Raw genomic sequence first — 217,568 nt, 5'->3', positions numbered from 1 at the left:
TTCTCTTTTTTGCCAGTGTCCAATCACTTGAAGGTTGATGCATATACAATAACCCATGGTAAAAACTAAAGATCTTGTTTTCTTTACTGTAAGACTAAACACATGCATTTAATGTGTTAATGATTGCAGAGCTGCACAGATTTGTGTCTTTTATACCTGCATGGAGTACAGCTTTAAATGCAGTGATCATAAGAGTGGCCATGAACAGATATCTGTTGATTCTCCAGCCACTCGTTGCATACAATTTTTGATCCTTCAATCCATTTTCAAGGATGAATAAAGGATTGGAATTGAACTCAGAAATACCCTCATTGCCTCAAGCAACTTTAAAACATTTCGGGGCACTTGCTATGATCAGCCATTTACGGCCACCCTTATTCCAGTAGGGCTAAATTTATGTAGTATAGTTGTTGGCTAAATCTCACTACCTGAAGTTTTGAGTGTGCTATGAGTGCCCTTAGAGGAGTAAACTATTATTTCAGTATGATATTGGGTACTCTGTTTATATCTTTTTCTGAAGACTGTTTTGTACTGTCTGATATATCAGAAGCTGCTCTTATTTCTAGTTTACATGGCCCATTGATTGGACAGCCATTCATGAAGCACTGTTAGTGATGTTATATAATATCTTCTTTTTATTGCACCATAGTTTCCTCTTTTGCTGTGGGCACACTGCCCGGTGTTTTACAGCAAACTGGTTTATATGATTTTATATCATTTTAGTCTGACAACTCTTTCTGTTGTCTTTTTATACTGTGAATAAAATATGAGTTATGTACCGTTCAGGAAGAATACAAATAACTGTACACATGCACATAAGTACAGTTTAGCTTTTCTAATCCATTTTAAAATAATTATACTGTGATTTAACAGTTAAAGAGATAATTGTGATTTGTTGACGAAGTGAACTTCATGAGAATATAAGATGACATTGATGGATATTTACATTATGTATTATTGATGGGCATATTTATAAATGATTAGTGATAAGTGTTATACAGTATGTGTAAATCAAGTAACCAATTTGAATAGTGTTAAATTTGTGATATAGAACCATTTTAAGTTGCAGTACATCATTTTTGCACTAGAGAGGGCCTTTAATTCACAGGGAGATTTAGAAAACTGTTAATTTCTGCTGTGTCACTGACCCTTTTACTTAAAATGTGTGCACACAAGTGGTTTCTTGACTGTCTCATATCCATTATGTTGTTTTTTTATGGCGGAAAAAGATTACAACTTGCCCACCCATCAAAGCAGAGCACCTATTACCATGGGCTGTCTTTTCCTCCATGGAGATCATTGATCCCTACTATGCAGGCATAATCATGATCATCTATTTGCCTATGATTATTGCCCCTTGGAAGCTAATGGTCTCTATACAGACAAATAATACAGAGGAGGGACAGGCAAGACACCTAGTTATGCTCATTCTTATTAAAGCTTTTTGCTGATCAACGCACAACTAGAAACTGAATAATCTTCCACATAATGCCTCACAGGAAATCAATTCTTCTTTTAAGCAAGATTAGAAAAATAAGAAATCCAGAAGAAAAGAAAATGAAAGCCCACATAGCAATATTCTTTTATACACTATTTTGGACACCATCTTGATGATGTCCAGTGCCCTTTAATTTCTGAATAGCTTATATAAAGCAGTACATAGAAACTTAGGAGCTCTGTTGTTTACCTTTGGTGTTGCCATTTTTCAGAGATCTTACAAGCCATATACTTACATTGTAAAATCACTTTTGTATCATTGCTGAAATCCCGGAAGATGTTTTTTATGTATAACATCAAACTTAATGAAGGAGATGAGTTAGGTTAGACATTGTTCTATTTCATTAAATAGTAACAACTATAGTTACTTCTGTATTGTCCATAGCACCCCTATCTGACATTGGCTAAAACAGCGAAGACAGGATGATTTACTGCCAGTGTGGTGCCAGGAGCATTGCAGGTAGATTCAAAAGGTTCAAGGTATATTACCAAATAACTAGTTCTTTATTGTCGACGGTGGAATGGATAACATATGATTTCAAAATTGTTTGCGAATATTAATACACTAAGGGCTCATTTACACCATCTGCATTGAGCTGAGTAAACGCAGATCAATGCAGGCTCAAAGCTAGGGCACAAAGAATACTTACCAGCTAAATCAGTGGAAAATTAAAATCTGTATGTGCCATAGACAGTACTGAACCTATTGCCACCCTATATATATTTTCATACATATAGTCATGTACTAAAGCAATTAAAATCACTGCTTCACTTAGTATGTATACCTTAATCTGTCTGAATTTGCTATAGCATACTTCAAATTCCTCACTACAGCCTTATCTTCTTCTTTGGAAGATGACACTAGAACCACTGAACCCATATGTGATAGGTGTACAGTCCCTTGGATCTATGAGTTCTCCTCTACCTCCCTAATGTTGTCTGCACTGGCAGTATTTGTAGCCTGTACATACAGGTATCTTACGGGTACCTGTGTCATATAATCCTCTGATTATTTAATTTCAGGCTACAGTAGTAACCAGACTGGAAACAATCTTTTTTTTCAAATATGAACGCAAACCAGTTTGGGTCCCTATTTGATAACATGCAGTAGATTGCACAAATTGGAAAACATAAGGGAGAAGACTGCAGATGTATGTGGCTTTCCCCATCTAATTGCCTCTTGTGAGTACTATTGGAGATGCATCACATGAAATCCTTGACTAACCCAAATACATATGCTCATGTTGCAAATAGAAGCAATGCTCTACTGATTCTTTTCAGTGTTCATTTTTTTAGCCACACAGGAACTGTTGGTTAATGAATTTGTTTGCAATGTTTATTTTTAGCACTTTAATATACACTATATTACCAAAAGTATTGGGACGCCTGCCTTTACATGCACATGAACTTTAACGGCATCCCAGTCTTAGTCCGTAGGGTTTAGTATTGCGATGGCCCACCCTTTCCAGCTATAACAGCTTCAACTCCTCTTGGAAGGCTGTCCACAAGGTTTAGGACAGCCTTCCTAAAGCTTTGGACCAAATAATTTGGTGGAGGGGGGGGATATGATGTGGGGTTGTTTTTCAGGGGTTGGGCTTGGCCCCTTAGCTCCAGTGACGGGAACTTTTAAGGCGTCGGCATACCAAGACAATTTGGACAATTTCATGATCTCAACTTTGTGGGAACAGTTTAGGGATGGCCCCTTCCTGTTCCAACATGATTGCACACCAGTGCACAAACAAGGTCCATAAAGACGTGGATGAGTTTGGGGTGGAGGAAGTTAACTGGCCTGTGCAGAGTCCTGACCTCAACCTGATAGAACACCTTTGGGATGAATTAGAGCGGAGACTGCGAGCCAGGCCTTCTTGTCCACATCAATGCCTGACCTCACAAATGCGCTTCTGGAAGAATTGTCAAACATTCCCATAGACATACTCCTAAAACTTGTGGACAGCCTTCCCAGAAGAGTTAAAGCTGTTATAGCTGCAAAGGGTGGACCAACTCAATATTGGGCTAAGACTGGGATGCCATTAAGGTTTATGCGCGTATAAAGGCAGGCATGCCAATACTTTTGGTGATATAGTGTACATCTAGACAGTTCACATGGAAAGTACCCTGCACACAAATTGCACTTTACTTCGCCTTATTACTGAAAATTTCATGGAACTTAGAGCACCTACACATTGCCTTTATAGTCCAACTTGCACTAGACCGATGAAGTTAATATTTCATGTTTACCATATTTGTGTGATTTGCAGCATATTATCAGTTTCTAGCCCCTAACATTTATGCAAAATCTAACAGATGCATTACCCCAGATATGAGTAAAGTGCCGATAAGCATAAACCTCAAGCTTTTCTATGTAATATAACTTTTACAGCAACCTTGTACTGTAACCCGTCAAGGAAAAGTAATGGGTTTGCTTTAATCCCCTCACCTTATCTCCAGCAGCATATATTTGTCTTCATTCCCTGGCCATTCAGTTCCCCACTGGGAGCAGAGGGATACAGTATATCCAGTACTTCTGGGTATGGAAGAGTATGTCACTCTAGCTGTGTAACAGTACTGGTTGGCCTTGTGTAAGTTACAACACCAGCCATGAACTTATACAAGGTTCCAGATAGTTAAAGAGAGTGGCAGGGGGGTGAAAAAGTTAGTAAATATGTCTGCGGGGGTCTGCATTAAAGTAAACGTATTGCTTTGCTCTACATGAGCAAAGCCATATTCACTTAAATCTGGCTATACGTGTGGTTAATTTCAACCACTTACGATCTACCAGAAATTATCAAAATGCAATTGAAGGGAATTTCTGGAAATAAAGCAATCTACCACCCATAAGTAAGTTGACCACCATCCTTTTGTTGATTGTGAAGTCAAAACTGGATTCACAGCTTCAATATAGTTTATTGAAATATTGAATCCGAAACATAAAAAAGTTACAGTGATTTAGCCTGAAGTTATCAAATTCTTTTTCCAGGTTCAATAGACACAGTTTCAATTCCATTTCAGTTCCATCTTCTTACAGGTGACCACCATTTTATGCCTTTGAGTGATTAAATCGTCAATTCCATTTTTGTTTAACTCTCAAAGCAATCATTCAAATTACCACATGAATGGCCAGTTTAAGAGTTCCCTTGGACTAATATGTATCAGTTTCAGGATTTAATGACAAATAAGGATATTTGAAATGCATATGGTTTAGCGAGAAACAATATTTTTGATATCCTGTCTATTAACCCTACAGAAGAAAACTAGAAAGTGTCATTGTGCTGCCTCTTTCCTGCCTAAAATGGCAGCTCATGGAGAGCAATAAGTGGCACAGCAAATGCCATAAATGCCAAATATCTCCGTAAAAGTACGGAGGTTATTCTGCACGCACAGTTGTGTATGCTAGTAACTCTTTCACTTAATGCCATTCTGTTTTAAGGCTTAGTGGTCCTTCTAGGGAAAAACTATGCAGAGTATTAGACCCACCTACGGATATAGGATGGCTCCAGTGTATTGATTGATAAGGACCTCAGTATCATTTTTACTATTGTGTCCTCAACTTAGTTTCTGTTGATGCTCAGATAACTTAGAGTAAAGTATATAAAATTCACAAAAAATGATTTAACAAATCTATTATCCATTGGCATTCCATATACTGTATGCAGGAGATTATTCACATTGACATTATACAAAATAAGCTTTAAACTGAACTTGCTGCTATATATAGTAGGCTCTTGACAACTAATGAGTTTGTCAATCTATCATTATGTGTTTGACATGTAAGTCCACCCAAAATTAATTTTTCAGCTCTGTAACACTCTTAGGGTCTGTGTTGATGAGCTGACATCAGTTTGAGGCACTTTTGGGATGATTAAAAATCCACTGACAGGCACATTCGACCTGCAGTTGACCTCATTCTGGCCTGCGTTTTAAATACTTAAGCTGCTTTCATATGTAGAGAGAATTAGTTCTGATGCGACCAAAAGCCTTACTTGGTTTTGGAGTTTGTTATTCTACTAGCAAACCATATTTGTGTATGAGATCCCTGCTTCTCCTGCTTTCCGTGGTCATGGTCATTATGAAGTATGTCTCACTCTTTCTGCATTGGAGTTTTGATTTATTTTATATTATGGAGCATTTACTAGCAGTAGTGATCTTCCAAGGGGGAACAGATCTAGAAATCTTGTAGGGAAGATCTGACAGCCTCTAAGATGTGTAGTGAATATATCAGTGGAACAACCCTTTAGAAGGTTAAACAGATTGGAATGGATAATACCATCCTCACTCCCCTGCCAACATCTTGAGGAGTCCAAGGCCGCTTTCACACTGGGTGGACTCCATTTTGACCATCAAGGAATCTGTTCGTTGATCAGAGCAGAGCGGGCAGATTAAAAGTCTGTGTTTGCTCAGGCTCTGCAGAGCAGACACGGACAAAGCCTCCTCGACTCAATGGGTGATCAGGAGTAAATGGACTCCGCTGTCCATAAACCTGACTGCCCTCTGATCCAATCCACCTAGAGTGAAGGGTTGGATCGCTTTACTTTTTTTGGCGGACCAGATCAGACCAGAGGTACAGAAATCCGTTTACACCTGATGGTCCATAGGGGTGGATGGACCGTTTGATCAGGTCTGCCTGGAAAACTGAAAGAGGGACCTGATTAGACCGTTTGTGTAAAAGGGGCCAAAAGAGGAAATCTGGCTTTCAGAAATCTCAGCTGCACATGCCCAAAACAGCCATGACATTTCTTGCCAATAAACTTGTTCATCTACTCTCTGGCAGGTGTTTTATAGGAATATAGTTAAGAAAGGCCATGACATTGCTTGTTGAAGGCTGAGTTGGATATTTTGCAGCTATGGTGAGAAACTAGAGTTGGCATTTTTGGGAGAGAGACTCCATTCTCAATCCCTGAAATGTTTTATATACCAGTTAATGACTGAACTTGTGGCATCAATCCAAATCTGCGATAATAATTTTGGGTGGATTTACCTCTTTAACAAAAATGTTCTAGAATTGCTTAATCATTTCAGTACCACTAATTCTATCAATAAAATACACCCAATGGAAATCCAGACTGAATAGTGCACACCTGCACTTTTTGTTGCTTCGTAAATGATTGTTTCCTGTGTAATTTTCTTGTGTGTTTTTATATTCTCTGTTTGTTCATTGTGTACTTTTTATATTCTGATAAACAGCATGTAATAATATGAAACCTAGGGAAAAATGTGTAATTCTAATAGCTAAAAGACAGTATGGGTCTTTTTAATGATGTGCAATACAAAAATAGTCACACACAGAACGTAAGTAATAACTGTAAAAATATATATATATAATATAAAAGTATATTTTTACAGTTATTTTTAATGATATTTACTTGTGTTCTGCACTTTCATAAAATAGTCCTGCCTGAGTACTACCAAGTACTTCCCATTAATCAAAAGCTGCCTAATCAGAGATACTGTAGTAGTTGATATCGAATTCATATTTTCGATAGCAAAGGATTATGGGAAAGAAAGCAGAGGTCGCCCTCTCAACCTGTGCCAACTTCCTTCTAGAGAAACAAGTAGTCCAGTGGGCAATTCCCCCCTTACCTATGTCCAATATATAAGTAAGAATTACAATCAGGTAAACCCATACTTCTCTTTTGCTACACTTCTTCTTCTAAACTTCTTTTTGGTGTTTATAGATTTTGCTATAATAAAGTTTTTGAAAGAAAATGTGGCGTTCCTGACCATTATTATTTACAGCGCATATTCTTGTGACATATTGCAAACATCCATGAACAAAAGTTACTTGAGAATTCTAGGTAAAAAAGGGTAATCCTTCATTGTTTGGGAACCCTCTATCTAGTCAGAACAGAGATTCTCACTTTATATTGAGACCAAGAAATACATGTAGATCTTCAGTCCAAAGATTAACAACAGTTGGATAGTTGGATGCCAAAAAGGGGATTCTACATTTCACTGAAATTGTAGATTATATACATTATGTGCCAATGATAGTGTGGATACTGATAATAAAGGTTTTATAGTAACATTAGTGGTAATTACATATAAAATTAAAACCTTACCTGCGGATTGCCTCTTCATGTTTTAATCTTATATATATAATCTGGTTGCCCCATACATGGAATACATACTGTATGTTTATTGATTTATTTATTTTACTAAAAAGGATTTGCTAAGCTGGGCATAGGCGAATCGAAATTCAATGTGTTCTTCAGCATGGACCAGCTGAATTTTATTCTGTGTGGCCATTCCTGTTCTGTTGAACACTGGAAAACTGTTGTCAATCAGCGTCTGCAGCCAGTGATCAGTGTATTCTGGCAGCTGCCGGAGCCTCTGTCTGAGTACAATGTTCGGGGGGGGGGGACTTCACCATCCACCTCTCTTGTGTGCATGGAGGAATCTGTAAGGAAAAAGTAACCTTCTATTCACAGCTTTAGTCAATTAAAAACCATCCAGAAGAAAGTTCCCTACAGTAGAATACCTATTATACTTGTTTCTCCAGCCAGACGTAGCCACTTTAAAACAAACTCGTGCTTTACCCGTTGAGGGCAAAGCAACAGTGTCTGGTTAATTCCACAGTCCCCATCAGCGTATACTTACAGTTTAGTTCTGTGCCAACAGCCAAAAGAAATACCTGGTGTTCCCGGGTATAGATGAGCATGTGACTTATCCATGTGACAGCACTGGGTCAAACAGCATTGTCATAATGGAGTCCATACACATGGATGTCTCATATGTATGTATGTTTAAAACTAATGAGTATACTTGTCTGGGATAGCATACCCATGGATGCTATGGACTATCAACCTTTTATACATCCATCAAGTAAAGAGAAATGATTATTGTACTTCCCCTTTTCTGCTGGCTCTTTCCTCCACTGGGGTCTGACGGCTCTGCTGCCGCTGCCCATGGGCCGGGCTCTCCCCTTTGTACAGCTGATTGAAGCGTTTGAGCTTCGGCTATCTCCGGCGGCTGACAGTAGTCCGTACTGCGCAGGCGCTGCGCCCATGGATGCCCATGGATGCTATGGACTATCAACCTGCGCCTGCGCAGTAGGATCTGGTGGAAATAGCCGAAGCAGAATAGCTGAAAATCAGCTGTACACGGCGCCTGTAAGAGGGCCCCTCGCGGGCTCACTTCGCTCGCCACGCTTCGGGCACGGCCTCGCTTCGCTAGGCTCTTTTAGATTCCCCCTCTAGGTGCACTTGGATGGTGGGGAAGGAACCTGGACCCAGAGCGCAGGCGCCGTTTACAGCTGATTGAAGCGTTTGAGCTTCGGCTATCTCCGGCGGCTGACAGTAGTCCGTACTGCGCAGGCGCTGCGCCTGCGCAGTACAGGGGGGAACTTATCCGCCGAGGGAACATTCTCGGCAAGACACTGGCGGCGTTCGGGGACATCCTTGGACGCTCCCGGTCACTGCGCATGCGCGGGGCCCTGCGCATGCCACGTGATGCGGGCGCGTCGCGCAATTACGACGGAGATGACGTCAGTGACGGGGCTCCGGCTCGTCCCGAACGCTGGGGAGGCCACACGAGGCTGCCCGAATGGCGGCCATGTCTTCCAGCTTGGTCTCACGATGTGGGGGGAGATGAGTACACCTGCAGCGAATCCGTCCCTGATAACACACACGCCCATAAATAAGGTACATATATACTCCCACAGCACAGACACTGGTAACCTCTCTATCCGCTTGGTTTGGCTTTGTTGCAGCTCTCACTATGTAAGTACACTGTTTATCAATATGTTTCTGCACTGTCTCAGCCCCATAGGAAACGATCAGCTTACTATACTGGTCATAGATACAAACACATGTTTTTCAATTTATATAATATTATGCTTTGTACATATTTTCAGACTTGTCGACTCTGTTTGGATGAGCGTCCACCGAGCCTGACAAACTCTGTGGCCAATCCCGGGTTAGGTCACAAGAGAGTCCAATATATGGGGCGTTAGAGTGCAGTTCCATATCTGTATGCACATTGGCAAAGGTAACACAGTTTAGAATAACCGTTACATTTTTTGTGGGCACATTTATTATTTATTTATGTTGATTTTTATCTTTATTATTATTTTTTACCTCTTGAGTGACACTTCCTGCACCCTCATTATTTTTGCTTGTCAGCATGCACCGCATGCACATGTTTTCACTGTCCTAATCAAAGCATCCATCACTACTCCACACCACATTTTATTCACTCACTTTCCATCACTTTATTCAATATCAGCCGTGGGATATCACTTGGCTTTATTCTTTACTAATTTTTAGTTTATTCACACTCCAAGAACGTTTTATTTACTTTTTATACACACATATATCTACTATTGTAAGGCTACAGCCTGCATATGCGGTATGCACATTGATTGATGCCTTTACTTTATCATTTAATTAAGTAAAAATTCCCTAATACAATGTTTTGATGCATATCATGAGTGTGATCTCTAAATGTTTTTTCTGGATTTCTGCTGCAGGGTTTGCCTCCTCCCCGACTGCTTGTGTGGCCGGGTGTGTGTGTGGGGGGACAACTTTCAGTGTGACCTCTTGTAAGCCACATCATTGGATCCTGCCCTGGTGCCGGTGGCTGTGCCAGTGGAGGCGTCATAGACCCCCTGTGGGGAAAGTGAGCAGGCATTTGATTTTAACCAGTTGCCGACCGCCGCACGACGATGTACATCGACAGAGCGGCACGGGCAGGCAAAAGGGCTTACAGGTACGTCCTTGCCTGCCCGTGGGTGGGGGGTCCGATCGGACCCCCCCCCCCCCCGGTGCCAGCGGCGGTCGGATCGAGGTCAGGGTCGATCAAAGGTGAGGGGGAGGCCACTCATTCGTGGCTCCCCCCTTGCGATCGCTCCTGGCCAATGACAAGCTTCCTCGGCTTCTGTGAATGTAAACAGAAGCGGAGGAAGTGATGTCATCTCTCCTCGAGCCGGTCTTTTCGTCCCGGCGCAGAGGAGAGAAGACATCCAAGTAAGTGCACCAACACTACACTAACAGTAGAACACACAGGCACACTTGTCACCCCCCAGTCACCCCCTGATCACCCCCCTGTACCCCCTGTCACTCTGACACCAATAGCAGGTTTTTTTTTTTCTGATTTATTGCAGTGTCAGTTTGTGTCAGTTACAAGTGTTAGGGCAGTTAGGTTAGCCCCCTTTAGGTCTAGGGTACCCCCCTTTAGGTCCAGGGTACCCCCCTAACCCCCCTAATAAAGTTTTAACCCCGTGATCACCCCCCGTCGCCAGTGTCACTAAGCGATCGTTTTTCTGATCGCTGTATTAGTGACACAGGTGACGCTAGTTAGGGAGGTAAGTATATAGGTTCGCTGTCAGTGTTTTATAGCGACAGGGACCCCCATATACTACCTACTAAAGGTTTTAACCCCCTGATTGCCCCCTAGTTAACCCTTTCACCAGTGATCACCATATAAGTGTTACGGGTGACACTGGTTAGTTGGTTTGTTTTTTGTAGTTTATTACAGTTTTAGGGCACCCGCCGTTTATTACCTTATAAAGGTTTAACCCCCTAATTGCCCGGCGGTGATAGAAGTTAAGTTTTTAGGATCAGATAAGGTCTGCGTCGCCCCAGGCAGCGTCAGGTTAGCGCCAGTACCGCTAAAACCCACGCACGCAGCATACACCTCCCTTAGTGCTATAGTATCTGAACGGATCGATATCTGATCCGATCAGATCTATACTCCCCAGCAGTTTAGGGTCCCCCAAAAAAAACGCAGTGTTAGCGGGATCAGCCCAGATACCTGCTAGCACCTGCGGTTTGCCCCTCGGCCCAGCCCAGCCCACCCAAGTGCAGTATCGATCGATAACTGTCACAAAACACTAAGCACACATAACTGCAGCGTTCGCAGAGTCAGGCCTGATCCCTGCGATCGCTAACAGTTTTTTGGTAGCGCTTTGAATCAGTCGCTGACAGTCAGGAGCTTTTTTGCCTGTGAGTCTCACTAGTGTACCCCTAAATTTAGAGCCCAAAATGGCAAATCGAAGGTACACTAGTGAAGAGGCCTACACGTTTCTGAGCATGACAGATAGTGAAGAGGAAGTCACTCATCTGTCAAGTTCAAGCTCAGAATACGAACCTGTAGAGGACAGCGGCTCCATGACAGATAGCTCTGACGACGGAGTTGTGGTTCCTGCTAGGGTCAGGCGTACCAGACCCCGAACTTCTTCTTCTGTCCTTGAAGTGCAAGAACCGCAGGTCCCTCGTATGGAGCAGAGAAGTACTAGCGCCGCTATTCCTTCTGGTGAACTGGCAAGCACCAGCGGCCTAGTACACCCTGGTTGTACATCCAGCACTGCAGTATCACGTGGTGACGTGGCGAGTCCCATAAGTGCAGTTCAAGCTGGTGAGGTGGCAAGCACTAGTAGTGTCCCGCTGCCACCAAGAAGACGAACACAGGCCCGTCGTGCCCATAGTGCCCTTCCTGCTGCATTCGCCAATCCGAATTGGGTACCCACCACTTCTGCAGCACCCGTACTTCCCCCTTTCACTGGCCAACCCGGAATTCAGGTGGAAACAGTTGACTTTATGCCACTGGATTTTTATTCACTGTTTTTCACCGAAGATCTCTATAGATCTATTGTGGACCAAAGCAATTTATACTCTGGTCAACACATCGCCGCTAATCCCCAGTCCTCCCTTGCCAGAGATTGGAGACCAATTACGGTCTCCGAATTTAAGATCTTTCTGGGCCTTTCCCTCAACATGGGCATAACCAAAAAGAGTGAGTTGCAGTCATATTGGTCCACTGACCCAATTCACCATATGCCCGTGTTCTCTGCTTCCATGGCCAGGGCACGATACGAGCAGATTTTGCGGTTCATGCACTTCAACAACAATGAACTCTGTCGTCCTCGTGGAGACCCTGAATACGATCGGCTCTACAAAATTCGGCCCCTCGTAAACCACTTCAACCAACGTTTTGCAGACTTGTTTACTCCCCATCAAGTTGTCTGCGTTGATGAGTCCCTGATTAAGTTTTCTGGCCGCTTGTCCTTCAAACAGTACCTTCCCAGCAAGCGTGCCAGATACGGGGTCAAGATGTATAAGCTCTGTGACAGGGCCACAGGCTATACATGTAGTTTTATGGTTTACGAGGGCAAAGATAGTCACGTAGAGCCGACAAACTGCCCTGACTACATAGGAAGCGCTGGCAAGATAGTGTGGGACTTGGTGTCACCCTTATTCGGAAAGGGGTACCACTTGTACGTGGACAATTATTATACGAGCGTGCCACTTTTTAGTCACCTTTTTGATCATCAAATTGGAGCATGTGGCACCGTGCGACCTAATCGCCGGGGCTTTCCCCAGCGGCTTGTAGAGTCCCGTCTTAGGCTGGGGGAGAGAGCCTGCTTGAAGTATAATAATTTGCTCGCTATGAAGTGGAGGGATAAGAAGAATGTTTTCGTTCTCACCTCCCTTCATGCAGACACGACGACCCAAATTACTACGGCGACTGGTGTTGTGGAGAAACCCCTCTGTGTCCACGAATACAACCTTAATATGGGAGGGGTGGACCTCAACGACCAGTTATTGGCGCCGTACCTAATTGCCCGTAAGGCCAGACGCTGGTACAAAAAAGTGTCTGTTTATTTATTTCAATTGGCTTTGCTGAACGCTCATGTGCTATACAGAGCTTCAGGATGGACTGGATCCTTCCTTAAATTCCAGGAAGAGATCGTCAGAGCCCTTCTGTTTCCAGACGGTGCTCCACCTCACCTTCCCAATCCAAATGCAGTAGGCCGGCTGCATGAGAGGCATTTTCCTTATGTCCTCCAGAGTACCCCTACCCAACAAGCCCCCCAAAGAAAATGTCGTGTCTGCAGAAAGCGCGGATTTAGGCGTGACACCCGGTATTATTGTCCCTCCTGTCCTGGCAATCCTGGTCTTTGCATTGGTGAATGTTTTGAACGCTACCATACACAAGTGGAGTATTAGCGTAGGGTACAGCACTGCACAGACTAGGACACGCTTTCACAGGGTCTCCCAAGATGCCATCGCATTTTGAGAGACCCAAACCTGGAACCATTACAGTTTTAAAAGTTACAGTTATAAAAAAAAAGTAAAAAAAAAAAAAAAATACACAAAAAAAATATAAAATAAAAAAACCCAAAATAGTTGTCGTTTTATTGTTCTCTCTCTCTCTATTTTCTCTCTATTGTTCTGCTCTTTTTTACTGTATTCTATTCTGCAATGTTTTATTGTTATGTTTTATCATGTTTGCTTTTCAGGTATGTGATTTTTTTATAGTTTACTGTGTTTTAAACATTTTTTTGTTTTCAGGTACGCCATTCAGCTGCAGCGCGGATTTATTTATCTTGACAGCAACAGCGTTTGCTCCCACGATACATAAAGCCGTGACTCCAGCGCTGTCGGAGGTGATTTCACCACCACAGTTACATACTTCAGCATATATGCCGAAGCGTGGGGGCAGAAGTGGGTGGAGGAGCGATTTGCTCCTGCCTTTTGCGGGAGGATGCCCCCATGCTTCGGCATATATATATTTTAGGTAGGCACAGGTTGCGTTAAATGTTTTATTTTTTACTATGTTTTTTTTTTGTATTTGCTTTGCAGGTATGGTAAGTATTACTGTTATACTGTAATGTTACTTTGTTTTTTGTTAACCATCATTTGCTTAGCAGGTACGCCATTCAGTTGCAGCGCGGATTTATTTATCTTGACAGCAACAGCGTTTGCTCCCACGATACATAAAGCCGTGACTCCAGCACTGTTGGAGGTGATTTCACCACCACAGTTACATACTTCAGCATATATGCCGAAGCTTGGGGGCAGCAGTGGGTGGAGGAGCAATTTGCTCCTGCCTTTTGCGGGAGGATGCCCCCATGCTTCGGCATATATAAATGGTGCATGTATGCCCATCATTAGAAGTGGGTGGATGAAGGGAGGTATTCTAATGGTGGGCCTACCCACCGATCAATATCTTTTTTCCGTTCAGCCCACAGGCTGCATGAAAAAAAAGTTTACAATATATGCCCAACAAGGACCAGCAACGTACTGGTATGTTGCTGGACTTTGAGTGGTTATACCAGAATGATGCCTGCAGGTTTAGGTATCATCTTGGTATCATTCTTTTCAGCCAGCAGTCGGCTTTCATGTAAAAGCAATCCTAGCGGCTAATTAGCCTCTAGACTGCTTTTACAAGCAGTGGGAGGAAATGCCCCCCCCCCACCGTCTTCCATGTTTTTCACTGGCTCTCCTGTCCCAACAGGGAACCTGAGAATGCAGCCGGTGATTCGGCCAGCTGACCATAGAGCTGATCAGAGACCAGAATGGCTCCAAACATCTCTATGGCCTAAGAATCCGGAAGCTACGAGCATTTCATGACTTAGATTTCGCCGGATGTAAACAGCGCCATTGGGAAATTGGGAAAGCATTTTATCACACCGATCTTGGTGTGGTCAGATGCTTTGAGGGCAGAGGAGAGATCTAGGGTCTAATAGACCCCAATTTTTTCAAAAAAGAGTACCTGTCACTACCTATTGCTATCATAGGGGATATTTACATTCCCTGAGATAACAATAAAAATGATTAAAAAAAAAATAAAAATGAAAGGAACAGTTTAAAAATAAGATAAAAAAATCAAAAAATTAATGAAAAAAAAAAAAACACCCCTGTCCCCCACTGCTCTCGCGCAAAGGCGAACGCAAGCGTCGGTCTGGCGTCAAATGTAAACAGCAATTGCACCATGCATGTGAGGTATCACCGTGAAGGTCAGATCGAGGGCAGTAATTTTAGCAGTAGACCTCCTCTGTAAATCTAAAGTGGTAACCTGTAAAGGCTTTTAAAGGCTTTTAAAAATGTATTTAGTTTGTCGCCACTGCACGTTTGTGCGCAATTTTAAAGCATGTCATGTTTGGTATCCATGTACTCGGCCTAAGATCATCTTTTTTATTTCATCAAACATTTGGGCAATATAGTGTGTTTTAGTGCATTAAAATTTTAAAAAGTGTGTTTTTTCCCCAAAAAATGCGTTTGAAAAATCGCTGCGCAAATACTGTGTGAAAAAAAAAAAATGAACCACCCACCATTTTAATCTGTAGGGCATTTGCTTTAAAAAAATATATAATGTTTGGGGGTTCAAAGTAATTTTCTTGCAAAAAAAAATAATTTATTCATGTAAACAAAAAGTGTCAGAAAGGGCTTTGTCTTCAAGTGGTTAGAAGAGTGGGTGATGTGTGACATAAGCTTCTAAATGTTGTGCATAAAATGCCAGGACAGTTCAAAACCCCCCCAAATGACCCCATTTTGGAAAGTAGACACCAAAAGCTATTTGCTGAGAGGCATGTCGAGTCCATGGAATATTTTATATTGTGACACAAGTTGCGGGAAAAAGACAAATTTTTTTTTTTTTTTTTGCACAAAGTTTTTACTAAATGATATATTGCTCAAACATGCCATGGGTATATGTGAAATTACACCCCAAAATACATTCTGTTGCCTCTCCTGAGTACGGGGATACCACATGTGTGAGACTTTTTGGGAGCCCAGCCGCGTACGGGACACCGAAAACCAAGCACCGCCTTCAGGCTTTCTAAGGGCGTAAATTTTTGATTTCACTCTTCACTGCCTATCACAGTTTCGGAGGCCATGGAATGCCCAGATGGCACAACCCCCCCCCCCCCCAAATGACCCCATTTTGGAAAATAGACACCCAAAGCTATTTGCTGAGAGGTATAGTGAGTATTTTGCAGACCTCACTTTTTGTCACAAACTTTTGAAAATTGAAAAAAAAAAAAAAAATACGTTTTTCTTGTCTTTCTTCATTTTCAAAAACAAATGAGAGCTGCAAAATACTCACCATGCCTCTCAGCAAATAGCTTGGGGTGTCTACTTTCCAAAATGGGGTCATTTTGGGGCGGTTTTGTGCTATCTTGGCATTTTATGGCCTTCAAAACTGTGATGGGTAGTAAGGAGTGAAATCAAAAATTAACGTTCTTAGAAATCCTGAAGGCGGTGATTGGATTTCGGGGCCCTGTATGAAGCTAGGCTCCCAAAAAGTGCCACTCATGTGGTATCCACGATTCAGGAGAAGCAGCAGAATGTATTTTGGGGTGTAATTCCACATATGCCCATGGCATGTTTGAGCAATATATCATTTAGTGACAACTTTGTGCAAAAAAAAAAAAAAAAAAAATTGTCACTTTCCCGCAACTTGTGTCAAAATATAAAATATTCCATGGACTCATCATGCCTCTCAGCAAATAGCTTGGGGTGTCTTCTTTCCAAAATGGGGTCATTTGGGGGGTTTTGTGCCATCTGGGCATTTTATGGCCTTCAAAAATGTGATAGGTAGTGAGGAGTAAAATAACAACTTTACGCCCTTAGAAATCCTGAAGGCGGTGCTGGGTTTTCGGGGCCCCGTATGCGGCTAGGCTCCCAAAAAGTCCCACACATGTATCCCCGTACTCAGGAGAATCAGCAGAATGTATTTTGGGGTGCAATTCCACATAAGCCCATGGCCTGTGTGAGCAATATATCATTTAGTGACAACTTTGTGCAAAAAAAAAAAAAAAATTGTCACTTTCCCGCAACTTGTGTCAAAAAATAAAATATTCCATGGACTCAACATGCCTCTCAGCAAATAGCTTGGGGTGTCTACTTTCCAAAATGGGGTCATTTGGGGGGGTTTTGTGCCATCTTGGCATTTTATGGCCTTCAAAACTGTGATAGGTAGTGAGGAGTGAAATCAAAAATGTATGCCCTTAGAAATCCTGAAGGCGGTGCTTGGTGTTCGGGGCCCCGTACGCGGCTAGGCTCCCAAAAAGTCCCACACATGTGGTATCCCTGTACTCAGGAGAAGCAGCAGAATGTATTTTGGGGTGTAATTCCACATATGCCCATGGCATGTTTGAGCAATATATCATTTAGTGACAACTTTGTGCAAAAAAAAAAAAAAATTGTCACTTTCCCGCAACTTGTGTCCAAATATAAAATCTTCCATGGACTCAGCATGCCTCTCAGCAAATAGCTTGGGGTGTCTACTTTCCAAAATGGGGTCATTTGGGGGGGTTTTGTGCCATCTGGGCATTTTATGGCCTTCAAAACTGTGATAGGTAGTGAGGAGTGAAATCAAAAATTTATGCCCTTAGAAATCCTGAAGGCGGTGCTTGGTTTTCGGGGCCCCGTACGCGGTTAGGCTCCCAAAAAGTCCCACACATGTGGTATCCCCCTACTCAGGAGAAGCAGCTGAATGTATTTTGGGGTGCAATTCCACATATGCCCATGGCCTGTGTGAGCAATATATCATTTAGTGACAACTTTTTGTAATTTTTTTTTTTTTTTTTTGTCATTATTCAATCACTTGGGACAAAAAAAATAAATATTCAATGGGTTCAACATGCCTCTCAGCAATTTCCTTGGGGTGTCTAATTTCCAAAATGGGGTCATTTGGGGGGGGTTTGTACTGCCCTGCCATTTTAGCACCTCATGAAATGACATAGGCAGTCATAAACTAAAAGCTGTGCAAATTCCAGAAAATGTACCCTAGTTTGTAGGCGCTATAACTTTTGCGCAAACCAATAAATATACGCTTATTGACATTTTTTTTACCAAAGACATGTGGCCGAATACATTTTGGCCTAAATGTATGACTAAAATTGATTTTAATGGATTTTTTTTATAACAAAATGTAGAAAATATCATTTTTTTTCAAAATTTTCGGTCTTTTTCCATTTATAGCGCAAAAAATAAAAGCGGCAGAGGTGATCAAATACCATCAAAATAAAGCTCTATTTGTGGGAAGAAAAGGACGCAAATTTCGTTTGGGTACAGCATTGCATGACCATGCAATTAGCAGTTAAAGCGACGCAGTGCCAAATTGTAAAAAGTGCTCTGGTCAGGAAGGGGGTAAATCCTTCCGTGGCTGAAGTGGTTAAAAGAGGACTCTTGTATAGGAAGTTTTTCGTTTTTAGGACACACATCATTAGGTAATTATGTTATATGGTATATGGCACATTATCTTTATTAGATGTAATGAAATTCTTACACGCATATCCCTGTTGTATGTTTCCTCGACAGACTGACCTCTGAAGAAGACCTTGAACATATAGGTTGAAACGCGTCAGTTCTATTTTTCTGATATTGACAATACTTACACAATGTCGTTATGAAAATATGTCTGTATAATGCGTGTCAGATTTCATTAGACTTGTAAACACTCTATATCAAAGCTCATTTTTTAACCTTTGTGCTAAATTATAATTTTTTTTTACAATAAAATATAATCCCTTTTATACAACATTGGTCTAATATCTTAATCCAGCTGCCAAAAAACCCCACTTGGGGAATTTCCCTTTTCCTATCTTCGTTTTCAGCATTAGGGGTGAGCAGCACTCCTTTTTTCCTCCTTCAAGTGTGTCCCTCCTTTGCTATAATGGAGTCCATAGACCCACAGTGCCTTCATTTTACTCCCTCAGCTGCAAGGGAGGTCTGCATAGGTAGACTGTGCTTGGAGTCACTATCACTTTGGAACATAAAGAATTGTTCCATAAAGAAGAAGTGCACAGTGAAACAACCCTGTGCTTCAAATAACAGATTAAACCAATCAGGAACTACTGCATGTAACATCATTGATAGAGTACTGACCCTTCTTCTCCCAATCTAAGTCATGTTGTGCCAGGCATTACAAGAAAATAATATAAAGGCTTGGGTATTTGAAATCACATCAATATTTTTGGCTAATACCTTGATTAAATTATATTTTCTCTCAGTCTGGAGGTTTTCGAATGAGTAAGAGTTTAGGTGCAGATATAAGTTCTTTCCCATCCCTACCAATTAATGATCTATTACCTGCAAGTCCCTCGATGGGTCAGGTAAAAATGCCCTTATCCATTTTTATTTAGCAGTTCTGTAGATAGCTTCCACCATCTTGCAGTAAAATGGATCAAAGTCACCATTTTCTTTATGAGCCAATATCCTGCACTGGAGACCAGGCATTTTTTCCGCTTGTTACCTTCTTGGGTGCCGGTTCCCTCACTGCCCCCATGAGTTCTTCTGCCTTTGGAGCCTATTATAGAGGACCTAGCTACTGGAAGTGTTGCTTCCACTTAGATGTAGTCAAATAAGGCAGCCAGTGGAAGGAGCCCAGAAGTAAACAGGAAGAAGAAGGAAGAAATGGGATGGCAGTATCACATGACCGTGGATTCAGGTAGGTAAAATGGGTATTTGGATATGTTTTTTTTATACCAGTGATTAGTTAGTGGGGGTGAAAGGTTGAGGTGCTGATACCTTGGAGTTGGGCTATAGGTAATTTAGCACCAGAGTATAGTGACTGGAACTAAGGAATACTTGATGTGCATTGTCACAGACAAGTTTTTAGTTTTGGATACAGTAAGGAAATAGTTGAAAGTTCTTTTTTTTTTTTTTTTTTGATGTTGGTGTACCATTAGGAAGCATTCTTCTCCACTCTTGTTCCAGAAACCCAAGATAAAGTAAAAGGATATCTCTTTCACTATGGGAATTTTGGAAAATACCTTCTTAGTTGTCCCCCGATCAGGTGAAATGTTGAACGTCCCAGCCACGGTCACCAGAACAAATAGCGAGGGTGAACCACTCAAGCAGAGAAGATTCTTAAGAAGAACGTTCTTAAAGGAAAATATGAAATTATAAATTGTCACCAGAGCAAGGGAACACACTGCAGCACTGCAGCCTCAAAAATCCTCTTCGACATTTGTAACTTACACTGGTTCCCTCTTCTGACCCCTATGTCACTGATGTAGGATTTGGAGGAAGGAACCAGCAGGGTATATAACACTTCAAGAAGTGTAGAAAGCAGAAGGAGCTTTTCCAGGAGGCAGCTCTGGAAAAGAGAGGTGGGAGAAAAGAACTGTCAGAGGGGTGAATTTATGCTTTCCTATCTTAAAGGGGTCTCTTTAAAGATTATAATTCTCTATTAGTTTATGATGTCACTACTGAGGTTTTATTAGCAAGGTTACTGAAATAAAATAATCCTGTTTGCATTTTAAATTAGTTCTTTTTTTTAGCTTGTATATCTTTCTGAGGTGCATCTATCTTTTTTAAGGTGTTCATAATTTTACTATACAATTCAATACCATTGTAATTATGTAATTATTAGCAGGCTATCCCCCCTTCAGTCTATTATGAATGCTGCTGCTAGACTAATACACCTCACTAATCGATCCGTGACTGCTGCTCCTCTCTGCCAATCCCTTCACTGGCTTCCCCTACCCCACCGTGTAAAATTCAAAATGCTAACCATAACATACAAGGCCATTCACAACATCGCCCCCATCTACATCACCAACCTCATCTGCAGATATCGCCCAAATCGCCCCCTCCACTCCTCCCAGGACCTCCTGCTCTCTAGCTCCCTTGTTACCTCCTCCCATGCTCGCCTTCAGGACTTCTCCAGAGCCTCTCCCATCCTCTGGAATTCCCTGCCCCAGTATGTCCGATCAGCCCCTACCCTGTCCACCTTTAGGAGATCCTTGAAAACTCATTTATTCAGGGAAGCCTATCCCACACCCACATAACTGTCCCTGAGCCACCCCCATCAAATCATTCTTTGCAGCTATTACCTTTTGTACCACCACCCCCTCCCTTTTGAATGTAAGCTCTACGAGCAGGGCCCTCCTGTACCTTTTGTATTGAACTGTACTGTAATTGTGTTGTCCCCCTTATACATTGTAAAGCGCTGAGTAAACTGTTGGCGCTATATAAATCTCGTATAATAATAAATAATAATAATTATGAACGAAGTGTTACAGTGTTTAGAGCTTTCCTTTCCAATAGCTATAAAAAGGGCAAACGATATAAAAAAAAAAGAAAAACATACAATTGCAGAGGGTTATAAGATAGAAATCAGAGGTAAAGCAATAAAGTAATATCCAAGTTGACTGCGGGCATTGTCAGCTAGCAAAAGTGGAAGCAGATAAGATTTGAAGGTGTAGTGAGTTGCGGAGAAGAGGACAAAGAAGTCTTTAAGGCATGGTGCTTAGCCTACTGGGAATGCTTACAGAAATGGCAATATTTTTATCCTACAGATAGACTAATTGTTAATAGAATACGACAAAATCACATGCATCAAGCAATATTTATTATCCATAGGTGTCTTAGAAATGTGTAATTTACATTTACTAATTTAAAATGAAACATAATTATCTATCATCAATTTGCAGAGGAAATCTGTCTGTCAGGTTACAATGTCATCCACCAAAGTCAGAGATTTCTATTGACGGATCCCAAGAGAGATGGAGATTTACATTTGTCATTAATTCTTTTAATTGAATTCTAAAATATCTCTGGGAGCAGGAGACCCTCATATATATTTTACAAAAGTCTCACCTCAGAGAACCCCACCTTTCCATCAACAATTCATTATTTATTTTAGCCAACAAATCCAAGGGAATGCTTTCATTCGGTTCCATTTATAAACATCCTAATATTATATCGAACGTCATATTTCAAATGGTTAAATGAAATGTAAAAAAACCCCACAAAACTTACATAGCACAGTATAAATTAATTGGACATCTTATGTCTGTGTATGTTTGTCTTTATTTTACAGTGTAATAATCCTCCAATATAAGGGCTTTTTCATATGAATTTTAACTTTATTAAGAAAGAAAATTAAAGGCAGAATTTTTTTTGTAGTAATTGCCTATAACCTTTTCATGTAAGACCAAGATGAGTTCCCTATTCCCAATACTCCTCCAATGTGCGTTTTGCAACTAGTTGTCAGTATAATTCAGTCTGGATCATTTGCAAGTTTTGCCTTTTTTTCAAACATTGAAAATTCTACTAAATACAAGTATAACTCACATACATCATTTTTTGGTGGGAGGTTGTAATATTTGATGACTTTTAAGCTGATCAAGGTGGTCTGTGCAGCACAGACTTCATTTTGGGAAGCATATTTTTCTAAAAAAAAATGTTTTGTTCATTGGTGCTAGCACTTTTTTTCAATTTTCAATTTGTTTTCTTCATTTGGAATATAATGGATGATAACCCTGCTTGCCATGGCCCCTTAACTGCATCAAAAGCTGGGCCAAACTAGGATTTAGATGTGGGGTGCTGAAAAGTACAGACTACACATACATCTTGTTAAAGGAGTGTTTAAATGGATTTTTGATTGTGATTTTTATCACATTTGAAGGAATTTGTATGGTAGTGGAAATTTTAGGACGATGCACCATTGGACTGCACACACATTTTTTTTGAGTGTTTACATGGATTTTTGATTGTGACCATGACACGTTTGGAGACCTTTTGTATCAGTTTTTTCACTTGTTTTCTGGGAGCAATTTTGTTGTCTACACATGTGCTTGTTTTAATTATCTGCACTGTATAAATTGGTATATATATGAAGCCATCATGTTCTCATAGATGCAATATGTTGTTTAGCATTGTCCCACTGAAATTTGTAAGGCCTTCCCTGAAAAAGACATCTGCATGGGAGCATGTGATGCTCAAAAACCTGCAATCATTTGCAAATCTAATAAACTCTTTTTTTCACAATAGAAAAATAGAAAACATATCAAATGTTTCAATTGAGAAAATGTACCATTTTAACAAAAAATAAGGTAATTTTGAAATTGATGGTAGCAGCACATCTCCAAAAAGTTGGGACAGGGCAACAAAGCTGGCAAAGTAAGTGGTATTAACAAAGGAAGAGTTGGAAGCACATCTTAGAGAGCATATTAGAGAATTGGAGTGTCTCAGAAGTGATTGTAAAGACTTGTTTTTTTTCTATAAAAATAACAAACATGTCATACTTACCTGCTCTGTGCAGTGGTTTTGCACAGAGCAGCCTAGATCCTCTTCTCCTCGGGTCCCTCGCCTGCTCTCTTGGCCCCTCCCTCCTGTTGAGTGCCCCCACAACAAGCAGCTTGCTATGGGGCACCCAAGCCAAGCTACAGCTCCGTGTCCATGTAGACATGGAGCTGCAGCCCGGCCCTGCCCCCTTTCTTTCCTAATTGGCTAACTGATTTTGAAGCCAGGTGGAGCCAATGATGCCACGCTGCTGTCTCAGTCAATGAGGAGGGGAGTCCCGGGAAGCTTAGACAATCCCACAACATCGCTGGATCTAGATCGGGCTCAGGTAAGTATTAGAGGGGCAGAGAGGGGCTTCTGCACACAGAAGGCTTTTTATCTTAATGCATAGAATGGGTTAAGATATAAAACCTTCTGCCTTTACAATCACTTTAAAGATGGGCAGAGGTTCAACAATCTGTGAAAAGCTGCATCTAAAAATAACATGAAGATTTAGGGTTGCCTGGTCAGAGAGGACATCACATCCCAATTTGTATGAGGAAAACATGAAAAAAGGAAAACTGTGGGATTTTTAAGGTGTCAAGAAATGAAGAATGTAGTATGTTTTAATTATAAAAAATATACTTTATTATTTGTCAATAAAAAACATTTTCATAAAATCCCTTCATTTCATATATTCGTACAAACACTACCGCTCTACATGTTTCGCTTCGAGTGAGCTTCTTCAGGAGATTCTAGAGTGCTGTATGAATTGATTACTAAAAAAGTAAAACCCAGTTTTGTTGTTGTTTTACTTTTTTAGCAAAACATTTATTCCTGGGGGAGACACGGAACCTCATGCTACTATGGCCTGTTTAAATATACCTATGGAGCCTATATAGTTATACTGACTGTGGGCAGGTATAGGAGAGTTTGATATATCCAGCTTGGAAGAAATGTAAATCTGTCCATATGGATTATTGCTGAAGCCCCTGTTTCTATGGACTGAAAATAGGTGAAAGGGAGTTGTTTGTTCTACCCTTCTCCTCTCTATTACTCTCCCCCTTTATCTGGATACGTATTGTGTATCTCCTTCCTCCCCCAGTGAACCATATGAGTTTATATTCATATCTATGTACCTTTACGCCATCAGCCTTACACACGGTCACTAGTATTAGTAAGAAACTGCCTCCTGCTTTACACAGTGATTCCTGGATGATCATCTGGGAGCTCTACATGTGGAGATATTTCTATGCTGACAAGTGAGACCTGTTCCTTCCAACTACCCCCAAGTGTGTCCTGACGAAGCAAAACAGGGAAACGCGTTGACGCACATGGGCTCACTGACGTTATTTGGTGTCAACTTTCTTGTTTACACTAGATACTCATTACTATCATATGCCTATCGTATGTTTTTAATTCTTTTTTACTTGACCTGTTTGATATGACTTATTGTTAATAAAATATATTTTTGTACTATATCATTGTCCATCTTGCCTATAAAGTCTGAATTAGGGCCCTGTGGCCCTTTACCCTTTCTCTCCTCCAATCAAGTTTATACGGATGTGGCTTTAGGAGTGTTATTTCAGTTTTTGTGATGTTAATGTCTATGACACTTATTGCGTTTGATTGGTAAGTCACGGTCAACTATTTCTAGTTCTCTGTTTTAAATTTTTAAATTTTAAGCTTTTAAAATTCTTAATAAAGTAGTGTTGAAAAAAAAAAAAATAAAAATGATTTTTGAAAAAGTAATGAAATCCCCAGTTGGCATAATTAAAAGTCCCATGAATTTGTGGTTTCAGCTGTGTGTATGGCTTCACTTATTATAGTGATGTGTTCAGATGTACACAAAGCTGTGCACTGCGTGCATTTAAACATGGTGTTTAGATACTTGTGTGAACAGACTTGTCAAGACCTACAAGCCCTACAGTACACTTTCACTATTAGTATAAATGAACAGCTTCTTCAGTTTTGAATATTCCCCCCAGTGTGCTTTGTACTGTGCTGTACTGCAAAAAAAAGTGCAGGTATCACAGATAAAACACATTGTCAATACGGCTGCTTTGACCTCCTCCTTTTATAGTGAAGGGGCTGGCTTAGCACTCATGCACATGTGTGAATAAGGCCATAAACATCCATGCCAATGGACAGTATTCTGTTCTCCTACTTTTGGACCTTTCAGCTGCCTTTAGTATGGTTGACGACCCCTTCCGCCTCAAAAAACTCCACGCCTTTGATCTCTGTGACTCTACTCTTTGTTGGTCCTCATCCTACAAAAAAGTAAGCCACTGCCCCCCACCTATAACTGGCCATTGCAGCAAGCACTATTGGAAGGCAACATATGTTAGAAAAAAAGCCAAGGATAACTCAAAGGAAAACTCTAAGCTCACTTACCGACCAGCCCGTGGACAACCAAATTAACCTGTCTAACAGTATGTGTTAAAAACAGGGGTTTAGCCTGCACACATTTGCAAATACATGCGTAAGCTACAGGCCCCGCCAAGGCATCCTGGTATTTGTAGTCCTATCACTAGCTTATGAGTGACTACACAATGGAAGCACGTGCATTCTGATGGATAGATGGAGGGCAGGTGGACTGAAGGGAGCCCACCCCTTCTTAAAGGTACAGGGGCACACTGAGCACATAGCACAATGGCTGCTATCTATTCCACCGCACCCTAAGTGTCACTTACAATTCTACTTCCTCCTCTCCTCTTCCTTTCTCCATCTGGGTCTCCCAAGGTTCTGTTCCCGGACCTCTGCTATTCTCGATCAAGACCTCCTCCCTGGGTCAGCAGATAGCCTCCCATGGCTTTCAATATCATTTATAGCCTGACAACCCATATCTATCTCTCTACCCCTCAACTCACTTCATCAGTCTCCTCATGCATCACTAATTTACAAACAGACATATCAGCCTGGATGTCACACCACTTCCTCAAACTCAACCTATCCAAAACAAGCTCATAATATTTCCTCCTCCACATGCCCCTTTGCCTGACTTCTCTGTCAAGATCAATGCACAACTATAAACCTGACCGCTCATGCCAGGGTGCTCGGTGTAATCCTGAACTCTGAACTCTCCTTTCAGACCCACTTCAATCACTGTGCAAAACATGCCACCTAAACCTCCACAACATCTCCAATATACACCCCTTCCTAACCAATGACACCACACAGCTTCTAATTCACTCTCTGGTAATCTCTTGCCTTGACTACTGCAACTCTCTCCTCCTTGGATTACCTTTACATAGTCTATCCCCCCCGTTCAGTCCATTATGAATGTTGCTGCTAGACTCATTCACCTTACTCACCATTCGCTGTGTGCCACCACTCTCTGCCAATCCCTTCATTGGCTGCCACTCACCCAACAAATTAAATTCAAAATAATAACAATAACTTACAAAACCATCCACAACTTGGCCGCCAGCTACATCACTAACCTGGTCTCAAAATACCAACCAAAACGCTCTCTTTGTTCCTCCCAAGACCTCCTGCTCTCTAGCTCACTTTTCACCTCCTCCCATGCTCGCCTTCAGGATTTTTCCTGAGCCTCTCCCATCCTATGGAACTCCCTACCCCAACCTCCTACTCTGTCCATTTTTAGACAATTCTTGGAAACCTTTCTCTAGTTAGCAGGGCCCTCTGATTCCTTCTGTATTGAATTGTATTGTAACTGTAATGTCTGCCTTCATTTTGTAAAGTGCTGTACAAACTGTTGGTGCTAAATAAATCCTGTATAATAATAATAATTATAATATATTGCTGTGCCTGGGAGTCACAGGTGTTGTAAAAAAAACATCTATACAAATCAATGACCAGATGTGGCCGTACCCAGGTAAATGGGGATCCAACCGTATACATGTGTACAGGTACAATTGTATTCCCCTTGATGCAGACATTCTGCGTTAAAGGGATTTACATCCATAACTGTCTGCATATACAGTATATGATATATACACTAAGATCTGCATTAACCATCATTGATCCTGCCACAGATTTGTACAGGCAGCAGTGCACCAACACCTGTGACTTCCTGGCTCAGCCATTTTTGGCGTGTACGGCCCTATGCACCCATAGACATGAGCTAACCTAAGTCCATAAGGCCAGGCGGTGCATTATTGTTACTAAGGATTTGGTCTGGCAAATTTCTGCATTACTTTGCCGGTACCACAAATTTCGAACCTGCTGTATCCGCCGCAAACCCATGGTAGTAGCAAACCTGAACCTCATCCTTACTCTAAGGGTAGATTTAGACATGCATCTAAATCTCCCTTTCCTCTGAAGTCCGATTTGCATTAGAATCGCGCTCCAGAAAATACTGACAGGTGGTGAGGAAGTGATGTGATGCTTCCTCGGGCCTGTTTTAACCCCATTTTTTCTTAAAATGGTACATTTGCTCAGTTTACACATTTGATATGTTTTCTATTTTCTATTGTGAATAAAATCTGGATTAATGAGGTTTGAAAACCATTGCATCCTGTTTTTTTTTGTTGTCCCAAACAAGTTTTATTGAGAAAAGTAGAACAATGCACAATGTCAACATACAAAAGGATATTTGAACACCTGAGAGGTATACATTGTGGATGTGGTGCATCCTGTTTTTATGTAGATTTTACATAGCATTCCAACTTTTTTGGAAAAGGGGTTGCATGTCTATGTATACTGTACATCTATACATAGAAAGCAATGCCCATATCCAAATTAAAGGACCCTCCGTATTACCCCAAAGGGACAAAAGGACACGGCCTATTAAAAGAGTCAGGTACAGTGGGAACAGAAGGTATTCAGACCCCCTTAAGTTTTTCACTCTTTGTTATATTGCAGCCATTTGCTAAAATCATTTTTTCCTCATAAATGTGCACACAGCACCTCATATTGACAGAAAAACACAGAGTTGTTGACATTTTTGCAGATTTATTAAACAAGAAAAACTGAAATATCACATGGCCCTAAGTATTCAGACCCTTTGCTGTGACACTCATATATTTAACTGCTGTCCATTTCTTCTGATCATCCTTGAGATGGTTCTACACCTTCCTTTGAGTCCAGCTGTGTTTGATTATACTGATTGGACTTGATTAGGAAAGCCACACACCTGTCTATATAAGACCTTACAGCTCACAGTGCATGTCAGAGCAAATGAAAATCATGAGGTCAAAGGAACTGCCTGAAGAGCTCAGAGACAGAATTGTGGCAAGGCACAGATCTGGCCAAGGTTACAAAAAAATTTCTGCTGCACTTAAGGTTCCTAAGAGCACAGTGGCCTCCATAATCCTTAAATGGAAGATGTTTGGGAGGATCAGAACCCTTCCTAGAGCTGGCCGTCCGGCCAAACTGAGCTATCAGGGGAGAAGAGCCTTGGTGAGAGAGGTAAAGAAGAACCCAAAGATCACTGTGGCTGAGCTCCAGAGATGCAGTCGGGAGATGGGAGAAAGTTGTAGAAAGTCAACCCTCACTGCAGCCCTCCACCATTCGGGGCTTTATGGCAGAGTGGCCTGACGGAAGCCTCTCCTCAGTGCAAGACACATGAAAGCCCGCATGGAGTTTGCTAAAAAAAACACCTGAAGGACTCCAAAATGGTGAGAAATAAGATTCTCTGGTCTGATGAGACCAGGATAGAACTTTTTGGCCTTAATTCTAAGCGGTATGTGTGGAGAAAACCAGGCACTGCTCATCACCTGTCCAATACAGTCCCAACAGTGAAGCATGGTGGTGGCAGCATCATGCTGTGGGGGTGTTTTTCAGCTGCAGGGACAGGACAACTGGTTGCAATTGAGGAAAAGATGAATGCGGCCAAGTACAGGGATATCCTGGACATAAACCTTCTCCAGAGTGCTGAGGACCTCAGACTGGGCCGAAGGTTTACCTTCCAACAAGACAATGACCCTAAGCATACAGCTAAAATAACAAAGGGGTGGCTTCACAACAACTCCGTGACTGTTCTTGAATGGCCCAGCCAGAGCCCTGATTTACACTCAATTGAGCATCTCTGGAGAGACCTAAAAATGGCTGTCCACCAACATTTACCATCCAACCTGACAGAACTGGAGAGGATCTGCAAGGAGGAATGGCAGAGGATCCCCAACTCCAGGTGTGAAAAACTTGTTGCATCTTTCCCCAAAAAAATCATGACTGTATTAGATCAAAAGGGTGCTTCTACTAAATACTGAGCAAAGGGTCTGAATACTTAGGACCATGTGATATTTCAGTTTTTCTTTTTTAACAAATCTGCAAAAATGTCAACAATTCTGTGTTTTTCTGTCAATATGGGGTGCTGTGTGTACATTAATGAGGAAAAAAATGAACTTAAATGAATTTAGCAAATGGCTGCAGTATAACAAAGAGTTAAACATTTAAGGGGGTCTGAATACTTTCCGTCCCCACTGTATATACTCATCCCACATAACCCACACATCAAGGGGATTATCCACCCTTAATGAAAACTTTTACCTATCAAAATCTCTCACATCACACAAATATAACAAAGTCATAGGTGTAACTCCAAGCCCAAAACAATAATAGACTACTAGACCTGTAATCGGACATAAAGACCCACCTATAACATCAAAAAGTCACACCCCAATCCCCCCTGGTATTTGGAGGCAGCCATGGCAGGATTGTGGAGCATCGTTGCACTCAAATACTGCGGGTGTCCATTGGGGTGGCACCTTTTGATGTTAAAGGTGGTTCTCTATGTCCAATTGAAAAAGTAATGAATTTTGAAAAAGTAATGAAATCCCCATTTGACATAATTAAAAGTCCCACACTTTTGAGTTTTTATTGTTACAAAGAATTCGGTCTTGTAATTTTCTGCATTACTTTGCTGGGACCACAAATTTCGAACCCACTGGATCTGCCGCAAACCCATGGTAGTGGCAAACCTGGACCTTATCTTTACTCAAAGGGTAGATTTGGAGGTCGTTTACACTTGCTTCAAAGCAAGGCTTCGGACACGCTTTGTCAAAGCTCTCTGAATGCCAGTAAAAGCCCCTGTCACTAAATAAAATGGTTAGCTTAAAGTCCTGTTTGCACCTTTGCTTTGCTTTTCTTCAAAAATGATACCCCAGGTCGATTTAGTGGTGCTTCAAAGCGTCTTCAAAGCCTCCTTAGAAATCTATGACAAAGCTCACTTGTAGCACCATGGAAGTACCACCGAAGCATCAAAAACACATATAAAAAGCATGTTGAAGCGGTAGGCACTTTAATGTGTGTTGAAGCCGAAGCAAGTGTTAATGAGCCCTTAGGCATGCATCTAAATCTCCCTTTCCTCTGAAGTCTGATTCACATTTGGATCGCGCTCCAAAGAATACTGACAGGCAGTGAGGAAGTGATGTGATGCCTCGTCACTGCCTGTTTTAACCCCGTTTTTGCCAACAAAAGCGTTGCATCCGTGTGCAATGCATGCAGTTGCAGGGCGTTTCCCCATTCACTTGAATATGTAGTGCTACATGTTGTGTAAACTTTGTCGCAGGTGTTAAAACAAAGCATCATGCCCACAGCATGTAAACACCCCATCCACTGCCTATTGCTGCTTAAGTGGGAGCAGTTGGTGGCGGCAAAAATGTGGCTCAATCACAGGGGCCCCCTGTCCATCGCCGCCTCCCCTATCCAACCGTCCAGTCCCTTTCAGGCCCCCCCGGCACATGGATTGCGGAGGGGCTGTTTTTTTGAAGCACTGATTAGAGCCAGAGGCTTTAATATGTTTCAATATAGGGTAAGCTCCGGTCATAGAGACTGCGGTCTGAGCCCACCCAGGTATGTTACAACATCAAATGAATATTCGCTGTTGTAATACTGTTCCTGCTTCTGGCCAATCAGGAAGTGGGTTTTGACACCGGTCACCCAATTGGCTGAAAGGACAGGCGATCCTATTGGACGTCTAGGAGGAGGAGGGGGGGGAGCTGGAAGCTGCCATGGAGGAGAGGACACTCGGAGCCGAGCCACTGCACCATGCTGCCTGCAACCCGCCATGATGGGGTAAGTACGGAGGGGGGGGGGGTGACTGCCGCTCGGGGAGGATGACTGGTTGTTTGCACCCCCCCAAAAAAAAACACCGGCTGCCACTGCTCAACCACATACTTGTTCAGCCCCCTCAACCACATGTCTAAATGAAGCCTTAGAAGAATTGTTTCACTTTCTCTGTGTTTTATTCTATTGTTGCCGGGAAATGTATGTGTGTTTTTAATAAACTTTATGCAGTTGTTTCTTCTGTTTGTTATTTAAATTCTGCGATCATTATCGTATGTGTTGGCTGACACAGTAATTTGTACCTGACAGTCTCTCGGAGCATCTAGGTGATGTATTATCCGCTTCAGGCACAGATGGGAGGAAAGCACAGCCCTAGGCTGTAGATTATTCAAGACTTACTTGACATCAAAGGAATATGTTCTCTAAACTACAGCTTACTCTGATATGAAAGAGTGTTTTCTCAATAGACACAAATGTATGTGTAACTGGCTTAGGAACCTTTTTTATTCATTCTCAGTTCCTAGACAGCTTCTACTTAACCATTTCCTATGTATTTTTAATGCTGACAATTTCTATAGCATGGCTTTAAAGTGACATAAAATGATATGCTTATTCTTCAAAAATAGTCTATACATATCCATTTCTTAATAGTCCCATAATCTGTTTTTCATGAAATTGTTTCTTACTGTGTTTTTCTGCCTCTTTGTAACATCCTCCATGAGCTTCCAGGCCTCTCTTTTTCCCCCTCACTTCCATTTGTTTGAAACAAGCAGCACATGTTTGTTAGAGTCATATACACCGATCTATGCATGCACACTACAAACCCCACTGTCCATTTTGGGAGCAAGCAAGAGAGGGTGGCTACATTCTACATACATCGGGACCATGGAGAATGAACGTTGTCACCCCCAAGAGAATGTGGGATCACAGTTGCAAAAAAAAAAGAAGTGATTTGGAAGAGGCTGAGTGCAATGAAAGGTTTCTTTTTTGAGTCAAGAATACATTTGAATAAAAATGTTTTTATTTATAAAGTCTTTATTTAAAGGATTCAACAATGTACCATTACAATGACATGTCACGAGTCATGAAGAGTGTCATATAAAAACAGTGAGTAAAAATGTAATTGTGATCTGGTACCAATAGTGCCATGCCTTCATCCCGATACATGTCAAAACAAAATATTTGCCCATAGGATTTTGAAATAGGCATGATAGATGGATAATAAAATATCAATTTATTGAATAGAAATTGACACATACATATAAAAGCTACTTAGAATGTCAAGCCAGTTAATAACACACATCAGTATAAAATATTAAAGCGGTGCTCCAGCCCCTCCACGGAAAACATACTGTAGCTGCTGACTTTTAACATTAGGACACTTAGCTGTCCTGGAATCCAGCGATGTCGGCGCTCCAGACGATGTTTCATCAACTCTCAGGTGCTGCCGCCACAATAGCCTGCAAGAGAAACCGGCAGTGAGGCCTTGAGGCATTTGATGCATTTTTTATTGCGTTTTGCATTTTGTGTTTTTTTTTCTCCCCTTTAAAAACACTGTATGTAGCTGGTTGCTAAGGAGCGGGCCAGGAAGCCAGCCGGTGCGTCCTTAACAACCGACGAGTCATCAACCATCATCGACCAATGCATGCTGGGCCACCGACATCACAGGGGGCAGTGCCACTATTTAGGAAATGTCACACGGTGGGGCAGGCAGTCCGCGGGATCGTTCGTGGCGAGCTGAGCTTTTTGGGGGTTTACGGGTCCGGTGGTGGCGGCGTCGTGATTGATAATGAATCTACACCGGCATTGTTTTTTTATTTTTTTAATAAAGGAATTGTCAAAAATTGGCTCCTGTCTTTATTTTTTTTAAACTCTTTTTGGTGAATGGGTAGGGATACTATGTACCCCATACTCATTCACATAAAAGTGGGGGGGCGGGATCTGGGGGCCCCCTTGTTAAAAGGGGTTTCCAAATTCCGATAAGCCCCTCACCCGCAGACTTACACAACCCACAGCCCAGGGTTGTGGGGAAGAGGCCCTTGTCCCCCTGACCCAGAGCATCCCCCCATGTTGAGGGCATGTGGCCGGGTATGGTTCAGGTGGGGGGGATGCTCACTCGTCCCCTCCATTTCCTGATCTGCTGGACTGCATGCTCGGATAAGGGTCTGGTATAGATTTGTGGGGACACCATGGCATTTTTAGAAAAAAAAAATTGCTGTGGGATTCCCCTTCAAATCCATACCCGGAGAGCCTGGTATGGATTGTGGGGGGGGGGGGGGGCACACTGTTTTTTCCCCGTTTTTTTTGCAGGTAATTCTTTTTTTTACATTCAGCTGTCAGCGGAGAACCCCGCAGACAGCTGATGACTCATCGGTTGTTAGAGATGCGGTGGCTGGCTTCCCTGCTCCTTAGTACCCAGCTATATACAGTGTTTTTAAAGGGAAAAAAAATGCAAAACGCAAATTGCATTAAAACACCATGCAAAAACGCTTAAAAAATGCAGGTTTAAAAATGCACCACAAAACGTGCCTGAAAAATAAATCAACCGCAACCACATAGATGCGGACCTAGACTGAAGGTGTGGGGGGTACAGATACTGTACATACTAGTGTCCTAAATAAAACAGGACATACAAACCAGCTTAAAACTTGATCTAGAAAAACACCTTTAAGCGTTGACTGCTGCTCAATGTCTGGGCTGGAAGTAGTTGAAGGGAACCATGGTACCCAATGGGAAAGCCCTAGGGGAAGCACAGGAGAGTGCATGGATGGAACGGGGAGATGCAAATTGGGACACAACAGGAAACAACTAACCATCCTAAGAAAAAAAGAAAATGATGTAATAAAATTATATAAAAACAGAGCATTGAGTAGAGAGACATCGTAGTGATACATTCATGAGACCCACTTCTTCATATCAGGAGCATATACTGACCGAATTTACAAGAAATGGCAAAACATTATACATAATGGGTTGCATTCCCATAAATTTGCCGATCCCGGAGTTTTTCCAATTTTCAGGGAGGAGGTTGAGACATAGATAGGCTAAGGGAGTACATAAGAGGGACAAAAAGGTAAAAAAAAAAAAGGGTGTGTAGGGGAGGTGGCTGGAAGGAAAACTTAACAACCTAACAGGACTTACAAAAAGCGAGGCAGCGTCCAGGAGTCAGGAAGTTGCCGTTGTGACCCTAGAGAGGGCTTATCCTTTTAAAAGAAGTAAATGGTCCAGATCTTCCAGTATTTTTCACTCTGTTCTTTCATTGGCATAGTGAGGTCCTCCCAAATTGTTCTTTTTAAACCAAAGTTTAGTGTCACTATACTTACCTTCTCTTTAACAGTCCAAAGTCTATGTGGAGTCCCTTGCTGGATCTGACATCTTTTCCCTGGTGCCCTACCTGAGTCGCTCAGGTAGGCAGGTAGGTGTATTTTATTGCTAAAGCATAGCATGTCTATTCTGCCAAAAATAGCCTGCCTGCTTGCAATTTTTTGTAAAATGCCTTCAGTTACACTTTAAACTGGTCGTGCACATGGACCACTGGAAACTGAAAATGCAAACACAAGTCGCCACTTGCCACCAGGAACTAAGGAATCTACCACTCAAGGGTTTGATTGACCACCAGAATTTGGTCCAATGTGCAGTCAAAACTAGGCAATAATATGACAGCTTCCATGTAGTTTATTGAAAGATCAAATTGAACTATAATCAAAATGGGCAAAATCTATTACAATTATGTTGAAAGCGATTTTTGGAAATAATCTCCTAACGGTTGATTGAAACCACCATTATATGTTTTCTGTTAATGGAATTGAAGGTTTGATTGCTCTGTTCAACTACCACATGTATGGACAGCTTAGGAGTTAAAGCGGAACTTTACCCATAACAACTAGATAAAAAATAATGTTCTTTAGCAAGAAACATACATTCCACATTATGCCACCAACATTAAACTGCCTCCAGCATTACTTCTGTTTCTTCTTGCTGGAGGCTGCCATTTTGCTGAAGCCCAGAGCCCCTGAACAGTAAAGTGGAAATAAACCTATTGATTTAACGGTTTCAAAAAACAGTTACCTTCTTGGAATGCTGGGATTGCTACCTGTCACATTTGCTTGTGTTCTCAACCAAACTTTCAAAACCAACAAACGGTTGGTGTCATATCTGATCACCTGTGCAGCACCATGGTAATTGCAGATCAAACAGAAGCAGCTTCCTTGGCTATAAAGGTTAGCCAGTTTAATTCCGCTTTAGGCCAGTCATTAAATCAACCTCTACAAACTCATCAGTGGCTAAAAATGGAGAGCAACTGAGCAGGGTGTGTGAGGCAGTGTATTACTGGATTATAAACAGCATAGGCACTTATTTTTAATGTTTTCCATGGCTATAGCTGCAAAAGGGGCCAGCCTGTAGTCATCTAGCAGGACTTAATTTTCTTAATAAAGTTCCTCTTTAATGTAGATAGATGTTGAATTTAGGAAGGGGTTAAATACAGCATGCTTTCAGGTACAGACATGAAAAGGGGGCTTGCATTTTAGATCATTTTTCAGCTGTTTGTTACTTGCTTTTGTTTGCTTTCACACTGAATGGTATAGGTGGAAAAATCTAGCTCAGTAAAGCTGTCCATAGTTGATATGATAGATAAGAGAATCGCTTGATTCCCCATCAACACAGTCAGTGTTGATGGGGGCATGCCTACCATTGCGCTATTGTATTTTGCCAGTAGGGGGCATGCATGCTCGGCAGAATAAAATGATTACTGCTAGTGGCTATAGCCACTGACAGTAATTCTATGTGAAAAAATTCTACATGCTGGTTGTACCTAAGTCAATCGATCAATCAACTTGGGTGCAACCAGCATGTCAGATTTTTACATATACAACCTGTCCATACATGGATCGAAAATTAGCCGGTCCCTGCTGAACCAGACAAATTTCGATTCATGTATAGCCAGCTTAAAGCTGGCCATACACTGATAGATTTACACATGAATCTTATATTCGTACAAAATATCTCATTAGATAATGCCAACAGAGACTTGACGAACGTCGTTTAGGTACTTTGAAATTTTGTTTCTTTTTAGCGTTCAGTTTCAAAATCAATGGAATTTCCCAAACAAAAAACACATAGGTCAGGGGTCTCCAAACTTTCAAAATAAAGGGCCAGTATACTGCCCTTCAAATATTGGGGGGGGGGGCAGACTGTGACCAGTTTGAGTAAACAATGTCATAGGCTTGGCCAGTGGGAGTTAAATAAAAATACATTATTGGCACCAATGGGAGGAATGGCATCCCATCACTGGTGTCAGTGGGAGGAATGGTGCTCTATATTTGATGCCAGTTAGAGAATTTGTTCCCCATCTCTGGTTGTCACTGGGAAGAATAGTACCCCATTGTTGGTGTCAGTGGGAGGAATAGTGCACCAACAATGGTGTCAATGGGAGGAATAGTGCCCCATCCTTGGTGTCAGTGGAGGGAAGGTGCCTCACATCAAGGGAAGGAATAGTGCCCAAGGGCCAGATAAAGGCAAGCAAAGGGCCACAGTTTGGAGACCCCTGACATAGGCTGTTAGAAATTAATTTGTTTGAGAATGAAATTCCATCCTGCTCCTTCAAATTTTCTCATCACCGAGGTCCACAACAAATGCCGATTTGACCCCACTAACCAATCGAACAAACATTCCAAAATTGAACATTTTCAAACAAAATTCTACTAGCATATGGCCAGTTTAAGACCTGCTGCATTTACTAAAATGTATAGCAGAGCAGCACAAATGCAGCAACAATCCCCTATTCTATCTATAAGCCGGCGTGTGATGTATCAGTCCGGCTTCCAGACAACAGATAATCAGCAGTGCTGGAGGTGCCTTTAAAGCACAAATCCCAGGAGTCCTTTGAAGCATCTCTTCTGCAATATAATCTGTCATCCCCACTAAACTGACTACTACTGACTATACAGCACTCCTCTGGAGATTTTGATAACTATAATATTCTCCTGAGCGAACACAAAGGATTATTTTGAAATCAGAGAGGTCAACAACCAACTGCAAATAATATTCCGTTTGTCCATCAGAACATGGAAAAGATAACAAGGCAGTACATTATAATGACATGTATTCATATAGGACTGTTATATGAAACTAGACGGATATAATATGCTAGTAGGTGATGTCACATCTTTTCAGCAATAGTGATCTCTGTGTAGGAGCAAAGGGATTTTTTTCACATCTTAGGGAAAGACTGGTAAAAGGGTCATCTTCTTTAATAAAACCTTGTAAATAATATGTATTTCATACTATACACAATGGCAGGAAATTAGGAATAATTTATGGGATCATTAGTTAAAAGCTCTAGTGACCCCTAGTGGAAAAAAAGTGACACCACGGGCACTTGAAGCCATTTTCCTTTTTCTATCAGCTGTTAACATTCATTTTTTTTCCCCATTCATAGTTTTTTTTATTTCACTCTTCAAAGCAAAGCACATTTTTTGATTGAAAATGTATACTTTATTTTGCAAGAAAATATACAAAAAAACAAATACTTCAACAGGGTACATTCCACTCTGTACTGCGACGCAGCGCATAAATACACTGCATAAAAATACATTTCCAAGCATACAAATAAATTACATTCATCCTGCGGTATGATGCCTGATGTGTTGTGCAGAGCAATAATACCCCGAAACATCACATCATGCATGACGCTGCATTACCCTGAAAACATTACTTCAAAAACATGTCACAAAAAGTCATATACTGTCAGGTAGCATTCAAATGGGCAACGGGTGTGATGGGAGGGGGTGGAGGAGATAGGGTGGGGGAGGGAGAAAAAGAGTTCACAGGCCCGAAGCTTTATTGAACTGCCAAAGGATACACGGGTGAAAGGGGGTGGGGGGGGGGGGTGAAATCTTCAGACCTCCTCTTCCTCCTTGAAGTACATCAAGTGATAGTCTCTGAGCAGACTGTGAACCAGTCTGCGACAGTCCTCGATGGACATCCTCTCCCGCTGGTGGATGAGGCGCTTTCTGGCGCACCACAAAGCATCCTTAAAGCAACACAGCACCCGGCAGGCACCGTCAATGTCCTCCTGTGAATGAGTTCCAAAGAAGAGTCCGTTCAACACACCAAAGTGTGTGATAGCAGTCTGTGGTACAAAGTCTTTCAGTTCAGGTTCCAAGGCCCTCAACAGGTCCTGTGCAAAGGGGCACTCCCAGAAAACATGAAAAGCAGTTTCCTCCTGGATGATGCAAAAGGGGCAGTGCCTGTATCTGCACAGGTTTCAGGCATGCATGAATGTCCTGAGTGGCAATCCCCCTTGGATTGCCATCCATGCCAGATCTTTGTGCCTGTTGGTAAATCTCTTTGAAGAAACATTCCTCCAGACCACTTTGCAAGTGACTGAAGGGAGGCCTGGAACAGTCTCAATAGTGTCCGATGCTCTAATCAACTTGTGGATAGTTTTTGGCTTCCACAAGTCGGGCTTCACTCCATCCAGCCCTAGCTCCTTAATAAACTTGAAAGTGTCCAAGTAGTACCAAGGGGTAAACCAGTTGTAGGGGATGGAGCTGTCCCATTTGTCCCATCCAATGGTCCTCCAAAGAGGCAGGAGGAAAAAACGGGACATGGAGTTACCACCAGTCCACAGTTCTGTCAACCAATGTCCTGCGGATGCAGTTACAAGCAAAGCACACCCTCAGTAATGTGGCGATGTCAGGCACGCCCTTGAGGGGTTACTTGAACATAACCGCCCGCTTCACTCTGTCCACAAAGCACATAGTACACATAACAGAAAAACAGCCTTCTTCACAGAAAGAACTGAATGTTTTCATTAGTTACAAATCCAACTGAATACAAAGTATGTTCCATATACAGTGAAGGAAAAAAGTATTTGATCCCCTGCTGATTTTGTACATTTGCCCACTGACAAGGAAATGATCAGTCTATACTTTTAATGGTAGGTTTATTTTAACAGTGAGAGACAGAAAAACAACAAAAATCCAGAAATGACGCATTTCAAAAAAGTTATAAATTGATTTGCATTTTAATGAGTGAAATAAGTATTTGATCCCTTCGCAAAACATGACTTTGTACTTGGTGGCAAAACCCTTGTTGGCAATCACAGAGGTCAGACGTTTCTTGTAGTTGGCCACCAGGTTTGCACACATCTCAGGAGGGATTTTTTACCACTCCTCTTTGCAGAAGCTCTCCAAGTCATTAAGGTTTCGAGGCTGACGTTTGGTAACTCAAACCTTCAGCTCCCTCCACATATTTACTATGGGATTAAAGTCTGGAGACTGGCTAGGCCACTCCAGGACCTTAATTTGCTTTTTTCTTGAGCCACTCCTTTGTTGCCTTGGCTGTGTGTTTTGGGTCATTGTCAAGCTGGAATACCCATCCACGACCCATTCAATGCCCTGGCTGACGGAAGGAGGGTCTCACCCAAGATTTTATGGTACGTGGCCTAGTCCATCATCCCTTTGATGCGGTGAAGTTGTCCTGTCCCCTTAGCAGAAAAACACCCCCGAAGCATAATGTTTTCACCTCCATGTTTGACGATGGAGATGGTGTTCTTGGGGTCATAGCCAGCATTCCTCCTCCTCCAAACACGAGTTGAGTTGATGCCAAAGAGCTTGATTTTGGTCTCATCTGACCACCACACTTTCACACAGTTCTCCTCTGAATCATTCAGATGTTCAAACGGGCCTGTACATGTGCTTTCTTGAGCAGGGGGACCTTACGGGCGCTGCAGTATTTCAGTCATTCACGATGCAGTGTGTTACCATTTGTTTTCTTGGTGACTATGGTCCCAGCTGCCTTGAGATCATTGACAAGTTTCTCCCGTGTAGTTCTGGGCTGATTCCGCACCGTTCTCGTGATCATTGAAACTGCATGAGATGAGATCTTGCATGGAGCCCCAGACCAAGGGAGATTCACAGTTATTTTGTGTTTCTTCAATTTGCGAATAATCCTTGGAGCCGCCCGCACTGTCATCCTCAGAGCCGCCCTCACTGTCATTCTCGGAGCCGCCCTCACTGTCATTCTCGGAGCCGCCCGCACTGTCATTCTCGGAGCCGCCCGCACTGTCATCCTCGGAGCCGCCAGCACTGTCACTCTCGGAGCCGCCCGCTCTGTCACCCCCATTCTCGGAGGGGGCAATTGCCCCGTTGCCCCCCCCCCGGATCCGCCCCTGCCCCGAGCGTACACAGATGTGCATACTCGGCTTTCCGGGGTTATACCGGAATGATGCCCGCAGCTGCAGGCATGACGTCACTTCCCATTTACTCGGCTGCCAATAGCGCCAGTTTAAAAAAAATACACAGTATTCAGAATCGCCGAAAATGGCAATCTGAATACTTTGAAGTGCAAAGGAGGGATCGGGGGTCTTTTAGACCCCCGATCCCTCCATAAAGAGTACCTGGCACCACCTATTACTGTCACAAGGGATGTTTACATTTCTTGTGACAGAAATAAAAGTCATCAAATTTTTTTTTTTAAACACAATTTATAAATATAAAAATAAATAAAATAAGAAAAAAACATTTTTAAAGCACCCCCGTCCCTGCAAGCTCGCGCAGCAAAGAAAACGCATATGGAAGTCGCGCCCGCATATGTAAACGGTATTCAAATCACACATGTGAGGTATTGCCGCGATCGTCAGAGCGAGAGCAATAATTCTAGCACTAGACCTCCTCTGTAACTCTAACTTGGTAACCGTAAAAAAAAAATTAAACCGTCGCCTATGGAAATTCTTAGGTACCGTAGTTTGTCGACATTCCACGAGTGCATTCAATTATAAAGCGTGACATGTTTGGTATCTATTTACTCGGCGTAACATCATCTTTCACATTATACAAAAAAATTGGGGTAACTTTACTGTTTTGTTTTTTTAAAATTCATGAAAGTGTCCCTTTTCCCAAAAATTTGCGTTTAAAACACTGCTGCACAAATACTGTGTGATATAAAATATTGCAACAATCTCCATTTTATTTTCTAGATTCTCTGCTAAAAAATATATATATATATAATGTTTGGGGGCTCTAAGTAATTTTCTAGCAAAAAATACGGATTTTAACTTGTAAACACCAACTTTCAAAAATAGGCTTAGTCATGAAAGGGTTAACCTGTCCAACAGTCTGCGTTAAAAACAGGGGTTTAGTTAGCATGCATTTGCAAACGCATGCATAAGCTGCAAGGCCTCTTCACGGCACTCTGTGTATGCTTGCTGCAAGGCCTCTTCATGGCACTCTGTGAAGGCCAGTTATAGGTGTGGGCAGGGGCCATTTGTTTGTTACTTGTGTAAATATGGTCCGGGGACACACTTTACACTTTTGCTGCCATTGTGCTCTTGCTGGGTGTCCAGTGTGCTCCTGTTGCTTTAAGGTGGATTGGGCTGCCTTCAGGCCCACCTGCCCCTCATCTATCCATTTAATGTATGTGCTTCCAATCCATATGCTAGATACATAATTCACTCTTTAAAATGCAAATCAATTTATAACTTTTTATAAATGCGTTTTTCTGGATATTTATGTTGTTATTCAGTTTCTCACTGTTAAAATAAACCTACCATTAAAATTATAGACTGATCATTTCTTTGTTAGAGGGCAAATGTACAAAATCAGCAGGGGATCAAATACTTTTTTCCCTCACTGTAGTATCACATACTGTCCACTTTCTAAACCTGACATCTCTTCTATAAGGTATGTATAATTAACATTTTATAGGCCCTATTTGTAAAACTCCATTAAAACCAAACAAAATCACATCACCTGACTTTGTTGACTTTCCCCATCATTTCAATTATGTTTTGGGGCTAAACTGAAGTAAGTGTCATCACAGTGAAACAATAGCAATCGCATTAGGCAGGGTTGGACATATCCCAGTGGCTAACTCATGACAATAAAAAATCCTCCCAGGTGACCAGTCAACTGCCAGTAGACTAGTAGAAATGGGATTTCTCCATTGAATGCAGTTCCACTAACCACCACTAGAGGGCACTTAGCAGAAACAGAAAACAATAAAAATGTACAGCTGTCTCCAAGAACGATTGCTTATTTATTTGCAATTACTTAAAGCGGAGTTCCGCCTAAAAAAAAAAAAAAAAAAAAAAAAAATCAAAGTCAGCAGCTACAAATACTGCAGATGCTGACTTTTAAAATAAGGACACTTACCTGTCCAGGGCGCCCGCGATGTCCTCACCTGAACCCGACCCATCCCTCGGCTCCGGGTGGAGGCGGCGGCATCTTAAGTAAGGGAATAAGGGATGGAGGTATTTGACTTACCAGGCTATGTCCTCATTTAAAGTCTCAAATCTCAACTCCTCTCCTTTTGCAATTATTTTGAAGCCTATAGAGCCTATGGCTCTAATCAGGTGCTTCAAAAAAACACCCCCCCCCCACCGCTGTAATTCATGCACCCAGTGCCCTGAAAGGGGCCAGGACACATGAATAGGGGGTGGCCACCGCCATGGATAGATTCATGCTATGCATGAATCTATCTACTAATCATATAGGGGGTGGCGTGGATAGAGCTACAGATGTTACATATATCGATGTGCACACTGGAGGGAGATTAATAATTCTAGGTCCATTATTCATGATGTTTGTCACCATTTCACAGGTTCATACAATTTTAAGGTTTGTCATGGCCCTGGCAGCGAATCCCAAAAAGGGAGTTACCACTGGGCAGGCAATGAGAATACATACAGTATATATATATATACCCTGTTTCCCCGAAAATAAGACCTAGCGTGATTGTCGGTGATGGCTGCAATATAAGCCCTACCCAACAAATAAGCCCTAGTTAAAGTCCTTGTAGGTCTTCTTTTCAGGGTAAGGCTTATTTTCGGGGAAACAGGGTAGGGCTTATTTGGGGGGGTAGGGCTTATATTGCAGCCATCACCGACAATCACGCTAGGTCTTATTTTCGGGGGAAACAGGGTATATATATATATATATATACGTTTTCCGGGCTATGGGACACATTATCATGGTATTTTAAAGTGGTTGTAAACCCTTACATATACCCAGTGTATATTACAATTTTAATGGTAGGTTTATTTTAACAGCGAGAAACTGAATAGCAACATAAATATCCAGAAAAACGCATTTGTAAAAAGTTATAAATTGATTTGCACTTTACAGAGTGAAATAAGTATCTGGTCCCCTATCAATCAGCAATAAGTATTTGATCCCCTATCTTCTATACAGGTAACGAGCTGAGATTAAGAGCATTCTCTTAAAGGGAGTGCTCCTAATCTCAGCTTGTTACCTGTATAAAAGGCACCTGTCCACAGAAGCAATCAATCAAATTCCAATCGCTCCACCATGGCCAAGACTAAAGAGATGTCCAAGGATGTCGGAGACAAGATTGTAGACCTACACAAGGCTGGAATGGGCTACAAGACCATCGAAAACCAGCTTGGTGAGAGGGTGATAACAGTTGGTGCGATTATTTAACACGATCATTTTTGTGTGTTGGCACCCCCGACGCATGCCTTTACATTTGTACCTGTGGGGGTGGGGGGTGCAAACCCCTTTTTGGAAAAAAAATGTGAGTGTTTGGGTGGAACTTTCATTTTTTACACTTTTTTGGAATTCTCTTTTTTTTTTTACTAAACTTTTTTTCAAAAAATCTTCTTTGATGCATTTTTGGCGACAGGTTCTCTTTAATGACCCCAGATGTCTCACCTCAGATCACTTTTCAGAGGCGTTATACAAGTGGTAAAGAGACAATGGGGATAATTTACTAAAGGCAAATCCACTTTGCACTACAAGTGCACTTGGAAGTGCAGTCACTTTAGATCCGAGGGGAAGATCTGAAATGTGGGGAAGCTCTGCTGATTTTATCATCCAATCATGTACAAGTAAAAATGCTGTTTTTTATTTTCTTTGCATGTCCCCCTCGGATCTACAGTGACCGCACTTCCAAGTGCACTTGTAGTGCAAAGTGGATTTGCCTTTAGTAAATAAACCCCTATATGTCACCTCCTCACCGCCTAATTTAACCCTTTAAATCAGCGTGCCGCAATTGCATGCACTACATGTGATCGAGGGGCAGCATTATAGACGTGGCGAAAAGCAACATGCTGTATAATTCAGGCACAGCATCACAGCCCCAGAATGCATACTGCCATGTGTGGCTGCAGGTCACTGTTCAGGTGGGCAGTAAAACTAGAGCTCAACCACTTGGTTTTACCGCCCCCTTGGCAATACGTGTGAATGAGCCCCATGACTCACTTTCTACTCAGGCTCTGTTGAACTCTCCGTGCCGAACACCTAACTGTAAATGTAAGTTATTAATTTGAAGTGAAATACTGAGGTTATGGCAGCAGCTAGCTGCCATAACCCTGGTATTTATTTTTTTCGTTAGGCAGTCAGCTTTAAGATAAAAGTGATCCCAGCGGCAGATTCACCAAGGGATCACTTTTATAGGCGGCGGGAAGGTCCAATTCAGTGCGGCTCATGGCTAGGAACCGAGTGAGAGCAAGATAGCCCCCACTTGGCTCTATGCCCTTGGAGGGCCGGAGTCACTTCCAGTACTCGGGCAGATAGACAGGTTTTTTTTTTTTCTTAAAGTTAAAATGTCTTTTTTTTTTTTTTTTTTTTTGCTTTTAAAGGTAAACAAGAGATTTAGGGTCTTTTTGACCCCAGATCTCTCAATAAAGAGGACCTGTCATGCTTATTTCTATTACAAGGGATGTTTACATTCCTTGTAATAGGAATAAAAGTGATAAAAAAATAATAAAATAAAAAAGGGAAAAAGTGTAAAAATAAAGAGCAATAATTCTAGTGCAAGACCTTCTCTGTAACTCTAAACAGGTAACCTGCCCCATCCCTCGTTTGCTTGCATGCAGAACCGAACGCATACATACTTCGCATCCACATAAGTGAACGGTGTTCAAATCACACATGTGAGGTATTACCGTGATCGTTAGAGTGAGAGCAATAATTCTAGTGCAATACCTCCTCTGTAACTCTGAACAGGCAACCTGTAAAAAAATGTAAAGCGTCGCCTATGGAGATTTTTAAGTACTGTAGTTTGACGCTATTCCACAAGCGTGCATAATTTTAAAGCGTGACATGTTAGGTATCTATTTACTCGGTGTAACATCATCTTTCACAACATGCAAAAAAAAATTGGGCTAACTTCATGGTTTTTGTGTATTTTTTCCCCCAAAAAATTGCGTTTGAAAGACCGCTGTGCAAATACAGTGTGACATAAAATATTCCAACAGCCGCCATTTTATCCTCTAGGGTCTCTGCTAAAATAAAATATATAATGTTTGGGGGTTCTAAGTAATTTTCTAGCAAAAAAAACACAAAATTTTTCTTGTAAACAACAAATATCAGAAAAAGGCTAGGTCTTAAAGTGTTTAAATGTCTATCTATCTATCTATCTATCTATCTATCTATCTATCTACTCTATCTATCTACTCTATCTATCTACTCTATCTATCTACTCTATCTATCTACTCTATCTATCTACTCTATCTATCTACTCTATCTATCTACTCTATCTATCTACTCTATCTATCTACTCTATCTATCTATCAACTCTATCTATCTTTCATGGGGGATCCCAGCACACACACACACAGGCTCCACAAAAATGGCTCCTGAACGAGGACAGGTTTAGCAAAGCTCCACATTTAACAACATGTGCTCTGCTTTTACAAGGCGCTCCTATGAGGTGTATTTAACAGAATAAACGGAAGTGCAAAGATGCTAATAATTATAGGAATTCACTCCCCCCTCACTGTCTGAAACAACCTCGCTAGTTGTGAAGGTTGCCCATTTCCAAAATGGCTACTGAAGCCTCAGACTCCGCCCTCTGTCTGGTGCTCGTGTAGGGAGAGCTCTGTGTACTGTTGTCATGGTGACAGCAGAAGCTACTGCGGGTGCTGGGAGGCGGAATGTCGGGTGAGTGAGGTGACAGTGATGGGCTCACAGCTGAATGAAGATAAAAACCAGTACAGAATCAGTGGGTGTACACCTCAGCTGAGGAGAGGTGATGGACTCCCCTCATGGAAATACTAGTTGCCTGGCTGTCTGCCTGTCCAGAGACAATGAGGGGCGGGCAGGCTTTGTAATGTGTCATTGTACACACTATCACAGAGATGTGTGTATTTCCTGCATGGAATGCTGAGTGTTATCTTCATTCACACAGTGCATACTGAGGTGTACACCCATGGGGGGGGGGGGGGGGTCATGTACTGTCCCAGATAACAAGCAATTGTGCTTCAAGTTTGAAAATGACTTGCTAAGCTATTGCTAGACTTGCCAGGCTTCACAAGTTTGTTGCACAATCGCAGCAAATCCCCATTGCATGACTCCAGATCAACTTTCTTTGCAAACATTCTGCAAGTCTGCTGCAAGTTCTGGTTCAGTTATGTTGTGCAATAGTCCTCCCACCACAGGGGGCACTGTGCCTGAATTTTCAAGCTGTAGACTTGCAGAGCTTTTGCTGTAGACTCACCACTGCAACTTTGCTCTTGCTAGAGATTTGCCACGCAAATTTGCTACAAATTGGAAAAGTGTCACCTAGAACTTGTGCTTCAAGTGCTCTGCAAGTGTACAACCTGCCAGTGAAAATGTACAGTGCTATCTGCATAGTTCCCAACTGTCCCTGATTTCGAGGGACTGTCCCTGATTTGGAACAATATCCCTCTTTCCTCCTCATTTGTCCTTCATTTTGGTCTGATCTATTAAGTTGTATATAAAATGCACTTTTTATCTTTCAAAAAGTGTTTCCCAGTGCTAAACCTTTCATCCAAATTCTAAATTGCCGCATTTGTAAATTTTAAAAGCCAATACAAAGGAATAGTAGTGGTAAATAACTTTTCTTTGGTTCATTTTCCTTTAAGGGGGTGTGGCAGAGGGCGTGTCCTATGCCTATGTACGTTTACTAGTAGGTGTCCCTCATTCCCATCTAAAAATGTTGGAAGGTATGTATCTGGGGTATACCTTCACAGGTGTTCTGGGCATCCACATGCAGACAGTCCCATTGCACTGACACAGCCATTGATCCCATACTGACATCCATGTGGGTGCATGTCCCCATACTCAAATAGTGTGTGTTCACACCCACATAGATGTCAGTATGGGAGCTGTGGTTGTGCAGCCAATGCGTCCCAATTGACATGAAAAGGACTGTCTTCATGGAGATGCATGGAACACCTATACACACCCACGAGGGTAAACCCGGCCTCCCAGGGGTGTATGCTTTACTACACCCCCCTGTGAGGCCCCTTTCACACTTGTGCGACTTGTCCTGCAACTTGGGACTGCAATGTCACATGACAAGTCGTACTCCATGATATCCAATGAATACCATTAATATATGTGCGACTTCAAATTGCATGTGATGGGCCCTTCACCCTGATCACAGAGCGCACCGCAGCGGGGGCGTGGTTCTGGGAGGACTTCAAAAGATGCCCCCCCAGACCTGCACGACCATGCAGACATTGGCTATTTTGCGATTGGCAAGTGGTTAAACTGCATCTAGGAGGCATGCACAGTGCTTGCCATGTATTCCAATGGCCTTAGTTCATAGAAGTGTGGTCAGTTCCAGTGCTTTCAACAAAAGTTCAACATGCTGCACTTTTTTCATCTGAAACACATGTGGAACCGGATTGCACATTGTCCTAATAAAGATTTTTCAAGTGAGAAAAAAAAAAGTATTGTTTTATTGTTCCCCTAGACCAGTGGTTCTCAACTCCTGTCCTCGGGACCCACTAACAGGCCAGGTTTGCAGGATAACTGAAATACATCACAGGTGATATCATTTTCTGCTCAGTGATTGTTGTATTCTAGTCTGCATCTCCCCAAGGTAATACTTAAATTCTGGCCTGTTAGTGGGTCCTGAGGACCGGAGTTGAGAACCACTGCCCTAGATACATACAGGCAATTAACCCTGGCAGTTCTAGCACAGCCCCTCTGCAAGAGAAAATGTTTTATTTGCCTGGAGTTCAGCTTTAATTTCCTGACAGGAAATTTTTTGCTGTTTGTGTCTCAATAGAGAAGCTTCCCTTCACTTCCTTTCCCAGAGACATGACAGGAAGTGAGGGAAATCCCTTTCAGACAGTTGTCACCATTCTTTTGGGAAGGTGAGATCCAGTCCTAGGTCTCCAAACCACCTAACAGCACTCAGTTTTTTTCTTTGGGGTCATCTGAAGTCAGTGTTCCTGTCCTATAGACATATAGTGGTTGGTTACCACTGGTTACTAACATCCACCAAATCACCCTGCTGCCAGACCCCCATCTATCACTTCTGAGACAATGAGCAGTCATTTGCGTAGTTTTATTGCGTTTATCACGGGATACAACTTGGTTGGGGTAAAGGAAGATATGGGATGCCCATAGCACTTATTGAATTGTCATCACATTTGTAGAACATTGATTAGCAGCTTTAGCCTTGAAGATGATGCACTTCTAACTTTAGCAAATCAATAAGCCAAAGGCATGCAATGCCTCTCCCCGGTGGCTCAGTGAATTTGGTAGCTACACAGTCTCTTGGAAGGTATTACCAGAGTGCTTTACCAGGCCAGAGATACTTGGTACCTCTCCCCGATGGCCTAGCACACGGTAATAAGCAGACTACTGTTCCCAGCCAGTCCATAACTGCAATTGCTGCGTTCCCCGGCCACAGCATTCTGCACTACTCTCAACAATTCTCCTTTTGCTTCTTTCACACTGACCTTCTCCAAAGGGCAAGTTCTGTGTTCCCCGGTCACAGAACCTTGTTCTATTCTCCTCAGTCTTATGCCCCGTACACACGGTAGGACTTTGTTCGGACATTCCCAAAACAAAATCCTAGGATTTTTTCCGACGGATGTTGGCTCAAACTTGTCTTGCATACACACGGTCACACAAAGTTGTCGGAAAATCTGATCGTTCTAAACGCGGTGACGTAAAACACGTATGTCGGGACTATAGACAGGGCAGTGGCCAATAGCTTTCATCTCTTTATTTATTCTGAGCATGCGTGGCACTTTGTCCGTCAGATTTGTGTACACACGATCGGAATTTCCGACAACGGATTTTGTTGTCGGAAAATTTTATATCCTGCTCTCAAACTTTGTGTGTCGGAAAATCCTAAGGAAAATGTGTGATGGAGCCTACACACGGTCGGAATTTCCGACAACAAGGTCCTATCACACATTTTCCGTCGGAAAATCCGACCGTGTGTATGGGGCATTACTGTTGCCTCTTTTTCGCCGATCTTCTTCTGTGTGCAAGTCCTGTGTTCCCCAGTCACAGCAGCTTGACACCAACTCCATGATGAAGATCTTTATCCAGGAATACATCCTAGCAGCTCCTCCATCCCTCCTCCGCGCTCAGCGTGCCCCACACGTTGGGACGCCCTGCGGCAGCTACCTAAAACTCCATTCTCTTGTCCTCCTGCACCGTCAGAACTCCCTGGCAGCATGTGACTCCAGCTTATATGGGAGGCCTGCCCCCTGCCAATACCGAATGGTAATTGGTCAGAGCTCCTCACATGAGCTGCCTGCCACTCAAACCTCAGGTCCAACCTCCGTTCCAGAACAATCTTCCTGAAATCAGGGGAGGCGCTTCTGAGTCAGAGCACAGGTGGTCACACCCACCACTACACTAAACACTCCCAATCTCAAATCAAAACAAACAGGCCTAAGCTACAGCACAGGCCTGTCTAAATTTGCCTACACTGATATCTTAAACCCAGAAAAATCCTATTCTAGCACCTACCTTCTGGTAGAGGGTGCTACAGACACAACAGGAAATGGGAGAAAACTTCTCCAACATGAGGGAATTCCTTATAGTTGTAGGGATGTGACAAGGCGTGGGCAGGAGGGACGGCTGCCCTGGGCACTGTGGTATCATGTGAGGAGATTGGGGGAAGGAGATTTGTGTTGGTTGGGAGAATTTGAGGGGCAGCAGGGGGTAAGAATTCTTCTAGGAGGGGAAATTTTGGGGGGTACGCTAGGAGTGGTGATTTAGGGGTATCTGTGTTGGGAGGGGGGATGGGGAAAGAAGATTTGTGCTAGGAGGGGGGATTTGTTCTAGAAGAGATGATATGTTAGGCAAGATTTGTGCCAGGAGGAGAAATGATTTTTTTTTTTTTTTGGGGGGGGGGGGGATTTGTGCCAGTAGAGATGAATGGGTGGCATTTTGTGGTGGGAAGATTTGTGCTCACAGGGGGAACGTGGAGTGGGTGGGGGGGGGGAGTACTTGGGGGGGGGGGGGGGGGGGGCTGGGGGGATTTGAGGAGTATAGGATTTGTGCTAGGATGAGTGATTTTTTTGTGGTGAGGGGATGGGTGCTGATTGGGAGAGATAGAGTATTTGAGCTGTAATGGGGGGGGCAAAGATTTGTGCTGGGAGGGGTGGGAGTTCAGCAGAGGGGTGGATTTATCCTGGGAGGAGGGCAAATTTATTTGTTATTAATATTAATTTAAGGGGCAGTAGGGGTAAGAATTTTTCTAGGAGGAGAAAGTTTGGGGGGTATCTGTAGGAGTGGTTGATTTAGGGGTATCTGTGTTTGAGGGGGGATGAGGAAAGAAGATTTGTGCTAGGAGGGGGATTTGGGGGGTTTGTTCTAGAAGAGATGATATGGTAGATGGGATTTGTGCCAGCAGGAGAAACAGATGTCCTCATTGAAGATTTCTATTTCTGTGATGGTGTAACTCAAAATTGTGGATCCTTACGAAAGAGGTTAATGTAAGAGTATAAGTATATTAAGGATGAGCTCCGGCGTGTTCGCAAACCCCACGTGCAGAGCCAGGAAGTCGGCACTGCACTGCGCTAATCACAGGCAGCAAGACATTTCCCGATCTCTACAGCCGCGCATCGGGAAATGTCTCACTGCCTGTGATTAGCGCTGTGCAGTGCGGACTTTCTGGGGGCTCTGCACATGGGCTGTACGAACACACCGGAGCTCAACAACAAGTGAGGAGGGCAGCTGCCTCGAGAATGGTGTTTTCCTGTGGGGTATGATGGGGGGGGGGGGGGGGCTCCATAGCAAGCTGCACCCTCTTTATCACCAATACTGGGAACTTGCCTGATTGAAAGGTGTGTCAGATCTGCCTGGATTAAGCAGCAGTATTTTTTCCCCACCTACACTGATACCTTCCCCACCCAGTGACACCACCAGCACAGGGGCATTTTTTCCTTCTAGTGACACCACCACCACAGGGGCATTTTGTCCACCCAGTGACTCCACCAGCACAACGGCATTTTTTCCCTCCCAGTGACATCACTAGCACACAGGCATTTTTCCCTCCCAGTGACACCACCAGCACACGGCATTTCTCCCTCCCAATGACACCACCAGCACAGAGGCATCTTTCTTCGCTGTGACACCACCAGCATAAGGGCATTTTTTTCCTCCCAGTGACACCACCAGCACAGGGGCATTTTTTCCTCCCAGTGACATCCCCAACACAGGAGCATTTTTCCTCCCAGTGACACCACCAGCACAAGGGGCATTCTTTCCTCCCAGTGACACCCCCAGCACGGGGGCATTTTGTCCAACTAGTGACTCCACCAGAACAGGGTAATTTTGTCCACCCAGTGACGCCCCCAGCACAGGGGCATTTTGTCTAGCCAGTGACGCCCCCAGCACAGGGGCATTTTGTCTAGCCAGTGACGCCCCCAGCACAGGGGCATTTTGTCTAGCCAGTGACGCCCCCAGCACAGGGGCATTTTGTCTAGCCAGTGACTCCACCAGCACAGGGGCATTTTGTCTAGCCAGTGACTCCACCAGCACAGGGGCATTTTGTCTAGCCAGTGACTCCACCAGCACAGGGGCATTTTGTCTAGCCAGTGACTCCACCAGCACAGGGGCATTTTGTCTAGCCAGTGACTCCACCAGCACAGGGGCATTTTGTCTAGCCAGTGACTCCACCAGCACAGGGGCATTTTGTCTAGCCAGTGACTCCACCAGCACAGGGGCATTTTGTCTAGCCAGTGACTCCACCAGCACAGGGGCATTTTGTCTAGCCAGTGACTCCACCAGCACAGGGGCATTTTGTCTAGCCAGTGACTCCACCAGCACAGGGGCATTTTGTCTAGCCAGTGACTCCACCAGCACAGGGGCATTTTGTCTAGCCAGTGACTCCACCAGCACAGGGGCATTTTGTCTAGCCAGTGACTCCACCAGCACAGGGGCATTTTGTCTAGCCAGTGACTCCACCAGCACAGGGGCATTTTGTCTAGCCAGTGACTCCACCAGCACAGGGGCATTTTGTCTAGCCAGTGACTCCACCAGCACAGGGGCATTTTGTCTAGCCAGTGACTCCACCAGCACAGGGGCATTTTGTCTAGCCAGTGACTCCACCAGCACAGGGGCATTTTGTCTAGCCAGTGACTCCACCAGCACAGGGGCATTTTGTCTAGCCAGTGACTCCACCAGCACAGGGGCATTTTGTCCACCTGGTGACACCACCAGCACAGGGTATTTTGTCCACCCGGTGACACCACCAGCTCTTGAGCCCCCCCCCCCCCCCCCCCCCGCCCAGTGACACCACCAGCATTGAGCCCAGGGGCATTTTTTCCTCCCAGGGACACCACCAGAACAGGGGCATTTTGTCCACCCACTGACACTACCAGCACAGGGGCATTTTTAGTTCCAGTGACACCACCAGAGCAATGGCATATTTCTTTATCCTGATGCCTGAGCCTTTCTTACTTCACCACTGGTAGCCCCATATTTCAGGGCAGACCGAATGTGCAGGGCTAAAAAACAAATTGATTCGCTGCTATGTACCACAACCATTGGTACCATTTTGCTGCATGAGCCATTATTCTTTGGCGCGGCCCCCTGTGCTGCGCTTGGGGGGGAAGGGGGGTGCAGTTTGTCCTCTTCACCCAGGGCACTGGATGAGTATGTCTGAGCACTGGGTAGGCCATGCACTGTGACTGGGCTGCCTTAACACAATGCACACCATTATACACAGGCTGCCAAAGAGGCATGTCAGCAGCTTCAGTATTTTGTTTATTAGAAAACACAGCATGATTTGTACACTGGGTATCACAGATGAATTCTGTAATAAATATTTAATTGCAGAATAAAGATTTTTTTTTTTTACAAGTACAAGGATTTTAATATAAAACCGTTTATAGACATGTACAATGTTTAAATTAAGAGCAAAAATAACACTTTAGATTCATTACGCTGAATAGTCCTGAAGTTATATGTTGTATTGAAGACATTACCATAATGGATTTTTAATATTTATCTTTGTTTATTTTAGACACACTAAGAAAATCCCTGACATCTAAAGATTTAACGTCTACGATGGATAAGACAGTTGCCAGGTTAGACAATACATCTGTAAAAGATTAAAAGGGGACCAAAGTTAAAATGCACGTTCGGTCCATCGCTCCCCTTTGCAGCTGCCATAAAGGAAATAACAATTAGACCCCAAATACTTACCTGTGTGCCCACCTGCTGCTTCACTCCAATTTTTTCCTCTTGCTGGCAGCTGATGGGGGTTCTGTGTGAGCAAGGGGGAACTGTCAGGTTTTTTTTTTTCTTTATTTTGGTCCACAAAGCTGTGCGCATGTTAAAATTTCTAATATAAAAGTGCTAGCGAGAAGCTGCATCATCTGACAGCCAGGATTTTTTTTCTAACTGGCTTATCGGAAGAAACACCAACAATCAGGTAGGTTAAAGCGGAACTTCACCTAAAAGTGGAAGTTCCGCTTGTTTGCATCCTCCCTCATTTGGCACTTTTTGGTGGGAGGGGGGAGCGGGTATCTGGTTTTACCTTGCATAGAAAGAAGGAGACTGCATAGAAAAGAAAAAAAAATAAAACTGAAAATGTCATGATTGTTATCACCATTGTTTTACATGTCCTCTTCCCAGAAATACAGAGCCATTTTTATTGATTGAAAGTGAATACATAAAGAATCTCCAGAAACAAGTTTATCTCCTAGAACTGGAAACATCTTTCTTATATCCTTTTACAGCACAACAAATATATTTGTTCAGTGGAATTTATATTTTTGTTTATTTTTTTAACCTAAATTGAGTTTTGTTCATTATATTTGCGTGTGTGTACTATTGTGCACCATTCTTGCTTCTTTTCTTCTGCCTGTCACCAGGTGGCGCTATTGTTGTTGTATTTGGATTGTACCCAGGAGGCATCACTGGGGATGTGAGATCACAAGACACCATGTCATCTACTGTAGTGGCATGAAAATCTACAATCCCTATTTCTCTGGCGAGCTAGCTTGGCAAGTATAGTAGAGGAAGAAGAGAGGCATGTTATTTACACTGTCACTGTATATTCTTTAAATGTTTTTCTAATAGTGTAATAGAAGTATTTTTACCAGTAATTTTAATGTTTGTACGGACATTGATATATAAAATGATTTGCGATTTTTAGCACTCACAGAAAATTGCAGAACAGGAGATGATCTAATGTTTATTGTGTTCCAGCAGACCCAACAATTGGAGGATCAGCAATTAAACAGGCTGGAGAACTCTATGTACTCCGTGTTGTTTCCCCCCCTAAAGATGAGAATAGAGGTGTTCCTAGTGCTCCTACTCCACTTCTCTTCATAGGCTAAAGGGAAATGGTCATCCCATGTTACAATTCCTGTTCCCTAAGGTCCCTTTCACACGGGTATTCCATCTGTCCATTTTTCATCCATCCGTTGGGCAAACGATTGATTATCCGTTTACATCTGCATCTGTTCAGGTCCCTTTTATCGAAATGGAGCCAATCTCTGTCCTGTTCCATTTAAAAGGACCTGAATGGAGTTAAACGGATGTAAACAGACGTTTACTGTCAGCTGCCGGGTTGACTATGGGTTGTTAAGGAGCTGGCACCCGCCCCTGTGTCCTAACAACCATGACTCAATTAAAAAAATTAAATGGCATGCAGGTTTTCCCCCCAATCTATACCAGAACGTTATCCATCCAATCCAGATCCAGGGGTTGTGGGGGTGCGAGAGGTGACTTATCGAAAGCTGAAAGCCTCCTTTAACAAGGCCCTCCCATGTGAATGAGTTTTGCGTTACTAAATAAATGTCCCCTGATGTATATCCATTGTCAATCACAATGAATAAAACCCTCTGACCCAAACAGAAAAAAAACCCCAGACATTAGACTATTCTGTAACTTGGCTCCCGCCAACAGACACTCCTCTTCCCTCGGCTGCTGAAATAAACTAAGAGGCAGGGTCACCCATTCCATTAAGTCACCTCCTCTGGCCCCAACAACCACCAGGCCAGGGTTGTGGGGAAGAGGCCCTTGTCCTCATCAACATGGACACAAGGTGATTTACCCTGTTAGGGTGTGTGGTCTAGTTTGGTTCAGGAGGGGGGGGGTGCCGGCACGCTTGTCCCCTTCCCCTTCCGACCCTGCCAGGCTGCATGCTGGATACGTTTCTGGTAAGGAATTTAGTGGGGACCTCACAACATTTTTTTTCTTCATTTTTTAATGTGGCGAGCATCTTTCCTTCTCCATAGTAAGCACAGGGGGGTTGCTCTCTCAGCTCTGCTACCATTCACTGAACACCTACTTTTTTTTCTTTAATAAATACAAAAGGTTTTCTGATTGGATGTGGTGGAGTTACAGGTCAAAGATCCAAAAAAGAGAGTGGAGAAGTTTTTCTCTTGTATTGTGTGATTGTAGTTCACCCACTATGGTTGCGAACACCTAGGACCGATCTAACACAGTAGGGTGACAGTTTGCTTTACTTTTCTGATTGTCAGTGTTAGGTGTACTGACACAAATCTGGGCAAATTGTTCCTTTTAGCCTCTCCACCCCCAGCCCTGGTGTGTTTTATGTGACTATGGCTGATCTTGTTACTTTGACAAGGCTTGATCAGTTAACAGGGTTAGGAAGGGGGTGGAACAAATCCATTGACTTAGAGGGTAAGAAGTGTAATTCCAGCCATGTGCAGACTCTGTTGCAGGGCTTACAGCATCATTTTGCTTATATGGCCATCTTGCCTTGCACAAACACTTTACATTACCACACCTACAGGGGGAGCCCCAGATCATGATAACTTTTGCTAGAATATTTATATAATTGCTAAAAAAAAAGCATTTTGTACAGCATAAATCTATTTCTGCTTGATAATTATCTCACTGCTTTTCCCAGAGGTCTGTACTGAGGTACAAGCAACATTTCTGGCATCCTTTGGATAGGAGATACCTTTTGGTGAGACACTCTCTAGAGTTTATCTCCTTCCAAAACGAAGAGGCACAGTTCCACCCAGTGACACCAACGTAGGGCAGAACTCCTCCCAATGACACCAAAGATAGGCCACAATTACTCCCAATCACACCGACGATGGGGCACAATTCCTCCCAATCACACCTTCAGTAGGGCACAATTCCTCCTAATTAGACATGTGCAATTCGTTTCGTTCCGAATTTTATTTTTCGATGAAATTAGACAAACTCGTTAATTAGGAAATATTTGAATTAACGAAAACCCATTAAACAAATTTTTCCGTAAATTCGAAAATAAGAATAAAAATCCGAAAATTCAAAAGAACAAAAATCCGAAAATAAGAACGAAAATTCGAAAAACTGAAAATTCGTACATCCGAAATAATAACGAACTAACTAATAATAATAACTATTACCAACAATTTTTTTTAAAGGTATTGGAATTTCCTTTTAAATATGTCTGTTAGTGAATGTAACGAATATGAATTTATCCAAAGTTACGAATTCACCAAAATAACAAATGCTGCATCTAAATTAATAGAACGTAACAAATTAATAATAATAAATAACAATATATTAATTATTAATAATTTGTTAGGTTCCATTCATTTAGATTCGGCATTTGTTATTCCCGATAATTAGTAACTTCGGATAAATTCGTATTCGTTACATTCATAAGCAGCCAAAAAGAAACCCAAGGAGTTGTACGTGGCTCTCAGTACGTGGCTCTGTAGTTACAGATCATATGATCCTTAGTGACCCAGAGGACTCAGAAATGAATGCCTCTGCAAACTTACGCTGCATGACCTCCCTGATTCTGCAAAGCCTGCGAAAGGACCCTAGGATTTGTGGTATCAAGGAGAGGGATCATTACTGGCTGGCAAAGGGATGGTGAACCCGCGCAGTGGAAGTAAAGGGTTTGGTGAAGTTTGGAACTGCTGCCTCCCAACAAGCAGTCACCCTAATTGGGGACAGCTAAGATATATTGAGAATAATAGAAGGGTTTGGCGCTGTTCCTTTTAGTTGGATAATTCCCTACCTTCATATAGGTTTACTAGATGCAAATCAAAATGTAAATTCCTAGGTGCACCGTGCATGTGTCAAATAGATAATCTACTACAGTATTGTACAATCATAGGTGATACATAGACATTGGATATATGAAAAACTTTATATGTGTAAACTTAAATATGACATCAAATCTCATATGGGGTATTACTGGTAAAGGGGGGAGGGGGGGGGAGGGGAAAGGAGGGGGATGGGGGGTGGAAGTGGGGAGGGAAGGGAAGGGGGACAGGTGTGGGAGATCTGCTCCTGATGGGGAAATTGATAGTATCAGGATAAAGTGCAAACGTGCTGGTGAAATTCAAAAAAGTCCTTATATGTGATACACTTGTTGTCAGATTCTTAGTATATCTCTTATGCAGTTTCTTGTGCTGTTGTGGTAATAACCCTTCACTTTTAATATATCCTTGCTCTGAAAGTGCAGCCACTCACCAGATCACTTCACCCCTGCGGGGGTAGCAGGCAGTTACAGTTTTGCGCCACTGTGTATCACATATAAGGACTTTTTTGAATTTCACCAGCACGTTTGCACTTTATCCTGATACTATCAATTTCCCCATCAGGAGCAGATCTCCCACACCTGTCCCCCTTCCCTTCCCTCCCCACTTCCACCCCCCATCCCCCTCCTTTCCCCTCCCCCCTTTACCAGTAATACCCCATATGAGATTTGATGTCATATTTAAGTTTACACATATAAAGTTTTTCATATATCCAATGTCTATGTATCACCTATGATTGTACAATACTGTAGTAGATTATCTATTTGACACATGCACGGTGCACCTAGGAATTTACATTTTGATTTGCATCTAGTAAACCTATATGAAGGTAGGGAATTATCCAACTAAAAGGAACAGCGCCAAACCCTTCTATTATTCTCAATATTACTGGCTGGCAACCCTTCTTGATCCACGTTACAAGGGTAAGGTTGCAGAACTCATCCTGCCTTCGCAGAGGGAGCAGAGGATGACACATCTTCAGGAGGCCTTGAAGAAAGGTTTGTGCAACGCATTTCCAGACCCTGGGAGGTTACAATTATCCTGGTGCTGGATAACGTGTTGCTGAGGCTTCGTTCAGTCAGAGGTAGAGCGGTGGAGAAGGTGGCCGGCTACAATTTTTCAGTCCTCAGCGCCAAGGTCTGATCGGTTCAAGCAACCATCGCCAGCGGGGTAGGAACATCTACGGGCAAGAGCAGACTTGGAGACCTTTCCAACTGAGCATCCACTTGGTTACTGGGTCTTGAGGATGGACCACTGTCCAGAACTTGCTCAATATGCAATTGAGCTACTGGCCTGTCCTGCATCCAGCGTGCTTTCTGAACGCACATTCAGTGGGGTTTGTAATGGATCAAAGAGTGCGCCTGTCCACAGATAGATCCGTTGATAGGCTCACATTCATAAAAATGAATCAGCCTTGGATCAGCAGCTATCAAGCACCTGATATTGTTCTAAACACATCGCTGGATTGAGAGGAGCTCAGGTGAGTATTGGGGGGGTGGAGTGCTGCACACAGAAGGTTTCTTACCTTTGTGCATAGACTGAGCCTTTAAAACCACTTTAATGAAGGAGGGCATTTCTCTGCATACTACCAAAGTCAAAGAAAACGTAAATTTTCACTTTGCGTGTTTCCTGGTCTTTTTTATTCTTCGTTTCATTTCAGGATTGCTAAAATTATTTTGTTACAGTGGGAGGATGTTACAAAATCATCTATTCTTGGTGTCTGATAAACTAAATATGCCAAACTATTTTGTTTATTTTTTTATTTACAACTCTCTGGTCACACTTTCACACTGAGGCGCTGGCTGTGTTGACATTGTCATTTTAGCAGCGCTTTTTGGGTGCTAGCGGGGCGCTTTTAACCCCCGCTAGCGGTTAAAAAAGGGTTCAAAGCGCCGCTGCTGAAGGGCTTTGCAGGCGTTTCGGTAGTGCTGGCCATTGATTTCAATGTCAGGGGCGTTTTGGGAGCGCTGTATTCACCGCTCCTAAAGCACCCCAAAGATGCTGCTTGCAGGACTTTTTTCCCTGTCCTGCAAGCGCACCACCCCAGTGTGAAAGCACTCGGGCTTTCACACTGAGGCTGCAGAAGAGGCAGTTTACAGGCGCTATTTTTAGCGCAATAAACGCTTGTAAAATGCCTCGGTGTGAAATGTAAAATGAACTATAAATATAATAATTTGTGAAGGAGTTCCTTGACAGCCTACATTTTTTGTTTCAAGGACTTTTTCATAGTTAAAAGGTTGGAGAAGACTGGAGTAAAAGCAGCCATATGCTTGTTAATGGTGCATCCCCTAATCCTACACCACCAAACCTGTTGTACGGGTGCATGATCCTCATGAATGGAGAAATAAGTAAAAAACAGTATCATTAACAAAAGAAAAAGATTGAAACCCCCTCCTCTCAGGAAAACTACAGTTGTTAGAAATGCCCCTCTAATATCAATGGTTTTGTGCATTGTAAGAATGAATAACAGGTGTGAATAATCTTGTGTACTTTCCTGCACCTGTTCTACATATTTAAAGCACTTTACTGCCCTCATGCCGCTGTTGTATATGCTTCAGGTGCTACTAAATATGCATTATCCAGTGCACAGCTTCTTCAGGAATAATTTGCATACCAAAGCATTATTTCTACATTTATCACGCCTATTATGTAGAATAAGGTGAGCTAGTACTGAATAGGTTCAAATGGATGTAGACAGAGATGTAGAAAATATTTACATGAGCCGTTGCACTGCTTACTGTGAGATAATATCTTCTTCACTAAAGGAAATCTTAGAAAGCTCAGTTAGACAAGCACATTTAGCATTTATTCTGTCCTAGGCACAGAGAATGCTGTGCCTTTTCATACGGGCTCTTCCCATTATTCTTCGTCCTTGTTAAGAGATCATAGTAATGAATACTAATGCAGCGTACACATGGTCGGACTTTTCGACCGGACTGGTCCGATGGACCGAGTCCGGCGGACAATCCGATCGTGTGTGGGCTTCATCGGACCTTCAGAGGACTTTTCCAGTCGAAAATCTGAGGGACTTTAGATTTGGAACATGCTTCAAATCTTTACGTCGGAACTCCGCCGGATCCAGAAATCCGCTCGTCTGTATGCTAGTCAGATGGACAAAAACCCACGGCAGCTATTGGCTACTGGCTATCAACTTCCTTATTTTAGTCCGGTGTACGTCATCACATACGAATCCGTCAGACTTTGGTGTGATCTTGTGTAGGCAAGTCCGTTCGTTAAAAAGTCCGTCGGAAGTCCGTCAAAAGTCCGTTGAAAGTCTGTCGGACCAGTCCGGTCGAAAAGTCCGCACGTGTGTACGTGGCTTTAGGCTAGGTCATACATAGTTACATAGTGGTTGAGGTTGAAAAAAGACATCAAGTCCAACCTATGTGTGTGATTATATGTCAGTATTACATTGTATATCCCTATATGTTGCGGTCATTCAGGTGCTTATCTAATAGTTTTTGAAACTATCGATGCCCCCCGCTGAGACCACCGCCTGTGGAAGGGAATTCCACATCCTTGCCGCTCTTACAGTAAAGAACCCTCTACGTAGTTTAAGGTTAAACCTCTTTTCTTCCAATTTTAATGAGTGGCCATGTGTCTTGTTAAACTCCCTTCCGCGAAAAAGTTTTATCCCTATTGTGGGGTCACCAGTATGGTATTTGTATATTGAAATTATATCCCCTCTCAAGTGTCTCTTCTCCAGAGAGAATAAGTTCAGTGCTCGCAACCTTTCTTCATAACTTATATCCTCCAGACCCTTTATTAGCTTTCTTGCCATTCTTTGTACTCTCTCCATTTCCAGTACATCCTTCCTGTAGGACTGGTGCCCAGAACTGGACAGCATACTTCATGTGCAGCCGGACCAGAGTCGTGTAGAGCGGGAGAATTATCGTTTTATCCCTGGAGTTAATCCCCTTTTTAATGCATGCCAATATTCTGTTTGCTTTGTTAGCAGCAGCTTTGGGATGGATTGTTTGCTTTATACCCAAATGCTCCCTCTCTGTACAAGTCTGCAGAGAACAAAGAGATGGCTGTATATCACTTGACCTACAGAGCATCTTGTGACTCCTTCATACTGCCTGTAATCTACTCTTCAGTTCTAAAGAACACATAGAAGTGACCAGAGTTAGCCAGTGTAATAAAGTTGTACTATTAGGATTAATGGGGGTTTATAAGCGCGCTTTAAAGTGGTTGTAAACCTTAGACATGAAATATAAACAAAGCATATCCCTCTATAGTGTGTACTTGTCTCAGTTAAAGCGGAGTTCCACCCGGAAATGCAACTTCCGCTGTTCGGATTCCTCCCCCCCTCCGGTGTCACATTTGGCACCTTTCAGGGGGGAGGGGTGAGCAGATACCTGTCAAATCCAGGTATCTGCTCCAACTTCCGGGGAAAATCGCTGCACATTGTGTCTTCACTGCCTGGTTCTCCTGCCAGGAATGGCGGCGGCAGCACCCAGGAGGCGATCCAAAAATCGGCTGGGGTGCCGACATTGCAGGCTCCCTGGACAGGTAAGTGTCCTTATATTAAAAATCAACAGCTACAGTATTTGTAATTTTTTTTTTTTCCACCGGCAGAACTCTGCTTTAAAGGGGTTTGTAAACCCTCGTGTTTTTTTCACCTTAATGCATCCTATGCATTAAGGTGAAAAAACACCTGGCAGTCACCAGCCCCCCAGCCCTCCCGTTTTACTTACCTGAACCCTTTCATCTCCTCGATGGGGACGCACTTTTCCTCTCTCCACGTGGGGTCCTGGCTCTTGCTTGGATAGATTGATAGCAGTGCAGCCATTGGCTCCCGCTGCTGTCAATCAAATCCAATGACGAGGGCACCGGGGGGCGGGGCCGAGTCCGGCATTCATGTCTGTGGATGCAAATGCTGGACTCGGGATAGTGTCCATTCTCCTAGGGGGTTATCTGATGCAGGGAGGAGCCGTGAAAGCCGCCGGGGGACCCCAGAAGAGAATGTTCGGGGCCACTCTGTGCAAAATGAGCACAGAGTGGCCCCGAACTCTGGAGGTAAGTATGATATGTTTGTTATTTAAAAAAAATTAAAAACGATCCTTTACAATCACTTTAAGAGCACTAAGTGTGATTTCTCTCTGCTGTTTTGTTCCTCTGCTATCAGCATGAATCACTTCTGACAAGTTTTTCTGATGCTAAGAGTAAAATGGTGACAGGGAGGGAGCTCCAGCTGATTGACAGCCTCATCGTTGTTCAATGTTAGTTGCCTTCAGTATAATATGTTCCTTGTGCTGTGTCCTCCTTTAGATTAAATCTTCTTACTTCGTTGGATGGCCGGGTCCCTACTGTGCAAGGGCAAAGCGTGCTGCGCTCTCTCACTGGCCCAGCAGAAAGGGAGGAAGGAGGAGGGGGGCCGAGCTGCTGACGTACTTCGCCGCTGCCAGTCTCCCAGAAGTGGGGACAGGGTACCTGTAAAAAACAGGTACCCGATTCCCCCCCCCCCCCCGAAAGGTAGCAAATGTGGAACTGGAGATGGGGAGGAATCAGATAAGTGGAAGTTCCACTTTTGGATGGAACTCTGCTTTAAGCAGGGTATACATACAGTTTTTTTTTTTTTTTTTGTTCAACTAGCAGGTTGAATGAAAAAACCTGACAGATCCCCGCATCCACACAAGTGATGTAGACGCAGGGATCTCCTCTGCCACACTTGTATTCTGACAGCGGGGACAGCTATTGGCTGCAAGCACTTTTTGAATGCTGGTTTTCCAGTATGACCTTTTGATAAAAGCCAGTCATTTGAACAGAGAGGAGAACACACTGACCGAAAATAGGCCGGATCCTGCTGAACAGACCGGCTTTCTGTAACCGGCTTTAGGCTTTAACAGACCAAAGGGGAGCAAATAAAAATAGTTCATTGTAAGGGCTTAAAAAACATACCAGTATGTTCTAGCATCTGCAGTTCACTTCTTTTTTAATGTAATAAGTATGAGGGTGATGCTTAAATATTATTCTAGTCTGTACACACAGAGTGGAGACTTGTAAATGAACTGGCTAAGATTTGCCTTAACAAGACTGTACAAGGAAACAGGCAAGAAAAGTTACGCATAACCAACCAAGGCTGACTGCAGAAGCTGAACAGACGGTGTCAGAGTTAAAGGTTGGTATTCTTTCCATGTATTTTATCACAATAAGAGAATAGGTACTGGCAGTACAATTGCTGTTTAAAACCTTAAGCCCCACACTATAATTCACATTTAAATCGCACAGGAACTGCACTGCATTCCTGTGCAATTCACTTGTAATTGTGATGCGGTGCGATTTGAGCCTATTCATTCTTTTTTGGAGCCTCACCGCAACAGCATTGCATGGTCGTTTTTTACCATGAGATCTGGTGCAGGCAAGCCGTACTGTGTTTACGATCCTTTTGGGGTGTTAACTTCGTATTGACACCTGCAGTGGATCGAAACACAGTACAATTCGAATGCACAGGGTTCAATGCATTTCCCGCACCGCATGTGTGAGCTGGGGCTTAAGGGAAAGTATTGTCTTTTTAGTGAGTGCACATTTTGAGTTATTTTTCTTATTTCATTTTTTAAGATTTAGTATGCTTGCTGTAATTCCTTTTTGTTGCTGTATTAATAATATAGATTTGTTGAATACCCACTAGAAGGAACTTTGTATTTTACTGCAATCGCTCAACCTTCCTATTTAAGGCTTGGTTCACACCTATGCGTGTGGCTGCGGCTGCTGGAATAGCAGCGATTCCCGCACCCACAACCACCTGCAGTAAAAACGTGCTGCTATGAGAATGCATGGGGCTGCCCTTCATAGGACTTTTATAAGCAGTGGTAAAATGCACTCTGGAATAGCTGAGAAAAAGTAAAGTGATCAAGTATATTTTGCAGTCTTTATAAATATGCCTATTTATTCTATTAACTATGGCTGATAAATTAAAGCAAAACTAAGCCTGATGTACCCAGAGGTGGGATTTTTTAACGGTGCCAGAGACAATTGAATGCCCATAAAGATTTTGTCTTTAAGAATTAACACATTTTATATATACATTGTTAAAATTTGTGTGACATAAAAAAACTTAGCAGATAGTCATTTTATCACATCATGGGGACATTTTCAAGGTAAGTGATGATACAATGTTTAATCCTGACATGTTTCACCCATAAGGGCTTCCTCAGGGGATCCTCAGGGGCACAACAAGACCAGGAAAATTAACTGCTAACATAGAGTTGAACTAGGGTGCCAAGATGGAGCAAAGATTATCACAGCCAACCAGGGATAGGTCTGTTGGTGTTGTAAAGTGTAGTGGTCACTCCCGGGCCTCTCGCCCAGTAATTAGAGGAAATGATGCCACACGCCTGCTGTTCGGTGGCATAATTTCCATAGCTAGGAAAGCCGATCGCCGGCTCTATAAAACGCCTGCCTGCAGCTGCGGGTATCATCCCGGTATAACCCCTGAAAGCCGAGTATACACATCTGCGTACGCTCGGAGGGAAGGGGTTAAGATGACCACACTCCCATTCAGCAGGAATCGGACAAAATTGAAGCCATAGTGGCCCTTTCTGGACCACTTGACTCAGCGAAACTTACCTCAAAATGTTCCTTTCCTGGCACCAATCCATGGCAGCATACATGTGGTAGTTGCCCCACCTACTATGACCAACAGGACCAGTGCAAAGCCAAAAAGTTTTGATGCCCACACCACTGTCCATTTCCTTTAAATCACTAGGAACAAACTGGATGGGCTTTATAAGCTGCTATGGATTGGCGCTTAGAAAGGTAAATTACAAAGTAAGTATGATATAATTTTTGGCAGCAAACATATGATAGACCAATAACTAGCTACCAGCATGAATAGCCTAAGCAAATTCTATTTTACAAAAATTTCTGCCAAAATCAGCTGTAGTGAGGACTGCTGAACCCATTGGTAGAATTGAAGGAATAAGCTATCCGTGCTTTCTAGCTATGCACGGTCTTGTGGGTGCAAGCTGGCCGGGCTACTACCACATGTCTGATGCCTCATGGAAGGTTGATTTAAAAATTGACTGAGACGGGCAAAAAATGATCGGCCTAAAAGTGACTGCATCCTGTCAGATGAAATCTCTGTTCATGTATATATGGAGACTCTGGTGTTATGGCTTCCTGATTGCCATAGTTAGCAATGGAGATTGCTGTTTAGCATGGATAGGCAATGGACTAATTTCTCTTGTGCGAGGCTGAACGAGAGAAATTTACACGTGTCTCACTAGCTTTAGCCAAGTTGCCTGAGGAATGTGGCCCTTAGTAGCACAAAGGGCCACACATAGGAGAGTTTTCTGGCCCATAAAGGTATAAGCAGGTAGCTGGTGATGCTTTTTAGTAGAGATTTTGAAATGTTTAAAATGGTTAACGGGTTCACTTTAAGTAGGGTTTTCCCTGCAAGCATCTTATTGTACTGTGGTCTGAAACCTAAGCTTTCCACATTATCACCTATTTATTGTAATGCCTGGCTAATGGAAGATTGAATTCCTGTGTGTATACAGCACTCTCGTGTGCTGGAATTCTCCTGGGCAGCCTGGATGGAGCTAATGGCTTTGTGAGCATCATAGAATAATGACCTGATCATCATCCTGCATGTATTAGTACTAGACCTTTTTGACTGTTACTCTGCGATCTCTGTTACTATGTCTACCACTAAAAACTGTAAGGTCAATCAACCTTTGAGTGGCAGCTGCTAGGTAAAATGGAATTACTCAAAGCTGGGCTGTATTTTTTGTTACATGATTATCTATTTTTGTATGCTTGCTGTGCAGTACTGCCATTTACACAACAATTAATCAAATTCTCTTCTTTCTGACACTTTGTGTGTGCACAAGTTAAAATTTAAATGACCTTACAAATTGTGTGCATTTGGATTTTTTGCATTAGGGGGCTGCCTGGGATTAATCAGCGGGCTTTGCATGTGCACATTTTTCCACAATATACAAGTACAAAACTGATACAGACCTGAAAGCAAATATAATTTAAATTTTAAAGCAGAGAAATACATTCTAGGTGTATCAAGACGAAAGGGCTGTACACACAGGCCGAATATTGGGCGGCATTGAACCGGCAGACATTCGGCCCATGTGTACAGCAGCTGGTCCGACAGAAGCCAATTCGCCGTCTTCTGTCGAAGGGTCATGACCGAAAAAGGTCTGCTGATCGCATCTGGTATATTCTGGTGGGGGTGGGGGGGACAGACCAGTGTGTTCTGGCAGGGGGCCACCCCCCTGTCAGAGCACAATAGCCCAGCGGGGGAGATCGATGTACTAACATCAGATAGTTAGTACAGCGGCTCCTCACAAGCTCTTCAGTTTTTTTTTCCTTTAAGCCCACTGGGTTAAATAAAAAGAAAAAATGTACTAGACTTAGAGGCAGTGGTGGCCCGTCCATGCTGGGTGCAGGGGCGCTGTCCCCCTAATCCATGCGCACTGCCAGGGAGGATAGCGTCCTGACAGACAAGGTCCACAACAGGAGATCACAGGCAGAGGGTGTGGGCCACTTACTTCTGCTGACTGCATATTTAAAGGACCGAGAAGGGCCACACCAAGGCTCATATTTTGATATTCATCATATCTACTACATGTCCCTGTACTTATCCCATTGTATCCCATATATCATCTTGATTTGTGAGCAAACAGCCTTCGTAAGATACTCTGTTTTTGGCCTCTGGGGGTAGTGTTATGAGCTCTCCATTGATGCCATCTTCTGCAGTGATCCTTGTGATTCCTGCTTGCAAAGCTCATCGAACATTGCACCATTTTCTATGAGTAAGCGCTCTGTAAGAGCGTGAAACGCGTTAGCGGCTAAGCTGTGCTGCTCCAGCGGTGCCATGTACTGATTTTATGCCATGTTTTGAATAAAAGAAGATTTTATCTGCTCATCCCTGTGTGCGGCTGTCCAGATCCTTTCTGCACGAATATAATTGCATCAGCAATGCCAGCACGTGGGGCTCTCACCCTTTTGAACAGTGGAAGATAGGAGAAGTGGTCAGAGTGGTCCCGGCTCTTCCTTCCCCCTGCCTCCTAAGGTAAGGCATCTGATTGCCGCATTCACATCGTCCTTTTCCCACGCGCGGGGGGGGGGGGGGGGGGGGGGGGGGAGAATCGCCGCCACCCGTCTCCCATGCGTGGGGGGGGGGGGTGTGGGCTGATCATTGTCGCCCATCTCCCGCGAGGGGGTGGTGGTGTTAATTTGCCCCCAAAATATTGAGCACCAGCCCCCACTGCTAAAAGGTATTCAAAGTCTACTCACACACAGAGCCATATACACAAAGACAGCTCTAATTAGCCCACTGGCTGAATGTGAGAAATCTTATAAATTCTTCCATTTATCCTAAACAGCTTGGATGAAGGAATCTCCTGTGCGGGATATTGTATTCTGACAGCTGGAGGGCCACCCTCCGCTTGAATTTCGACTAATTCAGCAAGAATCTATCAAAATTCCAGCATTGCTTGGTCATCTTTACAGTTAATTTTCTTTTAAGAATATGTAAACCCAACATTTCATATACCTGATATGTGTCGGCTGTACCATGTACTTGTATGAAAAAGTACTCTGTTTTCTTAGTATTGCTTCCTTGGTGTCAAATCCTTGGTGATCCTGCCAGTCCCTTTGCTTTCCTATTTAAAACTGACCTCACTGGGCAAGATAACACAGCATGGTTATTTCTCTAGCTGTGCTGGGAACTCAGCCTGCTCTCCTCAAGTGATCAGACTTGTCCTGACACAAATGTTTTATCTTTCATTTCTATTTTAAACTGAATGGGTTGTTTTACAAACTGAGGGTTTACAAGCACGTTAATAATGTCCCCTGCCACCATGCTGCAGGAAAGGTCCTCTGCTCTCTGTGTGGGAGCAATAGTCCCTCTGAAGTGGCCTGACGCTCCCCTGACGAATCTGACCTACAGCACTGCAGTCAGAAAAGTTAATGCTTTTTGTTGATTTGAGAGTTCTAGTTTTACTTTAAGTTGGCTTTAGCCTGGGTTCACAGTGATTGTGGGTTTGAAATCGTGCAAGTTCAGCTAAACTCTCACGATTTTAAACCCGCTTTTCAGTCGGACTTCAGGGGCAATTTCAAAGACATCTGTGTGGGTTCCTGCACAGATGTCTATTGAAATCGCCACTGAAATCAACAAAAGTAGTGCAGGAACTACTTTTGGGAATCAGTGCGACACCGCAAAGTCAGCATCACACTGATTCGGACAGTGCCGTTGCCGGCAATAGGCGGCGATTTGGCATGCGATTTGAAATGTCAAATTGGCCCGATGTGAACTTGGGCTTGGACACGTATTGATGTGGTTTACAATCTATTTGGTTAAAGTGATATTAAACCCTTGTTTAACTGTTGCTTAACAGCTGATTGAATCACTGACTGAGTATGCAGCTTCTTTAATGTGATTGTAAAGGAAAAAAAATATAACAAACATGTTATACTTACCTGCTCTGTGCAGAGGTTTTGTAAAGAGCAGTCCCGATCCTCCTCTTCTTGAGTCTCCCTCCCCTTGCTGAGTGCCCACATAGCAAGCTGTTTGCTGTGGGCTGGCTCTCTGCGTTCATAAGACACAGAGAGCACTGCTCAGCCCCGCCCCCCCCACTCCCACCTCAGTGGCTGGGATTGACAGCAGTGGGAGCCAATGGCTCCTCCTGCTGCATCTTAGCCAATCCGGAGAGAGAGACCCGGGAGAGCTTCGGGGCTCGTGCACATTGCTGGATCGAGATCGGGCTTAGGTAAGTATTAGAGGGGCTGACGGGGGAGCTGCACACTGAAGGCTGACGGGGGAGCTGCACACTGAAGGTTTTTTACCTTCATGCATAGTATGCATGAAGGTAAAAAAACTTTCAGCCTTTACTACCACTTTAACTTTTTATCCTTGCCTATGTTCCAGTTTAAGCTTATGTCCCAGGTTTCTTGCTTCAGGGTGGCTCCTTTCTCTTGCAGCATTCTATAGAGCCACTTTGCATGCAGAGACTAGAGTTGTGTCTCCCTACACCGCATGCATCAATAGACATACACAGCCCCATGGCCTAGGCACTTCCCTGCTCCTTCCCCCCCAGGCTAATTGGCTGCACTGTCCACTGTTAACTCTTTCATGTGATTGCTGTAAGTTGGAAGCGGCACTGAGAAAGCAGGAGCAGCAGTACTGAAAGTTGTAAACTACAAGTGCTGGCAATTTTAACAAATCGTTCACTGGGGAATGTTTATTTTATTGCGTTCAATGTTTTTAAGTATAACTAAAGGCAAAACTTTTTTTGGTTTTGGACAGAATGGAGATGGATTAGAACACCTGTTAGGTTATTATTGCTACCTCTGTCCCTGTTAGGGAGATTCACCCTCTCTGTTGTCCTGTTTACCATTATCATTGAAAGTGAATAAAGTTAAAAGAAAATCCCACATTTTGGGTTGTCCCCAGAACAGTAATAGAGGGGAAATCTTCCAATGATGACCCTAGTTCTGGTGACCCGGGGGCCCCCAAGGGATTCCATTAATTTGCAGGTATTTTGTCTCACTTCCTGTTTGGCTGTGGGACAGAAAATTAAGGGAAATCTCCCCAATGGGACACAGATGACAAAAAAAAAAAAAACTGATGGGGGTTATACCCCCTTTCATCCAAAATGAAAAACGTTTGCCTATAGTTCTCATTTAAGCTAAAAAAAACTCAGGTTTTAATATTACCTTAAGGTGAGATAGCAAAACATTTAATTTGAACTGAAAAAAAAAAATGAAATGCAAGGCCAACTTTAAAATCTTCAGATTTAACAAAAAAATGTCCCAACTTCTCCAATCTGCCTTATCCCGGTTTTACTTCCACGGCGCTCTTTGAGAATTCTGTACAGTTCTATCTAAACGTAATGGATTGTACAATGAGATTGTAATATATGTTGCCCTTTTATATTTGGGTCAGTCTTTCAAATCTCCATTACACTTCTTCCCTTTTACAAACAACTTGCATTTATATGTGACATGGTGAATGGATTTCAGATTCTTCCTCGGTAGTAGAAGTAATCACAAGAAGACATTACATGTATAGCATTTTATTCAGACAGAATCGTTCCACTGATATGATCCAGCCTGGAGAGTGTGTCTGCACTTCAGTACACTTGTCTTATTATTCAAGTGCCAAAGGGAAAAAGCCATTGAGGTTATTATGCTGCTATCCATGGTACTTACATGAAATCACTCTTCAAAGCCCGTGTAACATCACATGCAGTCTCTTTATGTCTGAAGGAAATAACTTGCATTATTGCAGCAGTACATCTTATTGTGCTTATGACGGTATATTGGAATGTGGAGATATAATAGTAAGGCTGGATTATTTGAAGTACCAGTAAATCTTTGTCTAAGTAGAGACATTTAATATACATTGTGTGCCGGTGTTATTGTTACAGGACACGGGACATTATATCCTTATAAATGACTCAATTACTGATTAAAACATTTTACTTAAATGACTTTGGTGTAATTGAAAAGCATGATACTATTTTAAAATGAGGAGATACAAAATGTGGCAGATGGAAAAATCCATACCCCAATCACCATCCCTTTACAACTTGGCATCATATTGTACAGTCATGGGCAAAAATATTGGCACCACTGAATTTTTGTCAGATAATGCACCACTTAGGCCTGATAATTGTTGCAATTACAAATGTTTATTTCTTTTGTTTGTATTGGTATGACACAAAAAATGGAGAAACAAAAAGTCAAATCTGACACATTCCACGCAAATGTCCAAAAATGAACTGAGCAAAATTGGCACCCTCAATTTAATATTTGGTAGTACACTGCTTGGAAAAAAATTACTCAAATCAATCTCTTCCTGTAACTATCAATGCATTTCTTAGACCTCTCTACTGGAATTTTGGACCACTCTTCTTTTGCCAACTGCTCCAGGTGTCTCAGATTGTAAGGGTTCCTTTTCCCAACTGTTTTGAGATCTCTCCACGGTTGCTCTATGGGATTTAGATCTGGACTTATTGCTGGCCAGTTCAGTAAACTACAGTGCTTTGTCTTAAACCATTTCTGGGTGCTTTTTGATATGTGCCTTGGGTCATTGTCCTGCTGTAAGACCCATGACCTCTGACCTCTGACAAAGACCCATCTTTCTGACACTGGGCTCTACATTCCCCAGAATTCTTTGGTAGTCTTCATAATGCCATGCACACAGTCAAGACATTCAGTGCCTGAAGCAGCAAAGCAACCCCAAAACATCAGTGAACCTCCACCATGTTTGGCTGTGAGGACTGAATTTGTTTCTTTAAATGCCTTATTTCTTTTTCCTGAGAACAGTAGAATGATGGGCCTTACCAAAAAGCTGTAATTTTGCTTCATCTGTTACTATGTAACTGTCCACAGCACATTCTCCCAAAAAGATTTTGGCTTCCTCAAGTAAATTTTAGCAAACTCCATTGTGGCTTTTTTTATGTTTCTGTGTCAGCCGTTAGGTCCTCCTGGGTCTCCTACCATAGCGTCCCTTTTCATTCAGATGGTGTTGTATAGTTCCAGCTGACACAGTTGTACCCTGTGCCTGAAGGTCAGCTTGAATTTGTCTGGAAGTTGATCGAGGTTCTTTATCCACCATTCAAACAATCCTTTGTTGCAATCTTTGCTGATTTTGTCTCTTTCGTCCACGGAGATTAGCTACAGTGCCATGGGCTTTAAATTTCCTGACAATGTTGTGCACAGTGGACACAGAAACAATAAGGTCTCTGGAGATGGACTTGTAACCTTGAGATTGTCCATGCTTTTCCACAATTTTTGTTCTCAAATCCTCAGACAATTATTTGCTGCTCTTTCTCTTCTCTATGCTCCGTGTGGCACAGAGAGACACACAACAGAAAGGTTGAGTAAGTTTTTCACCATTTTAACTGGTTGCCAGTGTGTTTTTCTATATTGTCTGCACCTGTTAATTGATACGGGTGAGTTTAATTACAATTTTTTGTTTTGGCGTTTTGTGTGGAATGTGTCAGATGTGGCTTTTTGTTTCTCCACTTTTTTCATGTCATACCAATACAAACAAAAGAAATAAACATGAGAATGCCTGAACATTTGTAATTGCAACAATTTTCTGGGCGAAGTGGTGCATTCTCTGACAGAAATGCAGGGGTGCCATAATTTTTGGTCATGACTAAGTGAAAAAAATGTACAGATCAATATGTTGAAGAGTGACTGAGAAAGGGAGTGCTGATACACATGGAACTCTTCTCTCCTTTAGTAAAATCTTCTCCGTATCTATTTTGGATTACCTCTACTACAGATATGCTTAGGCCTATAGAAAAAACAGAAGCTTGTCTGCGCCCTATTAATCTCTTAAAAAGCTGTATCTACAACATATTATTTCACACAGTGGAATTAAAGATGAATTCCAGATATGGTATATTTGTACATAGTTACATTGGTCTATCTTGGGCCAATATGTCTATACCATACTTGGCCAATGCCCCTGGAAGCTGGGAATCCCTCCCTGAAGTAGACACAGTGATATCCAGCTTCCAGAGTCATCAGCTTGGTATAGTATGTACATATTTAAAAAAAAAAAACAGATGTGCTTTACTGATAATTGCATGTTACATAGCAGTATAAAGAAACGGTATTTCTCCACGTTCAAATCACATAAGGGTAATACATTTAGTACATAAACATATAGGACTATTGGTCCTTTGCAAGAACAAAAGAGATCACAATATTCAAATCAAAAGCGAAAAACAATACATAGTATATTGCTATCTGTGAAAATTCCAAGTTTAGAGAAGATGTTATGTCCAGCGCCAAAACAAAACACGCCATTGTAGAAGAACTCAAGTCAATGTCCAAGAGGACCATACCTTATCAAATTTCCAGTGACAGCCCCTGTTGGAGTAGGTCATTTTATATAGTGGTTAAGCTGCATCAACCATAGCTTCCCAGGCAGACACCTCCGGCTTGGCTGAGGACGCCCATTTCAGTAGAACTTCTTTCTTTGCATAGTACAAGAGATACGTTATGAGAAGCTTAGAATGATGGGAGTGTTGTTCGTCATCAGGGATTCCCAGTAATGCTAGAGACGGAGTGGGTACTAGGGTGAGTTGTAGTCTAAGATTTATTTCAGCAAAAAAAGCCTGCCAATATGACACAATCACGGGGCATTTCCAGAACATGTAGGAACCCTGTTGGAGTTTACAGCGAGGACAAATGGGTTCCCTCTCAGGGAACATTCTATGTAGTTTCTCGGGGGTATAGTATACCCAGTGAAGAAATTTAACTTGAATCAACTTGTCCCTAGCGGAAATAACAATTTTCGGGCCCTGTTCCAAGCTATCCTCCCATTCTTCCCTGTCCAGGGAGGGGAAATCTCCCTCCAGTAGTCCCATAGTTTTCCCATCCCAGGTATGTCAATGCAAAGAAGGGCACCATAGAGGGACTATAGTGGTTTATCTAGATCCCCCAGAGTCAGCATTTCCTCAGTAGGATCCGCTTTAATAGTAGGAGACCGAGGGAACTGAGCTCCAACAGCATGACGCAGCTGGAAGTACCAAAATAACATCCAGCCCGGCAGACCGAACCTCTGAGACATTTGCGAGAAGCTCAAAAGAATACCTGTAGACATAACATCCCCAATGGTTTTAACCCCATACCATGGCCAAAGCTGGGGGTCCTGCGTTGTGCGAAGATGAGGTAATCCAGGGTTGCCCCACAAAGGATGAGCAGGTGACAATTGGCCTGCGATGGAAAAACGCAGCGTAGCGGCCTTCCATATTCTCCACGTGATACATGTAGGTCCTGGAATGAAACAGTATGCCCAGGGGCCCCTGTAAATTAAGTTTTGGAGATCCATTAAAGATCCCAAAAAAGCTGGCTCCAAACAAGTAGCCGCATTAGCGCTAGAGCACTGAAACCACCAATATGCACACACCAAAACCGCTGCCCAGAAATAAACCCGGAAATTGGGTAAAGCTAAACCCCCCCCCCAACCTTGAAGGGAGAGACAATGTAGCTTTAGCTATGCTGGGGGAGGCCCCATTCCTTATAAAAGAAATCAAACAGCTATCTATTTCTTTGAAGAAGGAAGCGGAAACCCATACCGGGCAGTTACGAAATATATAATTAAAGTGTGGGAGAAGCATCGTTTTTACCAAATTTATTTGGCCTAGTAGGTTCTAGTATGTACATATTTACATTGGTCCAAGATAGACAAATGTATCTATGTGAAAAATATAGCATACCTGGAATTCTTCATTAAGTTGAACACTGGACAAACCCTCATCCAAAAATGCTTCGTTCCATAAACTACTGGAAGCCAGTTTTCAACCACTGCACAGTGGTTGAAAAAGTATCTATAAAATACGGGTGTTTAAATAAATGAGGGGAATCGTCCCAGGTCCATAGATAGGCTCTTCTGATGATTGGGCAACAATATAACAGTCGCAGACAGAGAGCTGTCTTGCCAAGAACAGCAGGCAGTAAGACATTAGTTCTTCGAGTGACTCTTGGAGCCGCTGTAATCTGAATGGAATACTGTATATGGTGAAATCTTTGTTCCAACTTTTTTTTATATAATCTTTATTTTGGTTTTTAAGTACAGAAGAAAAAAGGCACATAGAAAACAATGTCATTTCTGTGAAGTCATAAAAACTGCCCATTACAGCAACTGGAGGACTCATAATCGTAGTGCATGTAAAACAAAGTGTGCAGTACTCTCTGTGCCAGAAGTATGCATAGGAAAAAAAGAAACAAACCCAAAGGGTAACATATGTGCATGCCTGTTGGCTCTCGTAAATTTCACAGCATAAATAATAACATGAAGGTAGACCAAAATAAGTAGTACAGACTGTGCATTCTCTGTATGACCTCCGCACTACCATCCTGTCTGTAAATTGGGCTGCAGAGCTATGAGGTACCTCTCCATGGCGACTGTGTTCCATCTTTTTAAAGAAAATAGAAGGATTAGTAATAAGTCTCAAAGAAGTTTTCCAGCATGCTGGGAAATATGTTTTATGCAATACTTATCACCTGAAATAATTGGAAGTGCTTGTTAGTATGTATTTATACAGTGTATTTCTGCAGGTGAAGTTGAATTGAGTGCATTGTTTGCTTTGACTAGGCTTAGCATGTAAAAGAGCCCATATTTCAGTGCCCTGTCATGTTACAGTATGGTTGGCCATAAAAGGCCTGATCATGGGTCCAGTCTGATGCTTGATTCAATGAATGGGTCTTTATAGATACAGCAAAATAAATGATTTGGACAATGGAAATTATATATATTTTTTTCGAATAGAGCGTTGCCATCTTGTTGGAAATGTAACTTACCCAGGAGGAGATTTTTCACTTTGTTCTTCCCTCTTTGCACTGTGAACTATACATAAAGTGTTTCAGTCTATCCTGTGTAGTGCTACCCCCCATAGGAGCCACTGGATAGGATGGGTCCCCTGTTCTTTGCCTCAACCTTCCCAAGAACCTCAGCCTCCCTGACACACCAGGTTGAGTGTACAGAAATACAATATCACAGGAAATCACTAAAAGTAAAACTTAGTACCCAATAGAAGTGCTTTTTCAAAGAAAACAGGCATCAAACCAGTAGTAAAGGCACACTTAATATATTTTCACCCAATATGGTTGGTAACTAGGTAAGCATAAAATGGATTAACAATGGTAATAACACAGTTTAGCATACAAAATGATTAACAGTACAGACTAGGCAAAGGATGATATTTGGCATTCAGATCATAAACAGTAGAAAGGCCACCTCATGTGCAGCTGTGAGCAATACTAAAGTTTAATCTACCGAGTGCTGGGACTATACTGCCAGAGTGCATTTATGGTGACAATGCTAGACCTAGACTGGGCATGCACTATACAAAAAAAAGGAGGATGTTAGCAGTTGGTGGCAGGAAAACAAAAGTGACTTTCAGAATAATTAGTATGGGAGGGGGAGTCCTTTGAGATGTTCTACTGCTGGCTATTGTTGGGGCCCTTTAAGAGTGCCAGTGCACTTAATGACAGTCCCAGTTAACCTGCATGCAGTATAGGTACAGTATAGCCTCAGCACAGCTTTAAAGTAGATGTGGTTCAGATGCGGTAAAGGTTCAGTATAATGCAGGATAGGGTTGGCATAGGTGCAGTCTAGGTTTGGAATGAGTGCAGTATGGGAGTGATATGGATTGTGTTCACTTGGTGTCCTGCTCTCAGTGACTCAGTGATAGCCCTCTCACCAGTCCCCAGGATGCTGTGGTGACCTCTCGCTGTAGAAGGGGTGCCCCATCAGTCATTCCCCGAAAGCATACAACAGATTGGGGCATATACCAGATTCCAGTGGCAAGAAAAAGTGGATTCTTGTGGCTGGGATCACAAGTGTATGTGGACAGCTGTGGCCACTCAGCCTGTACAAAGCAATAACAGCCTTTGCTCCTTCCATGTATTTGCACATCCAAGGACAGATCCGATGCATCTGTTTGCTTCCAGGGTCAGAGTTTTGTGAAAAGTCCCTTCAGCCAGTCCTTAATCAGGAATGAAGGCTTTCCTTGCCACCATGTAATAGAGCTGAGCCCGACACCAAATACCAGTGCTTTTACATGAAGTCAGTTATGCTTCTGTATAACCAGAGGTACCCAAAATCATCTTCCTTTTTGAAGGCTGAGTGGAACAGCTAGAAAGAAACAAAAGGTGAATATGTTGCTGCTGGGAAAATGGGCATTTACCACTTGCATCTTTAGGCTGTTTATAAATGTCCTGGACTTCAAGTGGTTAAAACAAGCTCATGGCTACAGGGGCAGCCATGAATGTGGTATATTTTTTATTCATGCTGCAATCTCACTGCTCAGTTAAAGTGGTCTGGGCAGCACTACAACTGTCCAGATCACTTTTACGCTAACCTCAACTTGACGTTAGCATTTTGCAGTGTTTTTGAAATAGTTTTTTTTTTTAGCGTTTGCGTTTTTTTAGAAAAACTATACTCCCACAAAAGTTTATAGCTCAAAACTGCTCACAACTGCAGAATAGCCGTGTTTTTCAGCGTTTTTCAAAGTTAAAGAATTATTACAGCTGAAAAACTCCTCTTCAAACCCACTAGTTTTTTGTCCAGCCAGAAAACGCCCCTGCCAAAAACTGCTGATAAAAGCCTATGTGTGTATGGACACATAGGATAACATGCTGGGGAGTTTACTGGCTGTAGAAAAAACGCCTGAAGCCAAAAATAGCAGCTGTAAAAACATCCAGTTTGCATGAGGCCTAAAGAGCCAGTAATGTGGTAAAGTGCCCCAACAGGGAGAGCAGGAGGAGACTGAGGAACATTGTTTCCCAATCTCCTTTGTGTGTAATGACGCCAGTGGTGACAAGCATGTTGTCGCTTCCGGCTTCAGTTCTGTAGCCAGGGCAGCAGTTAATCAAGTGTGATCTGTGCTTGATTAAGGGTAGGGGAGGTTTTGGGGCTCCATAAAGAGGACCTTCCACTTGCCCATGCTATCAACCAGGGGGCATGCTTGCCCCATTGTGATAGCAAAAAAAAAATGTATAAAAAAATGAATTGTAATAAAATAAATAAAAATCATTGAAAAAATGTAAAAGCACCTCCATCTACTCCGCGCATACATGCAAATGCAAACATGCGCATGGGGCCCTCACATGTATGTAAAGAGTGATTGCACCACACTTGAGGTATTGTCGCAAACGTTGGATTTGGAGCAATACTTCTAGGTCCATGATTCATGGTTAACTCTAAAATTATAACCTTTAGGCTGGATCCACGCTATTGCGAATTAGATGCGAGTTTCCCCACATCCAATTCGCATGTCAAGAGATTGTATGAACCGCTCTATTGAGAGCCATTCACATCTCTGGAGTGACTCCGGAGCAAATTCCTGTGTGCCTTCTGGTCCATTTCAGGTCCGAATTCAGCCAAAAATTTGGACTGAAATCAGACCTGAAACGGTGAACAGAGACGCTCTGGACCGCTGCTGCTCTGTACTGCAGTGTGAACCCAGCCTTAAAGACTTTTAAAGTGTCACCTATGAAAGATTTTAGGTTCCATAGTTATTCACTACACTATATCATGGGTGCCGACAATTTTGAGTCTGGTTTGGTATCAGTTTACACGACACAACCCCATCTCTTTTATTTTACCTAACAATTGGTATTATATCATGGTTGTGTGTACTAAAATTAATTTTAGTATATTTTTCCAACAAATATACGTGTGATAAATAGTTGAGCAAAAATCATGCAACATAAAAATTGCAACTGCCACTATTTAATTTTCCAGGGCCTCTGCTTCTAGAAATGTTATAATTGTTTGGGGGGTTCTAAATAATTTCCCCAGGCCCAGAGTAGTTACACTAAATGACAGGTTTGTTTAAAGTTCAACCCCTGGAAAGAAAAATAAAAAGACCCCCCCCAACCTTTACACCAGACAACTATAAAAGTCAAGCTGACCAGTCTTGTTCCCATCTTGGGTGATATAACTGCTGAATGCTGCAAGACCCTGTGAAGGACCTTGTAATGGGGCAGTGCGCATGTCACTAGGAAGCGACATGAGAACTGGAGAGCAGAAGAAAGAAGACCTGAAACCTGGCGTGTCATGGAACCAGAATTTTAGGTAAGTATTTGGAGGTTTTAAAAGATTTTTCTCGAAGGAGAGATGAGCTTTTAGGTAAATTAAGTGACCCGTCTACTATGGTTATCTAGTAAACACAGCAGCTGAATGCTTTTTCTGTTTAATCCTGCCTGGAATCCTTTCAACGGAATCTGAAAATGAGGGCAGCAGTTCAAAAGCCATCAATATAATTGTTTTATACACATTGAACCTTGAAGTCAGTGCTGCCCCCTGTTTCCTTCGTTTTGTATTGTCTCTTTAGATCTGTTTGTACCCAGTGTCTTAATTGAAAAGCTTGGGTGTGTCTGATGTGAGATACAAAAAGTCTCTGGTGAATGAGGGCTGAGCCTTTGTACAGTATGCATCACTATACTCTGTTCAGCGGACAAGATAACATTGTAAAGACATCTGCAAATGCATTTCAGTCTGGAACCTAAGCATAGTTACATAAACACTGAGAGGCTACTGTAGGAGAGTACAGATAATAGCAACCAAAATGAAACAGCAGTTATACAAGTGCAGCCTAACCATAAATGGTTTGTTATAGGAGGAAGAGGGTTTTATAGCTTTGCGCACTGCCAAATGTAACCCGTGAGTTTCCATAGTAAGTGCTACAGTCTCTGAATATTGTGCATTTAGTCTTCTGTGAGCAAGTAGAATACTGTACCAAACAGCTCTGTATATAAAAGTCTCCGTATTTCACCCCATAGTATTCCCTCTGACTACTGCATCAAATAAAGGCAACAATTTGCATCCGTATCATAGCAGTTATTGTGACTACAGAATTGATCAACTCATAAATCCCTATTACCCATATTTATTAATTGCCCTGTTCTCAGTGGATCAAATAAATCTTCTAATGCAGCAGAATCAGGAAATGTCAGTGTACTGCAAATCATTATGGTAGCATAGGGCCGTGTTATTATAAGCATTTATGCACACAAAGTGCTCATTATAACACAATTTCCAACATGCTAGAAAATCTGTGGTAAGGGTTTTAATAATATTTTTTATCTGTCACGCTTGTTAGAAGTATCCCGTGGGTCAAACTAGGGGAAACACTGAGCTGAAATCCGTTGCATCATATACACCAGTAGTGCTGCCGGGGGCCGCATGTGGCCCTTTGCTTGCCTTTATCTGGCCCTTGGGGCACTATTCCTCCCACTGACACCAACAATGGGGCATAATTCCTGTCAATGATATGAACAATATGGCACTATTCACAGTCAATGGGGCACTATTCCTCTGACACCAATGATGGGGCACCATTGATCTTTTATTGAAAAGAATCAAGCAACCAATTTTATACAAAAGTAAAAAACAAAACCATAGTACAAAACTTCAACAGAAATCCAAGGAATACACATCCATGTTCAGAATACAATATATACATAATCCATTACCAAAACATTTTTAGAAAACTATTTACATAAAGCAGCAGAGAGGGCCTAAGAGGCACAACCCATCACCTATGTACGCAGCCATTTATCAAAAATTAATCCAAAAATAATAATATAGGGTGATAAGAGACAGACAGCCACACCCGGGAAAGAGAGACTCCTGGCAGTCAGGGAGGCTTGAAATCCCTACACGCCTTCAACCAAGCCCCCCGATGCAAAATGTCATACACCACCACCTCAACAGGAAGGATTTTATGCCGAATGCGTTCCAGGTGAAATAACGGACTACTAGGCTAACTAAAAAAAGTGTATCCAAACAAAAACCCCACCAGTATTGAATGCTCCGTACACCCACTCAGCATAACCCAGCCTGGAGAGGAAAGGAACACCGAGGGCCCGCCCCACCTGTTTGTACACCTCTATGTTAAAAGGGCAATGAAGCAGAAAATGGTCCATAGTCTCCTCCTCACCTGCACACTCCTCCCGAGGACAGCTACAATCCATCCCACTGCGGAATTTCAAATTGTCCCTAACATAGAGCCTCCCATGGAAGCACAACCAGGCCAGAACCCTAAATTTAGGGGGTACTCTGTCCAAATTAATGAGTCTTAACCCTGCCCTCAAAACTGGGCCTGGGCAATCCCTTAAGGCCAGTGGGTCATGAAAGACTTAGCTCAAGACTCGACTCATAAGGACTTTCCTCAGAACCGATCTGAGATCGTCAGCCGACAATCGCCACTGCCGTAGTAACTTCAGGCACGGAGCGACATAGGCTGGTAGCTGACCACGATGACCCCTGAGATTCTTCACTTGGCCACCTTCTTCCCAAAGTCGTAGAAAAGGCCTAAACCAAGATCTAAAAATGCCTACCCATCCAGGAGGTTCCACTGCAAGCATATTACCAATGCAACTGCAGTGAAAAGAAAAGAACTGGGTTGACCATACCTAAGCCACCCTCCCTCCTGGATAGATAGGTGACATTCCTCTTGATGGGGTTCAGTCTGTTCCCCCACAACATCTGGAAGAACACACTACTGACCCTAGCATAGAGAGACACTGGCAAGATGCAGACAAAGCTGATATACAAGAAGATCGGAAACAGGTAAGTCTTAATCAGATCAACCCTTTCCCTCATAGATAACTTCCATCTCTTCCAGCTGACCACCTTAGTATTGGCAATTTCCAGTCTGCCTTCCCAATTTTTGAGGTCATAATCGCCGGGTCTGAATTCAATGCCTAGAATCTTAATTCTTTCCTGGGGCACTGTAAAGGTGTCCGTGAGATCAAACCCCTCACCTTCCTTTCCCATCCAGAAAACTTCACTCTTTTCCTGATTGATCTTGGAGCCTGATGCTTCAGAATACCGTGATGTCAGAGAGACCACCTCCTCTGCTTCATCCGCCCTGGTGACAATCACCGACACATCATCCGCATAGGCAACAACCCTCAAAGGCGGCTCACCCGGGAGCCTCACTGGCACCCCACACAACATGCCGCTCTCTAGTCTCCTGATGAAGGGGTCGATTGCAAACACATAGAGCAGGGGACTCAGGGGACAACCTTGACGCACTCCAGAGGCAAGACTGCCCAACCCAACCATTAACAAGAGGAAAGCTTTCTGCCCCCTTTTACAAGACTTTCAACCAATCGACAAAACCACCCGGCAAACCGTACTTACTAAGGAGCAACCACAGGTACTCATGGTTAACACGATCAAAAGCCTTTGCCTGATCCAATGTCAGCAAATACTTTCCCCAGCCTGCAGCCATGCATCCCTCCAAGGCCTCCCGGACAGCTAAAACCGCTGTGAAGGTGCTCCTACCCTGGACCGAACAGTGCTGATGGCGAGAAAGCAAAGACTCTGCTACTGACGATAGGCGCCAGAAAAATATCTTTGCCAGTATCTTTCTATCGACATTAAGAAGGCTGATGGGGCGCCAATTCTCAATCATCGAAGGATCTTTACCCTTTGAAAGAAGAATCACAGCCGAGTGCCTCATGGAAGGGGGAAGTACCCCCTCAGCAAGGCAACTGTTAAAAACCTCTACCAAATGTGGGGCCAGAATAGACTTAAAAGCTTTGTAAAACTCAGCCATCAAGCCATCCGGTCCAGGTGACTTTTTGATGGCAAGCTGTTCAATTGCCCTCATCACCTCTTCAACTGTGATCTCCTCTGTCAGAGTCATCAATGGGACATCTTCATCATTTAGACCTGGAGTAGAGTCCAAAAAGCTTTCCATCTTGTCACGGTCAAGCTCTTTCCTCCCAAGAAGGTCAGCATAAAAGGACCTCACGACCTCCAGGATCCCTGACCTGGACTTTGTCAAGGAACCTGTACCATCCTTAAGGCCAACGACCGTTTTAACAGCTACACCTTGTTTGCAGTTCTGGTAAGGGTCAGGCGAGTGGTACTTCCCATAGTCCCTTTCCAGAACCAAAGAGGCATGCCGGTCATATTGACACTTCCTGAGAAGGAGTTTCACTTCGGAGATTGCCCCAGGATCTCCTCCTCTCGAGACAAGAATATACAGCTTCCTCCGTAAACGTTGGTAGGTCATGTATTTATTAAACTGCTTTCTATTGGCTGGGCCTCTGAAGAATCCAGCGATCCTCTTTTTGGTCAGCTCCCACCACTCAGCCTTGCTGCTACAAAAGTCCAGGATGGTCACCTGTGCCTGAAAGAATTCCTCAAAGGATTGTCTAACATGTTCTTCCTTGAGTAGAGTCGAATTTAATCTCCAGATGCCCTTACCCCTCTGAGGGGCGTCTGAAGCATTCAGGACCACAGATAGAATACAGTGATCAGAGAACTCTACTGCCTGCACCACTGGGGGCAAGAAAGCAGAGGTCTCCTTAAAAAAACCTATCTATCCTACTCTGACTACTACCTCGATGGAAGGTGAACCCGGTGTCATCTGGGAGGTGCTTAATATGCACATCCACAAGACAAGCATCCCTAACCATACTATTTAAAAAAACGCTATCATATCCCAGCCTGTCCTTGAAGTCCTTCCTGTCCTTGGGCCTAGTTACTGTATTAAAGTCACCTCCAAAGACCACTTGCCGGGATGTAAAAAGAAATGGCTTGATCCTTGTAAAAAGGCATTTCCTGTCCCACTTTGTGTGCGGCCCATAAACATTAATTAGGCGCAGGTCCTGCCCTCCCACAAGGACGTCTGAGACCATACATCTCCCAATCTCCACCTCAATAATCCGCCGGAGAGTTACCATGCCGGTTTTAAACAACACCGCCACACCTCGGTAAGACTCGGCCACAAGAGACCAGTAAGATGGACCATACCTTCACTCTCTCTTGGCCATATGAATATCTGCCAAGGAGGTGAGCCTAGTCTCTTGCAAAAATAAAATTTCAGCATCTAATTGGCTGAACAAAAAGAAGGCCATAGAACGAGCTCTTACTGACTTAATGCTGGCGACATTTATTGTCACCACTTTTAACGGAGGGGGAACCGCCATTTGGGTTATTGGGTGGATTGCTTCTTAGCTCCCCTCTGCTGCTCATCACCAGAAGCCTCTCTCTTGAGTCCGCCTCAAACTCCATTTCGGAATCAGAACTTCGCTCCGTAGAAGCTCCAGATGAAATATCCCACTTAGAGGACCTATGACGGTTGGAGACAGGCACTGGAGCCCGTTCCGTCCTCACCGCCTGCTTCTTCCACTTCCCAACCTTCCTTCTCTCCTCCAGGTACTGCAGGTCAGCTTCAGAGATGCCCTAATCTCTTTCTTTTTTCTTTGAAGTCTTTCCACAAGACTTCTTTACAGAGGAAGAAGCAACATTTTTAGTACACACTACCACTTCTGGTGGGGGGGGGGTGTTCCCTTTGAGTCAGACTTAGGAGGGGTAGACTCCTGGGGGGTAACTGACTCGGGGGGCACAGACTTGGAAGGTTCTGACACAAGACGAGAGGGTACAGTAGGCTGGGGGGACACAGAGACAGATACAGAAGGAATACTTACAGACACAGGAGGGGCGGCCACAGGAACTGGAGAGGGATCCTGAGCAGGACCAGGGGAGTCGGTCACCGCAGAGGAGGATGGTACACCAGGGGCCTCACCCTCCATCCCGTCCAGCCTTGACAAGTCATCTATTACCTCCTTCTCCATATTGTGCTAGGCTTCAGGACATCTGCTGTAGGGGTGGCCAAGGCGCAGGCACAGGTTGCACCTGATCATGTCGGTGTAGTCCTTAGCCATATGACCCTGACCCCAACACACACTGAACATATCAAGGCTGAACAGGAGGAGCTCAAATGCTCCTTTTCTCCACAGCGGTGACACAGCTTCGGCTGACCAGGGTAGAAAATAGTCATCCTATCCCTCCCTATAAAAGCTGAGGAGGGCAGGTGATGGACAACATTCCCATCCCTGGCCAACCTGACTGTTACTGACCAACCCCCAGTCCAGATGTTACGCTCATCAAGGATTTTGTTGGGCTTAGTCAAAACCTCTCCATAGTTCCTTAACCAAACCTCTAGATCCCGAGCAGGGACACTCTCATTAGTGAGTATGATGGTTATCTTTTTCACCGTTGACCTCTGAGAAACCGCAACTGGGACCAGACCTTCCCATTCAGGTCTTGACCTGCACCGAGCCTCATATCGCTCCCAGAACAGGTCAAGACCCTCTGGCCTGGTGAAGCTAATAGTATAATCCCGTGTCCCAGCTACATGTATTAGGGCATACAGGTCATTTGCCCCAAAACCCATCTCCAAAATCAAATCCACCACTGTACGCCATGCTGGAGGGATTGCACCACCTTCCCATTTGAGAATTACCACAGTTCTTCTTGGACCCCCAGCAGAAGCCAGAGACCCAAGACCAGATCCCGGGGTGCCCAAAATGGTAGGCTGCAGGGGGAAACCTGCTTGGGAGCGGAGCTACCAGGAGCACAGCACACCACCTGAGCAAATGTAGGTTTATCAGGGCCAAGGCCCCACACTGAAGTCACAGTAGTCTGTGCATTATTATTATTATTTGCTTGGACTGAGCTGGGACGATTGTCCATCAAACTTGCACAATTGCTATCAGTCACACACATGTTCAATTTCACATCAGGAATAGTCAAAGTTGCTGCAATACCAGCTGTCTCCTGATGCTGCACTGTAGAGTCTTCATCAGCTGTGGGGCAAACAGCTTTAGACTCAGCCAAAGGAGGGTTAATGGGCTCTGCTGACACATAGTTACATAGTTACATAGTTACATAGTTAGTAAGGTTGAATAAAGACACCAGTCCATCCAGTTCAACCTGAGTGAGTGTGTGTCTACAACCCTGACCCTTGTCCCTAACCCTGTACATCGCACACTCACATCAGTCCCTACCCTCAATCCAAGGTCCCCATTCATATACTAGGGCCAATTTTGGACAGAAGCCAATTAACCTACCAGCATGTCTTTGGACACCTGTAGTTCCTTTTCAGAAATGTCATTTTTTAAATGCAGCTCTTGCTGCGCTGCAGCATTAGCAGGTACAACATTGCTACACATAGTATTGGCAACTGATTGTCACTGGGCACACTTTCAACATTGCTCATGGTGTTAGATGACACAAAAACAGTTTCATCCCCTGCTTGGGGCTTGACATTATCAGGCACATTATCTGTTATGTCCTCATCACCAAACGCGAGCTGATCCCCCCCCCGCATAGGAGACTCCATTACCTGGATGGCCCTGAGCATGCCTCCTGAGTCCTGGGAAGGCATGGGGCTGCTTACCTCTCCCTGAGGGGGCAGGGGGTCAGAACTGGGGGTCTCCTCCTCCACCTTTGCTATCCTTCCAAACCTTTGCTCATTGCTAAACTTCTCCTTGAAGGGCCCATCTCTTCCTTCCATCATGGCCACAATGGTCTCCTGGTGTTCCACCCAGACTTTGGCCAGTTGGATCTCCGGATCCATCGATCCACGTTTCTGGCTGTGCAAGCCCTCACGCTGCCTTCTCAAACGCCTAAGCTCTGCTCTGAGTTTGTACAGCTTGTCCCTCTCCCTATTCAGAACCTTAATCCCGGCCACCACTCGCTCCCGAATGGCTCTGGAACCTTCATCTTCACCAGGGGCAGAGAGATCAGCTTGTATAGGGGCAGGCATGTCACCCAATGGCCCAGGAGATGGCTGAGAGCTTCCAGCAGGAGAGGCCCCTCTGGCCTCCATGGCTTCCCCAGAAAGGGGCCAGGAGGGCTGGGAGAGATTTCCACACCACTCCCCTCTCACACGGATCACCTGGAGCAGCTTCAGAGACACCTTCCTCCTGACACACCTGTGCTCCAATGATGGGTGGGGCACTATTCCTCCCCTGACACCAACGATGAGGCATAGTTTACTCCAATTGGCGCTGGGGCATTTTCTACTTCCACTCACCACAGTCTGGGCCCCTCAAAGTCTGAAGGACAGTAAACTGGCCCTTTGTTTAGAAAGTTTGGAGACCCCGTGTTATTCAGTATTAAGGTGGTTCTAAAGGCGTCCTTTACCTGTATAGGCGGTTTTATGGTAAATGTAAACTAACATCTTAAAGTGGTATTTAAAGTGGTTATAAAAGCTGAAGGTTTTTTTACCTTCATGCATTCTTGTGCACGAGAGCCTCGACTCTCCGGGGACTCTACCTTCTCATTGGCTGAGACTGCAGTGGGAAGCCATTGGCTCTTGCTGCTGTCAGTCACACCCAGTGAGCCAATGAACAGGCAGAGGGGGCGGGGGCCAGCAGTGTTTCTGTGTATGAATAGACACATAGAGCCTTGGCTTGGGAGCAAGCCTGCTTGGGTGCCCCCATTGCAAGCTACTTGCTCTGGGGGAACGTGGCAGGAGGGAGAGGCCAAGATCTCCAGTGGGGGACCTGAGAAGAGGAGGATTGGGGCTGCTCTGTGGAAAACCTAAAAAAGAAAGCCTTTAATATCACTTTAAGTGCCCCTAGTCAAGAGGCAAAGCAAATATTGTCTCTTCTTTAGAAAGTTCTGGGAAACACATGAGAGTTTCTATTTCTTATATTTTACGCTGACATAGAAAACAAAGGACAATAAGGCCCTGATCACACCTGAGCGACGCTGTAGAATTGAGGTTCTTTTTTTCCTCGATTTTGTGGTGCATATTTGGAGTGGCACCATTCATCTTGAATATTGACAATCCCGGCAAAATCACACCGCGTTTGAGGTGCCATTAAAAAATAACCGCAACCACGTCTTGAGTTTTGCTGTGATTCTGGAATCACAAGCAGAATCGTGCAATTCTGCCAGTAATTCCAAAACGCTCAGGTGTGAACAGGGCCTGAGAGTTTATTTGGTGTGTGATCATTCTTCATTGTTGAATGTCCATAGTCTCCTGATTTGACCTTTCTTATCTGAATCAGGTAGCATTCTCATGGCTATTAGGCAACTGCAACCAGTCTAGGCCGGCAGACCTCAGGTTTAAGAAAGCCGTCATGTGTGTTAGAGAGACTTGTCTGACCGCTGTTGTTAGCCTCATAATCTGACCCAATGTTAGTGCATAGCATGTTGAGCAGATATTCCCCCTCTATTCTCCATTGCTGGAATGCTTGTGCTATATGATGAGTCCTGTTCAAGTTTGAAATTGAGCCACATTGTATTGTGAGATGATTAGATCATACTTGCGCATCCATCAGCTTTCTCATGTCTATTCCCAGCCAAGCCATACACAGCCTGTTTTTTTTTTTTGTTTTGTTTTTGTTTTGTTTTTTTACTCACCAACACAACCCTCTCACCTATTGCTAGAGTTAGTTTAGTATTTTAGGTATATACATTATCTCACAAAAGTGAGTACACCCGTCCTGTTATTAATGTCTAAACCACTGGCAACAAAAGTGAGTGCACCCCTAACGGAAAATGTCCAAATTAGGCCCAACGTATCAATACTTTGTGTGTTTACCATTATTTTCCAGCACTGCCTTAACCCTCTTGAGCATGGAGTTCACCAGAGTTTCACAGGTTGCCACTGAAGTCCTCTTTCACTCCTCCATGACAACATCACTGAGCTTGCGCTCCTCCACTTTCTGTTTTAGGATGCCCCTGAGATGCTCAATAGGGTTTAGGTCTGGACACCTGCTTGGCCAGTCCATCACCTTTACCCTCAGCTTTTTTAGCAAGACAGTGGCCATCTTGGAGGTGTGTTTGGGGTCACTATCATGTTGAAATACTGCCCTGCGGCCCAGTCTCAAGGGAGGGGATCATGCTGTGCTTCAGTATATCACAGTACATGTTGGCATTCATGGTTCCCTCAATGAACTGTAGCTACCCAGTTCCGGTAGCACTCATGCAGCCCCAGACCATGACACTCCCACCACTATGGTATAGGGGGGGAGGTGCTGCGCTAACCAGAAGAAAGCTGTAAATCTCTGTCTGTGGTCAATTAATAAAATGACATAAAATTGCATAATAAATAGCATAAATAAATGTTGACACTAAGAAACATTCAAGTCTTAATAATCAGCATCATGTGTATGTGAAAAAAAGTGCATAAAAAATCCTTTTCAATTGGTATATACTAAATAACAAAAAAATTGCATGTTAAATCGCATAAATAAGTGTTGACACTAAAAACATATAAATCTAGATAATCATGTGTTGGTGCACACGATTCCCCTGAAGAAGTCACGTGATCGGTGATGACACGCGTAGGGACGGAATAGGCTGTTTCACATTGCTAGACACAGAACGAGTTCGCTGCTCGTAGGAGAGAGGTTTGCTCTGCATTGTTTTTATGTGAGTACATCTGCTTAAGGATTTTTAATAAAGCATTACCTGGTTAATACATGCTTCACTATCAAGTACCTTTGTCCTGCATATTCCTGTACATACATACCTGAGATGTGGAGGCTGAGCTAGGATCCGCGCTGGTCCAGGACCCCTGATAGGACCATAGCCACTTGTAATCAGCTGCCATTAGGATAACCCAACACCGGCAAGCGTGGATATAGGGACGCGATTGAGGCTCAGGACCTGGCGTTTTAGCTACAATTCATGCGGTTGACCTAGCACTGCTAGGTAAGGGGCCACTGCTTACATTAGTGTTTTATGCACGAAGAGGACACTGAGTGAATTGCATCCCAGGCACCCCACTGTTGTTTTATTGAATACACCAAAACTTGCTTTTGCACCTTCAATGACTTTTACACTGGCACTTTAAGTTTGCTGCACTTACTGGCATGTCATTGGTCATTTGTTTCTCAGGCCAGCACAATATATTTTATATCACTATTATTGGGACATTTATTTATATTATTTATTATCCATATTGCGTTGGATTGATGTGTTTTATTTGCGATATCTAGATCACCTTTAAGCACTGGCACTTTGTATGTTTTGCACCATTTATAAGGATATGTTTTTGATGGTTATTTCTGATTTATTCTATATATTTTTATTTAGAATTATTCACATAAGGTAGTGTTTATGTCCCTTTGTGCACCAACACATGATTATCTAGATTTATATGTTTTTAGTGTCAACACTTATTTATGCGATTTAACATGCAATTTTTTTGTTATTTAGTATATACCAATTGAAAAGGATTTTTTATGCACTTTTTTCACATACACATGATGCTGATTATTAAGACTTAAATGTTTTTTAGTGTCAACACTTATTTATGCGATTTATTATGCGATTTTATGTCATTTTATTAATTGACCACAGACAGAGATTTACAGCTTTCTTCTGGTTAGCGCAGCACCTCCCCCCTTATACCTCAGTTTGATTTTGGGCTTATGTCTGACCCTTGCTTCGGTGCATGCAGCTGTCCAGTCGCATACGTGCGTTTTTACTATTTTTCTGAGTTTTTGTTTTCTTTTTCCAATTGGGTAGCGCAGAAATATTCTTATTACACTCCCACCACTATGCTTGACTGTAGGCAAGACACGCTTGTCTTTGTACTCCTCACCTGGTTGCCGCCACACATGCTTGACACCATCTGAACCCAATAAGTTTATCTTGGTCTCATCAAACTACAGGACATGGTTCCAGTAATCCATGTCTTTAGCCTGCTTGTCTTCAGCAAACTGTTTGCAGGCATTTTTGTGCATCATCTTTAGAAGAGGCTTTCTTCTGGGATGACAGCCATGCAGACCAATTTGATGCAGTGTGCGGCGTATGGTCTGAGCACTGACAGGCTGACCCCCCCAACCTCTGCAGCAATGCTGGTAGCAGTCATACTTCTATTTCCCAAAGGCCTCTGGATATGACGTCAAGCACGTGCACTCATCTTCTTTGGTTGACCATGGCGAGGCCTGTTCTGAGTGGAACCTGTCCTGTCAAACCGCTGTATGGTCTTGGCCACTGTGTTGAAGCTCAGTTTCAGGGTCTTGGCAATCTTCTTATAACCTAGGCCATCTTTATGTAATGCAACAATTCCTTTTTTCAGATCCTCAGAAATTTCTTTGCCATGAAATGCCATGTTAAACTTCCAGTGACCAGTATGAGAGAGTGAGAGCGATAACACCAAATTTAACACACCTGCTCCCCATTCACACCTGAGACCCTGTAACACTAATGAGTCACATGACACCGGGAGGTAAAATGGCTAATTGGGCCCAATTTGGACATTTTCACTTAGGGGTATACTCACTTTTGTTGCCAGCGGTTTAGACATTAATGGCCGTGTGTTGAGTTATTTTGAGGGGACAGCAAATTTACACTGTTATACAAGCTGTACACTCACTACTTTACATTGTAGCAAAATTTCTTCAGTGTTGTCACATGAAAAGATAAATTATTTACAAAAATGTGAGGGGTGTACTCACTTTTGTGAGATACTGTAAGTAGTATGGGGTTAAAATAAAAGAATAGTCTGTAACATCTTCCAGAACACACTGAACATGAAAGAGAGACAACCTTTTTTTGCACATAAAAGTAACACACATGGAAAGAAAAATTAATGGCGTTACAAGAATGAGCCAATATCTCAACTCTTTATGTTCACTCTAAACAGGGCGCATTAAATGCATGATGCATTTTACCTTTTAGACATTTAGTTTTTTTATATTTAGTTGTCCTGAATGGCAATATATAGATCAGCATGTTAACAATACAGCATGCAGGACCATTTTCCAACATCCCAAAACACAACCCATTGGCAGGAATAAATCCTGTTAAAGACCAACTATTTTCTCTTGTCTTGACTTGGGGATATGCTGAAGTTCTGTAGCTGATGAGAGATCTGCCTGTCTATAGACACCCTAGCCCAGTTAATTTTTAATTAATTAATGCAACAGACATTGTATGGTAACAAAAGCCAACCAATCAGATTTTACCAACTTCATTTTAGAGCACTTGGTGAGAGTGAAACAGTGAAAGCTGATTGGCTAGTAGGGATGAGCCTTCGTTTATTTGGAACTTTGTCAAGAAGTCAGCTTTCATTCCTAGTCCATTGAGCCATAGTGGGTCAAAGACATTGACCTATGTGGTTTATTAGGTCAATGATGTCACAGGCATTCCTGCTTCTTTATAAACATCAGCTCATTGGACAAGGAATGACAACTGACTTCCGTGATCAGATCCAAATTCAGTTCCAAACATTCCTACTGGCTAGTATGGGTTCCTTTATTGTTAGTAATACGTTCTTGTGCTGAATTTCATTGTAGAACCTTTACAAATTACTTTATTTACTTCAATGTTATTAGGAGGAGATCTCTATCCATATCCAATATACTGCCGATGGGGCTAGCAGCGCATCCTGTGACTTGGTAGTTCCAGAATAGCTACAGAGCTGCAGGTTGACTGTAATTTCTGAAGATACTTCATATATTGTTGGAAAACCTTAAAGTGGAACATCACTCTCTCAATAAACATTGAATATTTTTAATCCTTATGCTGCTAGCATTAGTAAATAGCAAAGTATATTCTATTTACTTGTTTTAAACTTTTTTTTTTTTTTTTTTTTTACATTTCTTCAGTTACTGCCTGGTTTCCAGGCCTGGGCAAATTATGTCATACATCCCACGAGTCTTATGGAGGGGAGGAAGGGGTTTTCTCAGCTTAGCACGCCTTCTGCCTGCATGCCTGAGCTAAGGGCAGATGGATTGCAGAAAGTAAATGCTACATGAATTATCTGCCCTTCCTGAATATGACCATGGCCAGAAATGCTAGGGGGGGTGTTTTCCAGAGTGATTTTTCAGCAAAATAAAGCATGGAGATATGGATTGGTGAGTTTGCTTTGAATACTAAAAATAAACAATAGCGTTTAAAAATGAACTGAATCGTGTTTTTGGTTTGTGGTGCTCAGATACAGGGTAGTCACACTTGAATCTCTTTGGGTGTGTCTTGTAGGTGTTGCAATCTCAGATAAACACCATGCAGCTGGAACTGGCTATGAAGGAAAACTCTATCAGTGTTGTGAAAGAAGAGCTGGAGGCACAGCGCAGACACCTGCAAAATGTCTCAGGTATTCTCATTATGTAAATGCTCCTTTCTTTGTTTCCTCTCCGTCTCCTATTTAAATGGAGGGTGTGTCCTGAGCACAAAGGTAACAGAACACCAACTGTCTGGGGGGCTCAGCAGCCACCTGTTCTGTCTCTGTTCATGATTTGTTTCTCCAACATGGAGCATGTGTGACAAAAGGATTTTCCTGGTTACATTCTCTCACTGTTTTCAGCTTAGGTCAAATTTACTGCTGTAGTTCATTTATCTGCAGGCTAATAAAATAGTTGTAATGTAAATAAATAATGCAGGATAATTATACTTGTATGTAGCACACCCCAGACTGGGCTGGCTATATCATCTGAGGTTACAAACAAATGGCAACTGCCTTAACAGCAAGGAGCACATGGAAGGGTGACGCATATCAAACATGAACAAAGAAAAATTCCCAGCTCAACTTACCAACCAGCCTGCAACAAACCAAAATTTTCTGTCTAAGGCCGGGTTCACATATGTGCGGCCGCGGGTTCGTGCCTGGGGTCCGGTGTGTGTCTGTTCACCGGTTCAGGTGAGATTCAGATCTGAATTTTTGCCTGAATTCGCACCTGAACTGGACCCAAACATGCAGAGGACCCTTTTGCAATCCACGTGGCCGCCCCAGACCTGTGTGAACTGGCTCCAATGAGAGCCGGTCACACTCGCCTGTCATGGGAATTGGCTGCAGGGAAACCCGCATCGAATTTACATATATGTGAACCCAGCCAAACAGTTCACGTTAAAAACAGGGGTTTAGTTTGCACACATTTGCAAATACATGTGTAAGCTGCAGAGGCTGCGACAAGGCACCCCAGTGTAGCACCCTCTAGTGTGCTACTAGTGGTAGTACAGGAAAACTATAGTTTGGCTCAGGGCTTAGCTTGAGCCAAGGAATCTGGGTCAGGGTTATTAGAGGTTAGGCCAGCATGACTCATACAGACAGCCCACTGGTACTTCTCCCTGGCTCTGCAGAGTTGGAGAACATTCTGGAACTAGTGGGCTAAGGTGAGGAGGAGCTGTTCTGCATATTTAGGGGCCCTTAGCCAATCCCCAGGAAGTGGGCCCTTAACCGGTTCAATACCAGGCCTTTTCACCCCCTTCCTTCCCAGACCAATTTTTCGTTTTCAGCGCTGTCGCACTTTAAATGACAATTGCGCGGTCGTGCGACGTTGTACTCAAACAAAATTGACGACCTTTTTTCCCCACAAATAGAGCTTTCTTTTGGTGGTATTTGATCACCTCTGCGGTTTTTATTTTTTGCGCTATAAACAAAAGAAGAGCGACAATTTTGAAAAAAACACAATATTTTTTACTTTTTGCTATAATAAATATCCAAATTTTTTTTTTTTAAAAACACATTTTTTCCTCAGTTTCGGCCGATACGTATTCTTCTACATATTTTTGGTAAAAAAAATCGCAATAAGCGTATATTGATTGGTTTGCGCAAAAGTTATAGCGTCTATAAAATACGGGATAGATTTATGGCATTTTTTAAAAAGAAATTATTTATTTATTTTTTTTACTAATAATAGAGGTGATCGCGATTTTTTTTTTCGTGACTGCGACATTATGGCGGACACATCGGACACTTTTGACACATTTTTGGGACCATTCACATTTATACAGCGATCAATGCTATAAAATTCCATTGATTACTGTGTAAATGTGAAGGGGTTAACCACTAGGGGGACACAAGGGGTTAAATGTGTTTCCTAGGGAATGCTTCTAACTGTAGTGGGCAGGGACGTACAAGGGGAGGAGACCGATCAGTGTTCCGCTGTTCTGGGAACACAGATCGCTCTCCTCTGAGCTGACAGGACGTGGATCTGTGTGTTTACACACACAGATCCACAATCCGGCCCGGTTAACGGGCAATCGCGGGTGCCCGGCGGACATCGCGGCCGCCCGGGCACACGAACCGGGTCCCGGGCAACACGGTGCGCGCACGCCCCCTGGGTGGCCGGGAACCCGAGGCCGTCATATGACGCCCACCCAGGATGGGAGATCCCATCTGTGGACGTCATTTGACTATAGGCGGGTAGGGAAGTGGTTAAATAGACATGGGTCATCCTGGGAAGGGAGTGGGGTAGAAAATGGAGAAGCAGTGCTAAGGAAGCCTGTCGGTGACCCTTGAGGGACCCCTGCTGGGGAGGGGTTTTACCTCGGGTCGGAGCTTGGGTGGCTGGCCTGGAAGGATCCTGTCACAGGAAGCGGTTGGGAGGAAGCTTTCCGGAGAGGCAGCAGGAGCAAAGAGAGACAGAGTGAGTAGATTAGCACCGTCTAGGGACAGACAAGGGGAGAGATTGCCACATGCAGCAGATCTCTTTTGAAGACAATGGTGTGCTTAAGTCTCCAGCCTTGCCCTGGGTCTCCAGTGTGTCAGTCAGGAAGACTGGGAAGAGGAAGCAGTCAGATGGGCTGGTGAAGCTGCAGCCAGGTGGGCTAGCATTTCTGCGAGCAGTAGAGCTGGCATTAGTGTCTACAGGGAAGCAGAAGGTGTTGCAGGAAGCAGTTCACTCCACATGTGCTACCTTTCCAATGGACTGAGAGTTCCTAGCCTGTAAGAGGCAGGCACTAAGCTAACAAAAAAGCAGTTAGTTTCTAGAGGAGTGAACCCAGCAGAGCTGTACAAAGGATCAAGAGTTTGTGCCGGAGGAACAAGTGGAAGCTGTAAATAGGGAGGGAGTTGTTTCTGGTTCTGTTGTCATTGTCAAGTTGGGCATCCCAAAATCCCTACTCCATCCAAGTTATTATCCCCTAATAAAACACCAAAAACAAACCAAAAGACTGTTTTCTGTGTCTGGATCCACGAAGGAAATGCTATGTGACTGGCTGTGCAGCGGTGGGGAACCCTGACATTTGTTACTCTTACGTGGTTAGAGCTAAACCAGTATTATCTGAAGTCCTAACTCTATAAATTTTGAGAGCCTCCATAGTAGAAGCACGTACAGTATATAATAATGGATATATTGAGGGCAGGTATGCCTGGAGGGAGCCCACCCCTGCTTAAAGATACAGGGGCACACTGGACACCCAGCAATGGCAGCAAAGGTGTCCAGTGCACCCCGTCACCAAGTAACCAACAGTACAAACAAACGGCAAATGTCCCAACCTATAACTGGCCTTAACAGGAAGGAGCACATGGAACGGCAACGCATGTCAAAGAAAAATTCCCAGCTCAACTTACAAGGCAGCCTGCAAAAAAACAAATTGTCCTGTCTAACAGTTCACGTTAAAAATAGGGGTTTAGTTTGCACATATTTTGCAAAGTTGCTGGCTGGTTGGTAAATTGAGCTGGGAATTTTTCTTTGTTTTTGATCATCTGAGGTTCTATTCCTTATTGGATGCACGACAGCCAGACACACAGCAGTTTCTATCAAACAAAGGTGCTTTATTGTTATCATACAGGGTAATTACAGTATGCAAACACAGCAGTTTCTAAGGCCGCGTACACATGAGCGGACTTTTCGACCGGACTGGTCCGACAGACTTTCCAGCAGACTTTCGACGGACTATTTACGGACTTCCGACTGACTTTTTAACGAAGGGACTTGCCTACACACGATCACACCAAAGTCCGATGGATTCGTACGTTATGACATACGACCGGACTAAAATAAGGAAGTTGATAGCCAGTAGCCAATAGCTGCCATAGTGTCGGTTTTTGTCCGTCGGACTAGCATACAGATGTGCGGATTTCTGGGTCCGGCGGAGTTACGACGTAAAGATTTGAAGTATGTTCCAAATCTAAAGTCCGTCAGATTTGCGACTGGAAAAGTCCGCTGAAGGTCTGGTGAAGCCCACACACGATCGGATTGTCCGCCGGATTTGGTCCGTCCGCGTCCGTTGGACAAGTCCGGTCGAAAAGTCCGACCGTGTGTACGCTGCATAAGTCTCTTCACCAAATAACCAGGCAGAAAGTGTGTTTTTTGCGATTTATTGCAGAAAACTTGGATAGGGTATAGGGTGAGCCTTGGGATACTCCAGGACTAGTGCAACGTTAACAGAGGACTCTTTGTAGTAGCAGTTAACCTTCTCCAGATAGGCCTATAGAGCAGAGGATGTGAACATACAGCTCCAGGGGGATCCCACACTGGAAACAGCCCTGAGCCAGTCATCTGCAGCAATCTCTACAAGAGGAGGTAAGCAGCATCAGTCTCTCTAGGATCTCTCCCTCTCTGGCCTCTACTCACTGTGTCCCTGTATACAGTGGGGAAAATAATTATTTGATCCCCTGCAGATTTTGTAAGTTTGCTCACTTACATAGAAATGAAGGGTCTATCATTTTTATCATAGGTGTATTTGAATGATAGAGACAGAATATCAACCAAAAATCCAGAAAAAAAACACATAAAACAAAAGATATAAATGAAGTTGGAGTTCAGTGAGTAAAATAAGTATTTACTTGATCCCCAAGCAAAACATGACTTAGTACTTGGTGGAGAAACCCTTGTTGGCAAGCACAGTGGTAAGACATTTCTTGTAGTTGGTTACCAGGTTTATACACTTTTCTTTACAGATCTTCTCTAAATCCATTAGGTTTTTTGGCTGTCTCTAGGCAACTCGAAGTTTCAGCTCCCTCCATGAATTTTCTATAGGATTAAGGTCTGGAGACTGGCTAGGCAACTCTATGACCTTAATGTGCTTCTTTTTGATCCACTCCTTTGTTGCCTTGGCGGTATGTTTTGGGTCATTGTCATGCTGGAAGATCCATCCACGACCCATCTTCAGTGTTCTGGCTGAGGGTAGAAGGTTCTCATCCAAGATTTTACGATACATGGCTCCTTCCATTGGCCCCTTAATGCGGCACTGTCGGCCTGTACCTTTAGCAGAGAAACAGCCCCAAAGCATCATGTTTCCACCTCCGTAATTGACTGTAGGGTTGGTGTTCTTAGGGTCATAGTCAACATTTTTCTTCCTCCAAACATGACAAGTCAAGTTAATGCCAAAGAGCTCAATTTTGGTCTCATCTGACCACAGCACTTTCTCACAATCTTTCTCTGAATCATTTAGATGATCATTGGCATGAGGAGCGGGACTTGTCATGTTTGGGGGAGGAAAAATGCTGACTATGACCCTAAGAACACCATTCCTACAGTCAAGCACGGAGGTGGAAACATTATGCTTTAGGGCTGTTTCTCTTCTAAAAGTACAGACCGACTTTGCTGCATTAAGGGGCCATTAGATAGGGCCATGTTCTTGGATGAGAACATTCTTCCCTCAGCCAGAAGATTTAAGATGGGTCATGGATGGGTTTTTCAGCATGAGCCAAAACATACCGCCAAGGCAACAAAGGAGCAGCCGAAGAAGAAGCACATTAAGGTCATGGAGTGGCCTAGCCAGTCTCCAGACCTCCATCCTATAGAAAATATATGGCGGGAGTTGAAACTTCGAGTTGCCAAGCAACAGCCAAGAAACCTTAAGAATTTAGAGAAGATCTGTAAAGAAGAGTGGACCAAAATTCCTCCTGAGATGTGTGCAAACCTGGTAACCAACTACAAGAAACGTCTTACCTCTGTGCTTGCCAATAAGGGTTTCTTCATCAAGTACTAAGTCATGTTTTGCTTGGGGATCAAATATTTATATTACTCACTGAACTGCAACTCAATTTATAACATTTGTATCGTGTTTTTTCTGGATTTTTGGTTGATATTCTGTCTTTATCATTTAAAATACACCTATTATAAAAATTCTAGAACCTTCATTTCTTCGTAAATGGGTAAACTCACAAAATCTGCAGGAGATCAAATAATTATTTTTCCCACTGTACATGGACACCTTCTTCTAGTGTCAGCCAGATCCTGCTTCGTGAGTCTCCAAGCCAGATCCTCGACAGACTTCCTCTTGACCGTTCTCCACACTTTAGCAATAGGCCTCCAGTTCTCCTTTAGATAGGACCTCAAACAATCTCCTCCAGGCCTCAGCAGCTAACCCAGGAGGGCAGACAGCACCTCCAGGCTGGGTCTCTCTCCACCAGGGCAAAGGACTCTGCTGCTCTAGGCGCCAGGCTATTTATGCACACCTCAGCCCCCTGCTGTTCACTCTTTCAACCAGGTATTGGCCGAGGCTGTATGAATATATAGCCCAAGGTCTGCCTCTCCCAACCCACTGTATTCTAGAACTTACTGGAATGCAGGGGGAAGTAGGCAACCCTGCTGCCAGCAGAATCTAGAACAACCAACAATAATCAAATCCTGCTCCATTGGACTACAGAGGAGCAAAAAATAAATATACTGAACCCTATTAGCAACCTAACTAAGAGAGTGCTACATTTACATAACTTAATCCTAGCAGCCCCTGTTTCCTTCAGCATCTTAGCTATATTCACTTGTACTTCACTGATAAGTGGGCAAACCAGTCTAAGTTGGGACCTACAGGGAGTTGTCACGTATATGCAGGACTTGGCTCAGGACAGGACCAGGGCTTAGCCTAGCCCAAAGAACGTTGTATCTCCTGGTGCAGGTTGCCTGCTGATGTAAGGTAAGTACCGATGGGTATAGGATAGGGAGGTTAAGTAGAGTAGTTAGGATTGGTTTAAATAAAAGTATATTAATGAGTTTGTGCTTCTATGCTTAGTATGTTTATCGACATTGTATAAAGAAGCAAGTATGTGCATTTTGGTAAAAAATGCTTTTTCTCTGATTTACAGATTTATGTAAAAGCCAATGCATTAAAGGGTCAGTTCACCTTTTTAAGAAAATAGCCTATGCACTCAATCGGCCCACAGCCACGGCATGAATTATACCCCCTTTCAAGAGCTACCCATTCAAGTAAATGGAGTTTCTCTGCAAGCGCACCCACAACTGCGTGCAGTGCACACGGTTGCAGCATACTAGTGTGGGGTTGAAGAAGTTAAAGTTGGCAGTGAGGAGGTGATACAACATCTCTACCACCTGTCAAATGCCCTCTGAAGAGCAATCTGAATGCTGATCATTCTTCAGAGACCAAAGTATGCTCAAATCCTTATTTATTTATTTACAGTATTTAGAATTTTATTTATATTCTTTATTTGTTATTTTTAACAGCCCTGTTGGGGGTATATGGTGCTTCACTTTTGAGACAGAGAAAGGGAATGAGGACAGAGATTCCTTGGTCCCTTTCTCTGCAGGCCAGCTGCACTGGACAGTTAATGAATATGAAGTGCTCTGTGCTGAGCGGCTTCCTGTTCGTTCACAAACTGAAGCATAGTAAACTCTGTTTACTATGCTTTGGTTATGAATGAACACAGGAGCATTCAGTACCAATCAATCACTGTGTTCATTCAGGAAAACAAGGGGCCTGGAAATACAACATCCTGAACCTCTGTGCCCCTGGGGGGATGCAGCACACAGGGGGATCAGAGCAGCAGGGTAGGCACACAGGTGGGTGGAAATTAGAACAGAGGGCATGGGGGGGTTGTGGTTGTTGGGTAGAGGCACTAGATTCCCCTGCAGGACAGCTGGCAGGATGGAGAGGAGGAGAAGCTGGCTGCACTGCAGGGGGATTGGAGCCAGATCAGAGCAGGGGAATTAGTGGAGCTCAGTGCAAGATTTAGCCTGGGTCTGGGGGATGCTGGAATTTTAATGGAATCTCGGGACAGTCCCACCTATTCCGGGACAGTTGAGAGGTATGTTTAATGTGCATACCTGTAGGCCATTTCCACCTTTCCCCACTGGAAGCCTGGCTAAAAAAGTCCCAGTTAGTGTTGACCTGTTCTGCCCAACTGGACAGCTGTTAGGGGTTCACTCCCAGCATCACAGAAGCGAGCGGTGTTCCTCATTCAAATCCCTGCAGCTAAGCCCCAGAGAAGAGGTCTGTGTGTGTGCACTGTGCCTGCCATCAGGGTGACATTAGCAGCCTAGCCACAGCTTTAGTCTAAAAGGCCAGGGTAAAAAAATGTGCTATTTCCTGCAATAAGATTCTAAATACTGAGGAAAACTGCTTGTGTGTTTAAAAATTTTGAAACTAAGCCTGTTTTAAAGCTAACCTACTTCCCCATTCCTCTCCATTCCTGAAACCTTAACTATTATTTCAAGCTGTTTAATACTTTATCAGCAGCAGCAGCAGGCTCCTTCTATCTAATGGCACTAGGAACACAGCTCCTGCCATGGTTTCCTGTCCTGGAGTACATGCACCCCACACCCAGTGGGGATTCCTCTACTATTGTTTGACAATAGATTATCGGGTGAGATTGCTAGTACCCTCATTACCCTAATAAGGAAGTTCTTTAATTCCTTACTGTGTCCCTCCCAAAAAAAAAGGAAGTAACGCAGCAAAGAGATCACAGGGACTGGGGAATCTCACCCCACAATCCTCTGTAATGATTGTCAGGGAATAAATAAATGGGGATTAAGCTTCCATTAAATGAGTGCCAAGTGAAAGTTAACAGGCAAGCAGTCTAGAGGTTCATGCCATGGCCTCCTATAGGCCTCCCGCCGGGAGGAAAAGACAATGATTATCGCTAGTGACTATAGCAGCCGCTTGCAATAATCGGAAGCAAATCCGGCAGGCCGGTTGTTCCCAAGATGATCGATTGATCAACTTTGTGCATTCAGCCTGCCCATTAATACTTCAAATCTTCGATTTGAACCATGTATGGCCGACCTAAGGCTTCATGCCCACTGGATGTTTTTTTTTTTTTACTCTCCTAGCAGCATTTGTCATTTTTTGGCTGCCTCTAAACGCCCCTGTATGTTAGCCTATGAGTTCATGCAAACATAGGCATTTAGAGGAGTTTAGAGGCAGAAAAAAAAACCACAGCCAATGCATCCAGGAGCAGCATAGTTTTGGCAGGAAAAACGCTTGACACACCTAAATGCATGTAAATGCATCTAAACGCGCTTAAAGAACTATAGGCAAAACTTTTTTTTTTTCTATTCGGATAGAGCAATGGTGGTTTATAACCCCTGTCATTTTTTTTTTCCGCCATCTGTGTCCCATTACGGGGATTTCTCTTCACTTCCTGTCCCATATCCAAATAAAAAGTGAGAGAAAATCCTTGCAGATTAGGAGAATTCCTTAGGGACACCCCAGATCACCATTGGAAGATTTCACCTCCATTACTTTTCTGGGCACAACCCAAAATTTGGGATTTACTTTTACTTTCACTTCAAATGATTATGGTAAACAGGACAAATAGAGAGGGTGTATCGCACAGACAGCAATAAAAACTGACAGGCGTTCTAATCCCTCTCCACTCTATCCAAAACGTAAAAACAAAAAAAAGGTTTGCCTTTGGTTATAGTTTAAGTGCTAGGCTCGTTTAGTGCTTGGGCAGTAATTCGTTTCAATGACCTGAATATATTATTTTTATGGGCAATTAAATTTTTTTATCCAACAAGAAGTTTTTATTAGAAAAGATTGGTATACAGACAGTAACAGCATTACATTACAGAACATGTAACATACGTCCACAGCACTCAAAGACATATCAGTAAAAAATGCCAGACATTTATATTAAAACTTTTACATCATCCCTAACATACTGGTCTTTAAACAACATTAACACCGAGTAATCTATTCCTGATCAGATCCACCAGGGCAAACATCTAACCACGGTGCCCATATTCTCTCGTATTTAACCACTTTATCCCTGGAAGGATTTGCCCCCTTCCTGACCAGGCCATTTTTTGCGATTCGGCACTGCGTCGCTTTAACTGACAATTGCGTGGTCATGTGACGTTGTACCCAAACAAAATTTATGTCCTTTTTTCCCCACAAATAGAGCTTTCTTTTGGTGGTATTTTATCACCTCTGCGGTTTTTATTTTTTGCGCTATAAACAAAAAAAGAGCAATAATTTTGGGAAAAAAAAAAACACAATATTGTGTACTTTTTGCTATAATAAATACCCCCAAAAAAAAAAAATTTCTTCATCAGTTTAGGCCGATATGTATTCTTCTACATATTTTTTGGTAAAAAAAATCACAATACGCGTATATTGATTTATTTGCGCAAAAGTTATAGCGTCTACAAAATAGGGGATAGATTTATTTCATTTTTATTATTATTATTATTATTATTATTATTATTTTTTTTTTTTTACTAGTAATGGCAGTGATTTGCGATTTTTATCAGGACTGTGACATTGCGGCGGACAGATCGGACACTTTTGACACTTTTTTGGGACCAGTGACATTTATACAGCGATCAGAGCTAAAAATAGCCACTGATTACTGTATAAATGTCACTGGCAGGGAAGGGGTTAACACTAGGGGGCGATCAAGGGGTTAAATGTGTTCCCTCACTGTGTGTTCTAACTGTGGGGGAATGGGAGTGACTAAAGGAGGAGACAGATCGTTGTTCTGCATCCAATTCGTAATAGCAGGGAATTTTGACCGGCTCTCTATGGAGCCGGTTCACATATCTCCACTGCGGCTCCAGTGTGAATTTGCACGGGAGTCCTGTGCGTCTTTTGGTCCGTTTCAGGTCTGAATTCAGCCAAAAATTCAGGCTGAAATTGGACCTGAAACAGTGAATGGGGATGCACTGGGCCCCTGCTGTGAGACGCATGCGAAGATAGTGTGAACCCAACCTAAATGTTCTCCAAGGATGCCTGCTCTAGATTACGTAGCCTACATCTGATATCTTTGGGTACATGAAAAGCCAGCCTTTCTCTTTAGGTTAATAGACATCACACTTTGCCTTCTGAAGTTTTTTTTTCACATTTTTAGAAGTGGACAAAATAGACGTTTTCTAAAATGTCCCAAGTTTATGCAATACCCCACATGCTGCCCCGTTAATAAATTATTCACAAGTACCGGATGTTTGTCATCTAACGAAAATGGTCAGAATCAATGTTTGGCGTTGCTGAGAATGTACTTGCAGATGAATCGTTTTTATTCCGTTTAGATAACAACATGAGAGAGAAGACAGTTCTAGTGGAAGATACAACACAAGTAAAGAAACTGACAGATGTTTCCACACAAGATTTCACATATAAAGAAGAGCAACACAAGAGCATTCTTCATGAGCTGCACAACACCATACGGAGTGTGAAGGAGAAAGAGAGCGAACTCCGCCTCCTGCAAACACAAGTAATGACTTCTGTCTCCTTACCACAATGATCCATTCTGTGCTAGTGAGGGCACAAATGGCTCCATCTACTTATTATTATTATTATTATTATTATTATTATTATACAGGATACTTAGGAATAGTGTGCCAAATTAGAAGTTTAATTGAGAAATGAGGATGAAACTGATGATTAAGCATGATTTGCTATCTTCTTTAAATTAACATTGCATTTTATTTTTAAATGTGATATCTAAAAAGTGAAATATGCTAAATAAATTTGGTGTTTAGAAACATGCTACAAATTGCACATATGTCCTGCTAGTAATAGTAGAAGTAGTTTCAAACTACAGCCCTTGCAGAATTTGGGGGGGGGGGGGTTCGTGGGCAATTTGTTGGGGCAATGGCTGGTGTTGGTGCTTCAATCATCATGGCGCTATGGTTGATATGGTGTTGGGATGATTGAAGCGAATAATTTTTAATATTACATCATGTAATAATGTAATATAAAATGAATTGTTCAACTCACCATAATGCAGAATCAGTGTCGCCTGCCACCAGATGCAGCTTGTCACTTGCCACGTTGCCTGCCACCAGATGCAGCTTGTCACGTGCCACCATCGCCTGCCACCAAAAGCAGTCTGTCTCTTGCCACGTCACCTGCCAGCAGATGCAGCTTGTCATTTGTCACATCTCCTGCCTTCAGATACAGCTTGTCACTTGCCACGTCGCCTGCCACCAGATGCAGCTTGTCACTTGTCATGGAACCTGCCACCAGATGCAGCTTGTCTCTTGCCACGTCACCTGCCACCAGATGCAGCTTGTCACTTGCCACCAGATGTGGATTGTCGCTTGCCAAGTTGCCTGCCACAAGATGCAGCTTCTCACTTGCCACATCACCTGCCACCAGATGCAGCTTGTCACTTGCCACCAGATGTGGATTGTCACTTGCCACATCATTAGCCACATTGCCTGCCACCAGATGCGGATTGTCACTTGCCACATCACCTGCCACCAGATGCGGATCATCACTATCCTGCCACCAGCTGAAGCTTCCCACTGTTGCCTGCCACCAAAAAATACTAGATGCAGTTTGTCACTTTTTAAATGTAAAGGCAATTTGCTGACAGGCAACAGTAACAGCAGATCTGGCAGTCTCTCCCCAGCTTTTCAGCACATGGCTCCCAGAGTGAGGGCGGACAGTGAGAGATGATATTGTCTCTCTGCTCCCTCGCCCGTCCGCCCACTGGCCTGCTGCAGAGAAGCCACCGTCCGGTGGTTGGGGACCTCCACCTTATGCCACATTACAAGGGTCTGCCAAGATTGCTGCAATGGTTGTGGAAGGAAGCAACATGCAGGATTTTGGGTTTTTTAGATCTAATATGGTGGTCTCCAAAACTGCGACCCGAGAGCCAGATGCAGCTCTTTGCTTGCCTTTATCCAGGGCACTATTCCTCCCACTGACATTAACAGTGGGGCACAATTCCTCCCACTGACATCAACTATGGGGCACTATTCCTCCTACTGATACCAATGATGGGACACTATTCTTCCCACTGACACTAATGATTGGGCACTATTCCTATTACTCTCACACCAATGATGGGGCACTATTCCTCTCACTGACACTAGTTGATGGGGCATTGTTACCAAGGCCAGGGCATTTTCTAATCCCAGTAGCCACAGTCCAGCCCTTCTAAAGTCGGAAAGATAATAAACTGTCCCTTTGTTTAGAAAGTTTGGAGACCCCTGATCTAATAGTACGCTATTTCAGAATAAAAAGGGTTAAAAAGGGGAAAGTTAACCAAAGTGTGTTATCAGACAAGAAGATTGTGCCTGGCATCCCCTCTGCAAAAATAGGGAGGGCCTGGTCAGTGGTGTGGCCTGCTGGTCTGCTAAGATATCAGGGAGCACATGACAAATCAGCTAAGCAAGGCAGCAGTCGCTGTGGTTTTCCCAACAAAAAAACATGCAGGTCTTAGAAATTAACCCTATTTGGTGGGAAAGGGAAAAGTGCATGCCTAGCAGTCATTGCAGCATGTTGCCCAACAACTTAACGTCACTAGTTTAGCCCAGGCAGGGCTGTGTGCTGAGATAGTGGGATCATTATATAAGCTGCTAATTTACCTCTAAAGAGACCTTCACCTAAATATAAAAATTTTACAGCCTGTTGTTATTTAACACTCATTGAAAAACAAGCTGTGAAATATCTTTTATTAGCAAGTTTCAAAATTGTAACCATTAGAAAGGTGCAAAAAAAAAAAAAAATCAGTCGACTTGCATGGGTTTGCTATGCCATTACCAACAAGCGGAATATTCACTGCATTTATCATTTATTATACAGATAACGTGGTGATAGGGAATGTTTAACACAATGAGCACATAATGTACAATAACTGTTTTTCTGCAGTTAATATGGGGGCTGCATTGACCATAGATCATTTATAGATGGAATTTTTAAATAAATATTATACCAAATATCTTTTAGAGAACATGGGTAGTGTGGGCTAACGACAGCGTTAACATGGACACCAACATCCCTAAATAAGGTAGATATACATGGGACGTTTTGAACAGGATTTTTGGCGGTGCTTAAATCATAAATAATATCGAGAATCAATTAAAATATACCAAATTTTATTTATACATTTAAGTTGTTAAGTTAAAAAAAAAAGTGTTTAACTTTGTATAAATAAAATTTGTTACATTTTAATTTATTCTCGATATTATTCATGATTTAAGCACTGCCAAAAATCCTGTTCAAAACTTCCCATGTATATCTATTATACCAAATATGTAGTTAAAGTGGTTGTAAACCTGACACATGAAATGTGAACAAAGCATATCCCTCTAGTGCACAGGTGTCCAACTGGCGGCCCTCCAGCTGTTGCCAAACTACAAGTCCCATGAGGCATTGCAAGACTGACAGTTACAAGCATGACTCCCAAAGGCAGAGGCAAGATGGGACTAGTTCTGCAACAGCTGGAGGGCCGCAGTTTAACACCCCTGCTCTAGTGTACTTGTTTCAATCGAGAGCACTAAGGGCTTGTTTACACTTGCTTCAAAATTTAAAGCACTTTGAATGCCAATCAAAGCACCCATCACTTAATAAAATGGTTACGTTAAAGTCCTGATTACACGTTGCGTTTGCTTTGCTTCGCTTCATAAATTATATCCCATGTCGCTTTCTTGGTGCTTGAAAGTGTCTCCAAAGCCTCCATAGAAGTCTATGACAATGCTCACTAGCAGCACCTGCAGCTTTTGAGAGGCTTTTATTCAGCTTTAGCTTTGCTTTGTTTTGGAGGTATTGCAGGTATGAGATAGCCCAGGATACCAGACATCATCAGCAGTCACTTCCGGTTCATGTGTATATATTCTGGAAGTGTCTATGACACATGTCACGACACATGTGGTGTGCAACATTGGAACGCTATAGCAGAAGGTGAGTAGGGACCCGAGAGAGAGGACTGAGCGGCAGAGGATCAGCAGAGCTGGGGAACCAGAGCACGAGAAACTAGTAATATCGCATGTGGTGCGCAGCGTGGGAGTGATATAGTGAGAGGTGAGCAGGGACCAGAGAGAGAGGGGGATCGGCAAACCAGAGGTTTGAAGTTACTACAGAGAGCTGGAAATTACTACTGAGCAGGGGGATCAGCAGAGATGGGGAGTTACTACTGAGCAGGGGATCTGCTGAACGAGGGTACCAATGAGCTGGGAATCTGCTAAACAGGGTTCTACTGGGCCCCTTTAAAACAAATAGAAAATCAGCACACACACAGGACATTTGCCAACCCTCATTAACCTCCCTGGCAGTATGATTATGTCAGATTTTTGAATCTCAAAGCGGTACATTGTTTTCATAGAAATTTGGCATTTTATATTGTAGGCCTGTAATTCTTAGGAATAACTCACCTAAATCTGTCCAAACAAGAGTCTAGTAGACACAAAATCATAAATTATGATATAATACATAACTATAAATAATTATATAAATAATAATATAATAATAATAAAAAAAAAACACTGAAGTTTGCTCAGTCGCATAATTGTCGCTGTCATCTTTTTCAGTGTCTGATGGCGAATTTTCCCGCGCATCACTATCGCTCAATTCTGCAAGTGATTCTAATTCACTATCGCTACCACTTTTCACGGTCAAAAAATTTCAGTTTATTGAGGAAAAACAAGTATGGGACAAACAGATTAGCAGATGGCAGTTGTTACAATGCGTAATACAGGATTTAGTAAAGAAGGTTCATAGACTTAAACAGGAAGCATGATTGTATTTTATACATCTTTCAGGATACCAAAGCCAAGGTGGATTACAGAACAGGAATAGCGGTCATTGGTTCGATAGAGTCAAAATGGCCTTTCAGCAAAATGTACCTGTAAAGGGGAAGGAGGTAGTCGGGGGGGGGAAGCTGGGGGGGGGGGTGACCACACATGGCATTAGATTGCGTCACTTAAGGCACTCATGCCATCCAAGGTAACCAAATACCATCAAATACCATCACCTTTTTGGAACATTTCCTGTTCAAATAGGTCATTTTATACAGTGGTAAGGCACTATTAATGGCATTTTCCCAAAGAGTCACCGTTGGGGGAGATGCAGAGTTCCATTTTAGCAGAATAGTTTTCTTAGCATAATAAAGCAGGAAATAAATCAGGAGTTTGGTGTATCGGGGCCTCTGTTCATCCTCCTGTTTTCCAAGCAGAGCTAGCTCTGGAGACTGAAGTAAGGACAGCCCGAGGCGATCATTAATGGCTTCAAATACCGCTGCCCAGAATTGTGCCACTCAAGAACATATGGTAATACGTCTCCGTGTCCAGTTGACACCTGTGACAGAGGGGATCCCTCTGTGGGTACAGTCTGTGCAAGCGCTGTGGTGTGTAGTACACGTTATGTAGAAACTTAGTTTGTATCAACTTACCCCTGGAAGAGGTAACCAGCCCAAGTTATCCTCAAAGCAATCATTCCAATCCTCCCTCTCCAATGTGGGGATATCAGTTTTCCAAGTTTCCCAGAGCCTCTCTAGCCTGGGGGAATCCAAGCTGAGCAGCGACAAGTAGAGGGAAGAGAGAGGCTTGGACAGTGATTCCTGAGAAAAAAGCTCCTCTATGGGGTCCATGGACATGGCAATAGGCTCCGGAAACTGGGCTCTAGCTGCATGATACAGTTGGTAATAACGGAAATACATCCATCTAGGCAAATTAAATTTGGTTGAGAGGTCCTTATATGTCAGTAGTGTCCCTGCCGGCATAATATCCCGAAGGGCCTTGACCCCATATTTCGCCCAGACCTGTGGGTCTGGAATTGTATAGAAGTGTGTGAGATTAGGGTTACCCCATAATGGTTGAAAGGGTGACCAAGTGTTCTTTCTGTGAAATCTCTTACTAGCAACCACCCACACTCTGAGTGTCGTCCTAGTTGGATGCGGGAGATCAGCGTAGGCCCCACAACCCCTATACACTAAGTTCCCCAGGTCACTGAGGGAGCCAAATAGGGCCACCTCAAGGCACACAGCTACATTGGTTCTGGAGCGAACAAACCACCAGCGGACTGAAACTAGTAGGTCTGCCCAGTAGTATACCTGGAAATTGGGCAACGCCAATCCCCTGCATCTCACAGGAAGACATAGGGTGAATTTTGCCAAGCGAGGAGTAGAACCCCTCCCCCAGATAAAGGCCCCAATGCAACTATCTAGGTCCCTAAAGAATGCGCCCGGAATCCATACTGGGGAATTTCTAAATAGATCATTGAACTTTGGGAGAAACACCATTTTAACAAGATTAATGCTCCCCAACAAATTCAGTGGCAGAGTCCCCCAGGAGGCACACCTAGCTCTCAGCTGTAGAAGCACCGGATACAAGTTAAGTTCATAGAAATCAGTGGGGTCATGACTCATTTGAATGCCCAGATATTTAAAACTATCAACCCACTGCAACTGGGTAGTGGCCACAGTAGCTCGTGACAAGGGATCTAAGGGAAAAAGTACGGATTTCGTCCAATTAATTCGGACAACCGAGAAGCGACCACACTGGTTAAAGATCATCAGGGCGATCCGCAAGCAAGAGTCAGCGTCATGCAAATACAGCAGGGTGCCATCGGCATATAAGGCACCTTCTTCTTCAAGGGGCCGATCCGCAGCCCCTCCACCTGCCGGGATGCCCTAAGTAAGGTGGCCAGAGGCTCTAGCGCTAGGGCAAAAAGGGAGGGGGAGAGGAGGTACCCATGGTGCGTGCCACGCTGCAGCAGAAATCTCTTGGAGACCCTACCATTGGTCCATATACAAGCTGAGGGGCTTTGGTAAAGTAATTGCAGCCAGAGCAGAAATTGAGGGCCAAAACCATATCTGCCCAGTACATCCCAAAGGTAGCCCCACTCAACCGAGTCAAATGCCATTTTGGCATCCAAAGAGGCAATGACTCTGGTTCCACCGTTGTCATGGGCAATAGACAGGTTGAGATGGAGCCGTCTCAGATTGATATCAGTGCCCTTACCGGTCATGAACCCCGTCTGATCCACATGGATGAGCTCATCCAGGACCTGTGCTAGGTGATTAGTCGATATTTTGGCCAGCAGCTTTGCGTCAACATTAATTAAGGAAATTGGGCGATACGATGCACAGTCCTCAGGGTCCTTACCCGGCTTGGGCACCAACACAATTACAGCTTCAGACATGGACTCCGGCAATGATCCTATCTGGGTGAACTGAGCGAACAGCTTGGTGAGCCTAGGAGCAAGCAATTCTTGGTAGGTGGAGTAAAATTCCACTGGAATTCCATCCGCTCCAGGGGTCTTACCGGGTTGCAGTTGGGCCATAGCAATCTGGACCTCCTCCAGGGTAATATCCTGCTCTGATTTCTCACTGGCATCCTGAGACAGGGTTCTAAAACCACTTTTGACATAAAGGGACACTTTTTGGATGCCATGGACATTCTCGAGTTTCCAGGCAGAAAGTACAGTATATATAATATAAAAGTGCAGGGAGGGCACTGGACAAAGCACTAGGGACAAAAGAAATGTGAAATTATTTGATACAGTAAGGTAATCTTACAGATTACAGTGTATTATGTGTATGTATGTGTTTTGTACTTATTTAATTTACCGCCGGGCTCCGCCCCCATGCGTCCCGACACTCGCAGGGAACGGAGCCCAGAACAGTAATACATTGGGCTGAGGATCCGCAGGATCCCGGGGACAAGGTAAGTAACCTGTACCAGGATAATACTGCGATACAATCCCAAGTGTGGCTCGGGGTTACCGCTTTTGGTAATGAAAATTTACCCCAAGCCACACTCGGGAAAACCGCTAGGGAGCGAAGCATTACTGAAGCATCAAAAAAGCATGTTGAAGTGGTAGGCGCTTTATTGTGTGTTGAAGTGCAAGCAAGTGTAAACGAGCGCTGAGAGATCATATGTAAATTCTGCACTTTGAATGGATATGAAAGACAGGTGGCTGCAGAGAAACAGTTACAACTTATGTAGGAGGATTTGTAATCTGTGTATCATCTAAGGCTAGTTACTTCACTCGGTGTATGTAAGGGTTTACAATCACTTTAGTCAGAAATGTCACCGGAATTCCCAGTGAGACTCTTCTGATTTCCCTGTCAGTTTAAAACGTGTCTATGGTCAGAGTCACACTTCTGAGGCTGAGAAAAGTGAAAGCAGGAGCCTTTGTTTGAATATTAGGTATCCTGACTGGAGCCTGAATGGGAGGCCTGCAGAACACAGTTTAGACATTGCTAAATCTTTCAGTTGCGGAGAGAGCTCTGTGCTGGGAGGGGAGAGAGCTTTAGTGGGCACTCCTGAGCCCTGCCCAATACATACTCCAGGGACATTTTTCCCAACTGATATTGATGCAGCATAATTTTTGCCTCTTATCAACACCAATGACACAGTATTTTTTCCTTCCAGTGACACCACAGATGCAGGGACATGCTTTCCTTTCAGTGACACCACCAACCTAGAGACACTTTATTCTTCACCACTGGTAGCCCCATGTTTGGGCTTCGTGGGCAGGGATCAATGGCATGGATTCTCATCACCCTGGGCACTGGATGACCTTGTCCTGTCACTGAGTATCAGTATAGCAAAGTTTCTCGTATCTTCTTCACCATTTGCAATTTTTTAGCAATTTTTAAAGTGATTGGAAACCTATTTTTTTTTTTTATAACAAATATGTTATACTTACCTGCTCTGTGCAATAGTTTTGAACAGAGCAGTCCGATACCTCCTCTTCTCAGTTCCCCACTGGCTCCTCCCCCTCGCTGAGTGCCCCCATAGGAAGCCACTAACTATGGGGACACTTATTTGGGCTCGATCCAGAGCTGCGCTCTGTGTGTCAATTGACCAAAAAATCTTTTTGACAAAAGAAAAAGTGCAGAAGCTGATGAAAGAAGTCACAACGTTTTACTTATCAACCAAAGACACTTTCGGGACCTATTATTTATAGGCCTCATGAGAGCAATCCTCCCCGAGGCTACATGGGCCCAGTTCCATGCAAGACCTTTACAATAATAAAATAGTCAGTGCAAATCCCTGTGTTTAAACTAGTATATTGCAAGCTGAACACTCCAAGGTCAAAACACAACACCTCGATAGAATATAATAACCAGAATAGTGTAGCGTAAACAAATATTATAAAATATAAAATCAATTCATCAAGAAATTCATAAGTCCATAAAACGTTCAAATACTCTAAAAGTCCATGCATTAATGACCACTTTGAGGAAGTGCTTCCAATTCAGGCATGCAGGTGTCAATGTGAATCCACCACATACTGAAGCAGCCGCTCATTTCCTTATTATGACCATTGTTGTCTCAATGCGCCTTTCCCAGTATGGGGACACAATTCCTCCAATGAGCAATCAGCAACAACAATAGGAATCCATCTGTAATGTATATGTAGGAATAAAATGAAGCAACATCTAGTGCTCTCTGCTATTACATAGAATTTAATAAAAAGTATTAAAAGAACAAGTCTGGCACTTATAATAAGTGCATATGATGAGCGCTCATAGTACAGACAGCACACCAAAAAGATGGCCGCGGGTGACGTCACACGTAGCTCCTCCCCTGTACACGTTACGTCCTGGGCGGGACTTTGCCAGTGAGTGGCTGCTTATGTCTATGGTGGAAGGATTGGATTCACATTGACACCTGCATGCCTGTAAGAAAACTATTAGAAAATGTCTGGCGCGCTCTCACGGGCGACAGCAAATGCCCATAGGCACCAAAGCACATGTGCGTGCGCGGCAGACTGCGTGCACATGCAGGAGCGTGTCCCTAGTGCCAATTGGCACCAGACGGCCTTTTTAAAGGGTGCCCTGACTCCTAAACAATGCTGACTGGTCTTCAGCTGTTGCCTGATACCCTGAATCCTGCTGTTATCCTGCTTGATACCCAGTTGCTGAACTTGGCTTTCCTTGACCCTGCTTCTGGACTCTGCTATACTCCTGATTACTGGTTCCTGATCCTGGCTTCCCATTTGACCTTGCTTCTGCCTAATGCCCTGGTACCTTGCTGCCCGCCTGCTACCGAACCCGGCTATCCTAGTGACCTCTCTCCTGTTCCCTGCTTGGCTCAACACTGCCATCCGAGTGTCTGCGACTAGGGACCTGCGACCAGCTGCGACTTCCTGCTGCAAGCCTGCCAGAAACTCTACATCACCTGATGTCCCAGTTCCGCAGTCCAAGCAGAGTGCCTCTTTAAACTCAGCTGACCCATGGTGCATGGCTGCCCTTCCCAATCTGATGGTTCTCTTGCCTTTCCAAGGTTGCATCCTCTGCTACAAGTTTGCGAGTCTACATCTGCAGGCACTCATGTTCCTGCTGTCCCTCGGACTCCTCTGTTCCACTCTCAGCGGGACCTGGGCTAGAGAAACAAGAAAGGCCGACCTCTTCATTTCAGTCTCCCTTCAGGTATGTGACAATGCCTGAATTGGAAGACCTTAAGAAAACTTCCTCCTCTCCCAATGGGATGGAAGCATGACGACATTAGAGAAATCAGTCCACAATTGCCTGCAGGTCAAACAATTAGTGCTGTAGTGGCTAAATGAGAAAACATACAGCCCAGGGAGACTATGGTCTCAAACCAATAAAGTTCGAATAACCACAGATGGCTTGGCTACTGAAAACGAAAAAAAAAGGAATGTTCGGAAAAAGTTATTGCCACTCTGCTGGCTAGGAGGAAAAAGGTGACCCTGGTGATATACAAAAAAAATTGCAAAAAGTTTGATGCCTGGGGAGAAGGACTGATAGACGTTTCATTCCAACTATTTTAGATTTCCTACAAGAGGGAGCAGATAAAAAATTATCATTCAGTACCCTCAAAGTACAAGTATCAGCACCATCCTTTTTCCTGGACACAAGGTTGGCAGAGGATCCCTGTAAACCATCGCTAGAGGTAAACCACCACCCTCAAGGAATTTTCATTTGTGGGATCTATCAATGGTCCTACAAGGATTCTTGAAGCCTCCTTTTGAATCCATTGAAGACTGCCCAATTAAATCCTAACTCTCAAAACACTTCTGCTGGTGTTCCTAGTATCTGTTTGAAGAGTGAGCGAAATCCAAACCATTTCTATCTTTGAACCCTATTGCACCATACCATTGTGGATAAGATCATTTTGAAGCCAGACCCAGCTTTTCTGCCTAAAGTTTCCTCAGCATTCCACAGATCCCAGGCCATCATCATACCATCCTTCTGTGCTAATGCTTCCAACAAAAAGAGGAAACATATTACAGCCTAGACGCAAGAAGGCGCCTCATAGCCCATCTAGAAGGAACAAAGAAATTGAGAAAGATGTCAGCAATGTTCTTCTTCTCAGGACCCAAAAGAGGTAAAAGGGCTTCCAAAAAACACCATTGCAAAACACAAAGGAGAGCAGTGCCATCTAAGTGCAGCGATGTTAAAACATTTTATTCCAAGACAGAAAATTGGGAACTCACAAGATGGTGGAGATTACAGCGCATGTAAAATGATTTAGGAGGTTCATCCACTCCTGGGAGAAGGCAGTAGGCTCACAGATGAAGAGGCAGCTGATGATCCCGGCTGCGCTGGTGGCTCCCAGCGCTTCCTGACACTCAGAAACGGCTCAGGGGCTCCTTCATCAGACAATCGTTTGTCCATCTGCGAGCCTACCTCCTTCCCCAGGAATGGATGAACCTCCTAAATCATTTTACATGTGCTGTTATCTCCGCGATCTTGTGATTTCCCACTTGCAATAAAATGTTTTATTATTGCTGCACTTAGATGCCACTGCTCTCCTTCATGTTTTGCGTTCTACAGAGCCCCTTCTAGCTTGTCACGAGCCGGCAGCCATCCACAGTCAGCTCACCTGAGATCACCATTACATCTTGTGCTGCATATGAACCTCCATACATGGACTCCCTGTTACAGAGAATTTTTTAACTGCCCACTCTCTCCATCCAGCTGATAGAGTGCACATGAGTATATGTATTTTCCTGTGCAAAAAACACCATTGCTAGCAGGGGCGGATCCAGGGGGGGGCAACAGGGCAATTGCCCCCTCCGAGAAATTCATGATTGGCAGGCCAGTCAGTGAATGAGTGAGCGGGCGGGAGCCGGAGGACGAGTGTGCGGGTTAACGAGCGGGCGGGCCAGTCAGTGGGGGTTTGGCAGGTGAGAGAGAGCCTGAGCGGCAGGTCGGCGGACGAGTGAGGGGGGTTGACAGGTGAGTCTGCGGGTGTTCAGGAGCAGCAGGACAGACATCGAGAGAGGGGTCGGTCCGGTCCGCAGGTGAGCGGAGAAACTGGCCAGTCCAGAGATGTTGCTTGTGACATCATCTGGGATGGACAAGACGAGAGGAGGAGGAGGGGCCGCCGGGGGGAGCAGCAGCAGCGTGACATGAGAGAGAACTTACTACAGAGGCTGCCTGCGCTACTCTGCATATGAAGAAAACAAGTAAACGCTGTGCCCTTATTGTACCCTATGAGCCCTGAATGTGCCCTGAATGTACCCCATGTGCCCTGAATGTGCCCTGAATGTACCCCATGTGCCCTGATGTACCCTGATGTACCCCATGTGCCTGATGTTCCCTGAATGTGCCCTGATGTACCCTGATGTACCCCATGTGCCCTGAATGTGCCCTGATGTACCCTGATATACCCCATGTGCCTGATGTGCCTGATGTGCCCTGAATGTGCCCTGATGTGCCCTGAATTTATCCCATGTGCCCTGAATTTATCCCATGTGCCCTGAATGTACCCCATGTGCCCTGAATGTACCCCATGTGCCTTGAATGTGCCCTGATGTGCCTGATGTGCCCTGAATGTGCCCTGATGTGCCCTGAATTTATCCCATGTGCCCTGATTGTACCCCATGTTCCCTGATGTACCCTGATGTACCCCATGTGCCTGATGTGCCCTGAATGTGCCCTGATGTGCCCTGATGTACCCCATGTGCCCTGATGTGCCCTGAATGTGCCCTGATGTACCCCATGTGCCTGATGTGCCCTGATGTACCCCATGTGCCTGATGTGCCCTGATGTACCCCATGTGCCTGATGTGCCCTGAATGTGCCCGATGTGCAAGTGACAATCAACAACATGTGGCAGGTGACGTGGCAAGTGAAAATCGGCAACATGTGGCAAGTGACAATCAGCATCTGGCGGCAGGCAAGTGACAATCCGCAGCTTGTGGCAGGGACGTGGCAAGTGATAAGCTGCATCTGAAGGCAGGTCGACGTAAAAAGTGACACGCTCGGGGCTCCCACTGATTCTGCATTATGGTGAGTTGAACCATTTCATTTTATGTTAAATGTAATAATAGAAATAATGCACTTCAATCATCCTGACACCATAACAACCATGGTGCCATGATGATGAAAGAGCCAACACCAGCCATTACCCCGATAAATTGCCCACAAAAAAACATATTTTCTGGCAGTGCCCCTCCCGAGACTAGACTCTGGATCCTCCCCTGATTGCTAGATGAATAAAATAAGCTATAACACATACTTATCTATCTCAAAATAAAACACTTCCAGAAGGAATTACAGCACATTCCACCAGAGCCTGGGCATTATCTTGGGTGGAAAGAGCAGGAGCCTCACCTGATCAGATCTGCAGGACATCAATATGGTCAAGCTTTTAAACCTTTGTCTGCCATTACAGGATAGATTTCTTATCCAGCCAGGATTAGTCCTTCGGTAGAAAGGTCCTCCAGGCTGTGGTCCCCCTAAGTAAGTATTGCTTATCCTCTCAATGATGCCCTGCAAGATGACTTGAGAAAACAGAGTTATGTACCTGGTAACTAATTTTCTGGGAATCTTCCAGGGCAGCACAGCTTCCCGTCTTTCTATTATTTTAGAGTTTTTTATTTACCTATTTACAGTATGCCCATACGTATGTTTACCTGTTGTTCCTTCAGTACTGTGATCTTACTGAGGCTCAGAGGTATGTTGCCTTTTTTTTTAATGGTGGGTGATCTGTTCCTGTTTTTAGATGGGTGGTGCCTTTTCTCAGTGTTGCCCTGGAAGTTTCCCAAAAAATAAGTTACCAGGGACCTAAATCTGTTTTCTTTCAACTTGCTGGTTGAACGAAAAAAAAAATTAGCCATGTATGCCCTGCTTTAGCGCCTACACTCTGCAAACCCCAGGAGCTGTGCACTGTTTTTCTACTCCAGGTTAGGATCTGCAGGAATAGCTGTTGTACATCGCAGGCTTTCTTCTTCCAATGACAGTGCTTTTCAGAGGGCATTCGACAGGCAGTGAGGAGGTGTTATATCGCCTCCCCACCGCCTGATTTAACCCTACAACGTTGCATTAACACGCTGCAATCGTGTGCATTGCGCGCGGTTGCAACACGGCCCTATTGAACTCGGTGAGCGAGTTTGTCAAACTCTGCAGCCCAAGTCAAAACTGCTGTGGTTACCAGTCCCAGCCAGCTATTATTTTACAGTTTGGGTGGGCAGCTGGGGAAGGAGGGGGGAGGTGGTAAAACCACAGTTCAGCTGCCTGTTTTTACCATCCCCCCAACTGCCCATCTGAAAGAGACCTATTTCATGAGCAGTTGAGCAGTTGTACCTATTATTCCTAGCACCACGTGTTTATTTTCTATATTTTTACATTTTTACGGACCTTCTCAGGTACAAAATTAATATTGAGCAGAATTTAGTTCAGCCCTCCATTTGTTCTGGGGCCTTTTTCTCCCTAAATCCCTTTGAGTCTAGAGCGTTTCTTTCATTTCAGTAATGTCTCAGTTCTGTACAGTATATCTTTTGGTTTTGTAAAACTTCCCTCAAAATGTTAGGTTTATAATGAATCTTTATTTTTTGTGTAAAATTAAGAAATTAAACATTACATTGGTCTTGACAGCTTTATCTAAATTTTTCATCCTTTAGCTTCAGGAACAGACAAAGCAACATGAAACTGTGGAGGCACAATTGACAGAGAAGAGGTCTGAATGTCTATCGGTACAAGCTACCATACTTCAGCTTGAAGAGCAGTATGTAGCTACAGCTCAGTCTGTGCAGGAGCGGATTGTTTTCCAGCTGCGGTATGTTTTATTAAAATGGAATTGTATTGTGGTTTTTAAGGGTAACCACTCTAAATAAAAATAGGGGCGCTTATAGAAGATACAGTTCCCTCATTTTCACAATTTCAAGCTAAGCATGGCCAGATGAGGGACCTTTGGTTCCATTATCTTCAACAGAAAAAAAAAACAGAGTTTTTATCGCTTTCTGATACCGAAAACTGCTATTCATCGGCCACTTACAGAATTTCAGCAGTTATGTATATCCTCTTTGCCTCCAACCTGTACTATATCTAAGTCTTATGCATTAATATTTACTTTTGACTCCCCAGATTTACGGTCAACTGGACAGTGGAATTTACCTGCTCAATTCATGTTGAGGAATGGGATACATTTTTTGTCAATACACATACATTTTCAATGGCTTGTGATACTCAAGAACGCAATTTTAAATTGCTTTCGAGCATTCCCTCCTATTTTTAAACTTTGGGAGCATGTAATTTGTCTTCTATTAGTTCCTCAATTCCGGAGTGGATTGGGACTTTTAATGGTATTATGCGTATGGAGGAATTTGTAGCGGAAAATAATGATATTTACAATATTAGAAGTTTAAACACTTGCCTACAGGGCACTTGCACCCCCTTCCTGCCCAGGCCATTTTTCAGCTTTCAGTGTTATCGCACTTTGAATGACAATTGCGCGGTCATGCTACACTGTACCCAAATGACATTTTTATCATTTTCTTCACACAAATAGAACTTTCTTTTGGTGGGATTTAATTGCTGCTAGGTTTTTTTATTTTTTACCTAAAAAAATAAATAAATAAAAAGACTAAAAAATGTGGGAAATTTTTTTTTTTTAGTTTGTCAGTAAATTTTGTCATTAAGTAATTTTTCTCCTTCACTGATGTGCGCTGATGAGGCTGCACTGATAGGCTGAACTGGTGGGCATTGATGAAGCGGCACTTATGCGCACTGATTAGGTGGCACTGATGAGGAGGCACTAATATGCCACACATATGGGCACTGATAGGTGCCACTGATATGTGGCACTGATAAGCGGCACTGATGGGCACTAATAGGTGGCACTGATAGGCGGCACTGGTGGCACTGATAGGCGGCACTGGTGGGCACTGATAGGCAACACGGATAGGCGGTACTGATGGGCATTGATGGATGGCACTGATGGGCAGTGATGGATATTGATGGGCAGCACTGACTGGCATCACTAATGGGCACTGATTGGTGGCACTTGTGGGCAGTGGTGGGCACTGATTGTTGGCACTGGTGGGCACTGATTGCTGGCACTGGTGGGCAATGGTGGGCACTGATTGGTGACACTGTTGGCGCTATAATGTAATCAGGGCACTGATGGTCAGTGCCCTGATTACATGTTTTGTTGCCTCCTGTGAGGAGATGCCGCTGATCGGCTCTCCTCTCCTCACACTCTGTCAGTGTGAGGCGAAGAGCGCCAATTACCGGCATCTCCGTATTTACATGTGACTGGCTGTGATTGGACACAGCCAATTACATGGTTAAAGAGCCGCGGATAACAACACAACCTGGGGAATGTCCAGGAAAAAACTCCAAGCCTACTTACCACCAGCTCACAGACAACCAATTAACCTGTCTAACACGCGGACGCGGCTCTTTACAAAGATCGGGGTCGCGGTGTGTCCTAGCAACATGGCACAGCTGCGATCGGGGGTGCGAGAGCGGCCGTTCAGGGACGCCATCATATGACCTCGTCTCTGAACGAGAGCCACAGAGCCACACCACCCCGCCGTCATTTGACGGTGGGTAGGCGGCAGCTGGTTAAAAGGGTTTGGTTGACCTGGAAAACATTTAAAGCAGAACTCCGGGATCAGCAAAAAATCCCCCCATTAGTACACCCCCCTACACAAAACATTAAACAGTTTACATTTGTGAAATTCCTTACCATTGAAAAGAAACATCTAATTGATTTTTCAGGAAGTCCTCTCTTTAATTCAAAAAATCCATCATCTATTCTGCCAAGGAGGAACTGTTAGAACAGTGATTGCATCACATCCTCTCCTCTCTCACTATAATCAAACTACACTTCCCATCATGCTTTGGGAATTGCAGTGAATGTGGGAGGGTACACTAGGCCGTACAAGTTAAATGTGAACTCGTCCACTTCAACATATATCACACCCCTCATTCTGCAGCCAGCCAGCCATACTACTAAGTAACACACAACAGGGTAGATAGGTTACAGCCTTATAAATACAAAACATGTTTGTACTCTCCCCCTCCAGACACAACAGGAGATAAACATATTGCCCTTACTTGCTTTATGTAATCATTACAGAACTGTAGATACATGCCCATAATGATATATTATACACACTTTACTCTGCTGTAATTCAGTATTATAAATATTCTTCCTCCTGCTATAGTTCTGAGATCTTTCTAACAGCAATCAGTGCCTGTATAGTGTATATGAGCATATCCCTAGCTGCAACACAGAACGAGCCGGGCTATGCTGCTTTACATCAGCATGTGGCACAAGTAAATGTCCGCATGAGAGAAAAAAAAAAAGTGCAGCACTAACTTATTAATCAATAACACAATAATGGCAGAACCCTCTTATGTATGGAAATCTCAATAAACTTCAATATCACCACAATACTGGTCTCTGTGATATGTGACTTCACATATAATACACATCAAACTGAAAATAAGACATAAAAAATTACTCCAAACTTTGCAGGGATGGTGGAAAGCCCTCATTCAGATATTTGGCAGTGGACAGTGTCCGTAGGGCAGTGGATGGTGTCCACTGCTTATCGGTGCAGCCTCATCAATACTGCCTTATCAGTGCAGCTTATCAGTGCCCATAAGTGCAGCCTCATCAGTGCCGTCTCAGTGCCCATCGGTGCAGCTTATCAGTTCAGTTTATCAGTGCCCATAAGTGCCGCCTCAGTGCCACCTCAGTGTCCTTCAGTGAAGTTTATTATTGCCCATAAGTGCCACCTCAGTGCCCATAGATGCCACCTCAGTGCCCATCAGTGCAGTTTATCAGTGCCCATAAGTGCCGCCTCAGTGCCCATAAGTGATCCTCAGTGTCCATCAGTGAAGTTTACCAGTGCCTATACATGCCACCCCAGTGCCCATAAGTGCCACCTCAGTGCCCATAAGTGCAGTTTATCAGTGCCCATAAGTGCCACCTCAGTGCCCATCAGTGCAGTTTATCAGTGCCCATAAGTGCTGCCTCAGTGCCCATCAGTGCAGCCTATTTGTGCCCGTCTGTGCAGCAGGGATTGTTAGGAGAGCCGCCTGATGACAGAGCGGCGATCTTCCGGTGTGACAGATCTTGTATGTGAAACTCCCCCCGTTGTAAAGCCCCACCTTCTGGACCGGCATTGTGATAGACAGCACACTGGTCCAATCCCGGTCCAGGAGACGGGACTTTACAACGGCTGGAGTTTCACATACAAGATCTGTCACACCGGTTAGATCGCCGCTCTGTGTCTTCGGGCGGCTCTCCTAACAATCCTGTGCAGCATGACAGGTGGGTGGCGGCAGGGGGTGTTGGGGGTGGTGTTGGCATGGAGCAGAGGAGGAGGACACCACCTCTATGGGCAGTATAGACTGCGGTCTGTGAGACCCCCCCGCCCACTACAGCCAGTGGGGACGGAAGTAAATCCCTGCTTGCTATAGATAGGACTACAAGTGGGAAGTGACAACACTGGTGGCTGGGAGTACAGGAGGAATAGCAGCCACCGGTCTTACAAACCGGAAACCCCAGGGCAGTAACGTTTTTTTCTGTAAAATGAGCAGGCTACTACAGAGGAGCTACAGAGCTCAGAAAAAAATGGATGGCATTGCTGATGAAGGTAGGAGATCAGCAACAAGAAAATAGAAAAAGGTTTTTGCCCGGAGTTCTGCTTTAGGGATTCACCTAAGTTATATGACTTTATGGCTAGGCTTCACTGACGCCTACTTATAAGCACTACTCTATTAAAGACCAGTAAATAACTAAAAGAATTTCCTGTTCTCTCAATTCATGTGAGAACCCCTGCTTTTCCCTCCCCCTTCTCCCCCCCCCCTTTTTTTTTGGGCGCCCGCATTCTTTTATGTTTTCAGAGTATTGGAATGTATGTATTATTGTGTATTATTGTGTATTAGCTATAACTCCTATTTTTGGCTGTTGGATAATCTCAAATTAAGATATATTGACAAAGGATTGTAAACTTTCCTGTTTTTTTTAATGAAATAAGGCAGATTGTACTAAATATTTGCTTAAAATATGGGAGCTTACTTTTCAGATTATGTAAGAGGTGCAAGTTCCAGGTATGTCTTGCTTAACATTATTTAAAGAGGAACTCCACCCTTACTATCAAAAATAAAAATTGAAATCTTCAAACTTGTACCTGTAAAAAAGTAAGAAAAAAACATACTTACTAGTCCATGGAGTCCAGCATGGTCTTGCTTGTATGGAAATTTCTCCCTACACTGCTCCACTCTGGCACCAAAACCTTGAATTGGGATCCAATGCATGCACAGATACGGCGCAGAAATCTTTGCTACGTCCAACGGATCTGGCAGATCCTGTGGTGGGTCTGCACATGTGCTGTATGCACCTGCTTTTGCAGAAACACGCAGCAGGCCCCACACCATTTCTGCATATGCACAAGATCCCAAAAGTTGCTTCCTAGGATGCGTGACATAAAAATCCCAGGAGGCACTTCATGGGACCACACGCATGTGCAGAAACGCCGTAAGGGATGCACAGGGTCTGAGTCATCTTCAGCTAGGCAAGAGCTAAGGACATGGAATTTAGGTTAAAAAAGGTATTTACTTTTAAAATAATTTTTTGTGTTAGCAATTGTGTTATAGCCTAGCTCCCAACTGCCCCTGATTTTGAGGGACTGTCCCTCATTTGGAACATAGTGCCTCTGTCCCTCCTTTCTCCTCATTTGTCCCTCTTCATCCATTTTCCAAATTTCTGCATTTGAAAACTTCAAAAGCCAATATAAAGGAATAGTGGTGGAAAAAAAGCACTTGCAGGTTTAAACAAATGGTTTAATGTATAATTCTCTTTTAAGAGGGGTGTTGCAGGAGGCGTCTATGCCTACAGTATTTTGCTAATAGGTGTCCCTCATTCCCATCTCAGAAAGTTGGGAGGTATGTTATAGGGAGGGGGAGGAGGCATGAGAGAAGAACATTAGAAAAGGGGTAAAGGTCTACTTCAGAGTCAGTGACCCAAACCAAGTATGCAGGTCAGGAGTTCTGATTTCATTGACTGCATAATTGTTCCTGGTTGATGAATCATTAAGTTGTCCAGCAAAGCTTGTGATAAGTTGGTTGTGGCAGCTTCTGTATTTTAGATATTTTTCTTGTAAAAATGTCCATTCACTGTCACATCCTTCCACTCAGAACAACATATTTAATAAATGAAGACACACAAGGGGAGATTTACTAAAACCGGTGCAGCTGTGTATAGTAACCAATCAGCTTCCAGATTTTATTGTCAAAGCTTAAGTGAACAAGTTAAAGTTAGAAGCTGATTGGTTTCTAAGCACAGCTTCACCAGATTCTGAGTCCTCCAGTTTTAGTAAATCACCCCTATAATGTGAAGCAGAGGGCGGCAGGATGAAGCCCACGCTGATATTGCTCTTGAAAGATAATTGGCAACTTCCACACATTATTCTGTGGTTGCAGTGGCCATGGGAAGTCTCCTACACTCAGGAATGTGTGGAGGCTCCAGAACTGCCTAGGTAAGCATGATGTTTCATGCCCAGTATGATGATGTCATACATTCTGGCTTGGAAAATAGAAGGGTCACTCCTGGGTCTTCAGACTTTTAGACTAACTTTGAACTAACATACTAATGTACTGTTTTTAGCAAAGAAGCAGAAAAATTACGTACTCAGCTGAAAGAAAAGCAGCTGGCAGCTGATGAAGATAAATATTTGAGGAACAAATTGGCAGAAGACTGTGGACGTCTAACCAAAGAAAATGCCCACTTTCTAGCTCGGATATCGGAAACCACTAAACAACTTGAAGAGGTAGGTAACTAAAAGTGGCCAAAAACCTCTCTGCACATCCCTTAGTCAACCCTTCTTGTAAGGAAGACTCAGTTAGCTAGGTGGAATTCTCCAGGCTTATTTTCAATTAGATATTCTGTTGTGTAGTTGTTTGTCAGGAAGATCTGTCTGTACACAGTTTGAGGGGGATGAGTCAATGCTCTTTGTGTGTGTAAATTGTAGCTTGAGCTACTGAATTGTGTAAACAGACTTTTTTTCAACAATGAGGGTAAAACTAGCCTGGAAAATGTGTGAAAAGGAGCATGGAGCTCTCTACCTGCTGATTGGTAAGAAGAACAAAATATTCATATAATTCTTTTTTATATTAATTTGACTAATTATTTGGCCCCGTGTGCTAAGCTGAAAGTTAGTCTGGTCAGAGCGTACACAGGGCTAAGAACTTTCCCTCCACCCTTATGTGGTAGTTCTCATGTCTAGCAATTCTAGCCTTTCATGCACTCACCACTATTAGGAAAAAGAGAATGGAGTCACACATTCACCCATACTTGAATGTACCAGGTATCTGGCTGTGGCAAGCAAATGGAGAGTAGGGGATGTAAATGGAAGGTAACTATAAGCAGTGTGGAGGGCATATAGCATTTCCCACTGTACACATATTAAGTGATACTAAAGTCTTGTTTTTTTAGTTAAAAATAACAAACATGTCATACTTAGTTACTTACCTCCTCTGTGGATTTGCACAGAGCAGCCTGGATCCTCCTCTTCTCGGTTCCCTCCTTGGTGCTCCTGGCCCCTCCCTCCTGTTAAGTGCCCCCACAGCAAGCAGCTTGCTGTGGGGGCACCAGAACCGAGCCACAGCTTCCTGTGTCCATTCAGACACGGAGCCGTGGCTCGACCCCCCCCCCTTCTCTCCTCATTGGCTGACTGACTTTGACTGACAGCAGTGGGAGCCAATGGCACCGCGCTGCTGTCTCAGCCAATGAGGAGGGGCGTCCTGGCCAGCCGAGACACTCCTACAACATCGCTGGATCTAGGTGGGGCTCAGGTAAGTATTAGAGGGGCTGAAGGGGGCTGCTGCACACAGAAGGTTTTTTTATTTTAATGCATAGAATGCATAATCCACCCTAGGATCTGATAGCATTATGCTGATATCTTGCAGTGCTGATGTGAGCTGCAGGTGTTTCCGTGGCTGCAGTGTCCTGTCTTACAAGGAATGCTGCAGGCCGTGGCCACTGACATTCTCCTGCTTTTCAATTATCATGAGCAGGTATAAGGTGTGTGTGTGTGTGTGTGTGGACTGTAATATACATTGATCAGCCATAACATTAAGATCACTGACAGGTAAAGTGAATAACATTATCTCGTTACAATGGCATCTGAAACTCAATGGGATATATGAGGGTTCTTCAAAAAGTTTTGACACTTTTTTTTAGCTCTAATAAATATAAAAAAGTGCAGAAACTTTTTGAAGACCCCTTGTATTTGGCAGCAAGTAAACATATTGTCCTTGAAGTTGATGTGTTAAAATCAGAAAAAATGGGCATCGCAGATTGTTGTGTATGGGGCTGCATAGCTGCAGACCAGTCATAGTGCCCAGGCTGACTCGTGTCCACAGGCAAAAGCACCTTCAATGGGTATGTGAGCATCAAAGCCGGACCACAGAGCAATTGAAAAAGGTGTACTAGTCTAATGAATCATGTTTTATATCATGTGGATGGTTGGGTGCATTTGTGTCGCTTACCTGGGGAAGAGATGGCACCAGGATGCCGTATGGGAAGAAGAAAAGCCAGCGGAGGCACTGTGATGCTTTGGCCAATGTTCTGTTGGGAAACCTTGGTCCTGCCTTTCATGTGGATGTTACTTTGACATGTACCACCTACCTAAACATTGTTGCTGACCAAGTACACCCCTTCATGGAAATGGTATAGCCTGAAGGCAGTGGCTTCTTTAAGCAGGATAATGCACCTGGCCACACTGCAAAAAATTGTTCAAGAATGGTTTGAGGAACACAACAACGAGGTTGACAAATTCTCCAGATTTCAATTCATTTCAGTTCATCGAGCATCTGTGAGATGTGCTGGAAAAACAAGTCTGATTCATTGAGGCCCCACCTTGCAACTTACAGGACTTAAAGGATCTGCTGCTGACTTGGTGCCAGATACTATAGCATACTTTCAGAGGTCTAGTGGGTCAGAGCTGTTTGCTGGTAAAAGGGGGACCTATTCAATATTAAATGGGTCTTCATACTGTTGTGGCCGATCAGTGTATTTTTATAAACTTTGATGCGGCTACAAATCAGCTTTAAAACACAGATTCTTGTATAAACTCAGTGAAATCTGGGTATACATGTAATATAGGTGGCCAGATACAGTATCTCCCCAATGTTGACAGCATTGATGGCAGAGTAATACATAATTGTCCTAGGTGAGTTGCAACAGCTACGGTCTTTCTATGGTTCTCTCCTTTGTTGACCACAACTCTCTTTCTATAATTTCTACTTTCTCCTTCCTCGCTCTCAAGGAGAACTTCCAACAATTTGAAAAGCTCTGTGTGTAATAACCAGCACTGACTGCTAACAGACTTTTCATTTAAGTAATGCTCAACATCAGAAGAGCAATAGCTTTTGGCCTTGCAACAGCTCAACTGAGAAATCATTATAGTACAGTGTGTACTTAAAACAACACCTATATAAACAAATAATCTTGTTGCTTGATGCCACAGGGCATTAAACAGTTTATGAGTTTATGACCCTTCATGCTTGCCTTTTCATTTGTTGGCTCACTTTCTCACGCCCTTGGTTTATTTATCTTGTCTTGGGTGGTTCCACTAATCAGGCCAGATTTGCTATTTTAGTGCAAATTAACTCCACCCAGAGACTGTCCAGCACACTTGTTACATATACAAGATCCTTTTCTATGCATAGCCAGTGGATACAGTATACTGTGTCTCCAGTGAGCAATTTTCAACCATCTCACAGATTGCTAGGAACCAATAAAAAGTTAAGCCGGCCATAGATGATACAGTTTTCTTTCCTGCAGCCACAGGTTGCAAGAAAAAAAATTAGCTTGATTCGAATGCCTCCCGCAGAGCTATTGTGTTCTTCCGGTGGGGGAGCACGGGGAGCCATCCCTGCTGCTAGAACACAGTGATAATCACATCCTAAAAATCTGACATGCTGGTCAGCCTGCCCATACATAGTTCAAATCTCGGCCCGTTCAGCAGGGACCCATCTATGGCTGGCTTTATTGGATAAAACTCCAAAATTGTGGTGCAGAGACAGTATGCTATAGCAATAGTGAATCAGATATGCATAACCAATGCATTTGTTTTAAAATACCTCCAGCATGACATTTGTATCTCACCGCTACAACTTCAGGGTCCGCAGCATTCCCGAGTCCTTCTCAGATTCTGAAACTATAATTAATGAACTTATTTTACACCTGATCCCGGATATACCTTCCCACATGTTGGAATTGGACCTCCATCGGGCCCGGACGGCACCCTAAGATGATGGTTTGCCACGAGACATCATAGTAAAGCCCCATTACTATGCTGGGAAGGAGCAAGTAATTGCCAGAGGCAGGGAAATAGTTGATCTGCAGCTGTGTGACCACAACATCCAGATTTTTGCTGACATTTCCCTGGCCACTGTTCAGAAACACAGAGCAATGAAGCCCTTGTTAAAACCTCTTATAGCCAAGAATTTAGAATACTACTGGGCCTTTCCCTCAGCCCGGGGTGACATTTGTCGACCACAAGGGGTTTACCCCCAGATTATTTGTTCATTTTGTTTTAGCAACTGTTCTGACAATTAATAATCTGTCCCATTTTCTTGTACACAGGACAGCTTTAATCTTGATAGTGTTCTGAGCTTCTCTTTCTTTTCTCTCTGTACTTTCCTTTTTCTTCTCTTTTTCTGTTCTTATTTCCATGCTTGTGGTTGCCTTGATACCGAGCTTCGGTTTGCAGGAGGGGTTCACGAACCTGGAAGTTTGACTGTCATCTCGGGGGATGCTGGTAAGTAAGACTTCATTTTCCTGTATGCACCATGGTGAACTCTGCGACTAAGCGCCCCATTAAATTAATAACACAACCCACAATGTTCAGGGGCTGAATTCCCCAATGTAACGCAGGATGGCCTTTCACTATTATAAATCCCCACATGCAGATGTGCTTTTCCTCCAAGAGATGCACTTCCCACCGAATTACAACCCAAGCTTTCTGCACCATAATTAACCCCATTTTTACCTGACGAACGATCCAGGTAAAACAGTGGAGTGGCAATCTGCTTCTCCAAGCGGGTCTCGTTTTCACTAGAAAAGAGGACTTGCGATCCAAAAAGACGCTACCTAGTGCTAGTTGGGCATCTGGAGGGTACCCTGGTCACTGTAATTGCTTACTATGCCCTTAACTCGGGTCAATTGCCCTTCTTTCGTACTTTACTGTATGCTGTGTCCCCAGATTTGGGGGGAATGGTGCTTTTTGGGGGAGACTCCAATGTAGCCCTAGACTCTATCTTTGACCTTCTATCTATCTTTCCTCACCTTCTCCTAGACACTACCCTAAAGTTGGGTCAAAACTGGCTAAAATGTTGCACTACCACAATCTGAATGATGTATGGCGTGAACTTAACCCGTCCAGGAAAGATTACATGTTCTTTTCCCACATTCCCCATACCTATTCTAGAATTGACAAAAAACAACCAAGGAAAAATCCAAGCTCTACTTACCGACCGGCTTGCGACCAACCAAATGAACCTGTCTAACACTATGCGTTAAAAACAAGGGTTTGGTCTGCACACATTTGCAAATGCATGCATAAGCTACAAGCCCTGGCAAGGCACCCTGTTACCTGTAGTTCCTATCTCTGACTCATGAGAGATTCCACAATGTAAGCACATGCATTCTGATTGGATAGATGGAGGGCAGATGGTCTGGAGGGAGCCCACCCCTCCTTAAAGGTACAGGGACACATTGAACACCCAGCATATAGCACCATGGCTGCAAAGGTGTCAGTGCGTTGCCTGACCTAAACAACAAACATACAAAAAGTGAGCCGCTGCCCCATCTATAACTAGCCTTACAGCTAGGAGCATTGGAGGGCAACAAAATGACAAAAAACAACCAAGGAAAAATCCAAGCTCTACTTGCCGACCAGCTTGCGACCAACCATATGAACCTGTCTAACAGTATGCATTAAAAACAGGGGTTTAGTCTGCACACATTTGAAAATGCATGCATAAGCTACAGGCCTCGGGAGGCACCTTGTTACCTGTAGTTCCTATCTTCCACTGTTTTTAATGCATGCGGATCAGATTTGACATGCTATAGATTTGGTCTCTGTGTTGCGTCCAATTGGGATGTTGTGGGCCCCCGACGAGGGTATGTTGTTGTCACTGGACCTGCACAAAGCCTTTGACTCCCTATCTTGGCCCTTCCTGTTTCACATTCTGCAGAAATGGAATTGTGGTCCGCATTATACTCAAATTCATCAGCAAATTTTATTGGGCATGGCTGCAAATCGGATCTCTTGCAAATTCGGGGGGGGTGGGGCTAGGCAGGGATGTCCACTCTCGCCACTCCTCTTCGTGATAGCAGTGGAGACTCTGGCAATAGCCATCAGGACCAACCCTAACAATCACGGCATGGAAAGTGGTGGCACAATTCACAAATGTGCCCTATTTGCTGATGACCTATTGCTGTTTATCACAGATCCCATTACGACCTTGCCCAACCTATTTGCCCTGTTGTCCAGCTTTGGAGCCATTTTGGGATTGCGGGTGAACCAATTTAAATCGGAAGCGTTAAATGTCAATCTCTCTGACTCAGTCCTGGGATGGATACAGACGTCCTTCTTTTTTAAATGGTGTACGCAGGCGCTACCCTATCTTGGTGTTAAACTGACTTCTGATATCGCAATGTTGTATAGGGTAAATTATACCCCCCTCTATAATTTTAATGAATAGGATCTGAAAAATTGGCAAGCCCATGATCTTTCCTGGATGGGTAGAATAGCAGCAGTTATGATGGTTCTAGCTTGCATACTTTTTTTCAAAAGTTGTTATCTTTGGGGGGGGGGGGGGGTGTAGCCAGGTGGCTGGCTCCACTCTATATTTCCAAATGGCAAGGCGGGCTGGGAGTCCCCCACTTTCTAAGCTATTATAGAGTGGCCCAATTGGTCTAGCTGTATCAAATTTATGCTGAGAGGTACAAGCCTGACTGGGTTCGGCTAGAGGCACCGGCTAACCCAACTCTCCCACTGGATCTTTTAATGTGGCTCCCTGCAGTGGATAGCTGGGCAGTCTTAAGCCACTCTCTATCACACTCCCTAGGTCTGTGGGACACGGCATGCAAATTACATCCTTTAAAATCTCTCCACACTCCAGTGGCCCCCCTCTTTAATAATCCTCACTTCCCCCCAGGGCAGCAGATTCAACAATTTACCTGGTGGGTCAGCAGAGACCTTTACAGGATAGCGCACCTCATAGACCAGGGATATGCAATTAGCAGACCTCCAGCTGTTGCAGAACTACAACTCCCATGAGGCATAGCAAGACTCTGACAGCAACAAGCATGACACCCAGAGGCAGAGGCATGATGGGACTTGTAGTTTTGCAACAGCTGGAGGTCCACTAATTGCATATCCCTGTCATAGACCATAAGGGGGTAAGACAACTGGCCTATTTTAAGGAAACACTAAAGATGCCCCCATCAGAGACGTACCACCTGTGCCAAATAACACGTTTCCTGCAGTCCCTAAACAAGGATCAGGTTGGCATAACCACCAGGACCCTATTTGAGAACAGGTGTATACGCGGCATTGATTCACGGGGAGGGATAACAGAGTTATACACCCTGTTCAATAGCCAAGGTAATAAGCCTTCCTACCAAAGGGCATGGGAATCAGAACTGGGCAAAGCACTTGAGGAGGAGGTGTGGATAAAGTGGTCGACCATGGTGCATAGGGGCATACTCAATACTTCCGTTGTGGAAGCAAACTACAAAGTGTTATCGTGTTGGTACCTCGTCCCAACAAGGTTGACAAAAATATACCCGGGCACCTCGCCCTTTTGTTTTCAGGGATGCAGACAGGAGGGCGATATGTTTCATATATGGTGGCCCTGTCTGAAGGTCTGACGTTTCTGGATTAGAGTGTTCAGTCTTGTCTTTTCAGTGACTGGACAGAAAATACCTAGAGATGCCAAAACAGCATTGTTTGCTGACTGTCGGAGGAGATCCCCAGACATCTTCGAACTCTCATATTTTTTATACTAGCAGCCAAAATAGCCATAGCACGAGCATGGAAATCGCCCGTGATCAATGTCACAATGGTGAAACATAAAATATAACGAAAAACTGACCAGTATCCGTAAAGATAAACAAGCTAAGTTTGAAAAAGTATGGAATCCCTGGATTGCGTACCTCCAAGTCCCCTAGCTGCTGGACCACCCTGGGGATTAAGGCCCGGTCTGAGGGGACTAACCCTGCCTTTCTCTTTGACTTTCTTTCTTATATTTCCTCTTTCTCTCTTTCTTCTACCTACTTTCCTTTTTATGTTTTCTGTTATGATCTAATGAATCTTTGTTAGGTTGCTGATTAGGGACCACAAAGCCTCCCTAATCCTCTTATTTCCTCATGAGTGAGGTGGCGTGCTATGAGACATTAGGGTTATTTCCTGACAATGTGGTACACCTACCTCTCCATGTATAAGGTTGTGAGTGCCCTACAGCTTATTGGAATGTTACTTAACAACTGGCCCTCTATATTAGATTAGTATATTTAAAGTGGTATTAATGGCTTTAAAATAAAAAAAGAAAAACAAATATGTCATACTTACAGTACCTGCTCTGTGCAAATGGTTTTGCACAGAGCAGCCCCGATCCTCTACTTCTCTGGTCCCCCGCAGATGCTCCTCCCCCATGACTCATGGGGGCACTGGTGTGTGCTCACTCCCAAGCTCTGCTCTATGCATCCCTAAGGCACATAGAGCCATGGCTCAGCCCCATCCTCTGGTCTCTCCTCAATAGCTCACTGACTGTGATTGACAGCAGCGGGAGCCAATGGCTCCCACTGCTGTCTCAGCCAATGAGAGAGAGACCCAGGACAGCGCTGGATCGAGAGGGGGCTCAGGTGAGTGTTGAGGGGGGCTGGGGGAGAGCAGCACACAGAAGTTTTTTTACCTACATGCATAGAATGCATGAAGGTAAAAAACCTTCAGCCTTTACAACCACTTTAAGCTGGCCATAGATGGATTGAAATTTGGCTGGTTACCAAGGCTTGGCCAAATTTCAATTCATATGTGGCCACTCCTGCTCAACAGAAGTCGATCTAATGATTTGTTGGAAGCATTTTTTCAATCGGTGGCTGCAGCCGGTTAGCTGATGGAAAAGAAAAACGATCCATTAATGGCCAGCTTTATTCTTAAAAAACATTGACCGGCTCCTCTGATACTTGGAATACCCATACATATAGCAAGTTTCCCAGTAGTGGCACAGTTTAGCCTGTTTTGCGGTAACTAGGCAGTGTAGGATGCACAACCTTATGAGCATTCATTTGTGAACGTTTGCAGTTTTTCTGATTTGAGATGATGAACATGAAAGTAATCAATATCAGTAATGCACTCAGTTATTTTTAGTTGAAAATTTTACTTTTAAAGGCATGTGCGTTTCAGGTTACTGTGGTAGTATATTTTCCTTTCATGTTTTCTCATCCAGCACATCTTGTTGTAGCAGCAAAGGAGAGAAAACATCAAAAGCAGAAAAGTAATCTCCCTTGTCTCTAGGACAGTGTCAGTTCCTATCAGCACGCAGGCTGGAATAACATGATGACATTCCACTGCAGAAAGACAAACACCCCCATTTTCATAAAATTCTCCACTTCCTTAAACACAAATATCAATTTCACGATCATCATATACCTGGGGCTGGAAACCTCATCCTGCGGTTTATGTTATTTGTCCTTTGCTCCATTCCCAGACACAATCATTCTCCTAAGTAAGAATATGCGGTAATAGCTTCATGACCGATAGTGGTTAGGGTGGCTTTATTCATCCCCTGCCATAACTCATGAGAACAGAATAAAAACTCATGTTTCAATATGAACAAAAAGAAAAACCTATATCAGAAGCATAGATTATAGGTGGGGAGGTGGGTATCTAAAAACAAGATGCTAATAGTGTCCAATTCAATTCTATAGAAACCTATACATGATCCAAATTGTAATCCTGTCTTGTATGGCTTTAGGCTGGGTTCACACTATTGCGACTTGGATGCGGGTTCCCTGCACCAAATTTGCAATAGCAGGAGATTGTAACCGGCTCTCTATGGAGCTGTTTCACATATCTCCAGAGCGGCTCTGGTGCGAATTTGCACAGGGGTCCTGTGCGTCTTTTGGTCCGTTTTCAGATCTGAATTCAGCCCAAAATTCAGGCTGAAATCGAACCTGAAACAGTGAACGGGGACGCACCGGACCCCTGCTGTGAGCCGGAGCCGTCTTCATTGTGAACCCAGCCTAAAAGTAACCCTGTCGGGTCAAAAACAATCTCTGCTAAATTCTACCTGCAAAAAAAGTGTCAATACTTACCTGCTGAACATCATTCTAATTGTAACAAAGTCCTGAGTTTTTATAGGCCTAATGGTTACCTCCAGAGTCAGGGAGAGCTGACATCCTTCAGTGTAGAGTGGGTTACAAGGCATGGTGGGTGTAATGCAAGATGAACAGGTGGGCACCAGACACTTTTTGAATGCAAAGAGATTTATTGTCTCTTGAACAGAACTGTGGGAGAGAGGGTTAGGGCCAGGACACCCTTAGGTAGATGCAAAGATAATTAGCAGACTCCGGGACTTCTATAGGTGGACAGCTATAGAGGTGAAGGCTTCCAGCCAGACACCACTTCTGTATAGGTGGGACCGCAGTCTCCTATGGCAACAATCTTGTAACCTTCACTAACGGTAATAGTATTCAACTATTTGCAACACAAACAGTTCTCCTTACCCCACACTCACTCACTGTGGGTCTTCACTCAACGAGCTCCCAGTCTCTCTCTCACTAGACTTCAGATCCACTAGCCACTGGATCCCCTGAGCTCTTCCACTTTAGCACTCAGTATCTTTCTCAAGCGTCACCCCCGCTTCATAGCTGGGTCCCTGGCTTGGCACTCACAGATACTCCTCAAGCTTTACTCCCGCTGACACGTTAGGTCCCTGGCTTGGCACTCACTGATGCTCAACAAGGGTCACCTTTGCTGTCCCGCTGGGTCCCTGACTTGGCACTTGCTGAAGTTTTTCCACTTTTTCACCGTCCCCGCCTGGTGAGAAGTCTGCTCTGATACTAGCCTCAGCTCACTCACTTTGGCATCCGGTAGCAAGGTGGATGGTCCCTTATTGGCGATAGCTTCCCCTCTACCTCTGACCGCAACTGGTTCCCCAGCTGGTGGAACCATTGATTCTGGTTGGACTACAAGCCCGCAGTCCCAACCCTATGCTGCTCTCCTGCTTCTGCATAGGCCCTCAGACAGCCTAGCAGCCAGATGTCCCTAGGATAGGCCTAAGGCTTACGGCCTAACAGCCATCCAGATGGCACAGAACCCCGATCGCCTAACTCCACCCAAATAAATTGTCTCTCCCAGCAAGCCAAGGGACCCAAGAAAATCCCTGCCCATTGGCTGAGACACCCCATTCATTCATAATCCGTCCTTGCTATGCCCTTGTTTTATCCAGTGTCACCAGCCAGCTAGTGACAGAAGAGAGAAGTGCAGCAATTCCAAAATTAGGGGGAAATCAATTGATCTCCTAACAGTTGGCCAAGGCAACTATTGCTTGGCAACTAAATTTACTAGTAGTCCTGCCTAAACATCAGGGTGCTACATAATCAAGAAAAATCATACTGAAAAGACTGCCGAGAAACCAACACTTCTGGGAGTTTTGATCTTCTGTTTCCCCAGCAGCACTCAGTGCTTCCTCCCACCAACCTCCACTCCTGTGCCCTGTAGTCATATACAACAGGAATTTTGGTCAAATCCTGCTTAATCAGCCAAGCTTTAAACCATGAGTGACCCTGTCAGCACCATCCGGCTTGACAAGATCAATTTAAAAATCAGCTGAGGCGGATGGAAAGTTATCAGCCAAACAATGATTTATATCAAATCTAAAAACCAAAAATTATAAAACTAGAGTTGGATTTAAACATTGTCTTGCCTTGCTTATCTTTAAAACTTTCCAGAAAGCTGAATGGAAAAAACTGAGCCAACTGACTTATCCACATATACTATGTGGATGGGGACCCCCCACCTGTCAGATGCTGATATTTTAGCAGGACCGTTTGTCAGAAGCTGGTTTTCTGTTGAACAGAGAGGCCTAATCACAGATCAAAATTCGTGCCATGTATGGCCAGCATAAAGTGACTCTAAAGGTAATATATATACGTTTTTTGAAAAAAAATTATAATACTTACCTGAGCAACCCCAATCCTCTTCTTTTTGGGTCCCTTGCCAGCGGTCCTGCCTCCTCCCCCCTGCCTAGTGCCCCAATAGCAAGCCTCTTGCTATGAGGGCACTCAAGCAGGCTCGCTCCTGAGATGCGCTCTGTATGTCCATTCACACACTGAGTGTGGCTCGGCACCGCCCTCGCTCTCACCTTAATTGGTTCACTGGCTGTGTTTGACAGTGTGAGCCAGTGAGAAGAGAGAGACCCCGCTGCTCTCGTACACATCGCTAGATCGAGATGGGGCTCAGGTAAGGTTTCTTTTACCTTATGCCATAGAATGGATTAAGGTAAAAAAAAAAAAACTTGATATACAAAAATTAGTGTAGCGCTAAGTAATGTGACCATGGGAGTGGAAACATCTATGCATGTAACTAAATGAAAATTAAACACATAAACAAAGAGACTGGTAACAAGAAACCACTGCACATAAATGATAATATAGAGAGTGTAGACACACTCAAACACGTGGAATGAATACGTGCAAATGTGAATACATATAACACAACATAGGATGGTAGAACACAATGTGATATCACAAATCATATATATCAAAGTCCAAAAAAGTGTGTGAAAATAGGACAAAGTTATTTTCCCCAGTTTCCAGACAGGGTTTAGACATATGGTCCAAATTGACCGGTTGGAAAGCCTGTAGACACTTCAAAGAGATTCACGGATAAGAATTTGGGTACTCTTACCGGATATGGTGGACCCACGTACCATACGGCATTGAGTCAAACAAGCATAGATCCTTATTTCCTGGTGATACGATGCCACACTGGATACGACGATCAATTTGCGTTTCCAAACCGTATGGCCAGACAGCAATGGACAACCAACAGCCAAGCCAATCCAAGGAATGAAGGTGTGGGAAAATGGTCACCAGTGCCCAAATATAGGATAAAAAAAGAAAAATGGGCTCCATATGGCGCAGATCAACCAAATATGGTTTATTAAAGTATAAAATATCATACAATGAAATGCAGGATATATAGCATTAAAAGTGATCACAAAAATAAAAGATATATATAAAAGCAATGTGGGAAGCAAAAAGGTGCTAGCCCGAAGTGTTTCGACTCAATAGGTCTTCCACTGGGGCATCACTTTGCCTTCCCACATTGTTGCTGTATTTATAAACTATTGACGATAGAAAATAACATATGGGACCGCCCCCATCAAGTTTTGGAGACGGCGTGCGTCTCAAGCCTCAATGTCGATCCAATAAAAGAGGACAAACAAAATGTATTGCCCATCTCACCATTCAACACAAAAGGCTGGATGGAAAGTAAAGGCACATGTTAATACACATAAAAAATGCAGAAATGGGCTAAAATAAAAAAATGACCGCATAGTAGGCAGGAGTTCATGGCAGGAACGTAGGCAGGAGTTCATGGCCGCTCGACCAATCACCTAAGCAGGGCATAACCACCATCCTAGTGCACGTCATACGCACCTACTCTCCCACAACGGGGGGCATGGTGACGCCACAATGCCATCACGGAGGGGTGTGACGTGGGCTGGTATTCATCACTATCACAGGGCAGAAAACTGTCCCCAATGAAAGCTCAAAAAACACACAGAAAGCCAGCACGGCTTACAGTGAGCACCACGTCCATCTGCTGGTGAATAGAAGGCAGCATCTGTAATGTCTCCCCAACCTAAAGTATGTAAAATACAGGCAAAATGAATACTGGACACAAAAAATAAAAGATCAAACCAAAAACTGATTAATATAAACACTAATAAACAATATATATAGAAAAAAGGGGAAGACACTCTCAGGTACTAAGGGTAGTTCACCATCTCATAGCCAGTAGGGATGCGTCGCGGCGAGGGACCCACAAGAACACCAGTGCCACTCAAGCCCAGTTAATGAAACAGTTGATGTCCCAATCAACGTTCATACCGTGGGGTGAGTAGCACTTTAACTCATGTATCCAGTAGGTCTCATGCCGCGACACACCCCGGAGGCATGGGTCATTCCTCCAATGGGGGACAAATTTGTCTTTGATCTGGAATTGTGTGCCGGTTGGATCCCTATTGTGATGTTCTAAATAGTGTCGTGGAACACTATGCTTAATACAGCCATTTTTGATCTTGGCTATGTGTTGGTTGACTCTAATTGAAAAAGTCCTTATCGTACGACCCACGTACTGTTTCTTGCATGGGCATGTAATTAAATAAACTATAAACCTAGTAGCACATGTAGTAAAGTGTTTCATGTTGTAACTCTTCATAGTAACCATGGAAACGAAAGAAACAGTCTTACGTCTAACGCAGACGTTATACTCTCTACATGGAAAGTAGCCCTTGCACTGTTGAAAAAAAGAAATGGTATGTGGGGGATCTAAGGTATTAGGAGCAATCTCACCTTGGATAGAGTGAGCACCTCGAAAGATAATGCCCGTCCATTCTGGGAGAGAGGGCCCCAGGACCTTATCATTCAACAGTATTTTCCAATGATTGTTGAGAATCTTTTTGATCTCTTTGTGTTGTATGGAATAGGAGGTAAAGAGATACCATTTAAACTTGTTCTCTTTCTCTGGTTTGGGATGATCAATTAATAAGGAATCTCTGTCCACCTGAGCAACCGCTTCAATATCTGCGTCAAGCTCCAAGGACCTGTATCCCTTCTCCAGAAATCGCTGCTCGAGAGTCTGGGATTGTAGGTGGAAATCACTGACATTGGTACAGTTTTGCCTCAGACGGAGGAACTGGCCACGACAGAGTTTAACCACTGGCTATGGTGGCAACTGTCCATCGAAATGTAGCTGTTCCTATCCGTTGGCTTAAAGTATGTTTTGAACACCAAACAATGATTAATGGCCGAGATCTCTAAGTCCAGAAAATGGATAGCCGTAAGACTAGCCTCGTAGTTCAAAACAATACCACGGTCATTGGTGTTCAGTACAGCCATAAAATTATCCAGGGACACTCTATCTCCCCTCCAGAGTAGGAGGATGTCATCTATATACCTAGCCCACAGGACTAACTCCGGTCTCTTGAGGGCATAGAGACCTCGATTAGATTTCTGAACACATTAATCAAATGGGATGTATTACTAGGGGGATTGAAGAGGGATGGGTTAGAGAGACCTGAGTGTGTATTAACACCCTGTCCCTCACCTCTAAGGTCTCCCGAGGGTACAGATAGAAAGTGTCTCTGAATATGAAACTTTCAGACGTACTTCTATACGTCAACAAAAGTTGTAAACTTATTAAGTTTCCTGGGGGGGACAAATTTAAGTCCTTTATCTAAAATGCATTTTTCTTTGTCTGTAAAAACTGCTTTGCTAAGATTAAATATACCTGCGCCTAATGCGTCCTTTTTCTTTTTCCTCCTTTGGAGGCGCCACCCTCTTCTGGAGCCTCTTTTGGTTTGGGACTTCGGGAGGGATTGTGGGTGGGTCTGTGAAAACCTAAAGGTTGGGCTGGACCTGGATGATTTTGATTATACGGGGTCCTCATATAATCTTCCTCTTCTTAGTTGTTATAAAAATATTGATCACATGTTTCATAGGGACCCTCATCCCGAAGAGGAGCATATCGATTGTGGGTACGTATAGGAGTACTATGGACATGACTGTCTCTACCGTATCCAAATCTATCATTGTACGATGGTCTAGGTGGTCCACCAGAGTAGTCACCATAATGGGGCTCTCTAGCATCTCCATTATGGTTACCTCTACCCCTGGTGTTGTGTTCTTTAACCCTATGATTCGAAGGATGTCTACCCCGATTGTGATCTCCTGGATGGTACAAACTCTGGGTTCTGTTTTTGGGGTAAGGACAGCATTTCTATTGTCCACAGATCCTGAAATCAGAGGAGGTGGAGGGTCGTAAATCAACCTCCTAAAAGGATTCTGGACAATAGGTTCTGATATTTCAAAACCTTGAGCCTTTAGAACCACTTTAACTCCAGTTGACTAGCTAACCTTAAAGTGGTTGTAAACCTCAGGCATGAAATCTGAACAAAGCACATAAATCTGTAGTGTTAACTTGTCTATCTCCGAAGTTCTAAGGCCGGCCATACATGGAGCAAATTTCTTTCCTTCGACCACAGGTTGCAGCAAAGAAATTCGCTTGATTCCAGCATCCTGCGGGAATCCCTCCTGCCAAACCATTGTCTTCTCCTGGTGGGTTGGCGGGTGGGGGAAGTCATCCCGCTGGGAGAAGACAGCGATTATTGCTATCGGCTATAGCAGCTGCTAGAGATAATCGCAAGAGAACGCAGCAGGCTGGTTGTATTCAAGTTGATCGATCAACAGAGTGCGGTTGTCCAGTCTTTTCTTCGATTGATCGATCAACTTGGATACAACCAACCTGCTGGGTTCTCTTGTGATTATCCCTAGCAGCTGCTATAGCCGCTAGCAATAATCACTGTCTTCTCCCAGCGGGATGACTTCCCCCACCCGCCAGGAGAAGACAATGGTTCGGCATCTGAATCTTGGCCGGTTCCGCAGGAGCCAACCTAGAATCGAACTGGTAATAGGCAGCATGAATGTACCAAGTTGATCGATCAACAGAGTGCGGTTGTCCAGTCTTTTCTTCGATTGATCGATCAACTTGGTACATTCATGCTGCCTATTACCAGTTCGATTCTAGGTTGGCTCCTGCTGAAACGGCCAAGATTCAGATTGTGTATGGCCGGCCTAAATGTCATTTCTCTCTGGTGCTTCATTACTCTGTTATCAGCATGAGTCATTTCTGAGAAGTTTTCCCAACACATGAGATAAAATTTGTGACGGGGAGGGAACTCAGCACACAGCTTGTCTATTCACAACACAGCTCTGCATGTTCCTTCATTCCTGTGCCCAATCAGCTCTTACGCAGTGTATAAGAGCTGTAACTGCAGCTCTCCACCCCCTTCTCTCTGCTCCTGACAAATGCAGAAGGATTTTATCACAATTGTTCCTTTGAAGGGCTGTAGGGAAGAGATGGCTTCAGATAAACAAGTAAAACTTATGTTGGAGAATTTGCTTCAGCTCTGTATATCATCTGAGGCTATTCACTTCACTGGGTATATGAGAGGATTTACAACCACTGTAAGTTGGCCATACACTTGTCGGTAGTTTTTGCTTAGCCTGCAGGCTGAACGAAAAAATTCTAACCAATTTTTCAATCCATTTTATAGGGCACAGATGGACTGTGCCTACTGTATTTTCATAGCCTGTCGGGTGTCAAAACACACGAATGGTGACTGCATCTAATAGGATGTTGCCACTGTTCAGTCTTCAATTCATTATCTCGGGTCTTTTTGATTTTTGAATCAAGGTATACAATGCCTTGAAAAAGTACTCATACCCCTTGAAATTTTCCATATTTTGTCATGTTCCAACCAAAAAAATGTAAATGTATTTTATTGGGATTTTATGTGATAGACTAATACAAATTGTCACATACTGTAATTGTGAAGTGGAAGGAAATGAAAAATGGTTTTCAAATTATTTTACAAATAATTATCTGAAAAGTGTGGCGTTCATTTGTATTCAACCCCTTTAGTCTGATATCCCTAACGATAATCTGCTGGAACCAATTGCCTTCAGAATTCACCTAATTAGTAAATGGAGTCCACCTGGGTGTAATTTAATCTTAGTATAAATACAGCTGCTCTGTGAAGCCCTCAGAGGTCTGTTAGAGAACCTTAGTGAACAAACAGCATCAGGAAGGCCAAGGAACACACCAGACACATCAGGGATAAAGTAGTGGAGAAGTTTAAATCAGGGTTAGGTTATAAAAAATATCCCAGGCTTTGAACATCTCACGGAGCACTGTTCAATCCATCATCTGACAATGGAAAGAGTATGGCACAACTGCAAACCTACAAAGACATGGCTGTCCACCTAAACTGACAGGCCGGGCAAGGAGAGCATTAATCAGAGAAGAGACCAAGAGGCCCATGGTAACTCTGGAGGAGCTGCAGAGATCCACAGCTCAGGTGGGAGAATCTATCATCAGGACAACTATCAGTTGTGCACTCCACAAATCTGGCCTTTATGGAAGAGTGGCAAGAAGAAAGCCATTGTTGAAAGAAAACCATAAGAAGTCCCGTTTGCAGTTTGCGAGAAGCCATGTGGGGGACACAGCAAACATGTGGAAGAAGGTGCTGTAGTCAGATGAGTGAGACCAAAATTGAACTTTTTGGCCTAAAAGCAAAATGCTATGTGTGGCAGAAAACTAACACTGCACATCACATCACCCTGAACACACCATCTCCACCTTGAAATATGGTGGTGGCAGCATCATGTTGTGGGGATTATTTTCTTCAGCAGGGACAGGGAAGCTGGTCAGAGTTGATGAGAAGATGGATGGAGCCAAACACAGGGCAATCTTAGAAGAAAACATGTTAGAGTCTGCAAAAGACTTGAGACTGGGGTGGAGGTTCACCTTCCAGCAAAACAACGACCCTAAACATACAGCCAGAGCTACAATGGAATGGTTTAGGTCAAAGCATAGTCATGTGTTAGAATGGCCCAGTCAAAGTCCAGACCTAAATCCAATTGAGAATCTGTGGCAAGACTTGAAAATTGCTGTAAAGCTGGTAGAGACATACTATTATTATTATTATTATTATTATTATTATTATTATACAGGATTTATATAGCGCCAGTTTGCGCAGCACTTTACAACATGAGGACAGACAGTACACTTACAATCCAAATCAATACAGAAGGGATCAGAGGGCCCTGCTCGTTAGAGCTTACAATCTAGAAGGGAGGGTCAAAAAATCTAAAAAATCTTGCAGCTGTAATTGCAGTGAAAGGTAGTTCTACAAAGTATTGACTCAGGGAGGCTGAATACAAATGCACGCCACACTTTTCACATATTTATTTGTAAAAAAAAATTTGAAAACTATTTATCATTTTCCTTTCACTTCACAATTATGTGGCACTTTGTGTTGGTCTATCACATAAAATCCCAATAAAATACATTTATGTTTTTGGTTGTAACATGACAAAATGTGGAAAATTTCGAGGGGTATAAATACTTTTTCAAGACACTGTAGATTAGGCATGCTGCCACCCTCATCTACTAGCTGTTTGGTTCTCTATGTATAGGCTTGGAGTGGGCAAACCTTAATTACACAGTACGCTTTTCCACTAACAAAAATACACTAAGCTAGGCAGGGACTGTGCATGGATGTTATTGCCATTTAGCCAACTAGCTGTGTGGAAATGAAATTCTGGACAGGAATGTTACTGATCTGAAGTACAGTATCCAGGGACACTCAGAATGACGTTGCTGATCACTCCTGTAATAAACGTGATGCTGAATGCAGAAAGAGCTTAAAGGATACAGAGGAAGACCCTCACAAGATTATGGATATGAGAGAGAAAGAAATAAGTGGGAACAAACGTAAGACTGCTGCCTCTCCCCTGTTTTTAGGCACAAACTTGCATGTTTGTACAATATGGCTTGTCAAGCCCATCTTCCCATGTCTTGCCACCTTGTGGCATGAAGGCCAAATAGTATGTTTTGTGCTCCCTATTTGTATTTTCATAGCAAAATATATTACTATTGTATCACATCCACTAACTCCAAAGGTTGTAGTAGGACACCATCATAATGGTCTTTTTGAGATGCCAGGGTCAGGAACCATAACAGAGCTATCTTGCCACCAGTGTCCCCAACAAATAAAATATTTTAGTTTCTGACTCTACCACTTGGCATCTACCCACATTTTAAAAAGTCAGTTATCAGTGGATGTGGCAAATGTGTTTCTGGAGACTTAAAATCACAGACCAATATCTTTTGTGCCTATTATGTCTATTTTATTTTGTCAGGTTTTTGGATACACTGCAAGATTTGTATGACCTTTATATTCTTCTAGGAACGGCAACTCAGGGAAAATGAAAGTTTGAACCTTACAAAAAGGATCTCTGAGCTGGTATCGGGGAAAGAGAATGAGAGACAATTAGAGCTAAAACTATCACACTGGAGAAGACTGGTGCAGGACGAGAAGGAGAAAGTTGCTGCAGCACAGGAACAGGTAAAAAAAGAAAAAGGTTTCAAAATGTTCCTGAAGGTTGTGACAAAATATATTTTTATGGGCATCATCGGAAATTTCACAAAAAATTTTACAGACCAGGAAGAGCAAAATATGTGGTCTGAAATCCTACATATTAAGATATGGGATATAAGGTTACTTGTAAATGGTGAGTCTGTCATACAGTGCCTTGAAAAAGTATTCACACCCCTGATATTTTCCACATTTTGTCATGTAACAACAAAAAACGCAAATGTATTTTATTGGGATTTTATGTGATGGACCAACATAAAGTGGCACATAATTGTAAAGTGGAAGGTAAATGATAAATGATTTTCAATTTTTTTTACAAATAAATATCTGAAAAGCCCCCTTTACTCTGATACCCCTAACTAAAATCTAGTGGAACCAATTGCCTTCAGAAGTCACCTTGTTAGTAAATAGAGTCTACCTATGTGTAATTTAATCTCAGTATAAATACAGCTTTCTGTTCTGTGAAGCCCTCAGAGGTTTGCTAGAGAACCTTAGTGAACAAACAGCATCATGAAGGCAAAGGAACACACCAGACAGGTCAGGCATAACGTTTTGGATCTCACGGAGCACTGTTCAAACCATCATTCAAAATTTGAAAGAGTATGGCACAACTGTAAACCTACCAAGACATGGCTGTCCAACTAAACTGACAGGCCAGGCAAGGAGAGCATTTTAGCCCTGGTTCACATTGATGCTACTTTGAAATCACGCTACTTCACTTGAAGTAGCACGATTTCAAAGTAGCAAGGTCAGCGTGATTTCAGGTGCTACTTGATAGACATCTGTGTGGCTTCATGCACAGATGTCTATTGAAGTCGCACCTGAAATCAGCAAAAGTAGTGCAGGAACTACTTCTGCAAATCGGTGTGGAGCCGCAAAATCGGTGTCGCACCAATTGGAACAGTGCCATTGCCTCCAATAGGCTGCGACTTGTCATGCGATTTGATTTCTCAAATCGCATGACAAATTACTCCAATGTGAACCTTAACCCTGGTTCACACTGGAGCATTTTGACATGCGATTTGACATGTCAAATTGGCGGGAGATCTTGTCAATGGCACGTCCTAATCGGTGCGACGCCTCGTTGCGGTACTGCACCCATTTCTAAAAGTAGTTTCTGTACTACCTTTTGCGATTTACAGAAACCTGCACAGATGTCACACTGAAATCGCGGCCGAACTCGCACGGCTTTATTCCCACAGCTCAGTGTGAACCTGGGCTTAATCGGAGAAGCAGCCAGGAGCCCCATGGTAACTCTGGAGGAGCTGCAGAGATCCACAGCTCAGGTGGGAGAATCTATCCACAGGACAACTATTAGTTGTGCACTCCACAAATCTGGCCTTTGTAGAAGAGTGGCAAGAAGAAAGCCATTGTTGATAGAAAGCCATAAGAAGTCCCATTTGCAGTTTGTGAGAAGCCATGTGGAAGAAGGTGCTCTAGTCAGATGAGACCAAAATTTAACTTTTTGGCCTAAAAAAGCAAAATGGTATGTGTGGCAGAAAACTAACACTGCACATCACCGTGAACACAGTCTCCCACAGTGAAACATGGTGGTGGCAGTATCATGTTGTGGGGATGATTTTCTTCAGTAGGAACAGGGAAGCTGGTCAGAGTTGATGGGAAGATGGATGGAGCCAAATACAGGACAATCTTAGAAGAAAACCTGTTAGCGTCTGCAAAAGACTTGAGACTGGGGTGGAGGTTCACCTTCCAGCAGGATAACGACCCTAAACATACAGCCAGAGCTACAACGGAATGGTTTAGATCAAAGCATATTCATATGTTAGAATAGCCCAGTCAAAGTCCAGACCTACATCCAATTGAGAATCTTTGGCAAGACTTGAAATTTGCTGTTCACAGATGCTCTTCATTTTTTTGGTGTCCTGCCAGCGCACCGCTCCAGTGTGAAAGCACTCAGGCTTTCACACTGGAGTGAGAGGAGAGGCTCTTTACAGGCACAATGCAGGCGCTATTTTTAGCGCTATAGCGCCTGTAAAGCGCCTCAGTGTGAAAGCAGCCTAAAAGCTTTTACAGGTCATCAGTTTAGAGTTAACAGTAAATGATGGTTCTAATATTTTCTGCTCCCAGTTTGGCATGCACTGCTATACATAATATGTATTGTTTATTCTAGCACACATTGTGCACATTTGGGATTATATCTACATGGATGTGGGGTTGGGATGTTTACAATTTATTTTTTTTATTTATATTAAAGTACTAGTAGACCGCTAATGGACCCCTAATGTCATCTCTGCACTCAGTTGATTGAGCACAGTCTCTGCTTGATCAGCTTCTTTCCCTGCCAAAGCAGCCAGGTCTTGACAGCACTGAACCCAGAAGTGCCCATAGCTGAGCGCTTCTGGGTCCATATTCACCAAATTAGATCAGCATGTAAAAGTGATCAGGTGGCTGTAAAGCTGACAGCCATGGGGAAAAATGTAAACAAAATTACAGCTGCTTTAGCTCCTGAAAGTTTGTGTACATGTTCAAGTTGTAAAGTGCTGCGTAAACTGTTGGCACTATATAAAGCCTGTATTATAATAAGAATAATGTCAGCACTGCTGCAGACATAATAATTATGTTGGCAGCAGGGAAAGGCTAAAAGACCTTATACAAGTTGTTGATCTGCATCAAAAATGCCCTCAGCGCCTGACTAGCTGTTGTAAAATGACACCGCATGTCTTTTTGTAGGCTAAAATTACAAGACTTGGGGGTTGATTTACTAAAGGCAAATAGACTGTGCACTTTGCAAAGTGCAGTTGCACTCTGAAAGTGTAATTGCTTCAGAGCTTAGTAAATGAGCATGAGCTCTGCTGACTTCCATTATCCAATCACATCACAAAATTCTGTTTTTTTTTCCTTGCATGTGATTGGGTATTCTTTGCAAAGTGAAGCCTTACCTCATTTACTAAACTCTGGAGCAACTGCACTTTGCAAAGTGCACAGTCTATTTGCCTTTAGTAAATCAACACCATGACATCAGGACTGCCCAATAGGTCTGTTTATTAACCTCCCTGACGGTTTTCCCGAGTGTGGCTCGGGGTTAAAATTCAGTACCATTAGCGGTAACCCCGAGCCACACTCGGGATCGCATTGCAGGATCCTGGGGCGGCGTTACTTACCTTGTCCCCGGGATCCTGCGATGTCACCCGCAGTGTCCGAGGGCTCCGTCCTCCTCCGAAGCCTCTCCGTGCCAGGCTCCGTTCCCTGCGAGCGGCGCGATGCACGGGGGCGGAGCCTGGCGGCAAATTAAAAAAAAAGTAAAAATCATAACACATACAGTACTGTAATCTTACAGATTACAGTACTGTATGAAATGATTTCACATCCCTTTTGTCCCCAGTGCTTTGGCCCATGCCCTGCATGCAGTTTTACATGATATACACTGTTCTTTCTGCCTGGAAACTGGAGATTGTCCATAGCAACCAAAAAGTGTCCCTTTACGTCAAAAGTGGTTTTAGACCAGCTAGAAAACAGTGATAGTAAATTAGAACACTTGCAGAATTGAGCGATAGTGAATTGTGGGGAAATTTATTTTATTACTATTTTTTTTTTTTTTTTTAATTATTTATTTTTATTTATTATATTATAATTTATGTTTTTGTGTTTCAAACTTTATCATACCCGGGATATCTACTAGACTCTGGTTTGGACAGATTTAAGTGTGTTATTGTTAAGATTTACAGACCTACAATATAAAACGCCAAATTTCCATGCAAAATAATGGTACCGCTTTCAGCACCTAAAATCTGAAATAATCATACCGCCAGGGAGGTTAAATTGCTAAATCCCTCCCTTGCTCTCCTTATCTCCACAGCATATAGGGACTAAGGCTTCATGTACACTGCTGCTGCTAAACAGACGTTGCAGTTGGGAATTTTTTCAACTGTTCCTGAACTCTCCTCTATGTTATCTTATCATTATATGTACACAGAGTCGTTTATAGTGGTTTCTATGCAGTTGAGTTTAGAGGCTTTTTTGGAACTCAAAAAAAATTGTTCAGAAGCTGTGTTTAGAGGCATTTCAAGCGCCAAATGCTTCTAAACGCGGTAACTCGTGTTTAGCCGCGTTTCGTTTCAAGGAGTTTTTCATTTTGGCTATTTTAAAAAAAAATATTTTGTTTATTTTTTTAAAAGCTTCTAAAAGCAAATGCGGCAAGACGCTGCTAAACGGACATTTTAAACGTGGGTTACTATCTGTCAAGTTAAATCATTCAGGAGAGGTTTAAAAATGTACCATGTACATGAAGCCTAATATTTCTGTACTGCAAAATTTCTTGAATTAATTATTTAGGGCCTCATGTACACTGCTGCTGGTAAACGGATGTTCAGAGGCAGTTGGATGCTTTTTTCAACTGCCCCTGAACTCATCCAATGTTATCTTATGTGTACATGTACACAGGTTCGTTTAATGTTGTTTTTAGGCAGTTGCGTTTTATAGGATTTTCTTTGAAGTAAAAAAAATGAGTTCAGACGCTGACATTTCTGACGTTTCAGACGCTAAACGCGGTTACTCGCATTTAGCCGCGTTTCGTGTACAGGTAATTTTAATTTTTGGTATTTTGAAAAAAAAAATGTTTTTTTTTCAAGCGCTTCTAAACGCAAATGCGGCTAAATGCGGCATGTAAACGTGACAAAACGGATGTTTTAAACGTGGGTTACTATCTTTAACTACGTTAAATCATCCACCGCTCTATAGACTTGCATAGAGCGTCCGTTCAGGTCCGCCTAAAAAACTGTCAGGTGGACCTGAATGGTGTCCGTGTGAAAGGGACCTTAAGCCTTAGGATCAGTTGGGTGTTTTTTTCAGCTGCCCCTGGACTCTCCTCTATGTTATCTTATCAGTACATGTACACAGGGTCGTTTCTAGTAGTTTTTAGGCAGTTAAGTTTGGAAGAATTTTTTGGATAGCAAAAAAATGCGTTCAGGACGGATGTTCAGAGGCATTTGAAACGACAAATGCCTGTAACAGCTTGTAAACACGGTAACTCGCATTAAGCCATGTTTCCTTTACAGGCGTTTTGAATTTTTTACTATTTAAAAAAATAAAAATAAGTAAATAATAATAAAAAAAAATTCCAAACGCAAACGCGGCTAAAAGCAGCATGTAAACGCGGCAAAACTGACGTTTTTAAATGTCGGTTACTATCTGTCAAGTTAAATTGTTCAGGGGAGGTTTAAAACGTCCCATGTACATTAAGCCTTACTCAGTCAATAGGTCTTTTTTATACAAGGGAATACATTTAATGTAATGCTTTCAAGAGTACATTTTACAGACTAAAAGGGGTAAAATAAGAGATGTTCATTTTTAGGGTATAGGTATACTTTTAGTATTATAAATGAAGGTATATAAAGTTTGAAAGAAAAAAAAGTGCTGGGTGTTTGCCTGAATGGATACAAATTGATTTAGATAGAGATTGTGCAGGTAGGTCTTTATAATACATAGTCTTGGTGCATTGTAAATACAGTATATAGATTCAATAAATACTTGGAACTTTCTGTGCTAAGAGCGCACTCTCTGCGTAGTCCATAGTCCAACCTATGTGTGTGATTATATGTAAGTATACATTGTATATCCCTGTATGTTGTGGTGGTTCGGGTGATTATCTAATAGTTTTTTTAAACTATCGATGCTCCCCGCTAAAACCACCGCCTGTGGAAGGGAATTCCACATCCTTGGCGCTTTTACAGTAAAGAACCCTCTACGTAGTTTAAGGTTAAACCCCTTTTTTTTCTAATGTTATTGAGTGGCCACGTGCCTTATGAAACTCCCTTCCGCAAAAAAGTTTTATCCCTATTGTGGGGTCACCAGTATGGTATTTTTAAGGTGAAATCATATCCCCTCTCAAGCGTCTCATCTCCAAAGAGAATAAGTTCAGTGCTCGCAGCCTTTCTTCATAACTAATATCCTCCAGACCCTTTATTAGTTTTGTTGCCCTTCTTTGTACTCGCTCCATTTCCAGTACATCCTTCCTGAGGACTGGTGCCCAGAACTGGACAACATACTCCAGGTGCGGCCGGACCAGAGTCTTGTAGAGTAGGAGAATTATCGTTTTATCTCTGGAGTTAATCCCCTTTTTAATGCATGCCAATATTCTATTTGCTTTGTTAGCAGAAGCTTGGCATTGTATGCCATTGCTGAGCCTATCATCTACTAGGACCCCAGGTCCTTTTCCATCCTAGATTCCCCCAGAAGTCCCCCCCCCCCCCAGTGTATAGATTGCATTCATATTTTTGCCACCCAAATGCATTATTTTACATTTTTCTACTTTAAACCTCATTTGCCATGTAGTTGCCACCCCATTAACTTGTTCAGATCTTCTTGCCAGGTTTCCACATCCTGCGAAGAAGTTATTGCCCTGCTTAGCTTAGTGTCATCCGCAAATACAGAGATTGAACTGTTTATCCCATCCTCCAGGTCGTTTATGAACAAATTAAATAGGATTTGCCCAAGCACAGAACCCTGGGGGACCCCACCTCCCACCCCTTTCCATTCTGAGTACTCCCCATTGATCACCACCCTCTGAACTCGCCCTGGTAGCCAGTTTTCAATCCATGTACTCACCCTATGGTCCATGCCAATGGACACTGTTAAAGACTGATCAAGAATCGGTGGGACTGGCTCCCGATCATGTGACCACTGTGATAGGCAATCACAATGGTCATCTGATCGGCCCATCCTTCCCCTAGGCATACAGACCCTATTATAGGGATGCCAGGGCTTGACGGTAAGGGATTAAAGGAGTTCTATAGTCACAATATACACTTTTATTTTATAGCAGCAGCATCCTCATACCAACCAATGAGAAATCATGTTCCATTGCCATAACCAATTTAATACAACTAAAACCTTTATGGTTGCCTTTGGTTACTGCATGGGTTTACATTATGTTTTTAACAATGTCTTTTTTTTTTTAAAAACTGACTATTAACAGGTGCTGCAGCTAGAACAAGGCAGGAAGTCTGTGGAGATGGCTGGAAGTTCACTGCACAAGCAACTGACAGATTTACAGAGTAAACACTCCGGGCTTCAGCAGGAAAACTCCCTCTTGCGTGTAGAGAAGAACCATTTGGTGGAGCACATCTCCCAGTTACATAAACAGGTAATGTGCCCGCAGCACACTGAACTCTTCTTCCTGGCTGGGAAAAGGGAGGAAAATGAAGCTTAGTGTGTATGACCAGTCAGGACAAATGTGAGGTCAACAGGAACACTGGAATGTTGTTTATGTCATTCCCTGAGAATGGAAAGTAGTGTGCATTTCACACATAGAAAAGTGCATTCTGGAATCCATTCTATTTATCTTAAGAATAAAAAGAATAGGTTGATGCCTATCGACAAGTAGAAACTCAACGATGAGACGGGGGCTGCCTTGTGCTTTATTTTAGAGGGGGTCTATTTTCTTCATGGTTAATGAGTATCTCAAGTAATAGAGGTGGAGGCTTAGATTTTTGTGTTAAAGGGCTAAAAAAAGCAGAACTGTAATAAAAACTATGTGCCTCATATATATATGCTCTAGCATTTGAGATACATTATTTCTGCCCCCCCCCCCAGTGCAACAGAAGGCATTTAAAAAAAAAAAAAGCAGTATCTCACAAAAGTGAGTACGCCCCTCACATTTTTAAAATATTTTATTATATCTTTTCATGTGACAACACTGTGGAATACACTTTGCTACAATGTAAAGTAGTGAGTGTACAGCTTGTATAACAGTGTAAATTTGCTGTCCCCTCAAAATAACTCAACACACAGCCATTAATGACTAAACCGCTGGCAACAAAAGTGAGTACACCCCTAAGTGAAAATGTCCAAATTTGGCCCAAAGTGTCTATATTTTGTGTGGCCATCATTACTTTTCAGCACTACCTTAACCCTCTTGGGCATGGAGTTCAACAGAGCTTCACAGGTTGCCACTGGAGTCCTCTTCTGCTCCTCCATGACATAACAGAGCTGGTGGTTGTTAGAGACCTTGCGCTCCTCCACCTTCCATTTGAGGATGCCCCACAGATGCACAATAGGGTTTAGATCTGGAGACATGCTTGGCCAGTCCATCATCTTTACCCTCAGCTTCTTTAGCAAGGCAGTGGTCATCTTGTAGGTGTGTTTGGGGAAGTTATCATGTTGGAATACTACCCTACGGCCCAGTCTCTGAAGGTAGGGGATCATGGTCTGCTTCAGTATGTCACAGTACATGTTGGCATTCATGGTTTCTCAATAAACTGTAGCTCCGCAGTGCCAGAAGCACTCATGCAGCCCCAGACCATGACACTCCCACCACCATGCTTGACTGTAGGCAACTTAGTCTGCTTGTCTTCAGCAAACTGTTTGCGGGCTTTCTTGTGCATCATCTTTAGAAGAGGCTTCCTTCTGGGATGACAGCCATGCAGACCAGTTTGATGAAGTGTGCGGCGTATGGTCTGAGCACTGGCAGGCTGACCCCCACCTCTTCAACCTCTGCAGCAATGCTGGCAGCACTCATACATCTATTTCCCAAAGACAACCTCTGGATATGACGCTGAGCACGTGCAGTCAACTCCTTTGGTCGACCATAGCGAGGCCTGTTCTGAGTGGAACCTGTCCTGTTAAACCGCTGTATTATCTTGGCCACCGTGCTGCAGCTCAGTTTCAGGGTGTTGGCAATTTTCTTATGGCCTAGGTCATCTTTATGTAGAGCAACAATTTTTTTTTTCAGATCCTCAGAGAGTTCTTTGCCATGAGGTGCCATGTTGAACTTCCAGTGACCAGTATGAGAGAGTGAGAGCGATAACCCCAAATTTAACACACCTGCTCCCCATTCACACCTGAGACCTTGTAACACTAACGACTCACATGACACCAGGGAGGAAAAATAGCTAATTGGGCCCAATTTGGACATTTTCACTTAGGGGTGTACTCACTTTTGTTGCCAGTGGTTTAGACATTAATGGCTGTGTGTTGAGTTATTTTGAGGGGACAACAAATGAACACTGTTATACAAGCTGTACACTCACTACTTTACATTGTAGCAAAGTGTCATTTCTTCAGTGTATCACATGAAAAGATATTATAAAATATTTACAAAAATGTGAGGGGGTGTACTCACTTACTCGCTGTACATGCAGGTAGGCTATTTATTTTACAGAAGAGACATGCAACATCTCTTCTGCAATAAATACACCTACCTGCCTGCTCACTGTCTTCTGTGGCATGAAAAATGAGCTGCACATGCATAGGAGCTATGATATTCCATACCAGCCAGTGAGGATGCCCCTCATATACTTCAGACCACTAGAGAGGAGGCAAGTATAGTGATTTTAGTTCTGCTTTAGGGGTCTGTTTACACTTCCAGTAGCTTTTGTTTTTGATGTGAGTACCTGTATTTCCTGTATTTTTGAGTTCTATTGTGTGCTTTTCATTACCTGCATTTCAGATCAGCAGTCACAATAGTAGGTCTAATGTGAACACATGGTCTTGTTACTATAAAGTATAGTTTAGTGTAATAGAACTTGCCATGGCAATGAGGAGAAAAAATATACAGCTTACATTTTTCTTCTAGGGTACATGTGCTATGATCTACGTAATTTAGTACTAAAGACTCCAGTATTAAAGACTATTGAACTACTATTTTCAGATTTTCATGATTTGTCCACAGTAACAATAGCACAGTGACCTAAAGCGGAGCTTCATCCACCCACACGCCCCTTACCCGGTGGTCTGTTGTGTACATTTCAGATATTCACTCACTCAGAGGATCCAATGTTCTACCCCTAAAATCCTCTTGTCTTCTACCACTGCTCGGTCCCACACACTACCATGTTGCTTGTGACATCATCAAGAGACCCTCTGGCTCTTTCACGTTCAGCCGGCGTGCCTGCCAATGATGCGCTAGGCACACCCTCCTTTCTGAATGAAGGGCTATGTCTCCTGGGATATGCACCTCATATCCCAGGAGACATAGCCCTTCATTCAGAAAGGAGGGTGTGCATGAGATTCTTTCTGATTCCTCCCAAACTCCTAAGACATGCTGGTAGGTTAACTGGTGTCTGTCTAATTTGGCCCTAGTGTATGTGTATGTACAGTATGTATTCATGCGCGATAGGGAATTAAAACAGTAGTAAACACCGCTTAAACACTTGTACCTACAGGTAAGCTTATAATAAAGCTTACCTGTGGGTACAAGAAATATCTCCTAAACATGCACCGTTTAGGTGATATTCACTGTTTCTGCAGCCAGTGACTTCACTGGGACATGCGCTGTTTCTCATGCCATCCCTTCAGAGCTCTGTGCCGCGGCCGTGACTCCCGTGCGCATGCACAGGAATGACATCATCGTGGCTCGGCCATTTTTTTTTTTTTTTTTTGTAATCATTATTTTATTTTTATATAACATAAAAAGAAAACATAGAATAAGACACGTCCAGTAGTCCGTAAAGGAGAAAAGAAAAATGAACATTGTGGTGTCGACCTCGCAGGGTCGTTTATACAGAGCATGGACAATTAAATTCGTTGAACAAGAATAAAGTCAGAAGATCTAAGATTTCTGACCTCATGCGAAGTAATCTAATGGGGCATAATGGACGGGTAGACACTCCAGGGTTTTAGAGACAGCAGAAACCATATTAGAGTATATCATCTCACCGAGTCACTTATATAGGACATGTATTGATCATAAGCTGAGAAGGTAGGTCCCTTGCTAGAGCATCAAATAAATGGTCCCCCGGCCCACGAATGAGGCGGAAGGGGGGGGCTCGAAGGGCTCCATCAAACCACCCTCCGCCTCCCGCCCGCCTGGGGGGCCAGCAAATAATATCAGCGTGTTTATCGGACAGGGACGACTATAATCTTGTGACCCTAGGGGATGACCTCATGTGAAAGTCTCTCTGTCCGTCAGCATAAAATCAACAAAACATTCTACTTTAGTAAAATCCACCAGATAAGCAGAAAAAGAAAAGAAAGAAAAATGGGGGGGAAGGAAAGAGGGGGAGGGGGGTGGAACGAGCTAGGCATACCTGTAATCCCTAAGGATGTGTCGTCCATGTCCACGCCGGGCGTACCGCAACACGAGCATCCATCACATCAATCAAGGCTAGTCCGCAGTAACTCATCAAATTCTGGGGTCCATATATCCTAGAGATTTGTTGGTCTATGGTTTTTAAGTGAGGGATCTGCTAACTCTAGTAAAGCTGTATCTAAGCTGGAGGGGACGCAAGGTAGGTCGGAGGCAAATTCATTCCAGGGTGCCCAAGGTAGCTATCCAGTCCTCAGCCTCACGTATCGCATTTACCCCAGCAATCCATTGTTCCCCATTAGGGGTACTGGATTTCTTCCAGTAGGTTGGAAGTAGTCGCCTGGCTGCATTCAGCAGGTGGGGCAGCACACTTTTTTTATATTGTCTGAGGATGCGGGTACATGCAAAAGAAAGTGCTCAGGAGAGAAAGGGACCTCCAGCCCTAATATGATTTTTATCTGGTCTTGTACATCTTCCCAAAAGGGTTTGATTACAGGGCAGCTCCACCATATGTGTATAAAAGTGCCTCTTTGTCCACATCCCTGCCAGCAAAGATCTGATATAGTGGGGTAAATGCGGGCTGAGTCTACTGGCACACGGTACCAGCGAGACATTATTTTAAAATTTGTTTCCTGGGTTCGGGAGTCTACGGAGGATGAATGGGTCATATAGTATAAATGGTTCAATTGTGTAACTGTAAATTCGTGCCCTAGGTCATTTTCCCACCGTCGAATGTATGTAGGTTTGAGTTGGGGAACCGCTTCTCCTAAAAGTTGGTACAGTTCCGACACCATATGGGGAACAGGCTCCTCGTCTGTGAAGAGACGCTCATAAGGGGTGGGTGTAGATGGGTCCCTAATCGTATGAATGTGCTTCCTAAAGAAGTGGTGCAACTGCCTGTATCTCCAAAAATTGAGTTGTGGGCCTTTGCGTCCTACTGGTAGGTTTTCATAGCTCAGAAGCTTACCATCCTTCATGAATTTGCCGCAACTAGCATTTCCATCATCTAACCATGACTCCAAAAACGCCATCTGTTCACCTGGAGGGAACCATTGGAACCCACCTAGCGGTGCTAGCGGGGACATAGGGGGAGCTAATTTCAACAGTGAATTTGTTTTGTCCCAGACTGACAACACCTGAGCCGTCAGTGGGGAGGTCATTTCGGGAAATCCCCCGATATTCCCGCGGCAACCACGGAGCATAAGCCAGATTTCTACCAGCCAGGCACTTCTCTAAGTTAACCCAGAGTTTGGAATGTGTGTGGAAACGCCAGTTCAGGATTCTCTGAAGGACTATAGCTCGATAGTAAAGCTTTATATCTGGGATTCCCAGTTCGCCTGTTCGTTTCGGGCGATTTAGTAGACGTAGAGCTATCCTGGGCTTGCGTGCGCTCCAAATGAAGTCAGAGAGCATACTGGACAGACGGTCAAAGAAGGCTCTGGGTAGGGGAATCGGTAGCATCTGTAGGTAAAAAAGTATGCGGGGTAAAACGTTCATCTTTATAATGTTCACGCGACCAAACCACTTAAAAGCAATCTGTGTCCATCGTGAAAGGTCTTCCTTCACCATAGACAGCAGTTGGGGATAGTTGGCCATGTACAGGGTGTCGAAACGATCTGTGAGTCGTATGCCTAAGTATTTTAAGTGGGACGAGGTCCAGGTGAAAGGGAAGGCAGTTTTAAGGTTTGTAGTCAGTTGGGAGGATAAGCAGATAGGGAGGATCTCCGACTTCGAGAGGTTAATTTTGAAATTAGAGATTGACCCAAATATCTTCAGTTCCCGCATTAGGTTGGGCAGTGAGATCAGGGGTTCTGATAAGTGGAACAAAATGTCGTCGGCGTATGCCGAGAGCTTGTGCTCCATGTTTCCTACCCGTAGTCCCTTGATGTTCCGATTGGCTCTCACAGAGCGGAGAAATGGTTCCAATACTAAAACGAACAATAGGGGTGAAAAGGGGCACCCCTGCCTCGTGCCGTTTCCAATGGGGAAGCGAGATGAGAGTGTCCCATTCACTCTGACCTGTGCGCAAGGTGTAGAATATAAAGCTAAAATCGATGTCAGCATTCGTGGGCCTAAGCCTAATGATGTAAGTACCGCTTTCAGATAAGACCAGTCAACACGGTTGAATGCTTTTTCCGCATCTGTAGATAAACTCAAATAAGGCTGTGGGTCTGTACGGGTGCGTGCCCAATGTATGAGTTGTATTGCTCTAAGGGAATTGTCTCTGGCCTCCCTACCTGTTATGAAGCCTGTTTGGTCGGGGTGAACAATGTCTGGCACAAGATGTTTAAGTCTGTTAGCTAAAATTTTCGCTGGGATTCTTATGTCTAAATTGGTGGCTCGGCCATTTAAACATCTGGAGCCTGCAAAGCCAGAAGGAAGACTGGGTAAAGATGGAAGCCCTGTAAGTGGTGGAAGTGCGTCACTGGATTGCTTTGTTTTAAGGTAAGGCTTTCATAATGTGCTAGTAAACAATGTATACTAGCACAATATGCCCTTAACTTAACTTGAAGGGAGAAGTTTTTTTTCATTCAGCCAGAGACCTGGATGAAAATACCTATCAGACTCCTCCATCCACAAATGAGGCAGATGGAGAAATTTTCCCCTCCGCCAGGACACCCGCTGCTGTCAGAAATCACTGATCAGTGGCTGCAGCTGCTAATTGTGCAACGTTTTCAACATGTTTCTTCCACTTCTAAAAAGAAATCGATAAAAAAAAAAAGAATTAGTGTCACATCTATATATATATATATATCAAGAAAATAGAGAAACAAAATGTCAGACACATGGGACACATGGGCACACCATGTTAGATTAAAATACTACTCTATTTTCTATTTCTATATTCATAGACAACATGCATAAAATATTTTCCATTGTATTGTACATAGTCTTATAAAGTGTCAAAGTACAAACATTAAAATCAGCTTCTAATTGAACAATACAGTTGTATCATGTAATACTGGTACTTTGCCCCAACGCGTTTCATGGACAATATCCACATCTTCAGGAGGCAGCAATGTACAGTACTATTCGAAGAATCATCTAGAAAAAACATAATATTAAACATAAAATCATACACCTCAGTATATCTGTATAAGGGTGTCACTCTGGGCAAGGGGAGGGTGAGGGGAGGAGTCATGGAAAGCGACCAATGGGTGGGCCAAATGGCAACAAGATCCTAAACCACCAGTAACCACTACCCTGACCTACAATGTATTTAACAGGCATACAAATTAACACGTTTAGTTAGAGGCAATAATTAGGGGTATCTATTCTCTTCCACTTCTGTCGAGCAGAGACAGCTACACTGATTGAAATTTGTCCAGGTCCTGCTGAACTGGCTGAATTTTGATCAGTGTATGGGCAGCTTTAGATTGTAAGCTCCTTAAGAGCAGGGACTGATGTGAATGTATAGTATGTAGGCATGGCATAAATTGTTGGCTCTTTATAAATGCCTGAAACATTAAGAAAATAAATATTTCCTTAAGATTGCATTATGTTCTCTTTATAGCTCATGATCTCAGAGTAGATTTAATGATCTTTGTGTCTGTTGTTCTTCTGGCAGATACAGATACTGCTTTGTAGAGTAAAAGTTAAATTCAGGTTACAGATGTCGTTGCAGTGCCTGGGGGTCCAGCCAAACAGAGCACAAAAAGCGTGTGGTCTGTAAACCTGAATTTCTTGTTTCCCCTCAATCCTATTCATGGCAGCTGCAGTACAATGAAAAGGGGGGTTGGCTGCCACCCGGCTATAGGCCTCTGTCTGTCTTCTGGGGGGGGGGGGGGGGGTTGGCTACCACTAGGCCTTAGGGCTCCGTCTGTCTTTCATGTTCTTGTTTGGTTTTTCTTTTCTCCACTATTGTAATGCACTGTATTGCAATAACCTTCACATAGTGAGTAAAATTTCTGGGAAGAGTTTCATTTTTTTCTTTTACTGTTCGCCCAGCAGAATATATAGTACACCTTCAGGGTAAATTAAGGATTCTAAGCATCTGCTTTGTCCCAGATATGACTGCTAGTATAAAGCACTGCAGCATTTTTATTGCTGTTATTCTCACTGCTTTATTAGGGGACACTATTTAAGGAACCAGCAATATAGCACTTAATTTTCTTTTTTTAAGCAATAACTGTAATATAGTATTAGATCAGAATTCACATCCACTGAACAGTGCTTTGGGCAAGTCCCCCAGAGAGGCTACCCGGATCACTTTCTTAAAGCAGCTTGAAGAGAACCCTCCCTGGAGAAACATGGAGGCTGCCATTGCTGACTTCTCATTCTGCAAATGTTTGCTTGCTTGGCAATCACGCTGGTTTCCAGTTAATCATTTTGAAGGTATTGAAGCATAACAGGCAGGCAACAAGTATTTTTGTTTTTTCGAATGGAGATCAACAATCATAGCCTCCATTAATGTAAATTAATAATCCTGCGTACCAGCTGCAAACCAGATTTTAAGCTGCAAGCAAAAGTGATCAGTGATCTCTCCTAAAATGTTTAAGTATATGTGTTTTTCTTAAAAAAAACAAAAAAAAAAACTAATACTATGTGCAAAATAAAATAAAATGATCAAATCTGAATGAATTAATAACAAACACTCAAAATAAGGATTTATCAAGTGCATAATATGACATAAATCTCTAATGTCGCGTACACACGATCGGAATTTCGGCCCTCAAAAGACCTATGAGAGTTTTTCGTCGGAAAATGCGTGTGTATGCTCCATCGGACTTTTGCTGGCTGAATTCCAGTCAGCAAAAGACTAAGAGCATGCTCTCAATTTTTCGGTCTGAAAAAGTTCCTATCCGAAAATGCGATCGTCTGTGGCAATTCTGACGCGCAAAATTCCTACACATGCTCGGAAACAATTTGACGCATGCTCGGAAGCATTGAACTTAATTTTCTCGGCTCATCGTAGTGTTGTACATCACCGCATTCTTGACGGTCGTAAGTTCAGCGAACTTTTGCGCGACCGTGTGTATGCAAGACAAACTTGAGTGGAATCCCGTCGGAAAAGCCGTCATATCTTTTTTCGACGAGAAGTCCGATCATGTGTACACGGCATCAGAGTAACAACACTAATGCCCCGTACACACGGTCGGATTTTCCGATGGAAAATGTCCGATCGGAGCGTGTTGTCGGAAATTCCGACCGTGTGTGGACTCCATCGGACATTTTCCATCGGATTTTCCGACACACAAAGTTGGAGAGCAGGAGATAAAATTTTCCGACAACAAAATCCGTTGTCGGAAATTCGATCGTGTGTACACAAATCCGACGGACAAAGTGCCACGCATGTTCAGAATAAATAAAGAGATGAAAGCTATTGGCCACTGCCCCGTTTATAGTCACGACGTACGTGTTTTACGTCACTGCGTTCAGAACGATCGGATTTTCCGACAACTTTGTGTGACCGTGTGTATGCAAGACAAGTTTGAGCCAACATCCGTCGGAAAAAATCCTAGGATTTTGTTGTCGGAATGTCCGAACAAAGTCCGACCGTGTGTACGGGGCATAACAGTGAAGTTTTAAATGATTGTAAAGGTAAACTTTATTTTTTTTTAAGGCACAGAGCAGCCGCGAACCTCTTCTTCCCGGTTCCCCGCAGGCGCTCCTGGCCCCTCCTCTCTGTCCAGTGGTGCGTGCTCGCTCCCAAGCCCTACTGCTGTGTCAAGTGACAGCAGGACTCGGCCCCGCCCCCTCGCCACTTGTTTGATTGACAGTACTGGGAGTGGGATGCACCAGCAAAGCCAGTGAGACATGGAAGTTAGGGGATGAAGAGCTGCAGACGTCCACAGCGCTGGGTCAAATGAGGCTCAGGGGTAAATAGGGGGGGTGAGGGGGTTGCTGATACATAAACATTTTTTACCTTAATGCAAGGAATGCATTAAGGTAAAAAATGCGTAGGCTTTAGAACCACTTCAACTTCTTCCTGCCCACGCTATAGACAAAGGAAAGCTGCAGCGCGGGCCTTAATTGCCGGGAGGGCGTCCATAGACATCCTCCCGAGTAATGCGCTGTCTGCGGGTCAGTGAGACTCGGCTGATCACAGATCAGTGTAAGGGGCCAATCCTGACATCTTACCATGTGATCAGCCAATGACAGCTGATCACGTGATGTAGACAGAAGATCGGTAATCAGTATTTTTTCTTCTCTCACGCTATCAGCCGGCTTCTGACATCGGTCCCTCACACGGAGAGCCGCGACTGCCTTATCTGTGCCCACCAGTGCCACCTGCCAGTGCCACCTACCAGTGCCCACAGTGCCACCTACCTTGGCCCACCAGTGCCAACTATCAACGCCCACCTGTGCTGCCAATCAATGCCCATCAGTGCCCCATCATCAGTGCTACCGATCAGTGCTGCCTATCAGTGTCATCTACCAGTGCCCATCAGTGCCACCTATCCGTGCCGCTCATCAGTGCCACCTATCAGTGCAAGGGTGTCTACAAGGTTTAGGAGTGTGTCTATGGGAATGTTTGACCATTCTTCCAGAAGCGCATTTGTGAGGTCAGGCACTGATGTTGGACGAGAAGGCCTGGCTCACTGTCTGCGCTCCAATTCATTCCAAAGGTGTTCTATGGGTTTGAGTGGACTCTGTGCAGGCCAGTCAAGTTCCTCCACCCCAAACTCGCTCATGCAAGTCTTTATGGACCTTGCTTTGTGCACTGGTGTGCAACACGAAGGGGCCATCCCCAAACTGTTCCCACAAAGTTAATAGCATGAAATTGTCCAAAATGTATTGGTATGCTGACGCCTTAAGAGTTCCCTTCACTGGAACTAAGGGGCCAAACCCAACCACTGAAAAACAACCCTACACCATGATCCCCCCTCCACCAAAAGATTTGGACCAGTGATTATAAGATTATGTGTGGGTCCTTCTGCTTGGCTCTGAATGATGACATCCAGGGGCGGGCTGGGCTGGGGACATCCCTTTGTGTGTGGCAAATTTAATCAGCAGAGAAGACCATAATTTTCCAGCTAACATCCCAGGAGCCTGTGCTGACTGGAGGTGATCACTATCTCTTCACAAATGGTCAGATTGCTGTACAGTTGAATTGTATGAGTTGTGCCACTATTTGTAAAGCACCATGTTACAATTCCATGTATGCAAATGCATGCAAAAACCTTGTTTTATTAGAATACTCTCCTGTACACAGTAACTAATAGGGCACCACTGAAGTAATGTGTACCACAACAAATTGAGTGGATTACCATCGGAACAGACTTCAGCAGCAGATGTATCCTGTAAAGATTATGCCTTCAATGTGTTTATAAAGGACTGGGGGGGGGGGGGGGGGGTGCAAGAATATCTCATCTTGAATCCTTTGTTTTATCTGTCTCCCTCTGACTTTCTCCATTTTTGGATTCACATGAATGCAACCTATTATATTCTAAACAATGTGTGTTATGATGCCCAGGCGATTTTCAATCCAGCCATTTATTTTTCTCTAGCTTTCTGATATTCCAATAGGGTCTAAGAAAACTCAAAGCATTTTTAGAATCGTTGATTTTTTTTCACGTGTGTTGTGTGTTTTTCTTTTTTCTTCTTTAGAACATGGAAAATTAATTACATGAAAATGTAAATGCAATCTTTTCGAAAGCAGTCCTTTTTCTAAGGTTCCAATGTATGTTCTGATTATATTGGAAAATATAGTAAATAAGTGTTTTTTGGCACAATTGAAAGAAAATTACTCTAATGCCCCGTACACACGGTCGGACATTGATCGGACATTCCGACAACAAAATCCTAGGATTTTTTCCGACGGATGTTGGCTCAAACTTGTCTTGCATACACACGGTCACACAAAGTTGTCGGAAAATCCGATCGTTCTGAACGCGGTGACGTAAAACACGTACGTCGGGACTATAAACGGGGCAGTGGCCAATAGCTTTCATCTCTTTATTTATTCTGAGCATGCGTGGCACTTTGTCCGTCGGATTTGTGTACACACGATCTGAATTTCCAACAACGGATTTTGTTGTCGGAAAATTTTATAGCCTGCTCTCAAACTTTGTGTGTCGGAAAATCCGATGGAAATGTCCGATGGAGCCCACACACGGTCGGAATTTCCGACAACACGCTCCGATCGGACATTTTCCATCGGAAAATCCAACCGTGTGTACGGGGCATTAGAATGATTTCAATTTAATGTAAAATACTGATGTGAAGTCATTGTATATGTGGCTTTCTTTTATGTTTCTATCAATAGTTTGTAAATATATATGTACATGGGGGCATCGTAGTGAGTCATTATATATGCAGGCTCTGCTTCCTGCTGGTGGTGATGCATGGTGGTGGTGGTTTACTTGTATTCTCTTTTCAGTTCAAATCTGTCAGTTTTCTAAGACTGCCCTTGTGGATAATTGATATAATTTAGCAGATTGCTGATTGTACTGCTCTTATATACTGATTGCCTCTAATGCCACGTACACATGGCCGGACTTCCCGACAGAAAAAGTGAGATGGGAGCTTTTGGTCGGACATTCCGACAATGTGTATGCCCCATCGGACTTTTTCTGTCGGCATTTCCAACGGACTCAGATATAGAACATGTTCTAAATCTTACCGTCGGAAATGCCAACGGAGTTTAGCCCGTTGGCAAGTCCGCTCGTGTGTACGCGGCATTGGAGTTGAATCCACAAATCTATATTAATAAATACAGTTACAGATGAGACATCCGACTAGTAACACTGAGATAGTCACACCAAAACTTACTGACAATTATTAGGTTGGTCATCCTTGAACTGATATCTGCCCAAAAACAACAAGCGTGAAGACATCTGATGCTTCTAGCATGACCCAAATGAGCATCTGAACAAAAATCTATCCTGCATCATACCGTTATATGCCTTCAAGAGGTTGCATGGCCAATGGTGATACCAGCGAATACAAAATACAAAAATCACCAGCACACTGATAGGTAAAGACCTAAAAACTTTACTGAGATACTAGTTGGATCTCTTTGTTTTTGTTATTGATGTTCTGATATGTTCTGTCTGTGTTATGGACCTTACCTTTTGATGTCATTCTTTGCCTACAATTTGTGTCCTAGTTGTGTTTGTGTCTTAGTTGTAATAACAGCATATTTAACACATGGACAGCATTAAAACGACCAACATTTTGGAGACACTGTTGCCTTTATCAAGATGACAAATGAGCAACTGTTGAAATGCTCAACCTATGTTTCTATGATGTTTGCAGAGACACATGCACAGTGCTTTCAGTCCATCACCCTTGTCCCCGACCCACTTACAGGGTGATTTTCTAACAGGCCACAAAATCTCCTGTGTGACAAGAACCAGAGGTACTCATTATTCCCCTCTAGCACAGCAGTAACATCTGATAATCGCTAGCCTTGTTAGAAATCAGGAGCATTGGTTGCTTTTATTGTGCTGGACAGTATAATGACTCAGAATGTGCCTACTTAAATTCCACTCAACCTGATTGGAGAGAAATTGTGTAGCACCCTCCTAGATTGGTGTTATGATTAGATAGATAGAGTTAAGGGGTGTACACAAAGGCCGAATATCGGGCGCCATCAGCTGGTTCAACCTGGCCGACATTTGGCCTGTGTGTACGGCAGCCAGTCCGACAGAAGCTGGCTGCTCGGCCAGCTTCTGTTGGAGGCGCATGACTGAAGTAGGTCTGTCAATCAGCACCCGATTAGCACTCTCAGCCATTGGCTGAGAGTGCTGAATGGTGTGTTCTGGCAGGGGGGGGGGGGGGGGGGGGGGGGGGGGGCTGCCTTGTACCTGAAGCTGTGTCTGTCTCTTAGAGGTCTATAGCAAATGTACCTTGCAGCTAAAGCTGTGTCTGTTTCTTAGGGGTCTATGACAGATGTAACATGTAGCTGAAGCTGCATTTCTCTCTTAGAGGTCTATGGCAGATGTACCATGTAGCTGAGGCTGTGTCTGTCTCTTAGAGGTCTATGGCAGATGTACCATGTAGCTGAGGCTGTGTCTGTCTCTTAGAGGTCTATGGCAGATGCAACAAGTGTCTGAAGTTGTCTCCTAGTGTCTGAAGTTGTCTCCTAGTGTTCTATGGAAGATGCTTCAAGTAGAGGAAGCCATGTCTGTCTCTTAGAGGGGTATGAAAGATGCCCCAAGTAGAGGAAAGAGTATAATTGACTTTTATTTCAAGTTTACTTGTGCTGGTTGTTAACATGGTATGGTGGAGCAGTAGTCCGATAACAGGTTTCCACATTTCTTTTTTCTATGTAGCCAAGTCCTGGGCCTCTCCAGGCTCAATGGTGACCTCTGGAGTTAGGGACAGCTGACATCCTTCTGTGTAGAGTGGGTTACAAGGCATGGTGGGTGCAATGTAAGGTAGATTAATGGGCGCCAGACACTTCTTGAATGCAAAGAGATTTATTGTCTCTTAAACAGAACTGTGGGAGAGAGGGTTTAGGGCCAGGACACCCTTTAGTAGTTTCAGTGTTAATTAGCATTCTCTGAGACTTCTATAGGTAAACAGCCATGCAGGGAAAGGCACCCAGCCGGACGCCACATCTGCATGTGTAGACACGCTGTTTCCTATGACAACAATCTTGAACGGTTTCTAACAAAGGTTGCACTTAATTCTTTCACTTCCTGCACAAGCTCCTTTTTCGATCTTCACTCAACTGAGCTCCCATTCTATCACCTAGACCCGCTGATCCACTCCCACTGGATCTCCTAAACTCTTCGAATCCTCTCACTGAGTATCTTCCTCAAGCGTCGCCCCTGTGTCCCTGCTGGATCCCTAGCTTGGCACTTACAGATACTCCTCAAGCGTCACCCCACTGGCCTGCTCGATCCCTGGCTTGGCACACAAGACTGCTCTGCAAGTGTCACCTCCGCTGGCTGGGTCCCTGGCTTGACATCTGCTGAAGTTTCCCAATACTTCACTGTCCCTGGCTGGTGAGAATACTGCTCTGGCACTTGCTTCAGCTACTCCTACTCCTACTACAGTGGTCCCTGGTAACAAGGTGGATGGTCCCTTAGTGGCGACAGCTTCCCCTCTACCTCCGACCACAATATGTTCTTTGGCTGGCAAAACTGTCACTTTTGGTTGGACTGCAAGCTGCAGTTCCAACTCTTCGCTGCTCTCTTGCTTCTGGATAGGCCCTCAGACAGCCTAGCAGCCAGATGTCCCCGGGATAGGCCTCAGGCTCTGGCCTAACAGCCAGGGGCAATACAACACATATCCACCCAGACAGCCGTCCAGGTGGCACAGAACCCCGATCACCTGACCTCACCCAAATAAACAGGCTCTCCCAGCAGGCCAAGGGACCCAAGAAGATCCCTGCCCATTGGCTGGGATACCCCATCTATTCCTAATATGTCCTTGCAATGCCCTTGTCTTATCTAGTGCCACCAGATACCCGGCCATCTAATGACAGAAGAGAGAAGTGCAGCAATTCCAGAATTAGGGTGGAATCAATTGATCTCCTATCAATTGGTCAAGGCAACTGTACCTGGCAGGTAAATTTACTAGCAACCCTGCCTAAACATCAGGGTGCTACATCTACATTGCCAGAAATGTAGCGTAATGTTTGTGCTGGTAGTATAATTGATTTCAGAAACACCCTGTGTTAAAAATAATATTCTGCTTTTTAATCAGGCCTAAGTTTTATACCATATGTTTTTAACACATTATTTTTAGGTTTAAAAAATGTGAGGGAATGTAAAAACATTAATATAACTTAGAGCTGACACACATCAGGCCTAGGTTTATCAAAAATAATTGTAAGTGTTGGGAATGCATTAAATACTGTGACAGTGACTTCAGCCAAAGCTGGAGATAAAACTGTCACATTTTATGTGCTTTAAGATCACAAGTCACTCATCCATGCACAATTCTACACTGCTGCCATCCCCTCTGTGTCCATTAATAAACCACCCTACCCACATCACACAATGGTACAGCATGTTAGTAATTCTGTACATTAAACAACAAATGTCTTTATTCTTCCTAGATTGCAGAGAAAAACGATGAAATCCGCCGCATGCAGGGTCATGTGGACAGCTTGTGCTCCGATTTCAATAGCCTGAAGCTCCACAGAGATCTGGATGAATCTTCTGGGAAACAAGCCTGGCAGCAGCTTTCTAGTATCCTATATGGTGTTGCAGCTAGAGATGTGCAAACCTAAAAAAATCTATTCTGTCTGTATGATCAGCTCTTGTGTTCTGTTTCTCTGGGTTTGCACCTTAATTTTTTGTTTTGTTTTTTCTTATGCTTTAAAACACTATTAGACTGATATACCTGACATATATGATTATATACCTACAGCAAGATGAGAGTTTCCATCCTTTTGTTATTCCGATACCAGCTCATGTGGCTTTTTTACAACACTGGTGACACTAAAGAGCTGGTGCAGGATTGTGGGATGGATTGTGTGCATCCCACCTACCCCCCTGGGTTTTGCTCACCGAGCTTGAACCCTGGATCATGCTTTCAGTAAAGAACTCACTTTCGAGGAGGGGAAGACAGAAGGGTCTTTGATTTAATAATTCTATGAATAAAGTGGAAATAAGGAAGTTTTTTTTTTTAGATTTTTGTATTTAAAGCTGATATGTTAGTTTTATTTTTAAATTATACCTTAAAGTGACCCTATCACCACAGGGTCACCGATTAAAAAAAAAAAAGAAGCCCAGCCAATGTAAAGAAGCACACCTTTACTTGCCTTTCCAATAGACTGGGTCTGGAACATCGCTGCATCATTGTTCTTCGGTTGTTGCAGGTATTCACACCCTCCCTATTGTCTGAATAACTGCTCCTTACTGCGGGATGTACAAACTGGTGGGAGGAACAACTGCGTGCAGTGGAAGGAGCAGGTGTTCGACCCATCTGGAAGAGTTGAATACCTGCAGCAGCCGGGAAATAGTGAAGCGGCAGCATTTCACGACATGGGCTCCCGTGAAGGTGAGTGTAGATTAAGTATAGAGATATAGATACTTCTTTACAGGGCTTATGGTGAGGTAGAAGTTCTATTGTCAAAGAATATATTCTGTCTACACACAATGGGAAAAAACATTTTATGGGCAGGGTTTGGTAAGTTCTATAAGGCTGGCCACACACGGCACAATTTCATAGAATGATCAAACCTCCAATTACATTTTTTTTGTCAAAATCACAAACTAACCTAAAGCTGGCCATAGACTGAGCGATTTTCTTTCCTGCAACCATGGATTGAAGGAAAGGAAATTGCTCGATTCCCCCATCAACACAGTAAGTGTTGTTTGGGGAATCCCTCCCGCAAAGCCATTGTGTTCTCCCGGCGGGGGAAGTTGTCCCCACCGGTAGAACACAGTGATTACTGCTAGCAGCTATAATAGCCGCCAGCAGCAATCACATGCAAAATCATACATGGTTTGAATCTCAGCCGAGATTCTAATGTCTATGGCCAGCTTAAGTCATAAAATGGAATTTTCAACTGACTGCTAGTAGATAGAATTAAAATTGTCCTGATATAACCTGGTGGAAAAATTTGATCACATTCAATAACATTTCCATGGGTTTTTTTTTTTTGTTTTTCAATTCAATCTTTCAATAAACTGTATTGAAACTGTCAGTTTATTGCCTAATCTACAAAATTCAAAATACAAAAAGTAGTAGACAGTAGATTGCTTAGGCATGCCATACACAACAGTGGTTGTAGGAAAGAAATTTGCATGAAATTTCCATCAACACAGACAGTGCTGACAGGGGAATCCCCTGGGCCGAGCAGTTGTCTCCAGGCAGGGAGGCAGGTGGGGGAAGCCCTCCCTGCCGGGAGGGTAAAAATGTTTAGGCTCTAGAACCACTTTAACGTGTATTTAAACCCAAGAAAAACATATCTCATCTTACTAGTAATTAGATGTGGTGGCTGCATTTGTTTTCTTTTTCCTTCTTTTTTCTTTTGTAACCCAGTGATCCTGCCAGTAACACACTTCCTGTCCTACGGTGACAATGTTCACCCACTGTAATGTATAGAGTTGAATCAGTGTCACCTTTGTAGTGTGTTAGGACTGCAGAACACCCCCGCCCTTCTCATCATCTTCATAACATATGGGGAAGTGTTTTGTAGTTCAGAGGTAAACTTGTTAGGGCTGATAATAGTTGAGATAATGCTGCAGAATAAACAGGGCAGGACTGGATTTCTGGCAGCACTAAGGCCCCTTTCACACTGGAGCGGTTTTCAGGTGGTATTGCGCTAAAAATACCGCCTGAAAACCGCCCCTAAACAGCCTCCGCTGTTTGTTCAGTGTGAAAGCCCGAGGGCTTTCACACTGAAGCGGTGCGCAGGCAGGGCGGTGAAAAAAGTCCTGCAAACCGCTTTTTTGGAGCGGTGAAGGAGCGGTGTATTCACCGCTCCTTCACCGCTCCTGCCCATTGAAATCAATGGGACAGCGCGGCTATACCGCGGTAATACCGCGGCTATAGCCGCGCTGTACGAGGGATTTTAACCCTTTTTCGCCCGCCAGCGGGGGTTAAAACCGCACCGCTAGCGGCCGAATACCGCTGCAAGAACGACGGTACAGCAGCGCTAAAAATAGCGCTGTTGTACCACCGACGCCCCCACCGCCCCAGTGTGAAAGGGGCCTAAGAGGTATTTTTTGCACCAAACAAGCAAATGTAACAAAATGCTTGCAATTGTATATTTACTAGACCAAAATGAAACATATAAGAGAAATTTATTGTTCGTGTTTACTTATGCTTTAGGTACTGTTTCAGCTGACACAGTGGTTTACTCTATTGCATACATACTTTTTTTCACTTTACACATAAAATATAAATTTTGTTTTAAAACAAATTTCCAATATCTTCTAATGCCATTGTATAGTTATTGTATTTGTGCCATTTTATACAAAGCTAATCGTGTCTACTGGAAGTATAGAGTAAAATGTAGGAATGCATTAAATATTTTTTGATAACCTTTGGATAAGATAACCTCCAACATGGTTTTGTTGATGGCCTAAAGAAGAGTTTAATCTGAAAATTCAGACTTGGAGACTTTTGGTGGAAATACTTTTCTTTAAAGACTGTTTATATTGGCATGATGATTCCCAATATTCTTCTTGAATGTGAATAATCAAATTAAAAAATGTGTATGGTGATTTAATAACCCATCTCCAAGCAAATGTGCCTGTTTTCAATTAAATGTATCTGAGTAATAATCAGAAGATTAACAGCAAGAATGTTCCTAAGTAGTCCATTAATATAACTCTGTTTTATGTAATATGATAAAGATGCAACACAATCATAAGTATTGTTATTGCATGATGTTGAATTTCAGACATCGAACAAACTGGTCTACCAAAAAGATGTAAAAATCAGTATCATCCGACAATGGTTATTAACAGTTATTATCAATAAGTGAATCATGGCAGAACATATGGGGGGGCTATGGATTCATTGGGGTTGATTTACTAAATCTGGAGCAATCAGAATCTAGTGTAGCTGTGCATGGTAGCCAATCGGCTTCTAACTTCAGCTTGTTCAGTTAAGCTTTGGCAAAAAAAGTGGAAGCTGATTGGTTTCTGTGCAGAGCTGTACCAGATTTTGCACCAGTTTTAGTAAATCCCACCCCTCTGTTACATCTGAACAAAATTATCATCATCACCAGAACAATCAGAACGATGAACAATTTTAGACATTTTACATAGTAATCATTTGCATTTATCTAATGTAGTTATGATCATTCATAAAGGTTTAATCTTTGCCGTATTTGTTAAAAAAAATACCCATCTATGGCTACCCTAAAGCTGACCATAGCTTGATTTTCTCTTGTTCAATATCAATCGATTCCTCCATCCATGCTAAATCTGGCCTAAATCTGGTGGTTTGAAATTCAGCGAGTTCAGTAGGAAGCTGCCAAATTTTGATCCATCTATGGCCACTCCCGCTTAACCAAAGTTGATTGAATGATCGATCATGGACTAAGGACTATGTTGAATGGGACTGCTGGAAGCCTTTCATTTGATCAGCAGCTTCAGTGCTGATCAATGTATTCTGACAGCAGAGGAGTCCCCCGCTGTCAGAAAACAATAGCACAGTAAGGGGGATTCCTCCATCCACCTCAGTTGTATGGATGGGGGAATCTGTTTGTACTGTTTCAATCAGCTCTCTGGCTGAACCAAAAAAAACCAAATCGTCTATGGCCAGCCTTAAGCTTACTACACACTGGCCGAATGTCGGCCCATGTGTATGGCAGCCGGTCTGAAAGAAGCCTGTGATTCGGCCGGCTTCTGTCAGATGAGTATGCTGGAAAACCAGCAGCCGACCAGCTCCCGATCAGCACTCTCAGCCAAAAAAATAGTGGTGTGTACTAGGCATAAAGTGGATGTAAACTTCCATCTTTTGCTTTTACTTATAGGTAAGCCTATAATAAGGCTTACCTATAGGTGGTGCGAATAAATCTCCTAAATGGGTGCTGTTTAGGAGATATTTACATTGCATGCAGCCAGTGACATCACTGGCGCATGCGCTTCGAAGAAATGGCCACCCGTGCTGTTCAGTGAACGACGGGAGTGACGTCATCGCAGCTCCGGCCAGTCACAGAGCCAGAGTCCGTGAACCTGGAAGCAAGACGGTTGAAGATGGGAGCCCCTGCAACGCTGACTTCTCAGTGCGGGAGGGCCTAGTTTTCAGGTAAATTTAACATAATGTGCTAGTATGAGATGCATATGCCTTTACCTTGCAGGTTACCAAAAACAAAAAGGCCAGCGGTTTACAGCCATTTTACCAGTTTGGATGGAGGTTTCTTCACTGCTGGCTATTGTATTCAGGAAGCCACCTTATCTAACAGGATGCAGTCACTGTTTGGCTGATAATTTTACACCTGGCTTAGTCAGTGTTTAAATTGACTTTTGCCAAGTCGGGTGGTGCTTAAAGGGTCATCCACAATTTAAATTTTGTCAGATTTAGCAGGAATCCACGGAAGTTTGATTCGTATACCATTGGATCGCATATGGCTTTACCATTGCAATGAGGATGCAGTGCAGAGAAACAGATTACACATGCCAGTGTGCACTCTAGTATGGGTCAGCTAGGGGCTGAAAGACAAGGCAAGAACCTCATATAGCAACAACTGTGGAGGCTGATAATTGAGACAAGGCAAGATGCTATGAAAAGGGCATTATAGGCTTATTTACTAAAGCCACCAGAAAGACAGAAACCAGTGCTCAGTGCTAGTAAACGCATGCAAAAGGTTGATCAAGAATTGGAGGTAATAATTATCTGCTTCTGCAGGCCAACATCCCTCTAATGTATGAAAAACACAGTTTTTTCCCCAGATATGGGACTTTAAAGGCACAGGCGTGTAACAAAGTATTAACAAAGGCGTGTAACAAAGTAGTATAAAATTCAAGTTTAATGGTATCAAAAAGTACATATAGCAAGACAAAGGTATAAAAAAACAAACAAAAACAATTTAAGCTAAAAGTGCTGAGCTAACACACAAAGGGGTAGCAAAGAGAACCATGTATATCAAAGCATAAGGCATAATATATTTTGAATAAAGGGATGCATTCACAGTTCCAACGCGTTTCGGAGTGACCTTGACTCCTTCAGGGTCATTCAGTTATGCAGTTTAATATAAATATAACCTAGATAAAGAGCAACTTAATCATCTGTCATACATCAAATGGCAATGAATGGAGGAGTTGCTGATGTCATACTCACAATGCCCACAAATCCATGAATCACAATCAGTCAGCACATGGGAGCAGAAAAAAATGGCGTGAGTGGCCCCAAAAGACCACAAACAAAGCATGTGCTGGGCACACCCAAGGAGATGGGTGCAGAGGAAAAGGTCTCAGGAACTGGAGCAGGAAACCCTGAGGGGGGAAGAGGTAAACAATTTTAAAAGTATATTAATAAAAAATGTCCATATAGGATTGCAAATAAAAAGTGCAAGGGTATATGATGCAGCCATATTGTGTTTTCACATTTACACATACCTGGAATGTAGTGAGTAAAGATGGAAGGTTCCACTGAATATTTGATAGACGGTTGTATCAAAGCCTCTAATAAGTGGTATATTTAATGGGCCAAGCAGTCATCAACTGGGGTCTGCCTGGAAATCCCTAATAGGAAGAAAGAGAATGTGAAATAGGTATGCATCAGATCCTAATGTCTATATAGTGTGATCTTACAGTGACAGTGTGCAGACAAATGCTCATGCAAGATGTATATACCGTACCTAGAAAAAATTCCAAATCCTAATATGGTTGCAGGGGTTCATATGAAGCTGTAAGGGCTCGTTTACACTTAGCACAGTAAAGAGCCTACCGCTTCAGCATGCTTTTATGATGTGTTTTTGATGCTTCGGTGGTGCTTCAATGAAGCTTCGGTGGTGCTTCAATGAATCGTCGGTGATGCTTCCGTATGCTCTTTTGAAGCTTTGTTGAAGCTTGGCAGATGCCCTGTGTGTGTGTGTGTGTGTGTGTGTGTGTGTGTATATATCTCATACCTGCAATTTCTCCAAAACAAAGCGAAGCTAAAGCTGAATTAAAGCCTCTCAAAAGCCATAGGTGCTTCAAGTGAGCTTTGTCGTAGAGTTCTATGAAGGCTTTGAAGATGCTTTGAAGCACCACTAAAGCAACATGGGGTATAATTTTTGAAGCGAAGCCAAAGCAAAGCAAATGCAAGGTGTAAACAGGACTGTAAGGTAACCATTTTTTTTAGTGACAGGGGCTTTGACTGGCATTCAGAGAACTTTAACAAAGACTGTCTGAAGCCTTGTTTTGAAGCAAGTGTAAACTAGCCATAAAAGAAGCCCACTAGTATCCCTTTTGCTGGGAAGACAGCAAATCGTGTACAATCTAGGGACGTGGAGAGTAAACACATAGATCACTGTCACTGGTATAGTTATGCCCTGTACACACGATAGGATTTTACAATGGAAAATGTGTGATAGGACCTTGTTGTCGGAAATTCTGACCGTGTGTGGGCTCCATCACACATTTTCCATAGGAATTTCCGATACACAAAGTTTGAGAGCTTACTATAAAATTTTCCAACAACAAAATCCGTTGTCGGAAATTCCGATCGTGTATACACAAATCCGACACACAAAGTGCCACGCGTGCTCAGAATAAATTAAGAGACAAAAGCTATTGGCTACTGCTCCGTTTATAGTCCCGACGTATGTGTTTTACGTCACCCGCGTTCACAACGATCGGATTTTCCAACAATTTGTGTGACCGTGTGTATGCAAGACAAGTTTGAGCCAACATCCGTCGGAAAAAATCCATGGATTTTGTTGTCGGAATGTCCGATCAATATCCAAACGTGTGTACGGGGCATAACGCTAAGAGACACATATCCAATGCTCCTGGAAATAGAGGAAAGGAACCATACCTATATATGTTTGTTGTCCCGATCTGCATCTTGGTGTGTGGAAGCACCAATAGCCATAGAAAGGGACATCAACTTCCCTCCCTTTTATATGGCTGTTGCCAATTAAAAGAGACCACCCCATACAGAGGTGGAGACATGGCTCCACGTGTGGAAGCGCAAGCTTCCTGGTCCACCAAAGTGGGAGGTCCCCCGAGTGTGCGGCACACCACGTCACTCCAAGCCCACAACCAAGATGTCGGCGCGGGCGGAGTGACGTCATGTGTCACGTTCCCGCCGACACACGAACGTGGGTCCAATGGCCGCAGGTGACATCACTGGGAGGGCATGGGAGGTGTCAATCACAGACATGAGCCTGCCCCTCACCAGAGGAGTAGACGCCTGTGTGGTGGACTGTAGGGGCACCGGTCCTCATGGTGGCAATTGCGGTGGGATAGGTCTAGTTGGAAAAAAGAGAAGCGCAGCTCCTGAACATGCACATCCTGGGGCACCTGCAAAAAGATGTTGCTTGGTCAAGGGTCCGGAAGGGCAGACAAGGCTGTCAGTGCTGTCCTGACCGTAGGCCAAACGGCCCATGCGTGCCAGGCATACATGAGACTGGACCCGCCCAGTAGAGACCTAAGGAAGGTTGGAAGGAAAAAATGTGTGTGACTCACTGATAGAAACATGAACTATGAGCATCATGATAATGAACACAATAGGACACAGGGCATACATCAAAGCATTGAACACCTAATTGGCATGGAAAACCTATATAGAATAAATCAATAATATAAAATATAAAATAAAAGATACATGCAGAATAAATCAATGACAGAAAGCAGTCCTAGGTTATATGGTGGTATCTATCTGTAAGATGATCAGAATATAGGAGGGAAAGGAGAAAAAATGGGCAACAAGAACATGAATTCCGAGGTACCCAATTATTTTTCCATACACCAGAGGTGAATCCCTCTAGAAATGGTTTGTAATTCACCGCCTTATTCAGGCCTGGGAAGTATGTGGCCTTGAGGGAGAAGATCCATTTGAGTTCTCTCTGAAGGAGGAGCTTGTTTCAATCTCCTCCTCTTGGACTGGGATGTATCCTATCAAGGGCCAGAAATTTGATCTTGGGAAATTGTCCATTATGGAGGGTGGTCACATGTCTCCCCAATGGTAGATCAGGATTGCATTCCTTCATACTCCAGACATGTTTGGATATCCTAGTGTGGAATTCAACCTTGTCTTGCCCACATAAAAGGAGCCACAGTCACATAACATTAAATAGACCACACCATACGTTTTGCAGTTGGCAAAATGTTGTGCCCTAAAAGTTTGGCCATCGGGTAATCTGCATGAGGGACCTACACATATGTACCTGCAAAAGCTGTAGCCTCCACATATGTGTGACCCTTTGAGTTTGAAAGGGTCGTGTCTATCTCCCCCCCCCCCCCCCCCCCCCCCCCCGAATTCACTCTGGATGTGTTTTAGATATGAATCTATCCACATTGGGATCCATTGATAACAGATGCCAATATTTTTGTATAACATTTCATATTTTTGTATGTTGGTTAGAGTATTTGACTATTATCCTAGTTGTGTCATCTGACTTATTACTCTTCTTAGTTTCATACAATAGATCATTCCTAGTATTTTCTATTTCTCTCCTATATGCTTTTTTTTTCTTTGCTTTTTTCATGTAAAAGGTTAATTAATTAAATGTAATGATCTTTCCTGCCAGCATATGCTCATGAAAATACACATGCTATGGTGCCAGGTTATATGTAAACAAGGCTTCCTAGAACAAGAAATCTGTCCTCTTAAAGTGAACCTGTACTTCATTTTAAATATTTAAGTCGAGCCCAAGTGCAAAGACAACAAGACAACAAGTTTTACAAAATTATTATACTCAGCACTGCTCCAAATTAATAATCCTTAATAAGCCATAAAATAAAGTGCAATTAAATACATAAAGTGCAATAAAGTGCAAAACTGCATAAAGTCCTTTCAATAAAAAATACCAGTGTAGGATTCCAGTGCCACTCTGTGCTCCCCTCCTGGGTCCCCACTCACCAGCAGTAAGCTATAAACACACAAGATCTTTATCCAACATTGGTCAGGATGTCTCCTTTCACCATTGATTATAAAGGACTCCACAATAAACCAAGTTGTCTTCTTATTATTCCAATAATAGATCTCCATTATAGTGATAAGGACAATGCATGTGCCAAATGAAGAGAAAGATGCACATAGCATAATATTGCTAAAATGTATTGCTAAATTCACGAAAGAAATGCACTTACATCAAAGAAAGGCATATAGACAAAATATCCTGACCGCTGTTGGATAAAGATCTTGCATGTTTATAGCTTACTGCTGGTAAGTGGGGATCCAGGAGGGGAGCACAGAGTGGCACTGGAATCCTCACAAACAAGAGTCTACACGTGTATTTTTTATTGAAAGGACTTTATGCAGTTTTGCACTTTATGTATTTAATTGCACTTTATTTTATGGTTTATTAAGGATATATTTATTGTTTATTAATTTGGAGCAGCGCTGAGTATAATAATTTGTATCACTATATTGTTTTTTTTACCTTACACGTCAGCAGCAGCCCTATCACAATTTGTTTATTTAGGGTAATTAATTGATTATTTATACACCATAGTGCGGTTATTTATACATTTCTTTTACAACAAGATGTTTGTTATTACCTTTTTTTTGGCATATGCCCAAAATCCACAACTGTTTATGTATGTCCTGCAGGTTCTTTCCTCCTGCTGTTCAGAAGAAACTGATAAAGGTTATACAATGACATTTCTCAAACCGACTGCTAAGTGCTGAGCACTGTTGTAATAAAAAAGGAACAATCCACCCTCTTTTGAGTCTTATGCCTGGCACACTCTGAGTTTTTTTGGGCTGAAGCTCGCGAGGAGGTCTCTGTACTAACTATGCAATGTAGTAGTGGAAACATTTGGGAGATGTGGAACTTTAATGCCCTGTACACACGATTGGACATTGATTGGACATTCCGACAACAAAATCCATGGATTTTTTCCGACGGATGTTGGTTCAAACTTGTCTTGCATACACAGTCACACAAAGTTGTCAGAAAATCCGATTGTTCTGAACGCGGTGACATAAAACACGTACGTCAGGACTATAAACGGGGCAGTAGCCAATAGCTTTTGTCTCTTAATTTATTCTGAGCATGTGTGGCACTTTGTGCGTCGGATTTGTGTACATACGATCGGAATTTAACTGATCGGATTTTGTTGTCGGAAAATTTTATAGCCTGCTCTCAAACTTTATGTGTCAGAAATTCCGACGGAAAAAGTCAGATGGAGCCCACACACTATCGGAATTTCCGACAACACAATCTGATCGCACTTTTTCCGTCGGAAAATCCGACCGTGTGTACAGGGCATAAAGGTGCAAAGCGACAAAATATAGATGAACAATGTATAAAAACATATATACAATTTTTATTAAATGAACACTGTCAAAAAAACAGTACATACAATATAATCATAGCCAAAGATGTGTGCAAAACATCTTATGAATGACAATGATTTACTGTAGTCACGTCCACATTTTCTACATGTTTCGCCACATGGCTTCTTCAGGAAAGAACGTGATGGTTTGTTTATTTAGGTATGAAAACCTGTAATGTAGTACTGAGATCTCCCTGCTGAGCTACTGTGTTCTGACACATGGACCGCCCTCCCCGCCCCCCCGCCAGAACTCACCGGTCACCGCTTGCAGCAATTGGCTGCGAGCGCTGATCGGATGCAGACTGCCAGATGTTTTTCTGACATTCTCATTCTACAGAAGCCGGATAGGCTGCTGTACACACGGGCCGAATGTCAGTCGGTTTCTGTTGAACTGGCCGATATTTGGCCCGTGTGTATGGGGCTTTGGGATCTGGTCATATGGTGCCTATAATTTGCAAGACGTTGTTATAAAATGATCAATCAGGGGTTTGCCTTCCTTACTCTGCATATTTGTCAGGAAATTCACCACCCATGTGATTTCTTGGTCTGGTCATGTTAACCTCTGTTCAGCTAGCATCTTGATTTTATTTACCTTTTTTCCATGTGAAATTCAAGGCCCTGTACATTCTTTGCCAATTGTGTAGTGTGGGTTGCCAGCACCCAGGTCAATCCAAGTATTGCACCCTCCAACCCTTGGACCGTTAGCAACTCCTGAGTCCCTTCCACAGAATATACTGAAAGAAGAAATAGAATATCCAGGGTACGTTGTTTAAGTTTTTTTGGGCACATGTCCAAAATTCACAACTGGTTAGTATTTTATTGCAGATTCTTGCCTGCTGCTGTTCTGAAGAAACTGATAAAGATCATAGCATGACACTTCTCAAACTGACTGCTAAATGGGAGAAACTGCCTTTACTGTAACCACCCGGGCACTCTAAGGCCGGCTTTACACCTGTAGAATTTCATTGGAAAGTATTAAAATCTCTCATCCAACCATTTGATGGTGCCTCCATGGACAAAAATAAATTTGAGTGACTTTTTGGTTGAGTACCATGGCAATGTCTTGATTTTTGTATTGAAGAGATATAATCCAATTTACTGGAACAAACAAAGTTTTACTTCCAGATTCACTCTGGCAAGTGCATGACATAACACTAGATACAATTTTTCTCAGCCAGGAGGGAATTCAATCATTAGAAATTTGTTCATTCCCATTAGATTCAACAGAAATTTTCCATCCTTGTGCTTGGATTTTTTTTTTTTTTGCTCACTTTGGTCAAAATCAAATGTCAAATCATCCCCTTTAACTGTTAGATAATCAAACAAATGTTCTGAAACTTTCTAACAAAATTCCACAGGTGTATGGCCAGCTTTAGGGGGTCATTTATAGCAAGCAGGGGGTCATTTATATAAGCAGAGAATGTGATTCTGATCAGCGCTTTCTTGTGACAAACCATCTAGGTGCATTTGTTTTAAATGGGAGTAAAGTGTAGCACTAAAATGTAATATATCCAAGCCAGTATAGACCTTAGGTAACAGTGGCACTGAGAATTAAACACATGAAATAAAAAAAATTAAAAAAATTAAACATGCATATATATAGATGGATCAATTGAAGACCTTGTGAAAATCGTGCAAAGGAAAAAATATTATATATAATGAATAGTCCCAGTCTATATACTTGGTGATGTGAAATTCATCGATGGAAACCTCTAATGTGAGGAATTGCTCCAAGAGCTGGGATATGTGATTTTAGAAAAACACCACCACCGCATGAAAGGGAGGCTTAACGAATCGTCTGGACACGTCAGAGCATACGCTCTGCGTGCCAAACAGGTTTGGAGTAAGGTGGATGGACTCTGGATCAGTATCCTAGGACAGGGATTCCCGGTTCTCAGCAGGATGGAAACATAAGGCCCATAACCTCTTATACGGACTGATGCTCAGAATTCCATGGATACATAAAAATACCAAGGGAGGAAGCAGAAGGGGACCACATAGTGTAATTCCATAAAACAAAAGTAAAATTTATTGAAGTAAGAACACTCACATGATTAAAGATGAAAACAGCGCTTGTATAAAATCAATAGGCAGCAGTGGAGCTATTGCGTGGACACAATGGCTGCGTTTGATGGGCACAAATGGCTGCGTTTGATGGGCACAATGGCTGCGTTTGATGGACACAAGTGGCTGCATATGATGGGCACAAGTGGCTGCATTTGATGGGCAAGTGGCTGCATCTGATGGGCAAGTGGCTGCATATGATGGGCACAAGTGACTGCATTTAATGGGCACATGTGGCTGCATTTGATGGGTACAGCTGGCTGTATATGATGGGCACAGGTGGCTGCATATGATGGACACAAGTGGCTGCATATGATGAGCACAAGTGGCTGCATTTGATGGGCATAAGTGGCTGCGTTTGATGGGCACAAGTGGCTGCGTTTGATGGGCACAATGGATGCGTTTCATGGGCACAATGGCTGCATTTGATGGGCACAAGTGCTGCGTTTGATGGGCACATTGGCTGCATATGATGGGCACAAGTGGCTGCATATGATGGGCACACGTGGCTGCATTTGATGGGCATAATAGCTGCATTTGATGTTTGCGCCCCCCAAAAGTGTTGAGCACCAGCAACCACTGGTGACAACACTGAAGAAATGACACTTTGCTATAATTAGAGTAGTGAGTGTACAGCTTGTATAACAGTGTAAATTTGCTGTCCCCTCCAAATTACTCAACACACAGCCATTAATGTCTAAAGCGCTGGCAACAAAAGTGGGTACACCCCTAAAGGAATATGTCCAAATTGGGCCCAAAGTGTCAATATTTTGTGTGGCCACCATTATATCCCAGCACTGCCTTAACCCTCTTGGTTATATAGTTCACCAGAGCTTCACAGGTTGTCACTGGAGTCCTCTTCCACGCCTCCATGACGACAACATGGAGCTGGTGGATGTTAGAGACCTTGCGCTCCTCCACCTTCTGTTTGAGGATGGCCCACAAACACTCAATAGGGTTTATATCTGGAAACATGCTTGGCCAGTCCATCACCTTTACCCTCAGCTTCTTTAGCAAGGTAGTGATCATCTTGGAGGTGTGTTTGGGGTCATTATCATGTTGGAATACTGCCCTGCGGCCCAGTCTCTGAAGGGAGGGGATCATGTTCTGCTTCAGTATGTCACAGTACATGTTGGCATTCATGGTCCCCTTAATGAACTGTAGCTCCCCAGTGCAGACACTGCCGGCCACAAGACATGGTTCCAGTAATCCATGTCCTTAGTCTGCTTGTCTTCAGCAAACTGTTTGCGGGCTTTCTTGTGCATCACCTTTAGAAGAGGCTTCCTTCTGGGATGACAGCCATGCAGACCAATTTGATGCATTGTGCAGCGTTTGGTCTTAGCACTGACAGGCTGACCCCCCACTCCTTCAACCTCTGCAGCAATGCTGGCAGAGACAACCTCTGGATATGACGCTGAGCACGTGCACGCAACAGTTATGGTCGACCATGGCGAGGATTGTGCTGAGTGGAACCTGTCCGCTGTATGGTCTTGGCCACAGTGCTGCAGCTCAGTTTCAGGGTCTTGGCAATCTTCTTATAGCCTAGGTCATCTTTATGTAGAGCAACAATTCTTTTTTTCAGATCCTCTGAGATACTGTTAAAGTGTATACACCACCCATGTGTTTCCTGAGTCTGGTCACATTAAACTCTGTTCAGCTAGCATCTTGATTTTCCATTCTGTCGTGTGAAATCAAGATCCTAGTACATTCCCTGTATTTATACGAAAACAAGTGTTGCAGAATTGCGTTCTCCAAGCCAAATCATCTGCACATTCACCACTTGAAGAGGGCAAATCAGTTTTAACATAAATCTGATGATTGTTTCCAGTAGAGAACCCCCAATGCTTATTGCTGCTCATTTCCACATTCTCCATAATACACAATAGCCGCATTCACGTGTTCTGCATTTGAGGGTTTTAAGCCTGATCTGCTCATTTGCATTTGTGCCTACTGGGGAATTTAATAAATTTATAGGCAAATGCCTGGCAATTCTATATACATATATAGATTCTACTGTTAATAATAACAATTCCCAATTGTAACCATCACAAGCCTGCTGGGGAACTAGATGAAATGCAGACAAACATCTGCACTGCATATGTGCCTATTGTCAATCTGGTGTGTGTTTGGGGGTGGAGGGGGGGAGATGCGACTCTGCTCAGGGCCACCTGTTGCCTATCACTGTCTCAGATTATCTGTAGAATATAATGGACAGTATAGGACTGACCAGTACAAGAGCCGTGGTCTCACCAGAGATAAAGATTTTGGATTTCAGTAATTAACTGCTTAGCAGTCCTCACTGGAGCATATTGATTGGCTGATTGCTAATCATTTAAATAGTGCGATTCAGGATTGTGACTGCTGTGTACATGGCCGGGTGTGAAGGTCACTCTGTGCGTCCATCTGTCACAAAGTTTTCCCTTCCTAGATAATACAGGAATAACCCATTGGCATGAATGAGTCCTTATTACTATCCTCATTGTGTTGGCAAGTATATGTAATATATGAATTTTACACGTTCTCACGTTATCATGTATGCACAAAAAGAAGTGCGAGAAGTTGGGTATATTCACATTATATATATTAACAAATGCTATTATGTATGCAAATATTGTTTATATATATATTTATATGCAGAAGACCAAATCTCTTTTGCCGTGGACCATGTATATTATTTATTTTATTTGTGTACTTATTATTATTGTACATTCACATCACTCCCTGCCCTCAAGGAGTTTACAATCTAAGGTCCCCAACTCACATTCATACATACTAGGGACAATTTAGACAGGAGCAATTAACCTATTATCAGAAAATATTTTTACAGATATTTGCCCTGCAAAAAGCTTAGGTACAAAAATACAAAGTAGAAGATGATTACTCCAAAAATAAACTATTAAGTAGAATAGATCAAGTTATTATTATTATTATACAGGATTTATATAGCGCCAACAGTTTACGTAGCGCTTTACAACTTGAGGGTAGACAGTACAAATACAATACACTTTTATACAGTAGGAATCAGAGGGCACTGCTCCTTAGAGCTTACAATCTAAGAGGGAAAGTTATATACAATTTTTAGTTGCTGTGTAGCCCTTAAAGGGAGCCTCTCAGGAAATTAAAGCTGAGTTTTAGTTAATTTTTTATTTTTTATGCTATACAGCACCAGGGACATAACTGATGTATAAGTGTGTCCCATATTCGTCTGGATTCTGCATAGTATAGAAATCTACTCCCCAGTCCTGCCAGATCCTCCCCACAGAGCTGCTCTTTCAGCACTGCTGGGGATCATATAAGCCCCTGCGAGCATTGAAGAATTGCCATGCTTGCTCACCTCTTCCACCTGCCATCTCCATTCATAGAACTTGTAGTTTTTTTTTCCCAGAATGCAAAGTGTTCTGTGATTGGAGTAAGAGAATCCTGTCATTCATCTGCACATTCATTTTTGTCTACATCTTTTTGTCTGTGACTTACCTAGAAGCACACTGGCTAAGTGGTTAGCACTTCAGCCTGGCAGTACTAGGGTTGTTGGTTTAAATCCCAACCAGGACACTAGTTGTACAGAGTTTGCATGTTCTCCCTGGGCCTGTGTGGGTTTCCTCCGAGTACTCCGATTTCCTCCCACAATCTAAAGACATGCTGGTAGGTTAATTGGCTCTTCTATGTGTATGTATGAATGTGAGTAGGGACCTTAGATTGTAAGCTCCTTGAGGGTGGGAACTGATGTGAATGTCCAGTATATATGTATAGCGCTGTGTAAATTGACAGTGCTATATAAGTACTACCTGTAATAAATTAAAATAACTTTAGCAGGACAATATTGCCCAAAAAGCCTAATCTGTCCTTTTTATGCAGTACTGGTACTCCCAAAATCTATTTGCTGATGATGTCTTTATTAATACACACTCACTTTTAAACACAACCGTGGGTTCAAAACAAGCCCTTTCACAGTAATGACATAATAGATACATCCATGGTGGTCTAGGAGAGGTAGATTGATCCATAAGGGCCCATGCACACTGGGGATGAATCTTCCATTTTGGCATTTATATTCTGACAGCCGGTTCTGCAAAGGTGGCCAGTGGCAGAACCCCTTGGGACCTCTTCCAGCATTAGCCACAGCAGGAAGACCACTAAGTCCACCATTAGTTGGGTGGATCTAAGTCCCCTGCAACACTGCCTAGTGGCAGAACCCCTAGGGACCTCTTCCAGCATTAGCCACAGCAGGGAGACCACTAAGGCCATTATTAGTTGGATCCAAGTCCCCTGGAACACTGGCTAGTGGCAGAACCCCTGGGGACTGCTTGCAGCACTTTAGTTGGGAAACCCTGTCCTATAGGATAAAAATAGAGCAAGAACGGAGTATCCCATACATGATCAGACATTGGCAGTTTAGGTCCAAATTGACCTTTTCTGGCCAATAATCAGTACATGTATAGTTAGTATTAATAAAAAAGCAAATGCACAAAAAAAAATCTCCTTGTGTATATAAAAAAAGAAAATCTTAGCTAAGCTGTGTTGGCTAAGCTGCTTCTTTCCCTCATCCTCTGTGGTGACCCTACATTTGTGGCTTCTTCTATAAGAACAGCTACTATAGTCGCAATCACTATTACTAATCTTCCTTTTAGCTTGTCTGATAGAGATACAAGGAACATTTTCTATTTGCAGTCGAGCTCATGACCCATTTGTGTTCCACCCTAATCTACCCGATTGGGATATAATTACAATCATGCTGCTATCTTTTTTCTTATTCTACCAACATGAATTAAAAAAAATAAAAGAACCATTATGAACCATGACCAGTTCTGCTGCTAACTGTCTTAAGGCTTTATGATGGAACTGGGAGTCACATTCAATTTAAAACAACAAATTTCCTAATTTGGCTGGAGTTCAATATCAATGTCTCCCTAAAACACAAAGACAATAATATGTACAATGAATTACCAATTGTATATAACAGCTCTTGTAAGACTGCTACCACTTAGCCCTGCTATCTGCCATCTGTTCCATGTTTTATTCTCTGTCTCCTGGCAGCAGTTGGTAAAATTACACCCCCCAGCCCAAGGGCTGACTACCCCGGTTACCTCTGAATTATAGGCCAGGATATAGACAATTTTGCTTTCAATATATTTGGTGCCCATGTGTTTTAGGTATATTTGCCAAGCACTTTAACACTGGTTATGGCACATTTTCATAAGCAGAGGACAATAAATCACAAATATACAGTTGTGTTTTTTTTTGGGGGGGGGGGGGGTTACTACTTTCAGGTCACATTGAAAAGCATGAAATCAACCTAATTGCCTGTGTACATATTAAAAGAAATATAAAGGAAGATAAATTAAAGCGAAGTTCTATCCAAAAGTGGAACTTCTGCTTATATACTTCTTCTTTCCCCCTTTTGTTCCAGGAGGAGGGGGGAATGGGTACCTGTTTTTGACAGGTACCCTTCCCCACTTTCAGGAGACAGCGCTGCACCGCCGTCCCTTGGAAGTTCGACCCCCCTTCCTCCACTGTCAGGGCAATTAGAAAGCGCAGCGCGCTTCGCGCATGTGCAGTAGGGAACCTGGCTGTGAAGCCGAAAGGCTTCACTGCCGGTTTCCCTTACCTTGAATGCCAGCGGCAGCACCTGAGAGCCGATCCGAAAATCGGGTGCCGACATTGCAGGAACCCTAGACAGGCAAGTGTCCTAATATTAAAAGTCAGCAGCTACAGTATTTGTAGCTGCTGACTTTTCATTTTTTCCGTGGGAGCTCTTTAAATCTATCAGGAAGAAAATATTTTTTAGATTACACACTTGTCTATATACAGCAGGTATAGAAAAGAATCACCCCCCATTTAAAATAATCACATTTTGTTGCTTTGCAGTCTGAAATGAAGACAGACACAGTTTTTGTTTTATCCAACTGTATTTACTTAGTGCAACCTATAACATCCAAGTGAAAGATATAACACCAACTTGTCAGAAAAAAATAAAACAATTCAAAAACAGAATCACTGAGTTGGAAAAAGGCTCACCCCCCTTATGTCAGTATTTTGTTGAACAACATTTGCTTTAATTCCAGCCTTTAGTCTGTTGGGGATATGTCTTTAATAACTTTGCACATCTAGACCTCAATATTTGCCCACTCTTCTTTGCAGAACTGCTCAAGTTCAGTTAAATTTGATGGTGACCGTTTGTGGACTGCAGTCTTCAAGTCATTCCACAGATTTTCAATGTGGTTTAAGTCTGGGCTCTGACTAGGCCGTGCAAGGACATTCACCTTTTTCTCCTTCAACCACTGTGTGGTCATTTTTGCTGTGTGCTTTGGGTCATTGTCATGTTGGAAGGTAAACCTTCTTTCCATTGACAACTTTCTGGCAGAGGGCAGCAGATTTTTCTCAATAATTTGATGCCCCATTAATTTTTCTTCTATCCTGACAAGTGCTCCAGTTCCTGCTGCAGAGAAACACCCTCATAACAGGATATCACCACCTCCATGCTTTACTGTAAGAATTGTGTTATTTGTATGGTGAGCTGTATTTGAGTTTCGCCAGACATATTGTTTTGTGTTGAGGCCAAATAATTCAATTTTAGTCTCATCTGACCATAACACCTTCTGAATCTTCAAGGTGCATTTAATGTGGTCAGGTGAGAAAATTGAATTATTTGGTTTCAAGTCTGGCGAAACTCAAATACAGCTCACCATCCAAATAACACCATTCTTACAGTAAAGCATGGAGGTGGTAATATCCTGTTATGAGGGTGTTTCTCTGCAGCAGGGACTGGAGCAATTGTCAGGATAGAAGAAAACTTAAGTCACCGTAGGACAGTAAAAATGGACATTTAAGGTTCATGCCTTCGATGAGCCTGTGGGCTGATCGGAAAAAAAACTAAAGCCCCGTACACTATGGTTGCACCGATACCACTTTTTTTAAGACCGAGTACAAGTACCGATACTTTTTTTCAAGTACTCGCTGGGAATGATTACCGATACTTTTTTAAAATGTCATATGACAGTGAGACTATGCAGCACTGATGGGCGCTGATAGGTGGCACTGATGAGGCATGGACGGTGTCAGTAGTTTTTTATTTTTATTTTATTTATTTTTACAATTTTATTTTTTGTGATTCATTTTCTTTTTGTTTTTAATATTTAATTTTTTTAATTTTTACTCATTACAATTGTTTATTAATTTTTTTTATTAATTTATTCTTTATCAGCCCTGTTGGGGGGGGGGGTTTGGTGAGATATCAGGGGTCTAAACTGACCCCTGACATCTCCCCTTTGAGACAGGAAAAAGGACTAAGGACACAGATTCCTCAGTCCCTTTCTCTGCAGCCTCAGCTGCACTGAAGATGAATGGACAGGAGACAGAGGCTCCTCCCCATTCAGTGGCGAAACTACCGCCATAGCCACACAAACGGTTGCTATGGGGCCCGCAGCCGAGTTGGGGCCCAATGACTGGCGTTGGTAGGCGGGTGCGGGCCGCACCGGGTGACACCCGCCAGATGGGTGACACCCTTAGGTAGCGGCAGCTGCACCGCTCACTGTCCTTCAGCGGCACGAACCAAAGCCACCTGCCCTCCTCTCTGTTTACATCCACAGAGGAGGAGGAGGAGCCTGCGCTCGAGCCTCGAGACTGTCAGCGCTGTTCTGAGGAATGTAAGAAGGGGGGGTGTCTGCAATGCTGGGGGGTGTCTGTACTGGGGGGGGTGTCTGTACTGTTGGGGGGTGTCTGTACTGGGGGGGTGTCTGTACTGCTGGGGGTGCTGTACTGCTGGGGGGGTCTTGCACTGAGGGGGGTGTCTGTACTGCTGGGGGGTCCTGCACTGAGGGGGAGTGTCTGTACTGCTGGGGGGGTCCTGCACTGAGGGGGGGTGTCTGTACTGGGGGGGTGTCTGTACTGCTGGGGGGTGTCTGTACTGGGGGGGTGTCTGTACTGCTGGGGGGGTCTGTACTGCTGGGGGGTGTCTGTACTGGGGGGGTCCTGCACTGAGGGGGAGTGTCTGTACTGCTGGGGGGGTCCTGCACTGAGAGGGGTGTCTATACTGCTGGGGGGGTCCTGCACTGAGGGGGGTGTCTGTACTGCTGGGGGTCCTGCACTGAGGGGGGTATCTGTACTGCTGGGGGGGTCCTGCACTGAGGGGGGGTGTCTGTACTGGGGGGGTGTCTGTACTGCTGGGGGGGTGTCTTTACTGCTGGGGGGTGTCTGTACTGGGGGGCTCCTGCACTGAGGGGGGTGTCTGTACTACTGGGGGGGTCCTGCACTGAGGGGGGTGTCTGTACTGCTGGGGGGGTCCTGCACTGAGGGGAGGTGCCTGTACTGCTGGGGGGGTCCTGCACTGAGGGGGTGTCTGTACTGCTGGGGGGGTCCTGCACTGAGGGGGGTGTCTGTACTGCTGGGGGGGGTCCTGCACTGAGGGGGGGTGTCTGTTGCTGGGGGGGTCCTGCACTGAGGGGGGGTGTCTGTACTGCTGGGGGGGTCCTGCACTGAGGGGGGTGTCTGTACTGCTGGGGGGGTCCTGCACTGAGGGGGGGTGTCTGTACTGCTGGGGGGGTCCTGCACTGAGGGGGGGTGTCTGTTGCTGGGGGGGTCCTGCACTGAGGGGGGGTGTCTGTACTGCTGGGGGGTCCTGCACTGAGGGGGGTGTCTGTACTGCTGGGGGGGGTCCTGCACTGAGGGGGGTGTCTGTACTGGGGGGTGTCTGTACTGCTGGGGGGTGTCTGTACTGGGGGGGTGTCTGTACTGCTGGGGGGTGTCTGTACTGGGGGGGTCCTGCACTGGGGGGGTGTCTGTACTGCTGGAGGGGTCTGCACTGAGGTGGGGGGTGTCTGCACTGAGGGGGGTCTGTAATGCTGGGGGAGTATGCACTAGGGGGGTGTCTGTACTGATGGGGGTCTGTAATGCTGGGGGGTGTCTGTACTGATGGGTGGTCTGCACTGAGGGGGGGTCTGTAATGTTGGGGAGGTGTCTGTACTGAAGGGGGTCTGCACTGAGGGGGGTCTGTAATGCTGGGGGTCTGCACTAGGGGGGGTGTCTGTACTGATGGGGGTCTGCACTGAGGGGGGTCTGTAATGCTGGGGGGGGTGTCTGTACTGATGGGGGGTCTGCACTGAGGGGGGTCTGTAATGCTGGGGGGTGTCTGTACTGATGGGGGTCTGCACTGGGGGGGTCTGTAATGCTGGGGGGGTCTGCACTGGGGCGGTGTCTGTACTGATGGGGGGTCTGCACTGGGGGGGTGTCTGCACTGCTGGGGGGGCTCTGTACTACTGAGGGGGTCTGCACTGAGGGGGGTCTACACTGCTGGGGGTGTCTGTACTGAAAGGGGTGTCTGTAATGCTGGGGGGGTCTTCACTGGGAGGTGTCTGTACTGAGGGGGGTGGTCTGCACTGGGGGGATGTCTGTACTGCTGGGGGGGTTGGGTCCTGCACTGAGGGGTGTCTGTACTGCTGGGGGGTCTGCACTGAGGTAGGGGGTGTCTGTACTGATGCATACTAGGGCTGGGGAAAAATCGATTTGAATCTTGAATCGAGTTGAGATTCAAATCAATTAAAATTTTCAGCAAATCGATTTTTTTAGATTTTTTTTATTTTCACTAGGACCGGCGCTGACACCGCGGCAGTCCTGAGGAGCTGCGGGCAGGAGTTTTTAGGCGAGGCCGCTGCTTCGGCCTAGTCCACGAGGCCGGACGCCACGTACTAGGACGAAGCCGTGGCCTCGCCTAAAAACTCCTGCCCGCAGCTCCTCAGGACTGCCGCTGTGTCTATAAAAAAAAAACTCGCTTCGAATCGTGAATTGAGTTTTTTTTTTTTTTTAAATCGCATTTTTTTTTGGAGAAAATTGCCCAGCTCTACTGCATACAGTATACTGCATACTTTGTTGTTCGAAATTAATATAAGCTGCCTGGGTACTGTGCTACATAGGTGTGGTAATCTGTTGTTCAATGGCATTAGTTCATTTTTTTTTTTTTGTGGGGTGGGGGGGAGGAGCCCATACAACATTTTGCTATGGGGCCCTGTGATTTCTAGTTACGCCCCTGTCCCCATTCATAAACCGAGACATCGTAAACACAGATTACAATACTCAGTTGTGAATGGATAGTCAGTGATCACTGACTCTGTTCATTCAGAAAAGGAAGGAGCCGGTAAATTACATGTTTACCAGCTCCTTCCTCCGCTCTCCATCCTGACAGATCCAGGATGAGAGGGGAGCAGAGGAGCACAGAGGGGGACCAGAGCAGGACCCGGGGAGCCGGAGGAGGACACAGGGGACAGTCGGGACGATCGGTGCAGCGGTGGGTGCAGTTACAGGCACCGATCTCCCTATATAGCTTTCAATAAAGTAGTTGACAGTTGCGGGAGGGAGAGGAGGAGAAGCGGCTGTCAGCTGCTTTATTGAAAGCTATATAGGGAGATCGGTGCCTGTAACTGCCCCCACCACTACACCAATCGTCTCTGAGGCTGCCTCGCCCCCCTGCTGAGGATAAAGGTATCGGATTAGGCATCAAAGCATTTGTACGAGTACAAGTACTTGTGCATATGCTTGGTATTGGTATCGTTGCAATCCTACTGTAACAACATGCCGAATGGCATTGGTCGGTTCAATGGAAACTGGCTGACATAAGGCTCGTGTGTACTGCAGCCGGTCTAACAGAAGCCAGGCGTTTGGCTGACTTCTGTGGAAGGGGCACAGGTCTTCCGACCGCCTTCCAATCGGCTTTCTAAGCCAATGGCTGGGGGCCGTCCCCCTATCAGAACAAATAGAACAGCAGGGGAGATCGCTGTACTTACATCGGATTGTTAGCACAGCGGCTCTGGCCTTAACTGTCAGGTTTTTTTTGTTCAGCCTGCTGGGTTGAGCGGAAAAAAACTAGCAGTGTGCACTAGGCTTAACGGATTACCCCACCCATACAGGCAAGGTGAATATTCAGCTTCTTCCCACTGTGATATTGTACATTGACAGCGGGAACTCCTCCACTGTCAGAATACACTGATCAGTGCTGCAGCTGATTGGCTGCAGTCGCTGATCAAATAAAAGTTTTCCAACAGTTCAGTTTGAGTGCAATCGATCATCTGATCAACTTCTCTCAAACAAGAACTGCCATTGATGGATTGAAATTTGGACGGCCCCTGCTGAACCAGACGAATTTCGAACCATCTATGGCTAGCTTTAGTCTCACTGGTAGAATCGCCGTGTGAAAATAAAGCAAAAGGGAAAACTAATACAGCCACCACATCTAAAGACTGGTAAGGTTTTTTTATTTTGATATACAGTGGGGACGGAAATTATTCAGACCCCCTTAAATTTTTCACTCTTTGTTATATTGCAGCCATTTGCTAATATCATTTAAGTTCATTTTTTTTCCTCATTAATGTACACACAGCACCCCATATTGACAAAAAAACACAGACTTGTTGACATTTTTGCAGATTTATTAAAAAAGAAAAACTGAAATATCACATGGTCCTAAGTATTCAGATCCTTTGCTGTGACACTCATATATTTAACTCAGGTGCTGTCCATTTCTTCTGATCATCCTTGAGATGGTTCTACACATTCATTTGAGTCCAGCTGTGTTTGATTATACTGATTGGACTTGATTAGGAAAGCCACACACCTGTCTAAATAAGACCTTACAGCTCACAGTGCATGTCAGAGCAAATGAGAATCATGAGGTTAAAGGAACTGCCTGAAAAGCTCAGATACAGAATTGTGGCAAGGCACAGATCTGGCCAAGGTTACAAAAAAAATGTCTGCTGCACTTAAAGTTCCTAAGAGCACAGTGGCCTCCATAGTCCTTAAATAGAAGACGTTTAGGACAACCATAACCCTTCCTAGAGCTGGCCGTCCGGCCAAACTGAGCTATCGGGGGAGGAGAGCCTTGGTGAGAGAGGTAAAAAAGGAACCTAAAGATCACTGTGGCTGAGCTCCAGAGATGCAGTCAGAAAATGGGAAAAAGTTGTAGAAAGTCAACCATCACTGCAGTCCTCCACCAGTCGGGGCTTTATGGCAGAGTGGCCCGACGGAAGCCTCTCCTCAGTGCAAGACACATGAAAGTCTGCATGGAGTTTGCTAAAAAAAACACCTGAAGGACTCCAAGATGGTGAAAAATAAGATTCTCTGGTCTGATGAGACCAAGATAGAACTTTTTGGCCTTAATTCTAAGCGGTATGTGTAGAGAAAACCAGCCACTGCTCATCACCTGTCCAATACAGTCCCAACAGTGAAGCATGGTGGTGGCGGCATCATGCTGTGGGGGTGTTTTTCAAGGACAGGACAACTGGTTGCAATCGAGGGAAAGATGAATGCGGCCAAGTACAGGGATATCCTGGACGAAAACCTTCTCCAGAGTGCTCAGGACCTCCGACTGGGCCGAAGGTTTACCTTCCAACAAGACAATGATCCTAAGCACACAGCTAAAATAACGAAGGAGTGGCTTCACAACAACTCTGTGACTGTTCTTGAATGGCCCAGCCAGAGTCCTGACTTAAACCCAATTGAGCATCTCTGGAGAGACCTAAAAATGGCTGTCCACCAACATTTACCATCTAACCTGACAGAACTGGAGGATCTGCAAGGAGGAATGGCAGAGGATCCCCTAATCCAGGTGTGAAAAACTTGTTGCATCTTTCCCAAAAAGACTCATGGCTGTATTAGATCAAAAGGGTGCTTCTACTAAATACTGAGCAAAGGGTCTGAATACTTAGGACCATGTGATATTTCAGTTTTTCTTTTTTAATAAATCTGCAAAAATGTCAACAATTCTGTGTTTTTCTGTCAATATGGGGTGATGTGTGTACATTAATGATTAATGAACTTAAAATGGTTTTAGCAAATGGCTGCAATATAATAAAGAGTGAAAAATTTAAGTATGTATAGCAGGAAAGGGTTTCATCCTCATTGCTGTCTTTGGTGAGATACCTCCCACATCTTCTGCCCACCAGAATGGGAGCTCCAGAAAAGGTAAACAAAGGGTAGATTTAAATATGCGTCTAAGGCTGGCCATACATTATACAATTTTCTTATTCAATTTCCTTAAGATTTACCTTCAACTATGTAGTGCATGGGCCTGCTAATTCCATACAAATTAAAAGTGTTTAGAGTTGACCTCATATTATATGGTTTTGGTAAATCTAAAGGAAAATTGCACAAGAAAATTGTATAGTGTATGGCTGGCCTAACTCTACCTTTCCTCTGAAGCACAATTTCGGACCGCACTTTAGAGGTGATTACCGGTGATGAAGATGTGAGCTCTCCTCAATACTTGTTTTAACCCCATCTTTACTGATAAATGCGCCACATTGCACGCAATTGCGGGGAGTTTGTGACCCCTCCCCGTTTGCCTGAATGTGTCCAATTCCATTGGCTTGCCGCCCATGGATTGCTGCATGTCGGGTAGATTGTGCTGCAGGTGGGAAGTGAAGCATCGTGACCGCGGCATGTAAACACCCCCATCCGCTACCTATTGCATTAAAGTGGGATGGTTGGGAGCGGGGAGGTAAAAACACAGCTCAACCGCACATTTTACTGCCCCCAGACCACACATCTAAACTTATCCAAAAACAGCAGCAATAAAACCTGTCAGAGGAGCTAATCCTTTCTCAATTTATTATAAACCAAAAGAAAAATTGTTGAAAAAATAAAAATGTTGTGTTCCCCAAGCATAGCACCCCTTCACCTGTGATCTGGGATGCCCACCATTGTTCAGTTGGAATAACCAGCTGCAATATTGAGATAAGCCAGTGAAAGACATGCAAACATGCCTATTGAGCAGTTTGTTTGGTCGTGATATTATTATATGTCAAGCAACCAAACTGGGATAACCACTTTAGGGGACAAGTTCACTTTTAGTGAACCCAACCCCCCTGAGTGAACCCTGCTATGTTAAATATTGACCTTAGCCCCAGTTCCAGCTATCTTCATTGTCCTGGCTGGCATGTGCAGAGCCTTTCATCTGATAACATCCCACATGTTCCTCTTTTAGTACACGTTAGCCATGACCTTATTCAGTCCTATAGATGAGCCATTTTCCAGCCATCCTGTGCAATACGGTTCATCCACAGGAACAATTAGGCTACAATCACATTTGTGCATTGCAGGAACCAGCACAAAATCGCTCGCTTTCCTGCAATGCAGGGAAATGAGCTGCCCTTTTGCAGACACGCAGTGGTGAAAATTTTTAAAAGCACCCCCAGGCCCCTTTTAAAGGCACTTGTTTTTGCGCATGGTGCTGTGGCATTTTTTGAATTTTCTGAAAGGGTCAGAAACTTCTTTCGAGCATTTCACACGTGTAGGGCAGTCCATTGGAGTGAATGGGCTGCCCTACATACGACACGCACAAATGCACGCATGCTCTGATGGTGTGGTAGGTCTGCAGCAAGTATATGAATGTGCATGATACAGTGTGGCCATAAATAATAATGGCCAATGTTCTCCATGGGCAGATTGCGTGCATGTGCAAAGAGCTGGGCGATAATGGCTCATAACACAATTTATATAATGACCAGCTGTAGGCAGGCCAGGCAGTGAACAGATATAATTGCACAGTACATTTATGAACAGCTTTCAATGGGAGGGCAAAGGGGACATGTGCCTGCATCACTCAACTGATCCCACTTCCTTTTTCCCCTAGAAACAAACATCTTGTCCAACGACCCTTGTATGTCCATGGGTGACCTTGGACCGACAGCACTGGGCAAGATTTAATAATAAAATACATGAATAGTCCTTTGCACTACCAGGTAATCATGAAAAAATCAATTAAATAATACATCAAATAGTGGAAATGCTGCAAAACCTAAACGTGTTCACAACTACACATGTAAAGATATATATAATGTACAGTGATCTTGCGTAAAATTTTCAATACCACACCATAATAAGTATATGAACCATAGGTGAAAAATAAATAAATATAGTTGAATATAGTGAATAGAGTCCAATGACGTAGCTCATCCAGTGTTCCAATAGTGAAAATAGTGAAAGGAAGTCTATTAATGATTCCCAGAGAGTCAAAACGCTGTCACCAACACCTCTGTGATGGTTTTATATGGTAATGCACTATTGGAGGCTTGTCTACTTTACATGTGGGACGGAATCCTTTATTGAAGAGCTGCAGCTGTGATCCCGGAAGGGTAGTTTATTGTTTCCTATTGGATTGGTATCCAAGACTTATGTTTTATGCCTATGAGGTGAGAGTTCTGGGAGCACAGAGGTGTTGGTGACATTGAGGGAACCATGAATGCCAACATGTACTGTGACATACTGAAGCAGAGCATGATCCCCTCCCTTCGGAGACTGGGCCGCAGGGCAGCATTCCAACATATGGACCCCAAACACACCTCCAAGATGACCACTGCCTTGCTAAAGAAGCTGAGGGTAAAGGTGATGACCTAAACCCCATTGAGCATCTGTGGGGCATCCTCAAATGGAAGGTGGAAGAGCGCAAGGTCTCTAACTTCCACCAGCTCCGTGATGTCGTCATGAAGGAGCGTAAGAGGACTTCAGTGGCAACCTGGGAAGCTCTGGTGAACTCTATGCCCAAGGGGGTTAAGGCAGTGCTGAAAAATAATGATGGCCACACAAAATATTGACACTTTGGGCCCAATTTGGACATTTTCACTTAGGGGTGTACTCACTTTTGTTGCCGGCGGTTTAGACAAAAATGGCTGTGTGTTGAGTTATTTTGAGGGGACAGCAAATTTACACTGTTATACAAGCTGTACACTCAGTGCTTGTAGCAAAGTGTCATTTCATCAGTGTTGTCACATGAAAAGATATATTAAAATATTTACAAAAATGTGAGGGGTGTACTCACTTTTGTTAGATACTGTATATATACAGTGGATATAAAAAGTCTACACACCCCTGTTAAAATGTCAGGTTTCAATGTAAAAGAAATGAGACAAAGAGAAACCATTTCAGAACTTATTCCACCTTTAATGTGACCTATAAACTGTACAACTCAGTTGAACAACAAACTGAAATATTTTAGGTATAGGGAAGTAAAAATAAAATAATATGGTTGCATAAGTGTGCACACCCTTAAACTAATACTTTGTTGAAGCACCTTTTGACTTTATTACAGCACTGTCTTTTGGGGTATGAGTCCATCAGCATGGCACATCTTGACTTGGCAATATTTGCCCACTCTTCTTTGCAAAAACACTCCAAATCTGTCAGAGTGCGAGGGCATCTCCTGTGCACAGACCTCTTCAGATCACCCCACAGATTTTCAATCCGATTCAGGTCTGGGCTCTGGTTGGGCCATTCCAAAACTTTAATCCTCTTCTGGTGAAGCCATTCCTTTGTTGATTTAGATGTATGCTTTGGGTCATTGCATGCTGAAAGATTAAGTTCCTCTCATGTTCAGCTTTCTAGCAGAAGCCTGAATGTTTTGTGCCAATATTGACTGGTATTTGGAACTGTTCATAATTTCCTCTACATTGACTAAGGTCCCTGTTCCAGCTGAAGAAAAACAGCACCCAAGCAAGATGCTGCCACCACGCTTCACTGTGGGTATGGTGTTCTTCTGGTGATGTGCAATGTTGTTTTTGCACCAAACATCTTTTGGAATTATGGCCAAAAAGTTCAACCTTGGCTTCATCAGATCATAACACATTTTCCCACATGCTTTTGGGAAACTTCAGATGTGTTTTTGCAAAATGTATCCAGGCTTGGATGTTTTTCTTCGTAAGAAAAGGCTTCCGTCTTGCCACTCTACCCCATAGCCCAGACATATGAAGAATACGGGAGATTGTTGTCACATGCACCACACAGCCAGTACTTGTCAGATATTCCAGACATGCTCGGAACTGAGGAGGAACGGAGTCAGTAAAGGGCATACATGAGAGGGTGGAAGGGGAAACGGTCAGCAGGGGGTTTATTATTTTAAAGTAGCAATTAATTAAAGTAGCAATACAATTATTGTAAAGTAGCATGGTCAGTCCTTACACGTACCTTATTGGCCTAGAGGATGGGGTGATGGGGAGGGGCTGGGAATCCAGTTGTTCGGAAGGGTGGTCCCAGCTCCCTTGCAAAGAGGAAATCGATGGAAGAACATCTAGCCGTCCCATTCGGTTCTTGAACCTGCGGCAGATATGAGTGAGTTAGACCTTTCAATGGCTCAGTTTAGGGCTGCGGCCGATCTCCATGGCTCGGATTGGGTTCAGAGCCAGGATGCAGCCACACTTCAAGGGGTTTGGCAGAGCCCCCAGCAGACAGGGTCTGCCACAACATGTGCTCCGAGGTCCAGGCCTCTGGAGCGCTTTAGCCCAGAACGAACCCCTAGGGCTCAGCGCCAGCTTGGGAGCCCCAGTGTGGATCCTCCAGGCCCCCCTGCTAAGTGCATGCCAGCTTCTGCAGGAGGCAGCCCTGGGAGTAATCCCTGTCACGGGGGGGTGACGCTTACCGCCGCAGGGCCACTGTCACCTTCTCCATCGTTCGGATTCCGGAGCATGTAGCTGCTTCCATTGGTGATGCTTCTGTCAGTGGGACAACCCGGCATGTGAGAGTTTAATCTGTGGGCAAACAGCCTGTCTCCTTGTTGGGAGATACGGCAGGGGACGCTGGGCACGTCTGCCCATGGAACATGAAAGCTGAGAGTGAGTACCTCAGCTTGGGCCGCGGCGAGCAGAGATGACATCATCGGGAGGCTCAGGGACACCTTGGAGTCATGGCTAGCCTGCACAGCAGGGATCGCCTACTGCAGTGGAGGAGAGGGGCAGAGCTGCTGGCAGAAGAGGATTGGTCCCCAGTCCTGATGGGGTGTGGTCGGATAGGGAGGTGAGTTAGCTAAAAAGTTAGCTTCTGCCAGAAACTCGTCATTCACTTTCATTCACAATGACTGGGGAGTAATTGGTCACCCTCTCTGGTACTGCAGGCTGACTTGCTTGATTAGTTTCAGACCTGGCTTTCTGCTCTGAGTTCTGACCAGTGTAAGTAGTAGGTAGGTCAGTGTACAGAGGTCAGTAGGATGTAGGTCAGTGTACAGAGGTCAGTAGGATGTAAGGCACTGTACAGAGGTCAGTAGGATGTTGGGCAGTGTGCAGAGGTCAGTAGTAGGTAGAGTAGTGTACAGAGATCAGTAGTATGTAGGACAGTGTACAGAGGTCAGTAGTATGTAGGACAGTGTACAAAGGTCAGTAGTAGGTAGGGCAGTGTACAGTAGTCAGTAGGAGGTAGGTCAGTGTACAGAGGTCAGTAGTATGTAGGGCAGTTTACAGAGGTCAGTAGTAGGTAGGGCAGTTTACAGAGGTCAGTAGTAGGTAGGTCAGTGTACAGAGGTCAGTAGTAGGTAGGGCAGTCTACGGAGGTCAGTAGAAGGTAGGGCAGTGTGTGGAGGTCAGTAGTAGGTAGGGCATTGTGCGGACGTCAGTAGTAGGTAGAGCAGTGTACAGAGGTCAGTAGTAGGTAGGGCAGTGTGTGTGGAGGTCAGTAGTAGGTAGGGCAGTGTGTGGAGGTCAGTAGTAGGTAGGGCAGTGTACAGAGGTCAGTAGTAGGTAGGTCAGTGTTACAGAGGTCAGTAGTAGGTAGGTCAGTGTACAGAGGTCAGTAGTAGGTAGTGCAGTCTACGGAGGTCAGTAGTAGGTAGGGTAGTGTGCGGAGGTCAGTAGTAGGTAGGGCAGTGTGCGGAGGTCAGTAATAGGTAAGACAGTGTACGGAGGTCAGCAGTAGGTAGGGCAGTGTGCGGTGGTCAGTAATAGGTAGGACAGTGTACGGAGGCGTGGGTTAGCAATGACCGAGTGAGGACACGTTTGAAGAGAGCTCCTGACCGTCCCGCTCTATCCCACTAATTTGACGGTAAACCTAGCGTAGCAGAGAGGCACGATAACTACCAGACACTACCGGACAAGATCGACAGCTGGAGGTAACTGTTCCTCAACCCCGAGCAGCGGCTCTCAGCGGTACTTCCGAGGCACACAGAGAATGTCGCCGGGCGCCATTATAGCAGCTCCACGCGCACTTAGCATAACGGAGAATACTCCACTGGACTCACTGAGATCTCCCATCCCTTCTGCTATTACAGATTTGGCCCCAGAGACATCTGCTATCTATTCCATAACCATGGATGACACATCTCCTAGGTCGAGCGGTGTGCCGGATGATATCCGCGCAATACTGCAGTCCCTCCCGACCAAGTCAGATATAGAAGGCCTCATCCTGCGCATTGAGGAGGCTCACAGTAGAGACACCCAGGAAGTTAGAGCAGATCTGCACACACTTACCGTGTGGACTCTGGGGAGGCTACGATTTCCTCTCCAACACACCAGATTGCGGCATTGGAACGCGCCCAGGAATCTCAAGCTACCACAGCGGTTGACCTACAGCTGCATTTAGAGGATCTAGAAGACCGTAGCCGGCACAATAATCTTCGGCTGCGGGGCCTCCCGGAGGCTACCGGTGCAGGGGACTTGGCGGCTTCTGTGACGGCTATCTTCCGGGAGCTTTTGGGCACCTCTCCACCGTCGTTGGAATTAGATCGGGTGCACAGAACCTTGGGACCTAAATCGCCGACCCTGATAGACCAAGGGACGTGCTTTGCAGGATACATCATTACAATCAAAAAAAATATTATCATTCGCAAGGCATTGGAACACGGGGATGTAGAATTTGATGGTGCCACAATTAAAATTCTACCGGATCTTTCAAGGGCCACGCTACAGAGAAGGGCCATGCTGAGACCCCTTTTGGATTTGGCCAGAAGACAAGACTGTACCTATCGCTGGGGATACCCCTTGGAGGTCATCTTCCGCAAAACACATGCCTCCTTCACGTTGCGTACGCCCGCAGACTTACCAGCTCTCTTTGCCTTCCTGGGAGTGGAGCCAATACAAGTACCGAACTGGCTGACCATTCTGCCTCGCACCTCAGGTCGTCCAGGACCTTCTGCTCAACAAAGAGATCAACTTCCTCGTCCACAGCGGCTAAGAAGAAGAGCTTGGTCTCCCTCCGTGGAGGGGTCCCGGGAATCATGAGCATTACTTCAATAAGTTGCCCTATTAAGGTTTCCGCGCACATCCGACTTTGTTACCCCTGAACGCTGTGTTCTATCTTCCCCTACTATGGGCTGGCAGGAAACACATATAATTTTCATGGCACATCAGAGATGGCTACTACTTCAGTAGGAGACGTGAGTACCTTGCCTTCTGACCCTGTTCTTACTATTGCAAGCGCGCCCTGCTTGTTGATAGGAGACCGCCACGGTATTTAAGACATGAACAGTGATCGTTGTGGCGGAGACTCTGAACCACGTTGAACTGAGTCTAGAGCCAGGCTGTAAGCACAAGCAGGTATGCAGAAAACTTCGATATTACTGTTTTTGAAGTGAGACCTCTACACACCGTACCAGCACTCGGACACAGCGGTCTGTGACTTGTACACATCGTTGAACAATGTGCCCAGAGGACAGCTCATTGCACCAGAACATATTACTGACTGACATTAGAGAGGTTCTGTTGGAATGGAGATCAGGGAGGTTACCTCTCTGCTTACCAGATGGAATTCTGGATTCTTAAAAGGCTCTACTGTTCTGTATCTCCTCTGTAATTGACTGTATTTACTATGCCTGGGAGGCCTTACCCACCCCACCACCACGCATGCTATCCACACTTGGGTCTGCCACATTAGATGGGAGGGAAAGAGCAGATGAACCGAACATAAGATAATGCCTTCTTTATTACTTAAGTCAGGGGATTTGAAGTCAGAATAGGCAAGATGAGAATGCTGTGGGTAGCTTCCTCCCTCCAGCCATGACACCCACCCAGAAAGGGGAAGATAGGCTATCACAGGTCTGTGGGCCTTGTGCTCCAGGCAGGATATACACACTGGGTTGATGTGCTTTACTCATGCATCGACAAGGGGAGGGAGTGGGGTGTGAATACCCATAGTGCTGGACACAACTATGCACAGCGCGAGATTAGATATGGAGTTGGCAGTTGGGGTTGCTCCTCTTCTGCCTCCCTCATTGTTATATTGTGGTAAATCTCCTCACAGCAATACAATCAGCCAAATAGTATATGGCTAGAAAATGCCGGTCCATCCTTAGTTCGTATAAGGGGTTGTTCATGTTTTGTTTGCTGTTATATGTTTTCCTTTTGTTCTTTAATTGAGATGTGTCGGAGTATTGTATACTAGTACTATAATACGAAGGGCAAATACCATACTTGTTTTACTCTGCTTTAGCCTATTTTGTTTTAATTTTTCTCTTTCGATCTAGACTTGTTTGCCTCTATTTGACTGCCGTCATCCAATATATGTCTTTATTACGTACCACATCGCGAGCGAGGGGGATGGTCAGTGAGCACCTCGCTGGTCATTCCTTTCCACAACCCCACCTAGGCCTGCGCTCGATAACCAGAGCTATTCTGGTGAGCGTCTTAGCTTTTAAAGTGCTACCTTATTAGAGTTTGAATATGATACCCTATTGGGGTGTCTTAGCATCTACAACCTTCTTCTTATCTTTTTGTCTTTTCCCCTTTTTGTCTACACTTTCCCTTTCCTTCAGTCCCCCCCCCTTACTTTTCTTTCTCCCACCTTCTTCCCTTCCTCTTCAGTCCCTCCCTTTTCCCCCCACCCCTTCCCCTCCCCTCACGAGACCTAAGGGCCATGGAGGCAGTAAATGTCCTCTCGTTTAACGCGAGAGGCCTAAATATATCGGAAAAAAGGCGCATGTTGTTTCAAGACCTACACCGCCTGAAGACTGATCTGGCATTCATTCAGGAGACACACTTTAAGGGAGACAAGTTTCCCTTATTGCAAAATAAGTTCTTCCCGAAGGTGTACCACTCCACAAATGGGAACGCTAAATCTAGGGGTGTTTCCATTCTAATTTCTCGCTCCGTCCCGTGGACGTATGAGGATAAGAGGGCAGACCCAGAGGGGCGCTTTTTGTTTCTTAGGGGCACAATTGGAGGAGTGGAGGTGACTCTAGCCAACGTTTATGTCCCGAACAGCGGACAAGATCACTAAAATGACTGACATCCTGTTAGAATTCGCCAAAGGCCAGGTACTACTAGGGGGAGATTTCAATGTGCCACTAATCCCATCAGAGGACACATCGACGGGACACTCCTCAATTGCCCCGGGTGTTAGGAAACGCATTGCGCGCTCACTCTATAAAGCACAGTTAATTGATGCCTGGAGACTGATCCACCCCACTGAAAGGGATTACACCTTTTACTCAACACCACATAAACAATATTCGAGAATTGATTACTTCCTGGTCCCTCACTCCCAATTACATGCAATCAGAGAATCCTCAATTGGATCTATCACATGGTCTGACCATGCCCCTGTTTTACTGACCTATGCCCTGACTTTTTTACCTCCAAAACAAGAACCTGGAGGTTAAATGAGAGCCTCCTTCAGGACAAAGAGATACTTCAAGACGTAGTGAGGGAGTTGGACTTCTATTTCCAAACCAATGATACTCCTGATAGTAACCCCGGCATTGTGTGGGAGGCTTACAAGGCTGTGATCCGTGGAGTGCTCATTAAACATGGTTCACACATAAAGAAACAGCGTGCGGAGCAGATGGCGTCGCTTTTAAAACAACTAAGTCTTGTTGAAGCCCGACACAAACATACCCAGACCCAATCTCTAGAGACAGAAATTTTGGTACTTCGTAACAAAATTACCGACTTAATGCAATTTCGAGCTAAAGCCGCGATTCAGATCTGTTGTCGGATTTCTTACGAATCGGGGAATAAATGTGGTAAATTTCTGGCCAGGTCACTAAGAGATCAAGTACTGGCTAATTACATACCGCATATTAGGACCCCCACCGGCCAGAAGATCACACTCTCTCGTAACATAGTCGGAGAATTTAAGGAGTTCTATGCGTCCCTCTACAATCTGCAAACTCCAACTCCCCCTCACTCTCGGATTGAAGAGTATCTCACTAATTCAGGCATGCCCAAACTTTCCGCGGAAGTAGGAGAACTACTGGACGAACCCATTTCCGTAGCAGAGATACAATTAGCAACAGGAGCTACTAAACTAGGGAAAGCTCCAGGGCCAGATGGCCTTACCGCATAGTACTTTAAAACACTACTCCCTTCTCTTGAGAAATTCATGTACAAATGTTTTAACTCACTAGGCTCCGAGATAAACTTTCCCCGGGATTCTCTGTCGGCACACATCTCAGTGATCCCTAAAGAAGGGAAAGATCCAGCCCTTTGTGGGAGCTATAGATCAATCTCTTTACTCAATACCGACCTAAAAATTTTCACGAAAATACTCTCTACCAGAATCCAACTCTACCTTCCCTCTTTGATCCACTTAGACCAAGTTTGCTTTGTTCCAACCAGGAAAGCCAGGGACAACACAATTAAAGTTCTCAATCTCCTACATGTGGTTAATAAGAATAAAATTCCCTGTATTTTTTTTAAGTACGGATGCGGAGAAGGCCTTTGATAGGGTAAATTGGCAATTTATGACAGCTGTTCTGAAACACATTGGTATGGGTAACACCATGTCATGTTGGATTAAGTCGCTGTATGGGGACCCCTCGGCTCGTGTCCGTGCCAGTGGGATATTGTCAGATCCCTTTGAGATTAAAATCGTGACACGCCAGGGGTGTCCTCTGTCCCCACTCCTTTTCGCCCTGTCACTGGAACCATTTCTGCGTACCGTGAGAGCCAATCCGGACATCACTGAAGTGGTTATAGGAGAATCACATCAGAAGATTGCTGCGTATGCGGACGATATGTTGTTCTCACTTACCAATCCACTGATCTCTCTTCCAAACCTCCTAAAAGAATTTAAAACATATGGGGATCTTTCAAACTTGAAGATTAATTTCAATAAGTCCGAAGCTATGAGCATAGGAGTTCCCCCACGGCATCTCACAGCCCTCCAATCCAGCTTCAAATTTAGTTGGACAACCTCAGCCTTAAAATACCTTGGCACATATATCCCCTCCAAATTCTCGCAGCTTTTCCCTTTGAATTTCCCCCCTTTGTTGACTAAAGTTCGAGCTCTCCTTGCCAAATGGCAAACAGGACTACATTCGTGGTTTGGGAGATGCAATATCCTTGCATCCTACCTAAATTCCTCTATCTTCTCCAAGCACTCCCGATCCAGATTCCCTCTAGTTACTTTGTTCAGACCAGAGCCTTATTCTTCAACTTCATATGGGCCCATAAAAGACCTCGACTCAACAGAAGACAGCTTATGTTACCCAAGCAGTATGGGGGACTGACGGTACCAGACCTTCGCAAGTATCACCAAGCGACTCACTTAACAAGACTTATTGACTGGAACCGACACCAATCCACGAAACTATGGACTAATTTAGAACAGACCCAATGTGATATACCCCTAAACAGGGCTCCCTGGTGCCATAATTCACTACCAAGAGACGTGAAGAATCATCCTCTGATACTACTACACAGTTATGCTCGACTCTCTTTGTCCGTTTTGGCCTTGTTTCACTAAAATCCCCCCCCTGCGTCTGGTATTGGGAAACCCAGCGTTTGCTCCAGGTCACACAGACCCCGTTTTCCATGCACTGAGAACAGCAGGTTATTTCCAAGCTTCCCATTTCATGGTTAATGATAAATGGCCGTCGGTGACAGACCTCATGAATATGGACGGCCCCTTTCACTTAGACTTTTAGGAGAGCACACGAACTCTGTCATTTCCTTAAAACATTGCCTCTACCCAGTAGCTCTGATCAGAATTTAACCACCCTAGAGGCCTACTGCTCAGACGAGGGTGCTATGCCCCACACGTTATCGGCCATCTACCAACTGTTGATCACACCACCTGATAGCCTTCGGCTTTACTGCCTAGATAGGTGGGAAAGGGATTTACAATGCACCCTTACAACACGGCAAAAACAAAATATCCTACAGTATACATATAAATCCTCAATTTCCTCGAAGACACAAAAGACCAACTATAAAATAGTTACCAGGTGGTACAACACCCCGGCAAAGTTACAAAAGATCTTTCCCGCTGTCACAGACCTTTGCTGGAGATGTCAGAAAGAATGTGGAACGATTCTCCACATTTTCTGGTCTTGTCCCCTGTTGGAGGGGTTTTGGAAAACTGTCCAACATACGATGCAAAAGTTCACTGAATACCCCATTCAAGCAGATCCGGCCCTTCTTCTGTTGCATGCGTCTGACAAATCCCGAAAAGCTTATAAAAAATCATTAATACCGTATCTACTCGACGCAGCGAAGGCCTCTATCCCCTTATACTGGAAATCCACACAATCCCCTCCTGTTAGTTTATGGCTCAGGAAGGTGGAGGAAATAAAAAAAACGGAGGACTTAATCCTTACGGCCCGTCACCAAAATGAACGTTTCACCAAGAAGTGGTTCATCTGGAATATCTTCATCTTCTCAGATGAAAGTCAGACTCTTCTGGGGAGGGATATGCCAGATTAAAACTGTCCCATTTTAGAATGCCGGAAAGGAGTACAGGTCTTTAGATGTTATTTGACTTTACCTCTCAGAGCACTGACTCGTAGAGGGGCACGCATGCTGCCTCGATGCGCCACATTCTTTCCCTACACCTCTTCCCTACTCCCTCCCTCCCCCCTTTTCTGTTCTTCCTTTCCTACCTACTTTCCCCTCCCTTCTTTCATTTCTTCTCTCTGTTTTCTGTCTCTGCTAGTGCTATTGTGGGCTTCGGGGGGTATTTATTGATGCCCCATTGACCTACATGGCTCTACTCTTACACTAATCTGGAAAAAAAGAGCAGGACTCACGGAACCTCTCGAAGGTCCAAGTGCAGCCTCGGAGGAGGCTCCCCTTTGTTTCAGTAGGGGTCATGGCTGGAAGTGTTCCTAATACCAAAGATCATTGTATTCTCTTCATGGTTGTATTTATCAGTTACGTTAGGATATTAGGCTAAGCGCATCTTACTAAGTGATATCCTGTCCATGTATGATTTAGAGATGTTGTATTTCGTGTGTCCTGTTTCCATTCTTTATATAAAATATTTGAGGACAGTGTACGGAGGTCAGCAGTAGGTAGGGCAAGGTGCAGAGGTCAGTAGTTGGTAGGGCAGTGTGTGGAGGTCAGTAGTAGGTAGGGCAGTGTACAGAGGTCAGTAGTAGGTAGGCCAGTGTACAGAGCTGAGTAGTAGGTAGGTCAGTGTTAGAGGTCAGTAGTAGGTAGGTCAGTGTACAGGGGTCAGTAGTATGTAGGGCAGTGTACAGAGGTCAGTAGTATGTAGGGCAGTGTACAGAGGTCAGTAGTAGGTAGGTCAGTGTTACAGAGGTCAGTAATAGGTAGGGCAGTATGCGGAGGTCAGTAGTAGGTAGGGCAGTGTATGGAGGTCAGTAGTAGGTAGGGCAGTGTGTGGAGGTCAGTAGTAGGTAGGGCAGTGTACAGAGGTTAGTAGTAGGGAGGGCAGTGTACAGGAAAAGTAGGGCAGTGGACTTGGGTGAGCAGGAAAGGGGGTCAGCAGAGCAATGTACAGGGGGCTCAGGGGGGCATGGTACGGGGGGCTCAGGATGGCCTGGCATAGGAAGGCCAGGAGGGTATGGTACAGGGGCTAAAGATGGCCTGGCACTGGAAGGTCAGGATAGCATGGTACGGGGGGTCAGGAGGGCACGATATGGGGAATCAGGGGGGCATGCCACTGGGGTATCAGGGGGCACATTACTGAGGAGTTTAGAGAGTACACCACTGGGGGCTCAGGATGACAAAAAAAATTGTTACCTGATGCAGAGATGCAGCTACTGTGGCAGATCTAACTGTGCTTGTGCTGACCCCAGTCAACTCTCCTCTCTCGTCTTTCCCACATGATGTCATCCATAAGCGTCTTGGATGGACTGAGGAGGGAGGGGTCAGAACAATGCACTCCAGCTTAGGTGCCTTCTGAAAGAGCCAGACCCTGGCCGAAGTCAGCGGCGGCAGATACTTTCCTAGCTTCATCACACGCGGTCATTGGCGGTAGATTCTTTCTACGCTCTTCCCGCCTGTTATCATTGGCGGCAGAGACTTTCCTGGACCCGCAGACCAAACCTCGGTGCATAGACTGCAGAGGCTTCCCACGCCCTGCAGTCGCACGTAAGCAGAGGGGGTGGGAGCAGAGAGTGCCTTTGTCAGTTTTTGACAGGTTCCCAGCACTCATGGCTTTCTTGCGCAGCTCGGCCAGTTGTGGTTCGGCAAGGCAGGGACAAGCATGCAATCTACCAGTCACCTACTCACGGTCGAATGGTAGATCGCGATCGATGACGGGTTGCTGACCTGGCTCTAGACTATCATATGTGGGTGGGTTTTTTTCCTTCTACTGTACTACTGTTGGTGTTGTTCGTTCCTGGTTCCTGTTGGGGTGCACTGTGATTTTGTTTTCTTTGCAGGTGTCCCGCGATGCCTCGTCTGGATCCTGGGACATTCTTTTGTGTTTTGGGGGGCCAGGAGGGCAGAGGTTAGGCCCAATGGCAGGCAGTTAGGTCTACCTCGTGAGTTGGGAAGTGTTAGGTGGATCAGGGTCACAGGGATGCTGTGGGGTCGGGTAGTTCCGTAAGTCATCTATTTTGCCAGGTTCAACAGGGCCCCTGATATCTTGATTCTTCATGTGGGGGGCAATGATTTGGGTCTCTGCTGCAGTAGGGAGTTTATCAGGGATGTTAAGTTTGATTTTCTTAGACTTCGAACTTCATTCCCTGACATGCTCATACTATGGTCGGACGTGGTGGCACGCACCTCTTGGCGGACGGCCAGATCGGTCCAAAAAAATTTATAAGGCTCGTATCGAGGTTAATAAGGAGGGGAAGTTCATTGTCAGGAATGGGGGTCTGATTATTTGGCACTTGGATTTGGTGTCCAAGACTTGCCAGTTCCTTAGAGGTGATGGTGTTCACTTTAATGCAGTAGGTACTGACCTATGGTTTTTGGGTCTGGAGGATGGGATACAATGAGCTTTTCATGTGTGGAGGGGCACACAAGTGTAAGGCTTTACACTTGTGTCGCTGTGGCGGTTGGGGTCCTTGACGGAGGTCTAATCATGGTCATTGGGAAAGCAGTGGGGACCCATCTGAGGTATGGAGTCCTTGAGTGTGTACGGTACAATGCCAATTGGTGTTAAGACTGGTGGGTGTATGAGGTTAGCTGGGTTAGGCTTTGAGATGGTGTTTTGCAGCTGGGGTCGCAACTATCTGGTGCCTCGGACACAAAAAGTTGGTGATATGGCACCATCAGGGACCTCGAATCATTGTTATCTGGATTAAGTTGTGTTAATTAAAGAAAGTGTATGTTTTAATAAAAGGCTGATTTTGGCAACTTTAACTCGACTTATGTTTTGTGTGGTTAATTCTTATAATTAAGGAGAGGTATTTTGGGGTGGACAGGGGTAGGGGTCAGTTTTAGGTGAGCTCTTATCTTACATAGTAGGTGAGGTTGAAAAAAGAGTCCATCAAGTCAACCCTATGTGTGTGAATATATGTCAGTATTACATTGTATATCCCTGTATGTTGCGATCGTTCAGGTGTTTATCTAATAGTTTCTTGAAACTATCAATGCCCCCGCTGAGACCACCGACTGTGGAAGGGAATTCCACATCCTTGCCGCTCTTACAGTAAAGAACCCTCTACGTTGTTTAAGGTTAAACCTCTTTTCTTCTCATTTTAATGAGTGGCCACGAGTCTTGTTAAACTCCCTTCTGCGAAAAAGTTTTATCCGTATTGTGGGGTCACCAGTATGGTATTTTTTATATTGAAATCATATCCCTTCTCAAGCGTCTCTTCTCCAGAGAGAATAAGTTCAGTGCTCGCAACCTTTCTCCATAACTAAGATCCTCCAGACCCTTTATTAGCTTTATTGCCCTTCTTTGTACTCGCTCCATTTCCAGTACATACTTCCTGAATACTGGTGCCCAGAACTGGACAGCATACTCTAGGTGTGGCCGGACCAGAGTCTTGTAGAGCGGGAGAATTATCGTTTTATCTCTGGAGTTGATCCCCTTTTTAATGCATGCCAATATTCTGTTTGCTTTGTTAGCAGCAGCTTGGCATTGCATGCCATTGCTGAGCCTATCATCTACTAGGACCCCCAGGTCCTTTTCCATCCTAGATTCCCCCAGAGGTTCTCCCCCCAGTGTAGAGATTGCATTAAAATTTTTGCCACCCAAATGCATTATTTTACAATTTTCTACATTAAACCTCATTTGCCATTTAGTTGCCCACCCCGTTAATTTGTTCAGATCTTTTTGCAAGGTTTCCACATCCTGCGGAGAAGTTATTGCCTTGCTTAGCTTAGTATCGTCCGCAAATACAGAAATTAAACTGTTTACCCCATCCTCCAGGTCATTTATGAACAAATTAAATAGCATTGGTCCCGGGGGACCCCACTACCCACCCCTGACCATTCCGAGTACTCCCCATTTATCACCACCCTCTGAACTCGCCCTTGTAACCAGTTTTCAATCCATGTATCTATCTACAGTAAACATTTATGTGGAACTGTGTCAAACGCGTTTGCAAAATTCAGATACACCACGTCTACAGGCCTTCCTTTATCTAGATGGCAACTCACCTCCTCATAGAAGGTTAAAAGATTGGTTTGGCAAGAACGATTCTTTATGAATCCATGCTGATTACTGCTAATGATACCGTTCTCATTATTAAAATCTTGTATATAGTCCCTTATCATCCCCTCCAAGAGTTTACATACTATTGATGTTACGCTAACTGGTCTGTAATTCCCAGGGATGTATTTTGGGCTATTTTTAAATATTGGTGCTACATTGGCTTTTCTCCAATCAGCTGGTACCATTCCAGTCAGTAGACTGTCAGTAAAAATTAGGAACAATGGTCTGGCAATTACTTGACTGAGTTCCCTAAGTACCCTTGGGTGCAAGCCATCTGGTCCCGGTGATTTATTAATGTTGTTTCCCAAGTCTAATTTTAATTCTGTCCTCTGTTAACCATGGAGGTGCTTCCTGTGATGTGTCATGAAGATAAACACTGTAGTTTTGGTTACTGAAGCCCCCCAATTCCCTTGTGAAGACTGAGCAGAAGAATAAATTCAATACCTTCGCCATCTCCCCATCCTTTGTAACCAGATGTCCTTCCTCATTCTTTATGGGGCCAATATGGTCTGTCCTCCCTTTTTTACTGTTTACATACTTAAAGAATTTCTTGGGATTTTTTTTGCTCTCCTCCGCTATGTGTCTTTCATATTCTATCTTAGCCGTCCTTATTGCACCCTTACATTTCTTGTTGCATTGTTTATAAAGTCTGAATGCTGATGATGATCCCTCAGCCTTGTATTTTTTGAAGGCCTTCTCCTTTGCTTTTATATGCATTTTTACATTGGAGTTAAGCCATCCAGGACTTTTGTTTGCTCTTTTAAATTTATTACCCATTGGGATGCATTGGCTAATACCCTTATTTAATATGCTCTTAAAGCAAACCCATCTCTCCTCCGTGTTCTTTGTTCCTAAGATTTTTTCCCAATTTATGCCTTCTAGCAAGGTTCGTAGTTTAGGGAAGTTGGCTCTTTTGAAATTCAGTGTCTTTGTATTCCCCTTATGTTTCCTATTTGTGTGATTTATACTGAAACTAATTGACCTGTGATCGCTGTTACCTAAATTGCCCCATATTTCCACATCCGTGATCAGGTCTGTATTGTTGGTAATCAGTAGATCCAGTAACACTCTATTTCTAGTTGGTGCGTCTACCATCTATAGGTCTCTTGGCAGCCTCCCCGTCCAGTTTTCTTCTCATCTAATCATCAATTTTAGAGGGACGTCCAGTTCTTGGTAATGTCACTGTTGTGCCATATTTTCACCACTTGATGATGACTGTTTTCACTGTGTTACATGGTATATCTAATGCCTTGAAAATTCTTTTGTACCCTTCTCCTGACTGATACCTTTTAACAATGAGATGCCTATGATGCTTTGGAAGCTCTCTGCAGACCATGGCTTTTGCTGTAGGATGCGACTAAGAAAATGTCAGGAAAGACCTATTAGAACAGCTGAACTTTATTTGGGGTTAACCAGAGGCACTTTAAATGATGGCAGGTGTGTACTGACTCCTATTTAACATGAGTTTGAATGTGATTGCTCAATTCTGAACACAGCCACATCCCCAGTTATAAGAGGGTGTGCACACTTAGACCCCTTTCACACCGAGCCGCCTATAGCGTCGGCGGTAAATAGCGGCCTTTTACCGTCGGATTTGCGGCGCATTTCAGCCGCTAGCGGGGCGCTTTTACCCCCCCGCTAGCGGCCGAGAAGGGGTTAAAACCGCCCGCAATGCGCCGCAATAGCGGCGTTTTGCCGGCGGATATCCCAGCGCTGCCCCATTGATTTCAATGGGGAGCAGCGGTGGAGGAGCGGTAAACACACCGCTCCAAAGAAGCTGCTGACAGGACTTTTCCTGACGTCCTGCCAGTGCAGTGCTCTGGTGTGAAAGCCCTCAGGTTTTCACACTGGAGACAATGCTGCAGCTGTTTGAGGGCGGATTGCAGGTGCTATTAACGCTATAGCGCCTGCAAAACGCCCTCGGTGTGAAAGGGGTCTTATGCAACCACATTATTTTAGTTTTTTATTATCACTTCTCCCCCCTATTTCAGTTTGTTTTTCAATTGAGTTGTACAGTTTATAGGTCACATTAAAGGTGGAAAAAGTTCTGAAATGATTCATCTTTGTCTAATTTTTTTACATCACAGAAACCTGACATTTTAACAGGGTTGTGTAGAACTTTTTTTACCCACTGTATATACTTACCGGCCACATTATTAGGTACACCTTGCTAGTACCAGGTTTGACCCCCTTTTGCCCTCATTCTTGGTGGCATAGATTCAGCAAGGTGTTGGAAACATTCATCAGAGATTTCCATTCATTTGCCTGGAGACTAGTCGCTCTGACATACAAGGAGTGGATTGTGCTACTTTATCTAATTAGTGGATTTCAGAACATCTTTTAACTAAGATTACAAACTCAAAAAGAACATATATGAAATATCAGCACCAAAACTTTAAGGAATGCTGCAGTATACAGTAACTATTTAAAATTACATTAAAGCCCAAACCCCCCAAAAAAAGTTTTCCCATGTAGTGAGGCTGTGCCTGCACTGCACGGGTCAACTGCTTATTTTTGTCTAGAGGTCTCCAAACTACAGCCCTCCAGTTGTTCATGAACTACAATTCCCATCATGCCTAGTGATATCTGTGAATGTCAGAGTTTTACAATGCCTCTGCTGGAGGGCCGTAGTTTGGAGATCCCTGGGGGATTGGAGAATGGAGATATACTAAGGTCCCTTTCACACTTGTGCGACCTGAACGTCGCGTGATTTTGCTGTGACTTTAAGCAATGCCTGTGTAAACCAGGGATGTGCGGTGAGGAACACAGGTTACATACGCCATGATCGTTAGAGTGAGAGCAATAATTCTAGTACTAGACCTCCTCTGTAACTCTAAACATGTAATCTGTAAAGAATTTTAAACCGTTGCCTATAGAGATTTTTAAGTACTGAAGTTTAGCGCTTTTACGTTATACAAAAAAATCTGGTTATCTTCATTGTTTTTTTTTATATTCATTAAACAGTCCCCCCCTCCCCCCCCTCCAAAAAAATGCATTTGAAAAATTGCTGTGCAAATACTGTGTAACATAAAAAGCTGAAATAAATATATACGTTGCACTTTCAAATACTGTATACTCTTCACATTATATATATATGTGATAACCAAAGTGCAAATATGCGTGTGAGTCACACACAGTGATACATCCAGTAACTAGTGACTGTAAAAAGTGACAATAGTGCAACAAATAGTTATGAATACTTAAAAATTAACATATAAATGAAAATAAATAATCACACTAGTAAAAAGTGCTATAACGTGCATCCATATGGTGATTGGTTGTATCAAAATTATTGTTCATAAAAGCATATAGTATTCAAAAAAATCATATAGTTGTCATAAAAATATATAGTGGACTCAATCCACTAAAACATATAGATGAATTAAAAGTACTTCTATGAGCATATGTGTCATCCAATTATTTCAATTCAAAAGTGCTTCTAAAGTCCATGCGATTTGGAAACTGCTGTGTAGATAATCCAAAGCAAGCCACAGTGATCACACTCAGGTGTTATATACAATACAAATTATTATATATTGTTTTTAAGGTAATTTACTATATTTTCAAAAACTGTACTCAAGCATGTGGCTTAACGGACAAATTACTGAAGTTTGAAGTTATAACTGCAAACCAATAATTTCACAGTAAATAGATAAATAATAAATTATTATCTTATAACATATAGCATAATTATATATGATTTAGCTTGATTATAAAGCTGCGTACACACGGGCGAACTTTTCGACCGGACTGGTCCGACGGAACAAATCTGTCGGACAATACGATCGTGTGTGGGCTTTATCTGTCGAAAATCAGACGGACTTTAGATTTGGAACATGTTTCAAATCTTTCCGACGGACTCGAGTCCGGTCGAAAAATCCTTTCATCTGTATGCTAGTCCGACGGACAAAAAAGGATGCATGGGCAGCTATTGGCTACTGGCTATGAACTTCCTTATTCTAGTCCCTTCGTACATCATCACCTTCAAACCAACAGACTTTAGTCCGTTCGTGTGTGGACAGTCTGGTCGTTCGAAAGTCCGTCATAACTCCGTCGAAAGACCCTTGGTAAAGAAAAGTCTGCTTGTGTGTACAAGGCATAACAGCACCTTTTCAGCAGCAGCAGATTGTCATTCTCCCTCTTAACTGTGTAAGAAAACATGGGATTGTGGGTAAATCTTATACCTATAAATCCATGTTTTTTCCTTGTAGTTAAAGCGGAGTTCTGCCAATTTTTTTTTTTTTTTTGTAAAGTCAGCAGCTACAAATACTGCAGCTGCTGACTTTTAAAATATGGACACTTACCTGTCCAGTGCGCAAGCGATGTCGGCGGCCAAAGCCGATCTGTCCCCTGGCTCTCAGGTGCCGCCGCCGCCATCTTCGGTAAGGGAATCAGGAAGTGAAGCCTTGCAGCTTAACTTCCTGGTTCCCTACTGCGCGACTCACGTTACGCGTTCCCACTAGTCCCTGCTATCTCCTGGGACCCGTGTGTCTCCCAGAAGACAGCGGTGGGGGGACGGGAAGTGGCGTAGATACCTGTGGGTGGCGCGGGTATCTATGCCCAGAAGTGGGAGCAAGATACCTGTATTAGACAGGTATCTGCTCCCCCCTGAAAGGTGCCAAATGTGACACCGAAGGGGGGAGGATTCCGAAAAGCGGAAGTTCCATTTTTGTGTGGAAATCCGCTTTAAGAGGGCTGGGCTAGAAGGGAGTGTTTGTCTTTTAGACACATTCCCCCTTCTATGACACTGCAGTGAGAGGCGTGCCTCCACTGCAGCATTTTCATTGGACAGCTGGGGCTAATGGTACTTTACCATTGGTCCAAGACTCCAAGCTGTCCATTGAGCTCAGTGCCTCTGGCAAGAAGTGAGGAGAGGCACTGTGAGCTCAACTTCTCAGTCTGCTGCAAACAGAGTGTGCCAACTTGTATTTAAACTGGCCGCTCTGTAGCTTCTGACAGGCTGCACAAGTATCTCTGGAACCATAGGTTGTAGGAACCCCGCTGATAGCTGATGACTCATTGGTTTTTTAACAGAAGAAAAAATAGGGTTTTCTTCCGTCATAAAAAATGGAGCTTAGCGGAGAGGCATGTTAGCGGATGATCTTCCGATAACGTCCGCTATCTCATAGAGATACATGTTTGTCCATTTTTCATCCGTCAGCGGATGGATGAAAAATTGACATACGAAACAGCCGTATAAAAAGGGGCCTTACTAAATACCTCAGACTACTTTCCAAAAAGGGGTCATTTGGGGAGGCATTTTAGGGCCTCAAGAAATGAGATAGGCCGTCAGTACATCAGGATTGATCAATTTTCAGATATATACCATAGTTTGTGGACTCTATAACTTTCACAAAAACCAATTCAAATTCATGGGATTTTTTTTTTTTTAACAAAGACATGTAGCAGAATACAAGTTTATGAAATTTGATTTTAATGGATATGTTTTATTACAGAAAGTAGAAAATATTGTTTTTTTTCAAAATTTTCAGTCTTTTTTAGTTTATATAATAAAAAAAAAGTGGTGATACCACCAAAGGAAAGCTCTATGGTATAAATGTAATTTGTGTACGGTGTTGCATGACCATGCAATTGCCAGTTAAAGTGGTTGTAAACCCTATTTTACAACCTTATGCTACAGGTAAGCCTATATTAAGGGCTGATGTACACTTATTGATGGTACGGATGGATGCGAATCGGTGCCAAACAATGGTGCCTGCCAATCAGTGATGGCCATTGTGGGCACTAATTGGCATCCCTGGTCGTCTAGGGTGGCACACCTGGTGGTGACATCCCTGGTGGTCCAGTGTGGGCATCCTCCCCCCCCCCCCCATCAGAGGAGCAGCCAATTGGCTCTCCTCTACTCGCGTCTGACAGACGCTAGTGAGGAAAAGCCGATCAATGGCTCTTCCTGTTTACACTGATCAGCCGTGATTGGACACAGCTGATCACGTGGTAAAGAGTCTCTGTCGGAGACTCTTTACCTAGATCAGAGTTTCGGTGTGTCACACTGACACACCGCAACAACGATCACCATGATGGGCGCCCCCCGGGGGGCGCGCAGCGGCTTGGTATCCTGCTGGATGTCATATGACGACCGGCCAGGATATTGAAACCACTTTGCCGACGTCATATTGCTATATGGCGGGTAGCAAGTGGTTAACCAAAAAGTGCATTCCATGCATCCAAAAATATACCAAATCAAATCATTATTCAACCAAAAAAATAATGTCAAGGCAATAACTCCAAGGCCAATAATAAATAACACGTTATCTCCTCCGATTCCGCAACATGTCTGGTTGACAAATGGCCGTTCAGAAACGAACTGAAAGGCACGAAATGAAATGCGCAAACTGAAAATTGCTAAATGAAAAACGCAAAAAGAAAAGCGTGAATCAACACTCACCAAATTTCTACGAACACGAAATTAGCAGAAGGAGCCCAAAGGGTGGCGCTAAAAAGCTGAAAAACCACGTAGTACGTCACTACGTTCGTAATTGTTGGCCAACATTTGTGTGACCGTGTGTATGCAAGACAAGTTTGAGCCGACGCCCTTCGGACAAAATTCCACGGATTTGTTGGCCAACAATGCAATCGTGTGTAAGAGGCATTAGTCTGCTTGTCTTCAGAAAACTGTTTGCGGGCTTTCTTGTGCATCATCTTTAGAGGTCTTCCTTCTGGGATGACAGCCATGCAGACCAATTTGATGCAGTGTGCGGCGTATGGTCTGAGCACTGACAGGCTGACCCCCCACCCCTTCAAATGCTGCAGCATTTGGTTGACCATAGTGAGGCCTGTTCTGAGTGGAACCTGTCCTGTTAAACGGCTGTATGGTCTTGGCCACCATGCTGCAGCTCAGTTTCAGGGTCTTTACAATGTTCTTATAACCTAGGCCATCTTTATGTAGAGCAACAATTCTTTTTTTTTAGATCCTCAGAGAGTTCTTTGCCATGAGGTGCCATGTTGAACTTCCAGTGACCAGTATGAGAGAGTGAGAGCGATAACACCAAATTTAACACACCTGCTCCCCATTCACATCTGAGACCTTGTAACACTAATGAGTCACATGACATCGTGGAGGGAAAATGGCTAATTGGGCCCAATTTGGACATTTTCACTTAAGGGGTGTACTCACTTTTGTTGCCAGTGGTTTAGACATTAATGGCTGTGTGTTGAGTTATTTTGAGGGGACAGCAAATTTACACTGTTATACAAGCTGTACACTCACTACTTTACATTGTAGCAAAGTGTCATTTCTTCAGTGTTGTCACATGAAAAGATATAATAAAATATTTACAAAACTGTGAGGGGTGTACTAACTTTTGTGAGATACTGTACACATGGCAGGCTGTCGGTGTACAGATCTTAGTGTGTGTATATATATATCAGGCTGTCAGTATACAGATCAGTGTACAGATGGATGTCAGTGGTGAGTGAGGTATTGTGGGGTTCTCACACACTGACCCCAATATGAAGTAGGGTGTGTTGCTTGGGGCTCTCATTCTGGGTGCAGTGTGTTGCTCGGGACTCTCATTGAGGGTGCAGTGTGTGCTGCTCGGGGCTCTGTGTCCAGGTACAGTGTGTGTTACTCGGGGCTCTCATTGAGGGTGCAGTGTGTTGCTCGGGGCTCTCATTGAGGGTGCAATGTGTTGCTCGGGGCTCTCATTGAGGGTGCAGTGTGTTGCTCGGGTCTCTCAGTGAGAGTGCAGTGTGTTGCTCGGGTCTCTCAGTGAGAGTGCAGTGTGTCTGTTGCTCGGGGCTCTCAGTCCGGGTGCAGTGTGTCTGATGCTCGGGGCTCTCAGTCCGGGTGCAGTGTGTCTGATGCTCGGGGCTCTCAGTCCGGGTGCAGTGTGTTGCTCAGGTATCTCATAGAGGGTGCAGTGTGTGTTGCTCGGGGCTCTCATTGAGGGTGCAGCATGTGTCTCTGTGTCCGGGTGCAGTATGTTGCTCGGGGCCCTCATTGATAGTGCAGTGTGTTGCTCGGGGCCCTCATTGAGGGTGCAGTATGTTTCTCTGTGTCCGGGTGCAGTGTGTTGCTCGGGGCCCTCATTGAGGGTGCAGTGTGTTGCTCGGGGCCCTCATTGAGGGTGCAGTGTGTTGCTCGGGGCCCTCATTGAGGGTGCAGTGTGTTGCTCGGGGCCCTCATTGAGGGTGCAGTGTGTTGCTCGGGGCCCTCATTGAGGGTGCAGTATGTGTCTCTGTGTCCGGGTGCAGTATGTTGCTCGGGGCCCTCATTGAGAGTGCAGTGTGTTGCTCGGGGCCCTCATTGAGGGTGCAGTATGTTTCTCTGTGTCCGGGTGCAGTATGTTGCTCGGGGCCCTCATTGAGGGTGCAGTGTGTTGCTTGGGGCCCTCATTGAGGGTGCAGTGTGTGTTGCTCGGGGCCCTCATTGAGGGTGCAGTATGTGTCT

The 217,568-nt window shown here is 43.7% G+C and overlaps 1 protein-coding gene across 1 annotated transcript; it reads left to right on the top strand.

Annotated features, from left to right (window-relative positions):
- The first annotated feature begins 45,990 nt into the window (after nt 1-45,990).
- LOC141145293 (uncharacterized) lies at nt 45,991-169,891 on the top strand. The gene is made up of 11 exons (XM_073631858.1): nt 45,991-46,108; nt 53,418-53,481; nt 54,032-54,122; nt 63,464-63,541; nt 92,666-92,780; nt 103,621-103,805; nt 118,144-118,298; nt 124,146-124,308; nt 143,597-143,755; nt 150,720-150,887; nt 166,726-169,891. Exons 1-11 carry the CDS (start codon nt 46,102-46,104, stop codon nt 166,897-166,899), a joined length of 1,359 nt encoding a protein of 452 aa, XP_073487959.1. The 5' UTR covers nt 45,991-46,101; the 3' UTR covers nt 166,900-169,891.
- Nucleotides 169,892-217,568: the final 47,677 nt, after the last annotated feature.

This window comes from Aquarana catesbeiana, linkage group LG05 (assembly GCF_042186555.1).
Source record: "Aquarana catesbeiana isolate 2022-GZ linkage group LG05, ASM4218655v1, whole genome shotgun sequence".
Lineage (NCBI taxonomy): Eukaryota > Metazoa > Chordata > Amphibia > Anura > Ranidae > Aquarana > Aquarana catesbeiana.
Note: the sequence above shows the minus strand (reverse complement) of the source record. Positions and strands in the feature narration are given on the sequence as shown.

Coding starts and splice junctions, on each gene's coding strand:
- LOC141145293 (XM_073631858.1), top strand. Junction 63,542..92,665: donor AGACGGTGTCAGAGTTAAAG/GTTGGTATTCTT, acceptor TGTGTCTTGTAG/GTGTTGCAATCTCAGATAAA. Junction 92,781..103,620: donor ACACCTGCAAAATGTCTCAG/GTATTCTCATTA, acceptor TATTCCGTTTAG/ATAACAACATGAGAGAGAAG.